Below are 277,106 nucleotides of genomic sequence, written 5' to 3'. Positions count from 1 at the left end.
TCAGCAGAGGCATTAGAGTCCCTGGGAGTGGAGTTACAGACAGCTGTGAGCTGCCATGTGGGCGCTGGGATTGAACCTGGGTCCTTCGGAAGGGCAGATAATTCCGTTAACCACTGAGCCATCTCTCCAGACCCAAGTAATTAAAACTTTTGAATAAAATGTATTAATAAGTGAATTATATAAGTACATTTAAAAAAGCAATGCTCTAAATGAATTGTTTCTTTAAAAAATCAAGATTCTAAATATATTGTTTTTCATGGGGAGATGGAATTATAGAGTCTTGTCAGACATGAAAAACAAGAAATACACAGATTAATTTTATAAGAAAAGACAAAAGTCTTTGGGGGTGTCTATGACTTGAGTTTCTTAGACATTTTCAGGGCCCATGTTGATGATTATGCGGGTCTCCCCTTGATTTCTCAGGCAGGATAGCGCAAACCCAGCGTTCTCGATGCCTAACTTCTAAAGACAGTGATAATCTAAACGGGAAAACGTCACGTTTCCGTCTCACTGGAAAAAGACTCCAGCTGAGTTAGCCAGATACTCTCCCCCATCATCCTTATCAACCTGAATGGTTCTGGGACCCATAATGACTGTAGAAACTTCTGGAGAGAAACGCCAGGCAACCGAATTGATTCTGCGGTATGAGCTTGCTGCCCAGATGCAGATCATATTTGCAGGAGACAGTTTACAATCTGCTCCTCTCCACAAATGTAGCGCCAGGGCATTTAAATGCCGGCGTCTGCAACTTCTGTCTCCCTCGCTCCAAACTGATGGGAAAAGCTGCAGACACAATGCGTTGGGGTTGAATGAATCTGAATCTCCGCTCTGCTCCACGGCTCAGTTCGCTCAAAGAGCAATAAATAGAAAGCACACAATGGACCAGAGTCCTAATGACTTCCCAGAACCGGAACGTGGGCTTGTAAGCTCCTTGGCAGGGTGCATTTGGTGCATATAGAGAGGTGTGGAATCACTTTGGCCGTCCTGGACCTTTTAAAGTACGTAAGTAACCATTGAAGGCTTGGACTTCCTGACAGAAACAAATTAAGGTAGGAAGGACTGATTTGGGCTCGCTGTTTCAGAGGTGCACACTGGGGCCGAACATCAAGGCTGCAGGACAGTGTGACAGAGTGGAAGCGTTCACTTTATGGCTGCCAGGAAGCTGAGGGAGGGAGAAAGCCATACTTGGCTGGCCTTCTCCGCCTTTTGTTCCACTACCGCAGAGCATTGTGCTGCTCACATTCAGGTGAGTCTTTTTCCTTCGGGTAGCTCCCCAGAAACACCAGCAGACATACCCAAAGGCATGCCTCACTGGCTTTATACGGATTTTAAACCCCCGTCAGGTGGACAGTTTAACCATCACAGCCAGCATCCTACACTTCTCTTTTAAAACCACACGGTCTCCGGCAAAGACTCTAGAGCAAAGGCTCGGAGTTCCCCATGAGAAGTCATACACTAAATAACGCATTCGCTTGCTGAATAGCACCCAGGCTGCCACTCCGCCCGGGCGTTTCCGCCTGAGTCCGCTGCAGAGGTGGCAGCTGGTCCACTCACTGCCAGTGTCAGTACCAAGTGGGAATACGCACCAAGTGGTCTGAAATTGGCAAACTTAAAGAATGAAAGGCTCATTGATTTTTAAAAGCAGGGATAAAGCCCTCCACGTGTCGCATCCAAATGTTGCCTTTTTTTACTTCTTTGAAGTAGGCAAGTTTTAAAGCTGAAACCGAAACAAATTGCAGAATAAAGTTTGGGAGAATGTTTACCGATTTTTATGAACCTATGCTTGTCATTTATTTAATTACAGATCTATCCAGTCAGTTCACAGATGCGGTTTGAAAATATTTTTATGGCTCAGCAGGTGAGAGCTCATAACTGCTCATACAGAGGAGCAAAGTTCAGTTCCCAGCTCCCACGCTGGGCAGCTCACAACCCCCTGCAACGCCAGGTCCCAGCGATGCAGCGCCCTCTATAGGCACCTGCAGTCATCTGCACATACAGACACAAAGACACATAATTAAAAATATTTTGATTTATTCTTTGATAATTTCAAATGTGTGTATAACAACTTTAACCATATCCATCCCCATTATTCTCATCCTATTATCCCCTTCTGAATTTCTTCCTTTTACTAACAAGTTCCTATACTACTTTCATGTCTTTTCATTTCATTTTTATAATGTATTGTGTCTCATTAAGGCTCTTAGCGTGAGCTTAGGCATAGGGTTATTTATTGGTCCACAGGCAACATACTAGTAACTGCACCATTGAGGAGAAGGTCTCCCTCCTCTAGCAGCCATTAGCAGTTAGTGGTTCTTCGGGTAGGGATTGAGCTCTTAAGCCTCTCACTCCCACCCAGAATGGAGTGTTACCGGCTCAATCTTGTGCGGGTCTTGAGTCTACATGCATGTGTGTGCATTTCCCCAAGTAAAGTGGGATTTCATCTGAAATGTCTTTTATGTTTCTCTTATCCAAGTTATTGGTTTGAGTAAAGAAATCTGCTGGACAATGCATGGCCTCCACAGCCGCCACCACCAATATGCTGATGACACCCAGCTTCCTACCTGAAGCTCGGACGTCACTCTTGGCTTCCAGCCTTTCTGCCAACTTCCTACCAGACAGCAGTATTTGTGTGTCCCACTGGGCTTAATCTAAAGATGGCCAAGTCGAATTCATCATCTTTTCTGTCTCGTATTCTGTGGACGCACAGCATTCCATTTTCCTAAACCCTTGCTTCTTGATGCATTTCCTGCCGAGTTCTAAGGGCTGGCACTTGCTTCTTTGTTGCATTGTCTTCCACCCTATTGCTTCAAGCTTGCTTCATGTTTTCTTCAGCCCCAAGGTAATAGACACCCGCTGGTCTCAGCACAGGTCTCAAACCCCTTCTAATCCATCCACAGCAGCGGTATCAGTACAAATCTGATTTTCCCTAATTAAAGTCTTCATGGGCTTGAGCCAAGATTCAGGAGCATTCCTGTACACCCTGATATTGGCAGCCTGGACCCTGCCAATCTAACAAGCATTTACATCAGTTCTTCCCACGAGACACAAATGAGAGAAAACCTGCAGAAATTCTCACCAGTTACCCATTGCTCGATGCAGCTTCTACCTTTTCTATGGTGCATTGCAACCTATGCAGCTGCTGCCATGCCATGCCTGAGCCCTGCACGAAATGCATTTGAACTGAAAGAGCCACGATATTGATGTCACCAACCAACGTGCTCCCCAAATCAGGATAGCATCTTCAACATGAATGGAATTGTGTAATATGGCTGTATTTTTCTAAATCTGGCTACATTATGACCCCAGTAGGATAGATGGAATTCCCCAAGCCTTCCAGTGTCTCAATACTCTTATGTCATTGATTTAAAAATTGTTATTTAGATACAACTAGGAAGAAAACAAATATAATTTCTCTAGGATATGTTTACTTCACCAGTAATAGACGTATCTGCCCATAGCTAACAGAGCCTTCCCATGCCCTTCAGGTTGTGTACTGGAACTCTCTGAGAGTTAGGGTTAAGAAACATCTTTTCTCTTGGTTAACAGGGAAACCTTGCCCAGGAACACCAACTAACAGCAGCAGACGGTGGGTTTTTTCTCAGTGTGCTCTCGCTTCCCCGTAGTCCAGTAACCTTTGGGATAATAAATCATTCTTTCAGCTGTGCAGTAGCATTTCAAGCCTGCCTGCTTAATCTTTAATTGCAATAGATCACAATATTGTCAGTTCTCCCCTGAAGAACCCTGACATTCTCAAGCATAACAAAAGGCCACATCTCCCCATATATTAATTACCGCGGTGTCCATGGAATAGGGACTCATTTACAAAGAGAATGCACTTCTGTCTTTTGAATGTTAGAAGGTCACATATGTGTTCGTGGTGTGTGTGTGTTGTGTGTGTATGTTGGAAGATACCTAGGCCTTGCTGAAGGGTCCTATTTGTTTTGTATACTACATGATTTTTTTTCTCAATTACTTCTTAATGCATCTATATGTGTGATGTCAGAGTGTGTCATGTCTGCATATGTGTGGGCACACGTGAGGAGTCTTTCTTGAAATTCACTAGACAACGCATGGCACCAGGAATCTTTTTAGATCGTTTTGCACCTTCGTTTTTGAGGCAGGGTCTTTCAGTTGAACCCAGAACCCACCATTCCAGCTAGTCTCCCTAGCCAGCTTACTTTGGGGATCTCCTGTCTCTGCCCTCTGAGCTCTGGAATTGCAGATGGGCTGCCACCACCCCTCCACCCTGGGGATTTATTTCCCTGTGCGCTGGAGAGCTGAACTCGGATCCTCAAGCTTGTACTGAGAGTGTCTCTCCCACTACGCCATCCTTCCAACTCCCTTCTCGCCCTGCTCACTCCCCACGTCCACCGTGTGCATGCGTGCTTTTCTTTCCCCTTGACCAGCCCATCCTCTGAGGATCCTTCACCTTACCCGTGTCCCCTCCTCCAGGCAACCCTTCCTTGCTTCTGTGACCTCAATTTGGTGTTCTTTGAGTTGTCTGTTCATTAGCAAACACTGGGTAATTTTTGTGTCAGGTACTTGGGCTGAGTGTTCAGACAGAGTCCGTTAAGAAAGAAGGGCTGGAGAGATGGTCCAGAGGCTAATCACAAGTATGGTACACATTCTTGTGGTTCTTGGGATCCCACACCTCTAATCCCAGCACTAGGGAGGTGGAGGCAGGAGTGATATGGCTGGGCAGAGAGAGACATATAAGGTGGGAGGAGACAGGAGCTCAGGGCATTCAGTCTGAGGACTTGTAGAGACAGGATACCCCATTCTCTCTGAATTTCATAGAGGTAAGAATTTGTGGCTGGCTGCTCTGCTTCTCTTTCACCCCTTAATATCTGACGCCGGGTTTGTATTATTAAGATCAATTAGAGTCTGCACTACACTCTGCCCCCAGGGATCTGACTCGCTCTTGGACATCAGGCACTCGAGCATGTGGTGCACATATAGTCAAAACACTCACATACATAAAATAAGATCAATAAACATAAAGTAAAATCTAATCTATTTAGTAACCAGGTCTGAATGCTTGGCTGAGAAAAGAAGCTCCGTGATCCTCAGTTACTCTGAGAAAAGACGGAATGTCACGCTGCCTTTACCTGGGTTCCGGTAAACCACACACACACACAGCTGGCTCCTCAGGAGGTCTTCTCTGCTCCTCTTCCTTCTGTTTCCCCATCCCGCCCATACCATCTGAACCTGCATAGTCTCTGGACCACAGCTGTGGGAGAGCTGTCTCCAATACAGTTTCTGGCCCTAGCGGCTGGGAAGGCAGCTCAGTTACTGAAAGGCTTTCCTCAAAAGCATGAGGACCTGGATTCCATGCCTGAGACTTCAGAAAAGTGCCAGGTGTAATAACCTGGGATGTTTGTAAGACCAATGCTGAGAAGGTGGACTTCAGGGGCCAGCACCCACAGGGAAGGAGTGGTCCACAGTCACTTGGGACTCCAGTGTCTGGGGATCCAATGGCCTCTTCTGGCTTCCATGGGTCACACACACACACACACACACACATACACACATGCGCGCGCACTTACACCTGCACTAAAACATATGTGCATCCACATGGACACACATAAACTTCTAGCACAAACACGCAGCATTGAAAGAGGTTTTCTCTGCCTTTCTCTGGTTTAATTATTGTGTTTAAAAGCACCAATTACTGAAGCCCAGAAAGCCTTCCTTCTAATCTTAGTAGTCTCTTAGAGCTGAAGTAAACAACGCTTTATTCCTGCTGAAATTTTCACTCTGAATAAAAAGTAACAGAGAAAAAGAAAAGTCACACTCTCTGCCACTCAGCACGGCGGTTGTCGTTTTGTTTTGATGTGCTGGGACTCTGTACTAATAAACTGCTAAGGGAGGAAGTCTAAAGATGGGGGTGGAGCTCGGCACAGTGCCTGGCCTAGCAGGCAAGGCCCTGGTTCAGCCCAACCCCACCCAGGCCACCCACACCAAAAGAGAGAAAGGAGCCAACACTGTCTGTTGGCCTAAATCGAGTAGAGATATTTCCTGTCTCTCTCTAACAAATTTCAAGTAGGAAATTGTGTTTTAAACTCTTAAAGAAAAAGGGGCCTTTTCAAAGACTCATGCTCCTTTCTTTTTTTGACCTTACTGGGGGATTTTGCATTGTAGTTAATCCTTTTCATCTCAGAGGACCTTGAGATGAGCTAAAAGATTTTCTTTGAAAAAGTCAATTAACACATTACTTATTGATCTTATTTTATGAGCGTCTAGTCCCCCCCCCTCAAGAAAATCCCCCTGTAGTTGTTATGATTCTTCATAACTACCACTTAAGTGAGGTCTTTGGAGTCTGGTTACACGGGTGGACAGAAGAGAAGGCTACGGTAGAGAATTGTTGCGGGGTAGTCCTTCCGAACAACCTTCAGATGGAGACAACTAGAAAGGCTTCGGGAAAGGCATTTATCCGGACTGAGGGTTTTGTTCCTAGGGAAAAAGACCTACTTAGCTCCCTAGGGAGAATGGCTGAAAGGACGACTAGAAGAGCTGAGAGTGTAGCTCGGTGGGTAGGGCATTTACCTAGCATGAGTGAGGCCCTGGTTTTGACTCCAGCACAGGAAAAGAAAACACATCTGGCTGTATTCAAATCGCAAGCCTTCAGTGTGCTGTGGGCTTGAACTGAGCAAGGGACTTGATTCTCTGCCTGCTCTTTTCTCATAAAAGGGGTTGTCTTAGTCAGGGTCCTCTTGCTGTGAGGAGACACCCGGACCACAGCAACTCTTGGAAAGGAAAGGATTTTATTGGGACTGGCTTACAGTTGCAGAGGTTTAGTCCATTATCATCATGGCAGGGAGCATGGTGGCAATAGGTAGACATGGTGTTGGAGAAGTTAAAGAGTTCTACATCTGGATCCACAGGAAGCAGGAAGGGAGAAAGAATCTGCGCCTGGGCAGAGCACTTGAACCTCCAAGCCCCACCCCATTGCACACTTGCTCCAATAAGGCCACACTCACTAATCCCTGTCAAGTAGTGCCACTCCCTAATGACCAAGCATTCGCTTATATGAGCCACTGGGGGTAGGGGAGCATTTTTATTCACACCACCACAGGAAGGAATGACAGAGAGACACCTCTCTTAGCCGCATAGGGAGAAATGGATGAACTCAAACACATATAATGTTTCACATCATTTCTGGCATGTCTGTAGTTATGATTCCCTTCTTAAATCTCACTCCGGCTCGGGGCAGCCGTGACAGAGCTCACCTGAGCTAAGACTGGCCTAGCACCCCTGAAAACACTGAGCAGTAATGGATTTTGCATTGTTGAAGTGAAGTTCCTCCCCAGGCTCCCAGCTGGAAGAGTCTGGCTGGAAGCTGTAAACAGGCACTTCAGGAAGCCCAGCCCAGAAACTTCCCCAGAGCCATCCACTTCCTTTCCAAACTCAAGAAAGAACATTTGCAAGGAGCCAGAGTGCGGCTCCATATAAGGACAGGCCAGGACGTCTGGCTTGGTGAGATGCCAAATCTAGTCGTACCTAGAAATCAGTCTTATACTACTCAAAGCAAACTGTCAATTGTGGGGGACATCAGAACTTTGAAGGTATTATCCTCTGTTAAATATTACAGTTTCAAAGACAAAGGGATAAAGAAAGAGGTCATGCTTGATACTCAAAAGGGCTTTAAAATAAAACCAGTCCTACAACAGGCCTGAGGGAAGGAGATCATGCCTTTTCCTTCGGTTCTGTTCCTGCATGGAGACTTCAACTTCTTGTCCTGGAAAAAAAAAAGTGTTAAATTGGGTTATTAGAGTTTCTCAACTCCACCAGGCTGTGACTTTTGTAAGGCAATATAGATCTTGGATGTAGATGACAGGCAAGAGAAAGCAATTCTAGAAACAGAAACAGGAAACGACCTCGAAGTAAGGCCATGACCCACATATAAACTGACAACATGACCTCTCCATGGTATGGGAAGGTTTTTTTTAATTGTAGATATGATAGAGAGAACAGCCAGAGGCATCTTGAGGAGTCCAGAGCAGAGAAAGAAATAGGCTGAACATAGCCAGCAGACTGAACACAGCCAGTAAATTGGAAATGGCCAGGGCAATCTGTGGGGGAGGCGAGAACAACTAGGGATAAAGAGAGAAAGCAAAGTGAGAACAGCTGGGTTATAAGAAGGGGTGTAGCTGGGGGGAGGGCGGGCCAGGACGCTGGTGTGGGGGCCCTGAGATGTATAGCCAGTATTTGTGGGTAGGAACCGAGGGAGCCTGGAGGCCAGCATGGGCCTTGATGTGTTGAACCGTGCCACGGGTGTATGTGAATTGTGTCCTTTTTGCCGGAGATGAAGGAAATGACTCCTTTTGGCGCACAGAGCTGGCTCCACCAGTTCCTGAGAAACACCGGCTTTTATCGAACTACAGAGATCCTCCTGGGGTCCAGGTCGAGCCCGGTTCTGAATATTTGGACTGTGTTTTGGAGTTTGGGGAATTGGAGTTTCCTTTGGACCTGACGTCCAGGAGCTCCCAGAGACAGAGAGGCAAGAGAACCAGGAAGGGGAACAGGCCTCTGGGTAGGTAGAAAGTGAACTATGGGAAGTGAACTGTGGATAGGGACCAGCGGGCAATTGGGCTCCTGAGATGAACAAGTGGGCTCTCTTTCCCCACCTTTTTGTGGTGCCCCTGTAATTTGAAGTCCCGGGACAGATGCTCCAGTGTGCAGAATCGAATATGTTCCCTTCCCTCCTGCAGCATCTAGTCTAAAGAGAAAGCCAGATACGAATAACTGCAAAAATAATTATAAGTAATAGCCACGAAACGGATGGTGTGGAGGAATATATATACCCAGTAGGGTTCATGATTCTGAGATACCAGAGGAAGCCACCTTTCTGAGAAGCAATTCCCCACAACTGGAAGCAATTCTGTCAGATCCTTGCAGGACACCGGCACAACCACCTGCTCTTTCAAGCCCAGCGGTGTGCCCCACAGGCAGACCAGCTCCATATACCTTTGCATGGTTTTCACTGTTTAGTAAAGTAATACTGAGTGTAAGTCAGCGAAATCGCTTTCTGAAAGCCGCCACACCCAGTAGAACCAGAAGCTTAATGTATGCCTGTTGGAAGCCAAGTTCCCATCGATTCCCAAGTCATCTGTCAGAGCATAATAGGGAATGTGAAGAGAAACAGTAATTTGGCTCTTCGGAAACTGTGGAATATCCATACTTCATCATGTGGGAAGCCTAAACCCCTGCAGAAAAAATCTGAGACCCGAGCTGACTCGTCTACTAATTAGGGACACCCAGACAGAGTAAGACAGGATGAGTTCCACTTGTCAAATCTCCAGTCCCTAAATTTTAAAATTACAGTTTTAGTTTGCGACCTAAAAAGGAAGAAGTTCTTACACAAACCGTCCTCTCAATTGTTTGTGGCAGGAGGGAAGGTATGGTGCCCATGAGACGGCTCAGTGGGTAAGGGCGCCTGCTCCCAAGCCTGATGGCCAGAGTTGTTCCCCTCCCCCCTTTCTCTCTCACACACACACCTACCATTCTGTGTCTGAGATCCATCTAACAAAAATTAACAGAAGAAAATATACTAATTTATTTAAATAAATCTTATTTGGCCCAACAGTCTTTATAGGAAAAAGACAACCCAAAGAATGTGTGTGTGTGTGTGTAAATGTGTGTGTGTGTGTGTGTGTGTGTGTGAGAGAGAGAGAGAGAGAGAGAATGCACGCATGTACTCATGTGTGTGGTACACAAGCTCATGCATACACACACAGATACCAGAGGTCGACGGCAGATGTTGTCCTCTATTATATCCACCCTATCATCATCATCATCATCATCATTAATAATATTTAGTGTGTGTGTGCATCTGTATACATGCATGCCCCTTTGCACATGTGGAAGTCAGAGGACAATATGAGGAGGTCAGTTTCCTCCTCCCATCGTGTGGGTTCCAGGGATCAAACTCGGTTCTTCAGACTTGGCAGAGAGCAGCCTGCCTGCTGAGCCACATCACCAGCCGTCCACCACGTTTTTGGAGACAGCGTCTCTCACCGAGTCTGGAGCTGGTCGTTTTGGTCAGACAACAACCTCCCGCGTATCCATTCGTCTCCACTGCCCAGTCCTGGGGTTACAGATCTGTAACCAGCGTTTTCATGAGCACTGATGATCAGTACTTGGGTCCTCATGTGTATACAGCACTTTACCCACTGAGCCAACTCAAGACATGGATGTGTTTTAGAGTGTGTTTTGTGGACAGTGGAGAGTGATAGAGAACGTGGCAGTGTGAAATTCGTGAGCTATAATGACAATTAGTGGGGATGGGACTTAGCAAGGCCTCTTTGCTCCAGTTCTACAACTGCCCTGAGTCTCTGGAGATGAGGATGCTGCTGGTAAGGCTTGGGAATGAGAGAACCACCTCTCCCAATGGGTCTTAGATGCTGTCTCTGAGGAGGGTCAGAAAAGGATTCATTTGGCCTGCCTCTCAGGAGATGGGTCGGGGGGCTCAGGGGGGCCTCCTCGCTTCCTCTGTTCAGAAACACAACTTTAGTCATATAAATCATATTGGAAGACTGCAATCCATCTAACTCTGGGAAATGCTGGCTTACTTTTCACTGTGAAGATCTGACCTCTTGTCTATGCATGCTTCGTATTGAAACTGATACCTACACTTAGTCATGATATCCATGGTGGCTGCGGCAGATATGAGAGCCGAAAGAATCAGAGGAAACATTTGCTATCAAATTTAAATACTCAAGGCATTTCATTTAAGTACCTTTTATTTCAGTATCCTTGAATTTTTTTTAAAAAAAAAATGGTCTTGTGGCACTCGCCTTTAATCCCATCACTCAGGAGGCAGAGGCAGGCGGATCTCTGTGAGTTCAAGGCCAGCCTGGTCTACAAGAGCTAGTTCCAGGACAGGAACCAAAAAGCTACGGAGAAACCCTGTCTCGAAAATCCAAAAAAAAAAAATGGTCTTATGCCAAAAGGAGGCAACATTTATAAATGCAAATAAATGTGTGAACAAATACACAGACCCTCTTAAGTAATTTACCAACTAGAAACTGCCCATCTGTGTAGGAGAAAACCATCCTGCACGCCTGCAACATGACCCAGCGAGAAGACTTTCATCCTTGGTCGTTCTTGGTTCCTCAAGATGAAGTCCTCAGGCCCATACTGAGTCGACCAGGTAATGATGGCTGGAAGAGGTCAGCGCCTGCTTGCTCTCCCATGAGCTCCTTCAGCTTGTTCCTCCCTGGCTCACAGCAGCTCTGACGCACTCTCGTCTCCTTGGTCTCATGGGTCAGATGGACGCTCTCCAGTTCTCGGCAGCCAGGGTCTCCTCTCTGCCATTCACCTATCAGTACTCCCTCAGTTGGACCCAAACTCCTCAAAGTCTTTGGTCCAGACTGTCCAAGGATAGCCTGAAAGTTTTTAAAATGCAAACAAATATTATTCACCTCAAGAGTTTCTTAAGTGCTGTCTAAAATTAGAATTGGTAGAGAACAATTTTAAATCATTCATTTCAAACATCGTATCCTATACTATGAAATACCTTCTTTCCATCACTGACTAGGGGCTCTATCTGCTACTGTGTTACACAATGATGCTCCTACTGTATCCCTACAAGGACAGCATTGGAGTGATGAGAACCTTGCAAGCATAGAGGAACCCTGGAGATGCTTCTTGCCTCTGCTACCACGGGACTTTGGCATCCTCTCAATGGAAACATGGGAGTTGGTGCAGGTCTCTCTGTTAAAATAGCCCACGGTAATGGTAGGACTGCAGTGGAGTGATTTTTCTATTCCATATGTTTATTTAGGGTCTAGCAAAAGCTAAGCATCCTGCCCTCTGACTGGCGGCTCTATCGTCAGCTCTTCCAGACCCTGTCTTATCTTACGTTCGTCACTGGGATTGCAGTTTCTCTACCCTGATTTCCCCACTAACTGCCACGTTACTTTTGCCTAGGAGTAGAGTTCTTGACACAAAGTTCCTCTTTGAGGCAAATAACCAAAGTGGAGAATATTTATCTGTGAGCTTGAACAGTTCCGGCATGAGGACCGGCGTGGGAGGAAACAGACGTGGGGCTCAGGAAGACTTTCTTGGCACTCTCATTAATCAAACCTAGGAATTTCTAGCCAACGGCAGACCCTGACCACACGAAGTCCTGCCAGACTTCCTTCTTGAACACACATGTATCCACACCGCTAGGTTTGCACTTTGCACATTGGCCGTTTGGACTGGATCTTTAGTTACCTCTCCAGATCAACTCTCCCCTTCCTTCTATCCACTTGGTGCCCTGCCAAAAGGCTGCACAAGCCACCTCAGCTTGGCTTAGTCTGTCTATCCTTGCTTAGCCTTAGCCAGTGGAAAAGGCTAGCACAGCTGAGCAAAGGAAGGGCAGGGTTCGGCTTGGTTTTTCCTCCCTCTCTCTTCAGGGCAACCAAAGCTATGATATCCTTTGTTTGAGGTCAAGCCCCTTATCAGACAACTCTTCCTAAACAAAACAGACTCTCTCTCTCTCTCTCTCTCTCTCTCTCTCTCTCTCTCTCTCTCTCTCCCCCCCCCCCAGAGTTTTCACATCTTGTCTTGATAGACTATTAAACTTTGACTTACTCAATTTGAATAAAACACTAGTTTTCTGCTAGAGCCTGGGCCAATAGCCTCTCAAGTACTATGAAGTCTTAGGGACAAGACCGGCCATGATGAAGCACAATGGGAGGATACCTAGAGACGCCGTTTTCCCTCCCCCTTTCTGTTACCATCTTTACATGCCGTAGGTGAGCTTTCCCTCCCCCTTTCTGTTACCATCTTTACATACTGTAGGTGAGCTTTCCCTCCCCCTTTCTGTTACCATCTTTACATGCCATAGGTGAGCTTTCCCTCCCCCTTTCTGTTACCATCTTTACATGCCGTAGGTGAGCTTTCCCTCCCCCTTTCTGTTACCATCTTTACATACTGTAGGTGAGCTTTCCCTCCCCCTTTCTGTTACCATCTTTACATGCCATAGGTGAGCTTTCCCTCCCCCTTTCTGTTACCATCTTTACATGCCATAGGTGAGCTTTCCCTCCCCCTTTCTGTTACCATCTTTACATGCCATAGGTGAGCTTTCCCTCCCCCTTTCTGTTACCATCTTTACATGCCATAGGTGAGCTTTCCCTCCCCCTTTCTGTTACCACCGTACGTGACCTTGTGTCACTGCAGTCACTTAATACACATTTGCTGAATGAATGAGAAGCATCTTGAAGACACCTCTGAGCATATTTTTAAATTAGAATATATTATATCAAGGCACATTCCTCTAGGGTATCAGATGCCAAAGGTAAAGTTTTCGTTCAATGACTGGATAGATGGGTTGGACTAAACAAATCTCACGACCCCTTTTCTCATGCTCTGACTGATTTACCGCTCGACTCCAGGACAAGCGATGCCAAGGGATGAGCTGACATTTCAGGGACAGTTGCACAGACCGAGAGATTAGTCTAATAGACCGAGAGATTAGTTTGCTGATCCTTCCTGAATCTTGGAGAAAATGGGCACTTTAGCTCATGTCACCGAATTCCAGTGGGCTGGCTTCACAAGTTTATCACTTCTATGTCCTCCGCCCAGACAGAAATGCTGATGAGGGGCAAGCAGAGTTCCCTGAGGCCGTTCATATTTATAATGCACCGGTCAAATCATCAATAAGGCTAGGCATCACTCACTGTGTATATTGATCTTGCTGGAGCACTGCAGAAGTGACTTCGAGTTCTGGTATTGGGGGGAGCACCTCCATGATCCGCACCGAGGGCAGCCTTCCAGTGGACTCTACAGTTCAAGACAAAGAGCAGTGTCAGTCAATAGCAAGACAAAAAGAACTTGTAATATGGATGGATTGGAAGGGAACCCTGCCCTCCTTTTAAAAAGGAGCTGGGCAGTTTCTGTCGCTCATTCAATTTCTTTCAGATGGTTCTAATACTTTAAGCCCACTTCCCTCAAGTTCAGGTATGTGCCCTCATTTCCTCCTTCAGCTCCTCGCCCCATTTCCTGAGAATGCAATCTGAAGCTGGCTAAAATCACTATTAAAATTAGCATTTATTCCACAGTTAGTCTTCTAAAGGATAAAATGACCAAACATCCCCAAACAAGAGAGTCAAATGAGATCGGAAACAGTCTCCACCTGGGCCCAGAACTCCCTGCTCCCTATTGTCTCCTCCTCGCTGAACCCTCGCACTTGAGGCCTGAGCATCCTTTGATTTTATTTCACGGACAGTGAGTACCAACTACTTCCAGGGTGCCACTCCCATCAGCCCAGCCCCGCCTTGGAGTTCCTAAAAACCATGATTAGTGTCTAGTATTGAGTGAAGAGGAAGGACACTGTTTTACAAATGGAATCAGCATCCCAAACTGCTTGGATTTGAGCTGACAGAAAGGGAGATTATCTCGACTGAGTCCGAGCCTGATTCATAACAAAGCTCTCCAAAGAGAGACCAGGTCTTCTCAGATCAAGATCCCAAGATCAGAAAGATTCTAGAAGCAAACAGTCGTGGATTAGAGAAGCAAACAGTCGTGGAGAACTGTAGGAGACATGAAGGAGCAGAGGCACACAGACAGTAAGAAGCCAGAGTCCTCAGAACCCTATAGCAAGGAAGTGCCTTCTGCCAGACATGAACCTGGAAGCAGAGGTCTGGGTGAGACTGCAGCATGGCTGACCTCTTGATTGCAGTTTTGGAAGTCTCTAAGCTGAGTCATGCTCAGATAAGGAGTGACCAGCTTCCAACCCGCAGAAGCAGAAATAACACGACGCATTATGTTGCGTTAAGCAACAAAGTTTGCGGTAATTGATTACACCGTTGAAACAAATATAGTGATCGACAGAGTCTCGGCCTAAATGTCACCAGAGGCGATGGTTAAAAATGCAGGTTCTTGGGCTCTGTCCCCAGATCTATTGGATTTGAATGTCCCTTCCTAGAAGCCTGGGAGTCTGAATGTTCTAGACTTCCAAAGTGACTTGGGTGTGCATGAAAGCTTTTGGAATAAATTTTCTGTGCAAACAATTGCTTAGATGTGCCCCGACAAGATGTCTTTGGCCTTCTGTAAGCTGAGATTTGGAGACTGCTCTTTTTAAAGGTCATATCAAAGGAGTCTATTCATAAAATGAAATAATTATCATGCAGAATTAATAAGGGTCATCTGCCTGGAGAGCCAGCTGCACATTGTCTGCTTGTGGATTCAGAGTGTGGATGTTTTATAGCACAATATGACCACACTGTCAGAAGGAAAGTTATTACCTGTCAAAATGATACCTAGTCGGGAATATCCTCCCTCTAGTGGTATGTTATCTTCGGCGTCCCCTAGTATCCAAAGTCATGCAACTCATATACTAATAGCAAAACTTCTAAAAACTGATTTTAAAAAACATCCAAAGTCAGAGAGATGTGTGTCATTTTAATTCCTTCTTCAAAATAGCTAAGACAAGTGAAACTTTTCCTCTCACATTGCCCTGGAAAATAGTTTCCTTCAAACCCTAATAATTCACCAACTCTAGTTAAGGCAGCACAAGCTGTCAGAAATATATTTAAACGTCATAAATGTCTTTTCAAGAATTTGTCAATTCTCTCACTCAAACACTTGATGCTTTTCAAGAACCTCCAAAGGTCTTTAATGTTTTTCAAAGAACCCTAGTGTGGTTTTCAGCCTGACTGAGTCTCAGAAACAATGGATTTCCACAGTAGAAGAAAGGCCTTATCACACTTCCTGTGACGACGTCCAGGTTGCCCTGCAAAGCAATGCTTACCCTCCCCCCTCAAAAAAAAAAACAGGTTTCTATCACTTTTCAGAGGTCTTTTACATCTGGGACATCTGGGGTCTAACCTCATTTCATCCTTCCCACGTAATACTGTATTCCCTCCGTGTAACCTGCAGGGTGTTCTCACAACGCTTTGTTCCGGGTGAATTTCTGGTCTGTCTCCCAGTGGAGAACATATCTAAGCCTTCTTCTCTTGGTTGGAAAGCCTGTCTTTCCCATCAAATTTTTCATGTGCTTGCCTCCAAACTACTTATTCAGTTACATTTTATTTTTTACGTATGTGAAAGGAGTGTGGGGGCGGGTGCTGATGTGTGTGCACAAGTAAACGTGTGTGTGCATTTTGAGGTCAGACACGTCATTCCTCCTCAGGTCCTGTGCGCCTCATGTTGATGTTTTATTTTGAAACGGGGTCTCTCACTGGCCTGAGCCTCACCCAAGTAGCCTGACCAGTGAGCCCGAGAGATCAGCCTGTCTCTGTCCCTACAATCAGCTTTTTTCTATAGGTCCTGGCTGTTCTTGAATTCAGGTCCTCCTTCTTGCAAATGTTTTGATAACTGGCTTACTTATTTTTTGTGATTATTTATTCGTCTTGGAACGTGTTGGTTAAGCCCAGATCATAAGGCAAAGTCAGGCTTGGAATGGGGATGTACATGGTGGGTATCAAGGGAGGACAGAGGGTCAAGGCAAGGACCATCTGGGCAAAGATGGAGGACTTGTTCAAAGCATGTGTTCTGCAGTCTGTTCTTCCAGAGCTGGTATAAATGACTGTCACATAAAGGCATTCAATGAACGCCTATAATAAATCATTCTATTCCAGCTGTGGACTCTTCCGGCAAAGAAAGCCATCCTTTGCATTTTGATCTAGTCTGTAACCAAGCAGATAGCTATAACCTTCTCTGCATTATGAACCCAACTGGCATTTTAAGAGTCATCGATATTATGGGTAAAGCAAGTAAAAATTAAACTTTCATGTTATCTTGCTTAGTTGCAAAACATCTGGCACCAGCCATTCATCTTCTCTTCTGCAAGCAAATGAAACCTGCACAGTCTTTATTATCCCGGCCATGAACATGCTGGGAATTATAACTTTCCATTGCCATTAGTTTTATTTGGGGGTGCTATGAATCAGGATATCCCCCTACAACCTCTCTCTCTAGCTCTTGGTGATCCAACACCCTTGTCTGGACTCTGTGGGCAAAGGTACATGCGTGTGTGTGTGTGTGTGTGTGTGTGTGTGTGTGTGTGTACAAACCCACACATAAAAATAAAATCCCTTTTAAAATGCCTTTCTTAAGATGGTCATTGTTTCTCATTGCTCCTTGATATCCTTAGCAATTCTACAAAATTCACTGTCCATGTTTCCAATGAAGGAGAATTATGTTCCTTCTGATTATTCCTGCTCGGTGTGTCCATGTTCATGTTTGTGTTCACCTTTCTCATCCTTAAGACTCGTTTCTTTTCTAACGTTTAAATTTATTTCTGATATTTTTTGATACAGGGTCTTAGTGTGCAGCTCTGGTTGTCCAGGAACTCATTGCATAGACCAGGCTGGACTCGAACTCACAGACATCATCCTGTCTCTGCCTCCCTCCCGTGTGCTGAGATTAAAGGTGTGTGCCATGACATCACCTCCCCTTTTCTATACCCACTTCTCCCTAGGGTTGTGCTGCTTCATAAACTCTTATCATGAATGAATGGGATCCCAAAGGCTATGCTACAGTGAAGGATACAGAACAGGTAATGTGAAGTCGTCACCCATGTGACGATATTCACTGAATGGATAAGATAGTCAGGAAATTAACACAAAGACAGACAACATAAACCATCACGTTTCTCGGGGAAGGAGAAGAGCATCAGAGGCACACTTGTTCCATGTGGCTCTAATAGTGGCAGAGGCCGGCTCTGAGCAGAATAGGGTCCTGCTGAGTCCTCCTTGCTTGTTTTTTAGAGGATGATGATTTGGGGATGGCTGAGCCTCTCTCCTTCCCAGGGTGTGTACTGTGTGGCAACACTACCCTGGTAGGTCATGGACCACAGGGCCATTCCGGAGCGAGTGGTTAGCACTGACACCAGGCTCAGCTGAATGCTACACACAGGCATCGCTTTTTTGAATTCCGCTTCTTTTCTTCATGGTACCGCATTTCCGGAGACTCACATGGGCACATTTTCCCTTACCTCTCGCTGCTGCCTGTAATCCATCATGACAAAGAGCAGCCTTAAAGACAGCTCAGGGGAGACATGATTTCCTCTCCACTTCTCACTGGAAAGAGCGACTTAGAATGAAGAAGGGGGTGCTTTCAGGGTAAAGGACGATAAATGAGAAGGGCCTCCCCCTTTTCCTTTAGAAGATGCTAAGCCTCAAAAGGATCCTTGGCCTTAAAAAAAAAAAAAAAAAGAACCTCACCCCCCTGGGTCTGCCCTGAACATTCCTACAATATGTCTGGTACTAAAACCAGAGGGTTTTTTAGTGAGAGCCGTTACAGAGAAGGCAGCCCCAAGACAGCTTCTTCGGGGCTAGGAAAACCTCAGGCTCATAAATAAAACTTGTGAGGTTCATCCCGTGGCTAGCCAGGCCTTAAAATTTGTGACTCCCGCAATTATCTGAGGTGACAGGGGAACAATTGACTTGTTCTCAGACAAGACTGCTGTGCTCAGAATTATGGCTAGGAAACAGCCAGGCTTCCTCGGGCAATCACAAAACCCAGCAGAGGTGGGCTGAACCATTCCTGGGCAGGTACACTAGACAAGAGAGACGAGCAGCAGAATCGCCATTTTCTTCCTTTAAAAGATGATTTCTCACCCTAAAACAACTCTGGGGGCTTTTATGTCACTAATTAAACAAAATCTTTGTGAACCACACAAAATGTCCATTCACTTGACTCCTAGACATCTGATGTTAAGAATTGTCTAGCTGTTGCTTACTACTAACCCTGGCTTAATAATTTTTCGTTGCCAGATTATGTAGATTGAGATCTTGAGCTGCATCCAGGCTAATTTGTTCCCAGGCTAAGGGTCTATCTGACTGCCTGTTTCAGTAGTTAACCGAAGCCTTGGGCACAGGGTCCCCAGTAAAGTGCTGGGCGGGCCTCTAGGTGGCTGCCATTGTCCTGCAGTGGAAGCAGGAAGTTATCCAGCTTCCTCTCGTGTTTGAAAAGAGTTTACACACCAGATATGAAGCTTCCTTTTGTGCAAGCTTCTCAACTAGTGCAAGTGGCTGCTCACCCGCTGAAAACAAAGAATATAAACAATATCAAAAAGACGTCAAAAACATCCTCTGTCGCCAGGCAAATGAGCATAATCCTACGGGGCGGGGTGGGGGACAGAGACAGAGCTATAAGCTTGAGGCCAGCCTGGGCTACATAGTAAGCCCTTGTCTGACAGAGAAAGAGAGAGAATAGCGAGGAACTGTCACACAGACTGCAAGAGATTAAAATGAAATCTAAACGCAAGCCAGGCCTCGTGACACAGGGTCACAAATCTAAGTCAATTCAAGGCCAGCCTGGGCAATTTAGTGGGTTCCTACCTCAAAATTAAAAAGGTGGGGAGGCTAGGGGAGCATAGCTCAGCGATGTAAATAGAGTGTTTGCCTAGCGTGCCCAAGGCCCTACCTAGGTGGAATTTCCAGTTTTTTAAAAATCCTTTCTCTTTGGTGAAGGAAAAGGAGGACCTTTACCCTGTCCACGTCATCGGCTTTCGTTTTAATGTGGTTTGACAGTAGGCCGCGCAATTAGAAAGATGAAGTTGGAACCGGCATCTGTGTTCACAGCCCTCTTAGCTGCTCTAATTAGGATCCCCTTCCTCCCTCCCCCTTCTCGGGCGAGGACAGAGCCTTTTTAATTGAGGCTATTAGAAGTTCTCTTTACACAACGACGCCCTGTGAAGTAAAGGCTCCAGCAGAAGCTCTGCCCACTGTACAATTACCTCTCGCAACTCTGAGAAATAATAGTATCTTGTCTCGTTTAAAAATAAATCCCCGGCTCGTTCCCCATGGCGTGCTCTCCCTTGCCTGCTCACGCGAGCTTCTTCTTGCCAATTAGGCAAACTTTCCGTTATTTAAGGAGATGGCTTTGATCATAATTGTCCTTTGATAATGAGATGCACGGAGCTGGATTACAGTCGCCCACAGTTCCTTTATTCTAAACTCGAGGCTACTTAAAATGAACTCGGGTCTGGAGTTTGCGGTGTGCGGAGAGGGCGCCGCCTTGGCATTTCCCGTCCTGCGCTGTTTGAAACTGCAGAACTCACCTGGAATAGCCGTCATATTCAAGACGCTCAGCTTCGCAGAGTCACTTCCTCTTAAGAGAACGGATGCAGATTTGGGTTTACGACCTATTCCAAGAAAAGAAATTAAAGATTTAGATACCAAACGAGCACATTCTGTCACATGTGGTGGTGGTTTAGGCCTCTAATTGCAGCACTTGCCGAATGAGGCAGGAGGATCCTGAGTCTGAAGGCAACCTGGACTACACAGTGGCCCCTGTGTCGCTCCCTTGCAAAGTCACATTCCCACTGTGCTCCCTGAGATAGCTTAGATTGTCAAGGAGACAGGACTGGCCACAAGGGAATCTGGAGCAACACGGCAGCAGGAGTTTTTATTGTTCTTTCACTAACCAACACAGGCGCATGTGGGCACAAGCCTTTAACTCCGGGCACCCCAAAGGCAGAGCAGATATATCTATGTGAGTTCAAGGCCAGCCTTGTCTACACAGTGAGTTCTAGGACAGCCAGAGCCACATAGTCAATTCCTATCTAGAAAAAAACAAAACAAACAAAACCCCACACACCAATAACAACAAAACCAGTCTCTTTCTAAAAGTAATGGTTTCTCCACTATCATAAATACTGTTATGTCTATCTATTCTTGAAAAGGCACCAGCCAGTATTTACAAAATGCTATTTTTATCTATATGGATATGATACGCAGAATATTTAAGAAGTATTGCAGATTAGTTATATCTAGTAAGTAGCTTGAGTATTGTGATATTTTTCATTGCTTTATATATTTAGACTTGCAAGGAAAACACTTAGAAAGCCATTGAATTTGTATTCTGGATAGACGTTTAAGAGAATTTAACGTACTTCCCACTGTGGCCCGTGTCTTTCTAGGCATTTTCCTACCTCGTATCTTTCTTTCTTAGTCTGCATTCATACATGAAAAATGGTTCAAGAAATGTAGAACTTTGAATTATTTTCAACTGCCACACATGTCAATGCCTAGAAGATGCCAAGTTTTACTCTGACATTTTATTAATTGTGTAGATTTTTACAAAACTGCTAACTTACCTGAGTTTGGGAGTCCCCCCCACTTTTTCTGCAAAAAGCAAAAATAATAGTACTGTTTCCATACTGCTGTGGTTTTACCCGGTGGCCACGACAAATACCAGGACAAAAAGAGGAAAGGTCTTATTTGTCTTCTACTTCTGGGTCACAGTCTAGCAGTGATGGGAGTCAAGGCAGTCCTGCTAACTCTTCTGCATGGTGCCACCTCCCACCAGGGAACTCAGCTCACAGCCAGGAAGTAGAGCAGGAACAGGGGAGGCTGCCGCCTGTTAGCTGGCTTGCAGTCTGGCATGTACTCAGCTAGCTTTCTTATCCAGTTCAGGACTGCCTGCTTAGGGATGGTGCCCGCATCGGTAAGGAATCATGACAACCCCACCACCACACAGACACGACCAAAGGCCAAGCTGATCTGGGCAATGCATCCCTTGAGACTCCCTGCTGAGGTTATTCTAGGCTGTGTCAAGTTGACAGTTAAGGCCATACAGGACACACGCTTTGATCACCCAGTGGAAACTGTTGTTCTACAAAGACTCAACATGGTCATGTCATTAACCATGACGCGGCAGACCTTTATTACTAAGGGATCAGAGATGAGACTCGTCCTGCAACGACTCTCAAAATAATCCCTGCAACAAAGAATTAATTCAAAGAATCAACGGCACTCTTGCTGCAGGTGAACATTATTTATTAAACAACCTTGCCTGTCAAAGAACATAAGAAGTGAACGCACCCAGCCATACTACAAGCCTTCATTGGGAAACCAGGTGGTGGCACACACCTTTAATCCCAACACTTGGGAGGCAGAGACAGGTGGATCTCTATGAGTTTGACAACAGCCTGGTCTGCAGAGCGAGTTCCAAGACAGTCAAGGCTATTACACAGAGAACTCCATTGCAAAACAAAACAGAGAAACCAGAATGAGAGAAAGAGAGAGAGAACTGGCTGTGGCCTGACAATATTCAACTCCTTGGGTGATCTCTTTATTTCAGCCTCTATCCCAGCTCCATGTGGCAGAGGCAAGTACCGTGTCGGACAGTTGAGGAAAACCATGTTTAGCAATGGTAACTCACTCAAAGCTATAGGAGGTAATACAAGGATCTGATGTCTTCAGAGTCTGCTATCATGGCGATGCTTTTATACAGTCTTTAAGAGATCTGTCAATCAAGTCTGATATGTAGCCAGGGTATACACGTGCAGTGTTACAATCCACCCTGCGAGGTGAGTGCCCAGGTCATGCTAATTACCAAAGCTGTTTAACACTGCTCCCACTGTTCCGACTTAAGAAGCCCTTCTAGTTCCGTCCCACCCAAACTCCATCGACTCCCCCTACACTTATTAAAGATTTTTACTCTCCTATTGTCACCTAGAGACCCCTCTGCTCTGGGTCTCTAGCTCTGCAAGTGTCACCACGTCTTCTGCCCTCACTTCCACTAAGCCCTCCCAGCCACCATCGGGGACAGCTCCTCCTTTTCACCCTGCCTTTCTTCCTGACCGTTTGCCTGTCCGTGTAGGAGAATGGCCCCTGAATGCTGGTGCTGCTGTCTTTCCTTTAGAGTCTCCAGAACCAGCATTTACACAGAGGAGGAACACAGTAAGTGGCCAACCGAGCTAAAACGAAAATCTGGGGCGGACAGGTGTGTGTGCGCGTGTTTCCCTGGGGAAAGCCATATGGCCGGGGGGTGGGGAGGGTTATTTCCCGGTACTTACTCTGCCACCTCCGCACTCTCCTGTGGTCCTCAAGGATTTTGTGGATAATGAGGATGATGCCGACCATAAAAACTAATAGCACTAAAATGTACCAAGTGATCTTCACGGAACAAGTGACAGCTGTAAAAATGAAAAAGAAAAGAATTTAGGCACTCTAAAAATCAGTAAAGGTGGCAGGCGTAGGCACTCGCCAACCCTCTGAGGTCTGCCCCAAAAACTCACACAGAGGGAGGACAGAACCAACTCCTGCGAGTTGTCCTTCGGCCTGGACTCCTGTGTCATGGCAGACATGCACACACAAATAAATATATATAAAATAAAAAGATTCGACACAGTGAGACAGAGCATGAGATAAGAGGCCAAGTGGAGGTGTATGCCTTTGGCAGAAAAGCCATTTGCTGCCTTAACTTAACAGGGACCCTTGCTCTCCTGAACACTTTTCCAATATATTAAATGAAGCTACTAAATGAGGAAATTGGCCAAGTGGCTCCCAGGGATCCATTTAATTCAAAATCCTGGCATTTAATTTCACTTCCAGGTGATGCCAATATCAATTTCCTCGTTGTACATCAAGAGTGCCACAAAGCAGCCTTATATCAGGATTGTGAGCGATTAATCATCTTGGTCGTGGGCCATGCAGCCCCAAATATGCCCTCAAATTAACAAAGGTACAGCAAGAGCAAGGGGCATGGGGCAGCGACGGAAGGCAGAGGCCGAGGACTGAGTGACTAGACCCTGTTTCTGCCTGTGTTACAGCGTGGATGGAAAATGTCCCCAGAGACTCCTGTGACTGAACACTTGGCGCCCAGTTAACTGTATCATTTGAGGAGGCTACACCGTATATGACAGGCATAATTTAAAACTATTAACCACCTTTAAAATGATTAAGCTTTAGTGAAGAATTCTAAAGTGATGGAGAAAGCTTCCATCTTTTTAGAGTACCCAAATGTCTAGCAAACAGTTCTGTCATAGCACCTGCAGCTCCGGGGGGCTGTGTGATTCTTTTCTCTGGTTTTATGTTCGTCTGACTCCTGGCCCCCATCCGGGCATGGTGCTGGGCATGGTGGTTGACATACAGAAGGTACTCACTAAATGGATATATTATAAAATGTTTTCTAAGAATACATTTTATGGCTGAGGTGGGGGTACACCGCTTAGCAGAAAATATTAACTGTGGGGTTCGGAACAGGGTGCAAGGAACTTAATCAGCCTCGAAAAGAATTTAAATGTCTAAGATTCTTTCTCCTCAGAATCAGCCAGTCACACACACACACACACGCACACACATGCACACGCACACACACACACGCGCACCAGAGCCTAATCTTTAAGAGAACTCCCCCCTCTGAGTATTGAGGACTGGTGACTTTCCATCAAGCGCAGATACCAGACAGGCTGCAGTTACCCTAGGGCAGAGGACCTTGGGTAGCCCTCAAATCACAAACCCAGACATACCACCTCTGTCTCAGGTTATGGCTGAGTCCCATAAAAACACATCTTAAAAATCAAGTAAACAGATAAAAAAGATTAATATTTTGGGGCAGTATTATTTCCATAATGAAATTTTCAGCTATTTGACTTCTGGTGAATTTCACAGCCCCTTCTTAATTTTATGTATGGATACCCAACTTCTCTATTTCTCTCTCATTTCCTTGCAAACTTACATTTCACATCTATTGCTAGGCGCAAGGAAACATGAGTACAATTACTCGTGTTTTCCATAATTCCACAAGTGTGGTTTAGAGAATCTCCCCTGGGTGGATCTTCTACACCTGTGGGTTTCCCAGGGTGGGCTTCAGGGGTACAGGTAGCGTTATATTCTTTCATAGGGTCAGCTAGAAGAGCGACGGTGACATTATAGTGTGGGCAGGGTGAGAAAAAGTCGTTTGCCTTCACTTCCATTGATCCTGTCGTGATGAGACCTAGAAAGAGATTAAGGAAGGGTATTTTCAGAGTGGTAGTATTTAGCAAGAAGACGCAATTCAGAGCTGAGTCTCACTGGGTGTACCGGTGCACACCTGTAACCCGCAGGATGCTGAAGCAAGACTTACAGGTTGGAGGAACATGAATGTCATGTAGTCAATACCAAGTCTCACAGAGGTACACAGCAAGACCCTGTCTCAAAAAGAGAAAATATAACCAAACAAACAAAGTCTTGAATCTCTTTTCTTTAAAACAAAATAGAAAACAAAGTTTTGTACACTACAATTAATTATCAAGGTGATTTTTTTTAAAAAAAAAAGTTATGAAAATGATAGAAGTAAGATTAAAATAGGATTGGAACCTCTCAGAGAACACACAGATATTTCCATGAATATCTGTTCCTGATCTGGGACAGGTCAAATTGTTCAAAAGGTTCACAGTGTTTTCCACTCCACATAGCCCATGCTTTCTACAGATGTAACAAAGTAACAAAGTACTATAAACTGGGTGGCCTAATGAACAGAATTTTTTCTCATACTTCTTTTTCTTTTTAAAATTTTAATGTGCATGAACGTTTTTACCTTTGTGTGTGCACATGTGTGTACCATGTGCAACCTGGTACCCATGGGAGCCAGATGAAGGCATTGGATCCCCTGGGTCTGGAGTTACAATTGGTTGTGAGCAGCCATGTGGGTGCTGGAAATTGAGCCTAGGTTTTCTGGAAGAGCAGTCGGTGCTCTCAACTGCTGAGCCAGCTTTCCAGCCCATCTCTAGCCCATAGACCTAAGGCTGGAAGGACTGTGGAGAAGACTGCACTTGTTCCTCTCTTCTGGAGGTTGGCAGTAATCGCTGGCTTTCATTGATTCGTGGAAGCGCAACCTTGGTCTCTTTCTTCATCCACACATGGCATTTTTTCCCAATGAGTCTGTTTCTCTGTGTCCACATATCTGCATGGTGTGTGCACAGGTAAACTGGCGTGTGTGTCCCTGAGTGCATGAGTGCATGTCCATGTGGAGGGAGAAGTGAACCATGTGATTCTGCAGAAACCGTGTGTTGTTGAGATGTGGTTTCTCATTGGAACCTGGGGCTTGCTGATTGGCTAAACCGAATGGTCATTAAACCCCAGGGATCCTTCTGTCTCTACCTCCCCATTGCAGGGATTACAGGGATGTGGTTCTGAGTATCTAACTTGGGTCTTCACGCTTGCCTGGCGAGTACTTAAAGAATCACACTTCTTTGTAGAAGGATGTCAGTCATCCTGGACTAGGTCCCAGGATGATGATCTCATCTTAAAACCATATCTAGGATGATCTTATTCCACGTAACGTCACAGTCTTATGTGTTGATGATTAAGACTTCACCACATTAAAATTTGAGAGGACACAATTCAGTTACCCCAAAACCTTACCAACCTCCCACAAATAGGGGGAGATAACTCCCTCCCCGTAGAGTCTTAGAGAGTTACATAGGTGGCTGGGCCAGGGGGATGTAAATGAAGCACATTGTCTTCTATATCAAAGGTTTAGCTGAGCCCTGTCTTTAAAGAACTTCATAAAGACACCACCCACCCAGCAGAAACCCCTCCCTAGTCAGCGGTCTTCTAAGATCAAAGTAAGTACTCAGAGTTCCATCCTGTTCTCAGTCTTTCAGAAGTAGTACTTACGTTAGCCAGAAGCATAAGAATGTGAGACTGAGCTCTGGCCACTCAGAGTGAGGCGCAGGATCCCTTGGAGCTAGAAATAAAAATCCAGTGGGACCTTGCAGGACTTGCTTGCTTGGTTAAGGCTGGCTGCGCCCCCTTCTGCTGAAGCAAGCCTCTCTGTCTTTCTGCAATACTTTGGATTGTGAGCTCATTTTCTCAAGACCCCCAGACCCAATCCTAACATAGTCAAATGCAGAAAAATGACATTACATGATCAGACAGGAAACGGTGGTGCAATTCCACTTTGTCCCTTGGGACACTAAATCTGGAGTCGCCAAGAAAAGGTCCAATGTATGGCTTGCTGCGAGGAAGTCCTCGATGAATATGAATGGAAAGGCAATATAAGAGAACCCATGAGCAGAGTGAGGAGGCACCCCCAGATGGGAGAAAATGTTCACAGACTATAACTGAGAAAAGTTAACGTCCAGGATACGCAAGGAATTCCTGTCAAAGGAGGAGGAACAGAGAGAAGAACAGACAACAGGTTTTAAAATGGGCAGATGCCAGGTTAGGGGTAGCGCCTGCTGTCTTAGCTACGTGGGAGGCTGAGGCAGGAGGACCACTGGAGCTCAGACCCATCTTGGGTAGCATAAGAAAACCGTGTCTCAAAACAAACCTGCACTAAGAACTGGAACAGATATTTACATCTGTTCAAAGACCTGCATCCATAAAAGAGCTAGAGAGGACCAGTGGTCCTATGGTAACACACTCAACACCACTCATCACCACAGAAATGCAAGTCAGCACCGCAGGCAGACATGATCTGACCCCTGTAAGTGTGTTGAAAAGTGTGGGGGATTTGGAGTCCTTGTACTGATCGTGGGTAAAACGATCCATTCAGTTTGGGGAATAATAAGTTCCTCCAAAAATGAACAATCTAAACACCATTTGACTCTAACAAGTGCACTTTCTGACACGTATCCAAAAAAGGGACCTCGAAGACATATTTGTGTTCCCTCAGTCACAATGACTGAAAGGGAAGCCACCTGAATGCCCACTGAGGCAAATGCATAAAGAAAAAGTGGGGGCTGGAGAGATGGCTCAGCAGTCAAGAGCACTGGCTGCTCTTCCAGAGGACCCAGGTTCAGTTCCCAGCACCCACATGGCAGCTCACAACTGTCTGTAACTCCAGTCCCAGGGGATACAGTGCCCTTTGGCAGCTTCTGTAAGTACTGATGCCTTGGGTGTACAGATAAAAGCAAAACATTTACACATACAATAAATAAATAAAAATAAAAATAAATTTTAAGCAAAAGATCTTCACTCTTTCTAGGTGACCATGGGAAGAGAGAGGACCTCAGCTGCCCTCAGCTGCCCCCAGCTGCCCTGGTTCTTCTGTTTGCTGCACCCACTCACTAACTGCAATAGTATGAAACACCCCAAGCCAGAAAAGTTCACCTGTACCCATTCCATCCAGAGCAGGTTGAGGAAGGGAGGGAGAGGGGGAGCAGGGGGTGGAGGTGGGGGGAGAACAACAAGAAAGAAGAGCAGAGAAGGGGGAGGGGAAAGAGAGGAGAAAGGATGGGGAGGTCGCTGCATTTCAAGCCACTGTCCACGGGGGTGATTTGTTACGCAGACAGATGACTATACCACCCACTGTGGGCTGGGCTTGCAACGTGCGTTAGTAACTAAGAAAATGTCTCACTGACATGGCCACAGGTCAATCCGATCTGGGCAATTATTCAGTTGAGGTTCCCTCTCCCCGTTTGACTAGGTTTATATCAAGTTGATAGCTGAAGCTATGATGACATGCAGTGCCCATTAGAATATATATATATGTGTATATATGTATTCTTTTGTATGTTCCTTCCTTCAATCAACAAATATTTATTAAGTATCTGTTATGATTTATATCGGACATGATGCTGAAGGAAGGGATATGATAATAAACAAAGACAAAGACATTGCCCACAAGAGGCCCACTGAAGAGCCAGATAAAATGCCAACTCATACTCAGTGGGTGAACGCTTAGGTATTTACTTAGAACTGCCTTTTAGACAATCATTATCTTTGAAAGACCACCCGGCTAACCTTTCAGCTAGCCAGCACATGTGAATTACACTGGCATTCTGATGGATTTCACGAACAAGTATTTTGTCTTCAATAAACTAAACTCAAATTAATCAACATTACAAAGTCCTCTGAAATCTTTCATCAAAAGCCACATCACTGAGAGTTTCAATGCTATTAGATGTTAAAACGGAATGCTTGTGTGTGTGCGTGAGGGGAGGGGATGGATGTGCACAGTATATTCGGGTATGCACAAGTAGATGAAGGTCGGAAGACAACTAGACCTTCACCAAGTAGAATTGGCTGTCTGGCCAGTGAGCTTCCAGAGATCTGCTTGTCTCTGCCTCACTCCTCAGTGTCTCTGGAGTGACAAGCAGGCTCACCAGCATGCCAGCATTTTCTTTAATATTTATTGTGCATCTCTGTGCGCATATATAGACATAAGTGCAGTGCCTGCAGAGGCCAGAAGAGTGTGTCAGATCCCCTGAGCTAGAGTTCCAGGTAGTTGTGAAATGGTCAACGTGGAAGCTGGTCCTCCGAAAGGCCTCAACTGCTAAGCCATCTCTCCAGGCTCTGTGTCTACTTTTTTGTTTGTTGGTTTTTTTGCTGTTGTTTTGTTTGACAGGGTTTCTCTGTCCTGGAACTCACTCGGTAGACCAGGGGGGCCTTGAACTCATGGGGGATCCACCTGTGTCTGCCTCTGCCTCCAGAGTGCTGGAATTAAAGGCATGCACCTCCATCACCTAGCCTCGTGCCCACTTTTTTTGTGGGTTCTGGTGTTCCAACTCAGTTCTTTACATTGTAGGGCAAGAAGTGCTTTAGCAACTGAGCTAGCTCTCCAGCCCTAGGGTGCTTTTTTTTCTTTCCAGAATGACTTAATTTAGACTTGGCAAATGTTACTCTATTCCTTTGTGTTTACCTTTTGATATTTGTTCCTGAGAAATGAAATCCGCGTCTCCTTTGGATTCGCAGACCAAACACAAGGAGCACATCGGAAATCCATTCGTGATGCCTTGGCAACTCTCAGTGAAGCTTTGGACACTGGAGTGATTTGGAAAGAGTCCCATGACAGTCTGTGTTTCCTCTGCCGGGTGCAGAAAAGTCACAGAAGAAAAATTGAAGGAGGGAAGCGAATAGGTGAGATTGGGTAATAAACACACCTCCCGGCAGGCGAGCTCTCGTGTTCTTTCTGCAAAGAAAGAAAAAAAGCTCTTGTTAGCTGTGGATTCCAAGGTTTTGACATTTAAATAAACACAAAGTAAGCTCGTCGTTGTTCAGGTAGATGATGGCCTGTCTCTGACAATGTTTTATTCTCACGTGAATTAATATCTACTCCGTTGAATCATTTTGTTTTAAAACTTGTTAATTTTCAGAGAGCAAACATTCATGTGCAGAAATGACTAGAAACACTAGGATTTTAGACATCCTCTGTTCTGGAAAATTTTTAAGGATGTGTGTGCATGTGCGTGTGCGTGCGTGCGTGCGTGCGTGCGTGCGTGTGTGTGTGTGTGTGTGTGTGTGTGTGTGGTATGCCCATGGAGGCCAGAAGAATGCATAGGAACCCCTGGAACAGTTAGAGGTACCTGACATGGGAACTGAATTTGGGTCTACTGCAAGAGCAGTAAGCACTCTCAGACATCCACCAATCTCTACAGCCCCTGGGGAAAAAAAACATAAATCTTAAGTCTTTCTGAATCTATCTTTTTTATAATAGTCAATTGCATGGTTCTGAAAGATAGCAAAATCTAGACAGTGGTTCTGTGTTTCCAAAGTCTGCTAGAAAGCAAAGTACCACAATCTTGGCCATTGAAAATTGTGGAGGCCCAAAAATGTGAGCCTATTTCCACCTTGACCAAAGGTCAGAGAGTTGGAACTTTCCTCTACTCCTTCAAGGTTACTGTGTTTCTACCTCAAATAAAGGTCCCACCTAGGTTCAGAGCAGAGAGTTTTGCTCTCTCAAGGTTACTATCAACAGGTGTGGCTAATATCCAGACTTTTTATTTCAGAAATAGAGAAGTAGATATGTTTCTACCTTAAACAAAAGTCTAAGGATTCAACTAAGGTTCCAGTTCCCTTAAGGAGATAACATTGGATTCTATCCAGGGAGTGGTTTGCCTACCGAAGGTTTTGGTCTAGGGTGTAAGCATGACTTGTTCTGTCCTAGCAACAGAATGTTTAACTATGGATGTAGCTTGCAACCTTCAACCGGTCTGTTCATTTCTTTGTATCATGTTAATGCAGTTTTTTATCTTACTCCTACCTCTTAGGGTCAGGGTATTTTAAGCAATTGGAAATTAAATGCGGGTGATTTTAGTATTCACTGGAACTCCCTCCAGGTACTATTCTATGTTTTCCTGTCTTATTATTTTTGCATCTTCATACTTTTTACTTATATTCCTAATCCCCACGTCCCTACCCTATCAAGTGGTATTTTTGTTGAGGCTGGTCCCCAACAAAAAACAAGAAAAACTCTCTCCTGGTTTGGGAGGCCAGAAGTTCAGTGTTAATGTCAATAGTCAGAAATCCTGAAGTCTACAGGCTTTGAAAAATCTAGAAGTTTTCTTCTTGATTCTCTTCTAACTTCCGGTAGTTGACTGCATGCCTTGGCTTATAGCCCATCACTGTCTCTGTGGTCACAGTGCTTTCTTCTCTGTATCCCTGCCTTCTTCTCTCCTAGCTCTGTCAAAGTTCCCTTTGACTCTTTGTGTCAGTCAGGATTTTTCAAAAAAAAAAAAAACAGAACTGATAGAATGTCATTGATAAAATGGCTATACATACCTATATATATATATATATACATACATACATACATATGAACTGATAGAGTGTCACTGATAAAATGGCTACACATACCTACATATATATACATACATACATACATACATATGAACTGATAGTGTGTCACTGATAAAATGGCTACACATACCTACATATATATACATACATATGAACTGATAGAATGTATATATGTACATATACATATATAGACAGAACTGACAGAATGGCTCTATAGATGTATGTACACCACATACACATACATATAGAATGTAGGAGGAGCTCACAAGCTGTGGTCCAGCTAGTCCAACAATGTTTACTATTGGGTCCAAGAATCCAGCAGTTGTTCAGTCCACAAGCTGAATGTCTCAGATACTCTTCAGCATATGTCAGAATCCCAGAAAAGTAGGCTCTAACGCCAGTGAAGGAATATACTTGTCAATAAAACTAGGAGCAACAGGCAAAGAAAGCAAGCTTCCCTCTTTCATGTCCTTTATATTGGCTGCCACCAAAGGATATGTCCGGATTTAAGATGGATCTTTCCACCCCAGAAGGTCCATATTTAGGATGGTTTTTCCCTTATTTTTTTCAATCAGGAAAAATCCCTCATAGGTGGCTTAAGTTTTTGGTTCATTTCAGATGTAGTCAACTTGACAACTAAGAATAGCCATCACAGCCTCTTTCTTATTTGGACATTTGTGATTAAATATTATGCCCACGTGTGTGATTCAAGATATCTCATATTAAAGTTGCTAATCACATTTGTAAGCACCCTGTATCCTTATAAGGTAGCATTTGCAGAATCTAACGATTAGCATTTGTTGTCTATTATGTGTCCTACTGGAAAGTCTTTAGAACAGCCGGTTCTCAACCTTCCTAATGCTGTGACCCTTTTATAGATTTCCTCATGTTGTAGTAACCCCAGCCATAAAATTATTTTCATTGCTACTTCGTAACAGTACTTTTGCTACTGTAAATGAATCATAATGCAAACATCTATGTTTTCTTTTTTTAATATTTTTTTATATTTATTTATTATGTATATAATATTCTGTCTGTGTGTATGCCTGCAGGCCAGAAGAGGGCACCAGACCCCATTACAGATGGTTGTGAGCCACCATGTGGTTGCTGGGAATTGAACTCAGGACCTTTGGAAGAGCAGGCAATGCTCTTAACCTCTGAGCCATCTCTCCAGCCCTATGTTTTCTGATGGTCTTAGGTAACCCTTGTGAAAGGGTCATTGGACCCACAAAAGGGTCGAGACCCACAGATTGAGAACTATTGTTTAGAATGTTTTGTTCCCAGCTATGGGTGAGCAGTTTATCTCTGCCACGTACTTTGACACACTTTCTCACCAGTGAACTGTTTAAATGCAGGTCTTTGGGGCTTGAGGAGTGGCTCAGCTGTTAAGAGCTCAATGAAAGAGCTAACTCAACTGGCTGCTCTTCCAGAAAACCTGGATTCAGTTCTTGGCACCCACGTGGTGACTGGCAACCATCTGGAACACCAGGCCTAGGGGACCTGACACCCTCTTGTGGCCTTGCTGGGTACCAGTCAAGCACACGGTACACATACATACATGAAGGCAAAACATCCATATACATAAAATAAAATACAAATTTCAAAATTTTTAATCCAATCCTGTGTTCCAGATTAAAAACTTTGAAATGTGGAGGGGCCAAGCTAATCAGCACCCTGATGTGAGCTCCCCGCTGTCTGAAGTTCCAGTTCCAGGGGCTCCAACATCCTGACATGGACACACATGCAGGCGAAACATCAATGTATACAAAATAAAAGTAAATAAATAAATAAGCTTAAATGCACCCTTTGCCTAGGGTTGGGCTTATCTGTGATTTAACCAATGTAAGCACATCCTAGTTCATGGCGTAATTGAGAATTATCATTTGACAGTGATGATCAGTTAAGGAACAGGTAGCCCAGCTTCCAGTGGTTCACACACCACCAGCTGATTTCAGACGTGAAGTAACTGACACGGCCAATCCCACCTTCCTGTGGCGGCTTCACCTTCTCTCTGAAACGTAGGTTAGGATTTCTAGGTGACACAGAGCACCAGGAGACAACTGCTGCCCTTTTTAAAGTGATTTCTTTCAGTTCAGCACCTTAGCCAGACTAACAAGGACGCCACACTAGTGACTGATATTAAAGACATTTTTAATTAATGAAGTAATTCCTTAAGCATTTGATTGCTAGTGATTTGTAACATGATTTAATAAATTAAATGCTCACGTCCTAGCCCTCTACAGCTAAAACTATTTCTCTAAAAATTTACATCTTATGTCCAACTGTGAAGAAATTTCAAAACAGAGTTGTTAATAACCTTTTACTTGGAGGAACTAAATTGTATTTGAATAAATTTTATTATGTGTAATACACTTATAATAAAAATTATAACGAGTTTGTAACTATAGTATAATATTGCCTTCAACAGCAATGTCAGCAGAGGAAGACAGAAGTGCACCCACTGATGGAACACTCGCATTTACAGCTTTCTCAATATCACTAAAACACACAAAAACCATATTTCCTGCCACCTTTCCATCTTGCTCCCTGGCACTTTGATCTTGTGAAATTTTCAGCTTCTTGAATTTATATTGCTATGACACGACCTGGAAAGGAGAGAGAGAAATCTTTCGCTGTCAATATTGCCGTCTTCTGATTCAATAAGCAACCAACCAGGCTTTCTAGAATCGAAGATTTGGATAGCAGGGTTTTTTTTTTTTTTAATGAGGTTTTTAAACTTCAATTTTAAATACTTCTATTGAAAAAGGAATGGAGGACATGGCCTTTTTTGGTATAATTTTAAGAAATAAATGTTTCTCCCTAACCACTATGTCATCTTGCGGGCTATATCCTCATCTCCATAAACAAGGGTTTGTGAACTTAAACTATAATATTAATATTCCTGGAGTCAGATGTCTGCCTGCCCACTCTGAGAGATGCCAGTGCATCCCAGAATTACTTCAGTACCAAGTCGGCACCTTCTCTGAGGACGTATGCAGAACACTAAACTGAGTTAGGAAAACACATGACACAAGAGGGTAAATCCACGACAATTATTTTCTCCTTTTCAAAGACAAGCGAACCGGAACACTAAAGGATTGCATTTTCCTCCCTTAACTTTTACTGTAAGAACAAACCACACATATTTGTATAAGATCCTTCACAAAAGATGCTCTCAATAAAGAAAGAAAATAACACCAAGCGGTGGTGGTACAATCAGTGGTGACACATTCCTTAAATCCCAGCACTCAGGAGGCAGAGGCAGACAGAGCTCTCTGAGTTCAAGGCCAGCCTGGTTTACAGAGAGAGTTCCAGGACAGTCAGGGATACACAGAGAAACCTTGTTCAAACAATGAAAGAAAATAAGTAAATATTAGTATCTCTGTCCCCCAATCAAGAAACAGGCTGCTACCAAGGCCTCCAGAACATTCTCCCTACCCCTGTACCGTAGCTTATTTTGGAAGCATACAAATGTATAGCATTACACTATGCACTCTTCCTTGACTTGATTCTTTCCTTACTATGTTTTAGCCATGTTAGTTTTACACAACTGTAGCTAATTTGTTGGTCTTATGAATGAATATATTACATAATTCATCCATCTTTTTGACAGGGAGCATTTGGGTTGTTTCCATTTTCGGCTGTTCAAAATAATGCTGCCATGAAGTATGACGTTCACACGTTACATTACTGATAGGAATGCTAAACAGCACAGCTACACTGGGGAACTGACTTTCATTTTCTCCCAAGTTAAATATATACTTACCATATGGACCCCAAATTCCACTCCTAGGAAGCTACACACACAAATAAAAACATATCCACACGGTCGGATGCCTCCATTTCACCTGCACGTGGGTTTTACAGTAGCCTTTAAATGTTCTAAGAGCCAAGAACTGAAAACAATCCACTTTCCAGCCAATGGTGAATCTAAAACCAACTCCTGACATATGATGGAGTGTCACTCAGTGGCAAAGAGAAGAAACCATAAGTAACGACATGGGTGAATCACAATGGTGTCTCGCCAAATCAAATGAGGCACACAAGTGCCTGCGCACCACGTGATTCTGTTCCTATGAGATTTAGAAAGATGCACCATAATGGTTGTTGGTGGAGGGGCTCTTATGGAATAGAGCAACATGGGGCTCTTTGGAGAGATGGGAGGTTATGTCTTAATTGTAGTTACAATGTGATAGTTATATTGACAACTACAATTGCCACTGTATCTAATCTAATGTGTTCTCTTGTCCTCCCCCCCCCCAGCTGTGTTGATTAACTGGTTAGATTTTTTTTTTTACTTTGATGTAACACCACTTGCCTATCTTAAAATCTTTGTTCTCTGTGCTTTTGAGGACATTCTAAAAGTCATAACAGGGACGGAACAAATCAAGAATCATTTCTTCTAACAGTTTGACAGTCTTGGATCTTACAATGTTTTGTTGTTGTTTTTACAATGTTTTTAATCTGGTTTGAGTTGCTTACTATGTAGTGTGATGATGTGGGATTCCCCTCTGTATGCTGTGAACCATTGGTTAATGCATAAAGCTGCTTTGGCCTAACAACAAGGCAGAATAGAATAAGGTGGGAATTCCAAGAAGATAGAGGAAAGAAGGCGAAGTCAACGAGATGCCATATAGCTGCTGAAGGAGACAGACACTGGAACTTTACCAGCATGCCACTACCTTGTGGCAATACACAGAATAATAAAGATAGGTTAATTTAAGATGTAAGAGCTAGCTAGAAATATGCATAAGCTAATAGGCCAAGCAGTGTTCTAATTAATACAGTTTCTGTGTGAATTTTTTCGGGTCTGGGTGACCAGGAAACAAAAGAGCAGCCTCTGCCTACAGTGTGGGATAAAGGTCCAAATGTATTCTTCTTCTTCCTCCTCTTTTTTTAAAGATTTTTTTTGTTTATTATGTATGCAGTGTTCTCCCTGCATATATGCCTGCATACCAGGAGAAGGTACTAGATCTCATTATAGATGGTTGTGAGCCCTCCCTGCCTGTCCACCAATGCCTAGGGTAGATGGGAGAGCTGGCCCTGTGGTAATAAGAGTGTGAGAGCTAGGGGCTAGAGAGATGGCTCAGAGGTTCAGAGCACTGACTGCTCTTCCTGAGGTTCTGAGTTCAATTCCCAGCAACCACATGGTGGCTCACAGCCATCTGTAATGAGATCTGGTGCCCTCTTCTGGCCTGCAGGCATACATGGAGGCTGAACACTGTGTACATAATAAATAAATTTAAAAAAAAAGAGTGTGAGAGCTAGCCCTGATTGCCACTTGCAATACTTGGAAGAGCAGACCCTGCATCCCGCCAGGGCAACACAACAGATCCAATCCTGTTAGTGGAGGTGTGGGTGAGCCACTCCAGAAATGGTGAGCATGGGACAGCTCCCATTTTCCACCTGATGGGCCATCTCTGTAGCCACCCAGGCCCAGACCCAAAGTTGTTACTTGGCCTTACCCAACATCCATCCCATCTACGATCTGCTGGACCATGTGAAGGAACCTGACCCACAGACCCAAAGCTGCTGGATGTCCACAACACAGGGCACCAGCAGGACATCCAGGAAGAGTCCTGGGGTGGCCAGCATTGAACATGTAGTGGAATCCTGGGGCCTCGGACCAGACCAATGGCTCTTCGCAATGAACACTTGGAAGGACAGTTGTATGTACCAAGGAGTATACGGGATGATTTCTTGAGTCTCACTACAGCTTCCACTGAACTACATTCCCAGTCATTGAGTTGAAATATTGAATCAGTTAGAAATGAATTACATGTAAAAATATTTAGCCCAGTACCTGATGTATGTAAATGCACACATCTATTAAAATGTTTACAAATTTTGAGCCAAAGGTCTAGGGAGATGACTTGGTCATCAAAGTGCTTTCCACATAAGCATGAGGACCTGACCTTGGGTACCCAGCACACTCATAAAAACCAGGCATGGTGGTACCTATCTGCAACCCTGGGGTTGGAGGCTGGAAACAGTATCCCTGGAGGTTACTAGAAAATCAGCCAAGTCAATTCATAAGCTCAGGTTCAGTGACAGGCCCTGGCTGAAATAGTTATGGTAGAGAGCAGAAGAGGAGATGTCTGGCATACACACACACACACACACACACACATGCACACACGCTGTAAATTGTGAGCCAGATGCAATAGTGAACACCTGTCGTCTCAACACTTGGGAGGCATAAGTGGGAGAATTAATTGCGCCTAAGAATTTGAGAGTATCCTGGGCAACACAGTGAGACCTCTGCCAGCTCAAAATTTAAATAGGTGTAGATCCTACACCTTACAGGGGATAACTGATTCAATTTTTATGAAGAAGTCAATAAGAAGAAAATAAAGTTCCCAGTTTGAGAGCAAGGGTGACATTTCATTCATCGCAGTTCCCTCCACACACTGCCTCTAATAATAGAGACATAAATATAGTAAAGACATGCTATGGATGGAGGGTTTGTCCTATAATTCACAAGTAAAGGTCCTTTATCCTCAGTTTTACTGTTCGCTATATTACCATTTCCACCAGAAAGTGTAACATGGAAGAGAAAATGAAAGCAGGTGAACATTTTATGCAGGTTTGACTCATCAAAGTAAGCGGCATCCAAACAACTGGATGAAGTTAGGCTGGCAGAGTCTTCATCTGTCCTGCTCCTGTCCTGTTTTCTGCAAATCTCCACTAGGCCCTGCTGCATCAGCTCTTAGAAAGCTTTGAGATGCTGATATGAGAGCATTTTATTTGAAAATCAATAAGAATCATGACTTCTCTTTGAAAGCGCTTCTGCAGGCATGAAGAATAGTGGAGGATTATTTGAACTCTGCCAAGTTATTATTTTTCTTGGCAACTGGAAACAGAAGAAACCTCTTCTCAGCGCAGGCCTGGAAACAATGTAAAAGTTCCCATAACACCCTTTTACAGCCCATTTTACTCTTTATGGGGTTGTACTTAATTGCTTGGCAACTGATTCTCTTCATGAATGAAGACTCTTTAGGAGTCTGCCTTTTCTGTAGGTAACCTCACCTTCCCAGCATAGGAGACACTGTGGCTAAGTGCAAGAATCAACTAAAGATCGTTGCGGTCAACTTAAGGCTTAATCAAATGTCCCTTTCAAATTTTATATGTATATGTTTGTGTACACCTGGTGGTTATGGAATCCAGAAGAAGATGGTGTTGGATCCGCTGGGACTGGAGTTACAGATGGTTGTGAGCTGCTATGTGGGTGCTGAGAATTGAACCCAGGTCCTCTGGAGGACTTACGCTTTTAAGCATTGAGCCATCTCTCCAGTCCTCTCCCCCAAGGCTCTCTCTTAAAAGTCACATCCAGCCGGGCGGTAGTGGCGCACGCCTTTAATCCCAGCACTCGGGAGGCAGAGGCAGGCGGATCTCTGTGAGTTCGAGGCCAGCCTGGTCTACAAGAGCTAGTTCCAGGACAGGAACCAAAAGTTACGGAGAAACTCTGTCTCGAAAATCCAAAAAAGAAAAAAAAAAGTCACATCCAACCAAAGCAGATTGGTGATGATGTAGTTGGGAGCAAACTTGTGTACTCAGTTGTAAGAAACAGAATCAAAATATTCTGCTCCCAAACTGCATTTCCATTCTCTACTCATGGTTTAAGAGGGTCAAGCTGGTCACCAACTGCTGTGTGCTAGCTGCCTTTTAAACTAACTGGGGGTTTCAGAACATTGCTGGAAAACAGGTTATCCTGCCAAGGCAACCTGTTAAGTGGCAAGCAATATTTAAGAAGCTCTCATTCTTAAAATTAAGCCAAATAACCAACACTACGTAATTGTAATAACTGAAGATTCATACTAACAATTATTCCAATACTTGGATGTATTTTTGACAACATATGATCAGATACGGTGCTGTATTTTCTTGAAGCATTAGACAATTATTATTTTGAAATCAAATATATTAAACCTCATATGCACTGTTCCACATTGAGATTCCTTTTGAGTTCATGGTAAAGACAGGGTACCAATGAGCAATTCATAAGTTACATCCTTTTGTTATATTTATTCTAGAAATTAAAGTGAATAGAGTAATACAATATGAAGAAAGTACACAAGTACCTAACAGGCTAAGATTAGCCTTGAGAATTCCAAAATTTATTTTTCTTCTTCAAGAATAATCTCACTTCATCATCTAAATAATTGTACCAAATTCTTTATGATATGCACTGATTGACCATTCAATTCATTTCATAAGATAACTCATATTGGTATTAAAAACTAATATCAATGGTCAGGAATAGTGGTGTACACCTTTAATCCCAGCACTTGGGAGTCAGACACAGCCACATCTCTGTGAATCTGAGGACAGTCTCATCTACATAGCAAGTTCCAGGACAGCCAAGACTATATAGAAAGACCCTGTCCCAAACAAAACAACACAAAACAAAATTAAGGAACAAAATAACTACATTCATATCTCCTCAATATAAGGATACATCTGTTGCGGTTATAGCAATAGTCCTGATGACCCACAGTCCAGTATAAAGCACGGTTATTACAGTTTCACGCATGTGAAACAGCTTCCCAAACAACCAGCATTTTGTTTGTGGTAGGTTTAAACAAGACTCCTTCCAGCACTGAAGGACATCAAGAAGACAATGGTTTGCAAACATTTCCGCAATAAGGATACAAATAAGGAAACAAAATATCTAAACAATTTCGTCATCCTAAGACCAGGAAGCAGAAGTAGCTCTTTCCAGTTTGGGAAGGCAGCAAAAGCAAGTGTCAGGGAGAAAACAGACATCGTAAGTGACACAGGTCAACATGGAGAACAGACACTGTCAGGCCCAGAAAGTTCAGCTGACTTGGATTCTGCAAAAACTCTTCCTTCTGTTTACAAATTCAAAGGCACCCTAGTGCTCCACCCCAAGGCTCCCTTCGCCCCCCGCCCCCCACATGTTGCTCTCTGACTTTCTTTGCTCCGTGCTGGATTTTGCTGCCACAAACACAAACTGAAAGTCAAAAGCACACCTCCCCTGTCCTCCGCACAGCCTATGGTAAGCTCCTAGAGTTACCGCCTCTCACAGAACACTCCAACAGAGCAGACAGTGTGTGCCAGTTTCCTGATTTTCACAAGATGCAAACTCATTTTTCAAAGCAATAGGTATATAAACACAGAGAAGGCCTGGCTTAGATAACTACTAAACGTGATTTTACTCTCCGCCCAAAATATCTTAAAAACAGGTTTTCTTTATTGTGTTTTCTTTAGGATACATTTTTCAGCCAATGAAAATAAGCATCAAAAATATACACCATGCTTGCTTAATCTGGGCAATATAAAAAAGTCAAACCAAAAGAAAAAATTCTAAATTCAATCATTCTTAAAATTGCAGTCACAGTGTTTATTTGGCAAAAAATATTTTTATCTGGCTACTTAGCATCATTTAATATGCAACATTAAATAATCATTGCAGTATGTCATCAAATATAATTAGCAAAAGTATTTTTATCTGAATACTTAGCTTTACATATATGCAATAATAAATATTCATTGCAGCAAGCTATCAAATATAAGTGTTTCTCTAGTTTTAATAAAGTTATAGATTTTTATTTAGTAATAGAACGTTTTCTTTTTTCTTTTTCTTCTTATTAAACCCTAACGAGCACAATTATCACTTGAGCATCCACAATAGCATGCTTTCCAATCTTTTAATGACACAGAAATAGTTTAAATCCCCTTGTCTTTGCTTCTGTATCCTGAAGTTTCAGCATGAAGTCATGCAAGAGTTCTTTAAAGGGTTCTCAGAGTTGCCCCGTGCCCACTGCTCACAAACACACACGGAACTGCTTGTATTTGTACCGATCCGCTTTAAATTGTATATTAAAAATAGTAAAATAACCACCATTTTTTCAAAATTACCAGTAAATTAATTGCATCAACTTGTGATCAAATGAATTCGATCCTCTTAAAATGAATAAGTGTTATTTTCCTTAGTAAATACTTCCAGACTGTAAAAACAGACATACAAAGAAGGAAACAGTTGCAAAGAATAAACTCATGTAACAGTATTATCTTAAATCCTATATCTGGAATCTAAATGCAGATTTTAAATTTCTCTTTTCATTTTCTATTGGAACCATCACTAAGTCCTAAGGTCACTGTGCTAGACAACAGGCAACTAAAACTGGATCTAACTTAACTTAAAGGTATTTCAGACATTGAACTTTAGCTCATGCAGCGTACACCCAAAAAGATCTTGTCTGTCACCATTGCTCTAACGTAGGAAAGGAGAGCTCGATTGTGACGATTGACTTACCTTTCGGTGTCTTGAAAAATTCTGGCAAGACTAAAATGAACGTGACCACGATTGCCACAAATAGTTTAAGAAAAGCTGTTTCTGTCATGTCTACTCACGTGACACAATCGTGTCTCCATCCAATAGCTTGATACTATTTTGCTTCCTGCTTCGAGTTTCATCTCTGTTCTACTTCAAGTTCCTGAGATTGAGATTCACCTCACACTCACTTCCGTTTGGGTCAGACTTAAAAAAGAAAAGAAAAAAAAAAGGTACCCGGAACTGAGTGATAGACTACTTCATTTTGAGTCACTTTGCCTAATAAAGCCACCCTCTCTCTAACAAGCACTTTTGAACTATCTGCTAAACAAGGAAAAGAAGCAAAGGGGGTCTGGCTTCATGCAAATTTGAAGCTGTTTTCCATGTTTACCAGTGTGTAAGGATAAATGGAAGCCCGCAACATAATAACCAAAAATAAAAGATCAAATGTCAGTGGCATCCAGGTTTCTGAACCCCATTCACTGGCTGACTTATTCAATGGTAGCTGATCTCTCAGAAATGCCGGGTGCCGTGCTGGAGGCTGGTGTTTGGAAGACAGTAAACAGCACAAGATATGAGCATAAACCGAAAGCTTATGAAAATGTGGGGTTCTGTTTTACTGTTGTCTCTGCAAGGGGTTAGAATGTAACTTGTTATGTCTATAAACACTGTGTTTACTACCACACAGTCCACATTTCTATTCTCTTCGCTGAATAAACTCTTTCATTGGAATAATCCCAGAGAAAGAAAATAGTTTGTTTTAGCATGCAAATGCAGGATAGGGAAAATCGTGATAAATAAATATGTGCAAGAGAAAGATTTTACTTAGACAATGCGTATAGCTAGCATTTCCATTGTTACCCGTCCGGCTCATTAAAATAAAAATGTATCAAATATTTTCAATTATTTTCTCCCTGCTTGGTTCCTATAGCCCCGTAACCATGATTGGCGTGTGCATGGGAGTCCTTGCTTAGGGGATTTTGAGACCTAAGCAGTAGAAATAGGAGCAGACTTCTCAAGTGCAAACTTTAAGAACAGCATCAAGGGTTGATACGTGAGCACTAGCTGGTAGGACTGGAGTTTCCAGTTAATTACCAGCTCGATTCCTCAGTACTTTGTAAGTATGTGTCTCTTCAGCAATAGGGTCTTACTGTCCAGTTGTGGAGGATAACCAATAGCATTAACAATAGCTTGTCATGTTTGTGGGGTCTATGGGATCCCTTTGGCCACTAATTTGAAAAGATGTAACTCATTCCTGGTGCTGGGGATTTTATGAGGTAGCAAATGATGCCCAGTTGAGGTATTGGTCCTCCTGCGGTGATACGCTAGCTCCACTTAGACTCTTTGTATATGTATATATATCTTAGGAAGTTTCTACAGCACGAGGTTTACATGTGACTTTTTCAAAGGTCTTTACAGTTAGCTGTCCTTGCCACATCCCTCCTTCCCCTGCACGCCCAGCCCTGTCCCTTTATCCTTCCTATTCTAGTTTCCCCTTCATCCCTTTAGAGCACATAATTCTATTTCCCCTTCCTTGGATATCTTAATGTCTATCCTTTCCCTTATAAATTTTGTAGTGATACCTTGGTTCACTCAGTAATTCTTATATCCATATAAAATTATTGATTTAATAATTTTCTTTGTTGTAATATTTTTGCCGGGTCTGTATTAGTCACGTTCTGTCACTGTGTCAAAATATCTGAGTGAAATGCCTTAAGGGAAGAAAGCTTATTTGGGCTTATGTATTGGGATGTTTTAGTGTGTGGTCATGTGACTCATTGCTGTTGGGCCTATGCATGGTGAGGCAAAATGTGGGAAACGTGGTAGAACAGGCTGGCTTCCCTCATGACAGACAGAATGCACAGGAACAAGAGACGGGACAAAAATACATCCATTAAGAGCATTCCGCTGGCAATCTATTTCCTGCTAGAGCCCACTTAATAATCCATTCAGTAAGAATTCCATGGATTAATCTATTGATTAAATCAGAGCTTGTATGGTTCATTGATTTGTCAAAAAAAACTTTCAGCTGGCAGCCAAGCCTTAAACATATGAACCTTCATGAAGCATTTTTAGAATCAGAATCAAACCATTCTGACACAGTGCATAATGACATTCCCATGCATGGGAGTAGACATGTGCATGTACACACATACATATACACACACACGCACACACACATACACACACACACATATGTGGGGAGATGGGGTAGAGACAGAACACCACCACCACCCTGCTCCCTACCACTCAATCTGGTCATCATAGGTTTAGACACTTTAAAGTCAATTTTCTTGAAAGGCCCTTTGTCCTGGTTGCGATCATGTGCTCTGCTCTGTACCTGGCTTCTCTGGTGGTGTCCAGATGGTGGATATCAGGAGAGCAACAGAAGGACCATAAACCCCAGACCACAGGCTGGCTGCTCCGAGTGGATCAGGGAATCAGAATCTTTCAGCCAGACTCTAAGACAGTTGTGCTATCTCTGACTTAGCCAATCTTAAGAAAACACAATGCTATTGTCTATGGTCAGTCTCTTAGATTGCTAATCCAATTGTAACTATTTTTTTACATTACTGATTTTGTGTGTGTGTGTGTGTGTGTGTGTGTGTGTGTGTGTGTGTGTGTGAACATGTATGCCGTGGCCTTCGCATGCCTATGGAGATCGACAGGACAACTTTTGGGAGTCCGTTCTCTCCTTACAGATTGTGGGTCTTAGGGGATCAAACTCAGGTCATCATGTTTGGAGGTGTAAGAAATACTAAATATGAGTCTTCCCTAACAACTACTGTAAAACCTGTGTTTAGGACAAGGAATTCAAATCTTCTTGTCTCTCCCACATTGTAAAGCTTCTAGGCCAATATTTTTATCTCCTCCAGCAGTAAAACCTTTGTTTGCACAAAGGCCTCTGCTGCATTCCGGGAATTTGATGTCCTGGAACACTGACCCTTTTCTCCTTGAAGCAACGGCCCCCTTTCCTCTTCCTCTTTCATTTCCTGTGGACCAACTTTTCAGACCAGCTGGTCTCATAGGATTGCAAGGTCAGACCCCTGCCAATGGGAAAAGACACAGTAGCCGCCTGAGTTAGACTAAAAACCCAGTGTACTTTCTGTCAATGCGTGACTAATCTTCCCTTCTGAACACACCCCGTTGACCAACAGTCAGGGCTGCCCTGTGCAGACACTTCAGCCAGAGTGGTGGTCTCTTCTTGGCAAGCAAAGGCAGTGCCTTTACCCACTCAGCTATCTCATCAAACTTAGTTGTTAAGTTTTAAATCACTCCATCTATAGTTGCTAACTGCTTGAATGTTTGCAGAACAATAGTCAAAAGCAAATTCCACATATCCAGTGGGTGTTTGGTATGTTAGACACAAAGAAAATCTCAGTGAGACACAAGGAACGCACAGCAAAGCAAAAGGAGCCACCTCGGTCACTGTTCTACTGTTGTGAAGAGACACCACGACCACGGCAATTCTTACAGAATAAAGCATTTAACTGAGGGTGTGCTTACAGTTTCAGAGGCTTTGTCTATTATCATCACGGTGGGGAGCATGGTGGCAGGAATGTATGGTGCTAGAGCAATAGAGGAGAGCAACATCCTGATCAATAAACAGAAAGAGAGAAAGACTGGGCCTAGCATGGGCTTTAGAAACCTCAAAGCCCACCCCCAGTGACTCACTTCCTCCAGTAAGGCCATGCCTACTTCAACAAGGCCACACACTCAATCCTTTCAAACAGTTCCACTCCCAGATGGTCAAACATCAAGTATATGAGCCTCTGGGGACCATTCTCACTCAAACACCACAGCAAGGCAATTTCTTTCTGTAAGACGTAGCTAGAACTAGCTATCACACAAAAACAAGTTCACTTGGTTTTTATTCTAATGCAGTTGTCCCACCCCCACCCCAGAACTGGCTGAGGTCCAACCTCTCAATCTTTCACAATTGGCTGACTTTAAAAGAATCAGTGGAGGGAGCTGGAGAGAGGGCTCAGCAGTTAAGATGGCTGACTTTTCTTGTAGAGGACCTGGGTTCAGTTACCAGCATCCACATGGCAACAGGCGAGCATCTGTAACTTAAGTTCCAGGTGATACAACGCCCTCTTCTGGCCTCCTCAGGCACCAGGCACACATGTGGCATGCAGACATACACGCAGGCAAAGCACCCCCATGCATAAAATAATAAAAGAATAATTTAAAAAAAGAAAAATTGGCACAATGGAATAAAGAAAAGAGGGGAAGAAGCTGGCCACCTCAGTCCTTCAAGTTCTGGGAATGTGTTCCATCCAGTCTTTGTGCAAACGATGTTTTACCAGGTGGTGAAGAGTAAAGATCTGCATTGAAGTTTTACAAGGTTGGAGAAATTTATGGAATATTGGCCCTTGGCAGACTAGCTACTTTTAACAGAAAAAAAAAATTTTTTTCCTCACAATTATCTTACAGAGGTTCAGTGGCAAGGGTTAAAAACAATGGGCCAAATGTCTTGCTTCTTCTGACTCCAATAATTCATCCACTAAAATTTTTCACAGCTGAAATTCCTAAATCCATGAAGTGCATCGTTTTACATTTGCTCCTGGAACCATAAGGTTCTGCCTGGTTCTGCTCAGGGGTACACCTGTGAGAAACACCCCTTGTCTATGCTTTCTTCTTAAGTGCCTAAAACTGAAAACGCCACAGAAGTGAATGTTGCTGCTCTTGTTGTTGTTGTTTGTTTATGAGATAGTGTTTATGAGATAATATTTCTAGATCCCTGGCTGTCTTAGAACTCAGTATGTAGACCAGGCTGGCCTTGAATTTACAGAGATCCACCTGCCTCCACCTCTTAAGTGCTGAGATTAAAGGTGTGTCTCTCTATTTCCAGCCCTTATTTTTAAAGCCAGAATTCATTTATAATGGCCCATTGATGGGTCATAATTCATTTCACTGTAGTCTAATTATATTATTACAATTTTTCTAAATAGCACCAAAATGTAAAAATTCACAAACATAAATCTTAGTATTCTAATTATAGAGTAGAATATCTAAGACAAAAAAATAAAGGTTTTTGAAGTTTTTAATTTATACAGCCAATGACTGTCCAGAATTTTCAGTAACATATACTCTACTGTGTATGAAAGTATTACACGGCACCAAGCTGCAACAATGGCCAATTTATTCTTCTAGATTTTGCCTATTTGAAAAAGAAATGTTTTAATTTGCATCTATTTGCTAATAATTCTGAATATTTCTTTTTTCTATTTTTTTTTTTGAGACAGGGTTTCTCTATGTAGCCTTGGCTGTTCTGAGAACTCACAGAAGCCCACCAGTCTCTGTTTCCTGAGCACTGGGATTAAAGATGTGTCCCACCACAACCTAGCTTGAATATTTCTTACACTTGCTAGCAATTTTAATTTCTTATTATTTGTCTGTTTAAGCATTTGTGTATTTGTTGATTTAAAGGTCTTTTTCTCTATTGGAGAGGGAAGAACCAGGGCACAGTCCTCCAAAGGGCTTGGGTAACCATCCCTAGCACACACGGCTTGTTGTCTAAACTGACTGACTCCATCCCAGCCCTGCCTCCTGCTTGCTGCTTTCTCAATGAAAACTGCAAAGCTTTTCCCGTTGAGTGCTGTTTTTACTCTCTGGGGCAACCCAGCAATTTGTTCTCCAATAAGTTTTCCCCCCACACACAGAGTGACCAATTTCAGTGGTTTCTCTGTGCCTTGCTTCCAAGAGTGAGTGCAGAGAATGGACCAGAACTCATAAAGGCTCTCATGAAAACACAGCCTGTGCCTTAGGTAAGTGACCATGGAAATGCTTGTAAACCTTTAACTAAACATTTAATTGGGGCGGCTTGCTTATAGTTCAGAGGTTCAGTCTATTATCATAGTAGGAGCATGGCGAAGTGCAGGCAGACATGGTGCTGAAGGAGCTGAGAGTCCCTTATCTTACAGGAAGTCGACTGAGACACTAGGCAGGATCCTGAGCATAGGAAAACTCAAAGCCTGCCTCCCAGTGACACACTTCCTCCAACAAGAGCACACCCACTCCAACAAAGTCCTACTTCCTAATAGTGCCACTCCCTATGAGATTCTGGGGTCGATTGCATTCAGCCTGCCTTGGCTTATTTAGCCATTTCTACAACTAAGAGTCATGAGAAGTCTCCATGGCTGGCTTGGGTAGAAAAAGATACTTAAGTTCAAGTTGTCCTGTCTGGCCAGCCTGTGACCAGGGACTGCAAAGGATCCCAGGGTTCCGATTCTGGGCAAGTTTGAAAAGAAAGCGCTTTAGTGGATGCTTGGTGGTACCCAGGTGTTACTGGGCAGACATCGCTCCATTGTCTGGAGAAATTATGACCCTTCTGAATCTGCCTTGCATGCAGTTCTACTGATGAAATAGTTGGACTTCTTTCAGGGAGAAAGCCAAGCTTGGTGTTGGTGTGGGCTGCTGTTTCAAACCTGACAGTTAGCTGTAATGACTGGGTAATCTTGCGGTGGGCCTTGCAGTGGTTGCTTGCGGCTGAGGGTAAAGGGATGTGTAAGCCACACTGCTGACTACCTCAAACTCCGGTTCTTGGAGCCCATGTTATTTTTCATTCCTACCATTTCATATTTTATAATATTTGTGGGTTTTCAAAACTAGAACTCAGAAAATTTTTATAGAGAAAGAGCATTCTAACCCAGAAACAAAAGGAAGAAAGGAACCCCAGACCAGAGTCACCGTGGGACTCTTAAGGGACAGGTGTGCTAAATAGCGTGACACCACTGTGCCGAGCCCAGGAGTCCAGGGGCACAATGGTCGCGGTGGCACTGGGGAACAATGACCCTGAGGTGTGCTGCCTTTAGCCCCAAGGGAGACAGATGCTTTGTCCTCTCCTCGCAGTAGCTTCAGGATGTGGATTCAGACTGATCCTCAAATTAATGTTTTTCCTTCATCCGCCAGACTTGAAGGTCCTGCTAGTTGAATATTCAAAAATCAAAATAGTTTTGATTTTTCTACACATGCAAAGAATGAACAGTCTTATGGTGCTTTATTTAAATTTGAATTCTATATAGTTATCTACTATTATGTGAAATTAATGCCAGTCTATACTTTACATGAGCAATATTTCTCATTTCTCTCCCCTGGTGGAAACCATTCCCAATTTCTTCGTGACATCCTGTGGGAAGATCTTCTTAGCATCAGAAACAACAGTGAATGACATTTGTTGAACATTCCCTATGGACTGTAGCAGTGTTGGGCGCTTTCTATGGACTACAGCGTCCAACCCCTTGAGGCAGTCATTGTAATTAATCTACTCTGATAGAGGGGTGTAAAGAAGTTAAATCGCACACTCAAGGACATCCTGCTAAGGGTCGTGCTGAGCTTCAGACAGAAAGAATAAGAGTTCAGATTCAATGCACAGCTTCATTCTCAGCCTGGGGGAGAGAGCATTTGCCAGGAAGGATCACATCTAAAATAATAGCTCAATAGCTCAGGGCTGGAAAGATGACTCAGCCTTGAAAGCACGCACCCCTCCTCCAGAGGATGAGAGTTCAGTTCCCACCACCTAGCTCGCAACTGTTAATGGGTTTTCTGTCCCCCATCATAGATTTCCCTGCCAATGCAGTAAACTAGATCAAGCCAAATTGAAAAAGTGTAACAGCAGGTTTACTTGAGCAAAGCAACTCCCAGATGGGTTCTCCAGTCCCAGATATCGAGGGCAGAGAAGCCACGCACTGGAACTAAAGAAGGGAGATTTATAGCTTGTAGGTGAGGGGTGATGACATGTTCACCACAAGCTAGGTTTGTGCCCGAATATGGTCAAAAGCTGGACATTTTAGGCAGGGACTTGGGCTGCTAGCAGCGTCAGGGAGGAAGCTGCTGTAGCACCAGTAATGCGGAACTGGACTTTTTGGTGCCTTCCCTTTGTTCAGAAACTCTCTGAGTGAGTGGGGTTTGAAGAGAGACAGGAATGGGGTTTTCCAGGTCAAACAGGAGTGAATTGGAGATTGTAATGGTCTGTCCTGTCCCTTTAAGAGACAAGCCCCACCCATTCCCTCTCCTTCCACTTCCTTCCACTTCCAGATCTTCCTTCCACTTCCAGCCTGATCTCTGGGAGAGATGGCTGCTGCTGTGGCTCCTGCCTCTTCTCCCCCCTCCCCTCCCCTCTCTCCCTTCCCTTTCACTGAATAAACTATATCCAAACTCACTCTCTGTCTCTCACCCTCTGTGACTCCTCATGGGACTGGCTGCCCCGCCAACCCGCCACCACCTTCCAACCTCCTGAGACCCACAAAGGCCTTGGGTGTTAGTGGCCTGCTGCCAGCTGCCGCCCCTCAAGGAACTGCAGTGTTTTATCTAAACCATTACAGAGATTCCAACAGAACACCTGTAACTCCAGCTTTGGGGGGCAGTCCAACACCTCTGTTGTAACTTCAGCAATTGCACACACACATACACGCACACACACAAACGCAGCCCTTACTTCAAGCCTGACTGCACATTCACCAAGGGTTTCTGGTCACTCGCCCTACTGTGCAGAACCATGCTGCACGTCTGTGATCTTCAGCAGATCCAGTAGCTGTCCTCTCTGTCCCAGTTTTGACAGTAAAAATCTCTCCAGACATTGCCGTAGCTGCTGGGGGAACAAAACAGTTCCTGGTTGAAAACCGCTGCAGTAAACACTTCATGTCCATTAAGTCATCCAATGCCCATAGCAACCCCAGGAAAGAGTTATTGCCGTTGTCCTCACTCCAGGCCGGTTCAGTCCTGGCTAATCTCGCCATCCAGGTGAATTTAAAGAAACAATTTGTCATCCTTATGTCTTCTAATTGTATTCCTCTCAGATAACCAACTATGTTGGCAACAGACAAATGCTTCAATTAACACGTTTTGTAAGGAAAAATAAACTCTTCCTAACGAGGTCTGTCTGAACATGGAGAGGGTCCCAGGAATCACCATTCTCCTCACTCACACTGCGCTTCATTCAACAAATATTTACTCCACACTTAGTTGGCTTTGCGAACCTTGGAGACCCAGTGGTAGGCAGGCGAAATCCTTGTTTTACTTCCTAGTGCCAACGAACACCCAAAAGAAAGACAGAAATCAAGTAGATAATGAAAATAAATTATTTTCAGGCAATGTTCCATACTCTGAAAATAAAAAATAAAAATAAAAATAAAAAAAACAAGAGTCGAGACCAGCCTGGTCTACAAGAGCTAGTTCCAGGACAGGCTCCAAAACCACAGAGAAACCCTGTCTCGAAAAACCAAAAAAAAAAAAAAAAAAAAAAAACAAGAGACAGGCAAAATATGAGGGAGAATGGACTAGTAGACAGACGGAGTAGGCACAGCTAGGCCACATGAGGAGGCTTAGGACACCTTGTAGGATGAAAAGGGCCAAGGAAAAAAGTCACCCTGACCAGGATCAGGTATTGAAATTGCACCAATCCCTGAGCTTTTCCCAGAATCAGCCCGCAAAAATTCACCAATCCCTAGCCACCCTGGAAAGTTCTGCCCCCTCCAAGAAAGCCTATATAAGCTCTGTACTCTGTTCAGTTTGCTGCCGCTTCTCACCCTAGAGGCAGCCTCCTGGGTTCTTCCTTCCCAATAAAACCCTTGAGTGAGGTTTCTTGTGCTGTGTGACTCTTTCAGCAGAGCAGTGGGGAGCCCAGCTGTAACAACTATTTCTGGAGCTAGAGTGTAGCAGAGCTGTAACTCTTTTGCTGGGGGAAACATTCTCCTAGCAGAACAGAGCTGTAACAACTTCGCTAGAACAGAGCTGTAACAAATTCGCTAGGGAAACCCTCCCCTGCCTGAGCAGAGTTGTTACATTGGGGAAATCTTTCCCTGGAGCAGGGCTCTAAGCCTAAATTTACAGTGACTTTGTGGTATCCCTTGGCCCCCGACTGCCAGGATACCTTTTCAAACGAGCTGCAATGCTTACGGGCCTTATATGATTCCATCCACAGGCCACTTGGGACAAGATTTAAACCACAGGGACAGAAAACAGATCAGTGGTTGCCATAGGAGATAAGCAACATGGAGACACAAGGGAATTGTCATATCATAAAAACGTTCCATGACTATGTTGGTGTTTGTGGCAACCATATATTAGTTAAAATATATACACTATTAGTTAAAAATAGTACACTAGAAAGAGTAAATTTTTAGTATATGTAAATTGTAACAACATTCTTCCTTTCCCTTCCCTAGTATCCTTTTTGCTGTTTTAGAAATGGAGATTATTGAGAAAGGACTTAGAATGTTGTTCCCAAGGCTGGCAGATATTCCCTGAGCAGGAGTTTAAACAGCACTGACTAGAAATTCAGAACCTCAAAATAAGAGATGACAAAAAAAAAAAAACCTTCCTCCTTCATCATGTCCTGTGACTGCAGTGAGGTCATGGTAAAGCACACCAGAGCACAGGGCACACTGGATATCACTCTTCAGTGGTGGAGAGTAGCAGACCTGCCTTGGAAGCACAGCTAGCTCCCCAGAGAACCAGGAAAGGTGCTGGAGCTGTCTCAGACCTCAGGCTGTGAATCACTGTTTCTTCCTCTGAGGGGGAAATCTGCCTTGACCTGCCAGCACTGTGCTGATAATGCTCAGAAGTAGGCAGCTACCCCAGGCCTTCTCATTTAAGCTGCCTCAGGGATCGACTTATTTATATCCAGACCCCACTCACCGGCTGCTATGTGGACACCATCCCCACACAAATCACCTGTGGCTGGAAAGACAGGCTTGTTTTTATTAACAAACCCTGCTGTCCTAGCAGCCACAGCAGGAAAGAACCTGTGGGAGCTGCCTTCTTGCCTGCTCAGCTAGTACCCTCCGAAGGGACTGTCTGACTGTAATGAGTTCCCTGTCCCTGAAGTATTCCAGCCTCTAGCCACAAAGCTTTGAATAACTAACTCCTTTGATACCGAAGTGCCTTATCTTAGGTGTGTGCATAACAGGAGTGGAAATACATAATCAAAACATCCTTCACAATGCTAGGACAATGTAACAACCGTCAATTGTTTGATAAAGTAAAAAAAAAAATCAATGGCTCAGTCTGAAAATATCAGGTTCAATAGTTGCAGACTCAGATTTAAAAGCAACAGAAACAAAAACTTGGCTGCAACAAGAGAGGCTTCCTGAAGCTAACTGACAGTGTTTCTTGACTTTCTTGGGGTTGGGCCCTAGTAGGAAAGGCATTGTTTTGCCTCTCCTTGGTATCGCGTAGACTTTTGCCTGATTACCTTCAAATGTGTGCAGTGTGCCACCTTCCAGGCACCCGATGTTTTTGTATCTCAGGTCAGCTGCTTATTACACAGCCAGAATCTTCCTCCAAGAGCTCTGCGCTAAGTATAGACACTGACTACAGGGCGTAAGTGTGAAGGCAGAGGGTGTGTGCTTGCGCTGAAGGGATGAGCAAGATGGAGGTGAAAGAGGAAGCGTGAAGACCAACGAGCGGCTCTTGGATTATGTGGCTCTGAGTCATCGCTGTTCATTTGCTTTTCCATAATGAGCGGCACTGTGTCTCCTGGGCCGTGGACCTCTTCATGTGCTTGGGAGGTGTCGGTGGACGGGGACGTTACAGGCGGAACACTGACACACACTGCGACACCCCTAAATCTGTAAATGTGTGTTCAAACTGGCTATAGACTTGCTCTCAGAGAACATGAAAACAGAAACCAAAGCTGGTTGTTCCCGTCGGTTAGATAATCATCAGGAAATGATATATCAAACACAGAGCAACATTCTGGAACAGTCTTTAAAGCATGAGACAGCAACATTAATCAGTAGCCTTTCAACCATTTTTTTTTACAATGTATAACAAGCAGGTTGAGAAGTTAGGATAATTTTGGGGGGGGGGATTTTTTGAGACAGGGTTTCTCTGTAGCTTTTGGTTCCTGTCCTGGAACTAGCTCTTGTAGACCAGGCTGGCCTCGAACTCCCAGAGATCTGCCTGCCTCTGCCTACCGAGTGCTGGGATTAAAGGCGTGCACCACCACCGCCCGGCTTAGGATAATTATTTTAATACGTGAAAACAAACACAAGCACTCCGTGCTCATTCCCTCATCCTTGTAAGATGATGGAATAATAAATTTAAAACCTCCTAAAATTTCATGGAACTTGTGGTATACTACTATAAATTAGAAGAGTCTGTCTGTCTGTCTGTCTGTCTGTGTTATAATGCCCAGGGGAAAAATGGTCCTATTCTATCAAGTTGCTGGTTTTCAATGGTTTATAGGCCAAGGGTATTTCTCATTCATCAATTTATAAAATATTTATGAGTTCTTATAGCAGACACTCTTTACTACTCAGAGAGATGGGCAAGTAAACCCACATTCACAGCCAGTAAATGCCACAACAGAGAGAGGCACCCTGGGTACTGTTGGAGCTCGTAGGAAGAACAGCAAGTTTGGAGTGATCCAGATAAAGATCACCAGGGAAGGAGCCGTCTTCAGGGCCATCAGATATTGGGAAAGGGTATGGGGGGCAGCAGACTGAAAGGCCTAAGTGTGGGAGAAAGAATGTGGTATAGACGAGGCAAACCATTCAGGATGGGCGCAGGACTGGAGTGACAAACGGGGCTTAGTTAGACCACGAGGAGCCTCAAGCCCTGCTATGGTGAGCAGCATGAAGGCCATGTTGTCAGAAAATAGTCACAGAAGCAAGTTAACCAGGGTCCTGTAGCCGCACCGCCAAGGTGCAAAGTGCGGTCTTATAGAGAGACCTATTTATGGATGGGTGAATGGATATTGGCTTGTAAGAGAATGTATATTCCTCCCCATGTCCCCAGCACTGTGTGGAGCAGTTGTGAGGTAAATGTTCCGCAGGCTATAAGGAGAGAAAATTACCCTCCTTCTACGTGTAAAGAATGAGGCTTCCCAGGAAACTGAGTTGATGCTCTGGGATTTGACAGGGACTGGACCCTATCTGTCTGACCTAGAGAACTAAGGGGCTATATTTAGCCTCTCCCAGGCCAAGGGAAAGATCCATGACTTTCACAGGAAAGGCAGGAAAATGATCTTACCAGGTTGTCTCACTTTTCTGTTACTATGGTAACTACCATGAGCAAGGCAAGTTATAGAAGGGAGTGTTTATTTTGTCTTACATGACAGAGGGGAGTCCATAATGGCCGGGGAAGCAACTGGAACAGGAATCTAAGAAAACATCATCAACCAAGGCAGAGAGCAAAGCTGAGGGGGAGGGAGCTCTCAAAGCCTACCACAAGCAACACACTTCCACCAGCAACCTGGAACTCCATAGGCAGACCATGGGGGCCTCAAACTCACAGAGATCCTCCTAGCTCTGCCTTGGGATCAAAGGTGTGTGCCATCATACCCAGCTTTATCATCATCATCATCATTACTACTATTATTAATTTTTATATTTTTATTTGTTTATGAGTCAAAATGTACCTGTGGAAGTCAGTGGACTGCCTGATGAAGGCAATCCTCTCCCTTCACTGTGGGCTCTGCAGATAAACTTCGCTATAAGGCCTGCGTGGAAAGAGCATTTCCCCCCAGCCATCTTGCTGGCCCAGTTCAAACATGTCTTCCTCCCAGTTTGGGACATCAGTAGAATGTGGGTCTTAACATCTCTGTGTCTCCCTGGACTGTTTGGACTAGACCTGTTCGTGTTAAAACACAGATAGCAACTTGGGAGGCAGAGGCAGGCAGATCTCTGTGAGTTCGAGACCAGCCTGGTCTACAAGAGCTAGTTCCAGGACAGGCTCCAAAACCACAGAGAAACCCTGTCTCCAAAAAGCAAAAAAAAAAAAAAAAAAAAAAAAAAAAAACACCACAGCAGAGAGAGCGCTAGAAAACAGATCTTCATCTCTGAGATTAATTTCGGGGCTCTCTCATTTTGGAGTATCTTTTGAGCCCTAACAATTAACCTCAATTTTATATTATTAACTAAAATTATTTGAGCTCTTACAAAGTATACTGTATTAACTCCATCTGTCAGTTATCAGCAATAAGATTCTATTCTCAATTATTCCACTTGTAATTGTTATATTGTTTCATTTCATGGACAAATATTGAGACTTTTATTGTTCACTACCTTTTGATTCTGTGGATGTCTTTGCTGGGCAGGTTATAAGATCTAGTCATAGAAGCTTAACTGTAACTGTTTCTTCAAACACAGTTGCTTAGTATTGCTACAGTAGGTCAAAACCAGCTTTTTACTTCTAGAATTAAACAGAATAAAATTGGGCTACGTTTCAGACTTTTTTTTAATATGTCTAAATCACACAGTTCAAAAAGATAAAATATATGAAAGTCTTTGGCAGTTACATAAGGGAATAAACTATCTCTCCGACATGGAGTCACTCCTCTGGGATGGACACAGTAAGTATCAGACACCGAGACCCGGCAGTGATTTCAGTAAGTAACATTCTATCTATCTCCCAGGGCTTACATTTAAATGAGAGTAGGGAATCTGAGTAGCTGGTGCTGGCTGCATAGTGCTGAAAGTGAGGAACTGGGAGAGGACTGGAGGTTTCCATAGGATAGCTAGGGAAGGTGACGAAGAAGAAGTCAGATGTGTGAAAAGAAAGGCTAGCAGCATGTCACATGCAGGACCCTTGGGTGTGGGACACAGAGAGAGTAGTCCAGTGTAGGGGAGAGCTGAAAGAGGGCAAGTGATACAGGCTAGCATTCGTGGGCCAGGCGGCAAAGGATATTTTGATTGCTTCTGCTGGAGTGATGGAACAAATCGTTTTAAATCAGAATTAATTAGCAAATTTAATGGAATAGACTCTGTCTTAGAACAAGCAATGTATTAGCAGAAGGGAGAAGAAATGGCATATGAGATTGTCTGCTTTAGATTAGAATCTGCTTTTCATCATTGTATCTGATTTGGTTGCCAAGCTTTTCTAGTTTTTCTCACTATAACTCCAAAGAAAAATAAGAAGTTAACACTGCAAAACTGAATGCAAAGTCATTATGAGCAGGAAGGAACAATGGAAGGACTGTCACTTGCTGCTAAAGTGTACCAGCGTTAACACAGAAAAAGCAAACTAAGCCTCAAAGTAGTTCCAGATTCCGCAAATGCAGACTGTGGGTTTATACACTGCATTCTGCAATTAAAGAAACGCTGCTGCTGGGGTGTTGTGTGTAGGTGTCACTGCGTAGGGAGTGCCTTTTTCGCTGCCTCTGATGAAAACTATCTTGTGCTTTGCGTTGGAGCAAGCTGCGCAGGTTTCTTGGTGTATCCATTTTCTGATTGTAACCACATTAAAAAGATTCTATCCTTTCCGCTTGGAATCAGTAGTCCTTAATTGTTTTACATTGTTGCTTTTTCTAACCTTTTTCCCAGTTCAGGAAACATCCTTCAACAGACTCCCAACCACCCCAAGCTCCTAGACAATTAAGTTCCGTTATTCCAGTAGTAGTCGTCAGGACCACTGCTTTGCAGTGAGTTTCTGTTAGGGAGATATATTGAAGACTCGCAGGTAAATATCGTTTTTGAGCAATAGCCACAGTTAACCACCATGGAAGAGGGGCAGCCAGGTCGGAATAGCAAGTACCAAGTCCACACACACACACACACAGAGAGAGAGAGAGAGACAGAGACAGAGACAGAGAGAGACAGAGAGACAGAGACAGACAGACAGAGACAGACAGACAGAGACAGACAGAGAGAGAGAGACAGAGAGAAATAGAGAAAGAGACAGAGACAGAGGAGAGACAGACAGAGAGATACAGAGAGAAATATGAATTATTTTAAGAGCCAAGTACAACTAGGTACTTCTCCCACATATGACTGACTCACAGAACTGTTGCTCCCTCCTTCCTTTCTTCTTTTCTTCTACCCAGGGATCATAACTGTTTCTTACATTTCTCGAAAGTGTAACTAAGTGTCTCAAATTAGTATTGACATACAGGTGTCGGATAGATTACAGTGTTTTCTCAGCATCGACTATAAAATTACATGTTCTATACTGAAGTAAATTGTATCCCACAGAAAAAACCAGGGTCAAGAACTGCACATCATAACTTAGATGGCACAAACCCACTACTTAGAGCACATGTATCAATCAGACTCCTGCAAGAAGAAAGGTTGCTGGCGCTAGCCAAGACAGACTTTTGCTGATTTCCCGTTCGCTGAGACGCACACAGGCCATCTCTCTCTGGTCGCCTTCCGGTCCTGCAGAGGGAACTCTCCCTCAATTTCCATTCCCAGGAATTCCCCTGCTCCCAGTTTCTGGGGGCTGGCGCATCCTGAGTTCCATAAAATACGCTCTGCCCGCCTCCTCGTCGCCTTAGCCCCGCCCCAGTATGATGTACCCGGCGCCCCAGTTCTCCGGACCCGGACCTGCATGCACCCTTCGTGCCCCAATTTGTCCTCCCTCTACGCCTCTAGTAGCTCCCGCGGTCGCGGAGGAGAATGAAACTGCCAATCTTAGGGCCCCGCCGGGAGGGGGCGGGGCTTAGCACCCTGAGCGGCGCGGGCGGGACTCGGTGGTGGGCGGGGCCTGCTGTCGTGGGGCGGGGCGGCCGCACGGGGACTGACCGGCGAGCGGGTGCTCGACCCCCTCTCGCTGCCGCGCGCGTGCCCGCCCGCCCCCTCGGGGGGCTGCGGGACAAGTTTGACTCCTGGCCTGGCGTCGCCTGACGGAGAGGAGTGGCTCGGCCCGGGAGGGCTGCTGCGCGGGGCGCCGCTGTGGGGAAGGGGCTGGGGGCGCGCGCGGGGCCGAGCATCCCTCCGCCGAGCTCGCCCGCCCGCGCCCCGCGCCGCCTCCCCGCCCGCCGCCCCGCGCCACGGTGACCCCGGGCCTCCCTCCCGCCCCCGCTCGGTAAGTGCGACTTCCTCCTCCGCGAAGGCCCGCTCTCCACACACATGCGACCCTCCCTGGTCCTCGGGGTCTGCGCGTGCCTAGGACTTGCTCGCCCGGGTGACCTGCCTTCCAGATGAGCGAGCCCATGCTAGGGACTCTCGAGCTGCTACCGGGACTCGAACCTGGTTCTCCCCTCAGCTCCCTAGCTCCGGAACGCGGTCCCGCCGCCCTGGAGTTGCTCAAAGTTCTGCACGCGGCGCGGATAGCCGGGCGGGTGAGAAGGGAGTGCTGCTCTCCAGAAATGTTCCCAAGAATAAAACAAGCTGGAAAGTATTTCTGATCCCCCACAACATACACACCTTGTTAAAGTTTTCAAGTAATGGCCTTATCCTCAAAGGTGAAGAATAAGATTGTAGTGTAGTTTCCTGTGTTTGGTGTTGACTGGTGTCGCAACTTCGGCGTTTAGACAGCTGCTTCACAAGTGCGTGTTCCGGAATCAGAAGCTGTTGGGAGGACTTGGTTGTTAGCGAGTATATATTGTTGCCACTATGATTATCTCATCTGATTTGAGACTTTTACTGAAAGGGGTGTACAGAGTGTGCCCCCACCCCCACTTCCACCGCCATGAAAGGTCAATTTCTTCTCCCTGGTTCAGGGATTATGATCTGGCAGATGCCCTCCGACTTTGTTTTGAAAATGGAACTGCTGTTAGTAATTGCCTAGCAGTTTTACTGATGCACAATAAATGTTAATTCTTCTTCCTGTTATGTTAGGAAAGAGTTTAATAAATCTTCCTGTTAAGAAACAGTTTAATAAGGCTTTTTATTATTAGATCGCTGTTAGGGGCACTCCAACTTTTTTCCTTATCTTCAGCGTTTACAGGTTTGACTACTGTAGTGAATGTTTATGTTCTGTACAGGGGTTTATGTAAAAAACTTTTAGATAAAGGCGAATACATAATATTTTTGCGACAGGAGATAAATGGATACAAAATTGTAAGAAAAACATTAGATATACACACATAACATATGTGTAACGAGATATGTGAAGTAATTTTGTGTCTATGTGTACAATATAGTAAAACAAACTAAATGAGAATGTTGAGGTTGGGCAGGAAGAGGGCAGGGAAGAAAGTATGTGACGTCTTAGCATGGGTTCTGAACTTCCTTGGAGCCCGGAAAGGAACAAAGTAAGCATGTTTCAAATTCCAGGGTTTAAAAAACAAAACCAGTTCTTCTGCCTAAGCAAGGCATTTTCTAGTAATGAGGCTTGAGAGAAACAGTTTTTCATGAGCCCTAAGAAAGGGAGAGAGAGAGAGAGAGAGAGAGAGAGAGAGAGAGAGAGAGAGAGAGAGAGAGAGAGAGAGAGAAGCAGTTGATATCTTTAAAATATCTCAGCAGAAAAGTGTAAATTTTGCATCAAAAAAAGTATTTCAATATAGGGCAATAATAAATTAGAAGGCTATGTTCTGTGAATTCTTGGTTTTGATGACTTGGGCTAGTCTTTCCCAAGCCATGCTTTCAAGAAAAGCAGGTTAGTAATCTAGGTTTTTTTTTAATATTTATTTATTTAATATGTATGCAATATTCTGTCTGTGTGTATGACTGCAGGCCAGAAGAGGGCACCAGACCTCATTACAGATGGTTGTGAGCCACCATGTGGTTGCTGGGAATTGAACTCAGGACCTTTGGAAGAACAGTCAGTGCTATTAACCTCTGAGCCATCTCTCCAGCCCCAAAAATCTAGGTTTTTAACTAAACTGGGGCACTCGGGCTGTGTGTGACTCAGTGGCAGGGAACTTAACTTGTCTCTCTGGGCAAGATCCTGTGTTGGAGCTCCAGAACAAGGGAAGAGGAAAAGAAGATTCTGAGCTCAGATGAGCTTGAGGCATCTGGGTTAGACAAATTGCAGTGTTTTTTTACCCAGAGTCTCTTGAGCGTCGTTACAGTGCTGCTATAGACCGGTTGACTGAAGGATGGACGCTGTGACCTATTTCACATTTAGTAAAGCAGTCCTTCGTGAGTGTTTCTTACAGCTTGAGATGGGATAACAAAATGTTTGATGTTAGTGAATTTGGGAGGGACCAAAATGAAGTTAATCCAGAAGTCAGGGTTTTAATCCAGTACACATCAAAGGAAAAGGCCACTATTCTCATACTCCAGACATCTTGTGCAAGTTGCCTGCTAGACCAGCTACCCTGTGGGGCTTCTCTTTTATGCTTCAGAATGTTTACTGTTTGAGCGTTAGAATAGGTTTAGGCAAGTGAGTATCCTTGAGGGATTACTTTCAATTATTATTATTGACTATAAAGGATTTGTATGACATTTTATCATAAACGTTATTTGTATTATTATTAGTTTACTGTGAAATCCTACATTTTGTAGCTATGAAAGATCTTAGAAAACTTGCCACAAGTAGAAAGAGCAAAAAGGCTGGATGTGGTGGCACATACCTTTAATCCCAGCACTCTGGAAACAGAAGTATCAAGATCTCCGTGGGTTAGAGGCCAGCCTGGCCTACATAGCAAGTTCCAGGTCAGCCAGGGTTACATAGTGAGACCCTGTCTCAAAATAACAACAAAAGGAAGAGAGATCTGGAACCAAAAAAAAAAAAAAACAAACAAACCTGTAATTGCACTTATTAATATGTGGGACTGTTTCTAGCGAGTTTACAAGCCCTTGGTACTGCATTTGTTTGTAAGACTAGTGTGGTTATAACACACAATTCGCTCATAGAATAAATACTGAGAACCTACTGTGTACTGGTAGTAGAACAGCCTTAAGGATGCAAATGAGAACAGGTGGCAAGAGTCTGGAGTGCAAGAATAGCATCTTATCCAGATGTATTTTGATCCTGGGTTTCAGAAATCAAGTTGGGAGGATGAGAAGTTGATTTGAAAATGTATCTGGAGCCCATGCATGGAAAGTGTAACACTTTTATACAAAAGTAAAAAAAAAAATGAACAGATATACAAAATGTTAACGTTCTGAAAAATTGAGAGGCAAAGCCATTTATTCTCCTCGCTTCCTCATGACTTAAGTCAGCAAATGTTTATTTCTGTCATACTCTATGTCTGATGAGGGTCAGCACAAGAGCTCCATTTCCGGTAGTCACTTGGACCCCCAGGCTGTTAGCAGGAGAGGGGAAAGAATGTGCTGGATAATAGCAATACATTGGCTCTTCAAGGCTTCCATTTGGAAGCAGCCGTACGACTCCTGTAGCGATACCTAACTTCAAAGAGTAGGGAAGTACAGCTTTACCATGTGGCCAGAAGGAAGAGCTCCAGCAGTTTGTGAACCATCTTAATGACCACTACACTGAGCAGGCTTCATAACCCTAAGAGTGAACACAAGATCCGGAAAAAAAAAAAAAGTACCATTATGGTTCCTAGACTCCTATTAACAAACAGCATTTCTTTGTGTATTTGTGTTTAGACAGAATTATGGTAATGAGAATTATAAAGAACATCTTAATTTGAAATGAAACGCTATTGAAAAACCTCACAATTAGATGTACTATTTTGATCAAGAGAGTTTCATTTTGAATTGTATGTCCATCAATAAACATTTGTTAGATGTGTATAAGGCACTGTTAAGTCTGAGAATAGAACAGTGAACGGGAGTTTATAATGCCAAGACAAAATAGCTCTAATTTGAGTTCTCTCTTTCTTTTTTAAGGCAACATTAACAAAACTTTGCAGTATAACACAACACACACACTATACTTTGTATTCCTCTCCCTTCATTTGTTTTGCTCTTAATGTTTATTTCCTAACAATTATACAAAATTACTTAAACTAGTTTAAGCAACCAGAGTGTTTTGTTAGCAGTACTGTAGCTTTGTGTGAGAGTCTGATACCAGGAATGCGGTTGGGCCTTGAGGCAGTTGGCATCGCTAACAGAAAGTGAGGAAGCGAGGCTCTTTTCTCTGTGTGTGATTTCTTGCCAGTCTCTCTCTGCACATATATTCCATTGTTCTGTGTCTCTGTTGGCTAACCTGCCTCTGGTTTGCTCTTAGAGGGGGACTTTGACCTAAGAGTTCACATGCTTGAAACTATACTGTTTTCAGTTTCTGCAAACACAGCCTTCTCTGAGTGCAGCATGGAGGGGCAGCCCCATCAGTGCCCCTCAACCTATAGGTCACAACACCTTTGGGGGTTGAACAACCTTTTCAGAGGGGTCACCTACAGCCATTGGAAAACACAGACGTTTGCATTCCAGTTCCTAATGATAGCAAAGTTACAGCTGTGAAGTAGCAACAAGATGACTTTCAAGTTGGGGTTTACCCCAACATGAGGAACTGTGTTCAAGGGTTAGGAAGTATTAGATTAAGCAGCAGTAGGAAGGTTGAGAACCACTTATGGCTTAAGTAGTTCCATGGTCAGTCTGGAAATAATGAAGTTGACCCTAAAAAATGTAGCAAAGTAACTGGAAACTTTGTAGAAAAGGAAGCTGTTCTAGCAGCTTGTTAAGAAGCCTGAGGTTAAAGAAACCTGACATGCCATTTAAAAAAAAAATCTGCACAATTAGCATCACTTGCAAGTTTTATTGAAACAGATTCATTATCATAATCAGCAGGATGGGAAGGGAAACTTAGAGCTACTTGTACTACTCTTCAAACATGCACAAAAGACATCTTTATTCTATTCATTTCATTCATCTCTTCTTCCTCTTCCAAGGCATAGATGACTGTGGTAGTTTGAATTGACCCCCATACGCTCATAGGGAGTGGCACTATTAGGAGATGTGGCTTTGTTGGAGTGGGTATGGCCTTGTTGGAGGAAATATGTCACTGTATGTCACTGTGGGGGCAGACTTTGAGGTTTCCTATGCTGAGGATACTTCCTGGTGTCTTAGTTGACTTCCTGCTGCCTGCAAGATATAGGACTCTCAGCTATTTCTCCAGCACCATGTCTGCCTACACGCCATCATACTCCCCTTCATGATGATAATGGACTGAACCTCTGAAACTGTAAGTTGCCACCTCTATTAAACATTTTCCTTTATAGGGGTTGCTCAGATCATGGTGTCTTTTCTTCACAGCAATAGAAAAACCCTAACTAAGACACAAGTTGGTACCAGGGCTGACTGTATTTTTGTTTGGAGGAATAGGAACTTTGGGAGTTTGGGTTAGGAAACAGTGAAACGCTTTAAATACTGCTTACTGAGCCATCCTAGTAGGAGCCTGGAAGACAGTGGTGCTGAATGAGAGTGGTGTTTTGATGAGCTATGGGGATCAGGAGGTTTCAGAGGAGAATGTTAGTATGTAACCTAGAGACTGGTCTTTTGGTATTTTGGTGAAGAAAGTGGCTACCTTTTGCTCTTATCCAAAGAGTCTACCCGAGGCTAAAGTGAAGGGGTTTAGATTAATTCTGTGAGCAGAAGAAATCTCAAAACAGCCTAGTATAGACTCTGTCATATGGATATTAATGGTGATTCTAATGAGGATTTATAATGAAAAAGAGCAAGATGAGCAGTGTAAATTACAAAATATAAATTTTGGAAAAAGAGGAGAAAAAGAGGATCAGGAATGGAGCTAAATCCTGTGTTCAAGGAGATAAACAGATTTAGAAGTAAAATAAAGGGAGTGGTGATCTCAGGGTAAAATCTCACCCAGCTAAATTTCCAATTTGTGGAAAGAAAGAAAGAAAAGCTTAGAGCCAGGTGTGGTGGGCACACCTTTAATCCCAGCACTGGAAAGGCAGAGGCTGGTAGATCTCTTGAGTTTGAGGCCAGCCTGGTCTAGAGACCCAGCCAAGCTTAGGCAGTGAAAAACAGAAGGCTGGTAAAGACGTAATTGAATGAGGGGGCCATGTTCCAGTCCCTACAAGCAGCAGAGCTTGGCAGCTTTGGCCATATGGTTCTATATTAAAGTTAAGGATAAAAAAAAGGATTTATGGAATAAAGTCACTGAGGCCAGGCATGTGTCAGGGGTGTCCTTTGGTGGAGGCCTAGGAGAGAGGCCATTGTGTGAAGCTGTGAAGCCTAGATTGTCTTGGAGAACCCAAAATGTTAGAGATGTGAGGGCCATGGGATACCTGCCAAGGAGAGCTGCTAACAGGGAATGGAACCAGGCCTAGAGAAAGAAGTGTGTTGCAGTCAACAAAACTGAAACGAGTTGGAGATCTGAATTGCATTTCAACATCACACATGAAGTTGCAGAGTTTGGAGTTTGCCCAGATGGTTTTTGGTCTTGCTTTGGTCCAGGATTTCCTCACTATGCTCCCTTCCCTATGTTTTGAAATGGTAATGTACATCCTGTGCCATTGTATGTCGGAAGTTTGTGATCTGTTTTTTGATTTTAGTTTTGATTATAGTTAAGAGATCGCATGAATCTTAGAAGAAACTTTGAACTTTGACATTTAAACTTTGTTGTGGTCGTGATAGACCATGGAGACTTTTGAAGTTGGGATAAATGCATTTTGCATTATGACATTGTTACAAGCTACTGGAAGCCAGGAAGTGAAATGTGGTAGTGTGGACATAACTGACCCCCATAATCTCATAGGGAATGGCACTATTAGGAGCTGTGACTTTGCTGGAGTACATATGGCCTTGTAGGGGCAGACTTTGGGGTTCCTATGCTGAAAATACTGCCCAGGGTCTCAGTTGACTTCCTGTTGCTTGTAAGATGTAGGACTCTCAGCTATTCCTCCACTGCCATGTCTGCCTGCGCACCGCTATGCTCCCCACCATGATAATAACGGACTGAACCTCTGAAACTGTCAGCCACCACTCAACTGTTGACTGAGGTTTCTGTCTCGCCCAGTCCCACAGTCTTTCAGTCCCAAAGAAATACACAGAGGTCTACATTAATCATAAATTGATTGGCCTATTAGCTCAGGCTTCTTATTAACTCTTATAACTTATATTAGCCCATAATTCTTGTCTGTGTTAGCCACGTGGCTTGGTACTTTTTTTTGGCGAGGCAATCACATATTGCTTCTTCTGTATCTGGGTGACGACTGCAGGCTGAAACTTTCCTCTTCCTATAATTCTCGTTGCCATGCCTCTACTACCTGTCTGGTCACCATCACCCCGCCTATACTTCCTGCCTGGCTACTGACCAATCGGCATTTTACTAAAAATAGTGCAAGTGGCAGGATAAAAGACCATTGTCCCACAGCGTGCCTCTGCCTCCAGAGTACAGGATTAAGGATGTGGGCCACGACACACGGCTGACAGGCTTATTTGTTTTTGAAATAGGCTCTCCGTCTGTAGCCCTGGCTGACCTGAAATTCACTGGGTAACATAACACAGACTGACCTGGCACTCATTTCAATCCTTCTGCCTCAGCCTCTCAACTGCTAGGATTACAGACATGAGTCACCATACTAGGCTTAAATGGATTTAAAATATTTTCAAAAGCAAACGTTTTGTTATAATCAACTGTTAGTCATTATAATACCAACTGTGATCTTTTCTAGATGTGCTTTAAGGGGGCAGTACATAATATTAGCCAGTTTTGTAAAATGATCCTTGTATTCTTACCAGACATCAGTAGAGATAGGTAATGGAAATTAGTTTCGTGTATGGGTCAACACTTTGTTTTATAGACCAGTGCTAAAAATGAGGAGGAAGCCAGTAGGCAGAAATTGAGGCACTTGTTTTTGGCCATTGGTGCCATTTTCCTGTTTATATCACAACTGTGATGAATCTCATAGGGTGCTTTTGTCTAAGAAGTGATCACGTTCTTAAACATGCATTTAGTGCCTTGTGTGCCAGTAGTTTGATCACACTGGCAAACGGTTTCCGTTTACCGTTCTCTGCAGCACACAAAGCTTGTACAAATCAGCTATACTCTGAATCTGCTTCCTCATGGGTATAGCAGGGTTCATAACTACCTGCCCATGACGTAGTCAGGAGCAGCAGATGACATTATTTGGAAAGCAAATATGACAGAAGAGTGCACTTGAAGCTCTATGGAACCCTGTCCTCCCCAGCTATGTTCATTACAGCACGGTCGACCCCATTCAGTGTCTTCATCTCTAAAGTGGGGACTGTTCTAAGGTGTGTTCGCTAGGTTTATGACAAGCAAAGCCACCACACACATCCACTCTTCACTATGAAGTATTCCATATATATTGTACACATTGAGGCACTTAGGAAAGAGCTGCAGTCCCAAATCCAGAGTCCTGTTTTGTCAAAGAGAACACCAAGGAGCAAGGGGGTAAGATGCCTAGATTGAATGCTTTAGCTATTGACCCAGGCTCAGTCTACCATATAGCTTAACCCACCACTACGTGATACGACAGGCAATAACAGCAGAACTCTCGACCCGCCCCGTCTGACCTGACTCTTCGCTTCAGCCCAATGCCCTCTGGGAAATGTACACATCGACCCCATGGCTCAGTGGTCACTCCCTAGCTGGTACATACCTATTTCTCTCCTTAACCGTTCAGTTGGGCACTGAAACTTGATTGTGCTCATTCACAAGCCTGCTTTTTAGCAGCTACAAAAGTTAGAGTAATGGTAAAATCAGTAAATATCTAAATTAATGACTGGAAAGAGAATTCCATAAAAATTAAGTTGAGTGTTTTTGAGATGTTTCAACATAAATGAGCTATTTAAAGTATGCTGTCAAGTTTAATGATGGCTAGATAATTATAAATGATGACAAGAAAAGCCATCAAAGCCCTATGCTGTCCCGCCAAAGACCATGGACCATTAAGGATCTCGGGCAAGAATACAGATGAACCACGTCACTAAGTGCCCTGTTCAGGTTAGCTGGCTTTTCCTGAGACTGTCTCCTTTAAGGAAGCAATGAATTTAATTTATAGTCTAACATGAGATTTTTTTTCATAGTGATTAGGTTATTCTGCATTCATGCTCTTTCAGAAATGCTTTTTGAGTTCTCTCTCCATTATAGAAACCATAAGTAAAAATCATACATAATGAATCACGTATGGCTTATGCAATAAGAAGACCAACACTCAGTAGGAGATGAATATTGAATACAGGGCTATTAGAGCTCTATACAAAAGAGTGGCAAATGAGAGCATTTACATATTCACATTAAAATGATGTCATTAATGGCACATAAGTGTAGTCTTAGGATTACTGACTTTTTCACTTATGCATTAGCTTCATCTGCTAAGAGGGCTTACACTCTACTAATAGCTCCAGGTTGACTAGAAATACACCACTGACCTCTGCAGCTGTCTTAGCTCGCCTGTCTTAGCTCGCCCTGTGGATGCTTGTATATCTTTATCATACTGTATTGCAATTTTTTGAGAAGTATTTATTTTTATTTTTATGGGTATGGACATTTTGTCTGCATGTAGTCTGTGCACTGTGTGCATGTGCATGCCTGCTGCCCACAGAGGCCAGAAAAGGGCATTGGATCCCTGGAAGTGGAGTTATAGACAGATGGGTTTGAGCCATGGTGAATCAAACCTGGGTTCTCTAGAGGAACACTGAGTGAGCTGAAACCCTGAGCCGTTTCTCTAGCCCTTGTATTGCAACTTTTAAATTAATATCAGTTCCTGAATTATAGATGGCTTGAAAGCTATCATCCTTTCTGTCATCATCATAGAAAAAGTATTAAATAAGTCATTTTGATAATTGGGCAATTATTATGGGATATGATAGCATACTGCAAGAGTGTATAATTTAGTTTCAAGGTTAAACTTTATTTCACTAAAGTGTATCTTTGAGCCAGGTATCTGGACATGTGACTAATCCCAGCACCTGGGAGGAAGATGCAGGACAGTTATAAGTTTAAGGTCTCCTTGGGCTACACAGAAAGTTGAAGGGCAGTCTGAAGTTTGTGGTGAGACCTTGTCTCAAAAAACTGGGAGGCAGACCATTAGCAGAAGAGTCACCTAATATGTTCCCAGGCTACACTCCCAACACCACAATGCAATAAAACTGCATATGCAGCATTCATTTCTTAAATCAGTCCATCTTTAAAGATAAGCCAGGGTCTGCTCTGAATCCCTGTGCTACCTGGCCATTTGGATGCTGCCCTCGTTCGTTTCTTCTCTTTGCTGCCATAGAGTACCAAGGCACAAACAACTTACATCTAAAAAAAAAAAAGGTTTTGGCTTATGGTTCCATAGGGATAGAAATTCATCACACATGGAGGCATGGAGCCAAACACAGGCATGGCGGCAGAAATGGACCACAGGGCAAGAAGCAGAGGACGTGAATTGAAATGAGGCAGGCTTTTTCACAGAGGAAGCCCGTCTGCTGATGCGCTTCCCCCAGCAGGACTGCACCCCACAAGCATCCCCACACAGTGCCACTATCCCATAACAAGTGTTCAAAGGCCCGAGGTTGTGGGGGACATTTCTCATTCAAACCACCACGTCCTGTTCCCTGCTATGCAGCTATTATTGATCAAACAAATGATTTTTTTTCTCGGTTCTTGTCTGTAAGGACCACCAGAAGCAATTTTGCTTTCAGCTGGCGAGGCCGGTAGGACACCTTTACCATTGTACCTCCAGGGTATGTTCACTCTCTAGCTCCGTGTCCTGACTTAGTTCAGAGAGATCTTGATTGTCTGTCTCTTCCACAGAAGTCTCACACTGGCCCACTATATTGATATATTGATGACGTTATGCTGATTGACCCAAATAAGCAGGACGTAGCAACCACTTTGACTTGTTAGTAAAGCATGTGTGCATTAGAGGATGGGAAAGAAATCCAACCAAAATAAGGGGACTCTACCTCTGTCAAATTTCTACAAGTCCAGTGGTGTGGGGCTTGCAGAGACATTCCTTCTAAGGTGAAGGATAAGTTATTGCACCTGGCCCCTCCCACCACCAAGAAGAAATAAGAACAACGTTTAGTGGCCTCTTTGGATTCTAGAGACAGCACTTCCCTCACTTGGCTGTGCTACTTCCACCCACAAACCAAGTGACTTGGAAAGCCTTTTTGTGGGGGGCCTGGAGCAGAAGAATGCTAAGCCACAAAGTAGGGTGTGCACCGAAGCACTCCGTTATCAAATGGAAGTGATATACGTGATCGGACCATGGCAAGTCCTGTGGGAACCAGCAAGCTACGTGAAGAAGTTGCCCAAGTGCCTGTTGTACTTCTGTTACAGCGCCTTCTGCTCCCAGTCATGCATCTATAGCCTTGTGAAGTACGCCCTGTGACTGATTAACTGAGGAAGAGGAGCCGGGTGTTGGTGGAGCACACCTTTAATCCCAGCCCTCGGGAGGCAGAGGCAGGCAGATCTGCACAGCAAGTTCCAGGACAGGCTCCAAAGCTACAGAGAAACCCTGTCTCAAAACAAACAAACAAAACAACAAAAGAAAACAGAAAAACCAGAAGAGGAGACTAGGGCCTGGATGGTTCTACATGATACGCAGGCACCACACAGAAGAGGCAGCTACAGCATTACACCCTCTTTCTGGGACAACCCTTAAAGACTGTGAAGGGAATCTTCTCGGTGGGCAAAACCTCAGGTAAATGCACATGGCCATACATTTTGCTAAAAAGGAGAAATGGATCCAGGCAGTTGTGGCCCATGCCCTTAATCTCAGCACTTGGGAGGCAGAAGCAAACAGATCTCTGTGAGTTTAAGGCCACCTTGGTCTAAAAAGCCAGTTCCATGATAGCCAGAGCTGTTACACAGAAAAACCATGTCTTGGGCAGAAAGAAGCAGCAGCAGCAGCAGACAAATGTGTGATTGTTTACTGATTCGTGGGGCTATAGCCATGGTTTGGTTGGATGGTCAATGACTTGAAAAGAGCATGATTGGGACATTGGATTGGTGAGATAGACTTTTGGAGGAATAAGTATGTAGATAGTCCTTTTCAAATGATGTGAAGATATTTGTATCTCGTGTAAATAAATGTTCATCAAAAAGTGACTTTAGCAGAGGAAAGTTCAGTAATGAAGCAGCAAGGATGACCCATTCTGTAGTCAGCCTTCTCCAGCATCCCTCTTATTGTCCAGTGCCATGAACAACGTGGCTATGATTGCAGACATGGAGGTTATACATAGGCTCGACAGAATGGACTTCTGCTCACCGAGGCTGACTTGGCTGTCACTGCCATTGAATGCTGCCAGCAGCAAAGACCAACACAGAGTCCCTAATATGTCACTATCCCCCAGGGTGACCAGCCAGCAGCCTAGTGGCAGGTTACTACATTGAACAACTTCTTTTGTTTATTCCTTACTGGAGTAGATACTTATTCTGGTTATGGATTTGCCTTTCCTGCATGTAATGCTTCCGCCAAAGCTAGCTTCTGTAGACTTACAGGATGCTTTATTCCCTGTCGGAGTACTCCACACAGCATCACTTCTGACCAAGGAAACCCACTTCACAGGGGGGAAGTGTGACAGTAGTTCCATGATCATGGAATCCACTGGTCTCGCCATGTTCCCCACCACCGTCGAACAGCTGCCTTGATAGAATGGCAGAATGGCCTTTTAAAGACACATTTACAGGGCCAATTAGGTGGCAGCAGCCTGGAGGGCTGGAGCAGGGTTCTCCAGAAGGTAGTGTGTTTTGGAATCGATTCAGTATATTGCAGTTTCTCCCATAGCCAGGATTCACAGGTCCGGGAACCAAGGTCTGCAAATGGGGATGGTTCCACTCGCTGTCATTCCTAGTGACCACTGGGGAAATTTTGTTTCCTGTTGCTCTGACCCTATGTTCTGCTGGTTTTGGTTCCAGACAGCGGAGCACTCCTGACTGGAGATAAAACACATATTCCATTGAACTGGAAGCTCAGACTCCCTCCTTGTCACTTTGGGCTTCTGATGGCCTTAAACCTAGAGGCTAAGAAAGGAATAACAGTGTTAGGAGGGTTGTTAGATCCAGATTACCGGGGGGAAATTAGATTGCTTCTCCACAATGGAGGTAAGGAAGATTATGTCTGGAGTGCAGGAGATTCTTTAGGGTGTCTCTTGGTGCTACCGTGCCCGGTGATTAAAGCCAATGGGAAGCTACAAAGCCTAATCCATGCAAAATAACAAAGGGCCGGACCCTTGAGGGATGAAGGTATGGGTCATTCCTCCAGAGGAAGAGTTAAGACCTGCTAAGGTGCTTGCTGAGGGTGGAGATACAGAATGAACAGGAGAGGAAAGTAGTTATAAATACTAGTAATGCCATGTGACCAGTTGCAGACATGAGGACTGTAATTGACATAAGCGTATATGTCTTATTTTTGTGAAAATCGGTATTTTTGTGTCTGCTTTCCTCTGTTTATCACATCGTGTAACATCAATCGAGATGTCAATAGTGAGTGTTTTTTGTTTGGTTTGGTTTGAGACAGGGTCTTTCTGTTTAGCCCTGGCTATCCTGGAACTATCTATGTAGACCAGGCTAGCCACAAACTCACAGAGAGCCACCTGTCTCTGCCTCCTGAGTGCGGGTGTGTACCACTATGCCTTGCCGCCATATTTAAGTTCTGAGACACTGGAAGACTAAACATTCCTCCGGGGACTTTGCTACCTGTCCTAAAGTGCATAGTGCACTTGCTTCAGTACACGGAGTAGTCATTCATAGTAGGCAGGATCACGACCTGGTTATTGTTTCCACCTGGAAATCAATCGTGGTGTGAGATACGATTGTGTGTCAGGTTGGCAAATGGTGGACTTGTGATGGCTAATCTTGGTTGTCTACTTGCCTGTATCTAAAACACAGGCTGCTGGAAAGTACCTGTGAAGGATTTTCTTGACCAGATTATCTGAAGCAGGAAGACCAGTCCTGAATCTGGGCAGCAGCTTTCGGGAGGCAGCCTAGCTAAAAGGACATAGAAAGGAAGTTTGCTTTGCGAGCGCTTGCCTCACTTTCTTTCCCTTGCACGTCCATCTGTCCCTTTGCTCTGGCATTCCTTCACTGATATTAGAACCTGCTTCTGGAGACCAAGAGCTCTCCAGGACTCTGTGGCTGGTAAGACTGCTGCAACAGCCAACTTTGTACTGAACAACTTCATTCCAGATCACATCCTGCAAGCCGCTCTGATAAATTCCCTCTTTTTAAAATATTAAAATGTTCATTTAATAACAAATATAATTCAGTACTAAAATCCATCCTCCCTATTTCTTCTTACTTTTTTATTGTTTTTATTGAGCTATATATTTTTCTCTGCTCCCCTCCCTGTCTACTCTCTCCCATGATCCCCATGCTCCCAGTTTACTCAGGAGATCTTGTCTTTTTCTACTTCTCATGTACATTAGATTTATGTATTCTCTCTTAGGGTCCACTTTGTTGTCTAGGTTTTCTGGGATTGTGAATTGTAGGCTTTTTTTTTTTTTTGCTTTATGTCTAATAGCCACTTATGAGTAAGTGCATATGACATTTGTCTTTCTGGGTCTGGGTTACCTCAATATGATATTTTCTAGATCCATCCATTTGCCCGCAAATTTCAAGATGTCATTATTTTTTCTGTTGTGTAGTACTCCATTGTCGAAATGTACCACATTTTCCTTATCCATTATTCACAAGGGGCATTTAGGATGTTTCCAGGTTCTGGCTATGACAAACAAAGCTGCTATGAACATGGTTGAAGACATGTCCTTGTGGCATGATTGAGCATCCTTTGGGTATATACCCAAAAGTGGTATTGTTGGGTCTTGAGGAAGGTTGTTTCCTAATTTTCTGAGAAATTGCCACACTGACATCCAAAGGGACTGTACCAGCTTGCACTCCCACCAGCAATGCAGGAGTGTTCCCTTTCCCCCACATCCTCTCCAGCATAAGTTGTCATCAGTGTTTTGATCATGGCCATTCTTACAGGTGTAGGATGGAATCTCAGAGTTGTTTTGATTTGCAATAAATTCCCCTTTAATATATATATATCCTACCAGTTCTCTGCCTTTAGAGAACCCTGACTAATGCAGTTGCTACATTTATTATTAAAACTAAACACGTTTGGAGCGACACTGCATCCTTTCAAACCTGTCTCCTGATTTCCTTGTCTTTGCTGTCTTTTTTTTTCCCAATCACACAGGCCTGAACATACTGTGACCTTTGAAGCCCTCTTGCTTAGCCTCAAGCTTCCTAAGTCAGACTCTATAGTGCTACATTTTTAAAATGCTTATCCCTTTCAAACCTTGTTGTTTGCAACCAAGTTTAAACCGTGCATCTCGCCCTGTCATTGTCGGTTTTCTTTGCTCACCCCATCTTCCCTTAGGAGACCATTTTTCACCAATCTCTAATTCATCTTGAAGTCTGTCTCTAAATCATCGTTTTAAGATCCTCCTCCTTAGCCAGGCATGGTGGCACATGTCTTTAATCCCAGCACTCGGGAGACAGAGGCAGGTGAAACTCTGAGTTCAAGGCCAGCCTGGTCTACAGAATGAATTCTACATAGAGAAACCTTGTGTCAAACAAAACAAAACAAAAACAAAATGCATACACAAAGCTAGTTGCTAGTTTTCAAAGATTTGTTTTTTACTATGTATATGTGTGTGTCTGTGCTATATGAATGACATGCATGCAGGTGCCTATGGTGGCCAGAAGAGGGCGTTGGAGCCCCTGGAGTTGGAGTTGCAGGTGGTTGTGAGCTGCCTGACTTGGGTGCTAGGATGGAATTTGGTTCTTCTGAAAGAGCAGAAAAGACTTTTAACCACTAAGCTACCTCTCCAGCTCCTAAAGGTTTTTAATCGTGTGTTACACATTGAAATCGCTAGGATAGACCCATTAAAACTGATCATTCATAGATACTATTCTATTAATGTCGCTTAAGCAAAGTGAGATCTTTATAATAATGATTTACTATGTAAGCCGATGATCAAGTATCAGTGATTTAAATGACTGGGTGAAGTCGGAGCTAAAACCAAGACAACAAAGAGTGAAGAAGAACATACAAAATACGTTATGCCTCTAAGGCCGGGGCATGTTCAACTCCAAAGGCAGCGCTTTAAGAGCCATGCCTCAGAAGTGTGTTCCCTGCACTCTATCTCAGTAACGTGTTCTTGCTTTTATTGTAAAAACCGAACAGTGGCGTCTTGCAAATTCACAGTCCAGCATTTGAGCAGCTTCGAAGCAGCTGTTTCGGGCAGGTTCTTAATCATTTCCTGAAAAATATATTCGTAATAGACATGTTATCTGTTTTAAACAATGCACCAAATTCTATATCTGAAGTTAACTTGAACTAAAGCAAGGCTGTTGGGGTAAGAGTAAAGAGGTATGAAGTGTAACCAGTTTGATGACAGTGTAATGCCTCAGGAATGCAATAGGAAAAGACATTTTTAGGATGCCTTGCTGTGATTTTCCTCTCAAGTTGAAACAGTATTTAAAAGATCTTGTCACCAGAGGCAAATGGTTCGTTCATATTTTTTTTTAAATAGTAGGTTCTTAATTTATTTTATAGTTGAAACATGCATGCTTTTGTTGTTGCTATGATTGTTGAGTTCATTCACTGTAGATCTATTTTTTGGCATGACTCTCTGCCACATACTAGGGCCTCAGTGATGAATCCAGACAAAAAGTTCTACTGGGAGTTGCCTTGTAGTAAGGTTATAGACAATAGGGAAATAGATACAGTGCCAGTTAGTGGTGAGAGTCATGGAAGAAATAGAAAGGCTGGGGGATAGAGGATTATAAGGGATAGAAATTACATACGTAGGTTAATTAGTGAAACCTATTCTGATCATTTAACAATACAGTGTATTGGGGGGAGTACTGTCGATTGATCCATTGCCTTCCACGTGCAAAGCAAGTGCCCTACTGCTGAGCACTTCCTCCAGCTTGCTGAGTACTTCTTGTCAGATCTGGATGCTTGGTGGAAACAGTTTTATGTTGGGAATGAAATGAAAGTTTATTCAAAGACATGCTAGCCAGTTGGGTATGGTCATACACACCTTTCATCCCAGCACTCAAAGGGAGGTGAATCTCTATGAATTAGAAACCAGCCTAGTCTACATACTGAGTTCCAGGCCAGTGAGGGCTGCATAGTGAGACCATGCATGAGAGAGAGAGAGAGAGAGAGAGAGAGAGAGAGAGAGAGAGAGAGAGAGAGAGGGAGGATTGAAGAGTGATAAGTTCCATAGCATAGCCACATTCGTGTTCCGCCTATCATAAAGGGAATCTGGGAGATATAACAGCTTCCACGAAGAGAAGAACTAAAACAAAATGGTAAGAATAAAGAGCGAGAGACCTGAAGCATCCGTTTTGATACCTGAAAAATGGATTAAAGTGAAAAACTACTCACCATCACTCACAATCGAATGTCATAAAAACCAATCTCTACATACCCAACAAGCTGACCAACAGTCAAAAGACGGGGGAGCTGGAGGGTGGCTCAGAAGTTAAGTGTGCACACTGCTCTTTCAGAGGACGTGAGTTCAATTCCCAGTACCCAACTCCTGCTCCAGGGATTCAACACCCTAGTCTGGCCTTTGCAGGCACTGTACACACATCCATACTCACACAATTAAAAATAAAATAATCTTCAAAGAGAAAAAGACTGATATTTCCAGTGCTGGCTGGATAGATGTGGCAGTTTGAATGTAATTGACCCCCATAATCTCACAGGAGTGTTACTATTAGAAAGTGTGGCTTTGTTGGAGTGCGTATGACCTTGTTGGAGGAAGAGTGTCACTATGCGGGCGGGCTTTGAGGTTTCCTATACCATCCAGTGTCTTAGTCAACTTTCTGTTGCCCGCAAGTCAAGATGTAGCCAGCACCACATCTGCCTGCACGCTGCCACGCTCCCCGCCATGATGATAATGGACTGAACCTCTGAAACTGTAAGGGAGCCACCCCACCTAAAAGTTTTCTTTATAAGAGTTGCCGTGGTCACAGTGACTCTTCACAGCCATAGAAACCCTCACTATGACAATGGAGTAGTGGGAGTTTTCTCGCACTGATTTTAAGAGTGTAAATTGGTGACAACAGTCACAGTAGAGCGCATGTTTACCCCGTAATGTAGTAGCTCTGCACACATACATGATTGTAATGCGTGTGTGTGTGTGTGTGTGTGTGTGTGTGTGTGTGTGTGTGTGTGTGTGTGAAACCACATATACAAGAGTGTTCATAGCAGCAGTATTGGCAAAAGTTTAAAACTAGAAACAACTCAAGAGTCTTGTCAGCCATGGAAGGGGTTCTAGTGGTCATATATATGTGTATGTATGTTTATAATATCGTATAGTCATAAAAACTATTCAGCAAGTGGTGCAAACAGCAAGTTGGTTTTGGTGGTGGTGAAAAAAATTAAACTTCATATGTGCTGTGCTTCCAGCCCCAGTCTATGAATTAAATTCCAGGACAATAATCAGAAGACTACATTTGAGGAGTCTCTACTAAGGGTTGGAGTTACCTTTGGGAAGGAGCGTGCAGATGGCTTGAGTGTTGATCATTGTCCCTGAAGCTTAGTGAAAATTATGTGGTTGGTTCATATCATGAAAATACATGGTGCTATCCACTTGTGATTGACACTATTTTCCCTTCTGATTGTTGTTCTGACATTCTTTTGAAGGTCCAAAAGCTAGTTTCTGTCCTTCTGAAAACAGACTAGAAAAAATTCTAAAACAAGAACAATATCATCTGAAAATGTATATGACAAGTCTCTACGTGGTGGTAAAATGAAGACAAATAACCTAGGGAAAAAATAGATTTAGCTAGTTCAGAAATGTCCAGTGGACCTATAAAAATGTGCTCAAGGCCAGGCGTCATCTCGAGTTAGAAGAATTGCCACACTCATTGCTGGTGTCAGGCCTGGGAGAGATGAGAGGAGCGCAGTTCTTTCCACCTGATGTGAGTCTGAGGGAAGTTAAGCTACTTAGTCCTTCAATACATCTGCTCTCCTAGGAATAGGTTGCGTAGATATAAGAGCCTCACAGGAATTTAGTCAGTTTGTTTGCCTTAACAGCAAACAAAAACTCGAAATCAACTTAAGGCCTATTATTTTCAAGATTTTTTATTTGGGTTTGTTTTGGTTTTATTTGAGATAGGGTCTGATGATATAGAGAAAGCTAGCTTGGAACTTGAGATGAGATGGAGCCCAAGTTGGCCTCAAACTCATGGCAGTGTTCCTCCTTCAGCCTCCTTAGATCTGAAATTTGCGGGATGAGCCACCGTGCCTACCTCAAAGAGATAGCAATGAACTGTGTTATAAGTATGAAATGTCATGAAACTGTTAAAATATTATTAGTTAGTATCCCCATATGGATCTGAAATTATATAAGAAAAGCAGCATGCAGGGCTGGAGAGATGATTAAGAGCCCCTGCTGCTCTCTTGTTCTCTTCCCAAGGACGGAGTTCAGTTCCCAGACCCAGGTAGGGTGGTACCTCCAGCTCCAGGGGATCCTGCGTCTCTGGCCTCCGAGGGCATCTGTGCTCAACGTGTACATACCCGCATCCAAGCATGTATACCTACACATAATTCTAAAAACTTTCAAAAAGAAAAGAAAAATATTCGTACATTCAATATGATCTCTCAGGCTGGAGAGACAGCTCAGAGGTTAGGTGCACTGGCTGCTCTTCCAGAGGTCCTGAGTTCAATTCCCAGCAACTACATGATAATATGGGAAAGACAGCAAAGGGAGGATTAATTCCTGGTCAGGATGGCAGCAGTTGAATCAGTTAAATGCTCTTTGTCCTTCTGCCATCCAAGTCCTGGTGTCCCTTTAGAACTGTGGACCCTGTCACTGGCTGACAGCTGATTCAGAACAGCTACCGCTTTAAGTAGATATATATTCAATGTATAGTCCAATTGTTTGATAAAGTGTCCATTGGACCCTTTTAGTAGTAGGAGTGTGGCCCCACCGCTTAGCATCCATGGCTCCTTAAGTCTGAGTTTCTTCTGATGGAGAATTATTGCTGAAAAATAGCTCCCATCTCAGTGGTCCTTGATGAAAGGCACTGACTGTTGGGTTCAGGTTTCAGTGACTCACCAAACAAGATAACAGTCGAACCTCTTCTAACCATTCGAATAGCATTTCCTGAAACTCAGAGTACCGGCAAATGTTCTCACCTTGATTCAATAAAATTTAAAATTTCATGTACATAAAGTCATATCTATTACATTTTATTTTGTGGGTCCGGAGAGATGGCTCAGTGGTAAGAACCCTCGCTCTGTAAGCATGAGGACTTAGTTGGACTCCCCAGCACCCACGGGAAAACTGAGCATGGCTGTTCATACCTGCAACCTTGGCACTGGGCAGGAGGAGGGGCACAGATCCCAAGAGCTCACTGCCAGCCTGCTTCTGGGTCACCGAGAGACCCTATGTCTAGGCAGTAAGCAGAGCATGACAGAGGTACACACATGGTGCCTAAGTCTGGCCTGCACACATGCACACACACACATCATACATCACACATGGTGCCTAAGTCTGGCCTGCACACATGCACACACACACATCATACATCACACATGGTACCTAAGTCTGGCCTGCACACATGCACACACACATCATACATCACACATAAATTATTCCTTTCTGATATTTCATGATCCTTCCCTTTGTCAGCATATAGGTGTAAAAACATTTTTAAAAGCTCTAACATATCATGGATTTTTTTTTTTTTTTTGGCATGCACCTAGAAGTAGTTGACAGGTTCTATTTGAATGAAGAGGATGACGGTAAGGTCATTATGTGCCATTGCGTCCTTATTTTCCATTGCGTTAGTGTATGCTGTGCTTTGTAAGATGTTATCACCTTTGGCACCTGCCCTCCCACGGCAATAGCACTCTCTGGTCCCAGTCACTGTGCAGAAACTTTTGTTGGGGAGGAGACTTGCTACCACCATGAGGAGCCCCAAGCCCAGATTGATGGAGGGATTGTTTGTAAGGGGCGTCAATGCCCAAGATGTATAACCTTGAGAAAGGAGTAGGATTCTAAAGCCAGGGAATAGGAACCCAGGCAGCATTGTACAGGAGGGAGTGGCATCCGATAGACTGGCCGACGGGACAGGGTGCCAGCTCTGGAGCTAGTAATGAATTAGGTAGGGTGGAGTCAGTGGAAGGCCAGCAGGAGGTGGTCAGGCGTAGGTGAGGGCAGACCCAAGAGTGTCACTTCACCGCCTGATCCTGCTGCCTACCGCCACCAGACGAGCTTCGAAAGAAAGCACTGCCCTCCTCAGCAGTCCACTTCATGTCACCTTGACTTGGTGCTCAGGGCACTTTGTGTCCCCGGTTCATCTCTCTTTCCAGTTCTGAGAATAAACCGGGTCTGGCTGGCTGACTGGACCCTCCCGTGTCAGCACGCTCACTCACTGACGCTTGCGTCGTTGTAAACACGGCGCGTTCAGCCTAAGCTTCCTTCTCCTTTGGAGGTTCCCCCACAGTGCCCAGTGCAGACTGTACTCTGTTTTTCTGAGCAGCTTTATTCTGAGGGGCTATGTGAGGTTAAGGGACAGGCCTCACAGTATTTTTTTTTTTTGCCTCCAAAGCAGACTTTTGTTTTTCGGTCAGCCAATGTCGATACAGCTTTGTGTTAAATTGTTTGACATGGAATCAGTACTGGACCTCCTGAAAACTTAAATCCTTTTCTGCATTTATGGATTGCAAAATCTAATATTGCAGCATTATAATTTTATAATTATATTTTATAATAGTTTTATTTCTTAACTAATAAAATAGTTTTTATTTGCTTTGGGAACTATACTCATTTTGGAGGTTAGATATCAGTATGTACATATTTTTGTCTACCACTATGCCTAGTGGAATACTCAAAGTAGCTATTTAGTGTTTTAAATTTTGATTTTTTTTCCTTATTTTCTGGTGATCGTGTCCACACTGCTACTTTGTATTGCTAGCCACAGAGAGCACTGTCCAGGGCACTCCCACAGCCAAGGGCGTCCAAGTCTTCTCCTTGGTAGCCTCCTTGAGCCTCACTTTGCCTTTTCTAAATAGGAAGGAAATCCCAGTGTTAATGGAAGCAGCCTCGTTTCAATTAGAGAGTGGGATTGGTGTCAGGGTATTTCTTTTTAAAAGAATAAGGGCTGACATATTTTGGTCCTTTGTAGTTTTCAAACTTTTCCCTCTAGTTTTCCTCATTATTCTCTGTTCAGATGAACTCCTACCCAGGATGTCACGGTACATTTTTTCTGAAGGGAAGAGACACCTTAGACTCTTTCCCCACTCAGCCCAGCTCAAGAATCCTTAAACTCAGGTCTCTGAAGAGGCTTTTTAAAGAACTGGTTTGATGACAGTTCACCTAGGATCGTGGCTTAGAAGCAGGAACTACTAGCGGTAACGTGGTTTTTAATTACAAAGGGAAACACTGGTTATGTTTCTTGTTTCAGCAATAAAAGAGTTAATGCAGGGAGCTGTAGAGGCTGCGATTCTGCAGCGGGATAGTGCTCGCTGTCTCTGTCATTTGTGGTTTAGAAAAGGGGGTGGTGTTCTGCATTTGAAAGGACTTTAATGAATGCTGTCAGTGTTTGTGAGAGCAAAGGGTCTGTACGGGAAGGGGGAGCTGGGAAAGTGCCTGCTGCTTCAGGATAGGTGGGTCAGAGTTTGCTCTGATTGAGCGGAATGTTCCACCGTGGCTCGGCTTTATTCATTACCCTTTGTTCTTTATAGTCTGATATATTGGGATGAAAGTAAATGTAGATATATATATGAACGATCTCTTTTCCTTTGGAGCTGCTTGTTGTGTACAGCAGGAAATATATTTCTCTTGTCTTGGTTGGATGCACAAATCTGTGTGCCGTGCTTTTTGCCCGTTGCCTAGACGATCACTTGGTTTCTCTGAGGATGTCTGGTTCTCGTAAAGAGTTTGATGTGAAACAGATTTTGAAAATCAGATGGAGGTGGTTTGGTCATCAGGCATCATCTAATTCTTCAGTTGACAGCCAGCAGGGAGAATTTTGGAGCCGAGGACAGACTGGAGCAAGCGGTGGGAGAAAGTTTTTAGATCCATGTAACCTACAGTTGCCTTTGGCTTCAATTGGTTACCGAAGGTCCAGCCAACTGGATTTCCAGAATTCACCTTCTTGGCCAATGGCATCGACCTCAGAAGTCCCCGCGTTTGAGTTTACCGCAGAAGACTGTGCCGGTGCACACTGGCTGGATAGACCAGAAGTGGACGATGGCACTAGTGAAGAGGAAAATGAATCCGATTCCAGCTCGAGCAGGTTGATTATTTTCTTCCCGTCAGAGGTGGGGTGTGGGGTGTAGTCTCTGTTCTTTGAGGATAATTGAATATTTACCGGCTAAGCTCTGTGATTGTACATGCACCTGCTTCCTGTGTTCTGTCTACATGAATAGCATCCCGGTATGGGCATGTGCGTTTGCTAGGATTTAGAAAATGTCTCAACATTCATTCTGTGAAATTTAAAGGCAACACATAGCTTTCATTTTGAAACACCTTGCGTTCCGTGTAGAGGTCTGGCTCTGCCTTGAAAATAATATATAGCCGCGGCTTGAGACATCGCTGCCTGGCTTTATTGGTCTGCCTTCTATATTACAGTAAAACTATATGACATTTCTACGGTAGAGATCTTTGTGATATTTTGGGTTAAAATAGGGTGTGGAGTCATTTTTAATTGGATGAACATGAAAGGTTTTCAGTGAGACACACATTGTAGTTCCCGGTTTTTGACACCATTTTAGTTGTCAATACTATTTCTGTGGTTATTTCTCTTTGTCCTGTCTGTGTTGCAGCTCTCGAGACTAAGACAGAGAATACTGAGAAGCATGTCTCTTTCAAGGCTAACACCTACTAATTCCCTCACTTTTCACGGAAATCCCTGCTGTTTAAAAGATAATCTTTTAGGAAAGTTTAAGGGAACATAGGGGGTGGGAGCTGGATGTGGTCAACTGGCAAAAACGGAGATAAGGAAAACGAGTTAGAAGAACTATAATAAAGGAAAAACATTGATAAATTCATGATGATCTTATTCCTCCTCTCCTGGAATCGTTCTTATCTTTGAGATGGATTTTCTCGATCAGTCTGGCATGCCAGGTAACAAGTTAAAGCCGTCTTTCTGGCTCATCCTCACTCTACCGCCTTTCTAGATAGTAAAGGCACAGATGGCTTCTCACTTGGCATTTGGTTACTTTTTCCCCTTTAAAGTTTCTTTGCGGGTTTTGATTATTATAATCTCTAAGTTGGTTATTGTCAGCGTAGGCATTCTGAAGAATTGAGATCAAATGCACTCATGTATCCAGGCGTCTCATGCTTGGTAATAGTCACCACCTTCTCCTCTTCTCTCACCCTCAGACGTGTGAGAGGATAAAAACATAGGCTAGTCATCTGTAACCATCTGCAGAATGGAGGAAAGAGTCTCTTTACTTAAGTAAATAGTGTACTTAATTAACATTTTTTTGATTACTTTATGACTTGTCTTTATCCTAAGGGAAGAGTAGCCATCAATAATTTTAATATTGACATTAACTGAACAAACATGATTCTATTATATTGGGGGGAAGTACTTGTTGCCATAAATAAAACACCAGATTTTTAATTTTATGATTTTTACCAATTTTTGTGTGAAAGTAAATAATTATTCCCCTTGGAAAAAAAATCAATGTATTGAGAATATTTAAACAATTTTTAAACACAAAACATTTATTTCTTTGCCAGCTTAGGTTATGAAACTATTGCCATCTATCTACTACCCAGGGAAATTATCAAATTTATGCACATGTGTAATATTGGGAAAATTTGCACACATTTCCTTACATCACAGGTGGTTTATGTAACCAATGAATACTAAAATTGAATCCCCTTTTTATATGTACATTGAATTATTTTGGTGAGATGTTAGTTATGAGAGAAGAGATTTTTATATTCTTTTATAAAAGAATATTGTATGTTCAATATACAGTAGTTAGCTATTATATATTCTCCAAGAATCTTGAATTGATATTTCTATTTATAGGAATATAAAACTAACATGTTGATCAAGACCATGGTGAAGGATGGCAGACTCACATCTTCAGAGACTTAACTTTAAAAACAAGTACTATTTATTCAGTAAAATGTATGAAATTAAAAAAAAAGTCTGATTTTAGATCTGAGGGGGACATGTAAGAGTTTAGAATGTGCTTTGTCTTTCATGGCTCCACGTTCTTCTAGATTTAATGTATCCAATTTTTATGCTTGTCAGTCCTCTGGTGGAGTTTTTAACCTTTGTCACGGGGATACATTTGTTACCCTCAGCTTTTTAAACGTGATTGTCCTTCTACTATAAGCAAATCAAAGCGTCATTGCAGTGATGGTCTTCAGACTCTTATACATAACCTTCTGAACATAATAAGTTGATATCTGAAAATATTAAAGATGCCATGAGGACACAAATAGAACATAGTAATTTCTTCTTTGAACAGTCATCAATAGAGAGATCGAACTTAAACAGAATTTTTGAATTTTTAGGATAGGGAAAGGACAGCTGAGTGGTTTTGCGTAATCCGAATCCCAGCATCCATCATGGATATGGAAACTGAAGGCAGTGGCTGCAAGTCTCCCGTGCAAGGAGTACATTCTGTTAGCTGTGTTCTGGCCGAAAGGTCTGCCCAAGCACTGGCCTCTGACCACTCTCTCTGCCATTGCTCTAAACCATTTAAACAGGGTTTCTCTGTGTGGCTATGGCTGTCCTGGAACTCACTATAGACCAGGTTGGCCTCAAACTCCGAGATCCACCCGCCTCTGCCTCCTGTGTGCTGGGATTAGAGGTGTGTGCCACCACCGCCTATTGTACTTTTTATTATAGCTTCAAGTCTATTCTCTAGTTCTACAACAATGACCTTCAGTCGGACACATGGCTGCACTCGGGTAGAGACTCCATTTAGAGTCTCTCATCTAACTAGTTGTGGCCACGTGACCGAGTCTTCACCGACAGAATAAGAGATACACAAATTGTGCCATTTGCTTCCCATCCAGGCTTTTCTTTACTTGGAGCTGAGTAAGCTCTGAGCATACAGAAAGGATATCCCTTACACTGTAGAGAAAGATAGGCAAAGGAACCTATGAGGCAGAGGTTTATCTGCCCTTGGCCACCGGGCCACCTGTCACCTCTGCGTCTGATATTCTTTGACAAATCATTTTAGTCTGTGTTATATTAGTATACTCATTCCTCAAGTTCCACGGTCATGGGTCAATGTGTGTGCTGTGTGTGTACAGGCACATGTGTGTCATCATTTTCATGGATGCTTCTAAAACCTTAAGACCTCCCTGCCCAGATTCAAATTAAATACAAGTAAAATAAAGTGTGATAAGTAAGTATCATGGTGACTGGTTCTTTTCCTTTAAAAGCCTAGAGCCTAAAAGGCCAGTTGTAGTTAGGAATAGAGGCATATGCCTGTAATCTCCACACTTGGGAAGTGAAGGCAGGAGGATTGAGTTCATGGCCTATCTGAACTAAATATTAAGATGCCATCTTAATGTGGGGCTGGAGAAATAGCTCAGCGATTCAGAGCACTTACTGCAGAAGACCCAGGTTCATTTACCAATACCCATGCTGGCTCACAACAGTCTGTAACACCAGCCAGTTCCAGGTGATCCGATGCCCTCTTCTGACTTCCTCAGGCTCTTGTACACATGTAGTGCACACATGTACATTCAGACACACACATACACACACATAAAATAATGAGCATGTTATATTTAAAAATATATATTTATACACACACACATATATATGCATATAATAACAATTAATAAAAAAGAGGCCATGAAATTGAGGGAGAGATAAGAGAGGTACATGGGAGGGTTTGGAGGGAGGAAATGGAAAGGAGAAATGTTGCAATTATATTATAAACTCGAAAAAGAAGTAAATAAATAAATATATATATTTTTTAAAGATATTATATTTACGAAGGGGATGGGGAAGCGTCTTTAGTGGGGTGCTAGCGCTAGAGATTCACACTCAGGTCTCGTGCTTGAGAGGCCAGCCCTCCTGACTCAGCCCTCTCCTTAACCCCATCTTCAGTCTTCTAAAAGTGGGTCAACATGCCAGGCACTGGTGGCGCACGCCTTTAATCCCAGCACTCGGCAGGTGGATCTCTGTGAGTTTGAGGCCAGCCTGGTCTACAGAGTGAGTTTCAGGACAACCAGGGCTGTTACACAGAGAAACCCCGTCTCATAAAACCCCCAAAGAAAGCAGTGGGGGGGGGCTTAACATTTCTGTGTATAGATACATCTTTTGTTTAGCAAATATTTAGCTTATCTGTAGTATTTTCCCCCTAAACAAGCTTGAATAAATCTTTCCTGTGGATCAATATCTGTATATACAGATTATTATTTCTTCAGGACAGAGACTTGGGGCTGCCTCGTGTTTTTAAGGTTCTTGATTTGCATCGTTAAAGTGATTTCACAAAGATTATTGCCATTTTAATTCTCTCTAGTGTTGTGCCTGTTGAGCCTTCCCCTCCGTACTGGTTCCTCACGATTCCTAGACTCATTTTAACCTTTCGCCACAGATATCCTTGCCTTAGTGTTCACAGAAGGTGGGGGAAAGTCCCCAAATAAAAATGTGCTTTTCTTGAGAAGGTAAGGGACAAAGGTGTTTTTTTGTTTTGAGGGGTCTTGTGTAGTGAACCCAGAGTCTCACCCTTGCTAAGCATGGGCTTTACCACTGAACTGCAACTCCAGACTTAAAGATAATTCTGGAGCTCTCGATAGAACTCTTCATACAACTGTCTTGTCCTTAGGAGGGAGAACTCCAGCTGATGGCCGTGCCACCCTGAATGCTCCTATCTCAGGTCCTAAGCAGGGCCAGGGCTGGTCAGTAGTTGGGTGGACGAAGGAAGCACTCTCTGAAGTGGACAGCGCTGCCTCCTTCTTCCTCGTTTCCTTGCAAGCTTCCCCTGTTTGTTGCCTTCACAAATACCCAGAGGATCCTTTCTCCCCCTGTGTTCCAGCATTAGTCCTGTGCTGCCTGGGGAAGTATGTGATGCTCCTCTGGAGTCGCAATTCTCTATCTAAATTTCTACTTATATTTTATACCTCTATTTTTTGTCCATTTCACTTTTTTTTTTAAGATATTTGAGGTAATGTTTCATGTAGCCCAGGCTGGCACTGAACTTCCAGTCCTCCTACCTCTGCTCTTAAATGATGAAATTATAAGCATGCACCACCACTCCTGGCTTTTGTCTGTAGCTTATAAATAAAAATTGCATGATGCTATCTGTACATTCCTCATAAGTTATTAAATAGATTTAGGGCATTCAGTTATGTGCTGAACAGTGCACATAAAAAATTAAAGACTGAGCCGGGCGGTGGTGGCGCACGCCTTTAATCCCAGCACTTGGGAGGCAGAGGCAGGCGGATCTCTGTGAGTTCGAGACCAGCCTGGTCTACAAGAGCTAGTTCCAGGACAGGCTCCAAAACCACAGAGAAACCCTGTCTCGAAAAAAAACAAAAAAAAAAAATTAAAGACTGATAGCTTACACTAATAAATTTGCATTTTATTTTATATTCGTGATTCGTGATTATGAGTATTTATGAAAGATGCTGGAAGATTCACTGTTCATTAATTGCGCTTTTACAGAGGTGTAGACTCTAGATGTCACGTGCTATAATGCAGGTGCCAGGCATCAATCACTTATGCAGAGAGAGAGAGAGCCAAGCAGACTAACCAGTTCCAAAGCAGCTTTTTACCTACTCAAAGTCAAGTATAATTCTTGTGAGTTAATTTTTAAAACTTCAATAAAACTATTACTTTATTTAAAAATTCTACCGTACTAGACATGGTGGCACATGCCTTTCATCCTGTTACTAGGGGGTGCAGAGGTCAACAGTCTCCATGTTTGAGGCCAGCCTGGTGTACATAGTGAGTTCCAGGCCAGCCATGGCTACATAGTGAGCTCCTATCCAGAGAGAGGGAGGCGTGGAGAGGGGTGTACTGCGCATATTGTATGTATATACACATGCAGGTACCTGTGACATCTGGAGAATTACAGGTGCTGGGCCATGTTGCCAGTTAAGGATTTCCTGCCTTATAATACTTGAGTTTGAATTCCAGACCCTTTCACCAAGGGTCCTCTCTAAGTATCCCCGCGACGTCTTGATGTCACAGTGCCACACCTTGAGAATTAAGAGGTGAACAGTTGGTGATCCGAATCTCTCGGTTCTTTTCTCTTCTTTTGTGTTCAGCCATTTCCTGACTTAAAGTCATTTCCTAGTTCAGTGACATAGCCTAAAAATGAAGCCAAGAAATACTCATCAATATGTAGTTGGTTACAGTGAAGGTCTCCCACAAATGATTCAATTGGTCCCATTCTTGGAAGTATGATTTGCCGTCTTAGTAATATCCTGTAAGCAAAACTAGGCAGAGGAAGTTCCTCTGTTGTCGCGATCAAGCAGAACAGAGAGAAATATATTTTACATGTTCCACAATGACCTATCTTCAGATGTTTCTGTTGGCAGTTAGGATGCCTGCTTGGTTTACTAAAGGCCATTTTAAAGAGGAAGTATGAAATTAAGTTATAAAAATCATCTTTTAAAAGACAACCAAAGAGACAGCACAATGTCAGGAAAAGGTTGGGACAGCAGGCCTTCCATTGTCCACAGCAAAGTGACCTTTCCCGCCAGTGACGTACCTTGATTGTGAATTTACCCTCGGTGGACTGTGCATAGATTGTTTCATCTCATAATCCTCTACAAGTAATTCTCTAAAATAAAATACTGTGTATCACTCCTATTTTGATGGTGAAGAAGGCAAGGCTTAGAAATAAAATAATGTCCCCAGTGAGATTATTTTTATATAGTGACTGAATAGGAGCTGATCCCAGGCCTCTGGGATTCTGGATCAGCACTGTACAATAGGACTTCTTGCATTGATGGACATGCTGCCATGTATCATCTGGTTTGTTTAGTTAAAGTATGACTACTCCAACTACTAAAAAAAAAGTGAATGTTTTATTTTATTAAATGAAAACTTTGTGGGTTTTTTTTTCTTAATTGAAATGGATTCACAATGGCCAGTTGCTATTATATTGGACAACAACTCTAGAACCTTCCTAAACTGTTCTCCAGTACTCTTCAAATCAACTCTCAAAACTGGAGCACAAGGAAAAGACAGAGCCGAGAAATGTTCACACTGTCGGCTCCGTAAAGCCGTGGACAGGATGCTCTCTGCATGAGTCTCTCAATATCAAAATGAGAAGACAATCACTTATGATGATGGTATTAACGATGACGGAGCTTTTAAAGTTGAATATTGCTTAGTGTTTGATTGGATGATGACTCAGCTCTTTCAGCCCACTCATTGGTTAGTCATTACTGTTAGTTTTTAAGATGAAACTTAAGAAATGGGCGCAAAGATCGGAGTCCTAGGAAAGAGATACTTCCTTTCCTTCAATTTTGGAAGAATTTGTGGTTTATAAATATTAGATACTGTGTTTTTTCTCCCACAAGATCCTAATACATGCATTGCCCCCTCCCTCAGAACACACCTCTGTGTAGGACAGGCTGGGAATACAGTCTAGCTGCCTCCCAGGAGGAAAAGGCATTTGCCAAACAGCAGTCTCTACAAGCATGAACAAACTCAATAGTTCTTGGCAAGGAACTTACTAATTCCATCTATTCCAGATGCTCTTACTTTAAGAAGTAAGAGATCTGATTTTTTTTTTTGATAGGGCTATTAGTTATATTAAGAAAATTACCTTCCAATATGCTGAAGCGTAATTCAATAAAGCATTCCACAGAGCCGCTGAGAAATAAGAGCTAAGCTAAATGCTGCCTGGGTGTTGACTGACTCAGATGGTCCTAGACAATTAGATACGGTGGTCCTTTCCGGCACACGCGCCCTGGATTCCAGCCCTTCAAGTTACTTTAAACTAGTTTAGCTTTTTAAATATATATATTACTGGTTATCTGAGTTTTTGAGAGAGTTATTTGCAATGCTGTTTTTATGATGGTGCATTTTTAATTAATTATTTTTTTAAAAAAAACAATCTTTTCTCATTTTACATGCCAATCCAAGTTCCCAGTCCCTCTCCTCCTCCTGCTCCCCCAGCCTTTCCTCCACCTCACCCCTCGTCCACTCCTCAGAGAGGATAAGGCTTCTCATGGGAGTCAACCAAGTCTTGTATATCTAGGACTAAGGCCTCCCCACTATATCTAGACTGAGCAAGGTACCCCTCCAAAGAGAATGAACTCCAAACAGTCAATTCAAGCACTAGGGATAAATCCTGGTCCCACTGCCAGTGGCCCCACAGACTGCCCCAACCATACAACTATATGATAGTGTATTTTATTGATAACCTATGAAAATAACCCTTTTTTTGTTGGTTTTTGTTTTGTTTTTCAAGACAGGGTTTCTCTGTAGTTTTTGGAGCCTGTTCGTAGACCAGGCTGGCCTCGAACTCATAGAGATCTGCCTGTCTCTGCCTCCCGAGTGCTGGGATTAAAGGCATGTGTTACCAATGCCCAGCTGAAAATAACCCATTTTTAAGGAAAGGATATTTTGCATCTTAAATAAAATAATAATGACACCATTAAATATATTAGGAGGTAACATCCATCAGTATGAATATAGCTTGGCTATTTTTCAGCAGAGTCCCAGGGTTTACTAGAGAGAACTCAAAAATGGCAATACAAAGAATATGCATAGCTCTAGCTGTGGGTGGCACCTTCATTCATGTGTTAACGAGACACACATACTCAAGTATCGTTGATTTTTAAAACGCAAAGTAGTATGCCATACATGCTTATAGTCCCAGACGTGATACACTGAGGCAGAGATGGCTAGAGTCTGAGGTGAGCCTGGGTTATGCTGTGAGGCCCTATACAGAAAAACATCTTTAAGACAGTGAATAGTTATCCTCTAATCTTGACTGGCGACATTGTTTCTTATGTCGCATGTGAAGGCTTTACAGGGACAGTGGGGGAAACTTTCATGCCATGGTGATGGTGTAAAATGTGTTTTCCTGTTTCAGGACGTCCAATAGCAGTCAGACACTGTCATCCTGCCATACTATGGAGCCATGTTCATCAGATGAATTCTTCCAAGCCCTTAACCACGCAGAGCAAACATTTAAAAAAATGGAGAACTACTTGAGACATAAGCAACTGTGCGATGTCATTTTAGTCGCTGGCGATCGCAGGATTCCAGCTCACAGGTAATGGCTTTGAGAACTTCTGTCCATGTGAAATAGTCCCTAGATAACTATTATTAGACGCAGTGAGATGACGTACCCCAGTTAACCCTTAGACTTCAGGGAGGGGAATCCAACTCAGAGTGTCCGAAAGAACAACACACATGAGATTACTCAACATAAATGGCCATGTCTTCTTTTGCGGAAACACAGGCATTAGCCTCACATCAGTCAATATTGTTTGTTGTAGATATCAGCTACAATAAACAGTTTTCCTGCATATTAAATACTTGTTAAATGCTTTAAATAAGCTTTATGGAAATTAGGGTTTGTATAGCCAGAAGCAAAACATCTCACAGAATAGAATTCATGGAATCTTAACAGTTTTTCTTTTCTTTTTTTAACGCTGTGGACCGAACCCAGGCCTGCATACTAAGCATGTACCCTGACCACTTAGGCACACTCCTGTCCATTAGCAGGTTTTAAAACCCCTGTGTATTCCCTAATTTTGTTTCTGCTGATCTCTATGAAGTATAAAAAATAAGAGTGGATGAGCATCCTTTAACACAAATGACATATTACTTAAGGTAAAAAGAAAGAAAAATGTCTAGGAAAGAAAGATTCATTTTCTTCTGATAATTATATATTCGTTAAGTTATTCATTGTTAATTACCACCACGATCATAAAGATTATTTTATGTCTTTTAATAGCAATTAGCATTGTCCAAAACTTTTTGTAAAACCGTTGAGTTTATAGCTGTCAATTAGCATGCATTTATTGACAAATTTGTGTGATAAAAAGCCTGGGTTATGAACATGGTCTCTTAGAGAAGAGATTTCAACATGGATTTCCCAGAGGCTCTGAGGCTGAGCTCATCATCTCAGCCAGGCATGTGCTGACACCACCACTCACAGATGACCCCACGGGCCCTCTGCTCCCTCCTCCCCTGCACTGTTTTAAAAGCTTTCAGCGACTCCCAGGTCACTGAGTTGAAAACCAAAGTCCATTTGGCGACCTGCACAACCCAGCTTACCATTGCCCCTCTGGTGCTCTGTCCTCCCGTTGTCCCTGCTCCCTGGCAGTAGCCTTCCAGAGCCTTCATCTTCCTGGACATTACCGTGAGCTCCTTCTCCCCAGTGCTAACCCGGCACCTCCAGAACTAAAGTCTTCACCTCCCTCAATAATAATAATTTTAAGCAACTGGTCTCTGCCCGAGTGACACCATCTATCCTTGGCCTATTTTTTGTTCTGTAGTATTTACCACCTTCTTATTAACTATACCAGGCTGTAACAAAAAAAGTATTAAAAGCTTGAAATATTATAAAATTTGCTAACACCATTTTCAAAGTATGTTCTACATGTTCACTTCTGCCCCGAATGGTTTAGGTTATTTTCAAAACTGGCAAAAAGAAAAATAACCTTTATATTTTTCTTTCCATATATACAGTCAACTTAATACCAAGTACTTATAACTTTTTTTAAAAGATGTCATAAAGTGGTGTTTGCATAGGAAAATCATTTACCTCAGCAGGAAATTTTCGGTAATAGTAATTTATTATTCAAAAGAAGGGAGTAGAGCACAAAGGGATTTGTCAGATGCACAGTACATTTGCTGGTACTGTGTACTCGTGTGAGTGCCAGATGAACAAAGAGGAGGATGCATTTATTAATGAACGCCCAGCTTTAATGTATTCATTGATTGTTTCTCTACTATGTCCTCAGACTGGTGCTCTCCTCCGTCTCGGATTATTTCGCTGCTATGTTTACTAATGATGTCAGGGAGGCAAGGCAAGAAGAAATAAAGATGGAAGGTGTGGAACCGAACTCATTGTGGTCCTTAATTCAGTACGCATACACAGGTAACAAGTCAGAAAACAAACGGAAACCCTTTAGACTTACGTATTTTGATTTCAGTTTTCCTTTCTCTTCTGTTTATGTTTCTCAAACAAGGTGTCATATATTCAAGCTGACATTGAACTCAATGTGCAGCCAAGGCTGGCCTCAAACAGTTCCTCAAACAGGCCTTCTTACTTCTCCCAGAGTTCAAGTTTCTCTCTCTGAATAAAGTAATCTGTAGTTCAGTTTAGTTCTATGGACATCACTGTCTGATGCTGTTCTGTGTTGGTTAAAAATCTCTATGTTAAAACCTTTTAAATGATTATCAGGATGAAGCTTGTGAATGTTTTTGAAGATTTTTTTAATGTGTGTGTGTGTGTGTGTGTGTGCATGTGTGTGTGTGCGCGTGTGTTTGCGTGTGTGTGTGTGCATGTGTGTGCGCCCATGTGTGTGCGTGTGTGTGCGTGCGTGTGCGTGCGTGCGTGTGTGTGTGCATGCGTGTGTGTGTGCATGCGTGTGTGTGTGTGTGTGTGTGTGTGTACCTGTACATGTGCGTGTAGCAGATGACTATGGAGTCCAGAGGCATAAACATACCACGAGTAATCACATTGAGTTGGGTTTGGGGAAATGACTTAGTAAATAAGAGCAGTTGTTTTGCAAAATGAGGACCTAAGTTCAAATCACCAGCACCTAAGTTCAAATTGGATGTGGATGTATGTATCTGTAACCCCAGTACTGGAGGGTAGAGGCAGGGTGTTGCTGTCTGTCCTGCCAAGGTAAAAAAAACTGAGTGCCATGTTCCGTGGGAGACCCTGTCTTGGACATCAAGCAAAGGAATGATAGAACAAGGTGCCCTCTCTGCTCTCCACGTACACACACACACACACACAACAGTCTCTCTCCCCCTCTCTCTGTGAGCTATGCAATATAAGCAAAATTTTACATTTAAAATTTAAGAGTTTTATATCCTAGATATTAGTTGCTAGTTAATGTAACATTTAAAAATTCTGAAAATAAGCCATTCTTCCTTTTTGTTTTTTGCTGCTTTGAGTTTTTTGTTTGTTATTGATTGATTGGTTGGTTGATTTTGTTTTGTTTTGTTTTTTAAGGATTTCTCTGTGTAACAGCCCAGGCTGTCCTAGAATTCACTTTGTAGACCAGGATGTTCTCAGACTCACAGAGATCCGTCTGCCTCTGCCTCCGGAGTGCTGGGATTAAAGGCGTGTGCCACCATCCCAGCTGCCATTTTTTTTTCAAGTAGAGGTCACAAAGGGATAAATTATTCACATTTAATATTAAGCCTTCAGGGTCTGTAATGTGTGTGATGAGCTTTTATTTAGAAATCCCGTTGTTAAGAACAGCTACTGTATGTAAACAAGGTTCATGAAGCTCCCTCATTAATGGAATTTCCTCCTGTTAGGCCGCCTTGAACTAAAAGAAGATAACATCGAGTGCCTGCTGTCTACGGCGTGCCTTCTGCAGCTCTCCCAGGTTGTGGAAGCATGCTGTAAGTTTCTCATGAAGCAGCTTCACCCGTCCAATTGCCTTGGAATCCGTTCTTTTGCCGATGCCCAGGGCTGCACAGATTTGCACAAAGTGGCCCACAATTACACTATGGTATGTATTTTCTGAAAACCAGAATCTTCGTCACCCCATTTCTTACCTTCGAAAGCTGGTCTCCAGGTTGCTGGCTTCATGTGGTTTTGAGGCTCAAGTTCATGGCGCAGCACTGAGTTGGGAAAGGAAACGAGCAGAAGGTCTCGTGAAAGAGAAGCGGGGTTTCCTAAACATTGCACTGCAGCGTGGGTGGATGTCAGACCCATGGCGTAGTCACTGGTGGAAACCGGTCAGAGTGGGCGTAGTATTCTGATACAGTATAAGATGAACGAAGAAAGGATAAATGGGAGACCTATTTCAGATGCCTCAATTACACGCAAGGCTTGCCACCATGTGGAACTATACTCTTCTCAGGTATTGTTAAGTACTTAAGTATTCTTAAGCGAGACTTATGTGTTCAAAAGAAGTCAGAGGAGCTTCTGATTCAGCAGCCTGAGAGATAATGGAACGTGGATTGATCTGGTAAAAACACTGCACAACAGCACGGCTCTATGCAGTGCAAGTCAGTGTTTTTAAATTAAGTTCTTTGAATGCACCCACTTCACCTTACTTCTTTGTAGAGTCCCATTTCTTTCTCTAATGTGTTGAGTGCATTGCCTACGTGGACGTCTGTGCACCACATGCATGCCTGATGCCTGTGAAGCTCAGCAGTGGGTGTTGGAGTCCCTGGAACTGGAGTTACAGGCAATTGTAAGCTGCCTTATGGGTGCTGGGAATCGAACCTGGTTCCTGTAGAAGAGCAGGCAGTGCTCTTTAACTGCTGAGCCACCTCTCCACCCCCTCATTTCTTAACTTTCTATCTGCAGTTTCAAACACCTTCTGGAATAAGATAAATGTAAGTAAATAAAGCACATCTTGGTTTGTTTTCTTCCTAGTAAGTGTACAACTTAATATCTTCCTTTTTGTTAATATTATATTTTTATTACATATATTTAAGTGTGAGCATGTGCACACGTGGACGTCAGAGGACAACTTGCAAGAGTCAGTTCTTGCCGGGGCGGTGGTGGCGCACACTTTTAATCCCAGCACTCAGGAGGCAGAGGCAGGCGGATCTCTGTGAGTTCGAGGCCAGCCTGGTCTACAAGAGCTAGTTCCAGGACAGGCTCCAAAGGCTACAAAAAAACAAAAAACAAAACAAGCAAAAAAGTCAGTTCTCTCCTTCCACCACGTGGGTCCAAGGAACTCATCAGGCTCAGTGGCAAGTGCCTTTCCCATGAGCCCTCCCTCCAGGCCCAAGCTCTCTTTCCTATGAAGGACTTTTATACACGTGAAAACATTTGTATGCATTTAGGTCACTCCTGTTGTTTACAGTACAGGCATGATTGCTGCTCTAAGGTTTAGATGCAAATTCAATTGGAATTAGCTGGATGTTTTTAGAGCTATTTTCATAGCCAATTAGTTGCAGTAGGTTTTTTTTTATGTCAAGGTCATTACTTGACATTACTTAGCTTCAATAGAGAAACTCCACGGAACTCTAATAACAATAAGTAATTTAGAGGCAGATTGTCTGATTTGAATGTTGCTATGGGAACCGAATAAGAATGTAAAGCAAAATTCAATCTCCAGTTTAAATAAATCCCTCAGTAATTTCATTTGCTTAGGAAACGATTCTGAAGGGGGAAAGGGCGCCTCTATCAAGCGCCTGGTAGCTTGGTGGCTGCTTCTTCCATAAAACAGGTTGGAAGGAGGAGACAAGCATGCTGCTGGACGGTGAGTTCAGTCAGTGCATGGCGGCACACAGGGCATGCGCATATATCCTGTTCCCCTTCTCCATTGCCTCTGAACATGACCTGGAGCCTTTCATTGAACCCCAACATTCTAGATTAGTTTATCATTACAACTACTTTTATGTCACTAGAGTTTTTTATGAAGCAAACAGCGTTGACTTTTATAATTCTAAATGTGATTTTTTTTTCAGTCTAGAAAATGTTTTTTTAAAAAAATCATTGAATTCTTCTAAAATAGCCATTTTAAAGCAAAGGCATGCTTTCGACAGGAATTTTGTGTTTAAACTTGCTCCAGTGGTATTGTGTAACCGTTGAAAGGCTCAGTTCCCATGCAGTATAAATTGGGCCGGAGTGAAAAGGGCATTCCTCTGAAACAGATACAGGAACAGTTTGTCGGGTAGCCTCCTCCCCCTGAGGAAATGCAGCTAATACCATAGGACAGTAGAACAGCGATCACATTAGTGTCGTGCAAAGGTGTCGCCTAGCCATACCATACGTGGACCCAGGCTGGCCTCAGAGTCACAATCCTCCTGCCTCCTGCCCCTCAGAGCTGGACTCGCAGATCTGTGCCACCATGCCTAGCCACACCTATCGTTAAATGACCAGAAATACTATTTACATCTCAAGACTCTCACCTAACATTATATATTAAATATCTTTACTATGTGAACTTCTTCCAAATTCATATTGCCTGCTTAACCAATCATTGAGCTATAACTTTCTAGAGCTGGACATTTGGTCTATTTTACTATAAAATGATGCTAAAAGAAGCATTTGTATTGTAAGTATTTGGCTTTGTTTCAAATGACAGGTGGAGTGACCAGGCTGAGGGTTTTGCAGTGCTAGGGGCTGCACCCCAGGCTCACTCAAGCCAGGCAAGCCCTTCTCTACCGAGCTACAGCCCCAGCCTCGTTTTGATCATTTTTGGCTCTTGCTGTGTGTTCCCAAATCATCTTATAATGTCAGTCTGCAATTGAGTAGAACAGTTTGCTTGAAGCCATTCCAGCGTTGAGATTTTATTAAAATACGTTCCTGAAAATGATAATCAATCATATAAAGTAGATTCACTTTGGTATCTTTTAACAAATCATGATGAATTGGAGCAATTGAGTTTAGTTAATTATTCATGAATGGTTTTCCTCCTAAGACTCTGCTGAAAGGAACGTCAGCCCAAGATAGATTTCAGATCAGTATCTCGCTTGGGTTACCACAGGCTAAATGGAAACTATGATTCTCATTTTAATATGGAAGATAGTTATTGATAGGCCTTATCTCTAGCTCTCATTTGAGCAGCATTAGATATTTCACTAAAACCCTGTATGCCGAGGCAGACAGTACATTAGGAAGTGTAAGAGAAACATTACAAGATCACGTCTGGGGTTTGTATTTATATCCATTATTCGTTAAGACTTAGAGACTTCGAAGCAGAGAGGGTGAGATTTCTTTCCTTCAGGCTGGAGGGATGGAGCAGCAGCTGTGTACCGCTCTTGTGGCGGACCCGTATTTAGATGGCTCACAGCTACCGTGACTCTAGCTTCTGGCCTCTGCAGACGCTGCACCCACACACAGACACAAACACGTACACACAAGGAAGGGATTTTAAGGCACGTACACACGCTTTAAAGGAAGGGATTTTAAGAGAAGATTTCTTTCTCTCCAGATTAATTAACATGATAATGATAAACAAGTTATTTCACTCCTCGGACGTGTGCTAGTGTCCCATTCCCAATCGCAGAGGTTTTGATTCTAACATGCAGTCAGGACTCTGTCATGCGCAGTCCCAGGTCCTGCTCCTAGGACATGCTAGGTTAACAGTTTGCTTTGGTTCTTTTTGTTAATAGCAAACTAACTCTGCGTAAATCAGATTAGAAGAGATTTAAGTTTACTAAATAGACATGAAATCCTGGTGATCTTCTAAAAAGCATAGGGATGTTTTTGAGCTATGTGTGGTAGCACGTCTCTATGATCCCAGAAGAACCTCAAGTTCAAGGCCAGCCTGGGCTATGTAGGTAGACCCTGTCTTTAAAACAAAGCAGATCAGAGCAAAACATTAATAGCTGCTTTGGTTGTAGAATAAGCTTGAAGATAAGTGTTCTACCATGGCAGGATCCAGGCCTTTGATCTAGAATCTTAGGAAGCCTGACCAGCTTAGAGGCAATTCCTGGGTCAGAAGCACCTTCGCTGCTGCCTAAATTCCTTAAGAACCTGATATTATTCATTCTCCTTGGTGTTTACTTCATTTTTCAAGCTTCCTTCAGAAACTCCATCAAAACTCTTCCCTAACTTGAGCAACACAGTAAATAAATAAATGTCATAGGTCCACTTCACAGTGTAGCGAGCTGACATTGTTTCTCCAAACACATTTAATGAGAGGTACGGGTTAGTGTTTCTCCTGGCCTTCTTTCCTAATGGGTGGCTATAACATTGTGTCTAAAGTACAAATTATTCCGGGCACCTAATATAAAAAAAAATTAGCTTCTTTCATGTAAATAGTGAAGGCTAAATGGAATAATAATTTATTTGCCTTTTTCCCCTCTAGGAACATTTCATGGAAGTAATCAGAAACCAGGAGTTCGTCTTACTCCCAGCCAATGAGATCGCAAAGCTCTTGGCCAGTGATGACATGAACATCCCTAATGAGGAGACAATACTGAACGCACTTCTGACTTGGGTCCGGCACGATTTGGAGCAGAGGCGGAAAGATCTCAGTAAACTCTTGGCTTATATTAGGCTACCTCTCCTTGCACCACAGGTAATAAATGGCACTCGTCCACGGGTGTTTTTCTTTGGCTAGTCTGTCAAAGTAATTTATACATGTTTTCCTGTGGAATGTATCCGTTAAAACGTATTAAACCAACAAAAAGCTGCTTCTGTTCGCAGTTCAGAGGGTCAAGTTATCTAACTCACATTGATTAAGGAGCACTGTTGATTTCGAGTTAGCAACTTTATTGGACTCTACTATCAACCTGTCCTAATAACCGGAGGTAACTTAGTAATAAGAGCCAGAAATTTTAGATCAGCTCAGTGCCGCATGCTGGTTAGGTGCCAACTGGCTGCAGGGCTCTGTGGTAAATGTTCTGACACCGGAAGCTTTGACTTGACTTGGTGTGTTCTCATACCACAGCCTCCCCTCTGGGAAACAGGGATGTCAGGGATTCTTATCAAGCCGAGGTGCCTCCTATCTGTCTCAGGATTATATAAGAGAAATGCAATCTGTGAAACATAATGTACTATAAATGATGCCATGGTTTCAAAATGAGGCCTCTCGCCAGTGTGTTCAGAGTTGTCAGTCATTACAGACTTGCACAATTTCCCCTTTGTGCAGTTTTCGCTGGAATATATAGGAATTTCCCCAGCTTTTTCTCCTGCCTATCTCGGGCATTGACTAGAGAAAGAGGCCTTGAGCGCAGAGGAGGTGAGAGCTCTCGCTGATTCAGGCTTGGCCTTCTTTTCTTTTTCTTATTATTTAAACTGCCACAGATGCTGCCTTCTTTATATTAATTTTGCAGCTAATGCATTATTTCTGGCTACCGTGAGCGGAAGTTTGTATTCTACCTAGCAAAAACAAAAGTCACTGCCAAGGCCCCGTGCTCAGCCCTCCCTGTTCACAAGCGGAACTTCCTAAACAGATGGCAATTCAGGAAAAGCAGCATAATAAAGGATTTCTCTTGAAATCGGGTCTAAAGAGGGCCCTTAAAGTTTCCTTGCTTCCTAGCAGACATTCTTTCTTATTCTTTTCTGAATGGAAGAAAGTAAAATATAGAAGATCTTAGTGGGAAGATCCTGTATAACCATATATCCTGGAAATGTGGTTCAGTTCTGCAGTTTAAAGGGCACTTCCAACATGGCAGGCCTCTCACCAACCTTTAAAACTCCTGTTCCCAGGAACTTAGGGACAGAGCATTCCCCTGAGTCCTTAGAAAGACAGGAGATCATTCAGTCCAACACCTGGGGCACAGGCAAAGCATTCGGCAAGTAAAACCAGATGTCCAGAACCACAGCTCCATACTACGGCAGAGTAACTCTGCATTCTCGTCCTTCTCGACTGTGACTCTGCTCGCCTTTACTACATGGAGCTCCTGAGAGCCAGAGCTGGGATCTGAACCCACGTATGGCTCTGTGCCCATTCTGTCTGTTAAACACACCGTGTATAGAATTGCAGGAAACCAGAGCTGGGCAGTGGTGGTGCACACCTTTAATTCCAGCACTCGGGAGGTAGAGGCAGGTGGATCTCTGTGAGTTCAAGGCCAATCTGGTCTACAAGAGCTAGTTCCAGGAAGGCTCCAAAGTTACAGAGAAACCCTGTCTTGAAAAAAAAACAAAAACAAAAACAAAGAAGGAAACAGAATGAAAGCTAGGTATGGTTATAAAGTAGTAAGAAGAGGCTCTGAAGAGATAGGTGAATAAACACGACATGGAAAAAATGAGTACCCTTCCCCCCCCCAAAAAAAAAGATGGCAGAGAACTAGAGTGAACTTCCTTAAATTTCATGTGGTCTGCATCTTGTGTTAGCCACCAAAAGCATGGGGGGGGGGGGCGCATGTTCAGGAAAGAGACCAGACTGTGCACTGGTGTGAAGCATACATTATGGGATTTGAAGAATGCTTACATGACTGGAGGGGTGATAGATATCAAGAGGTGAAACTAGAGAGGGAATTAAACCAGATCATGAAGAACCTCTAGTCATGCAAAGGAGTTTGGGCTTTATCTTAAAAGCAATGAAGGATGGAAAGGTTTTATAATAAGAAAGGCATAGCATAATTCTGTTTGGGGGTGATGACTGTAAATGCACTAGAGAATGAATCAGGTCTACACTAGAGACCCATTAGAAAGGCTGTCAGAGTTCAGCTAGGTGAAGAAGACACTCAGGCAGTGCCAGAGAGGAATTACCAGAAACTGACAAAACTTAATGACTGGGTATGAAGGACCCAATGTGATCCTATTTGTAGAATGAGGTTGGTGAAGGTGATGTCATCGAGACAAGGGATAGAGTGAGGGATAGCAGGTAGCTTGGGGGAGGGGAGGGAGAACCATTTCCCAAAATTGCTTGGCACCTTACATCTTGAATCCTCAGAATATTAAGACGAAAAAAATGGGAAAACTTACCAGCATGTTGGAGCCCAAAGCAAAAGAATGATACTGGCCAGGGAGAAGGCAAAAGTGCTAGGACTGGACCCTAGGAAACACTAAGGTTTAGTGGCCATCACCAACCTAACCAAGTGACTGGAGTTACTAGAACTTGATTCCATGACTGAGGAGGAGGAAGTACTATGTCCTCTGATGCTACAGAGAAGACAGGTAAGGAGGGGGAACTCAGTGAGTTAGCCAGTTGGTTCTTGAAGTATAGGACCCATAGTGCCCGTGAACTTTTGAGATGGACCCTAGAAAGGTGATTTGATAAGCCCTGCTCTGATTCGGGTGCACCCTCAGGTTTGAGAGCCCCTGTCCATGGTGGGCGGTAGTAATGGAAGAGCACATATGATTGAGTTGGCCACAGTGCCCTGCACCTGCTCGGTGTCAACAGTTAGTTCACCTCTGAGCTATGGTTTTCTTTCCTACAAGGAGAATACTATATTGCAACACTTAGTTACTCTGTTGACCCCCCCCCCCAAACACACACACCATTGGTAGCTTCCTGTATAAGTAGAATACATTGTAGTTAGATTATATCTACTACTATTAGCCTCCTCCAACTCCTCAAGGACCACACACACTATAACCCACTGAGGACAATTGGTTCTGCCAGCTGTGCACGGGTACAGGACCATCCACTGGCCCATGGGCAATCTAATAGGCACCACATGGCTATAGGGAACTGACAGTGCCTTCCTCAGTGACTATCATTTGCCAAAAGCCCCTCAGCTAAAGTAAGATCCTTGTGAGCCCCTCCTCCATCCGCTCTGGAGCCTTGATGGGCTTATTCTTGCAGAGATCTTGTGCAGGCAAGCACAGACACGTTAGCACTGCCTTGTCCAGAACTATTTTGTGGCAGTCCTCCCTGTCCTCTGGCTTTTATAATCTTTCCGGCCCCCTTCCACAGTGTTCCTTGAATTGTGGGGGGAGGAGAAGTAATAAATTTCACAGTGTGTGTGTGTCTGTGTGTGTGTGTGTGTGTGTGTCTGTGTGTCTGTGTGTCTGTGTGTGTATGTGTTAGGCTGAGTACTTGTGAGTTTCTTGGGTTTGGATTTGAGTTTCGGTGATGAAAGTGAAAACCAAAATTATAGAATTAGTTAGCAAGCAGAATTTTGAAGTTATATTCTGTATGTTTTACTTATATACATAAAAGGTAGGGAAATATAACAATTGTTAAAATTGCCAAGTACTATTGAGTAATTAGTGACTTTTTAAAACTGTAATTAGATATAGTAACCTAGAGAATTTAGATTTGTGAAGTGGTATTTTCTCAATATCAAGTAAATGAGATTTTATCATCAGTTTCCAAATATTAATTTTATTGTAGTGTTATCAACAGTAGATATTGTAAATGATGAGAGAAATGATATATATAATTATGGTATGCTACCCAAGTAATCCTTTAATTTTTTTGTTTATTATTTGTATATGGACTTCTGTGTATGTATACGCATGTGTGATGAGGGATGGGCACACATTCCATAGTGTGCATGTGGAGGTCAGAGGAAAACTTCATGGGGCATGTTCTCACCTGCCTTAGGTAGGTTCCATGGTTGGAACTCAGCTCATCAGACTTGCATAGCAAGGGTTTTACTCACTGGGCCATCTCATCAGATCCCCAAGTGATCTTTTGAAAATAAATTCTGCTTATGTGTGTGCGCACACCCTTATATATGTGCTATGTACACTTGCTTGTATGTACCCACATATCTCTGTAGATGCACATGCATGAATGTGAGTGCTTGTAGAAGTCAGGGGCCAACAGCACATGTCTTCCTTGGTCACTCCTCACCATATTTTTTAAGACAGGATCTCTCACTGAATCCGGAGCTCATCACTGTGGCTAGACTGATTGACCAGTGAGTTCGAGGGATCCACCTGTCTCCAGCCCGCCCAGTGCTGAACTTATAGATCCATGACCTGGTACCCAGCTTTTGTGTGGGAACTGGAGATCTCAATTCAAGAGCATGGTTGTGTGGCAGACATTTTACCAACTGAGCCATCTCCCAGTCTCCCAAGTGACCATTTCGGAAGAAACTGAATAATCAAAACAAGAAAGTGTTTTTGCAGTCATTATTGCCTGGAATTCTACTAAAAATGAACTCAAATTCAAGAAGGAAAAAGGACTACAATTACTGGTGCTATGACAAGACAAACTTTAGAGTTGATCAAGTTTTATGCAATGTGGATCAGTCATTCTCATTCTATATGTGTTTTGAGGGGGCAAATTTATAAAAATAGTCTTGACAAACAAATACAAGAGTGAAGATAAGCTGAGTGGTCGCGGTGCATGTCTTTATTCCCAGCATTTGGAAGGCAGAGGCAGGTGAATCTGCATTCGAGGCCAGCCTGGCTACAGAGAAACCCTGTCTCCAAAACAAAATAAAGAACACAAGAGTGAAGAATCTACACAATCAAAATGTCTCATTTCCCAGAGACTTTTAATGATTTGCCACTGATTATGGCAAACAGGCATTTGGAATTCATAAAAAAAAAGCAAAAGTGTATTAGAATCAATATTTTATAGTTTAGCCAGTCATAATAATTTCCCAAACAATAGCTTACCTGCTGCACTAATACTTGATTATTGTTGCTCATGAATTAATTGCTTTGTAATTTTTATATTCTCATTTCTTTACTTAAATTCACTAATCTAGTTTTAATAAACTACAGAACTTATAAGCATGTTAAAAATATCTTTTACTTCAAATTGCAGTAACTATAAAATCTCCTGAGACTTTACTGCCTGCCTGTGTTTTATTTCACATTTATTTTTATTTAGAAAGCACGAAGGTAATTATATCAGAAGTAATCCTAGCACTAACATTAATCTAAATGAGCCAACTCCAAGCATACCCACTAATGGCTTCTGTGCTAAGTTTATGTTTTGTGTTCATGGGAAAAACTGTCCCAGGTCATGAGGCTTTTGGTTGTTGTTGTTTATTTTTTTTTTTGTTGTTTTTTGAGACAGCATTTCTCTGTGTAGCCTTGGCTGTCTTGGAACTCAATCCGTAGACCAGCCTGGCCTCTATGGGTTCATAGAGATCCGCCAGATCTCTCTTCAGTTATCAAAGCCTAAACATATTCTCAGCATTGTTAGCCATTAAGGAAATGCAAAGGAAACCCACTTTTCTGCTTCTCCAGCTGGCTGAGATGGGCACAGTTGGGAGAGTGTGTGGAAACGGAAGCCTCACAGGGGCTAGCGGGAATAGGAGTGTGGTGCAGACACTCTGAAAAGCAGTTTTGAGGTTCCTTTAAAGTGAAGGATGATTTTAGCTAGTTATCCACCCAAGAGAAATCAGCATATCCCCACACAGCGATGTGCACGTCATTGTCTTGGCAGCTGTTGATAGTCACTCCACACAGGAAGCAACCTAAGTGTCCATCAGTTGCTGGATGGGCGGAGTGGAACAGAGCCAGTCGGTAGACTAGTATCCAACAGCAAAGCAGCAGCACTGATGCATGCTACTCCATGGACAAGCCGAAAGAATATGCTGGATAATATAAGCAAGACATAGAGGGCATGTATGATTGTGTTTGTATGAAATACGCAGACAAGGCAAATCTGTATGGATAGATTAATGTTTGGGACGGGTGGTGGCAGATGGACATGGCAATTAAGAGAAACTGAGCTCTGGGGTCTCCCTGAGTGAAAGAAACACATCAGCCCTGTCCACTTGGTACATTTACTAAACGTCAGCTCACTGGATTAAGTATGATATGTGCCCTTTGCCCAACAGGCTAATTAATAGACTATGGTTACTCTATGTTTTAAAGGATAATACACCGCGGCCAGGGAAAGTTTCCCAAGAACAACAACAAAAGAACAATTATCAGGGAATCTATCAGGAAATCATTACATGACGAGCTTAAAAGAAAAAAAAAATATGATCTTATAAATAGATGTGTGAAAGATTTTTGAGGAAAAATTGGTGCAAAATTGGTGCCAATTCGTAACTGGAACTCTAAAGCAGGGGGAAATGGAGGCAGCCTAAATAAAAATGGACCACGCAATGCTGTAACGACTACAGTGTGAGACAGTAAAACACTAATGCCTGCTGAACGCCCACCGGAAGCAGAGAGGTTCCAATGACCCAATGATTCATTATTACATTGAAAGTTTGGGCAGTATGATAAACCCATGAACGGAAATAATTTGTGTCCACCCAGAAAAAGATGCCAGACTATTCCTAGTCGGTGATGAGTGACGGACCACAGCTGGAGCACAGTGAGTGTGGTAAAGTGCCAGGCTAAAGTACAAGTCACAATGATCAGTCGAAATTGGCAATAAAAGTAATTACATGTGTAAGAATAAATTTAATAACACGAAGGCAAAGCCAGTAAAGAAAATCATACAAGTGAAAAGGCCCCTTGAACAGAAAGACCTAATATCATAAAGTGTATATTCTCCCTAACTAGTAAAAGCTTTTCGGTACAGTTCACACCAAAAAGTCAAGATAATAAAAAAGAGCTAGATGGCTCTTAAATTGACATGGAAAACTAAACCTCAGATGTCCAAGAAAGCCATGAAACTTGATGAAGGGAAACTAAAAATATCAGATTTCAGAACATGCTAGGAAGGCATTAATGATCTTGTTCTGGCAGTTCCTGCCTATAGTCTCAGGACCTAGAAAGCTGAGGCAGGGGGACCAGAAGTTCAGAGCCAGCCTGGGCCTTAGATTGAGTTCAAGGCCAGTCTCTGTGAGTTCCTGCCCCAGAAACAACACACACAGGGCAGGGGAGGGAGATGTACACCTTTAGTCCCTGTACTCGGGAGGTAGAGGCAGTGACAAGCTGATACATCGACCCCTATAATTTCAATCCTGAGAGGCTGAGACAGGAGAATCTGGAGTTCAGGACTAGCCTGGTCTGCATCATGAATCCCAGGCCAGCCAGGGCCACATAGTCCCTGTCACAAAACTAAAATAAAATCCTAGAAATAAGCTGATCAGTAGAGCAAGGCAATGGATTAAAAAGCATATCTTAAAAAAATCTTTATTGTACATATATTCTGTTCTTTTCTAGTTCCTGGCAGACATGGAAAACAATGCACTTTTTCGGGATGACATAGAATGTCAGAAACTCATTATGGAAGCAATGAAGTATCACTTATTACCTGAGAGACGACCCATGTTGCAGAGTCCTCGGACAAAACCTCGCAAGTCGACTGTTGGAACACTGTTTGCAGTTGGCGGGATGGATTCAACAAAAGGTAATGGGTAATCTTTGATCTAGAGGAACGGAGGGTGATACACCCTGCTACCAAGAGGCCCTGTGGAGAAATGGCTGGTTCAGGGACAAGGACGGGAAAAATGAGCCTGGAAAACAATTCTAGTGCCAGAGGTGTTCAAGGTATGGTGGGGGGCAAGTCAAAAGACAGAGAAAACATCTTGTCGGGAGACTCCATTGAGTTCAAAGTCATTTGAGCATCTACGTAAGCAATTACAGTAAATGAGAGACCATAAACTCCAAGTCTCCACAAGTGCTACACATAAAGAAAGGAAGCTGTCTTCTCAGTAGAGTGCCATCTGATAGAGAAAGGAAGATGAGGTTAGGAAAACGTATTTAGTTTGGGCTGGGAATCAACTCAGTGAGAACACTCTCTTCACATGCGTGATGCATTGGGTTCAGTCCCCAGTACTCACGCACAGGCAAGCAGAGAAGGAAAGAAAGATTATCCATTTTGGCAGCCACCAAAATAAAACATCTCTAATCTGAAATTCAGAAATTCTTGGAGAAGACATGATACTTAAAAAGCTTCATATTTTGGAGCATTTATCTCCCGGCTTGGTTGTTATAAAAGATAAAATGGTGTCTTTCCAAGGACGGAGAACTGACACATGGCACTTAACCAAGTGACTAAAACTAATGGTGGCAGTGATGTATCCAAGCAGCGAGTGCCCCGACAGGACTCACTCTCTGGAAATCAGCAGCCCAAAGCATCACCTAAAGCGTGGGGGAAACACGGATTCAGACAGAATGACTTGTCTGTCTTTAGAATTAAAATATGCTGATGCCATCATATATACTTCAAAATTCAGACCTTAGGGGCTGGAGAGATGACTCGGCAGTTAAGAAGCAGCCCTTGGTGCCCCTGCAAAGGATCCTGGCTTGCTCCCAGCACCCACATCAGATGGCTCACAACAACCTGTGACTCGGCTTCAGGGCACCTGACGCCTTCCAGCCTCAGAAGACACCCACACAGTGTGCGTGTGCATACACACAGAGAGACACATGCACATAATTTTTAAGAAATCTGGGAAAAGATCTGACTTGGTTGCAGATTATGTGCCCACAATATCACTATTCTAATATATTGTGGTTTTTTGTGGTTGTTTTGTTTTGCCGCAGAGTTCATGATTGAGACTGATAACAAAATGTTAAATAATAGCTCTGTAAATGTTAATTTCCAGATGTTGATAGTTGTAGTATAGTTTTTATAGAGAATTTCTTGTTCCAAAGAAGATATGCTGAAATATTTAGAGCTATAGGGTCATCGCTTCTGTGATTTACTCTTAAACAATTGAGAAAACTCCATGCATGCATGCATACATACATACATAGAAAAGAAAGCTAAACACAAACATTTGGGAACCTTGGTTAAGGCGACTGGCAATCCTTTGGACCATTCTGTCAACAGTTGTCACTAGTGACTGAAGACCACACCTAGTGCCATTGGCTGTCGGTTGTTATGGGAGCTTGCTGTATATTTGAAAGCTCATGCATATCTGCCCATGTTCCTAGAGCTAGCTAGTGTCTGCAGGCCCTCGTAAAAGTCCTCTGACTTCCATAGACTCATCATGGTCCTCCTCTCTCCCCTGTTCCAATCCCATTGGCCAACTTGCTCATCTAACATGCCAAAACATATTTCTACATACCAAGGATGCTATGTTAAATGTTCCCATCACTTCCCTCTCACAGTAACATTACCCCTCACTCAGACTTCCTCTCAAATGTCAGTTTGCCACAGAGGCTTCCCATGGCTGTTGGGTAGCAGCCTCTTACCTACCGCTTTCAAACCTTTTCTTACCCTTTTTTTTAATCTCATTACTCTAAGTTAAATTTTTTCGCAGTATCTGATACATTTATTTATGGTCTCTTTACCTCTTCCTACCCCCAGTAAGTAAAAAAGCACAGGGATTTTGCTCATTGAAGCATTCATATTAATATTGATATTAATACATAGGGCTTGGGATAATAATTTGCTGGTACCCCCTAAGTATTTGTCAAATGCCTTTATTGTCTCTTCAGTTACATAACTAAAGCTCTCTGTGCACTTGTCACATTTTAGTATTTCTCCCGAGTGTGGTAACTTTAAGGAATATGAAATCATGCACTGTATGCCCAATTGCTTCTTAACTTTAGGTTCACGGATGGAGACTGTAAGGTCTATACTGAGCCAGGAAGATAGGTCAGTGGTAGGGTGTTTGACCAAAACATGCAAGGTCCTAGGTTCAGTATGTAGAAATACACACACACACACACACACAATTTTTTTAAAAACATATTTTCTCTATGTGGGTGTTTTGCCTGCATGTATGGCTGTGCACCATATGCATGCAGTAGCTGTGGAAGCCAGAAGAGGGCAGTAGATCCTCCCCCATCCCCATCCCCATCCCCAGCCACCGTGAACTAAAGTTATTGACAGCTGTGAGCTATCATGTGGATGCTGGGAATTAAACCCAGGTCCTCTGAAAGATCAGATAATGCTCCTAACCACTGTAAAATCCCTACAGCCACCCCAACACACATCCAAGCTTAAATAATAAAACTTGTGTTTTATTATTCTAGATGTTTAAATTTTGAGTTTCCGGTTTATAATATCTCACTACTTCATAAACTAGGTCTAAAAGAACATGCAAGATTTAAGAGAAAAAATAGTTTGAAAATTCATCAATGAAGAAGGATTTTTATTTGATGGAAGGCAATTTTTATTTGATTTGATTTACCTGATAGAAGATTTTAAGGTCATGGCTGGAGTAAAGAATCAAGTGCTATAATATAATTTACACATAAGCATAATCAAGTATATGAATAAAATATCATTATTGCCAACAGTTACAAAGAAAGATTATGCAAATAAAAAATATTTTTAACCAGCTAGTATTTAGAAGCAATTCTGTATGTATAAGAATACAAAGTGGGGGGGGCTAGAGAGATGGCTCAGTGGTTGAGCACTGGTTGTTCTTCCAGAGGACCTGAGTTCAATTCCCAGTACCCACATGGCAGCTCACAACTGTCTTTAATTCCAATTTCAGGGGATCTAACACCCATGGCAAAATACCAATGTGTATAAAACAAAATAAATTAATTTTTAAAAAAAAGAATACAAAGGTGGTCTGGGCAGTGGTGGCACATGCCTTTAATTCCAGCAGTTGGGAGGCAGAGGCAGGTGGATCTCTATGAGTTTGAGATCATCCTGATCTACAGAGCAAGTTCCAGGATAGCCAGGGCTACACAAAGAAACCCTGTCATGGGGGAAAAAAAAAGAAGGAGGAGGAGGAGGAGGAGGAGGAGGAGGAGGAGGAGGAGGAGGAGGAGGAGGAGGAGGAAGAAAGAGACTTGGTATCAATGTCAAATGACTCAGAACTGTAGAGGATAAAACTAAACAGTAACTCTAAGAAGATATCATGCCCATGTGTAGAACAAAATTGTAACAGTAACAGTGGCTCCAATGGTCCTGCGGAGTAAGTGTTCCCTGTGCTGGCATCCTCTGTAAGGCTAAAGCTGGCTGTCAATTAGCAATTTAAAAAGAAAAAAGGACTCAAACTCTACATAATTGGGAATTAGTTTTTGGTGGATTTTTTTTTCTTTGTTTGTTTCGCTTTCTTTCATTTGTTTTCCTAAATCTCCACTGGTTCCACATCTGAAGAGAACAAAGAGTTCTAGAAGTTTCCAGAGGTTCCTTTGGGCAGTAACCTCCATCACTACCCACAGTCCGGTTCCCAAATGACCTTTGTCCTTCCTCCTTTCTGGGTGCCCCTCCCTTCTATGGGAGCCAGCCCCGTGCACTGGGTTTTGTTATTACTGCTCTTTTCCCCTTTCCCTGGAATGTCATGTTATTATTGTCTCCTTTATCTCTTGTGCCATCAGCTTCCTTCCTCTCAACTAGAGCCTTTCCATTTTATATCTGTAAACCAACCCCACAGTCCCAGATTAACTGGAGACACAGCCTCCTTCCCTCTGCCTAGGAATCCCTGCGTGCACACGGCCAGGCTTCTCAGAGTCATCCTCTGTGGCGCTCCCTGCCTGCATTTCCTCACCACGTCAGCCACCCAAATAGGGAACCCTCCCGAAAGTCCTTGGTGACCTCCTTGAAGCTCAACCCTGTGCTTCTTACTTTTTATTTGTTCCTCTCGGTGCGTTTGACATTGTCAGCAGAACTGGCTGCTGTAAACTCTTGTTTCTCTGGCTTCCACGGTGCTAAACTCCCCTGCATGTCCTCCCACTTCTGTGTGTCTTCACAGCCTCTGTGAACAGAGAACCTTCCTGTTGGACCTTTTACTACAGGAGGATGCCTGGAAGAATGACAGGAGAGAAGGTCAGGGGGGGTAGACAGCGGCCTTACTACTGGGACAGAATCAAAGTATTGCTATCGATGCTAATAAAAACCTATATGCTTTGGGGCTCGGAAGATGGCTCTGTTGGTAGTGATTCTCCTTACAAGCATGAGGACCTGAGTGTAGATCCCCCCAGAAACCACATACATAGCTGGCACACATGTGTAACCCCAGCGCTGGGGAGGCAGAGACAGGTAGGTCAACCTAATCTAACCAGAACAGTGAGCTCCAGGTTCAGTGAGACACCTCTGGAGATACAAGGTGGAGAGTGATAGAGGAAGACGCCACACATCACCCTCTGACTTCATATGCACACTCACACATGTGCACAAGCATGTGTGTGCACACACAGGAATATACATTGATACCATACAAAATTCCACTTCTCTACATGAAACATAGTCACAGTGGAGCTCGTAGTCCCATAACTCTCTTTGTTACTGTTAAGGAGCAACAAGCATTGAGAAGTACGACCTCCGTACAAATATGTGGACGCCCGTGGCAAACATGAACGGGAGGAGACTGCAGTTCGGTGTCGCGGTGTTAGATGACAAGCTGTACGTGGTGGGAGGGCGCGACGGACTGAAGACTTTGAACACGGTAGAGTGCTACAACCCCAAAACAAAGTCCTGGAGTGTGATGCCGCCTATGTCCACACATAGGCATGGGCTTGGTAAGTGTATCTGCAGACCCACTTAGAAAGGCAGGTTGCCGCTACATATTTCCCATCTGTACCAGGCAGAAGACCAGTGTGTGGGCTCAGTCAGCAACTGTTGCCAGGCAGCCCTCATACCTAAGAAGCAGAAGCCCCAACACAGCACTTACGTAAATGAGGCAACAATGGGTATAACAGAAAGTATGGGGTCCAAGGGGTTGAGGAAGCACGATGGGCTGACAACCATGCCTCACATTCGTGTTAGGAGGATGATATGTGGCCTGGTTAAAATACTCATCAAAACTAGCATTTCTATTTCCATATGTATATGGAAAACAACAATGACAGATGTGTATGTATTAATGGTTTTTAAGCAGAAGGGAATTCACATACACACAGACACACACACACACCAAAATTGAACATCATACAGACATTTCTTTTTCATTCTGTCTTTTCTGTCTGGTTGTTTCCCTGTATATATATATATATATGCACCACTTGTATGCAAAGCAAGCTGCAGATCCCCAGTAACCGGAGTTACAAATGGTTGTGAACTGCCATATGGGTCCTGGGAATCAAACCCCAGTGCCCCAGAGAGTTGCCAGTGCTCCAAACTGCTGACCCATCTCCCCAGCCCCTCTTTCTCTCCTGTCAGATAACTCACTGAGCAGACAATGTTGCCTGTAATGTGTATCCTCTGTTCTATAGATTCCCAGGGTCTGCAGGGTCACACTGTGAAAAAGAAAGGGGTTCTGGCCATGTTGTCAACTCCTTACAGCCTGGAAAAGGGTCGAAACAGCTGCAGTAAGGAATTGGATAGGCCGTGCAGAAGACAGGACAAGGGCAGTGAAAGCAAGTTGAGTTTAGCTCATGGAGGTTATACTGTACTCCGTGTAGAATACTGAGCAGCAGCCTAGGGGCTGCCACCAAACCAGCACCCAGAAATGAAAAGAAAGAAAGGCACGTTCTTCGTCCTCAAGGAATTGATGGTGCATGGGCAGGGACAAGTGAATTTAGGCAACTCTATTTTCTCAGGTGAAACAAGAGAAGGAATTGTTAGAGAAGACTGGAGGAATGGAGAAATAAAATTGGGGTTTGAAGTGCATGTTTCACCAGCTTCTGCTGCATAACAAACCGCTCCAAAACTTAGACGCTTTTGCTGCAGGTTTGTTCTGTTTTGAAACAGGGTCTTGCAGAGGCTGGCCTCAAATTCACTATGTAGCTGAGGCTAGTCTTGCATTACTAATCTTGTGCCTCCACTTCCCCAGTGCTGAACCTGTGGGCCTGTGCCGTCACATCTGTCTAAAACAGAGAAGCACAATGCAGAGACTTGCTACCAGAGCTCGTGGGTTTGTGATTGGTCAGTTTGGCTTTGGCTGCCGTGGATGGGTGCAGGCACTGCTGGTGGTCATCAGTCTGTGCAGGCTGGATGTTGTAGGACGGTCTCATCTACCTGTCTAGCATGGCAGCATCACAAAGTTATCAAAAACAGAGCGAGAAGCAGCGCCCAGGGCAGATTCTCACGCCTGTGCTTTCATCATGTGTCCTAACATCTCACTGGTCCAAAGAAGCCACAGTCAAAGCCAGACTCCCAAGTGAAGCAATGCATCCCCACTCTCTCAGTGGAGCTGCAGGGCAATGCTGCAAAATGCATGAAGTCAAAGAGTCTGTGGCCATATTTTCACCTTATCACAGCTTGGAAAAGGTTTGAAATGGCTTCCATAAGGAATCTGCTAGGTTGTAATAAAAGACAGATATAAAGACTGCCTCCAAAGCTAGCACCCAGAAATGAAAACTGTCTGGGAATAGAGACTGACGTGCTGGGAGGTTCAGGAAACTACCAGAGGGCCAGGGCTTCTGCAAGACAAGCTCTTATTCCGCCACAAGGCCTTTTTATTAAACCAGTATTCCAACCTGTCAGTGGTTGCTGTGGGATAACCCTTCTGTATGCTGTGAATATGTGTTGCTCTCATTGGTTGATAACAAAAGCTGCTTTGGCCTAGAGCAAGGCAGAATAGGGCTAGGCTGCAAAACTAAACTGAATACAGAAAGAAAAGAGGACAGAGTCAGGGGAGATGCCAGCCAGCCACCAGAGGAGCACAGGTAAAGCCACGAGACATGTGACAAAACATGGGTTAATAGAAATGGGTGAATTCAAAGGTAAGAGCTAGTTAGTAATAAGCCTAAGCTATTCAAGCAAGCAGTTTGTAATTAATATTAAACCTCTGAGTGATTACTTAGAAGCGGCTACCAGACACGGCTGGCCAGAGGAACTTCCACATGCTCACGTTTAATTCCAGCACTCAGGAGACAGTGGCAGGCAGATCTCTGTGAAGGCAGCCTGGTCTACAGAGCAAGTTCCAGAATAGTCAAGGCTACACAGAGACATCATTTCAAAAAATAAACAAACTACCATTCTGGGGATCAAACACAGGGATGTGTACTTGCTAGGGCAAGCATCCTGAAACTGGGGTATACCTCCATCCTGGAAAATATATTTTAATAATGAACGAAACCTGTAAAATTAGGTTTACCATAAAATCCAGGGTCATTGTAATTCATTCGTATATCCCACTACCACCATGCGGAAAGAAACAATTCTAATTTAGGGCAAATCCTTATAGCACATAGAAGTTAATTGTTTTACCAATGTTTTCCTCAAAATAAATTTGCATAATAGATAAATTTTATCTATCTAAATTTACAAGATAAACCTAATTAAGAAAAATTTCAATCTCTTCGTATATGAAAATTACATGAAGATTTAGTTTGGAAAAGGGGCTTTCACTGCTAAACTGATTTTTCAGAGCCAACATTCAAGAAGTTAGACAACATGAGTCCTTCTAGGCTCTTGATGGATATTTTGTATATGTAAAACTGGATATATTCTGTAAAATTGACAATATATACAAGCTGAAATATGTGTATATGAATATATATTTTGTATACATGTGTCTGTGTGAGTCTTCAATAACCAGTACTATATAACAAGATTATATATAACACAATATAGAACAAGTAAAATAAGAGTTGTTTTCGGTCACACGTACACAACAGCTATTTTACCTGACTTGGCCATGGTTGCTCGGTTGAATTAGAGGTGTTTTGGCCATGATCATGTCACACCTCTTCTCAAGATCTACTTGACCAGATGTGGGGGTTGCACACCCCTAATTCCAACACTTGGGAAGCAGAGGAAGGAGGAGCATCACTTTGAGAGCATTCGTTTACATAATAGCATCCTATGTCAAAAAACAAGGGCAAAGGAGAATCCTTGACTGACTTTCCACACATTCAAAATAAAATCTAAAGGCCTGATAAGGGATAAGGCCAGAAGCACTTTTTCTGACTTCCTCATTTTCTATCCTCTTCCCTTCAGTTCCCTGCTCAGCCAAGTAGACAGCTTGTGTACCCCAGCCACATTAAGCCCCCCTCAGACCTTCCGCATGCTATTGCGTACTTCACCTCCTCCCCTGTACAGGGTCTTCTGATTGCACCCGTGCTTTTGTTCATGTGTCATCTCATCATGCAGGTCTTCCTTGGCTTTCATTGCTCCATTGTTTAAACTGGCACATAGCCGATGTGTATTTCCTGTCTGTCTCCTGATTAAAACACAGTACTGATCACAAGGACACGGCTTTTACCTCTATGTTCTATGGAGTACCTATAACTTAGTAGAAACTTAAGAGGCATTTTCTGGCCAAATTAACAAATGGCTCTTCCGACCCTGTTCCCTGATGGTGACACCGATAGGCTGTGGCATGAAACCACTCCAGTAAAACCTACGAATCTGAAGTGCTAGAGGGGAAAGAATGAACTCTGGGTATTGAAGGATGTTATAGTAATGGCAGTGTGTGCTGTTTCAGCCCCATCTGCCTTAGAAGAGCCCTGAGGAAGACCAGAGCTATAGCCTAAGTTTGTGATTGGTTACGTTTGCATGTTTCAGATTCATTGTAGTTACATTTTAATTAAAGCATGAGTTTGAAAACGTCTCAAGGCCTTCCCTCTCTGCTGTTCGCTTGTAGGCGTGGCCGTGTTGGAAGGCCCCATGTACGCTGTAGGAGGGCATGATGGCTGGAGCTATCTGAACACCGTGGAGCGATGGGACCCTCAGGCTCGCCAGTGGAATTTTGTTGCCACTATGTCCACCCCCAGGAGCACAGTAGGTGTGGCTGTACTGAGTGGAAAGTAAGGAGATATTTAAAGTTCTATTTCGGCCACAATAAATGCATTTCTTATTGCATGGAGGACTACTTCGAGCAAGCTAACGAAACCTTTCCTATGACTTCTGTCCATAAGAGCCCTAATTGCCTATTGATGAGCTTTTCTTTCTCACGTCCAGGGACCACACATTTCTAATTTGGAGTAATTTGGAGTACGTTTTATAAAAATAGCCAATATTAAATTGTACAGCAATAGTCTGGTGGTTTAAAGTCCTTTAAAATGATATGCTCTTTTTAAAGTAACACGGTGCATGGGGGGGGGGGGATGTTTACAGTTAAAGTGCTTGTGGAATAAGCATGAGGACCAGAGATGAAATCCATACAAGTACCGGTGGGTATTGCAGCCCACCTGTCACTCCAGCCTGGAAAGACAGAGATGGGGCATCAGCAGAGCAAGCTGCCTAGCGAGGCTGGCCATATCCAGGAGCTCTGGGTTTGATTGAGAGGCCTGCCTTGGTGCATAAGATTAAACAGCAGTGACGGAGGAGGATACCTGACTCGGCTTCAGGCTCCACGTGCACACACATGCACCTGTATGTGCACCCACAAACCTGTGTGCCCACATAACACACACAAGAATATGCATACCCACATAGATGAAAATGTTAAAAATTAAAATACTGTGGTCTCTCAGTGCTTCCCTAAAGACTTTTCTCCATCATCTTCCGTGCATCATCCTCACTTTTGTGCCCCGTCTTTCCATTCGTGGTAGACTGGTGACCTCGGGATGGATTTAGGAAAACCTACCCTTTTCCTGCTGTAAACAAACAGATTTATACAGATCTCATGGTTCTCAATTATATAAGGACTAAATACAAACCTTTTTAGCCCCTTCTTCCACCATAAAATAAATGCCTTGGTGGTTTCTAATTAATGTCTTTGTTTCGTTGCTTTTGCACTAACACTCGCGGAAAGAGGGAGGAGGGAATTAAAGCAGACTGTAAAGGTCCTTGTAGATCTGCCACCTAAGGAAGGTAAGGTGAGTAGAGAGGCACACATCCTTAGTTCCAGCACGCAGGAGGCGGACGCAGAACTCTTGAGTTACTGAAGCAAGTTTGCTCTACATAACGGGCTCTAGGACAGCCAAGACTACAAACCGAGACTCTGGCTCAAAAGACCAAAGCAAAAGAAGTCTAGAAAATATTGATAAATATTGTCCTATTTATGCCTAAGCTCTTATTTCCTCAGGACCCATTTGTTAAGTCCTTTGTGGTATTGTTGTAAGTGCCTCATGGGCAGAGAAACGGAAATCACTTTTTCAGATGGAACCATCTAATGGTAGCATATCTTCTTCCTTAAGTCACATAACTTCAGCATGCTGCGTCATCAGTGGCACCTCAAATTCAGTGAGCTGTCGTAGGGAACGCCTTTCTGCGGTAAGCCTGACCGCAGCTCTGTTTCCCATCGGTTATCACGTTTGCTCTTTTTTTACAGACTTTATGCAGTTGGTGGCCGCGATGGGAGTTCTTGTCTCAAGTCAGTAGAGTGCTTTGATCCTCACACTAATAAGTGGACACCGTGTGCCCAGATGTCAAAAAGGAGAGGCGGCGTGGGCGTGACAACCTGGAACGGACTGCTGTATGCGATCGGAGGACACGATGCTCCCACATCCAACTTGACTTCCAGACTTTCCGACTGTGTGGAGAGGTAACTCCTATGAAGGAAAATTAACAACTCACAAAAGAACTCACACTTCTAGACAAAGTCTGTACTGAGCACCCAGCCCATGCAGTGTGAACACTGGGATGCTCTGCTCTGCTGTCTTTCCGCCTGCCTCCAAGTCTCCTACTTGGGTTGGGATTGAGCACATAATACACACTGAGAAGACAATTGTTTATCCTGTAGCTGTTTTCTACTAGACTCTGAACCTTACATTAAAGTAAAGGAGTTTAACGAAATCTCAGCAAGGATGAGTTAGGGGCTGGAAGCCACATAAGAGGTGGAAAGGAAAAGGACATATCTGGCCCATTATGATGTACAATGAAATAATAGAAAATGATAAAATAAAATGAAAAGTTCTTGTAAGTCTTTAAGGCTTCACCAAGTCATCCATACTGGTTGTGAGAAACTCAACTTTTAGGTCAAGTAGAGGCCTATTAGCAGTGAAGATTTGGGTGTCATGCTGGGTCTTCATATAATACTTTTTATTTAGTTTAAGGACAAGAGAGAATTGGATGCATTTTACAGGAAGAATCATGTGTGAACACTCCAAAACAGAAAAAAATATGGTTCACATGAGAAATGAAGGGCTACTGTGTGAGTGGTGGGAGAGTGCCAGGGGAGGGGACAGGCTGTGTGTGGGTCACGCAGAGTGCTGGAGCATTAGTAGCAATTTTAGAGTTTAAACAGGAATATGAGAGGCTGGAGAGATGGCTCAGTGGTTAAGAGCACCGGCTTCTCTTCCAGAGGTCCTGAGTTCAGGTCCCAGCACCCACATGGCAGCTCATAACTGTCTATAACTGTAGTCCCCTGCAATCCAATGTCCCCTTCTGGTGTGTAGATATACATGCAGACAAATACTCATGTACATAAATATGTAAATAAATCTTTAATGGAGAATATGAAATCAGTGAGTACCAGAAAGGGTGAACGGAGTTACTTTTTTGAGGTTAGAGTGATTTACTTAGTCAACTGTAGGCGACAAGAGGGCTGTCGGATAAAGTCCAGACTTGCTGGTGATAGCGCACAGTCTCGGATAACAAGCAGAGCTGGTGTTGTAAAAGGCAGTTAAGTTATGGCCACATCTCATCTGTTGTGGAGAGAAGGTAATTCCGACTCTGCTCGTTATGTACAATGATCCAGGAAGGAGATACAGGAGTCTTTTATGTGATTTGTCCCACCGATGAAAAGACAGGTGTTGATGCCATAAACATCAGAAGCAACATGGCTGTTAGCATGAAGTGTCAACCCTTTAAATGACGTCATTGAGCAGGTCTAGCTTAAAAAGAACGAAAAGGCCAAAACAATGGACAGCTACTGTAACTGAGAGTGAAGTCGTCTTGCACAGAGTTTAACGTATTGCGTTGCCCACATTTTCAGCAGGGACACTGAAGCCTTGAAGCAGTTTTACTCTTATATTCATAGGGTGCTGTATCTACTAAATGAATCTATAGCACCGTAAGTTTGAAGTTTTTAGGAAAATACTGATCTTTTTCTCTAAACTGTGTTCAGCGTATTCATATCACAGATAAGGCAGAGGATAGGTTTGAAGGACAGACGTTTTTACACAAAATATTTCCAGAGCAGTGTCAGCTCCCATTGTAAAATTTTCTTTCAGATATGATCCCAAAACAGACATGTGGACTGCAGTGGCGTCCATGAGCATCAGCAGAGACGCAGTGGGGGTCTGTTTGCTTGGGGACAAGCTGTATGCTGTCGGGGGTTATGATGGTCAGACCTACCTGAACATAGTGGAGGCTTACGATCCCCAGACGAACGAATGGACCCAGGTATGCCATTTAATTGTCTCACTTCTCTCGTACTGTGAAAACAACTCTTCTGATAAGACCCTCTCCACTTTATCCAACATTGACATGTCTCACACATGTGTGGGCTTTGGAGAGAGGACTCAGCTGGTAAGAGCATTTGCTGCTATTGCAGAGGACCCAAGTTTGGCTCCCAACCTGGAGGCTCACCACATCCTCTAACTCCAGGTCCAGGGGACCTGATGCCCTCTTCTGGATTCTATGGGAACTGCACACATGGTACATATACATACATGCAGGCAAACACTCATACACATAAAACAACAATAAAGGAATTTTTTTAATGAAATAAAGTTGCCTCTTGACTAAATATGAAAAAAACAGCAGGCAGGGTCTGGCTTTATAACAAAATCCAAATTCATTTGAAGTGGAAATGAATATTCAGATAAGTTATTAACCAGCACTCGTTGGAAGAAATATTCTAGCAGTGGCAGAGCTGACAGGACTACGGGGCTACGGGGGGGGGGGGGGGGGGGGGCTGCACCAAAGGGACAAGAATGCTGCAGAAAATAGGTGAGGATAGGAGTCAGAAATATCAGTTTACCCGTACACGAGTAATAAGTTTTAAATACTCAATATCTTGGAGCATGTTGAATTTCCAGTTATAATCTAATAAATGGCAAACCTAAATTACATTAACAAGTTAGAAACCCAATGTGCTGAGCTTATTAACAAAAGGCTTATAGCTACCCACATCTCATTCAGGAAAAGCCATATCCTTTGGGACATGCATGGTGTCAGGCGCATTTAAGCAGCTGGTCACATTGTGTCTTCAATCAGGAAGAATGGCACAATAAATATCAATGCCTGTTTCAGTCAGTGTTCTATTGCTGTGAAAAGACACCATGTCCAAGGCAGTACTTAGAAAATAAAGCATTTAATTGGGGGAATTATTTACAGTTTCAGAGGGCTATTCCATTATTACCATGGTGGGCAGCGTGGCAGCAAGCAGACAGACATGGCCTCGGAACCGGGCACTTTACATCCTGATCCATAGGCAGCAGAGAGAGAGAGAGACTGGACCTGGTGTGGGCTTTTGGAACCTCGAAGCCCACTCCCAGTGACACACCTCCTCCAAGACGACAGCTATTTCAATAAAGCCACACCTCCTAATCTTTCCAAATAGTTTCTCCACTGGGAATCAGGCATGCACATATATGAGGGGCCATTCTTATTCAGAGTGCCACAATGCTCCACCCTTCCTCCCTTGTAATTCAGTCCAGGACCCAAACCTGTGGAATGGACCCACCCACTTCTAATAAAGTCTCTGGAAATGCCCTCACAGATACATGCAGAGGTGTTTCCTACATGATTCTAAAATACAGTAAAATTAATGATGAAGATTAACCACGAAGCAGCTTGGGGAAAGGGAGCTCAAGTTTTAAAAAGATAACAGAATAAAAGGACTTCTGTGATATGAACTTTAGGAAATGAAATGACTCGGTGGAAGGTATAAAAGGTGTTAATCCCACAGAATCCAGGAGAAAGACCCATGACCCAAACCATGGTCAGATTAATGAAAGCAAGCTTTTTTATTTGGGCGTCTCTCCCTAAGGGAGGTTCGAGAGATTAGCTTTGGACATAGGTAAGATAAGGGTTTTTATACTTCAAGAGTAGGGGGTTTTCAAGTGGAGCTTTGACAGGCAAATAGGCAGAGCTGCAGACCCAGAACAAAAGCATGACAAGTTAGTCATAACAGCCTCCTGAAAGGTGTCATAACAAGGTGATCCTAACAGCCTCCTGAAAACAAAGGCACAGTCGCCATTTCCCAGAGCTATTTATAGTTAAGGTTACAGTAGGGCATAGTCTAATCCTTGAGAAACAGAGATTTAACCATAAGCAGGAATGTACCTAGTTTGTCTTTATTATAAGTCAGTAATCTGTAGCCACATAGCTGTCTTGTTTAGATACTACTAGTTCTGCTGCTCCTTTAAGCACTTAAACATGTGAGCTTAGACATGTAGTACCTGAAAAGTATATTTAAGTGCATGTAAGTACAGTAACAAATGGGTAAAGAGACATTTAAAGAGGAGCGGGAATGAGATCACTGTTCACCCCACTGCCAGCCTTGTCCCGAAGCAGGAAGTGGCTGTGTTACAGTTAACAAGTTGTCTAAGCTGGACTGTCTGTCTGGTTGTCATGCACTCACCTTCCACACTGGATACTCGGACGGTCCATCTTCCTCCACTCCCGACACCTGTGTCTCTCGTTTCTTTACCAGGTTGCCCCACTGTGCCTAGGAAGAGCTGGAGCATGCGTTGTGACTGTAAAGATATGACTTTGTGCTTTGCCCTCTAAGTGACCATGCCCTCTCCTACCAGTGGATTCATTTGCGGTGACCGTGCAACGCCACATTCCTAGGCACAAAGTGTCTCATTTCTAAATGGAGATGTTGAAACAATGGATGGACCAGGATGAGATGCTTCATCGCTTAGTAAATTAAAGCTACAGCTGGTGGACTGGAGTCCCACCTCCGGATAAACAGTATGAAGACAAGTGCACTGCCCCAGAACAATCCAGCACTAACTGGGAACTTCATCTCTCTTTAGTCGGGCACATTTTATTCACGCTGTCCAGAGTTATGACAATACAGACATATGAACTTCTAAAATATTACTTTATAAGTTTGTCATACACGAGCTTCCATACTTTTTATTGTTTAATCAAACCACTATTTTAATGACATATACTAAAGACTATGCTGTCTAGTTTTTTTCAGGTACAATAATATTAAATCTGCTCTAGTTGTGAATTTTATTACTAAAGTTGGTTTAACCCAATAATAAAGAAAAACATTTACAACATTAAAAATAAGACTGACCAAACAAACACTTGATAGGATCTCTAGGTCCTACTTAAATAGCCATCCCATTCCCTCTAGATCCAGCAAGGACCGTGTGTGGTAGGCTGCTACTGACATTAAAGCGGATGCTTTACACTAAGATATGCAAGTCTATGTAGAGAAAATAAATGCTATCTACTCTATGATGTTCTTCCCCTAACTAGTATTTAACTATGTGGGTTTATGTTCTTTTATACTACAGAAGAGGAATTGGGTCTGTCCCTTTGATACTGATGCAGTTCTTTGGCCGGTCTTACATTGTCTGCTGCCGCCTGGTTTCTCACAAATTGGCCAATTGTGTTAGGAACCCTTTGTGCTTCTTTGTAATCAAAATATGGGGGGGGTGCTAATTGAATATTTGAAAAATAAGTTTAAAGTGTTTGTTACTCAAAATTTTGTACATTTGTAAGCTCTAATTACATATGTGAATGTTAATCATCTCGGTGAATTGTTTATTGTTTGTAAAATGCCCCGGGCAGTAACATTGTATGAAATGTTCTTTAAGGTAGAAGTCCTTTCCTTAATATAAAATGGATGTAAACGGAAGTCCAGTCTTTTATAGTACAATGTTATGGTTAATATATTCTTATTTCATATTAGGATAGCCTTTATTTTAGTTACTTTCTTTAAAAAGTGAAACACAGTTCTTTTTTATTGAACTGACTTTGTTTCTGTTTTTTTTGTTTGTTTGTTTTTGCTTTTGTTCTTTGAGACAGGGTCTCACTGTGTAGCACTGGCTAGCCTTAAACTTACTATATGAACCAGGTTGGACTTGAACTCATAGAGATCCCTGATTCTGCCTCCTGAGTGCTGGGATTAAAGCTGTGCACCTCCATGTCCAGCTGGTTCCTTAATATTTAAGGAAAAGTTTGTTTAAGTCACTCACTCTTAGAATTGTATATACATATTGCTTTAGGAAAGTAAATGCTTAAAGCCTAACTCTTCAGATGTCTTAATACTGAATTGCATCATACCTTAAGTGGACAAATATGTTACATATATTAAATATATATTAAAATAACAAATATATTAAAAAATAAACATTAATTCCAAAAAATTATATAACCTAGACAAGATAGATCAATCCCTAGTTACATACAAGTTATAAAAACTCAAAAAGCGAAGAATCTGTGCAGATCTGTAACGAGTGAAGAGCTCAAGTCAATAATCAAAACAACTCTTAAGAAAAGCAATGTCATCTGCAGTAGTGGAAGGAGGGGGATGATCATTTTAACTGATTTTTAAAGTATTTAATGAAATACAATAGCCTTTTCTGGTTTAAAAAAATAGGAAGCTGAGACTTCCCTTCACCTACTAAAAGGCTTTTCTGAAAACCCACAGCTGTCAACACAATGAGAGAATGAGACCTTCACCCCTGTGGTCAAGGAAAAGTCTCTTCTGGGATGAGCCCCAACTCTGAACTAGTGTTCTAGCCAGAGAAATTAGAAAAAGAGAAAGAAATAGGGATCCAGGTTTTTTTTTAAAAGTAAAACTACCATTAATAGACAATATAATCCTATATTTTAAAAAGACTAAAGAATCCACCAAAAAAAAAAACCTAGCTAACTAAAATTTCAGAGATGTTGTGTGTGGGATCACAGAAAGTGTTTTTATACACTAGCAAACAATGGTGAGATAAGATTAAGGGAGCAATGCCATTTATACCATGGGGGAAATGAAACCCTTAAAATCCACTCAGGGAGGAGGTGGCACATGTAGATGATCCGTCCATTGCTGAAATAGAGAAGATGTAAATACTCGAAAGGCACCTTACGTTCACAGGTTGGAAAATGTGTTGGGCCGACACCAGCACCACCACCATCCAGACCCCGGATGAAATCTTCACTGGATTGAGAAAGTTAATCCTAAAATGCATATGGAATTGTAAGAGACCCAGAGGACCAATGAAACAAGCATCTCTAATAACGGGGAAGTGGGGAAGGACTTGGATTTTCTGATTTCATTTTATGGTACTGATACATAAGTAAACACGCAGACCAATAGGATGAAATCGAACGTCAGGAAGTAACTTTGGAAAGTGCACTAGACTAACTGGTTTTCAGCAAGGATGCCAAACCAATTAGGAAAAATATCCACATGGAAAAGTATAGAGTCTGGCCCTTCACACTGGGTGCAAAGTTTATACAAAGTAGATCAAAAATCAAAATATAGGAATTAAAACCACAATACTGAGAAGGGAACAGATATGCCCTTGGTGACCTTGAATTTAGATATGGTTTTCTGGATATGACTCTTAAACCACAAGCAATAAAAATGAATTGGACGTCACAGCCCTGCTCACCTATCAAGAAAGTGAAGGTAGGCCAGGCGTCGAGCTGCACACCCAACCCAGAGGCAGGCGGATCTCTGAGTTTGAGGCCAACCTATCCTACATAGTGAGACTCTGTCCTGTCTTAAGAAAAGAGGAAGAAAGAAAAGCGAAGGGGCTTGGGAGAGGACCGTGAGGGAGACTAAGCTAAGAACGCTTTCTGCTTGTGCTTCAGGACCAGAGTTAGAGTCCCCAGGATCCACGGTTACATGAGCAGGCATGGCTGTAACCCCAGCAACCAGGGAGCAGATGCAGGCAGATCCCAAGAGTTCTCTGGCCCATGAGCCAAGCACAAAGCAAGCTTCCAGGCAAGTGAGAGGCCCTGTCTCAAGGCAATAGGGCGGGCAGAGAGGAAAACATCCAATACTAGCTCAGACATGCCCAGAATTACACACACACACACACACACACACACACACACACACACACACACACAAAACGTGAAAAGACAACTCAGGATGGGAGAAAGTAGTTGCAAATTATATATCTGGTAAGAGACTAGAATTCAGACTCAAAAAGGGATTCAGACATTCAAAAGATGATCCAATCAGAAATACACAAAGGACATAAGCAGAAGCCCGAGAAAGCGATACAGACAGCAAGCACCTGAGAAGACGCTCACTTCCGGGTCATTAGGCAAATCCACAGCGCAGTGAGATACGGCTTCACCCACACTGGAATGGCTGTAATTTTAGAAGCAGAAAATGAGTGTCGGAGAGGACATGGAGAAATCGTTCACTGCGGGCATGTAAGAGGGTGCAGCTGCGGAGACAGCTTGCAGCGCGACTCGCTGCTGCGTGACCCAGCAATCCACTCCTGGCTGTATACCAAAAGCTGAAAACCTGTTCAAACAGAAGCTTGCATACAGAAATATTCACGGCAGTAAAGCGTAACAACTGAAAAGTGGAAACGGCCCAAGAGTCCACCAGGTGGTGACTGGATGAACACTATACACACACAAGGGGATGCCCTCAGCCGGGGAGAAATGGGTGAGTTCTGACGCCCACTACAACTCGGACGAACCCTGGCACACCGCGCTGAGTGGAAGACGCCAGGCGCCAGAGGCGGGGCAGTGAATGAAATGCCTGAACTAGAGAAGAACGTACAAAAATCAAATGTGTGATCAAAGACTGTGAATTACAGGGGGACATGGACGCTTGATGAGTAAGGCATTTCCTTTGGGATGAATGTTCTGGAATGTAGTGGCATTTCATTTGTATTTTAATAAATAAAGCTTGCCTGAAGATCAGAAAAGTAAAACAGCCACACTGGCCAGCCTTGCAGACCGTACAGCAATGACATTGGGCTTTAACCCCAGTAGCCACAATGACACACACCTTTAACCCCAGTAGCCACAATGACACACATCTTAAATCCCAGTAGCCACACTCGCTGGTCATAGAAACCAGGCGGTAGTGGTCCTTAATCCCAAAACTAATGAGGATTATAAAACAGGTGGAGACAGCTCTCAGTCTCAATCTCATTCTGAGGTTTCCTGGAGGCAGGAGTGCCATCTTCGGACTGAGGTGGAGGTAAGAGCCAGTGACTGGCTGCTTTGCTTTTCTGGTTTTCAGGTTGAACCCCAACGTCTGTCTCTGAGTTTTTATTAATCATGCTTCATTCGAACTACTTTCTGGTGATAGTTTCACAATGGTGATGGTCCATAGTATCCCTGGTAGTAAACCTTATGCACATCTTACCACAATTCTTAAAAGGCTTTGTTAGGGAGCGGGGCGTTGATATGCCATTAATCCCAGCACTCAGGAGGCCCAGGAACTGTGAATTCAAGATCAGCCTGGTCTGCATAATGAGTTTTAGGACAGCCAGAGCTACACCATGAGACCCTGTCTGAATGATTGGGAGCATCATGATGACTTGACCCCCACCTTTTGTCCCCTGCCGCAGGCTGGTAACTTCCACTGAACTAATGAGGCACAGACAGACCTCCAAGTTTGAGACCAGCCTGGACTGGGAAGTGTGGGAAACATTGCATACTTTGATTTGATTGCTTTGCTTTGTGTACACCAAACTATACTTGTGCTATTTTAAATGGTTTTTAGATGGTAGTATTGCTTGTTATAATAAGTTTGTGCCCCAAACGTAACATGTAGGCTATTCAGTTCTGACATGGAGCTGTTGCTCTCTCTCAGTACACTGCTCTAACGCAGGTCAAGTGGCTTAGTATTTCTAGCTTTGGATAAACTTTACCACTCTGTGGGAGAGCAGTAGTGTGTACGTGTGTGTGCGTATATGCATGAATGTGTGCGTGTGTGTGTGCATGTGAGTGTGCACATGCGTGTGTACGTGTGCATGTGTACGTGTGCATGTGTGTGTACATGTGTGTGTGTGTGCGTGCACGCATGCACACGCACCCATGCACACACAGAGGCCAGTGGTTGAAGGCTGGTGTCTTCCTCAGTCACTCTCCATCTTCATCTCTCACTGAACCTTGAGCTCAACAATTTGTCTAGACTGTCTGGCCAGCAAGCTCTGGGGACCCTCCTGCTACCACCTCCTCAGCTGGCTACTATGTGCTATGGGACAATGGTCTTATACCCTGCAAAGTTTTGTAAGTTGTACTGGTTTAATGAAATGCTAATTGACCAATAGCCAGGCAAGAAGTATAGGCAGAACGACAAGAACAGTAGAATTCTGGGAAGAGGAAAGGCTGAGTCTGCCGTCATCACCCAGACACAGAGGAAGCAAGATGAGAATGCCTTGCTGATAAAAGGTACCAAGCCACGTGGCTAACACAGTCAAAAATTGTGGACGAATTTAAGTTATAAGACTTAATAAGAAGCCTGAGCTAATAGGCCAACCAGTTTATGATTAATGTAGAGCTCTGTGTGTTTCTAGGCTGAATGGCTGCAGGACCAGGTGGAACAGGAACCTCTGTCAACAACTATGCCTGGCTTTTCTTGTGGGTACTGGAGATCTGAACTCAGGTCCTCATGCTTACGTAGCAAGCACTTTACTGGCTGTACCACCTCCAGCTGCTATTGCCACTTTTTAAGATAGTAAAAAGCTGACATTAAGAATTCATCTAGGAGCCAGAGGCAGAGACAGGTAGATCTCCCAGTTAGAGGCCAGCCTGGTCTACAGAGGGAGTTCCAGGACAGCCAGGGCTACACAGAGAAACCCTGTCTGAGGAATGAGGGGGAGGGAGGAAGAGAATTCAACTAAGGAACTGTTTGAAATTAAGACGTCAACTAAAATTTGTAAATGGCTGTCTCTGAAGTTACACACTTTTATAAATACACGATAAGCTGAGCTCTGCAGAAGTGTGGATGGAGTGGGGTCTGTGTCCTTGCTCCGAGGCAGCTGCTGTGATATGATTAGGGAGAAGCTGCTGTGCAGAGAGCTGTCTCTGGGCAGCAACAAGAATAGCTGTGCCATGTGAGAATGTCAGAGAGAAAAGCACCAGATAATAGTGTTGGCAAAGCTGACCTACTTACTTGATTCTGTATCAGAAACTCAGTGGCGAAGCTGCAGAGGACACGAAGGAAGGAATTAATCCAACAGAGAAATCCTTTACCTCAGAAACTCCCCGATCAATGGGACTCTGAGTGAAAAGCTAGGAGGCTGACATCTTACACACAAATAGATCCTAAAGCAAAGCAGGGGACCACGTTAGCTCCCTCAGAGCTTACGGGAGCATGCTTTATTTTTATTTGGCATGCATTCATATACCTGTGTTTAGATATATTTATATTTAGCATGTGCCTGTTACACCTTCCCATAATAAGCCCTCACTCACTTTGTATGAACGTAAACACGAAGGAGATTTGAGGTTTGGCCTGAATCACACCCAAGGCAGTGTAGAGATAACAAAGAGAATCCCTGAGAATTCCTTGTGCTGGGGTGGAGGCTGGCTGGAGAGGACGGGAAAGTATGCGCAAGGGGATGGGAAAGCCAGACACCACCTGAACAGGGACACCACGAGATGGCGTGCCAGAGTGGATGAAGGAAATCACTATGTGCAGTTAATGACTCCTGAGACGGGAGAATTATTATTCTTCCTCATCAAATGAGAACATTGAATGGTTATCCAATCCCAAGTGACCAGCCCCCCCCACACACAAAAAAAAGCAGTACAGATTCAACAGGATGCATCTATGTGATATATATATTATTTCATTGTATATATATGTATGTGTGTGTATATATATGAGCCAGAAAGAGGTACATGAGAGAGACGAGAAAAATGTAATTACATTTGTTCTGTTTTGGTTTTGTCTTTCGAGACAGGATTTTTCTGTGTAGCTTTGGAACCTGTTCTGGAAATCATTCTGTAGACCAGGCTGGCCTCGAACTCACATAGATCCACCTGCCTCTGCCTCCTGAGTGCTGGGATTAAAGGCTCATGCCACCACCATCTGGTTGTAACTACATTTTAATTAAATATTTCAAAACTAATTAAATTTTTAAAAATCTTAATTCGGAGAAAATATAGTTTTGAGTATAACAAACAGCAGCTCTCTGGCCAAATCTGTCTGGTGTTTGCTTTTTGTAAATAAAGTGTTGTTGAAGGAGACTCTTAGCTGGAGAAATTAAATTTTAAAATGTATGTTTTATTTAACCATCTTAGGTGCATGTGGTGTTAGTCTGAGTTAAGTTGCTGAAGCGCTAAGCACTTCATATACGTGCCCTCTCATTTAATCTTTACAAGGGTTCTATGAAATACATAGGATTATTCCCAATTAATGGTATAGAAACACTCTAGCAAATGACAGAGCCAGATTTTAACACAAACCAAATCTGTGAAGGTTTTTACCGGCCGTTTTAGCGTGCTGTGTGGCGATGATTTCCTGCTGTCTTGGTTAATCACAAGGACGTGTTTCGTGCCAAGGTCAGATGTTATGTGTAGACTTGCCACATCCGAGACTGTTTCTGTAATGGCAACAGGCTACAATTCAGCCTGTTATGTACATAAACACCCCCCCCCCATGCATGTGTGTGCGGTCGTGTGCGCGCAAGCACGCACATGCTTTCCCTAGCGAAAGGACAAAAGAAGGACTTTTCAGAAGGGCTGGCACGCTCCATGGGTGCAGAGAAGCCCTGTTGCTATTAATAGAGCGGGGAGCAGGGGCGCTGAGCAGAGCGGTAATGAATGAAAATGAGGGGATGAGCTGAAGGAAGAAGTCATGAATCTATTATTAGAAATTTAATATAACTGAAAGGGGGCAGCGGCTGTACTAGTCTAGGGCAAGTGGATAGTTATTTGAGAAGTAATTGGGCCTCTGTGATACAGCAGTGGGAAGCCAATCAGGCCTCGAAAGCCCACAGCTGATCAGGGCCTGTTTGCTACAGAGACTGTTTGGCGCGCCGACCGATGGACTCCAACACGCTGGCTGGTTACCAGAGTCTGAGATCTGCCTTGCCCTACTTGACTTGATTAGCCTGTTATAGTGTTTAATGGTTGCTATCACAGGACACCGTGAGTGAAAGACGACTTTTATTAGGACACCGAAAGTGCTGTGGGCACCATGTGTGGGTCAGTTCTCCGGCTCCAAGTCCCACAGGCACGCTGCCGAGAATCCCAGGAGGAAATACACTGAGCTGGGGAAACCCTGTCCTTTCAAATGGCGGTAGCAGCCCTGGGCTTTGTCCTCAAGGTTCCTCGCTGCATACTCGTGCCTACTAAGTAGCCGGCGTGTTGGCAGGGACACGCTGGACCTGTGACTGACCTGCTCTCCACTTCCTCATGCGTTGTCGCCAGTGGCCTCTGTTGATCGTGCCTAACTGCTCCACCCGGCAAAAGATAAAGGGGCCCATATCCGTTCTCAACCGGCAGATAATGAAGAGTTGATAGAAGACAAGAAGCAACAAACTGAAAACCGGCAGACTGATGATCAGTAGTGCCCGGGTACAACTGAGTGGAGAAACTGTTGAAACTTGAGAAGAAAGAGCAGTGATCCAGGTTTGGTTTTTTTTTTTTTTTAAACACATCAGTATCTAGTATCTAACTGTCTATCATCATCTGTTTTCTGTGTTGTGTGAGAGAGAGCAAGCAAGAGAGACAAGTCCATTTTTGCACTAAAATACCTAAAATAGCCAGGGTCTTTGGCTATGATGGTTAATCTTCACTGTCAGCTCATCTGGCTTTAGAATCACCATGGAAACGGCACTGGACACATCTGTCAGGGTATTTCCATAGAACATGGAGTATTACCGCCTACTGGCTTGCACCTCTGACTCCTGCTCAGCTTGTTTTTAATATAACCCAAGATCGCCCTCCCAGGGATGGCACTGCTCACAGTGGGCTAGGACCTCCTGTATCAATCACCAGCCAAGACAATTTCTCACAGACATGACCACAGGCCAATCTAGTCTGGGTAATCCCTCAGTAAAGACCCTCTTTTCCTAGTAACTCTGGATGTGGCAAATTGGCAATAAAAATGAGCCAGGTCACCATAGAATAATAATCCAGCTATTACATTTGTGATTTATTTTTAATACAAAAAGGGAAGAAATAGTTTAGAAAAAAAGAAATGTGTGTGTATATATATATATATATATACATTCTTACATTATAGATAGATAGATAGATAGATAGATAGATAGATAGATAGATAGATGGGTGGGTGGGTGGGTGGGTGGGTGGATGGATGGATAGATAGATAGATAGATAGATAGATAGATAGATAGATAGATAGATAGATAGATAGATAGGGTGGGTGGGTAGATAGATAGATAGATAGATAGATAGATAGATAGATAGATAGATAGATAGATAGATAGATAGATAGATAGATAGATAGATAGGGTGGGTGGGTAGGTAGGTAGATAGATAGATGATAGATAGATAGATAGATAGATAGATAGATAGATAGATAGATAGATAGATAGATAGATAGATAGATAGATAGATAGATAGCGTGGGTGGGTAGGTAGATAGATAGATAGATAGATAGATAGATAGATAGATAGATAGATAGATAGATAGATAGATAGATAGATAGATAGATAGATAGGGTGGGTGGGTGGATGGATGGATGGATGGATGGATGGATGGATAGATAGATAGATAGATAGATAGATAGATAGATAGATAGATAGATAGATAGATAGATAGGGTGGGTGGATGGATGGATGGGTGGGTGGGTGGGTGGGTGGGTGGGTGGATGGATGGATAGATGGATAGATAGATAGATAGATAGATAGATAGATAGATAGATAGATAGATAGATAGGAAGAATAGACAGCTCTAATATGAGACGATAATAAATGAGATTCATTATAAGGCATAGAAGAATTCAGAGAAAGAAGTGAGAAGTATAAAACCAAATGTGACAAGGACAGGACTTCTTCTGGGTAGAGAGGAGACAGATGTGGCACATGAGCAATTGGTGGTTTACAATAGTACAAGAGAAAACCTAGTGTCAGGATAAGGCATTTAATTTTAATTGGGCATGTTAGGTGAGCCAAAGGGGGCTTCTGATTGCTGGACTTCAATACTTTGAGAGCTGGACCTTGGTGGTCAGCCTCAGGAGGAGGAAGTAGCCAAATAAGAGACTAGACCCTGGTGGCCAGCTTGAGGAATGTAATCTAATGGTTCCTAGCAGGGCAGAAGGAATGGGGAGAAGGGCAAGGCCCTCCAGAGCCATGCTTGCCATGTTCTTCACCGATTTGAAAATGGCATTTGAGGATATTGGGTTGATGGGAAATTTCTCATGAATCATTTGTGCCTTCTCCCAGTAGTACTGTTTGTAAGTTTCCCCAGGAGAGTCCTGAGCATACTACACTTCCTGCTTTTGGGCAGATATCCTTATCTACTTGAAGGTCATCCTTGTGCCTTAGAGGTTGTAACACACATAAAGAAGCCAGAGGTCTCTTTCTGAGGCTATGAGATATCCTTGAAGCATCTGCCTCTGTACTTACTCAGGAACAAGATAATCAAAACAAAGCAAACTTTAAAAGGTCAACAAGACTCAGTGGACTGGAGGAGTTGGCCACAGATCAGATTACAAGCCTCTTCCCACTATACACTCAGACTATCATGTGGCATATACAACAACAAAGTAGATTAGCTGGAGTTACCTCTGCCCCTCACAGGGACTTATATTGATGGGCAAAAAATGGTGAAGAAAGACGATAAAAGAATGAGATGTCAGGAACTCCCTTTCTTAGAAAAGTTAGCTCGTGCAAAGCCACTGTGCTGTCACGTAACCAAGAAGCAAAAGAATGCCAGGATTCGACATATAAATAAATTCTATAAAGATATAAAATGTAGACATTGTATTGAAGGGACAAAACCAACTTCATTTTGGGCTAGGCCCCAAGGTTTACTATCAGCAAAGCGGGAAATCCCCTAGGCTGGAGCCAATCAGAGAGTCGCCGGTACCCCTTAAGCCCATAACTGTAGATCTGTGGTTTTTTGCCATTATAAACCCTGCCTAAGAACAGGGGGGCACCTCCTCTGGTCCCCACTGCATCGGTGAGTGAAACGAGGTCCCTACCACGGTTTGCATGGCATGACTAAACCTTGCTTTTGCATTTTGGTGAGTCTGTGTCTCTGGTGGTCTTCTTGGGGTCTCCGCAACCTGGACACAACAGTATTGTTCCAGAAATTGATTAATAACTGCAGTAGCTTTGGCCTGAGGATTTTTCTCGGGCCTATTTGACAACTGGTACTCTGGTCATTGAGAGTTAATAATACACTGCTCCGGACATGGCAATCTGCCCAGGGTGGCTTGGAGATTTTCTGTCTAGGGTCCTTAAAGCCACCAGCCTGAGAACAGACTGTCACAAGCCTCTAGATTCTTAAAAATTGGGTTATCGGGTTGATGAGCAAAAATGATTATAATAGATAACTCTATTTATCGATAATAACTAAACCTAAGGGGGAATTATTGTACAAGATAACTGTGTTCTGTCACGATTTATCAATAATAACTAAACTTACAACCCCAGTGTGCAAAAGAAAAAGTTAAACACATGTTCAGAAACAGAAACAAAATGATTATGTTTTGGATCATGAATCTATCTCTGTTTACTGAATTCTATATCAATAAAAAACCATTCTAGCTGCTAGTCAGTCAGGCTGCAAGTCTTGCCACCATGGCCTGGCCCATCCTTCCTTGCCTACTGCTTACCTCTGCTCTGGGATCTGTCAACCACCAGAACGATGGCGAGTGTGTGTGTGTGTGTGTGTGTGTGTGTGTGTGTGTGTGTTGCATCTCCCTAGAAATCTACATGGGAAGGGGAGGGGGAGCTTAGCAGCAGGCTGGATGAGTGGTTAAGAGCATTTACTGTCCTTGGAGAGGACCCTACCTAGTTCAAGTGTTTCCCAGTACCCCTGTCTCTCCTGACTGTAATTTCAGCTCCAAAGGGCCCAGCGCCCTCTTCTGGCCTTGTTGAGCACCTGCACGCATGTGTACAAATGTACATTTAGACATACACAGAACACAAAGTTAAAACGAAAAAGCAATGTTTAAAGGGGAAAAAAGAAGCTACTCTTTGGCTGTTGCTCTGAGAAGCGGGCAGACCAAGCAGTGCAGATGTGTGTGCATTGCCACATGCATTTCTCTCGGGATGCAGCCCCTCGTCCTGCACCTTCACATTTGGTGCTCCAGTCAGCACAGCTACAGTAAGATGATGCATGAGAACAGTAGACTGGACATTGGTGTTGTCAGATTTACAGAATCCATGACGTAGAAACAGCTGTCTTGTAAACATTTAATGACTGGCTCTCCTTTGGTAGCATTTCCTAGTTCTAACAGTATAAGTATCCCATCAGGTATAATTTCAGGCTACCAGCATGACATCACTAAATGCAGAGTTGGAGAGATGGACTCAGCCAGCCTTTGTGACCCAGGGCTAATTACAGCTGCTCACCAGAGGATGGGAAGAAAATGGCTGGATCCATCTGGTCCAGCTGATGAGAAGATTCCAGAGCTTTCTCATGGGGGTGGGGTAGGTGAGAAGCTTGAGAGATATCATGAGGCAGGCCTCCCACAAATAGTTGTATCCTAATCAATCTTTAAGCTGAAAAGCATCTTAATATTCCCTTTTAAATCCTGAGCGATCGATATTATCAACAAGGGAAAAAAGATTTGCTGAAATTGTCTCTAAATGGTAAAACCCTTCAAAATACAAAACAGCCTTCTGGAAGTCACAGAACCTATGACAGAACATACTGGGCTTTGTCATTTTCTTCCAATTTCCAGAAAGAGCTAGAAACGTTTGTCGCTCAGTGCATCAACATATACACAGACTGCAACTACTGCCCCCAATGCATCAGCACACACTGCAGCTACTGTCCCAATGCACCAGTGCATACACACACGTTGCAGCTACTGTCCCAATGCACCAGTGCATACACACACGTTGCAGCTACTGCCCCCAATGCATCAGTATATACACACACGTTGCAGCTACTGCCCCAATGCACCAGCGCATAACACGCTGCAGCTACTGCCCCCAATGCATCAGCGCATACACATGCTGCAGCTACCGCTCCCAACACTTTAGCACATACACATGGTGCAGCTACCTCCCCAATGTATCAGCGCATACACACACTGCAGCTACTGCCCCACTCCACAGAGCGCCAGAAAATCAGTTTTCCCATTTTAAAGATGAGTGGTGACTGAGCTTTAAAATGCACAAAGACTTGAGACAATTTTTGAAGGAATAGCAAAATAGTCAATAAAAAATTCAAAGCAGGGCTTGAGAGATTACTCAATGGTCAAGAGCACTTGTTCTTCCAGAGGACCCAGGTTCCATTCCCAGCATCCACATGGCAGCTTACAATGGCCCATAACTCCAGTTCTAGAAGATCTGATTCTGACCCCCAAGGGCAGGCATACACACTTGTGATAAACATATACACATTCAGGCAAAACACTCACACACATAAAATAGATCTAAATCTTTTAAAACAGTCAAATGTGCTTGACATAATTAGTCATCAGATACATGCAAGCTGTGTCTAGACACAGCCCAGCCACCACTCTAAATGGGTAAGTTTTCAAAAGACTGCCAACATCAAATGTTGACAATAATTAAAACGCCTATGCTTTGCTGGCCTTAATGCAGGAGGATCAGAGCTCAGAGTCACCCTTGACAGCATAGTGAGTTCAAGACCTGTCTGGGCTACATGAGACCATGTATCAGAAAAACAAACAAACAGAAACCAACCCAAAACGTATACAGAAGTGTTCATAGCAGTTCAGTGTAGAATCATTTCAAACTAGAAGACATACAGTTATCCTTCAACATAAAATTCATAAGCTATGCCATACTGACAGTGACAACCAGACCCACTAAGAAGAAACAACTACTAATTTGCACAGCAACATAGAGTAATCTAATAGACACAGTGAGCAAAAGAAATAAGGGACAAGAGAGCCATGGCTGTGTGTGTCTGAGTTGCCTCGGTGAAGGTTTTTTGGTTTTAGTATTTGTGTGAGCGCCTGGTTTTAGTTCCTTGCAGGTGTGTAACTCTGAATAGAAATGGGTCATAGAATTCTAAGCTTAACACTTTTTCCCTTTTGGAGGGTCTGAAGTTGTTTCCACAGAAAGAGAAATGATTGACATTCCTGTTAATAGAAGAATGTGTACACGTGCATGCACATGTGTGAGCATGTGGGGGCATGCATTGCATGTTTGTGTATGCATGCATGCATATGTGTGTTAGAAAGGAGAAGGTACAAATCTTCAGGAATAAATTAGGCATAGTCTAGGCCAAACCAGATGTTCCCTCTACAGTACAGGAAGAAGAAAGGAAAAGGTGGAGGAGGCAGGAAAGGAAGAGAAAGAAATATCTGCACCTAAAATCATGCTTAGCTTAGAACTGGACAAGAATATTGACTTAATGATGAATGTACAATTTTATTTAAAGCTTAAAATTAATCTTACATAATTATAGTTAATAATTTTAAGTGACATTAATTACTAGTTATCAATATTAGGTGGAAAATCTGGAAATTCCTGACCAGCAATTGTTTTAAACACACTAGGGCTTCTTTCTGTGTAACACTGGCAGGCAGTTATTTATGTCCTCAAATAACCATCATACAATGCCATGAAGAGCCCAGCTGATGACTCAGAAACAAGCAAGGGACATCAGTCAAGGCCACCCTCAGGGAAAATGCTCCCACCTGAATCTTCCTTTCTCCTGATCCTAAGGAGCATTGTTCTGAAGGCTCGGGTTCAGCAACGAACCCCCAACTCCAATCTCTCCTGCTGAGCTGTTGTTAATATATCAGATTGACTTTGGGAAGTAAGTTCAATCTTCAAGTTGTAGATATTTGGGTCAAAAAAAAAATCAACACTCAAAATCGTTCATTTTCAGTTCCGAATCAAAAGTACAACTGGCTTTCTGAAAGCTAGCTCTAATCAGAGAGAACTTCAACCACTGGGGAGTTTAAAGGGGGGAAAAGGGGTGGACGGGGAAGCCTCGGCTTGCTGGTTTAGCCTTTGAAATGAAAGTTGAACACAGCAGATCAAAGAGACAGCCTGTGATGCTTGGGTCCCTTCTCTGATATGCTGCTGAATTGGTTGTGTTTTCGCCTAGGGGCAAAGTGGAGCCTGCTGGGGTGGGAATGAATTAATTCTGACCTGTCAACACAGACACTCAGACCCAACCGAAACTGTAAATGTAAAATACTCCTAGGTATTTATTCCTTCTCCCTTTTTATCCATCAAGTTATTCGGTCACAAAAGCCGGTAGACCTTAAATATTAATTGTGACATTAAATATGAATTGTAGAGGAAGAAACTGGGGGTTGTCAGCTGTGGCTGGTACTGTGATTTCACTAACTGATCTTTCTAGAATGCTCCTTGAAAACTCGGTAGCAGCAAGCATCAGCCTCAGATGATGCTCAAGACAGGCCTGCAATGCATGCACATGTCCAGCTATGGAGACTTCTGAACTCTGCTATGAACTGTGATCTGGTAAGTGGATATTAGTTAGATTAGAGTTGTTTCACTGATGACAAACTCAAGCGTAATTTATACACCACCCTGTTAGAAGGTCTTTCTTTTCTCATTGCTTTCATAATTGAAAGGGAACAGACCACTAACCAGGACAGAGGGGTGATTATGTCTGTTGGTGACATCGCTGCCAATGACAGTTGTTGTATCCGGGGTCAAGGCCAGGTGACAGCTCTGGCACCCCCAACTCCTCACCAATCCTCTATGCTACACCTATAAAACAGAATACTCCAGCTGGACACGGTGGCTCAAGCCACTGAGGACCCAGTTCTGTAGAATATTATTTTAAGGTGAGCTACATTTGTTTATGCTGTAGGACATCTGATTTAATGATGCAAAGATGTGTTGCATTCTTTTATGTTACATTTGTTTAACTCTGTGAAGCTGTGTTACATGTCTAAAACACCTGATGGTCTAATAAAGAGCTGAATGTTTAATAGCAAGGCAGGAGCAAGGATAGGCAGAGCTGGCAGGCAGAGAGGATAAAGAGAAGGAGAAACGAGGAAGAAGAGAAGCAAGAGAACGAGGAGAGGAGGATGTCAGGGCCAGCCGCCCAACTATACAACATGCCATTGAGAAAGAAGTAAAATATACAGAAATAGAGAAAGATAAAAGCCCAGAAGCAGAAGGTAGATGGAATAATTTAAATTAAGAAAAGCTAGCTAGAAATAAGCCAAGCTAAGGCAGGGCATTTATAAGAAAGAATACAACTCTGTGTATTTATTTGGGAGCTGGGTAGTGGGCCCCTCAAAGAGTCAAAAAGACAAGAGCCAGCGAGTAAAAACAACTAACAACAGCCCATGTTCAGTTCCCAGCACTGACATATTGGTTCACAACTGAATGTGTGCATACATTCAGGCAAAACCCACCCATTACACATAAAATAAAATGAAATAAACAAAAATGCATTTATTTTTATTTTATGTGTATGGGGTTTTTGGCTTGTGCATGCCTGGTATTTGAGGTGGCTGGAGGAGGGCACAGATTCCCTGTAAATGGAGTTACAGACAGTTGCTGGGACTGAACCTGGGTCCTCTGAAAAAGCAAGTGCTCTTAACCACTGAGTCATCTCCACAGTCCTGATTCCTGGCCTTTTTCCTTAGGTAGTTCTAAACACTTTAAAATTATAACTTAAGGGTAAAGGTTGGAAAAGCACATTCATAATGAAGCACGTTTTCTCTAGGCTCCCCCTTCCCTATCACTTGCTTACACCTCAGAATTTAACTTTTTTTCTTGGTGCAAAACAATTACTGAATATGCATAAAATACTGGTTTGTTACTATAATAATTTTCATGGCTCAGCCATGGAGTTTGCACAAAACTCCAAAGGTTAAAATTTGGGGAGTATTTATTTTATGTATATGAGTCCTCTATCAACTTTATGCTAGAAGAGGGCATCAGATCCCGCTATAGATGGTTGTGAGCCACCATGTGGTTACTGGGAATTGAACTCACAACCTCTAGAAGAGCAGCTAGTGCTCTTAACCACTGAGCCATCTCTCCAGCCCCCTTGGAGAGTGTTTATATTATTTGTGTTTTAATAACTAAAGCTTGCCTGAAGATCAGAGTGCAAAGCAGCCACACTATTCAGCCATACAGGCCAGGAAGTAGTGGCACACACTTTTAATCCCAGCAACCATAGTAGCTACCCATAGAGGCTGGGCGGTGATGATACATGCCTTTAATCCCAGACTAGAGAGGAATATAAACCAGGAGGAGACAGCTCTCAGGCTTGGTTCTAGTCTGACGATTCGTGGATGTAAGATCTCCCATTTTGGTCTGGGGTAGAAGAGTTAATGGCTGCTTTGCTTTCTCATCTTCAGGTAAGCTTTATTAAAACATAAATAATAGACCACTTTATTCATATGAGCTGAAGAACTGCTGCAAGTCCACATTTCAAAACTTGTTTTCCCAGGAGTGGTGAAACACTTATTATCGCAGCACTGTGGAGTTGGAGGGGGGGGATTTGCTGAGTACAAAGATCAGAAGTTCAAGGTCATTCTTGGCTACATAGTGAGTTTAAGGCAGGCTAGAATACATTATAACCTATCTCAAAAAGAAAAGATTACTCTTCAGATTATTTATAGAGGGCTGGAGAGATGATTCAGAAGCTAAGAGCACTTGCTGTTCTTGCAAAGGACCTGGGTTCAGTTCCCAGCACGTGAATGCCAGTTCACATCTACAACTCCAGTTCCAGGGGATCTGCTGCCCTCTTCTGGCCTCCAAGGGAGTTACACACATGGTGCACATACTTACATGTAAGCAAACTACTCAGGCACATAAAATACAAATAAAGATTTTCTTTGGAAATTTATTTATAGGATATTCTGGTCATTTTTATTTCTTGGTATGATGTCATGATTATCCATCTACCTCGGTAGGCCAAGAATAATCAAATGCCAATTTGTGGGCTTGGAGGTGAAACTTTAAAGGTACTGTATTTCTTAATGTCAGAATGAAGTCATTGCAAGTGATTCTATGTTTATAGTCTACTGAAGAACTCTGTCTTGTTTTGGTTCCCCATAAAACCTACCAGGCTACAAGGGCCCTATGAGGTTAAATGATTGCACGACCTTGTCCAAAAGAGCCAATTACTTCAGCATTTGCCACCAGAGCCCTAAATCTGAAGACAGACCAAAATCAAGCCTCTATTTGTATAACTATATAAATGTCATCTAAATGTGTCCACCACCAGCTTTCCCCAAAGCAGCGTGCTATAAATAACCACACTGCATCTGCTCATTGCTATGTATGCACTGCTGGGTGTCTTCTTGGGCTTAATTACAGACCACACACAGTAGTAGATTTTTAGTGGCAAGTTTAGCGTGTTAGCCATGGCAGCTTCAGTGCGTATGTGCTGTACTTCTGGCTGATGATGGAGAAAGCTTTGCAGCCTTAAACTGCCTTCCACACCGTCTCCATCCTCTTTGTCGTGAGACGCCATGATTTTAACTCTGATGCACACACCACATCAGAGTTTCCATCTTCCCCCACCAGATTCTTCCTTTCCCCTTCAGCCACCTACAAATGGTTCTACCATGGCATATGTTGCTTTGGCAAGTTCTTTTGAGACCTATCTCTGAGCCACACACATCCTTCAGGATATGTGAGTCTTGGAGCTGAGCCGAGCGTGATGTCTTGCTCCTACATGCTTCAGCCCACAAAGAAGACTCCACTGAGGTTTCCTGTTTTTATTGTAACAAAAATAAATGGTTGTTGTGTCTGTGGGTTTTTTTTTTACCGTTTTTTATTTTAAAAGGTGTGTGTGTGTGTGTGTGTGTGTGTGTGTGTGTGTGTGTGTGTTGCCTGCATGCATGCCTGGTGCCAATGGAGGCCAAACAAGAGCATAGGATTCCCCCTGGAAATGGAGTTACAGGCATGAGCTGCTATGTGGGTGCTGGAAACTGAACCTGGGTCCCCTGGAAGAGCAGGCAGTGCTGTTAAATGCTGAGTCATCTCTGACCTCTTGCCAGTATTTCTTAAATTATTCCCCATCTTCTCATTAGGAAGCACTTCAGTGGGTTCCTTAGCAGAAACAGGATCAGCTGGGCTGCTAGGGAAGCCAAAGAGGTGCAAGAGCGATGGAGAAGCTGTCTTCCATGCACTCAGCTGACAAGAATGAATGTGCCACGGGGGTATGGCAGCTGGGGTGTGTTACTTAGGGGACTGCTGAAGGAGCAGTGGTTTCTGTCTGCTCCTGGGGTCATGGCAGAGCCACTCCTAAAAGTCCCGAGTCTGATATGGTCACACACCTCTGTTCACTTGAGGGGAAGAGGGTGTGTGGAAAATAGTATGAGAAACCAACAGTCTGTGGGATACTTGAATCTACCTGTCTTACAGGCTTAAGTTGCTCTCTTGTGTTCTCTAAAAGCCAGTATTCTCCTGAGGAGATGCTGTAACTATCTCCTGAGTACAGGTTCAATCAAAGTGACCAAAAGGCTGTATGGTCAGGAGGGTCTTATGTTTTATAAAAAATTTAGGGGGGAGATGTTGGGAGCAGTGAGACCCCAGATCCTGATTTTCTTGTAATCCCCTGATCTGAGTGCCTACAGCTGCTCTGAGCACGAGACCTTCAGGAGTTCCTGAAGGCAGGAGAGTGGTTTCTGGTGGGTTTGGCTGGGGCCTGGCTATCTCTATATAATCTGCCCCTGAACACAATAAAGGGGGCATTCTTGGGGAATTCAAGGATGACCCGTGTCGCTGTCTCTCTGTCTGTGTGTATCTGTGTATTTAAACCTCCAGCTCCTTTGCCCGAAGCTCACGAACTGGTGCCAGCGCACCGAGCACTGACACGGGGGCGCGATGAGTGGCAAATCAGAAACCTGAAATCAAGAATTAACCCAACTGCAAACCCCAGGTAGTTGTCTTAAGTTTTTTTTTCTCTGTAAATCAGACAGGTATAGGGAAAAAGGAAACAAAAAGATGGGTTGACTTGTCATTTTCAACTAGCAAAAGAGGCAGTTTCGGAAATACTAAAGACGCCCAAATGCCTTCAGGTCTAATCTTTTTAAAAGGCTGCAAAATTGTAGAGCCGAGTTCATTTTATTACCCCTGTTCCTCCCCGACCACACTAGCTAGGTCCTTGAAAGAAAAGACCTGTCACGCCACGTCTCCTCCACGGCACAAAAAGGGAATGAAAACAGTGGAGGACGACACTCTAGTTTCGCCAAGCCTTCTACGTTCAGCCCTCGTAGAAGCCATCTGGCCCCTGAGCCGATCCCCGCCTCCTGTTTGCCAACGTCTTACTCCCGCCTTTTTCCTGGCTTCGCTCCGCGTCCTCTCCCGCTATCCCCTGCATCTTCTCGTCAGATTTGCTCAGGACCCTATCCGTCCACAGAGCCCGCCTCCCGGAGTCGGTTTTACCCAATCAGAGCTCAGGCAGGAAGTTGACCAGCCCTCGTGACCTCAACTTCCGGGAACTTAGCTCCGCCTCCACACGTGACTCTCTCCACCCTGCCCATCTCTCTCAAAGGAAGTCGCAGAAAAGCCCCGCCCTGCGCTCGCTGATTGGCTGCTATTTGCATGGTCTCCTGGGTGACAGGAACGCGGTAGTCTGGCGGGGGAGTTCTGGTGCGCCTGCGCACTAGCAAGATCGGGGGTGCCACTGGAGCCTGGAAATGAAGGTAAATAACTTACAAAAGCCAGCGGGGTGAGAAGACGCGGCCGCCGCTGGTTTCCTCAGATCTCGCAGCGCGACTCTGAGTAGTTTGTGTCCCCGTCCCTCCGCAGGAGTGCTGAGGGGTGGAGGAATGCTCCCCGGGAGCGGGAGGGAGGGAGGGGGTTGTAGGGCTGAGGGGAAAGGACGTTCTGAAAGCAGGCGGAGAGGGAGGCCTGTGCCCTCCGGAACCCACTAGAAGCCTGGAGCTGAGGATGCCCGAACTTCTCAGCGCTGGGGACGGGTCGCTGTGGAGGTGACCCTGTGCCTCAGACTGCCTCATTTTTGTGGCTCAGCACCAGGCAAGCCAAGCCACTGGCCCAGAGCCCTAGAGAGAATGAAAAGTCTCCAAAACTGTAATCAAAAATTGCTTCGCCTGTGACCCATCCAGTGTACAAATTGCTGGTCGCTAACACATGGCGGAGAAATCTAAATCTGCACACTTGTGTGCGGCGTCCTCTGCACGAAGGTTACTACTATCGGATTTGTTGCGAATCCCACAGCTGCAGCTTCTTTGCTCCTCTGATTTTCCTCAGCGATACCTACCTGCCCTGCTCTGGCAAAGAAATGGAAAAGCCGATTTAAAAATGGTTTTCGCTTTCCTAAAGCTTCACGGTGGTTCTTGTGTCAGTTGGATTGACAGATAATTCTGCATGATTCGCCTCAGATGTGATTCACTTTCCGATATGATGTATCAGATAGGTGGAAATACTTTCTTTATAGCTGAGAACCCTTCGCCAGAGAGTTACAGCGAGTTGCTGTAATGCCTATACCCAATACGTAAGAAGCAAACCTTTGGGTTTCTGGTTGGAAAGCTGTAACTTTCTTTTCTGGGTTGTACTAGAGCGGCTATAGAGCTCTAGGGATGAAAACTAACCTGTAAGACCACAGCCCAAGGCAGATCTGCCATGAAGGGAATAAAATAAGGTTTGCCGACAATGTCGTCACACAGTTGCAGGAGTAAGATGTTGTTAAATGCGTGTGGGTGTCCATGCTGGACAACCTGTATTTGCTTGGAATCGTAGCACACCTCTACTTTTGAGTTGCGTTCCCAGGACACTGGTCTTCAGGAGGTGGATGCAGAATGTGTTCAGAAAGCACTGGAGGAGTTGTGTTACCACTCAGCCCCAAGTCCTCTGCGATGGTATAGAAACTGCGTCTACCTAGATCAGGGTGGCCTTTAAAATCTGATGTTTTTCATGTAGGATCATGTTCCCAATTAGTCTAGATTTGGAATCTGATATAAGAATAATATAAATCAATGAAATTTCAAATTTCTAACTTTTAGCAACTATAAGGTTTTTGAAGAAACAGATAATATGTTTTGTTTGAGTATCTCCAAAATTTATTTCAACATGTAATCAACAGAAACATTATCCATGAAGCCAGCATTGTTGCCCACACCTTGGGGAGGCAGAGGCAGGTTGACTTCTGTGAGCTGTTACACAGAGAAACCCTGTCTCAAAAAGACCAAGAAAAAAAGAAAAAGAAATGAAGAAATAGGTATAATAGTGGGTAAAAGAAGATAATTTAAAGGGATTGTAAGCATTTTACATAGGTCTATTGTAATCATCCAAGACTTTTAAATAATAATTTTGTTAAATTTAATCCCCCAAATATGGGTCACAATTAAGAAACTCATGTTTAAATTCCTTTGGTGTGCATAAAGCACTGTGATGTGTTTTTCTAAAGTTAATGATTGGAAACATTTAAAAATGCAGAGAGAGGCAGGTGAGTCTTTGTGAATGTGAGGGCAGCCTGCTCTGCATAGCATTTTACTGTCCAGCCAGAGCTACATATGGAGACCCTGTCTCAAAACAAACAAAAGAAGTTGTGTGATAATCTCTTGTCTTTTGGAGGTTTTTGTTTGTTTGGTTTTGGTTTTTTGAGACAGGGTTTCTCTGTGTAACAGTCTTAACTGTCCTGGAACTAGCTCTTGTAGACCAGGCTGGCCTCGAACTCACAGAGATCCACCTGCCTCTGCCTCCGGAGTGCTGGGATTAAAGGCGTGCACCACCACCGCCCGGTTGCTGTTTTATGTTGAGGTCTGTACTAGTTGCATTTCTGTTGCTGTGATAGACTTACCTGAGAGGAAGAATTGAGTGGATCAAGGCTTACTTCATTTTACAGTTCCAGCTTACAGCCCAATAGGCACGGGAGGCACGGTGGCAGGAAATTGAGCAGCCAGGCATATCCATCTTCAGTCAAAAGTAGAGGGCAGTAGATCCAAGCATGCCCACTTGGCTTGTTCTCAGTCATTTCTCTTCTACAGTTCAGGACCCGCTATCTAGGGAAGGGTGCCTCCCACTGTTGGGCGGGTCTTCCCACGTCAGTTAACTTCAGACAGTCCAACCCCGTGGAGACAGGCCCTCATTGAGACCCCTTTTCCAGATGACTCTAGGTTATGCCAACAATTAAAGCTAACTATCAAAGTCCGTTCTGCTGCACAAACTACTTGTGTTTGATTGATTGGTTGATTATGTTTTATTTTATTGTGGATTTTTTGTTTGTTTTGAGACAGGGTCTTAACACTGTATCCCTGGCTGGCTTGTAACTCACTGTGTAGACCAGGCTGGCTTCACACTGCTAGAGATCCCTCTGTCTGCCAAGTTCTGGGATTAAAGGTGTATGCCACCATACCTGGCTCTCGTCGTTATTTTTTTTTTAATAAACACAGTCATTCATTCTGTAGTTTGCATATCTGCATGATTAAGTTTTGGCATATTTTCTGACCAATTCATAATTGTTTTGGAAATGTAAAAATTGTTTCTTTTTTAGCGTGTTTTCTCCCTGCTGGAAAAGTCATGGCTTGGTGCACCAATACAGTTTGCCTGGCAAAAATCATCTGGAAACTTCCTTGCAGTAACAGGGTAAGAAAAAAGTGACTATTGTAAATAATGGTTGTGTGCGCAACTCACCCGTGCCTGTGCTGTCTCTTCAGTGTAAATTCTGGTTGAAATAAATCTTCAGTCCCATTAACATTACACTTACAGAATCTTTTCCTCGACCAAATTTACAAATACAAATTTAAAAACTACCATGAAAGAGCATTGAAGTCAACTGATATAGATCCTAATTTTTTAGATAAATAAGAGAAATAGTTAAATAACTTTTATATTCTACTTGCTTTCAGAGCTGACTGTATTGTTAAAATCTTTGATCGCCATGGCCAAAAAAGAAGTGAAATTAGCTTACCTGGGTAAGTACGGGGGTGGATCAAAAGCTGTTTGTTGTCTATAAGATTAAAAAAAAAAGGAAAAAAAAGAAAGACTGCTGTCTTAAATGAGTTGCCCATCTCCTCTTTTTTGTTTTCTCTAAGTATAAAAGGGATTTTTCTTTATGCTAAAGTTAGCAAAGCATGTGTATGGCACTTGACTTAGAGTATATATATATATATATATATATATATATATATATATATATATTCATTCACGGAGAGCTTTATGTGAGCAGGATAAGTGAGTCCAAAATAAGGTTTCTCTGGGGCTGGGGACGATGGCTTGGTGGCTAAAGCACTTGCCACACAAGCGTGGGGACCAGAGTTCAGATCCTGAGAACACAGAGAATGCCAGGACAAGGGAAGACTCACCTGTAATGCCAGCCTTGGGAAACGAAGACTGGATGGACCCCTAGTGCAGGCTGGCTAGAGACTAGCCATGTCGGTGAACTCTGGGTTTGACTAAGAGGCCCTGCCTCCATAAATGAAGAAGAGCGATTGAGGATGATTTCCAGCATGAACCTGAAGCCTCCACATGCACACACATGTGTTCCCTTACACATGAAAATTACAAAATAAGGATTTTCCCATTAGGAAGGCACAACCTGTATTTCCTTTGGTAATTCCTCTTCAGTAAGTCACTGGAGAACAGTTACTTCGTGCATTCTTCTTGGAAAATGAAGATGCCTTCCACTTTCAGGATCCCATTCTAAGGGCATCGGTAGACCAGGCGCAGTGAATAGTGCAGTGTTCTCTCCTCTGGCTCCCATTGCAGACGCTCTGGCCTCGGTAGACGTGTGCTGCTGTGCTTTTCCATGCATGTCTGCTGTCCAGTTTGTTGGCCACTATTCCAGGCCCCATTGTTTGCGTCTCTTGGCCCGGCCTCTCTCACCTGGTCTGCCCCATGCTTCTAAGGCTAGCGTTTTCGCCGTCTCCCGCACTCTTCATTGTTGCTTCTGATTGCTGTATTTTAGGGATGAGATGAAAATAGTCGCCCAGTGATTGTGCCTAAAGAAGGCACTCAATAGAAAGCTGCTTTGAGTAAATTGTGGGAGTTTAATTGCCCAATCTCGGTGACACCTGTTTTGGTTGCATAAAGATCTCATCTGAATTCTGCTGCTGGATTCATAATAATGGGATTTGACCAAAAAGAATCTCCAGACAAATAAAATGCTGTCTAATTGTCAGTCTTTAATTGGCAAGTGATTTTATCAACAGTTTGAAAATTTTCCTCTTCTATGCTCCCAAAGTTTCTGAGACCATTAAAGGATATTAGGGTCCCCAAACACATCTTAACTATTTGATGAATAAAATAAAATAATTGCCAAATAAATGCTAAATGTAAATCAAAGCATGTTTTAGCTGCTACCCAGGAGCAAGGAATATCCAAAATGAAAAATAGCATTATATCAATGAAGAAGTCTATTTTTTTATATTTTTTAAAGACGTATTTATTATGTATACAGTGGTCTTCCTGCATGTATGCCTTCATGCCAGAAAAGGGCACCAGATCTCATTACTGATGGTTGTGAGCCACCATGTGGTTGCTGGGAATTGAACTCAGGATCTCTGGAAGAGCAGCCAGTGCTCTTAACTGCTGAGCCCTCTTCCTGGAAATGATGTTTTTATAGGACTTAGGAAATCCTGATAATTGGTTACATACAATTTTATTTAGTATAGTGCATGGAAGTGGTACCAAAAGTAGAACTTAAACATTTCTCCATCCCAGCCAGGCTGTCGTGGCGCACGCCTTTAATCCTAGCACTCAGGAGGCAGAGGCAGGCGGATCTCTGTGAGTTCGAGGCCAGCCTGGGCTACAAGAGCTAGTTCCAGGACAAGGCTCCAAAGCCACAGAGAAACTCAGTCTCGAAAAACCAAAAAAAAAAAAAACAGAAATATTGAGATAAGTCTTGTATGGCCAGTGGATATCAGGTTGAATTTCTAGTAAAAGTATTGAGTGGTCTTGTTGTAGGCAGAAGTCATTAGGTCGGTATTGTTTCTCTCTCTGACTTTTGAGAAGTGGACAGTAAAGATTTTTTTTCTTTTCTAAAAGCAACTGTGTTGCCATGGATTGGGATAAAGACGGGGATATCCTGGCGGTGATTGCTGAGAAGTCTAGTTGCATTTATCTGTGGGATGCCAACACAAACAAAACCAGCCAGCTAGACAATGGCATGAGGTAAGGATAACTGTTGTTGTTTAAGTGATATATAAAGTACTAAATGACAAAATACTTTTATTATTTGTATTATTTTATTAATGTCAGTAATTATACTTATTATTGGGATATAATATGACATTTTAACAGATGCACACAATGTGTATTGGCCAGATCAGTGTAATTATCATTTCCTAACTTTGTAGTTATTTTTAAAATTTTAACTGAGTGATGTTGCTGTTTGTTGGCTTTTAATTATTTTTAAAGTTTTCACTGAGAAATGTGACTTTGTTGTCTTGATGCTGATAGTGTTTACTACTTTGACTTTGGAGATGCAATGATGAGGGCTTTTTGGTGTTGTGATAATAGTCACTTTGTTTGGTTTGGGGTTTGGGTTTTTGAAAGAAGATGTCATATAGCGCATGCTGACCTCAAGTTCACTGTGTAGCTAAGGATGACTTTGAACTGCTGATCCTCTGCCCCTACCTCCTAAATGCTGGGATTAGAAGCCTGTACCACCATGTCTTTCTTGAGTAATTTTCTCTTTTTTTTTCTTTTTTTCCCTTTTTTTTTTTTTTTTGGTTTTTCGAGACAGGGTTTCTCTGTGGCTTTGGAGCCTGTCCTGGAACTAGCTCTGTAGACCAGGCTGGTCTCGAACTCACAGAGATCCGCCTACCTCTGCCTCCCGAGTGCTGGAATTAAAGGCGTGCGCCACCATCGCCTGGCTTGAGTAATTTTCTTAGGAAGGAAAATATCATTCCTTTTATGGTTAATATATGTAATCCTTCTGTTAATTAGAATAAAGATGTGTATGGCCAGGTGTGGTGGCACACCCCTTTCATCCCAGCACTCAGAAAGCAGAAGCAGGTGAATCTCTGTGAGTTTGTGGCCATCCTGGTCTATGTAGCAAGTTCTAGGACAGACAGGACTATAGAGAGACCCTGTCTCAAAACAAAACCAAAAAAGAATAAAGATGCTATGGTTGTGAAATAGATTCTTTTGAAAGTCTTTTGGTAAACATATCAAAAATGAACACGATGAGAAAAAGTTGATATGGGAAAATCTGCAGGTGAGATGACTGCAGTGTCACACAATAAATGACCGCACCTCAAACAAAGGGGACGGCAAGGACACCATGGGTTCCTCTCACCTCCTCGTGTCTCCCAAAAGAAGAAGGCAGTCTCTTCAGTTGGCATTCGTTTGCTTGTTTTGTGTAGGAGTATGAATGTGTGCGTGACTGTGCATGTGTGCGTGACTGCGTGCATGTGTGCGTGACTGCGTGCATGTGCGTGACTGCGTGCATGTGTGCGTGACTGCGTGCATGTGTGCGTGACTGCGTGCATGTGTGCGTGACTGTGCGTGCATGTGTGCGTGACTGCGTGCATGTGTGCGTGACTGTGCGTGACTGTGTGCATGTGTGCGTGACTGTGTGCATGTGTGCGTGGCTGTGTGCATGACTGTGTGCGTGGCTGTGTGTATGTGTGCGTGACTTGTACATGTGTGCGTGACTGCATGTGTGCATGACTGTGTGCATGTGTGCGTGCCTGTGTGCGTGACTGCGTGCCTGTGTGCGTGACTGCGTGACTGTGTGCGTGACTGTGTGCGTGACTGTGTGCGTGACTGTGTGACTGTGTGCGTGACTGCGTGACTGTGTGCGTGACTGCGTGCGTGACTGCGTGCGTGTGTGCGTGACTGTATATAGGTGTGCGTGACTGTATATAGGTGTGCGTGACTGTGTAAGCATTTGTGTGTAGATCCCAGGGATTGAACTTGGGCCATCAGACTTGGTAGCAAGTGTATTCACCTGCTGAGCCATCTAGCCAGCCTGTGATATTAATTCTTAACTTAATTTTACTTTATTATCATATGTATTTATTATAACTATATTATTATTACTGTTAACTTTATTCATCAGTTATTGCAGCTAACTTTTCATATACTTCATTAATATTTCACCTCCAAATATATCACCTCATCATAATGTATGACCTTTCACAGATTCAACTTACATCAACTGTACTGGGAATTTTTGGTGCTCTGATTCCAGATTTAGCTAGAGAGAGTCTCCTCCAGATTAACCTTTGTCCTTACTCAATGTTCTGAAGACAGAAGCACACTCTATCTGTGGTGCTCAAGATGTAGCTACATTGGAATCACCTAGGAGAGTCAGTAACATAGCTAGATCCACCCCCTGAGTTTCTACTGTGTAGGTCTGAGATGGGAGCTGGTAAGTGGCATTTCCAGCACCTCCTTGGGATGCTGATGCTGCCTCTGGGATGACTTTTGAGAACTGTTACTTTGGACCCACTGTGATTTCTTCTCTCAGTCTCCAAAGAGTTCTCATGCCCTTTTGTAGGGAGTCATAGAATAGGCAGCCTGTGAGTCCTAGAATATATGCAGGAACTGGGAGCTGGCCAGAAGGCCCTGAGGTGATGAGCCGAGTTTGATCCCTGGGACCAACATGGTGGAAGGAGAGAAAGAACCAAGTCCTACAAGCAGTCCTCTAGCTGTGGTGTTGCTCCCATACACTCAAATAAATAAATGTGATTTAGGAAAAAACCTTTAGACAAAAGTGCTTTCTGATTCTGAACAACTTTGTAATAGTGATGGAGCAACAAACATAATCCTTTTTTCTTCTCTTTTTTGCTGTAGCTAGGAATTGACCCAGGGTTTTGTTTCCAGTGCTCTACCACTGAAATATATGCTCGGTCAAGATACATCCTTAAGATTATGAATTCTCAATGCTTCCTCTGGTTTCATTTGTCATGTTAAGGAGAACTCCTTGTCCCCCTCGTGTATATGTGTGCGTGTGGAGACCAGGGCTGACATGGGGAGCCTTCTTGGATCACCCTCCACCTTATTCACTGAACCCAGACTTTACCAACATGGGTCATCTAGACAGCTTGCTCCGCAGACCCCCTCTGTCTTAACAAGCACTAAAACTACAGGCTGGCCCACCAGGCATTTACATGGATTTTGAGTCTTACTGCTGCCAAGATGATTTTGTAGTGTCTCCAAATTTTCTTTTAAAATTTTAATTTTATTTTATGTGTATGGGCTTTCCGGCATGCATGTCTGTACTACATGTATTCCGGGTACCTTCAGAGGCCAGAAAGAGGGTGTTGGATCTCCTGGAACTGATGTTACAGACAGTTGTAAGCTACCATGTGGGTACTGGGAATCAAACCTGGGTCCAGCTAGTGCTCTTAGCCTCTGAACCATCTCTCTGTTGCCTCCAAAATTCTTGTTGCACTTAGTCTTCATCTAAAAACTATAAGCTGTATGGGTTTTTTGATTGTTTGTTTTCTTGAGACAATCTTACTATGTAGCTATAGGTAGCCTCGAACTCACAGAGATCTGTCTGTCTCTGCCTCCTGAGTGCTGGGATTACAGCTAAAAGCCCATGAGCTATACTGTTGTACTTCAGCTTCTAAGCAGAGGTTAAAGTTATACATGAAGTATGAGAGGATTATGATTGTGAACTGTTCTGTAATATGTGTCTTAATATTACAGGGATCAAATGTCCTTCCTTCTTTGGTCAAAAATTGGAAGTTTCCTGGCGGTTGGGACCATTAAAGGAAATTTGCTCATTTATAACCATCAGACATCTCGAAAGATTCCTGTTCTCGGTAGGTTCTGGCAGAAGCACTCTGCGTGTTTGAGGTGCTGCAAGGGAAAATCTGTAGAGAAAGGCTTCCTGGTCCATCCTAGACTGCTGACCCTGAAGGCCCCTCCCTGCTTGCTAAGAACTGAAACATTCGGTGATTGCGTGTAGGACCCACGCTGCCAATTCTTACCCCACTTTTTCTCCAAACACCAGTTGGTCTATGAGGAGTTTGCCTCAGCGTGTGTGGCCCATTTGACCTTGCATGAAGTACTCTGGTCTCCCCCAACCTCTGTTCGCTTGACCTGGGCCCCTTGAATACCCTTGAAGATTACCCTTTCCACTGTAGCCTCACACTGGTTAGTGGGTCATAGAATGAGCAGGGCTTACAGCAGGCCTGTGGCCAGAGAAAGCATCCCTGCCGCTCTAGGGAGGCCGCGAGCGCTGGAGATAGCGACACCTACAGGACATGTGAGAAAGAACAGTGAGTCCTTTCAAATGATTTTCACAGATATCTCCTTAGTAAGTATTGATTTTAATTTTTAATAATGAGAGATAAATAGAAGCGTCATTACTCTGTTTGAAAGACCAAACTAAAATTTCCTCCCAGGTACAAAGATCAACTTTTTCCATATAAATTTGTTTGTTAATTGTTTTTTCAAGACAGGGTTTCTTTGTGTAGCCCTGGCTGTCCTGGAACTTGCTCTGTAGACCAGGCTGACCTTGAACTCAGAGATCTACCTACCTCTGCCTCCCAAGTGCTAAGATTAAGGTGTCTGCCACCACTGCTCAGCGCCATATAAATTCCTGTATGACTCCAGTAGGCATTTTGTTCCCCGCTTTATCTCTGAGTATGTCCTTATAAGCCCCAGAGGTTTTGATACTGGATGCATATGGAAATAGTATGTTATAGCATGATCTCTCATATCAGGCTACCATATGAACATGATGTTGCTGTTATCTTAGTATTTAATATGAATATGATTCTGCCCACATTCTTAATAACCATATAAAATGTACTGAAAAGATTCTAATTAATTGCCCATCTTAGTACCTTTAGATAAATATACCATTGCTTCTCTCAAACTTGGTTGGGATTGTGGCTCAGCTCTGTTTACTCTTAGCTTTTTTTAGAGCTTTATTTTCTATAGGAATTGATTTCTGTGCACATGAATGAAGATGCCTATGGAGTCTAGAAGTATTGGATCCCTGGAGCTGAAGTTACAGGTGTTTGTGAGCTACCTGATGTGGGTGCTGGGAATGAACCTGGGTCCTCTGGAAGAGCGCAAGTTTTCTTAACCACTGGGCCATCTCTCCAGCCGTTCTTCTTAACTTTCTTAAAATCAGGCCACCTCGCTCACAGCTGCTTGATCCACCAGCACTACTAGAAATCAATCTGCATTTCCTGGTGTACATTTCCTGTGACTCGACTAGATGCTGGCATTTCTTGCTTCGCAGGTTTCTGATATGCAGAAATGTCAGTTATGATAGTTTAACTAAATAATGCCCATCTCCCATTTCAGTCACCAGAGTGCTATAAGTAGGTCAGGTAGTTCTGTTAACTGTTCCTACTGATGCCATGCTTAGCCTGGGTTTTGAGCAGTGTGACAGTGTATGAGAAAAAAGGTTTCTTCCCCTCTCCTTGGTAAAGAAAGGAGTTTATGGGCAGTGGGATGGCACCGCAGGTAAAGGCACCTGCGGCCAAGCCTAACAACCTGAGTTCAGTTCCTGTAAACCATGCAGTGAAGGAGAGAGTCACCTCCATATGTGTGCTGTGGAAAACACATGCACACATGCACACAACATGTGTTCACACACACACACACAACGGAAGGGTGGGTGGATGGATAGATAGATAGATAGATAAACAGACACAGACAGACAGACAGATAGATGTGATTTTTAAAGATAAAGAAGAAAGGTTTTGTCTTTAGCATCTTTCTGCCTCTCTTCATACAACCCTTTCCCGCCCTGATGTAGCTGGACCACCTGAGTCCTTTAGTCTGCTGTCAACGTGATCTCTCCATCTACAGGCAGGCTCTTCTCTAAATGTGCCCTTCACTTTTGTGCCCTGCTCTCCTGACTCGGAATGCTCTCTGTGACCTGAGAACTCCTGAATCTGTATCTCTTCGACCCATGGGCTAGACTCACACATGAAGTTCTCACTCTGCATCCTCAGTGCGAGACCCATGTGCACTGCAGATCTAACACCCCCAAGCCCTCTTGATTGACCAGAAAGTGTCTTATGTATTCTGTCCAGTCATGCCCAGGTTGCAAACCTGGCTACTATCATGAGACAGCCTCCTGTTTTCTGTCTAATTTCCTGTATTCTCAACATAATTTGTCTCCTTGTGTCCTGCTATGTGCTCACGGGCACTGTGTCCTTAGGACCAACAATCCACAGTGGGAAAATATTCAGGAAACTAAACACACACAGACATCTGTCTCCTACTTTTTTGTAGTGGTGTGATACAGTAGTGAGGGGATCCCCTTCTTAACACAGTCTCACTAGGGAGCACTCACATTTGTACCCCATTGTTAACATAGATTATACTGTAGTTATCATGGTAACCCCGGTGTTACTGTAGATTATACTGTAGTTATCATGGTAACCTCAGTGTTACCATAGATTATACTGTAGTTATCATGGTAACCCCAGTGTTACTGTAGATTATACTGTAGTTATCATGGAAACCTCAGTGTTACCGTAGATTATACTGTAGTTATCATGGTAACCTCAGTGTTACTGTAGATTATACTGTAGTTATCATGGTAACCCAGTGTTACTGTAGATTATACTGTAGTTATCATGGTAACCCCAGTGTTACTGTAGATTATACTGTAGTTATCATGGAAACCTCAGTGTTACCGTAGATTATACTGTAGTTATCATGGTAACCTCAGTGTTACTGTAGATTATACTGTAGTTATCATGGTAACCCAGTGTTACTGTAGATTATACTGTAGTTATCATGGTAACCCCAGTGTTACTGTAGATTATACTGTAGTTATCATGGAAACCTCAGTGTTACCGTAGATTATACTGTAGTTATCATGGTAACCCCGGTGTTACTGTAGATTATACTGTAGTTATCATGGTAACCTCAGTGTTACTGTAGATTATACTGTAGTTATCATGGTAACCCCAGTGTTACTGTAGATTATACTGTAGTTATCATGGTAACCCCAGTGTTACTGTAGATTATACTGTAGTTATCATGGTAACCCCAGTGTTACTGTAGATTATACTGTAGTTATCATGGTAACCCAGTGTTACTGTAGATTATACTGTAGTTATCATGGTAACCCCAGTGTTACTGTAGATTATACTGTAGTTATCATGGTAACCCCTGTGTTACTGTAGATTATACTGTAGTTATCATGGTAACCTCAGTGTTACTGTAGATTATACTGTAGTTATCATGGTAACCCCTGTGTTACTGTAGATTATACTGTAGTTATCATGGTAACCTCAGTGTTACTGTAGATTATACTGTAGTTATCATGGTAACCCTGGTGTTACTGTAGATTATACTGTAGTTATCATGATAACCCCAGTGTTACTGTAGATTATACTATAGTTATGGTAACCCCGGTGTTACTATAGATTATACTGTAGTTATCATGGTAACCTCAGTGTTACTGTAGATTATACTGTAGTTATCATGGTAACCCCGGTGTTACTGTAGATTATACTGTAGTTATCATGATAACACCGGTGTTACTGTAGATTATACTGTAGTTATCATGGTAACCCCTGTGTTACTGTAGATTATACTGTAGTTATCATGGTAACCCTAGTGTTACTGTAGATTATACTGTAGTTATCATGGTAACCTCAGTGTTACTGTAGATTATACTGTAGTTATCATGGTAACCTCAGTGTTACTGTAGATTATACTGTAGTTATCATGGTAACCTCAGTGTTACTGTAGATTATACTGTACTTATCATGGTAACCCTAGTGTTACTGTAGATTATACTGTAGTTATCATGGTAACCTCAGTGTTACTGTAGATTATACTGTAGTTATCATGGTAACCCCGGTGTTACTGTAGATTATACTGTAGTTATCATGATAACACCGGTGTTACTGTAGATTATACTGTAGTTATCATGGTAACCCCTGTGTTACTGTAGATTATACTGTAGTTATCATGGTAACCCTAGTGTTACTGTAGATTATACTGTAGTTATCATGGTAACCTCAGTGTTACTGTAGATTATACTGTAGTTATCATGGTAACCTCAGTGTTACTGTAGATTATACTGTAGTTATCATGGTAACCTCAGTGTTACTGTAGATTATACTGTACTTATCATGGTAACCCTAGTGTTACTGTAGATTATACTGTAGTTATCATGGTAACCTCAGTGTTACTGTAGATTATACTGTAGTTATCATGGTAACCTCAGTGTTACTGTAGATTATACTGTAGTTATCATGGTAACCCCAGTGTTACTGTAGATTATACTGTAGTTATCATGGTAACCTCAGTGTTACCATAGATTATACTGTAGTTATCATGGTAACCTCAGTGTTACTGTAGATTATACTGTAGTTATCATGGTAACCTCAGTGTTACTGTAGATTATACTGTAGTTATCATGATAACCCCAGTGTTACTGTAGATTTTACTGTAGTTATCATGGTAACCCAGTGTTACTGTAGATTATACTGTAGTTATCATGGTAACCCAGTGTTACTGTAGATTATACTGTAGTATCATAGTAACCCCAGTGTTACTATAGATTATACTGTAGTTATCATAACCCTAGTGTTACTGTAGGTTATACTGTAGTTATCATGGTAACCCCAGTGTTACTGTAGATTATACTGTAGTATCATAGTAACCCCAGTGTTACTATAGATTATACTGTAGTTATCATAACCCTAGTGTTACTGTAGATTATACTGTAGTTATCATGGTAACCCCAGTGTTACTGTAGATTATACTGTAGTTATCATGGTAACCCTAGTGTTACTGTAGATTATACTGTAGTTATCATAACCCTAGTGTTACTGTAGATTATACTGTAGTTATCATGGTAACCCAGTGTTACTGTAGATTATACTGTAGTTATCATGATAACCCTAGTGTTACTGTAGATTATACTGTAGTTATCATGGTAACCCCGGTGTTACTGTAGATTATACTGTAGTTATCATGGTAACCCCTGTGTTACTGTAGATTATACTGTAGTTATCATGGTAACCCCTGTGTTACTGTAGATTATACTGTAGTTATCATGGTAACCCCAGTGTTACTGTAGATTATACTGTAGTTATCATGGTAACCCCTGTGTTACTGTAGATTATACTGTAGTTATGTGGTCACCCCAGTGTTACCGTAGATTATACTGTAGTTATCATGAGCAGTTAAAATTGTGAATGATGTCAGCTTATATCAAGGATTTATGAGATCACAGGCTGAATGGTAACTTTGGGATTAACTTTCTTAAAATTTTACCTTTGCAAGTTTCGTTCTATGATAAATCAACATAATTTGTAGAGGAAAACATTGTTCTCTGCTGGGGCCTGTGTATATAATCCAGACAAAAAGTTATGTACCATTATCTTAATTTCTAGCTTTGTGATAAAGTGTTTGAAATAAGGTTGCATAGTCACCAAGGACTTGGGTGAGAGTAGAATCCCTTGATTGTTCATTCCCATTGCACAGAAAGATTAGCATCACAAATTTTTTATTTATTCTTTTGAAAAGTCCATGTGTCTGCAAAAATTGTCTCTTTTTTCAGGAAAACATACTAAGAAAATCACATGCGGATGTTGGAATACAGAGAATCTTCTTGCTTTGGGTGGTGAGGATAAAATGATTACCGTTAGTAACCAGGAAGGCGACACAATAAGACAGGTAATACATTGTAGTCCCTGCATGAGAGGTTCGTTTTCCCTTGTAATAAACAGCTTCATATCAAGCTAGTGTATCAAATTTTAAGTCACACTGGGTGGTAGTGGCACATGCCTTTAATCCCAGCACTCAGGAAGCAGAGGCAGGTGGATCTCTGCGAGTTTGAGGCCAACCTGGTCTACAGAGCAAGTTCCAGGATAGCCAGAGCTGTCACACAGAGAAACCCTGTCTTGAAAAAAAGCAAAAAACAAGTCACTTTGTAGAATATGCATATAATTTCATATTTTAAAATGTATTGATATTATTTTATTCTATGTGTATGAGTATCTGCCCACAGTAATGTGTACATACCACATACATGTCTGATACCCAGAGAAGTCAAAAGAGGGTGTCAAATTTCCTGGATGATGCAAACAACCATGTGGTTTGCAACTGAACCTGGGTCCTCTGCAAGAGCAACAAGTGCTCTTAGCTGCTAAGCCATCTGTCTCTCTAGCCCCCTCCAGCCCCCAATCTTATGTTTTAAATGTGAGACACTTTTGTCTGTTCCCATGCACCCATACACATGCGCAGCACCCAGATCCAAACGAACACTCATACTGTCACACTTGCATGCACACACACCCAAATCCTTTGTTGTGTATTATTAGGAAATTTTCTTGAAGATGAATATGTTATCTGTTAAAGGAAATATGTTTTCCCCTTTGGTATTAAATGAATTATTAGCTCTGTGGTTTCAGTGAGTATGTTTGTGATGAAGTTTTATTTTATGCATGTATGCTGATAAATGTTAAAAACCAGAGGATTCTGGACTCAAAATCAAGCTTCTTATTCTATAGCCAATACCTTTTATTGATATGTCAAATCATTTCCAAAGTAATCCTGACAAGATTTCAATTAAGATGGAATTCTACTACTGTTGAAATTTCCCAGGATTGATTTAATCCTATGGGAACATTATTTTTTGAACTACTGTCTTTACTTTAGTATTGACTGAAACGTTCTTGGAATATCTGCGTAGGCACATGAATAAACCTTGCTCTGTGCCACAGCCACACACTTGGGAATGCCGTGTATTCATCAGTTGCTGCTGTATAACAAAACATCTCAAAATGCAGGCGCTTAAAACATCTGTGTTTCATGGTTGTCGACAAGGAATCCAGATGCAGCTTCTTCGGGTACCTCCGCCTCAGGGTCTCCCACAAGGCTGTTACTAAGTTCACTCCTGTAGTTGTTAGCCAAGTTCAGCTCCTTGCAGGTTGCTGCTCCTACACAGAATCACTAGTCACTGCAGGTCCTGATTCCTTGTCACGTAGATCTCTCTGTCCCGTGGAGTATACAGTGGTTGAATATGGTTTGTTACCAAGGGTTTGTGTGTCAGAAGTTTACATTGTCTCATGTGTATAATGTCAGGAAGAGTTGGAGCCTAGTAGGAGGAGATGGAGTCCTTACAGTCAGGAAGGAGTTAATGTAGTTCTCTTAGGATTCTGGTAAATAGGTGAAGGTTGTTTTAAAGATCAAGATTGCTGGGGCTGGAGAGATGGCTCTGCAGTTAAGAGCGCTGGCTGCTCTCCCAGAGGACCTGGGTTCATTTCCCCTCACCCACATGGCAGCTGACAACTGTCTATAATCCCAAGATCTGACACTCTCACACAGACATACATGCAGGCAAAACACCAATGTACATAAAATAAGAATAAATTATTTTTTTTAAAAAAGATGAACTTGCCTTGCACCTGCTTCCGGCCCGGTCTCACCATGGCCCTTGTATTCACACACACTCCTGCCATGATGCTAGGTAGTCTTCTAAAAGACACGTGGCCTTACATGATCAGCTACCAAATCTTGTGGTACAGCTTACAAGCTCTATAGCTCTGGGAGATGGTAAAGATCATTAAAAATTTAGATTATGATCTTTAAATGACAGAAAACAGCCTGAATAAGACAGAGTGCAGGCAGATGTTATAACGCAGGGTAGGAGTGTGGCTCAGTGGTAGAGCACTTACCCAGCATGCGCAAGGCTCTGTGTCAGGCCTGACCAGCACCAAATAAGGAAGGAAACCAGTTGTGACTGAATTGTAAGTTCCAAAGTAGAAGGACTACAAGAATATGGCAGTCGGATATTGTTTTTGCCTCTGTCTTTCTCACATAACAATAGAGAAGAAGGCTGCTTACATGGCTGCCAGCTCCCTTCCATCTTAGCGCTGCTGTTTCCTAGGATGCATCTCCATCTGCCAGCTGAGAGCTGGTGCCCGGGGTCATGTGTGCATTCAGCCCCAGGGAAGGAAAGAAGGGAGGAAGGACAGAAGAAATTAGTGAAGGAGCTGATCCCAGGGGGCCTGTCCTGAGTTAGTCTACCTAGACGACCAGATGCCCCAGGAAAACTTACCTTAGTTGTTAATGCAGTGTCTGTCATTCTGTGCAAGCAAAGAAGCCTGAGCAGAGGTAAGGGGGGCGGCCTAGTCCAGGCTGCCCACGCTAGTTGAAGGTATGCATGGAGATTCAGATTTGTAGTGAACAAGGTGGAAGAAGCGAATTGGTTCTGTGTCTGGGATACTTAGAACAAGTCAAGCAGAAATGCGTGCCTCTGCTGTGTTGAGGAGAACCATAGCATCGCTAGTGTAGATCTTTTTTTTAATATTTATTTCTTTATTTATTATGTATACAACACTTGGCCTCCATGTATCCCAGATCTCATTACAGATGGATGTAAGCCACCATGTGGTTGCTGGGAATTGAACTCAGTACCTTTGGAAGAGCAGGCAATGCTCTCAACCTCTGAGCCATCTCTCCAGCCCCCAGTGTAGATCTTTTTAAAAGAGCTTTTATTCATTATTACCGTGTGTGCGTGCGCACACAAGAATGGCGGTCAGAACACCTTTGTGGAGTCTGTTCTCCCCTTCCGCCTTTATGTGGGTTCTGGGGATCAGACTCGGGTCATCAGGCATAGATGCCCAGCACCTTTTATACACCGAGTCATGCCACTCCTCAAGCTAGCATAGTTTTTAAGATCCTGGCATTCTAAAAGTAGTTTGCTTTGGCATGATTTCTAGAACCCTTCCAATTAGGAGCATCCTATTCTGGTGCCCCTTAGAAACGGAAAGGTAGGTATACTGTATGTGCTGCGGCACCCCCACCGGGTGCCCATATGGGACATTCCCAGTCAGGGGTTGTACATGTTTGTTCCTTGAGTCATGAATGACCTTAGGATACTTTTTCTACAGAGCATCACAAGAGTTCATTACATCTTGCCAGTATTTGCGTACAAGATCATTGTTTCCACTTTCTAACCTTACGAAGTCTCCGTCCAAAGCTAGACGCACCACTTGAGGTGTCACGTGGTAGGCAAAGCACACATTGCAGGTTTTTATTGTCTCATTCGTGACTCTGTCCTGGTTCAGAGTCACTCCACTGTCACCCGTGCGTGGCTTGCCCCTGTCCTGCTCAGCTTATCATACGTCAGCTGTGGAGTCTAGAGATCGGTTTGGCTGTTTTGTCTTGGTTTTGCAGTTTTAGGGTTTGAACCTAGGGCCCCATGTGTGCACGGCAAACGCCCTACCACTGAACCATCTCTAGCCTACTGTTTTTTGCATTTGAGACAGGGCTAGCCTGGAACTCATTATGTAATCCAGGCTTGCTTTAAACACATGACCATACTTCTGCCTCAGCCTCCTGGGAGTTTTAAATTTAATAATTCTACATTTTGTTTTTAGAAAGTACTTGGTAGTTCTTTTTAAATCCTACTTGAAATGTGTTCAAAGGTAATGTATACATGGAAAAATAATTCACAGATGATAATGATGAAACTCGTAATTATGGAATGACAAAGCATTGCTGAGACATTGTTGCTCACCTGTCACACTGACAAAATGATATACGTTGTGATCATGTGTTATAAAACTGTTATAAAACTGTAGATAAAAATGATATACCCCTTCGGGGTGGACATTTGAAAAATCTGGCAAAGCTACACAGGCTGCAGCAGCCAACCCTGCCATTGTTAGAGCCTCGCCGGCAAATGCAATGCATCTCCTACAGCACAGAAATATAGTCTGCTGGGCTACAGACACTGGCTCAGCAGTGAAGAGCACTTGTTCTTCCAGAGGACCCAAGTTCGATCCCAGCACCCATGTGGCAGCTCCCAACCTTTCATAACTCCTGTTTTATCAGCCTCATGTGGCCTCTGAGGGCACCAGGCACACGCATGGTGCACAGACATACCTGCAAGCCAAAATCATATACATAAAAAAATCTAAAATTAAAACTGAAAAATAAAAAGTGCGGTCTACCGAAACATTTAAAAACCTTTATTATTTTTTAGTTTATTTATTTATTTTACATCCCAGTCCTTTCTCATTTTTATGAGTAGCCTTTTGTCTCTTTAAAGTCTCCCTCGCTCTCTCTCGTGATTGTGTTTTAGGGACTTTCAGTGTCTTGTTCCTCCATAAGTACCATTCTTTTGACTTTAAGCTCATTCTCTGCAGGGTTTATCAGACTTGGAGCATTTGGCCCAACCCTTCAGGGTATGGTGGGCCCGGCTCCTTCCACCTTTCATTTAATTTCCCCCCAGAGGAGCTCCCAGACTGCTCGGTGTGTAAGCCGGAACCGCAGACTCTAGTGAGGATAGGAGATCAGGGCGTGGGTTACGTTCGTGAGATGAATGTTGGATTTTCTGACCTGGACCACAGCTAAGAAACAGATCCCCTGCCGCCCTTCTGTCTCCAGCCACACTGGAAGCTGCAGCTTGAACTCATATGCACGCTGCCTTCAGTGTGGTATTTTCTGCTGATCTCTGTAAATCCTCCCTTGAGCTTAACTTTCCATTTAAGAAAAACACACATTCTGTTTCACCCAGAATTTCTAGGTATTTGGCAGTAGAATTTTAAGGTTCATAATCCAAATTTAGTCATAAATAAAAGCAAGCTTTGTGGAGCTTTTGTTTGTTAGTTTGGTTGGTTGAGTTTGGTTTGTGGGTGTTTGTTTTTTCAAGACAGGGTTTCTCTGTGTAGCTTTGAAGACTGTTTTGGATCTTGCTCTATCCAGGCTGGCCTTGAACTCACAGAGATCTGCCTGCCTCTGCCTCCCAAGTGCTGGGATTAAATGCTTGCACCACCACCGCCTAGCAAGCTTCATGTTTTATTAATATTCAGAATGACTCTCTAAGGTTTGTTTAAGAGAGGGAAGGTATTCTGACTTGAACCCAAGGCTCAGTCATGTAATGCTTGGTATGTGACCTGTCCCCGAGCTCCACCCTGATGGGAGTGACTTGAGTCTGTGCACAGTGACGATTGATATCTTACACCCCGCCCCCCCCAGACACCGGTGAAATCAGAGCCAAGTGACATCAAGTTCTCCACCAGCAAGACCGATGACCGAATTTCTTCTGCTGAGAACACAGTAAGCATTCCAATTCAAGCCCACACCCAATCATTCTGGGAGTTTCACCGCGTATCCAGTTCCCTTTTCCTGGCTGGGTCAGACTTTGATAAGTTATGTCCGTTGTTTCTTAACCAAGGTAAGCCTCATCTCTCAGACCTCAAAGTTGTGTTTGCCATTGCGAACTTCCTCCATGCCAGCAGATGAGGACGTTTCCTGTTATGGCTACTGTTGCTGTGCCCATTTCTGTGCTAGAGAAAACACAGAGATTCCTTTAAGAATGGAAACAATAAGGCCAGAGGTGATGGCGCACACCTTTAATCCCAGCACTTGGAAGGCAGAGGCAGGGGATCTCGGAGTTTGAAGCCAGCCTGGTCTATAGAGTGAGTTCCAGGACAGCCAGGGCCACACAGAGAAATGGCTGTCTCAAAAACAAAACAAAACAAATAAAAAAAAAGGGGAAATGATTTCTATGTGACTTAAGTTTTTTTTTCCACATTCCTGATGGTAAACAGATCATAGCTTGTGTTTCTTTAACATGTACAATTATATTCTAGAATCTAGATAATTTTCATAATAAACATAAAAACATGTAAGGAGGTAATTTCATTATTTCCTGAAAGGCTATGTTTTGATTTGATGCTGTTGTAGTTGTTAACATTTTGGAATCCAGGAAATATAGCCAAGTATCGTTTTGTTTTGTTTTGTTTTGTTTTTGTTTTTTGTTTTTCAAGACAGGGTTTCTCTGTAGCTTTGGAGCCTGTCCTGGAACTAGCTCTTGTAGACCAGGCTGGCCACGAACTCACAGAGATCCGCCTGCCTCTGCCTCCCAAGTGCTGGGATTAAAGGCATGCGCCACCACCGCCCAGTTGCCAACTATCATCTTTAACGTAAGATAATATACACTTTTCTCTCTTGGGCATAAAGATCACCTCCGGGGGCTGGAGAGATGGCTCAGTGGTTAAGAGCATTGCCTGCTCTTCCAAAGGTCCTGAGTTCAATTCCCAGCAACCACATGGTGGCTCACAACCATCTGTAAAGAGGTCTGGCGCCCTCTTCTGGCCTTCAGGCATACAGACAGAATATTGTATAGATAATAAATAAATAACTAAATATTAAAAAAAAAAAAAAAAAAAAAAAAAAAAAAAAAAAAAAGATCACCTCCGGTGAGAATTGTAGTTAGTTCTGATTTTGTGTGAGTAACATAGGGATCCTTTTTCAGCCGTCTCACCTGCGGGTGATGGAAAGTGATGGTAGTTATCTAGCTTACCCGTAGAAGAGCACACCTATAACCCTCCTGGCTGGCTCACAATCAAGTAGCCTCTTAGAATGGAAAATTCTGTACTGCAAAAGTGAATTCAGCTGCGGCAGAACTATGCCAGGTTACTTTCCTAAAGAGCACAGTAACTGACGAGAGGTATAGAGAGTTCAAAAGACATCTACAAAGGCATTGTAGTGTAGCTCAGAGGGATATTGAAAATGCATAAAGCCAGAGACCTTTGCCAGACTCTCCATCATAAACGCTTTTGGCTACTTTTGTTGGATTTTATACTAATGATAGCATTTAGCACATCCAGCTTTGGCTCACTGTGCTCGTAATGGGGTTGGCTGTTTGGACTTGCTCGTTGGTCTTCTCGTGAAATTCTGAGTAACTCATTCCACGATCTCCTGATCTCTCCTGGCAGATAAGTGCAGTAGTTGGCAAGAAAATGTTGTTTCTTTTTTATCTGAATGAACCAGATAACCCAGTTGATCTGGAGTTTCAGCAAGCCTATGGCAACATCGTCTGCTATAGTTGGTATGTACAAAAAACTAATTATAGAAAAAGACCCGTGTTTTCTTACTGATGATGTTTGCTTGTCTGTAACATTACATTCTATGCATGGCATTCTCCTCATTCCAACACTGAGTCTGATTTCACGTGTAACACCACCCAGCATGTTACCTGATACACAGTAGGGCCTCTGAATCTTATTCTATCATATGAAGGGTTTTGCCATTTTGCCCTTGATAGTTCATCTCCTTTTTAATCCTGTGATCACTTTGCTGCTATAGGTATGGTGATGGCTACATCATGATTGGCTTTTCCCGTGGGACATTTCTGGCCATTTCTACTCACTATCCAGAAGTTGGGCAAGAGATATTTAAGGCTCGCGACCATAAGGATAATCTAACCAGCGTGGCCCTGTCCCAAACCCTGAACAAAGCTGCTACATCTGGAGATAACTGGTTAGAGTCGCATATTTCTGGGAATGTGGGGACGTCTTAGTTAGGGTTTCTGTTGTCATGAAGAGACATTATGACCATGCCAACTCTTATAAAGGAAAACATTTAATTGGGGCTGACTTACAGTTTTAGAAGTTTAGCCCATTATCCTCATGGCAGGAAGCATGACAGCGTGCAGGCAGACATGGTGCTGGAGAAGGAGCTGAGAGTTCTACATCTTGGCCTGCAGGCAGCCGAAGGAGAGTGGGTCCCACACTGAGTGTAGCTTGAGCATCTGAGACCTCAAAGCCCACCCCCATGGTGACACACCTCCTCCATCAAGACCACACCTCCTAATAGTGCCAATTCCCCATGGGCCAAGCACTCATACACATGAGTCTATGGGGGCCATTCCTATTCAAACCACCACAGGGGGATACTCAAGAGAATCAACAGAATTTTGTGGTTGGTGTGCATCTGACATCCACACTTCCTTGGCTTCTTTTTCATGATACAATAAAAACATTTAAGTCCCCTGTTTCCCTGCTCATATTCAGATGGTCAGCACTCATAGTCTCTTGAAAATGTATAGTGAAATAGAAGACTGTTTAACATAGAAAACACCTAAAGGTTTCATGGCTCAGAACAGAAGAATAAAATCAGTCTAAAACTAAAATGTGAGTTTGGGATTCCATGGACTGAGCATGCTCCATCTGCTGCTCCTGCTGACCCAGCTGTAAACCAGGGCAGGTGTACAGATTGAAGGGCTTTGAAAATTAAGTATAGCAGGCCAATCACAGGACGAGACCAGAATTCATGTGCCACAGCTCAGCAGGGAGAACCCCATTTGTCTGCCAGTCTTTCCTAGCCAGTGTTAACAGCAGCCTGAAATCTGAAGTGGGCCCCAGGGCACATCGAGGGCCCATGAAGGAGCCATTCACTGCAAACTGAAGCTGTAGAGACGAGACCGCCTAGCAGGAGGAGGGAGGGTCCAACAGCAGGGCCAGGGGCGATGGAGGGAGGAGAGGGTCTAGCTTGCAGGGTCAGGGGTGGGGAAGAGGGAGGGTCCAGCAGCAGGAACAGGGGCAGGGGTGGGGAGAGGAGAGGGTCCAGCAGCAGGGCTAGGGGTGTGGGAGAGAGAGGGTCCAGCAGCAGGAACAGGGGCAGGGGTGGGGAGAGGAGAGGGTCCAGCGGGGGGGAGGGGGAGAGGGTCCAGCAGCAGGGGCGGGTGGGGAGGAGAGGGAGGGTCTAGCAGCAGGGTTCGGGCAGGGTTAGCGAGGAGGGTTGATTAAAAACAATGTGCAAAAAATGCCAGAATGAAACCAAATAAAAATAGATGCTCCTTTTTCTTTACTTTCAGTGTAAAAATCCACGATTTAACAGAATTAAGAGACATGTATGCTATAATTAATCTGGATGACGAAAATAAAGGTATTGGTCTTGGCAAAGCTGACTTGTATTTTGTCATTGTAGTTATGGAGAATAACGATTGTTGTGTGATTTGCATTCTTATAGGCAGAATTAAATTAACATCTTTCCGCGAAGCTCCCTAAAATAGGTTCTTTACTTTAGGAACTGTGATAAACCGTACTACTTGACTAAGAGGTTGTGAATATGCCTGGGTACCAGAGGCTTATAGCAAACTTTAATCCCAGTTGTACAATGGATGTTTTGTTTAAGCCATAGCAAATGACTCAGTGCCCATATTCTCCTATTAATGTGAATATGGGAAGTAAATTGTGAAATAGCAAGATGATTTAGGAAAGAACACATCTAAAGTTTTTCTGCCTATTGCATGAAACTATTTATTTGATTGCATGCCACCGTGTATTGCGGATTTGGACAACGGTTTGTTTTGTGCATTGTTTCAGGGTTGGGTACCCTATCCTGGACTGATGATGGCCAGCTGCTAGCACTGTCTACCCAAAGAGGCTCACTCCACGTCTTCCTGACCAAGCTGCCCATCCTTGGGGACGCTTGTCACACAAGGATTGCCTATCTCACCTCCCTCCTTGAGGTCACTGTGGCCAACCTCATTGAAGGAGTATGTAAATCATACGGTCTGCCCTTCGTTTATGAACTGAAACAGTTTTGGCAGTTGGTTCACTACTGCTACAATCCTGTGTTGTAGGAGCCGCCAATCGCAGTTTCCGTTGATGTGGAGCCCAACTTTGTCGCCGTGGGTCTCTATCATCTGGCTGTGGGGATGAACAATCGAGCTTGGTTCTATGTCCTTGGTGAAAATGGCAAGTCTAAATCCAAGTGTTGTATTCTCGTATACCATTCTACTTCTGTACTATGTAGAAAGCACTAGAAGTGATTTTTGAGACTGAGTCTTCCTTTTATTTTCATCCTGACATCTCTTTCTTAACTTAGATGGCTCTGTTTCCACTCTAAATCCTTTGCATAGTGTCTAGACAGATCGCATTCTTTGCTAGACCCTAGGTTGAATGTCCCTTTCTGCTAAAGGATTGTAGCTACCCTGTGAGCTTGACTTAATCTAGAAGATAAAGCTGCTTTAAAGGGGTCGTGAAGCTAAGGAAACAAAATCAAGCATCTGTGATCTCATTCTGCACAGTGGCTCTGTTGAAGCACACCTTAGCCTGGAAGGTGCTTAACCAGGGTGTCCATTCCTTCCCATTTTGTTCTTTGAATACTGCTATTTCCATATAAAGGGAACTTGGTTGTTCATTGTCCCTTCTAGCTATTCTTTCCCCAGTTCAAAGTCAGATAAAAAGCCCTGAGAAGTGACCCATTAAGTAGAAAACTCCATTCTTGTTACTTAAGGCCTGGTTTCTTCTGCTTGTGATTTTATCTGCTGTTGTTTTGTTTCTTATGGACCACAAGGGACTCCCAGAGGGTAACTTACGTGGCAACTAAGAGTTTCTTTAGAGTGGATGAAACAGGTTTTTGTTCAGAAGACCCTTGCCAAGTATACATTGAACAATCATTTGCAAGTAAGTAGATGCAGTACTTGTACCTATAACTTAATGTGCTTAAATGTTTTTGAAATTGATACAGCTGTAAAAAAGTTAAAAGATGTGGAATATCTGGGAACAGTAGCCAGCATTTGCCTTCATTCTGACTATGCAGCCGCGCTCTTTGAAGGAAAAATCCAGTTACATTTGGTAAGTATAATCCTCCTTTCCCAGAAGCCTGATGAGCGCCAACAGTGCTGCTCACATTAACTGTCGTGAGATGATCCCGTTGGTAATCTGCATCTAGATGAGCTGTGAGCACCTGAAGAGCATGCGCTCACTTCTGTGCTTGTTGCATGCGGGGATCCACCTAACTGTGCCTGTTGTTGTTCATTCCAGAGAGACTGGCCCCTGTGGGGGCAGGAGTCTAGACCAGGGCATAGCACACATCTGTTTCCTGATTTCTGTATTCGGGAAGCCAATGAAACTAGCTGCTGAACCTGCTACACATAAGCTTCCCACTAAAAAAGGATGCTCGGGCTGCCCTTTGGGCCAGCTGTCATGTTTTGTGCCTAAGCTGGAGTAAGGTAGTTTGAGCATCTAATTTGTAGTTAAACTTGGGAAAAGACACTTTTCCCTAGCTAAACACCTTATTTACTCAGATAAATCAAGGAACCACTAAATCAGCAGTTCTCAACCTGTGGGTCAAGACCCCTTTGGGGGTCACATATCAGATATTTATATTACGATTCATAACAGTAGTAAAATTACAAATTTGAAGTAGCAATAAAGTAATTTTATGGTTGGAGGTCACCACAATAGGAGGAACTGTATTAAAGGGTTGCAGTGTTAGGAATGTTAGGAACCTTGTTTAGGAACCATGGCCCTAAATAAAACTTCTTCATATTTTAGATAGAAAATGAAATCTTGGATGCTCAAGAAGAACGTGAGACTCGGCTCTTCCCAGCAGTAGATGATAAGTGCCGGATCTTATGCCACGCCCTAACTAGTGATTTCCTCATCTATGGAACAGATGTACGTATGAGCTTCTGGAGGAAAGATTCAATACAAATAAAGACGTCTGTGATCAGTTATACACTTATGTAGAACCTAGGTGGCTTAATTGGCTAGTATCAGTGCTTGGTGATTTTAAGTAGTTTTGATTACTGTACTGGCTAGTTTTGTGTATCAACTTAACCCAAGCTAGAGTCATCAGAGGGGGAGAAGCCTCAATTGAGGAAATACCTCTATGAGATCCAGCTGTAAGGCGTTTTCTCAGTTAGTGATCAATGGGGCAGAGCCCAGCCCATGGTGGATGGTGCTATCTCTGGACTTGTCCTGGAGTCTATAAGAAAGCAGGCTGAACAAGCCATGGGAAGCAACTCAGTAAGCATCACCCCTCCATGGCCTCTGCATCAGCTCCTGCCTCCAGATTCCTGCCTGCTTGCGTTCCTGTTCTGACTTCCTCCAATAATGAAGTATCATCTGGAAGTGTAAGCCAAATAAACCTTTTCCTCCCCAACTTGCTTTTTATTCATGGTGTTTTGTTGCAGCAACAGAAACCCTAACTAAGAGAACTGCATAATGCAGAGGGTAGACTCTGCAGTCTGACATTTGGGGCTCAGATGTCACTTCTATGACCTGCTAGCTGTGGACAGCTCTTCCAGCCCCACCTCCCCTCATGGGTGCTAATATAATCTCCTTTTTTACATATTGTTACATTCATTTGCTAAACCTTGGTCTAAATTTGATCTCTTGGGTGTGCGTTTGTGTAATTAACCCTGTGTTTTATCTGCATGTTATATCTGTGTGCCACATATATGCTTGGTGCCCTCTGCCACCAGAAAAAGCTGTCAGATCCCCTGGACCTAGAGTTACATGTAATTGTGAGCCACAGCTGGCTCTGGGGATTTGACTCAGGTCCGCTGAGAGCAGCCAGTGGTTTAAGTGCTGACCGTCTCTCCAGCTCCGCTGTGCTACAGTTTTAGTTTTGGGGGGGTTGGTTTTGTTTTGTGAGATGGGATCTCACTGTGTAGCCCTTGCTGGCCTGGGACATTCTACATAAAGTAAAATGGTCTTGAACCACAGAAATCCACCTGCCTTTGCCAGTGCTGGCATCAAAGGCGTGACCTACTGGCTTGTTTATATGGTGCCTTTACCTAGTCTTGGTATCAGGGCAATACTGACCTCAGAAAACGAATTAGTCATCTTCAACTTTCTGGAGGCATTTATTAGAATTGAGTAAATACTTTTCCCTTCCATGTTTTGTAGATTTCACAAGGGAAGGCTGCTCAGTACTTCCTGGGCAGTTTTTGGCTTGACTGTACTTCTTCCATAGACGAGTAGGGAGACAGCAAGCGCCAGGGCTGTGCACAGCAAAGCCAGACAGGGATGCAGGCATCTGCAGTCTACAGGGCTACACTAGACGGAAGGAACTGCACCACAGCCAGGCAGTTCAGACTCAGAGCTAAACCCAGAGGAAACTGGATGACTCCATGCATCCCTGGAAGCAGGCAAGGATCTGCTTTCTGGAAGTTTCTCCAAGGTAGTTGTGTGAGGGGTGACCTGGACAGCCTTTCACAAGACTGCCAGCCTGCCTGTAGTTTGTGTCTCTGACTGCCCAGCCTGCCTGTAAGTTGGCAGTGTTGCCCAGTGCCCAGTCTGCCTATAGTTGGTGGTATCACTGGAGTTTACTGGTTTGTTTTTGAAAGTTTCTCTAGCAAGTAGGAAATCTATAAATCGATGTGACCACATATCACTAAACATATTACAGTCGCTAGATTATTGAATTACTTCTGAATTCCCATTTCATTTCTCCAGAGTCTGTGATTTCCGTATATATTAAGTGCATTAGCTCTTCCTTTATCAAAAGTAATCATGTTTTTCTTTTAAAATTATCTAAATTTAATGTGAAAAGTCAGTATTTCCTTAACCACATCTTAAATTCCCTGACCGAACTTCTTTTTTCTTTCTCTTCTCCAGACTGGCATTATTCAGTATTTCTTCATTGAGGACTGGCAGTTTGTCAATGACTATCGACATCCTGTTGGTGTGAAAAAGCTTTTTCCTGATCCAAATGGAACCAGACTAGTTTTCATTGATGAGAAAAGTGATGGATTTGTTTACTGTCCTGTAAGTCTAGAAAATTTGAAACTGTGAGCTGAGGCTTAACTCAGTGACGGCAAAATGCTTGTCTAGCAAGCTTTCCTATGACCTGGGCTCAATTGCCAGTGCTGGGGAAACAAGACAAAACTTAAAACGCTCAAGTTTTAATGCAATAAAGTAGAAAAGGGTTTTGTTGTTTTGTTTTGTTTGTTTGTTTCTGAAACAGGATCTCTTCATTATATAGCTCTGACTGTCTTGGAACTTGCTATATAGACCAATCTGGACTAAACTCACAGTGATCACCTGCCTGTCTCGGGGCTGGGATTAAAGGTGTGTGCCACCACACCTGCTAAAAAAGTTTCTTTTAATAAAGTATTTATCAAATAAAGTTTTCCCTTCCACAGAGTCAGGTCTTATAGTCCTTTGCTGTCATCTGTGTCATATTGTGTCAGTGAGCAATGTCAGGAAAACTTCCCTGTTGTTCTGTAATTTTTATATCAGTCTCACAGAGATTGTCATTGTCGTTGAGAATGGATGTTATTGTACTATGTAGCCCAGGCTAGCCTCAGCCACTCAAGTCTTGACTCAGAAACAATGCACCAGAAAAGTTGCTCCATACATCTTGAGCGGCATCAACTTTTAGTAACTTAGAGCCAATTGTGTCTAAACTTACAGTTTTTTCCATAACCTAGTCCAATTATCAAGCCCTGGATTTTCCCAGGAACTGTTGTTTTGTTTGTTTGTTTGGTTGGTTGGTTGGTTAGGTTTTCAGGGTTTTTTTTTTTCCAAGCCTGATATAGTACAGTAATCGGAAGAGACGCTCTCCTACTGTGGAAAGCTGGGGTCAGAGTGGTGTTGGGTTGGAGGTGGGCTGGTAAGCCATGCCTGCTGGGGCTGCAGACAAACTCTTAACAGGGCAGGTTGTAATGACAGACACGTGAGGCAAATTTGTAAATCCTGTCTTGTAGGTTAATGATGCTACCTATGAGATTCCAGACTTCTCACCAACCATTAAAGGTGTTCTTTGGGAAAATTGGCCAATGGATAAAGGTGTATTTATTGCTTATGATGATGATAAGGTGTACACTTACGTGTTTCACAAGGACACCATCCAAGGTACCGAATCATTTACTGTATTTTTTCTGATAAATGAATTTCCATTGTAGTGAAATTGAAAACTATCTAATATCTGTGCCAGCCATTGGCTTGAGGTATTAAGGGGTCTCCTTTCTAATACAGGATCCAAGGTTATTTTGGCTGGTGGCACTAAACTTCCCTTCTCCCACAAACCTTTGCTGTTATACAATGGAGAACTGACCTGCCAGACACAGAGTGGGAAAATCAACTCCATCTACCTCAGCACCCACAGCTTCCTTGACAACATAAAAGATGCAGAGCCTAGTGACCTGAGACAGATGCTGATGCAGACCCTGATGCTCAAGCGGTAAGGAGGAGTGGAAATGATTGACAGCGGCTTGTTTGCCTTGGTGTCCTGCTCAAAACATGGGAATAGTGGTTGTCTCATGGGCTGTGTTGAGGCTTAGATAACAGATAAGAGGGGCTGGAGAGATATCTTGGTTATTAAAGTGCTTGCCTTGTAAACATGTGGATCCAGTTCAGTCCCTAGAAGCCACACTCTAAAGCAGCTGGGCATCAGAGCATGAGAGCGACTGAAGTTCTGGGGCTCTCTCCCAGTCAGCCTAGTCTGCTTAGCAAATTTATAGACCTTGCCTCAAAACAACAACAACAACAACAAAATGGTGAATGGCACTTGAGGACCAACACCTAAGACTGTCCTCTGGCCTCTACACACTGTGCCACACACATGTGTACACCTGAGGTACACAAACATATGCGTACACACACACACACAAGATGACAGTGCATATGAAAACATAAATTCTAATGGAAGTGCTATTGTTGGTTGTGATTTCTATAAGTGCTTTATTATGAGAGAAGCATTCAGAGTCACAAATAGTACCATTATTGGAATGTAGTAGGAGGCTCCTTGTCCGTTCTCAGCCACCCAGACCTGAAATAATCACATAGAAACTATATTAATTAAAACACTGCTTGGCCTATTAGCTTAGGCTTCTTATTAGCTAACTCTTACACCTTAAATTAACCCATTTCTATTATTTTTTTTTATTTTAACATGAGGCTCATGGTTTACTGGCAAGGTCCCAGCATGTCTGTCTCCTTTGGCATCTACATGGCATTTCCCTGACTCCGCCTTCTTTTCTCCCAGCATTCAGTTCAGTTTTTCTGCCTAGCTCTATTCTGCCCAGGCCAAAGCATCTTCTTTATTAACCAATGATAACAGAACATATTCACAGCATACATAGGGAAATCCCACATCATTGGAAAGTTCTAATTATTAAACAAATGATGAGGTTTGATTTTTGCCTTGCTTGAGATTTATTTTTCTTTCTTTTTTCCCTCTTACCTGGAGCCACTGTGAGTTCCTTGGGGCTCCTGAATAAGTTCCACAGGGTTCCATAAACTCTTGGAATCTTCTGTATTTATTCTTCCAGGTTGAATCGCTCACATGAGTTTTACCACCACCCATACTGACTCCAGAAATTGTCTGTAGGGTTAGGTCTTTAGCTTGGTGGCAGAGTACTTCCCTGTTGTGCCCAGGGCCCTGGGATCCATCCCTGGCATGGTTCAAAAGAAAACAAATAAACTGTCCTTGGTAGCTGAGTGTAGTTACCTGCTCCTGTAATCCCAACACTTGAGATGATCTCAAGTTTGAAGCCAGCCTGGCCTGTATAGCAAGACCCTGTCTCAACCAAACAAAACAAATAAAAATCTGTCTTTGATGTAAACTTGTATTTATAAATTTCCACACGACCTCATCATCTTCTCTTACAGTGGTTCTCAACCTTCCTGATGCTGCCACCTGAAATACAGTTCCTCATGGTGTGGTGACCCCCCAACCATAAATTGTTTTGTTGCTGCTTCATAACTGTAATTTTGCTACCATTATGAATTATAATATAAATATCTGTATTTTCCAATGGTTTTAGGTGACCCCTGTGAAAGGGTCTTTGGACCCCCAAAGTGGTAGAAACCCATAGGTTGAGAACCACTGTTCCATAGACTCATATTTTTCCTCTTTCCCCATCCATCCACCGTGTATTTTCCTAAACACAAATACACACACACAAAAGAAAAACAGGCTGCAGAGAACATCAGTGCTATCCACAGTTTGCGGAACTATAAAATATATACATTTGTGACACTGGAATGCTGATGTTTTTGAGGTAGAGTTGATTGGTTTTTGTTTTGTTTTTATTTTTGAGACACGATCTTTCTAGGTGTCCTAGAACTCAGTTTGTAGACCAGGCTAACCATGACCTCACAGAGATCCTCCTGCCTCTGCCTCCCAAGTACCGGGATTAAAGGTGTGCGCCACCATGCCCAGCCTCTAGTACAGGTTTTAGTAGACTTAAGTGAGAACAGAAATCATTTTCAAGCCAGGCGATGGTGGCGCACACCTTTAATCCCAGCACTCAGGAGGCAGAGGCAGGCGGATCTCTGTGAGTTCGAGACCAGCCTGGTCTACAGAGCTAGTTCCAGGACAGGCTCCAAAGCCACAGAGAAACCCTGTCTCGAAAAACCAAAAAAAAAAAAATCATTTTCAACTATATGTAGATGTAATGAATGTTTTTCTGTCTCACCATCCAGCTCCCAAATAGTGAAATGGAGACTTGTTATTAATTATGAAAGCTCAACCTATAACTTAGACTTGTTCCTAACTAGCTCTTATAACTTAAATTAATCCATTTCTATTAGGTTACATTCTACCGCGTGGCATTATCTCTTTTTCATCTTGCACGTCCTGTTTCCTCTCCCCATCTTCTGTGAGCCTCAATTCCTCTTCTTTCTTTCTCTCCCCAGAAATCGCACCTACACCCCTTGCCTAGCTTTTGACCACTCAGCTTTTTATTACATCGCAGCAAGCACATCTCCACACAGTCTACAAATACTCCACAACATGTGGAGTATTAAAACTAGGATTCGTTGTTAATTGGTGGTGGGAAGAGGCTGATAACAACAGTAAATTCTGACTAGTAGGAGGAGGTACGAGAGGGACTGGGAGGTGCTTAGTGGCTAAGAGCACTTGGTGCCCATGTACAAAGCCGAGAGTGTCTGGGTTGCCTACCCAGCCTCACTGCAAAACCATGAAACCTACATTCTGTCAAGGAACTAAGGCAAAAAATGATAGAGCAGGATACTCAGTGTCTTCCTCAGGTCTCGATGGCCGCACACAAGTGGACATACTTATACCCACACACATACGTAAGAAGGTAAGGAAAAGTCTATGCAAGTGAAGGAAGAAAGTTTGGTGTGTTATTTTTTTCCCCTGTAACTCACAAGTGCTGGTTATAGGTTAAGAAATGTTAGGTTTGTCTAGCATGTCACATTTAGTGATACACAGCCCAAAGATTGCCTAGTAGGTGACAAGCAAAGGTAGAGCCTTGGTTCAGTCTGTGTACTCAATCCTAGGTTTTCCGATGCTTGGGAAATATGCAAGATGCTAAATGACCACTCAGCGTGGAATGAGCTGGCCAGAGCCTGTCTGCATCACATGGAGGTGGAGTTTGCTATCCGCGTTTCCCGGACGATAGGGGATGTTGGCACAGTGATGTCCTTGGAACAGATAAAGGTGTGCAGTGTGTCGTGAGTCACGGACTAAAGTGTAGATGCTGCTCATCCACCATTCTACATATCAGTCAGTCTTTATTGAAATAGCTGAATGGCTGGACTGGTACCACTTCCTACTGAGCAAAGCCTTTTGAAAACTAAAATCCTTATATTTCTTCTCACTGAAACTTCTATTTGTAGGGAATCGAGGACTACAATCTTCTGGCAGGACATCTCGCCATGTTTACTAATGATTTCAACCTGGCTCAGGACCTGTACCTGGCATCCAACTGTCCTTTGGCTGCCCTGGAGGTATGACAGCAAAGGGAAGCAGGCAGCTTCCCCGCTGTGTAGGCTGCCTTCTCAGCACCAGACACCGCCTGTCTTCCTCTCCTCAAGTGTAGCCGTCCCGCTCCCAGGCCCCTGAGTACTCATTAATGTCAAAACCGCTTTCACTCTGCACTCAGTGGAGGGATGAAAAAGACGTGGTATTGTAGCATTGCCCAAGGAGAGCAGACTGTGGAACTTACAGAAACCGTAAAGGAAAAGTGCTGCCCGTGTTGCCAGGTGCCATGCTCTTAACCTGTATTAGGTCACTTAACCTCCACAACGGCCAGTCTTACGGGGTAGCGCTGTGTTAGGTCAGTTAACCTCCGCAATGGTCCATCTTACAGGGTAGCGCTGTGTTAGGTCAGCTAACCTCTGCAATGGTCCATCTCCTGGGGTAGCGCTGTGTTAGGTCAGCTAACCTCCGCAATGGTCCATCTCCTGGGGTAGCGCTGTGTTAGGTCAGCTAACCTCCGCAATGGTCCATCTCCTGGGGTAGCGCTGTGTTAGGTCAGTTAACCTCCGCAATGGTCCCTCTCCTGGGGTAGCGCTGTGTTAGGTCAGCTAACCTCCGCAATGGTCCATCTCCTGGGGTAGCGCTGTTGTTTTCTCTAGTTTCCACATGAGGACACTGAAGCACTTGATCTTCAAGTTGCTGCTTGAAATTCCCCTCTGTTCGAGTGAAGGTTGCAGGAGAAGGACTGAACCAAATGCTGGTCTGAGTTCAGAGGCAGAAGAGGACGGAAGCCCGGCAGTACAGGCAGTGGAAGGGTATAGACCAGCTGGCCTGTGGTGCCTCCCTGTAAACCCAGGAACTCAGAGGCAGAAGCAGGAGGACTCCTGTAGTTTAATGTCTGCCTGGTCCAAAGAACAAGTTCCAGGCTAGCCAGGGCTACATAGCAAGACTCTGTCGGGGGCGGGGGGCTAGCCAGGGCTACATAGCAAGATTCTGTCTGGGAAAGGGGGGATGGCAAGGCTACATAGCAAGATTCTGTCTGGGAAAGGGGGGATGGCAAGGCTACATAGCAAGACTCTGTTGGGGGGGGGGACACAGACTTGTGAAGTGGACACACCTGGATCTGATTCCAACTGTGTGTGACCTTGGGAATGTCCTTTGACCTCAACCAAGGTCTGGCTTCTTTAAAGTGTGGTTAGTTGGTAAGAAAATGGGTTTATAGTACAACTAATTAGAAGTAATTTATATAGCTAGTAGTGGCCAGAAATAAACAAGAAAACACATCTTTTCTCACAGATATTGAAACTAAACTGTATTCCTCTTTTATATTATAGCTATATTGTGATATACAATATAAACATAATCTTGTGTAATAGCTCTACAAGTGCCATTAGCTTTGTAAAGGCCCTGAGGTGATAGTTCAGAATAGAGAGGGTTAATAACACTCTGCTCTGTAGTCGTTCTGTAACAGCTGCTTCAGCCTCACTGTGCAGAACAAATAAGTCAGATGGAGAGCCCTGCATCCCACTGCTCTGTCTCATCCTAGCCATGTAGCATTGCGTAAGACCTAGCCTGTCTTCACATCAGTGTCCAGGTCTCTGAAATGGGTACAAGAACATTACGAAAGGTAGCTGTGAAAAGTAAAATAAGGACCTGGCAAGGGAGTAGCACTTGGAAAAGTTAGCTATGGTAAATTCTTTACAGTCTAAATCGGTAAGGAATGAGCTGGACGGATTCTTCAGTGCTGACCTAGTATGTTTAGGATTGTATGCCAAAGATTTTTAAGAGTGAGAATCAGGAAGAAAGATGCTTTATGTGTTGTGTTTTCTGTTATTCGTGTTGCTATACAGCTTCAGATTAGCTGAGAAACTGTATCAGGGCAGAAGATGGTAAAGGCACTTGCCACCAAGTCTGATGACTTGACCTTGATTCCCAGGACCCACAGATGCAAAGAGAAAACTGACCCTTGAGAGTTGTCCTCTGACCTCCACACACACACACTTGTGCACCCATGCACACGGATATAAATAAGTATAACTTGAAAGAGAAAGAACGTGCATCAGTCCCAGGCCAGGGGTAGTGGCTCCTGCCTGTAACCCCAACAGCAAAGAGACTGGGAAAGTTGCCGCAAGTTCAAGGCCAGCCTGGACTGCATGGTGAGTTCCAGGACAGCCAGGAATACATACCAAAATCCCGCTTCACCAAGGAAGGAGCGAGGGAGGGAGGGAGGGAGGGAGGGAGGGAGGGAGGGAGGGAGGGAGGGAGGGAAGGAGGAAATCAATTCCTAAAAGTATTTCCTAAGTTTTATTGGTGCCTTTCTAAGATGAAATTTTTTTTTATTTTTTATTTATTTATTTATTTTTTTTTGGTTTTTCGAGACAGGGTTTCTCTGTGGTTTTGGAGCCTGTCCTGGAACTAGCTCTTGTAGACCAGGCTGGTCTCGAACTCACAGAGATCCACCTGCCTCTGCCTCCCAAGTGCTGGGATTAAAGGCGTGCGCCACCACCGCCCGGCCCTAAGGTGAAATTTTAAATTAATTGATTACATTAGCTTTAATTTCTTACTATTGGGAAAACTACTAAAGAATACAATGTTTATTTTTAGATAGACTTGACTTTTTAGAGGAACACAAACTACCATTAGAACTAAGATATTTGTCCAGTCTAGAAGGCTCTATCACTGCCTTTCAAAATGTATATTACAGCACTATCTTGATAAATAGAAAGTTTCATGATTTAAACAAAAGAATGTAATCCCTTTTACTGAGCCTGGCTCTATGCAGCAACTTGCAAAGCGCTTTGCCTTCCTGGACCTCAGGACTTTGTCTCTCGGGCAGATGAGGCGGGACCTGCAGCACTGGGACAGTGCCCTGCAGCTGGCGAAGCGCCTGGCTCCGGACCAGATCCCCTTCATATCCAAAGAGTACGCCATCCAGCTGGAGTTCACGTAAGCCCTGGCCCATGTCTTCTGATAGTAACTAATGGCTGCACGTCCACAGTTCCAGACGATCACTGATCAGGCCTTTCTTTTTATGGGGTAGTGGGGAGATCAAGACAGATTTGACTAAACTCACTCTGTAGGCGAGGCTGGCCTCGAACTCAGAGATCCACCTTCCTCTGTCTCCTGGATTCTGGGATTAAAGGCATGCGCCACCAGTGCCAGGCAAGGCCATTCCTTAATAATGGTGGAGGCAGGATTACAGAAAATGTTTTATCTGTCCAATGATGTCTCGTTTTTTTTACTTGTCCATTTTCATTTTCAGTCCAAGTCTTGTGTCTGTTTTCCTCATTTAGAGTTTAAATATTACGAATGACGTTTAGCCGGCAACAGTATGCAGAGCAGCAGGGTGACACTTTAGCTTTTATGATCTATGCTCAGGATTCTGGCCTCTTTTTAACATTTGGAAGATTGTCTATGCCACATAAAGGCAGAGCACAAAACTTTGAAGTGTGGTCTGTATGTCGGTCTGTTTGTTCTGCTGTCAGACTGTCTGAGACCAGGTGATTTATCAAGACCAGAAGTTTCAGGCTGGAGAGACAGCTCAGTAGTTAAGAGCACTCCTCGAGGGACCCCAGTTCAGTTCCCAGCATGCATGTTGTTTGGCTCACAACCACCTGTAACTCCAGCCACCGGGTGTAGTGATGAGGCGAGCAGGCCTGCTTTTTGTCCCGCCCAGCTTCCGCACAGCTAGCTTTACACCCGAAATAACAACACACAAATTGTATTCATTTAAACACTGCCTGGCCCATTAGTTCCAGCCTCTTAATGGCTAATTCTCACATCTTGATTAACCCATTTCTGATAATCTATGTAGCACCACGAGGCGGTGGCTTACCGGGAAAGATTCTAGCCTACATCCGTCTCAGGTCGAAGAATCATGGCGTCGGCCTCACTTCCCTTCTTCCCAGCATTCTGTTCTGTCTACTCCGCCCACCTAATTTTCTGCCCTATCAAAAGGCCAAGGCAGTTTCTTTATTAACCAGTGGTATTCACAGCATACAGAGAGGACTCGCACTTCAGTCAGTTTTAAATTAATGTCCAGCTGTGGTCACTGCCCCAAAGCACATAACTATAGCCCCAAAGCACATTACTATAGCTGAGTCTTTTATTTTCAGACACTCACACAGGCACTGGTGACACCAAAACTGGACAATTTTTCTCAACATTTATTAAGAAATATTCTTTTTTAAAATATTTATTTATTTATTATGTATACAATGTTCTGTCTGTGTGTATGCCTGCAGGCCAGAAGAGGGCACCAGACCCCATTACAGATGGTTGTGAGCCACCATGTGGTTGCTGGGAACTGAACTCAGGACCTTTGGAAGAGCAGGCAATGCTCCCAACCTCTGAGCCATCTCTCCAGCCCAATTAAGAAACATTCTAAATCCAAAAATATTAGAATATTGAAAAATGCTAGTCTGTGGTTATATTTGCTTTTTAAAAACTTTTATTGATTCTTTGTGGATTTCACACCATATATCCCAATCTCATTCATCTCCCAGTCCCTTCATATCCTCCCTCTGCCCTTGCAACCTCCCTCCACAAAATAAAATAGAGGAAAACAAAGATAAAAAAACTAAAAAATCTCAGTGTGAAAGCTGTAGTGTGGCCCAGTGAGTCACACAGTTACCCTTTAGTCCATTCATCTTTACCTGTAAGTGTTCATTGCAATGAGTCACTGGTCTGGTTTGAGACCTCTAGTTTCCACTGGGCCCTCACTGGGACTCCTCTTGGATATCCTATTGTTGCCCTGTGTCATGGATCCTGTAGCTTTGGATCTGCAGGTCGGGCCCCTTCCCACGCTCCAGCAGTGTGTAAATGAGAGGTGGATGGGCCTAGGTGCTGGGTTGGTCAGCCTGCCAGCTCTCTTTCGTCATCACCACCAGGCCGAGTGTCCAGCACTGCCCCAGCTAGCTCACCCACTGCAGCAGGCAGCAAGGCCACACCCACACCTCTGAAGGTGTAGGGTGCAGGGCCAGTTCTCCAAGTCTCATGTCCCCAGTTATATTTATTTTTCAAAAAACACTCTTACATAATTCTACATGATGTTTATATAATGGATTCATTAAGGACATTATTAGACAAATTTTAGTTGTACAAATTATTATACCAGAAAGTACTCTTTCATTTCTAATCAGGATACCTCATTTAAAACTTTTCTGTCTGGGGACTGGAGAGATGCTCAGCGGTTAAGACCACTTGCTGCTTTTCCAAAGGACCTGGGTTTGGTTCTGAGCACCCAAATCCGATGACTCTTAACTGGTTCAGGGTTTCAGATGCCCTCTTCCAGCCTCCCCCCAAAAAACTCTACACACATGTGTGACTGACACACACACATATACACATAAAAAATAAATCATTTTCTATTCCTAGGTAAAAGCTTTTTGGATATATTTCTTCTTGGTTATTTTTAATTTAAGCTTTTGCCACATATTTACCTTTTAAAAGTAAATCCGTGAAGCTAGAGAGATGGCTCAGCAGTTAGAGTGTTTGCTGCTCTTGATGAGAACCCAGGTTCAATTCCCAGCACCCACATCAGGCAGCTCATAACCACCTGTAACTCCAGCTCTAGGGTGTTCTGATGCCTCTGGTCCCTGTGGGCCCCTGCACGTACCCATATACCCATATACAAAATTTTAAATTGTTTTAAAAATTAAAAATATATATGCAATGAATCCAAGGGGCTAGGGTGTAATTAAGTGGCAATGTTGCTTGTTTAGCTTGTGACTTGAAAACAACAATGTCCATTCATCAAAATGAACATATTGAAAACTTAGTGCATAGTACAAGAGACCAGGCCCCAGTGCCATGACCTTCCATCTCCATCTAAGAGAAAAGAATGACCCAGTGTGTACCTTGTCAGCACACACATCTCCGAGAGCCCTTGGGCCGTTCAGGAGAGTGATTTTTACTTCTTTCTGTGATGTTTTTGTTGCAAACTCTCCCATTTTACCTGACTGGAGTTAGCTCTGATAGGTCAATGGGAAGCTTTGGTAGTGGCATGTGTCCGTGAAGCTTTCAATGCTATTTGTGCGTGCTCACACCCCTGACCTAATATGCCGAGCACCTAACAGTTCAGAATTGTCCCCAGTGATAACCAGGGTGTATCTTCTTACCCAGCACCCCAGTAACCTGCACAGCTGATCTCAGCACCCAAGCCTCTGCCTGTGTCAGTCCCATGAGTTTCATTTGGTATCCACAACCCTGACTGTGTCAAGAAAGGACAGCTCTGTCAAGTCTGGAGAGAGTTAGCTCTCCAGTGGGGGTTATTCCAGTAAGCTCAATTCCTGTGAGAGGTCCAAAATGAAATGATAGTAAAGTAGCTGAGCTAAAAATAAAAAGAGTTCCAAAATCTTAATTTAGGGTCTCCTAATTGAGCAGGATCCTGAGCAAGGAACTGTAATTCTTCTTGTCAGGAGGTGTCCCCAGGTGGGCTGATATAATTGGACCCAAATTAGACATTCCTCCTCAGGAAATTGCTGGTTGTGAAGCCCTGGGCTGATGAAAGAGATCTTCAATCAGCAGCACAGCTTCCCTCCCGGTCTTTTCATCTGTCAGTCTTTTTAGCCAGAGGTAGATTCCGAAACTGAAGAAGCCTCGCAGAAGCTGAGTCTTTGTCTTTAGCTGACGGGGCGCTTGGCTGGATCTCAATGCCATTTCAGAGCTCACTGCCTGCAGTGGAGGGTGCTCAGAGGAAGACAGCTCAAATAAAAGGTCTTTGCAAGTCACTGTTCTAGAAAATGCAAGTAATTAAGTCTGTCAGACCAGAGCCTCTCAAACTTTATCCATTTGCAACCCCTTTGCCTGAGAAATGTTTGTGCAACAGAAACCAAACATCTGCTGTTAATTCATAAGAAAGTCTGTTTTTATGCATTTGTGGGGACTAGCAATACGGCTTAGTGGGTAAAGAGCTTGCTGTGCAAACACAGGACCTGAGTTTGCATCCCCAGCACCATGTATGTCATTAAGAAAAGAAAAGGCCAGGCAGGTGTCAGGGTCCAGCCCAGACATAAACCATTTCTCGTACCAAAGTAGAGGTGTGGGAATAATTGAGGCACAGTTCACAGGGCAATATCAGGAGGGAGTCTCAGGGTCCATTGAAATCCTGAAGATCACCTGCGTTTATTATCCAAACAGCTTTTATACCAAAAGATAAACTGAGGGGGAAGTTCGTTAGCATTCTGTTCTCTAGGTAGCAGGAAGAATGACTTAGGTCACGTCCACAACTCTGCCTGCTCTGTCACCTAGACTGAAAAACACCTCTTCCCCGGGCGACCTCCTCAATTTCAGTAGAAGGAGCATAACAACATCAGCATATCCTGACCACTGCTCTGGGTGGCGTCAGGTTGTCTCGCTGTCATCATCAAAGGCTAAGTGACCATGCTCTGTGTGGAGGGTGAAAATTGTGCCTTGCCGGGTCGCTCAGAATTATGACCACCATACCGTATTGGCCTGTATAATCTGACCCCTACAGACAGGGTAGCGCTTGCCCATTATCCCAGATGGGAGGTGGGGTATCCCAGCCAGTTGGTGAGCTCCAGGTTCAGTGAAAGATCTTGTTGGAAAAACAAGGAGGAAGGCTAGAGAGATGGCTACAGTCCTGAGTACTTGCTGTTCTTGGAGAGGACCGAGGACCTGGGTAAAGTTATCAACACTCACGTGATGGTATAACTGCAGTTCCGGTGGATACAGTGTCCTCTTCCGGCCTCTGGGTAGCTGGCACACATGCATGTGCGTATGAAGGCAAACACCCAGGTGCATAAAATATTAATATTTTTAAAATATAAGGTGGAACCTGGCAGCACTCAGGAGGCAGAGACAGGCAGATCTCTGAGTTCGAGGCCAGCCTGGTCTACAAGAGCTAGTTCCAGGACAGCCAGGGCTGTTACACAGGAAAACCCTGTCTCAAAAAACCAGAAAATAGAAAAGAAAGAAAAATAAAAGTAAGTTGGAAAGCAATAGAGGCAAATGCCTGATGTCACCCTCTGACCTCCACACAGACATGCAAGGTCACATACACATTCACACTCAGGGCACACAGGCACGCGCACACACAATTCTTTGGGATATATATATAAAATCTTAACATTTATTAAAGAAGAAAACAGATTTGAATACTAATAAAATGTATGTGCTTGTTTATTCTTATACAAAAAATTAAATTTGCCTGGACATTCTTTTGTTTTGTTTTGTTTTTTTGGTTTTTTTCGAGACAGGGTTTCTCTGTAGCTTTGGAGCCTCCTGGAACTCCCTTTGTAGACCAGGCTGGCCTCGAACTCATGGAGATCCGCCTGCCTCTGCCTCCCGAGTGCTGGGATTAAAGGCGTGCGCTACCACTGCCCGGCAACATTCTTTACTGTAAAGCAAAGAACATTGTTATTCTTTTCAGAGTTTATTGGTATTGTGATCTATCAATACTTAACATAAATACACAGTACGGATGCCAAAAAATATGTTTAGGGCCATTTCAGAAATTGTTAGAAATTCTGTCCTCATCCCAAACCAAAATTCAATGAATGATTTTTTTAAAATGAAGCTCAAGCCAACAACTCAGACAGAAATTTTGAAAATCAAATGTTCTAACACAATACAATGCATGTATTGTATATACTAATTTGATACTTACATGCTGATGAATGTGGTAGGAGAAATGTTAAGTGTTGTTTTGCACAGTTAAGCCCTGATTAAGCTATAGTTAAGCCATCATGGTTCTGTAAGAGCAGAAGACTGTATGTATAGTAAAAACATGGCAGATTATAACGTTCAGTAGCTTTGGATCTGAGCCAGGAAGCTTCCGGCAGTTTCACTGGCGTGTAGCGTGCACAGCACAGTGTATGCAGATCCAAGACGGCAGCAAAGTCACATGATGTGACACGAATTAGCCCTGCCAGAAACACCTTGGATCTTTGTGTTTTATTCTGAGTTGATTTTTTTTTTAATTGCTTTTACTGTATCAAGTGTTTCGTGATGCCCACACTCAGCTCTGGGACCATGACCTACAGCTGAAGAGTTGGTTGTAGATTTGCAGGTATATGTGTTTGCAGTCAGATCCGGGAACTGTTATTGTTCTGGATCCACAGTGTAGCCAAAGACCATGGATTGAAGAGGTGGTTTCCAGCCTGTGACGTCAGAAAGGAGGCTGAGGCTAGTATAAGGAGGTTAAGTCATTCGTGCCCTGAACACCATATTGGGTCTCTGGACCCTCCTCTTCCTCTGTTTCTTGGCCACCATGAAGTAGCCATGTGTCCCTGCCATGGATGGAAACCTCTGAAAACTGTGATCCAAAACACGTTTATTTTCCTCGGTTCTTTTGTCAGGCAGCTCAGCACACTAGCACAATTATAGCGTAGGTGATCCTTTACACAAATCATTTACATGTGTGTGTGAATATGGGCTATGTACACGCTTGGGCATCTACACAAGCGTGTGCACACACACCTAAGTGTGTACATATCCCACAGTGCACGTGTGGAGGTCAGAAAACAGTGTTTGCGGTCAGTTCGCTCCTTCCATCATGGTTCTGGGGGTGGAAGGCAGACCAACAGGCATGCGTGGCAAGCAAGTTTGCCTGCTAACCATCTTAGCAAGCCCACACGTCGTCCTCTTGACCAGAATAAGGACCAGAGCTGTCCACACTGTAGTGACACGTGTACCCTTCCACACCTACCGTTCATAGAAGCAACTCAGACTCTTTATGTTTAGGTCACTCCCCTGTCATCGTCATACTCCGCTGATAGAATTTTGAAAAGTAATTTGAAAAAATTTTAACTTTTTTATTACAATGTGTGTGGAGTATGTGTGTGCGCGTGTGTGCATGCACACATCATGGCACATGTGTGCGGCTCAGAGGACAACTTGCAGGAATCACTTTTCTCCCTTCATCACTTGGGTCCCAGGAATCAGCTGAGGCCAGGCCTGGCAGCTAGTGCCGTAACTGCTGAGCCATCTCACAGGCTCCAACCCAGATTCCTGCCGTGTACATTCTTACAAGTATTGGGCACTTGGAAAAATGGGTTTCTATGACTATGTGATTGTCATTTGTTCCCTAAAGGAGATAATTAACTAAAAGTAACCCATAAAATATGCCATAGCCTTCCTGAAAAGCCTAACATATCACATTGTAAGCACCTTATGGCACAACCTGGAATGTTGTTAGAGTGCCGAGATAAGAGCATGCTGCACTCTGATGGATGCCAGCGTCCGTGGTGTAGAGCGTCTTTCCTGAGCGTAAGCCACTCGGTGACAAAGAGTCGCGTTAAAGCTCTGTGTATGTAGCTAAAGTCTTAAATATAAATTAATTCACTGCGATCTTTTTCTTCCAGGGGTGATTATGTAAATGCTTTGGCTCATTACGAGAAAGGAATCACAGGTGAAAACAAGGTAACCTTACAGAAATACAAAATACGCCTAGTGCTCCAGGAGTGTGTTTTCTGTTCATTTTCAAACCCGAGTCTCGTTTGCATTGTCGTTCTTCGGTGTCTAGCAGTGAGCTAACTGTCCGGCTTACTAACAGCTTTACGAGAAGATGCTTAAGTTACATTAACCTCACAAAACTAAGGGGGGCGAAAGATTTTTATTTATTGCATTTGTTTGCCATTATATCCTAGATATGAGCTCCTAATGAAGATTGGAAGTAAGATTTTTATTTCATCTCATTTATACGCCAATGTACTGAGTGAGAAAAATTGGTGAAAAAGCATGGCACATCCAAAGACAGTTCCGTTAGATGCTCTTAGCTTAAAGGGGTGGTGTGCACTGACTGGGGGAGGCTGTGCAAGGCGCCACAACTTTGCACACAACAGACCCAGGTTGAGCTTTACCTGTTGATTTCTTTTTTTAAGTCCGTATTAGGGACATACGTGTCACAGGCCAACTATGATTCCATAAGACTTTTGCTCTTATGACATTTCAGTAATTACTGGGCTGGAGAGATGGCTCAGTGGTTAAGGCATCGGCTGCTCTTCCAGAGGACCCAGCATCAAGCCCCAGTACCCACATGGTGGCTCACAATTGTCCTTAACTCTAGGCACATGTGGTCCACAGACATACATGCTGGCAAAACACCCATACACATAAAATAATAAAATAAATTTTTGATTAAAAATTATATCTATTTACTTACTGATTGTGGCCTGGGAGGAGGGGGCATATGCCACACCCTATAGATGTCTGTCAGATGACAGCTTATAGATATCTCTACCATAGCAGCTCCAGGGGAATCGAACTCAGGTCCTCAGGTTGGATGGCTACCTTTATCCTTTGAGCCATCTCACCAGCCCGCTATCAACATCTTTGTTTGGTTCCATCTGTTTTGGTTCATTCTTTACACTATCAAACACAGTAGCAAGTAGCTATATGGCAGTTTGGATTGTAAAAATGAAGTGAAATCCTGCTCCCCCTTTTCATGAGCCGCATTTCAGACGTCCAGTAGCCCCTGGTAACCATCAGCTCGTGTGCTAATGGGGAAGAAAGAAGACAGTGCTGCCGTTACAGGAAGCTCAATGAACACACCGCTGTGGACAGAACCCAGTCTGACACAGCATTTCTCTAGAAAAGATGAGTTATTAAAAAAGATCTTGCCAGGTATGGTAGCATATGCCTGTAATCCTAGAAGTTGGGAGGCTGAGACAGAAGGATTGCTTTGAGTTTGAGGCCAGCTTGAATTACTTAGCAAGCTGGGGTTTGTTTTGTTTTCCTGAGACAGGGTTTCTATGTGTGCTTGGTGCCTGTTCTAGAACTAGCTCTTGTAGACCAGGCTGGTCTCAAACTCACAAAGATCTGCCTGCCTCTACCCCCTAGTGCTGGGATTAAAGGTGTGCGCCACCACCGCCTGGCTGACTTAGCGAGTTTTAAGGTTAGCCAGAACAATTAGAGAGACCCTGTTGCAAATATGGCAAGTTTAGTAGTTGTTAATGACTTGAACAGTTGTAGATAAAGTTCTGTGTAATCCTACCCAGTACAGAGATCTTCAGTTTGATCAATGACTCCCTCAATTTTATTTATTTGTATTAATTATGCTGTAATAACCAGTATGTTACTTCCAGATAGGATTTTATATCAAGAAGCGTAAAACAAGGCATCCTCACAAGGAATAGCAAAATTTCCTGCTAAGTATAAAAGGTCAAGACCTCTGAGAAGAAAAAAATAACTTTGTATTAATTGATTTTTTAAGTGTTAATTTCAAAATTGTGAGTTTCTTAAAACAGCAGATGAAAGTAAATCTGAAAACGACAGAGGAGAGGAGCCTGACCTCTGTGCTGGGGTTCACTGTGTTAGAGGCATTGCCTTGCTGTTGCAGGAACACGACGAAGTGTGCCTGGCTGGAGTGGCTCAGATGTCCATAAGGATGGGAGACATCCGTCGAGGGGCTAACCAAGCCCTCAAACACCCCAGCAGGGTCCTTAAAAGAGACTGCGGAGCCATCCTGGAGAACATGAAGGTACTCCTTTGTCTTCATAAATATTAATGTGGCCAGGTCATAGCAGAGTTAGTGTCTTACGTTCCCTTTATTATTGTAGCAATTTTCAGAAGCCGCCCAGCTGTATGAAAAAGGCCAGTATTACGACAAAGCTGCCTCTGTCTACATCCGCTGTAAGAACTGGTAAGGGCTGGCCAGTTTGCTTCCAAGTAGCTTAGGAAAGGGGTGTGTCTGGGCTCTCCCTCTTGTCTCTGCCACTCTTCCTTCTGTCTAGGCTGTTCTCTCACTTGGCTCTGCCTCCCATCTCTGTTGTTATTACACAGATGAGTTCATACCCATAGCTGCTTTCCAAAGAGCATCCTAAATCAGATAAAGTACTGAGAAAAGAAAATCCTTATTTCCCAAAAGAGTTAAGGCAATGCCTTCATCTTCCCTCTCTGTTGGTGGGGCAGGGGGTATCAGGAGAAAAGGAGTTTAAATCTGGTTTGTGTCTAGGAGTCAAGACATTTGTAAGCTCATAACTGCCCCTGGAAAGGAGAGCAAGTTGTGGGCAGCTAGCTCTGCATGGTCGGGAATGGTGCTGATCTTGTTCTCAACTCTACCTTCCTAGGGCAAAAGTTGGTGAACTCCTGCCTCATATTTCCTCTCCAAAGATCCACCTGCAATATGCCAAAGCCAAAGAGGCGGATGGAAGGTAGGTACAGTTCCCCACGTCTGTAAAACCTAAGCGAGCACAGGCTTGATAGGTTAGCCATGTGTGCAGACACATTAACACATTTAACACGGTCCTAGTCGGCTGAAGTACCGGACTGTAAACACTTCTGCCGTTGCAGACCTGTATGTGTGAGATACAGTCTGCTGTCCCTTCTAACCAAGGCTCGGTACTGAAATTCTGGCACAATATGGCATGAACGTGGTAAGAAAGATGCTCAGGATGCAGAAGGAGCAAAGAATAGACACGTGGATCCCATACTGTTTAAGCCACAGTGCAATCCTAAATATAGCTATGTACGAAAATGTCTACAACTTAATAGGCACAAGAAACTAAAAACCACTACTAGGAAAGGGGGCTAAAGAGAAAAAGGCAGGACTCCAAGGAGGAAATACAAAATGAGCTGCCTTCCTGTGAACACTGCAACACTCCCCGATGGTAGTGCAGGCATGCCACCGTATTTGATGCTTATTTTTATTTTGAACTAACAGCAAGTATCAAAATGTCCTTGCTGTGTGTGGCTGATGGAAGTGTAAATTTCTTCAGTCTTTGGAAATTAACGTCAGAAGTATCTGTTAAAAGGCCTTAACAGATAACCTCTGTTAAGGGGTCAGTAACACCTTCCACTTTTAGAAAAATAACCTTGGGAAGTAGATACTAACACACACTTAAATGTCGTGCTGAAATTGGAAGAGCAGAGAGGTAGTCTGAACTGGGAAGTCCTGAGTGCCATCTAGAGGTGAACACGCAAAGATTTTGTATCTTGCTGTCAAAGCTTTCTGTCTACCGTTGTGAAGCAGTCTGTAATTTCAGTTTTCTAAAAGGATTCCACACTGCTATAACAATCTTCCCACTGAAAATAAAAAACACAGTGGAATGTACACAAGTTGCATTCTGTTAATTCAGAGAAAAAAATAAAATTTATTATTGGTTCCTTACACCATTTATACAACCCCTAAAAAGGCTGTGTTTTAGTAGGAGAGTACCAGGTATTCAATTCTGAAGGAGAAAGAAGTTCAAGAGAACAGAGCAACTGCTGTTCCCACAATAGGAAATAGAAACGTGGCCCCGCATTTGCTGGGTCCCAGCACTGAGAGCCTGCACCTGACCCGCGTCACATCTCTCCCAGGTACAAAGAAGCCGTGCTGGCTTATGAGAATGCGAAGCAGTGGAACAGCGTCATCCGCATCTACCTGGACCACCTCAACAACCCCGAAAAGGCCGTCAGCATCGTCAGAGAGACCCAGTCTCTGGATGGAGCCAAGATGGTAGCCAGGTGACGGCACACTTGTGTGTTTGGACCGCCAACAACCAAGTATAAAAGAAAGACCCCCCCCAATCAAGTGTATAAAGTCCTTTTCTGTTCTTATTAGCTCTAGACACTGCAGTGCAGTGACCGTTGCGGTCAGCGTGTGTGAGTGTGTCGAGCATAGAGTATGATGCAGAATACAGCTATGGGATGAGTTTTTATTTTTACCTAGTGGAAAATATTTTGTTTTATAGGTCCTGGTACTTGTTAGTTCTCTCATTACTGGGATAAACTACCTACAAAAGCAACTTGGGGGCTTTATTTTGCCTTACATTGATGAGAGAACTGTCGGTCACACAGGGAAAGAACGGTGGGTAGCAGGTCCCAGGAAACTGGCACCACATCGGGACCAGATGGCATCGGGTCAGGAGCACAGGGAGGTGGATGCTGTGCGCAGCTCCCCTTCTCCTTTTACTCAGTCTGGGGTCCTAGCCCACAGAATGATGCTGCCCACATTTTTGTGGGTCCTCGCACTTCAACCCAGCTTAGAGACTGCCTCAGACATGCCCAAAAGTGACCTCCTGGATGATTCTAGATCCTGTCGAGTTGATGAATTTGACCACCACAGTCAAACTTGCCACGAGAGGCCAGCTAACTAATGCCCTTTGTCACAGGTTCTTTCTCCAGCTTGGCGACTATGGGTCTGCCATCCAGTTCCTGGTCCTGTCCAAATGTAACAATGAGGCCTTCACCCTGGCTCAGCAGCACAACAAAATGGAAATCTACGCAGACATCATTGGTAAACGCCATTGTTTCCCTGCGTTCTCATAAATACTTCATTATCATAGATAGCAACATTGACTCTTACAATCGAAAGCCTAGATGGGTGTACATACAAGCACTCCTGTAGAGACCTAAGCCATGTATGCACATACATTACTTGCTGGGTTTCAGGCTCCCTGCAGCCTAAAGGTGAGGTAGAATTATAAGAGCAACCATCAGAAATGTGGGGTCAATTACAAGAGAGACCACAATTCCCAAACCCTGCTATTTATCAACAACAAGTGGTGAGCAAGACTTCACCATGAAGGTGATGGGAAATGCAGGATGATCTTAGACAATAAAACCGTTTTCAGGGGCTGGGGAGATGACAGCGATCATCAGGTTTCGTTCAGGTATTTTACTCAGTGACTGTGTCTTCTAGGTTCTGAGGACACAACTAATGAAGATTACCAAAGCATCGCCTTATATTTTGAAGGGGAAAAGAGACACTTTCAGGCTGGAAAATTCTTCTTGCTGTGTGGCCAGTATTCACGGGTTAGTATTTGCCAAGGAGACATCCCCGGACCCCACAGGAGGATATAGGTCCACTTCCCAGCTCCCGAATAACACATGGAGACTTATTTATGATTGCCCTGCCTTAGCTTGACTTGTTTCTAGTCAGCTTTTCATAAATTATCCCGTCTACCTTGTGCCTCTGGGCTTTTACCTTTCTCTGTTTCTGTATATCTTTTCTTTCCTTCTTATTCTCTGTATGGCTGACTGGCTGGCCCCTGGCATCCTCCTCTCCTCCTTTTCTCCCTCCCTTATTTTTTCTCTTTCCTTCTATATATTCTCTCTGTCTGTGTAGCCCTCTTCTGCCTTGCTATTGGCTCTTCAGCTTTTTATTAGATCAATCAGATGTTTTAGGCAAGAAAAAGAACACAGCTTCATGGAGTTGAACAAATACAACATAAAAGAATACAACACATCTTTGTATCATTAAACAAATATTCCACAGCATAAATGAATGTAACACATCTTCAACTAATACTCCACAACAAACATGCTAAGCACAAACCTCCCAGTGAGCCCCCACCTCACCCTTCAGAGCCATCTTTGAAATCCCCTCCTCCACACATACATACACAGGCTCCCTAAACCCTCTCCCTGCCCCATTTATTCAAAGCACCATTAACCTGACCTGGAGCCAGGTTTCCCTGCTTCCAGTTACATAGTCCGCAGCCTAGTCTGCATAATGAGTTCCAGGCCAGCCAGTGCCACACAGTGAGACCCTGTCACCAAAGAATGAAGGCAGAGACCCGGAACTCTGCAGGCCCCTGGTTGAGATCAAGACATGCCTCCATTTAGTCTGTGTCAGAGCTGATTGCCCAGCGCACGGGCCTCATGAATTCTAACTGCTCCCATCTCTCGTTTTAGGCACTAAAGCACTTCCTGAAATGCCCAAGCTCTGAAGATAATGTAGCAATAGAAATGGCGATTGAAACGGTAAGTAAACGCTGAACTGAAACTTTGAAGGATGCTAATAGTTTTTTTGGCGTTGGTTTTAATTTCTGATGACCTTCCCCGGAGCCAGGAATGTAGCTCCGTTGGTAGAGTGTACTCAGGAAGCCTGGGGTCAGTCCCCAGCATCGCGTGGTGGTTCATGCCTATAATCCCAGAAGATGCAGATAGAAGACTCAGGATTATCCTCTGCTACATAGTGAGTTAGAGGCCAGCCTGGGCTACATGAGACCCCTGTTTTAAAACCAAACAGAACCTGGTGGTGGTGGTGCATGCCTTTAATCTCAGCACTTGGGAGGCAGAGGTAGGTGGATCTCTGAGTTTGAGGCCAGCCTGATCTACAAAGTGAATTCCAGAATGGCCAAGGCTACACAGAGAAACCCTGTCTCAAACAGAAACTTTCAAATATATGCAAAACTTCACCAAGCCGTACAGCAAACTCCTATAGCCATCATCTGACGTGGACAGCTGTCAGCACACGTCTTTATTCACACCCTAACCTCTTTCCTGAGTTATTTTCAAGCAAACAAGATCTCTCCTTCACATCAGAATACACTGTCTGAATTAGCAAAAGAAGATCTTGTGGGTCGCCCTTTGGGTAAAACTTGCTCATAGCAAATGTTGCTGCAGCGCTCCCTGTCCTGGAGGGTGCACAGGTAGCCTAGGCATCTCCCATAAACCCACGTCTGTGGAGCTCTCACACCGAGTGGTAGAGCTTGTCAGGAAGTCCCCGCATTCTGAAGCTGATGTGTTCCCCAATTGGAAACTCGCTGGGCATTATGCTGACGCTTGAAAAGTTTCTTTTCTCGGGGTCCAGGGAGGAGGTGGCTCCGTGGGGAAGAGCCCTGGCTGTGAAGGCCAAGGACCTGAGTTCAAATCCTCAGCACCCTCATAAAGGCCAAGCATAGTCACATGCACCCGTAGTGCCTGCACTGGAGGTGAGGGTAAGACAGGTAGATCCAGGAGCTTGTTGGGCAGCCAGCGTGGCTGAAACGGCAGCTTTTGGGCTCAGTGAGAGCCCCTGTCTCAAAAACGTGAGACCAATAGAAGAAGAAACCCGACGTCTTCCATTGTCCTCTGCCCACAGGATGCATATACACTACACACACACACAAAGTTTGAGTTCAGATTCTCAGATTAGGATGCTCAGCCTACGTAAGACCCAGCACGTATGCTCAAAATATAGAGCTGTTTGAAAAGTGTGTTAGTCGCCAAACTTAAGAGAGGTTTTGGTGGCAGTATTGGTGATCCTGGGTTGGTTAAGATTTATTTTTATTTTACGTGTATGCATGTTTTGCCTGCATGTGTGTCTGTGCCCCACATCTGTGCAGTGCCTGTAGAGCCAGGAGAGAGCATTTGATCCTCTGAGACTGGAGTTCCAGGTGCCAGGAGAGAGCATTTGATCCTCTGAGACTGGAGTTCCAGGTGCCAGGAGAGAGCATTTGATCCTCTGAGACTGGAGTTCCAGGTGCCAGGAGAGAGCATTTGATCCTCTGAGACTGGAGTTCCAGGTGCCAGGAGAGAGCATTTGATCCTCTGAGACTGGAGTTCCAGGTGCCAGGAGAGAGCATTTGATCCTCTGAGACTGGAGTTCCAGGTGCCTGTGAGCTGTCATGTGGGTGCTGGGAACAGAACCTGGCAGCCAGTTTCTTAACCCTGAGCCATCCCTCCAGCCCCTGTGTGTGTGTGTGTGTGTGTGTGTGTATGTGTATGATTTATTATGTGTATATGGGGGAAGGAACCAATAGTCAGAAGATGTTGAATCCCCTGAAGCTAGAATTATAAGACAGTTATGAGCTATTTGATGTGGGTGCTGGGAATTCAGCTATGGTCCTCTGGAAGGACAGCAAATGCCCTTAACTGCTGAGCCATCTCTCCAGCCCCTTGATGTTTTTATAAACCCCCAAGAAGTACATTCTCTGTATATAGCGGAAAAGCTCATACTTTAATACAAGCAGCTAAGACAACCTACAGCTTCTAAGGATGGGATTTTACTGCAGAAGACTACAACCCACTGCTAAAGACTCCAGGCTAAATTGTATTTCAGGTCATTTACATGGATGATCTTAGGTGGTTTTATTCCATTTCCTTAGCAGAAAGTGGTTTCCTTTTCTACCCAGCCCTTATATCCTATCCCTGCTAGAATTTATGAGGTTTCTCTCTTGTGAACCAGGTGGGCCAGGCCAAAGACGAACTTCTGACCAATCAACTGATAGACCACCTGATGGGGGAGAGCGACGGCATGCCGAAGGTACAGGAGGCTCTTCACTGCCGGTGTTCACGCCCCAGCCGGGCTCCTGTCATGACTTTGCAGACCTACAGGAGTGTCACTGTGTCACCCTGGAAGCAGCCATCCCCCACACTCTAGAGGATGCCATGAACGTGCCCTTTAGAACTGACCAGGAACCTGTGCGATAGCCATCACCCCGCCCACAGTTTTTTCTAAATCTTCACAGTTTCGTTTATTCTAGGCACTGAGAAAGCAATCATTGAAACAAACTGTTGACTTAACAATGGGCCCTAAAAATTGGAGTGTTTATTCATATTTTTTAAATATTTATTTATTTATTATGTATACAATATTCTGTCTGTATGCCTGAAGGCCAGAAGAGGGCGCCAGACCTCTTTACAGATAGTTGTGAGCCACCATGTGGTTGCTGGGAATTGAACTCAGGACCTTTGGAAGAGCAGGCAATGCTCTTAACCACTGAGCCATCTCTCCAGCCCCTTTATTCATATTTTTAATTTTAGAAATAATCTAAACATAAGTATAAATCACTATAAGGTCAGCGGCTAAGAGCATATGTCAGAATCCATGGCTATAGACATCTGTCTGCGCTGTCCTGGTGAGGACAGATGTGATACCTTAGGAAGTGCCCGGAGCCCTTTGTGTCCCTTTGTCTCCATGTTCAGAGCCATCTGCTGTGGCAGACTCTGGCCACTAGTGTGGGGAGACATTAGCCCTTATCCTATAGATAAAGCCACTGAGACCCAGAGGGACTTCGGTGACGTCTCACACCCCTCCCATTATGTCCGCTAATTTTAATAACCTGGAAACCAGCCCCAGGTACAGAATGAGCCAGCCCCTGTTTGGACTTGGGTGGGAATGGCTAAGGGGACTTGCATCGGTGTTAAGATGCCCTTCCCACCCAGGAGAGGCTGTGTGGGGCAGGGATAGAATGTATCGGGTGATGCTGCTCCATGCCCCTCCCCAAGCCCAGGAGAGGCTGTGTGGGGCAGGGATAGAATGTATCGGGTGATGCTGCTCCATGCCCCTCCCCAAGCCCAGGAGAGGCTGTGTGGAGCAGGGTAGACTGCATCTGGTGACACTGTCCCAGGCCTCACTCTGTCCCTCTCCTTTCACCTCACTGTCCACAACATGAGGACACTGAAGGTTTAGCTGTTTCCTAACCACTTAGTTCAGCACGCTAAGCTGAGCAAACTGGCTTTTAAAAACGTCGCTCCTGTTACCGGGAGCTGAATGTGGACTGAAAGGCACAGTTATAAGTCTTTCTCCCCCAGGACGCCAAGTACCTGTTCCGCTTGTACATGGCGCTGAAGCAATACCGTGAAGCCGCCCGGACCGCCATCATCATCGCCAGAGAAGAGCAGTCTGCAGGTGCGTACCGACTGGCTTCTGTGGTCTTGGGACCAAGCCAGGGCCCTGCCCATGCAGGGACAGTGCTTTACCGCCAAGCTGCTTCTCCTGTACCAGGTCCTTTTTTTTTCTACCCAAACAGGTAATGAGATAAAGCCCAGGAAAGAGGAGCTAACTTCTAGCCTAGGCTTGCTCTAACCCCAAAGGACCAAACAGATTTTTCTCTTGGATTCAGAGAAGGAAAAATCATTCCCTGTCTGAAGGGATGTGGGTAGCTGTGCTGAGGCCTTCTCTTGCTGGGCAGTTTCTTCTCTTTGTAACCACATCCCGGGAGCTCAGGGGCCACTGAGAACTGGGCCACAGTTCTGCCCTTGAGGATCAGGGATTAGATCAGAAGGAAGAGAAAGAAATTGAATTCAGAGTTGCTATTCAAGATGACAAGTGCTAGACTAGAAAGAGAAATATGATCAGAAAGGACCCAGGTCCCTAAGGATACAGGAAGGTTCTGCACTGGGGAGATGGAGGATGGGGTGAGGATGATGGAAGGACCAGGACCCCTAAGGATACAGGAAGGGTCTGCACTGGGGAGATGGAGGATGGGGTGAGGATGATGGAAGGACCAGGACCCCTAAGGATACAGGAAGGGTCTGTACTAAGGAGATGGAGGATGATGGAAGGACCAGGACCCCTAAGGATACAGGAAGGGTCTGCACTAAGGAGATGGAGGATGGGGTGAGGATGATGGAAGGACCAGGACCCCTAAGGATACAGGAAGGGTCTGCACTGGGGAGATGGAGGATGGGGTGAGGATGATGGAAGGACCAGGACCCCTAAGGATATAGGAAGGGTCTGCACTAAGGAGATGGAGGATGATGGAAGGACCAGGACCCCTAAGGATACAGGAAGGGTCTGCACTAAGGAGATGGAGGATGGGGTGAGGATGATGGAAGGACCAGGACCCCTAAGGATACAGGAAGGGTCTGCACTAAGGAGATGGAGGATGGGGTGAGGATGATGGAAGGACCAGGACCCCTAAGGATACAGGAAGGGTCTGCACTGGGGAGATGGAGGATGGGGTGAGGATGATGGAAGGACCAGGACCCCTAAGGATACAGGAAGGGTCTGCACTGGGGAGATGGAGGATGGGGTGAGGATGATGGAAGGACCAGGACCCCTAAGGATATAGGAAGGGTCTGCACTAAGGAGATGGAGGATGATGGAAGGACCAGGACCCCTAAGGATACAGGAAGGGTCTGCACTAAGGAGATGGAGGATGGGGTGAGGATGATGGAAGGACCAGGACCCCTAAGGATACAGGAAGGGTCTGCACTGGGGAGATGGAGGATGGGGTGAGGATGATGGAAGGACCAGGACCCCTAAGGATACAGGAAGGGTCTGCACTGGGGAGATGGAGGATGGGGTGAGGATGATGGAAGGACCAGGACCCCTAAGGATACAGGAAGGGTCTGCACTAAGGAGATGGAGGATGGGGTGAGGATGATGGAAGGACCAGGACCCCTAAGGATACAGGAAGGGTGTGCACTTGGGAGATGGAGGATGGGGTGAGGATGATGGAAGGACCAGGACCCCTAAGGATATAGGAAGGGTCTGCACTAAGGAGATGGAGGATGATGGAAGGACCAGGACCCCTAAGGATACAGGAAGGGTCTGCACTGGGGAGATGGAGGATGGGGTGAGGATGATGGAAGGACCAGGACCCCTAAGGATATAGGAAGGGTCTGCACTAAGGAGATGGAGGATGGGGTGAGGATGATGGAAGGACCAGGACCCCTAAGGATACAGGAAGGGTGTGCACTTGGGAGATGGAGGATGGGGTGAGGATGATGGAAGGACCAGGACCCCTAAGGATACAGGAAGGGTCTGCACTAAGGAGATGGAGGATGGGGTGAGGATGATGGAAGGAGATTGGGGTGAAGGAGCAGAGAGAGCAAGAGATGAGACCAGTGCTCTGGACAAGACCAAGAAGGGCTGGGAAGGTGGCAGGCTAGCTCCAACGGGGCTTTGAGCCTCTGCTAAGGAATTTCATTTGATCTCACTGCATTTGGGGGGTCTTGTTTGGTGGTACTGGGGACAGCACCTCACACACACTAGATATCATGCCAGTGAGCTGTGGGTTTTGCAGCCTCAGGGTGTTGGGCTTGGGGGTGAAACTTGAAGTTTTAGAAACCCTGAAAGGAAGACTGATTGGTTCAGGGCCACAGAATAGTGTGGGGACTCTAACCATGGGCCTGAGGAGGAGGCTGAACTTGAAGGATTTGAACTCAGTGCACTGTGGGGGTGATCTCTAAGGCACCACCGTTTTCCCTAGAATGACTCACAAAAGCAGAAAAGGCTGTTAGTAGCATGACTAACAGCCTGACCTGTGAGGTGAGGTCTCAGGTCTTCTGCAGTAACACCTGCTCCTTTTCCAAGGGAACTACCGGAACGCACATGATGTTCTCTTCAGTATGTACGCAGAACTGAAGTCACAGAAGATCAAAATCCCCTCCGAAATGGCCACCAACCTCATGATCCTGCACAGTTACATACTCGTGAAGGTGAGGCTGGGCCGAGTGGTGTGGGATCTACCGGCCAGGAGGCCTGCTCACCCAGCGGGGCTTCCTTCCGGTCCTCCGAGCTTTAGAACCATTCCCTGCATCTCTATATTCTCAAGTAGCAAAGCAGCACAGGCCAGCTCCAGTATGGTGCCATTTTATACCAAAGAGCAAGAAGTAAGCAGGTACAATAGATCATAAAAGGAGAAGCCTGGAGACAGCGGTAGTTTCCTCCTGGGGAATCGTGAGGCAGGGTTGAAAACACTAAAGCCCATTCAGGGGAGGAAAGATGGGTGCAGACTTTGCCGTGTGTGTTTCTCCAGGTTTGGTTTTGTTTTTAACACAGGATCTCCCTACATCGGCTGGCCTATTTATTTCTAGTTGTGATGTGGAGCCTTTCTGTTTTTCTATTTTTTATGTATATATAGATTGGGATTGAGCCCAGGGCCTCACACATAATAGACAAACACTGTACCTCTGAGCTGCATCCCATCCCAGTATACTGGGGTTTGTTTGCTTGTTCTGTTATTGTTTGTTTTAAAACAGAGTCATGCTATTATTCCTGGCTGGCTGGAACTTACCGTGTAAAACAGACTGGTTCTGAATTGTGGCAATCTTCCTGCCTCTGCCTCTGCCTCGGGTCACCAGTGCCAGGATTATAGCATGCACCACCATGCCTGGCTTCTGTTTTAAGATTTATTTTTATTATTTTTAATATGTGTGTGAGTATGTGCACAGTGTAGTGCCCACAGAAACCACTGGCATCGGATCCCACTAGAGCAGGAGTTATGATCCACCTCACTGGTACTGGGAACTAAATCAAGTCACTGAGCCCTCTCTCCATGCCCTCTATTATTATACACTTAGGTATATTATATTATACACTTAGGTCTTTGTAAAGATGCAAACAGGCTTCAATTAACAAATTTTCCCAAAATGTCAGTGCTACCCGAGTCTCTAAGTCAGTTGTCTGTCCAGTACAGCGAGCTCATTCAACCTTGATGGCCCCTCACAAAGTTAAAAGGATCTGAATCCTAACTACCAACTAGTTAAACGTAGCTCCACAGAACTTTCTAGTGGCGGGACTGTTAGTGTTTGTGCTGACCGGTATGGTGGCCTCGTCTGGCTGCGGAGCACCTGGCAGGGAACAGGCACAGCAGGCAGAGTGAACTTTTAACTTTACATAGTTTAATTGTTAGACTTGAGTAACCACGGTAGACTCACAGGCCTGAAACACTTATTATAAAGAGTAGGCATTTAGACCCCAACATTCAGCCCTGGGAGTGTACCTCCCTTCAGAGCATCCAGGGGACCAAAGGCTAGAGAAGCAGAGGGTTCATCCCCAGCTTCAGACATGAGAAATGAGTTCAGTGGCTCAGGAGTAAGTTCATAGCCAGCAAAATGGAGAAAAGTTCAAAAAAGGTGATGGAAGATGGAGCTGAGCAAGAGCGGGGTTCTAGGAGGAGCTGAGCAAGCAGAGCTGGCCCCCAGCTCCCGTGGCCACCTCTCCACGCTGAACCAGCCTTGCACCCCCTCCATGATGGAGCACCCTCGTGCCTTCCCCTTTGTGCCAGTTTCTCACAAAGCAGCAAGCACTTCCTAAAATTTGTGACTGTAGCTATCAAAACTGCTTAACCCTTGGGAGGGCCACAGTGGCTCGCACTTTGAATCCTAGCACTTGGGAGGCCCAGGCAGGTGGAACTCTTTGAATCCCAGGAAAGCCTGGTCTACATAGTGAGTTCCAGGACAGCCAAAGTTACATAGACACCCTGTCTCAAAACAAAACAAAACAAGGCGGGCAGTGGCGACGTACACCTTTAGTCCCAGCACTCAGGAGGCAGAGATGAACAGATCTCTGAGTTTGAGGCTAGCCTGGTCTACAGAGTCATTTCCAGGACAGTCAGGACTACACAGAGAAACCTTATGTTGAAAATCAAAACAAACAAAGACCAAAAAACATTGAATTATGTCAAGGCTGAAGAAACTGATGCTTAATTTTGTCACAGTATCCTTATGGCTTTGGGGCTGGGCCTCTGCCTACTGCAGCTTCGTCCTGCCTTCAGCCCCCCTTGCTTCCCAGACCCCATCCAGATTTGCCTGACTTCAGTTCCTTCCCACCGCAGGCTGAACTCACTTCGTTCACAGCCCCTCTCTTCCTCCTAGACCTTGGCTCACTCAGTGCTCAGCTCTCACTACAACTTAAACAACTTGTTAGCCCACAGAGGCTGGTAAAAGACGGACCAGGGACTTACGTTGGGTCCCAAGGCAAAATACAATACTGAGCATTGCTATGGTGCCAGATGCCAGCTGTTGAAGAACATAGGACGTAGCCATGGTGTCAGGAACCAGCTGTTGAAGAACATAGGACGTAGCCATGGTGTCAGGTGCCAGCTGTTGAAGAACATAGGACGTAGCCATGGTGTCAGGAACCAGCTGTTGAAGAACATAGGACGTAGCCATGGTGTCAGGAGCCAGCTGTTGAAGAACATAGGACGTAGCCATGGTGTCAGGTGCCAGCTGTTGAAGAACATAGGACGTAGCCATGGTGCTAGGTGCCAGCTGTTGAAGAACATAGGACGTAGCCATGGTGTCAGGAACCAGCTGTTGAAGAACATAGGACGTAGCCATGGTGTCAGGTGCCAGCTGTTGAAGAACATAGGACGTAGCCATGGTGTCAGGTGCCAGCTGTTGAAGAACATAGGACGTAGCCATGGTGTCAGGTGCCAGCTGTTGAAGAACATAGGACGTGGCCATGGTGTCAGGAGCCAGCTGTTGAAGAACATAGGACGTAGCCATGGTGTCAGGTGCCAGCTGTTGAAGAACATAGGATGTAGCCATGGTGTCAGGTGCCAGCTGTTGAAGAACATAGGACGTAGCCATGGTGTCAGGTGCCAGCTGTTGAAGAACATAGGACGTAGCCATGGTGTCAGGAGCCAGCTGTTGAAGAACATAGGACGTAGCCATGGTGTCAGGTGCCAGCTGTTGAAGAACATAGGATGTAGCCATGGTGTCAGGTGCCAGCTGTTGAAGAACATAGGACGTAGCCATGGTGTCAGGTGCCAGCTGTTGAAGAACATAGGATGTAGCCATGGTGTCAGGTGCCAGCTGTTGAAGAACATAGGACGTAGCCATGGTGTCAGGTGCCAGCTGTTGAAGAACATAGGACGTAGCCATGGTGTCAGGTGCCAGCTGTTGAAGAACATAGGACGTAGCCATGGTGTCAGGAGCCAGCTGCTGAAGGAGAACATAGGACGTAGCCATGGTGTCAGGAACCAGCTGTTGAAGGAGAACATAGGATGTAGCCATGGTGCTAGGTGCCAGCTGTTGAAGAGAAAGTAGGACAGCACAGTCCAGTGGCAAGATTGGGACTCTCAGCTCAGTTGTCTGGGCCACAGGCAACGAATTGTTTGGGGAAAGAAAGCACGGATTGGAGCTAATATAAGGCATCATTTATTTCAGATTCATGTTAAGAGCGGAGATCATATGAAGGGGGCACGCATGCTCATTCGAGTGGCCAACAACATCAGCAAGTTCCCGTCCCGTAAGTCCTGTCCTAAGGGAGCTCTGCGCGCACTTGGGGCTCAGCGCTGAGGTGTGCACTCCCCAGCCAGGCGTGCTCAGAGCTCCCTGTGTTGTCAAGTCGTTTATCTCCACAGCAACCCAGAAAGTGGCAGGCTGGGGTACCAGAAACTCTGCAAGGCTCAGCCCACAGTAGTGCAAACACGAAGGTCTATTATACCAAAGAGAAAAGGGCAGCGGAGAGCAAGATGACCGGGGAAAAAAGCCCAGTGGAACCAAGTGTGGACAGACGCTTTTGAAACTCCTCTGTGCATGACACGGAACCCGAGTCATAGCATTGCCAGGTCTGCAGCGTGTGTGCCAGGAGCACATCAGATTCCACCCAGGGTTTTCACTGGCAGTTTGTCACACAGGACCGTCCTGCCTGGCAGGTCAAAGGGAAGTAACATGTGCCCAAGTTCACATTGTCTAACACTGTCATCTGCTACTTTCAAGCCTGGCTTCCGGGAAAGGTCCCTTTCTCCCAGACCTGTTTTTAGAACACCCTTAAATGAACAGCCTTGGTCACACAGTGTGACAGGTGTCAGCAAACTTGCTGTAGAGAGCCAGATGTTAGACATCTTAATCCACTTGGTCTGTCACTCGTCAGTCACCCCGTGGTGTGACTGGGGCTGAGCTCTGATGGAGCTTTAACTTCTGGACACAGAAATCTGAAGCTCGTGTGGCTTTAACACGTCACACAAAATATTACTGTTATTTCTTTCAACCAGTTCCTGGGCCGTACAAAAGTCAGAGGGCCAGACTCACCACCCTGTCCTCTTTGGGTTTGTTTGTGAGATGTGGCTCGTGTGGTCCAGACTAACAGTGCACTCAGCTGTCTCCTTTCTGCTCCCTGCGTGTCCTGCAGATATCGTGCCTATCCTGACATCGACTGTGATTGAGTGTCACAGGGCGGGCCTGAAGAACTCTGCTTTTAGCTTTGCGGCTATGCTGATGAGGCCCGAATACCGCAACAAAATTGATGCCAAGTACAAAAAGAAAATTGAAGCGATGGTCAGGTGGGCAGAGCACCCATTTCTACTGTCCAAACACATCTTTGGGGTACTTTTCAAATGGGACTTCTAATATATATATATAGGCTCTGTAGATAAAGTGGGTAAGGGTAGGGGCAGAGGTCATAGCTGACATTTACTGTCAACCTGACTGAATTTAGTGTCACCTAGGAGACATACCTTTGGGTATATGTACAGGGTGCATTCCCTGCCCCGAATGCAGGCTGAACCCCAAACCAGATAAAAGGAAGAGTGGGTGAGCTGAGCTTCCCTCTCTCTGCGCTCCAGCCGCCGCCCACTCCTCCATGATAGGCCCGGTGAACTAGGAGCCGAAGTAACTGCTGTCTCCCCTCAGCTGACTCCTGCTAGGCATTTTTACCACCAGAGGGGTAACTAATAATAGGGAATAAAAGCGACAGGAACCCGACTGATGTCTGGTCAGAACTTATGGGAACCATACACAAGGCATCGTCGACCAGGGATGGTGCCCCTGTGTACTGATGCCATTTTCCCAGGGCCGTCCAGAGCATAGGGGGCTCCTCTTCCCGCAAGGTTGCGAGACAGCTGCCACATCTACACACCACATCTCCATTCAAGGCAGGAAGAAGAGAGAGAATTAAGGAATCCATGGGTCTTTGCCTTTGTGTCCAGGGCTACTTCACTCTTGATTTCCAACATAGCCACAGAGAGCCGCCCTGTGAAGCATTCTGTCAAGTGTGAACAATGCTGTTTTGGCAAGAGGAAAATGGCTCTTAGACAGACAGCATTGTCTGCCGTAGAGAGATTGAACAAAAGCATGGATGTTCTCCGCATGGAAACTCCACATTGGCACAGAGCACTGCCAGCAGAGCCTCCAGAAGCAAGCACTGTGATGAAGGCAGGCCTGGCTTCCTAGAAGACTCTGCTGTGCCTGTTTCACAGACCCTGCACGGCTGTGGGGAAGTGGGGAACACATGGCAGAATGTTTCTCCTCGTGGCAATCAGTAAGCAGAGAGAGGGACAGACAAGGGGCCAGGGCATGACATTCTTCAAAGATATGCTCCCTACCCTTGCCCCACAACTGACTTCCTCTTTCCGCAGTTCCAAATCCCCAGTCATTCAGAGCCTGCATGATCAACACTTCCCAAAGGGCCTCTCTGAACACTGCTGGCAGTGGGGCACACCTTCAGTACACAGCCCATTGTGGGGACATTATCTCCTAGACAGAAGTAGACCACTGGGAATCTACAAAAGGAAAAATCAGTTGTATCTCTGTACTACTTAATCAGAGTAGTGCAGTATAACTAGGGGACCCTTGACGCAGCCAGGCAAGTGATGGTAATGGCAAGAGGAAGCAAGCAGACTTGACTGCTGTCCTAGTGAGGGTTACTATTGCTATGATCAAACACCATGACCAAAAAGCAAGGGAGAGAGGGCTTGTTGGGCTTACACTTCCGTAAATGATCAATATAGTCAGGAACTCAAACAGGGCAGGAACCTGGAGGCAGCAGCCAGAGGCCAAGGAGTCCTTACAGGACTCAGGAACACCAGTCCAGAGGTGGCCCCACCCATCAGTCACTAATTAAGAAAATACCATACATGTTTGTCTACAGCCCGATCTTATGAAAGTATTTTCTCAATTGGGGCTCGCTCCTCTCCAGTGACTCTAGTTTGTGTCAAGTTGACTGACACAAACCTGCCAGCACAAATGCTAATCCTGACAGGAAATGCCCCATGGCAGAGCTTTGAGGCTGGTCAACCTAAGTGGCTTCAACCAAGTCAGTCTGACCCAGGGAACCTTCCAGTGTACAGGATAACATGACCGCAAGATGGACGGATGGCTCAGTGCCATGCTGACCAGTGCCGACCCTGGAGAGACTTGTTCTCTTCCCCACACAACAGGAGCGGCCAGTAGCTATGTGCTCCAAAACGGCAGCTGCTAGTCACCAGTGGCTACAAAGTTAGGACAGCCCACCGGCCCGGAAATGTCTGTTAAAACAGCTGGGTGGTCTTTACTTGAGTTACACAGAAGGGAGACACGGGAAATCCCACAGTGGCCACTGCTGGACCACACTGAGGAGACAGTGCACCAGTGCGGTGCTCATGAATGCCAGCTGGACCTGGCCAGGCAAATGTGCTCCATCCTCCCAGGAGCTGGGAAATCTGAGCCCGCAAATAAGTTCTTTCCAGATAACGCCTTTCTCTGCTCACCACGGTGCTGGGAATCAAGTGGTGTTTGTAAATGACACGTGATGCTTTCTCAGGAGACCGGACACATCCGAGACAGAAGAGGTCACCACCCCATGTCCCTTCTGTCAGTTTCTTCTCCCAGAATGTGAGCTGCTTTGTCCCGGCTGCAAAAACAACATCCCCTACTGCATTGCAACAGTAAGTGTCTTTGTAATCATAATGTCCCTTTCCAGTTGAATATTTGATACGCCAGTGTTTCTTCACCTTTGACTCATCTTCCAGAAAACGTTTAGCATGAAATTCCAGGCAGCCAAGGTGAGGTTCGGAGGGCACAGGAATCCAGGAGTTAGGCAGCCGCACACTCAGCCGGCTGAGGTGTGCTCACATGCTTTTTCTGCCACCTAGTGGCTTCGTGACACAGTGCAGTCTGCTCCTTGTAGGCTTGCCTGTGCTTTGTTCTCAGGTCAGCTGCATTGGTGAGAGCACACCCCCCAAAAAAGAACTACTTATCAGAAAACTAAAATGTCAAATTTGCTCATCCTATGACTACCATAAGCTATAATCTGAAAAGATAAATTCACATACTGGAATAGAAGGCGGTCTAGTCCCTCTGTAAGAACGAGTGTAAAAGTGGAGCCCGGCTGCATCCTTCTAGACAGATGAAGTAGCAATAGTGTCCCAAGTCAAAGAAACTCAATGTTTCCAGGGCCGGCACATGCTGAAAGACGACTGGACGATGTGCCCACACTGCGGCTTCCCTGCGCTGTACTCTGAATTCAAGATGTAAGTGTGCATCCTTTCCCATCACATAAATGAGTAGAAACAGGCCTTTTCTGGATTCGTCCACTCCTTCCCTTTGAGGGCTCCTCTGTGTTCTTGGAGGAACCTTGTGACCTCTGAGAGCATTCTCCCCCAGGGGATCTTCCCTGACAAAAGTCCTTATCCTGCCTCAGTGGGCGGAGGCATTAAGAGGTGTAGGCAGAAGTGGCTGATTTTTCCATGAGCTTAACCCGAAGATAGACAAATAACTCTGCATTTATCTCCCCCCAAACAGCTTACTAAACAGTGAAAGCACATGTCCCATGTGTTCAGAAAGATTAAACTCTAGTCAACTGAAAAAGATTTCAGACTGCACGCAGCACCTACGGACAGAGACGGAACAGTGAGCCGCAGGCCCAGGTAAGGCCCCACTGCGCACTCTCCTCCTGGGCCGCAAAGCCCAGGGTCCACAGCTTAATCCTTCATGCTGGCAATGGCTCCTTCTGTGCAATGTGTAATTCTCAACTGTCTTAACAGACTTATTTATTTAAATGTTAAAGTGATAGTAATATGGCTTCCCAAGTGGCTAAAGTTAATTTAGCCAAGCATCATGAATTCTAACTAGACTGATTTACCAAACTGAGCTTCTTTTTAATAGCCCCTTAAAGCTAGAGCCAGCTTTCTTTAAATGGGAGCTTTTTAGTTGACTACTTGCAGTACAAAGTTTGACTTCCAGAGATGTTGAAATCCCAGGGCCTTTTTCCCTAAGTCTCGCTTTGGCCACACAAACTTGCAGATAGTCCTTCTACCTCCTTCTGGTGACAGGATTTTTGTTCACATGGGATTAAAGGCTTACAACACCATCCCTCACTTTATTAGGATTTTTTTTTTAAGAACTATCTCTAATTAGTTTCTTAGTTTTCTGAATGTTGAATTTTGTCAATGAATCATGTGATGACAAAGGTTTCTCCCTTTATTCCATTTAGTGGGTTATATTGATAAAATAAAATCAACTTTTACTCAGGGGATAAACTCACCTCATCATAACATGGTTTCTAGCCATCCCTTGGCTCAAGGACTTTACCCTCAAGTGCAGACACAGGGCCTGAATCTAACCCAGCAGATTCTTTGAAAAGATGACATCCTCCAGCTGTGCTGTTGCTGGTTGCTTATTCCTTTGGGCAGTTAGTTATTACATTTTGTCTCAAATCCACACCTGCATCTGTATGTCTCTACCACTTGTACAAGTGGAGCCTTGTTAATAAAGCTCCAGGCTCTCTCCCATACTGTCTTTGCATCAAGGTATGTGGTAGATTACAGAAGCCTGAACTGAGCTGTGTGTCAGAGCTCCTTGAAGCTATGTCTTCAGTGAGTCAGGATGACCCACTGCTGTGGCGTCTCCTCATACAGTAAGGACTAAAGCTATTGCTCCCCGGCTTCCTTCAGAAAAGGAACCTTTGTCCAATTTCAGAAGAAAACATGCGCTCTACAGCCTGCCATGTTCACATCCCTGGCAGTAAGGCGGCTTTATTACTGCTCCTCCTGCTTGATAGCAGTGTCTCCAGTGTGCCGTGCAGCTCAGTACTGTAGGTCCATAGGACTGGGCGTCTGCAGGACTCATGCTCCAGAAATGAGCAGGAAGTCCAGCTTTCTTATGAGCAGGACAGCATTGAGACCTCCCTAAGGCGTCTATTTGTCCCTTTCTTAGACAGCTCCTGAGTAGACGGCAGCTCCCTCAGGAGGCAGTGTCCACCCCAGCAGACTTGAAGAGTGGTCCTTCCTGGATACAGTGACACGACCTGCTGCTTGCTGAACTCTGTGTGTGCTCTGTACCGTTAGTAGTATATTGTAAATATCCAGTTTTCTAATGACTTTTTTATTTAAGTATCTTCTTTAAAATTAAACTGTTAACTAGATATTTGTAGTATTTCCCTGGATTTGGATATAGAGAAAGTGATGGAAGAGGTGGCTTGGAGCCCTTATAGAGTCTGTCCCTTAAACCAAAACACCAAAGACAATTCATCTGTTCAAAATGCATAAACCTAGTATCTGTCTGTCCATTCCGGTGCATGCTATGGATTCCTACTGCAAAATTAAATCATCTGGTTTCCCCTGGAAACATTATTTGTTATGTTCCCAGAGCACACGGCATACTCACTTGTAGGAAGTCTGTGCTTACCCACACCTTCAGCATGACCTGTGCGTAGCCAGTGTCACCAGTCTCAACAGCCAGCAGACATGTGAGTCACCCGAACCAGGTGGTTCACGCACAACAGCCAGCAACTGAGCATCATCAATAGCTTCTCTGGCATCCGAGCATCCCACCTTCACACCTCTGGCTTTATCTGTCTTCTTGGGGCTCACCAGAGGCTGTGACCTCACTAAGCAGCACAACATAATGAGACAGTCACTAGTACCAAGCTTCTCGCTACTTCCCCACACCACTGAGGTCACCTGGCATCTGTGCATTCTGGGATTTACAGGCCTCAGCTTTCCCTTGTGAGGACACTCATCCTAGAACTTCAGGGGATGCCCATCCTAGTGTGGACAAGTCATTCTAACTCTAAGAAGTCAACAGATAATGCTACTGCAATTCTGCCGAAATCTATCAAAAGGAACTAGAGGGACTTGTCTGAGACACAGCATCAATGGCCATGACTTGGTACTCTACACAGAATGTGCAGAGAACCTAGGCAGCGTGGGGCACCACAGGCCACTTCAGGAGCTGCAAGGAGATTCGATCCCAACACAGACATTTAGGTCCGCACAAATGCCAAGGCATTAACACCTACCTTCTTCTTTTTTTTTTTTTTTTTTTTTTTTTTTTTTTGGTTTTTCGAGACAGGGTTTCTCTGTGGTTTTGGAGCCTGTCCTGGAACTAGCTCTTGTAGACCAGGCTGGTCTCGAACTCACAGAGATCTGCCTGCCTCTGCCTCCCAAGTGCTGGGACTAAAGGCGTGCGCCACCACCGCCCGGCTTAACACTTTACCTTCTTTAATCTGCATCCTTTATGGCATGCTTAGGAGGGCTTCAAAGAGGAATCCAATAGACCACCATTGCTTATCCTATTGCTATCGTCCTGTATTAAACATCATATAGTCTCTAACTCTAAAAAAATTTTTATAGCTTGTTCACAACATTCATAATTTAAATCATAACTATATTAAATAAGCAAAGACCATTTTTTGTTCTGAAAGCAAGCAGAATGCTGGGCCTTTCCTGGAATGTATATTCAACTGAGGGAGGCATGGTTTGCATGTCCAAATGAACAGAAATGGAAGAATGCGCACGAGTATCCATCCCCTCTGGGTGAGGAAACCATTACCATAGCAGCCAAGTTTCAACAGAGGAGAGAGGGCAGGATGCAGAGACTCAGGCTTAAGCACAGTGTTTATTTATTTCCATACTGAACCAATCTCTGGGAAGCATACCTTTACCCTGGTTAATATACCTGCAATGTCTCCAGGACTTGTCTCCTCTCCCAACAAGGCCATGAGTCCTCAAAGGCAGAGCATGGTCCTCATATTCTTTCTGGCATACACCTCACAGAGGCAGCATAAACCTCTGAGCACTTACTGATTTAAAAAGCTAAACACCCAAAGGCTAGGTTACGTCCATGGCCCTAGGGTCCTTCAACAAGCACAATTCTAGATCTAGCCTGAAATTCCAGTAGGGATACGAGCTCCTCACAGGACAGCATCTCCCAGTCAGAATGAACCTGTGAAGCTGACCCATCCTCGACTACTGGTCTCACCCTGAAGGTTGACTGTGGGAGGACAGGAATGTGTGGCAGTCCAGTGTCTGCATACCCGAGAGGCCTCTCAGCGACTTCCTACAGCAGCAACATGATTAGTGCAGAGGGATGCTGTGCTTTGATTCACAGGGTTATGCCAAATATTTTAATCTAATCAAATTAATACGGAAAGTAATATACTAACATAATACTTTTCTGTACAAGATGACAATCTTAAGAATATCCATGCAGTCCATGGACACTCGATTCCTGACGCCTACTTTGCCAGCTTGACAATGAACCAAGAATACTCAGCTCCAGGTGGTGGCTGATTTGTATTAAGGTTTATTTACAGAATTTCACCATAAAATAAGAACTATCGAGTTTTTAAAGAAATCAGCCCTGGTCCTTTAACAGCCATGAGGACAAACTGTTAGGCTACAAAAGATGCCTCAGTTCCTCTGCGCCCAGACTTAACTAAAATCTGACTCCAAAGCCTGTGTGCTCCTAGTTTTGATTCCACACAGTCACTCTGAATCCCAGCACTCTACCTGGGTTGCCAGGGACGGTGCAGGCTGAAGCGTCCTGTCCCCCTCTATAAGAGGAGCACGAGAGCTAGCTAGCCCGCCTAGCTGTACCGTCCTCGATGATGGGACCACCAGGCCACCCCACTGTGCTGGACATGGCTACTCTGGTAAAGGGCACGGCTTTCCAGTGGGAGTTGAGAGGGTTAAGTGAAACACAGCTATTGGTACTGAACAATGGTTTCATTTCTTCCAACTTCTTCCTTTTCCTTTTTTGGACTCCTTATCTTTGTCTGGTTTTGAAGACTTTGAAGATCCTGTCTTTTTCTGTTGGAGGAGAGACACACAAAACAGTTAATATGTTGATGAGTATATAAAATGACAGCAAAGCCTTGATCTACAACTTAATTAGAAAAGCAAGGTCACAGATATCTACTGCTACCTGAGAAGCAACAAGCCAGCTCCTTACAGAGAAAACATCTAGAGCTACTCAGATCTAGAACTAAGGTGTGCCCCGTGTAAGGCAGTTTCCTGGATTCAGAACACAGTGTTCGTAGGAAGCCAGAATACTCAAGAGGTGGCTTACAGATATGGCAATGTCTACATGACAAGCTTCCCTTTTAATCTCACAGAAGATCTAAGCACACTCATTTTGTGAAGCGGGGAGAGAAGAGAAGCGGGGAACCAATCCAAACAAAGGACCTCTATTCCTAGACGTGTGACGCGGGAGAAGAAAGAGCCGCACACAGGTGAAAGGAGAGAAGGCTGCAGCCCGGTGGCTTGGCAGCTGCGAACAGTAGGCTGACTCCATGCCTCATTCAGATCTTTGTCTTTTGCTAGTAAAGTGTCAACTTCTGCTCTGAGAGACTTTACAGGCAATTCAATGGCTGTAGGCAACATGAATAGCCAAAGTGAACAATAGTTTGTTTAAAACATTTTTCTGTTCATGCTATGAAAATGCACTGTGGTATGAAAGCGCATACCAAAGTCCAAGTAAGTATTAACAGCACCCTTCTGGGGCAGGTGAGACGACTACTCGGTGGGAAATACTTGCTGCACAAGCTTGAAGATCAACACACACAAAAGCAAGGTATGGCAGATAACACACTTCTCTAAGCTCAGTGCTAGGGAGAGGGAAACACACACACACGCAGATCCTAGGACTCACTGGCTAGGCATCTAGCCAGAGCAGCAAGCTCCAGGTTCAGTCAAAGACCCTGTCTCAAAAACGAAGGAAGACACTTAGAAAACCATACACATGCGTACATGTATTCTTGCAGTACACATACATGACCATCACTACGATTGCCTACTTTCTTGCTATTTGGCTCCTACACTACTATAAGAAGTTCACGTTATAAAAATGAAACTGCCAGGCATGGTAGCACACACACTTGGGAAGCTGTGGGTGGCAGAAGCAAGGCAAGTGGATCTGAATTCAGGGCCAGCCTGGTCTACAGAGCGAGTTCTAGGAGAGTCAGGGCTACACAGAGAAACCCTGTCTCGGAAAAAGAGAGAGAGAGAGAGAGAGAGAGAGAGAGAGAGAGAGAGAGAGAGAGAGAGAGAGATTGATTTAGAAAATCATGATAAATTGTATGTGTGTGTGGAAATGAAACCCACCCCATCATCTTCAGTTATGATGACCAAGAATACCTGCACTTCCAGCTCACCTGCTCCATGCGGAACCGGCCTTATTATTCCCATCACACAGGAGCACAGGTCATCTTACCCTGGCTCCATGCGGAACCGGCCTTATTATTCCCATCACACAGGAGCACAGGTCATCTTTGAGGTGCTCCTGCCATAGCTGAACACACTACCTTGATCATGGCATCGGTCTCTATGGCATCCTGCTCCTTCTCATCAGACTGACTGTCATCTTCCTGTGACTCTTCATGGTACTCAGAATCCAGTGCCGGGCCTGTGCTGAGTCTCGATGTCTTTACTGCCTGAAGCGAGTACGGGGTCAGGTGGACCTCCTTATTATAAGCTCTTGTGAAGGCTGCTTTCACCTAAAGAACAGAGGAAAGTGGTTATCCTGACCTGAGTGCTGGACAATGCGTTAATATCAGTTAAGCTGAAGCTTTGAGAAGCCCAGGAAATCCCTTTAAACTATTTGCAAAATAGTCACATGCATAATAGAACCGGAAGTGCATTCATTCTCCTCTAGAGCTGTGTGCTACTAGAGATCAGGGTAAGCCTTGTGCACATTCGGCGACTCCACCATCACTCAGCTATGTCCCCAGCGCATAGCATTTTTTATATTATTTATTTATCTGAGAATTTTGAACCCACAGCTCAAAAAAAAAATTAAGAATAAGTAGTTAAGACGGGTATAGCAGCACACATCTTTAATTCCAGCACTCTGGAAACAGAGGCAGGAAGATCTCTGAGTTTGAGGTCAGCCTGGTCTTCAGAGCAAGTTCCTAGACAAGGGCTATACAAAGAAACCATGCCTCAAAAAAAAAAAAAAAAAACAAAAACAAAAACACACACACAAAAGAATCAGTGGTTAATCTGTGATCGACAAATAAGTCAAAAAGAGCTGACTAAGATTCAAGTTGGTCTTGACTACAAACCATGGAAACCGGCACACATGGCAGTAGCACATGCTTGTGATCCCAGCAACTTGAGGAGACAAAGGAAAGGGCTGCCTAGACTATGTAAAACACAGTGAAGGTCAGTCTGGGCAACTTAATGAGACCACGTCTCAAAAAGTTCAAAAGGAGCTGGAGAGACCTCAGCAGTAAGAGCACATGTATGGTACACAGAACATTCTAGGTTCAATCTCTAGTTCTGGGAAAAGAAAACCAGTCTGGGGAAGGGAAGAGAAGGGAAGGAGGGGAGGAAAAGAAACAAAAGAAAGAGAAGGGAAGAGAAAAGTTAGAGAAAAACTTGATAAAAAATCCTCAGGCTGTAAAACACTCTACATCACCACCTCAAGTTTGCCCCCAAGCTCACCTCATCAAGAACATATTGTTTTTGCACCTTACCCCCGTTCTCTTATTATTCCCCTTGAGGTCAAGATAAAAACACAAACTGTAGCATCGAATCCTGTAATTCATCAAATCCTCTGACCACTATCCTAAAACACTGTCTCTGCAAAGCACAGGCCAGAAAGGCAGCAAGCGTTCAGGGAGGAACAATTGTCTAAAGCACTGCTAGCACGGCAAGGTCATTTAACCATGGACGGTGGGTGGTATATCTTACCTTAGGATCCAGCTTGGAAAAGGGACTGGGCTTGCCACCCCAGCTGCTAACTTCCATGATATTCTCAAAGTCTTCTCTCATTAAATAATATGTGTCCATAAGTGTGACAACGTGCTGAACTCCTTCTACCCCTTGTGAGGTCAAGGGTCGCACAAGTGCATCTCTGATGTGGGACAGGTAATCCATGTTCACCGTCCTTTTGCTGGAGTAAGTTCTGAAACACACAGGACAGAAGACACACGTCTTTGTTTTTTCCCATTACCAACCCCCCACATTAGATCATCACTACCAGTCAACCAGAGTAATTATTTTACAGCATGTAAATTTCATAGGTCCTTTTAATGAACAGTATTTTGTCCTTAGGAAAACAGCTCTTAGGGCGGTCAGATGCCATATGGGTGGAGAGAAAGCCAACTCTATCCTTTGATCGCCACAGGCACTCTCGCATGCAGGTGTGCACATATAACCAACCAACCAGGAACCACTCTTTAACCACTACAGAATACTGCATTCAAAATGAGTCAATAAAATAAGACATTCATATGAGTCAATGGGCTGAAATACAAAAAGGTTTTAGCCAGATATGGTGGTGCATGCCTTTGATCTCAGTGCTCTGGAAGAAGAGGCAGGGAGATCTCTCTGGTAGTTCAAGGCTATGCTGGTCTACATAGAAAGCTCCAGACCAGACAAGGTTACATAGTGAAAATATCCCTCTCTCTTTCTCTCTCTACACACACACAATTTTTAATTTCAATAAGCACTGTAACTTAACCAATAAACCAGATCATTTAGCTGATGAGCAATGAAATCCAGCCACCTTCAAGTGCATACCACCCCTACAGGGTAGCTGAGTGACAGGGATGGCGCTAACCCGCTTACCTAAGACTCATGTGCAAGGCCAGGTCCTGAACAATCCGGTCATGTTTGCCCGTAGATGAATGCTTCCCCAGCCAGCTTGGGAAGCTGGGAAACTGAGTCATGTAGCCTCTCATCAACTCTCCAGGAAGAACACTGGCATAAATGGCCTGGGGCAGAGGGGAGATCAAACATACAGTCCAGAATTTAAATTGGTATAAAGTTATTTCTTTAGTGTTGGGGTCCAATGCCCCAACATAAACCATTTTCTCCTCTCTGGACTGGCGTGGAGGCGAGGGAATAATTGAGACAGGTCACACAGCAATATTGGAAGGGAGTCTTAGGCTTTATTTATTTTTGAAGATCACCTGCATTTATTTTTTAAACATCTTTTATCCCCCAAGGTAAACTAAGGTGGAAGTTTATTAACATTTTGTTTTTGGGGTATTCTTTAGCAGCTCTCATCCCATTGTGAGGTATAAAGAGGGTGAGACTTAACCCAAATGCAGCATTTGAAGATGGGGGTCACTGCATAGTGACTTAGAGCAGAGAATCTTAAGTGAATGCTAGACAATCCGTAAGAGAAAGAGACCAAGCATACCTAAACATACATACATACATACATACATACATACATACATACATACATACATCCGTCTCCTGCCAGGTCAGACCTTGTACCACTCAGCACTCTGTGTCACCAGACACAGGCTCCTCATCTCCCACAACTGTGAGTGCAATAAACTGTTCTTTAAGTCTTACCTAGTTTGTGGGCAGGACATTATAGCAACCGAAAACAGACTAGCAGTCCACGGATGAAGTAATGGCCCGATGCCTAATTACAGCGCCCTCTCCCTGTCCTAATTACAGGTATGGAAGTTTCTCCTATAGAAAAGAGTAAAGACTGGGGAAGACAGTTTAGGTCAAGTGCTTGCCACCTGCACAAGAGGACCTGAGTTAGAGCCCCAGTAGTCATGAGAAAATGGTAATCCCAACACTGTAAGAGACAAGAGGATCCTTGGGACTCAATGGCCAGTCACCGTAAACTAATCAAGTTCCAGGCCATCATCTATTTATTATCTTGGAGCCATTAAGAATGTACTGTTCTTCCAGAGGACCCTAGTTTAGGTCTTAGCATCCTCACAAGGCTGTCTCCAATACCAGCTCCAAGAAGATCCAATGCACCTGCCTCCACGGGTACCTACACTAGTGTGCACATCCCTACACACACACACTCACACTCGTACACCTTAAATAAATAGGTGAGGCTGGAAAGATGACTCAGCAGTTAAGAGAACATGGTGGCGCACACTTTAATCCCAGTACTAAGGAGGCAGAAGTTCAAGGCCAGCCTGGTCTACAGAGTGAGTTCCAAGACAGCCAGGGCAACACAAAGGAAAAAAAAAAGTGCTATTTTTCTTCTGAAGAACATAGTTCAGTTCCCATCACAACTGGTTGGTTGTGTGGCTCATCTAGCTCCAGGGGATTCAGTGCCCTCTTCTGGCTTCCTCATGCACTCACCCACACACGACACACATTTACACAGACAGACAGCCACACGCATGTACACACTCACAGAAAACTAGGCACAGAGGTACACACCTTTAATTTCAGCACTTAGAAGGCAGAGGCAGGCGATCTCTCTCAGTTCAGGGACAGCCTTATATATAAAGAGAGGTCCAGGCCAACCAAGGCTACATAGTAAGACCCTGATCAAAAAACCAACCAAACAAAACAAAAAACAAGAAGCAAGGCAGAGGGGCACCTGATGGATAATCCCCAAGGATTATCCATCCTCTGGTCTCCACATACATGGGAGTGCACACACATACAGGGATGGAGAAGAGGAAGAGAGCCACAAGCAACCCTGGTCTACAACTGTCTCAGAAGTCATCCTTGCAGCCTTGACCAGCCAGCCTCAATATCACAGCCCAGAAGGAATCACGCAGAGGAATGTGGCAGCTGATGGCAGGGAGACCAGGTGAGAGCAGACTGAGCTGCCACCCGAGGGAGATGCAAAGGGGGGAGGTGTGACTTCAGACATCTTCTCTGAGCAGCATTTTCAGTCTGTTGAAGACTTTAATTAAACTTTCCACAAATGTTACATCTTGCCTTATTCTACTAATACTTTCTCCCAAGTTCTCATTAGATAATCTCTACAAACTGGGTTAAAGGTAGAAGGGCTTCACCAGGACGACTTACCATCCTCCTGTAGCTAACATGGGAGTATTCTGCAGTGTTTCCTATTAAAACTAATGCTTTGGGGAATATTTTTATATAGTGTTTTTCTGTGCTTAAAATTATTTAAGATAGGGCTGGAGAGATGGCTCAGTGGTTGGGAGCATTGCCTGCTCTTCCAAAGGTCCTGAGTTCAATTCCCAGCAACCACATGGTGGCTCACAACCATCTGTAATGAGGTCTGATACCTTCTTCTGGCCTGCAGGCATACACACAGATAGACTATTGTATATATAACAAATAAATAAATATTTTTAAAAAATTATTTAAGATAAAATCTCAAATGTATAACTACTAAGGAAAGAAAACATTTTTGTACAAATTTTGTGAAAATAAGATTTTTAAAAAAAGATCTAGTGGGGGAAAAGATGGTTAAGTAGCTGAGAGCACTGGCTGCTCTTCCAGAGGTCCTGAGTTCGATTCCCAGCAACTGCATGGTGGCTCACACCCATCTGTAATGAGATCTGGTGCCCTCTTCTGGTGTTCAGGTGTACATGCAGACAGAACACTGTATACACGATCTATACTTCAAGAATGAGGCATTGTTTTTTTTCTTTTCAAGCAAATGTATGGGTTGAATTAAAAGAGGGCAGGGAGGGCTGGGTGTGCGGATATGCACCTGGAAGAGACTGACACAGGACTGCCTCAAGTCTGAGACCAACCTGCATTACAGAATGAATACCAGACTAACTAGGGCTCCACAACAAGACTCAAACAAAACAAAAACAGAAGAGGGCAGACTTTCTTTCTGGAAAGCTTTGTTCCTCGGACCAGTAATGAATGGACACAAAATGCAGAGCTCTGGGCACAGGTCCGCGGTAGAGTGCTATCTTGCATGTACAAGGCTCTGGATTCCATGTCTAGTGTGTATTCTCACATGTAAGAATACTTTTAAAGATTAAGTGTATATTAAATCTGTTTTCATAATAAAATGGACTTCTGCAGCAATGAAGAACCTTGCCATTTCTGCCCTGGGTGCACTTTTCTCAGAGAGCCACAAATGCACAAAGATTCTTAAGGTAAAACAGTAAGTAAGACTTCTGATGCACACCTGTGGCTAGAATTGACACCTAGAACACTTACTCCCATTCCTCCATTTACATAAAAACACTTTTTAGAAAATAAAGACAATAGTAACTAGAGTATTTTCTCTAAACAGACTATAATTTTGCCACAAAAGACTAGAGATAGCTCAGCAGTTACAAGCACTTGCTGCTCTTCCAGAGAACCTGGGTTCAGTTCCCACCGCCCACATGGTAGCTCACATCCATCAGTAACTCCATTTCTAGAGTATTTGATGCTCTCTTCTGACCTCCACAGGCACATGCATACATACAGGTAAAACACTGATAAACATAAAATAAAATTATTTAAAGAAAAAAACGAATTACAAGAACCACAAGAATCTTTTTCAGCTGCAGTAGGCCCCACGCTTACCTGTGTGGGCAGAAGACTCCAGTTCTGCTTACTCCGGATCTGGCTGTCCACTAAGTCACCGTCACATATGCTGTCTGCCGCCCGGCTTAAAAGCATCAAGTGCTTTTTCATGTCACCCCTGCAGAGAAGAGCCAGTCTGGGTTACAGCACCTCCACCCCAGCCGTTCTGCACAAGCACTAGAAGATCCTGATCCTACCCCCGTGTCCTCAGTGCTTACCCTGCAGCCACAGGCTTTACATGGACATAGTTCTCCTGAACAAAGAGGGGGGCTATGGAATAGTCATGGAAAAAGAGATCCGATTTGTCCACCAGTGACATGTGTGCAGTCTCCTCTCCAGCTGCAAACACCTTCCGGGCAACATCAAATGGGCCCTGCCAAGAAGGGGCACAAAATGACTGAATGACCAAAACCTAATACTGGTAAAGAGATGAGCAACAGGAACCTTCACTGCCTGCTGAGGAGATAGCACAGCACTTTGGGGGTCCCAAATGAACAGCTTAAGGCACCTTTATCAATATCTGGAAGTACTAAGATGTCCTTCAGTAATAAAATGGGTAAATAAACTAATACACGTCTAGGCCTTGGACTATTACTACTCAACGATTTTAATAAAAAAATACCAGCTAGGAATGTTGGGATCTATCTGTAATCCCAGCACTTGGGAGTTGAAGGTCAGCCTCAGCTGCACACTGTCTAGAAGCCAGCCCAACTGAGCACAGGCCACACAATCTCAAAAGACCAAATACAAGGACAGGGAAAGGAAAGAACAGTTGGTCAGTCCATTAGAAGACAGGACAGAGCCTTAAATGTATACAAATGTACTCTATGTGTGAAAGGAGCCAATCTCCAAAGGCTACATGCTATATGATTCTCACTATATAATACTCTGGAAAAGGCAAAACTATGGAGATGGAAGAGACTGGTGGTTATGAGCCAGGCGGTGGTGGTGCACACCCTTAATCCCAGCACTCAAGAGGCAGAGGAAGGCAGATCCCTGTGATTTTGATGCCAGCCTGGTCTACAAAGTTAAATTCCAGGACAGCCAAGGCTACATAGAGAAAACCTGTCCTGAAAGGGAGGAGGGAAAAAACCCTTATGGCTCTAATTATAATTTCTGACTAATAAAACAGAGCACAGAGGCAACCGATAGAGACCCCTAGCTGTGGAGTTAAACTAAACCGTCTGAAATACACAATTCCCAGCAGTAAAAACCTTACAGGCCATGAATGCATGCAGAAGGTATGCTGATGAAGCATGGGTCTCACTTAAAACATCCCTTTCTCAGAATCTGCAACGGACAAGGACTATGCCTGAGGAAAAGCTCACTGTCCCACTGTCTACAGGTCTGACAAGTCCTTGGGCTCCACAGGTCCAACACAGGAGTGCATTATGTCTACAGAGCTAGTACACGCAGAACAAGAAACATTTCAACCTCATAACTAAGAAATGGGAACACATTTTACCAGTTTGATGTCCTTCTTGGCCCTCTGAGAATCAGTCTTGGCTTGGTCATACGTTAGTGCCTTACTCTGTGCACACCACATACTCATGTTATGTAAAACCTACAAGAAACAAATAAGGCAATGTCAGGAGGAGAAAGGGTGACTGTTTGAAGAATGAGGGGGCAAAGGAATTAACCACTGTCAAGAGCTGGAGAGATAGCTCAGCAGTTAAGAGCATATGGTAGCTCACAGCCATCTGTAATTCCAGGGCCAAGCATTCTAATGCCCGCTTCTGGCCTCTGCCAATACTAGGCACACAAGTAGCGCACTTACATGCAGACAAAACGCCCATACACACAAAACAATAAAATTACAAGAGTAACATCTCACACATAATATATACCTAACTCACCTGTCTGACATCTTGATTCGCTCCCAAAATTATTTCATTCATGGCTGGAGGGGGGATCTTCAAACCCTCTTTAAATGCAATAGACAGCATCGCGCTCTGAAATTGACAAGGACATCGTCACTGGCCTTTTTAACTCACAGCATCTAAGATTCTATTAAAATACTTGTGAGATACCTTTGAAAACTGACCCAAGTTTTCATTTAGCAATCATTGCATCTTGGATAAACTTCACTGGCTACAATATTGATGCTGCCTAAAGTTGAAATCAACCTTTATGTAAAGATGATAATGACATTTAAAAAGAAACTCTGAACCAGTGTGCTGGCTAGTGTTATGTAAACCCAACACAAGCTATAATCATCTGAGACGAGCAAAGGGGATTGAGAAAACACCTCCATAAGATCCAGCTGTAAGGCATTTTCTTAATTAGTGATCGATGGGGGAGGGCCCAGTCCACTGTGAGTGGTGCCATCCCTGGTCTCTACACCAGCTCCTGCATCGAGGAAGGTTCCTGCTTTGTGTGAGTTCCTGTCTTGACTTCCTTCTATGGTACAGTGATGTGAAAATGTAAGCAAAAAAAAAAAAAAAAAAAACCTTTCCTCCCCAAGTTGTTTTTGGTCACCGTGTTCATCACAGCAATAGGAACCCTAAGGCAGTTAGCAAGATCGCTCAGTGGGTAAAGGCACTTCCCATCACACCTGAAGCCTGAGACTGATCCCTAGACCCTACATGGTACAAGGAGAGAACGGCCACCCAAAGGATGCCCTCTGACCTCCACATGTATACCCTACTGTACATGCATGAGCTCACATGTGTGTGCACATAGACACACAGAGACATACACCAAATAAATGTGGGGTTTTTTTTCATTTTTTTTTTAATTACAATCATCATACCTTAATCTGTTCAACCCGAGGTCTTTGGAAACGAAGATCAAAACAATAATGAACCAAAGAGCGAATTTTGGGATGATTTCTATCATTGCACATACAAATGATAGGAATTTTAGTATGCTTTATCAGGCCTATGAGTTCCTAAAAGGCAAATTGGGAACATAAAAATCATTAATTTAATACTATTTAATATATTTTAGTATTTTTTAAAAAGCCCTCAAATGCTATAACCCATATTTCTTAATCTAAAAACCAACAGTAAAAGAAAGATACAATGCTGTCACCTGAATGCCACCCCTGTCCTCAGTGCCTGCCATGCCATCCACCTCATCCATGATGAGAGCATGCTTCGAGCTCACTGAAGGGGCTGCTCCGCCTGGCCAAGGGTGAGACAGGACAAGACACAGGAACACTGTTCAAACTGCTATTCTGCAGAAAGTTCTAAACATATTTTAAATTTCAAAAGCTGCAAGTGTTAAACCATGAGAAGAAATTCTCCCAACCCTTCCACAGTCCCAGTTTCTCTTCCCAGCAGCTCCCTTACAATGTGTACCTTGTAGTTCTTCACTTAATAATTTGTGGTCATTGATCCATTCCCCCTCCCATCCATCCATCCATCCATCCCACTTCCTTTTTCTTAAGATGTACTTATTTCCAGGCAGTCGTGGCACACACCTTTCATTCCAGCATTTGGGAGGCAGAGGCAGGTGGATCTCTGTGAGTAGGCCAATCTCATCTACAGAGCAAGTTCCAGGACAGCCAAGGCTACACAAAGAAACCCTGTCTCAAAAACAAAAATCTAATAATAAAAAGATTTATTTATTTTATGTATATGGGTATTTTGTATGCATACATGTCTGCATACCAGAAAAGGGAATGTTCAACCTCAAGAACATTTCCTTTTTAATGTAATTTAATATTCTACTTTATAAATGTATAATAATTTAGTTTATTAATGAAATCTAGATACTTCCAAACTTTTGCTATGTCATACTTATATTTAAATATCCCCATATGTACATATGTGTCTTATGTGTGTCTGTGTCTATAGTGTGTGTGTTTATGCCACTGTGCACATATTAAAGTATAACGACAGCTAAATTCCAGGAACTGGAATTTAGAAATTGAGTATGATTTAAACTTAAAGAAAATGCCAAAATCCCAGCACTCGGGAGGCAGAGGCAGGCGGATCTCTGTGAGTTCGAGACCAGCCTGGTCTACAGAGCTAGTTCCAGGACAGGCTCCAAAGCCCCGGAGAAACTCTGTCTCGAAAAAAACAAAAAAAACAAAAAACAAAAAAAAAAGAAAAGAAAAGAAAATGCCAGATTGCTTATGAGTTGTGTTAATACTTCCACTAGTCATATACAAAAAGTAACATGGAGAGATAGCTGTCAGTACAGAGCACTGCAAACACAAGACCTGAGTTCAAACCCTATAATATACAAAAAAACTCTTGGGTATGGTGATGCACACGTCACACACACACAAACAGAAAAAGACTGTGAGAGAAAGGACTTTTTCTGAGCAACTTTCAACAAGTAATTTCCAGCATTAAAAATACCAAGGTTCCAAATAAAATGCAAAAAAAACAAAGTTCTGAGTAATTCTCCACAGGCATGTGGAGCCTTACTAATACATCTTCACTAGTCACAACCTGAATACCATCTAGCTCAAAATGGGCCCCTCATTCTTCAAGGCTTTTTGAACAAATACATCCTTTTACTGGTAGATTACAGAATGCCCCAATCAACCACAGGCCTTACAAAGGCCTTTTGACCTCACATATATCACACTGTATTTTTCATTTATTTTCCATACTCCTTTATGGGATTCACCTGCCAATGTGTGAAATCACATACAAAGTGCAAACTGTGTTACTATGCACACATTTTCTCACATTCAGAGCCCCTGAGACTTAACGAGGGTGTGGCCACCGCTCAGGACAGCCCAGGATGCCCACACACTACAGAACACTGAGACACAGCCACAGACGCAGTTCAAAAGGACACTTACTTGTATAAAAGCCTTTGATGCTGGTGTTGTTCAATGACTCAGCAACAACTGCTTTCAAACTGTTCTTACTCCGAGTATCACTTGCATTTAATTCCACGTAACTGTAGCCCAATTCCTAGTAAAAATATAGGAAATTGTTACTATCACAGTGCAAATGACCCTCGGGGGGGGGGGGTCATAATTAAGGAACACAGAGTTTCTAAATCACATAAAAAACACAAGTAAAAATATTAAATATGATACAAATAAACAAATTTAATATTCTTCATAGTTTATAGAGATTCTTAAAACACCATACAGACATACAACACACACAGAAGTTTGCTCTTAAAACCACAGCTGGTAAGCTAGGTACAGTGGCTCACCCCTGGTTATCAGACCATCTGCCACAGCAGCACAGTGTCAAATAACCCTTTACTTAATAATGGCCCTAAAGAACAAGAGTGGGAATGCAAGGAGGGCACCAGGGCACAGACACAGAAGGTCAGACGAATGCTAGAAAAGGGGCACAGAGGAAAGCATGGTACACACAGGGTTCTATACTGCCTGCAGCTACGGCATCTACTGGGGGCTTAGGAACACATCCTCCACCTTTAAGGGGAAATAGATGTATAACAATAGCCAATAGAATTATAGGTTTGGGGGCAGTTGTTAGTTTTCTTTGGTTTTTCTAAAACATTCTATGTGTCCTGGAACTCACTACGTAGACCAGGCTGGCCTTGAATTTGGACTGTCCCCTGCCTCCCCAGTGCTGGAATATAGATAGGCACGCACCTCCACGCCCAGCCAGAATAGTAGTGTTTCTTAGAGGATGGAGTGACAAACATCGCTAGAGCCAAAGAACTCGCTAGGAAAATATACACACAAGGTTTACACACAGCACACATGCACACAAGAGCTATGTAATCACTGCAAGGTTTTACGTTTCCAGCCGCACCCACCTGACACACAAGAGAAGCTGTAGTAGTTTTGCCAACACCCGGAGGGCCAGACAGTAATGCTGCCTTGAAACTGGAACCATCATCTTTGCTGGAAAGTTTGCCAAATTTTGCTGCTAGAGGAAAATAAGTTCCAGAGCATGAACGTGCACCATCTAGCGGACTCTAGGACACAGGCAGTTCATGAACTGCCCAAGAGCATCCCAAAGCACAGAGGGACAGGGCAGACCTCCCCACTACTGAAGCACATCACACACGTAACTGAGCTTTAGGCCGCTGTGCCAATGCATACCTCAGCTTCATGCCTTTCCCTCATGGGCCCTGAGCACTCTCCACGGTCTCTCACAGGCCTTCAGATCTTGGGACTGGTCATTCTTTTTGCCCAGTATCATACACCTAGCTATCTACTTGAGCTCCAAGTCTCCTCCAGAGAGCTCACATCCTCTTTCCTGACCACACCAGCATCCCCAGAGCTCCCTGTACTTACCCTACAGTAGTACTTGGCACATGCATTTAATAACTGGCTCTCCGGGAGCTCCACCAGAGCCTAGTACTGCACTTGGGCTCTGAACAGGTTCTCAATAAATACTTGCTGACAGATAAATGGACCAACCGTGAGCCTTTTGCCCATGTGTGCAACTGAGCCTTACATGCGACAGACACACATAAAATGACAAGTTGTAAAATCACCGTGTTTCTTCTCTTCGGGAGAACTCTTATGCCAGTTTCTGAGCCAGCGCAGCAGTTTGTGGGCACAGCTCTGGTCACCTTGCTGTCCAATTATGTGCTTGAGCGAGGTGGGCTTGTACTTGTCCACCCACAGCAGGCTCTCCACTTTGTCCCCGCCGCTGTCCTCAGCCAGACCCTGAGCCCTGCTGTTGCCAGACGTCTCCTTGACCTTGTGCTCCGTGAAGTCCAGGCCCCTCTGAAACACATCTGCTTCCTTCTTCACAGCCTTCGCCGGGCTGCACTTTTGGGGAGTCAGTTTGCTCTTTTTAGACTCTGACTCCTTCTTGGTTGGACTAATTTTTCTTTTTCCTTGGTCATTTTTTTGGGGTGTTTGCCCCAATTTGGACTTTTCTTTCTTCATCTGAAGAGGGAAGATAAAAAAAACCCTGAAATGCAGAAGCCTTCTATCCTGCTGCACATACCCCAGAGGCAAGGTGACACAGCCAAGTGAGTTACTGCACCTAGGCTGCTCCTGTCACAATGGACTATGCAGTGCGCAGTCACCACTTCCCACACTTCATAAACATCACAGCAAGCCAAGAATGTAGTGGTCATTTTTAAAATGGAAAGATGGGGCCATGGGGTAAACAACAACTGCTTGTTTTAAAGTTTCTTGACTACATAAAGCTAATGTTTCCTCAAAAACTTGTATATACAAAGTCAGAGCAGCACTGTACTGGATGGTACACACACATTACATCCATAAGATAAAAGAACCCAAATATCCACTGCAGAACGTAGCATAAACAAAAAATTACTGCGATCCACACAATGGGACATTATTCAATCATAAAAGGGACTGAATAGTAATACATACTACAACTTGGTATGCTGTGAAGCCATTACAAAAAGTGAAAAGGCTAGCCGGGCGATGGTGGCGCACGCCTTTAATCCCAGCACTCGGGAGGCAGAGGCAGGCGGATCTCTGTGAGTTCGAGACCAGCCTGGTCTACAGAGCTAGTTCCAGGACAGGCTCCAAAGCCACAGAGAAACCCTGTCTCGAAAAACCAAAAAAAAAAAAAAAAAAAAAAAAAGTGAAAAGGCTAAAAACAAAAGGCCACATATGATATGATTTTACTTATATTAAATGTCCAAATTAGGGAAATCCATAAAACAAAGAACAGTATAGTGACCGCCAGACAGAGGGTATAAAAAGCAACCATGAGTAAGTAGAGAATTTATTTTTGGAGGCAATGACACAGTGTTTGGAATCAGATGCAGTAACTGGGCTAACAAGATGGCTCAGTGGGTTAAAAGGTGCTTGCCACCAAGCTTAAAGTCCCAAGTTCAATCCTCAGAAGCTACATTGTGAGAGAACCAACTCAAGCAAGTTATCCTCTGACCTTCACATGCATGCCATGTGCCCAAACACATAAAATACATACAATCAAAAATAAATAAATGTATTTTTTAGTTAGATAGTGATGATCACTGCACTGGTATGAATTATGCTTTTAAAAGGTGACTTTTAAGGAATGTAAGTAATATTTTAATTTCTAAAACAGTTAAATGTCTTCCAGTAATGCTAGACCTTATGAATGACCATTTAATGTAGTGACATTTAATTTGTATTTCAATAAATAAAGCTCGCCCGAGGATCAGAAAAGTAAAACAGCCACACTGGCCACCCTTATAGACCAGGCAGCACTGGCACACACCTCTAATCCCAGTAGCCACACTAGATTGCCACGGCGGTAGTGGTGCACGCCCTTAATCACAGAACTAGAGAGGACTATAAAACAGAAGGAGACAGCTCTCAGTCTCATTCTGAGGATTCCTGGAGGCAGGGTCACCATTTTCGGACTGAGGTTGAGGTAAGAGCCAGTGGCTGGCTGCTTTGCTTTTCTGATCTTCAGGTTGAACCCCAATATCTGTCTATGAGTTTTTATCAATTTAAGGGAAAACATTTCTGGAGATTCAAGGTGACTGTCCACTTATAGAAAAGAAAGTCATCAGTTACAAAATAGGAAATCATTCCACTCATGGAGAAGACCGGCAGACACTATCTCAACCAAGTAACCAAGACATATCAATATCATGAACATGAGACACACCAAAAAAGAACACAGTATCACCCTGCATTATTCTTGCCAAACTGGGCAGCACAATCTACCCTTGGGTGGAGGAGGCTGAGACAGCACAAGCCAATGGAGTCTAGGATCCTGGAGCAGAGAGAGGGCAACAGGAACAGTGTGCAGTTGGCCATGAAACAGCAACATTTACTCCCTACTGTTGGCAACTGGGACTTTTCTCCTGGAATAAACTGGTCACACTGGTGACGGTCCTGGGTCCCGCAGTGACTGGCAGGTGGAGAGCAGAACGAGTGTGAGAGCACGAGGAGATGCGAACACACAACGGCAGGGTTCAGACGCAGTGGCAGCTTGTGTGTCCCCCTCCCCCGCCTACTCTACTGTTAAAAACCAATAGAGACTAGTTTCTGTCATAATGGAAAACTCCTAATAGAGTTTTCACTAAAGACGCTGATAAACTCCTCTTTAAAAAACAAAGAACAGAAAACAAAACCTTCAGGCAGTAACATTTATAATAAAGTCAATACAAGAATACAAAATATGAACTGAGGACATAGCTCAGCAGTTAAAAGCACTTACTTTTCGTGCAGGACCTGAGTTCAGTTCCCAGAACCCATGTCAGGTAGCTCACAACTGCCCATAACTCTATTTCCAGGGAAAGATGTCCTCTTCTGGCCTCTGTAAGCACTGCATCCATGTGCGTGTGTACACACACACAAAAAATTTTAACGGTATGGTCAGGTGTGGTGGCATGTGCCTTTAATCCCAGCATTCCGAAGGCAGAGGCATGTGGATCTCTATGAGTCTGAGGTCAGCCTGGTCTACATATCTTGCTCCTTACCAACCAAGACTAAGTAAATTGCTTCAATCTTTTAAAAAATATATGGAAAATAAGTATGAGTAGATATGTTACACAGAACACACTGTTTGCTACCTTCCCTCTCTCTTCCCCTGAGAGACATCCTGAGACACAATCTTCCAGAGCAAGAGGAAGTAAGGTGAATTCACTTGTGGTACAGAGGCGTTTGATCTAGCTAACAATACTGTCTATTATGCATCTCCATCAAACAGGAGATTTATATGCCAACCTCATTAAAACAGGTTTGTCTTATACACACCTCAGCTTCAGCAGCTATTTCATACTTGGATTTCTTGCCTGGCATAGTTCGAATCAGATCCAACAGACCATCTTCATCAAGGATTTTTGTTCCCAGAGCTGCTGCCTGTTGATTAAAATACAAGTCATCAGAACTCCATCCAAATCACTTTTCTGTAGAGGAAAACTTATTTTAAGGCCTACTGGTAGATGAAGAGCCATATTGCAAATATGAATAACACTAGAATTTAATTATTTTTAAGATTTTATTTTATGTCTATGAGTGTTTTGCTCATCTGTGTGTCTCTGTACATGAATGTGCCTAGTAACCAAGAAGATCTAAAGTTGGCTTTGGATTCCCTGGAACAAAAAAAAAAAATCACCAGTTATCACTATGGATGAAATCCAGTACTCTAGTATGGATACATGAGTCATGAGAGAGGTTACAAAGCTCTGTTTTTCTAGTTTTAATTCTGTGTGGAGGCCCAAAACTATGAGCCTATTGCCGCCGAGTCTGATAGAGAGTTTGGAGGTTGCTCACAATGGTTGACAAGTGCAGCTGCACGTCCTGACTCAGGATGTGGTTACTGGGATCTTTTGACATAAGAAGGCTCACACAAGGCCGGGCGGTGGTGGCGCACGCCTTTAATCCCAGCACTCGGGAGGCAGAGGCAGGCGGATCTCTGTGAGTTCGAGACCAGCCTGGTCTACAAGAGCTAGTTCCAGGACAGGCTCCAAAACCACAGAGAAACCCTGTCTCGAAAAACCAAAAAAAAAACAAAAACAAAAACAAAGAAGGCTCACACAAGTAGATCCACTCCACCCTGACAGATAGTCAGGACATGCAAGAGTACTTCTGCTCCTTCTTTTATAATACAAGGTTACCTGGGGAATGGCTGCCTTCAGGATGTTTGGTCTAGGGTAGCTTCACTGTCTAAGCAACACAATGCTAATGATTTGATGCCTCAAAGTGTTAAACCAATTAACTGTTCGAGTTGTCCTTTGTATCGTGTTAAAGAAGTCTTTTGTTGCTTTCTTGACCTTTTGTACTGGAGTATAAAATGTATATGATGTGGGAGTGTCATATATCGATCTGTTGATTTCACTGGTTAAGCAATAAAGAAACTGCTTGGCCCTCATAGGTTAAAACATAGGTGGGTGGAGTTAACAGAACAGAATGCTGGGAGGAAGAGGAAGTGAGCTCAGACTCGACAGCTCTGCTCTCTGGAGCAGAGACACCAGGCTCCCCGCTCCCAGGCGGACACACACGATGAAGCTCCAACCCAGGATGGACGTAGGCTAGAATCTCCCTGGTAAGCCACCTCGTGGGCTACACAGATTACTAGAAATGGGCTAAATTAATATGTGAGAATTAGCCTAGAAGAGGCTAGATAGAAATGGGCCAAGCAGTGTTTAAAAGAATACAGTTTCCGTGTAATTATTTCGGGTAAAGCTAGCCGTGCGGGTGGCCGGGTGCCGGGGACGCAGCCCCGCAGCTCCGTATTACTACAGAATGTATAGAGAATTAAACACTGATGATTTCGGTATTCACTGGGAACGCCCTCACGGTACTACTCTATGGTTTCGGTTTTATACTATTTTTCATATGTCTTCATATTCTTTACTATATTTCTAATCCCCATGCCCCTACCCTGGCAAGAGTGTTTTTGTCCAGGCTGCCCTCCGACAATTCTGTTACTTCTTCGATTTTTCTGTTTGTTTGGGGAGTACGTGTGATAAAGAACATTAAAAATATAACTGACAGTGAAAGTACAAAATCCAATGTGAAGCTGCACGGTTCCAGACTGGTTATTATAACTATATGCAAGTTCCTCTGAGATATACAGATGGAGAGTCTTTGAGTCTGGCTAATGTTACTACCTAATGTTTATTTGCAAATTCTTTACATACAGTTTTAATTTTTAAAAAATACCATTAAAACTGTGTGACAGTAGTGTATGCCTTTAATCCCCGCACTCAGGAGACAGAGGCAGGTGGAGCTCTGTGAATTCTAGGCCAGCCTGGTCTAAAGAACTAGTTCCAGAACAGCTAGGGCTGTTGCACAAAGAAATCCAGTCTTGAAAAAAAACAAAACAAAAACAAAAAAACAAAGCTACACAGAGAAACCCTGTCCCAGGAAAAAAACGAAAAACAACAAAACAAACAAATAAAAACCTAACATTAAAAAGGAAAAAATAGGGTGTGGGGTGTAATTCACTAGCTATGTGTACTAGGTGCACCAGCAAAAGGACCTGAGTTCAAACACCCAGTACCTACATAAAAAGCTGGGTGTGGCTGCATATGTACCTATAACTGCGACTGTGCAAGACAAAGACAAAGGTGGGTTCATGGGCACCAATGTAGCCCCAGGTTCAATAAGACTATCTCAAAAGAATAAGGTGGAGAATAACAAAAAAATATCTTAACATCTCTGGCCACCACACACGTGCGCACATTCATGGGTGTGTGTGTGTGTGCATGTGCACAAACACACACATGATTGAAAGGCAAGAGGATACAGACTTTAAGGCCAGCTTGAACTATGAGGCAAGAACCTGTCAAAAAATATAGACAGGGGGCTGGAGAGATGGCTCAGAGGGTAAGAGCACTGGCTGCTCTTCCAGAGGTCCTGAGTTCAATTCCCAGCAACCACATGGTGGCTCACAACCATCTGTGATGAGGTCTGGTGCCCTCTTCTGGCCTGCAGACATATACACAGACAGAATATTGTATACATAATAAATATTTTGAGAGAGAGAGAGAGAAAGGGAGAGGGAGGAAAGGAAAGGAAGAGGAGAAGGTTTGCCACAGCACCACATTCCTATAATACCAGTACTCAGGGTTCAGAGGCAGGAGGGCCAAGAGTTTAAAACCAGCTTCAGCAATACAGCAAGATCCTTTTTATTCCAAGAAACCAAGGGGTAGAGTACCTTTCCAGCATGTACAACGGCCTTGATTCAATGTCTAGTATCATCAAATCAATAAATAAACACATTCCCTAAGCCTGGTCTCTTAGTTACAAGTCCAGTTGTGAGAAAACACTTAACCAAAGCAACTTAGGGAACTCTCTTACAGTTTCACAGCACAGTCACTGAGGAAAGGGGGTGAGGAACTCAAAACAGGGCAGGAACCTCAAGGCAGGAACTATGGAAAGGACCGTGAAAGTGCTACTTACTGGCTTGTCTCTCAGCTTGCTCAATCTGTTTTCTTATAGCACCCAGGACCAACACCCCAGGGGTGACACCATTCCCAGTGAACTAGGCCCTCCCACATCAATCATCAATCAAGAAAATGCACCACAGGCATATCTAGAAGGGGCATTTCTCAGCTGAAGTTCCCTCTTCCAAAATTAACTTTGAATGACATAACGAGGCAGCACAAGTGGTGAGTGTGTAGTAGTTGGGGTGGCATTTCTACTTTGTGTTCTTCTTTACCTTTGCTCCCTAGAAAGGAACAGAGCCAGGAGACTGAAATCCAGCCTGTTGTAGCTGGCCACTTGTTCGTTTCCCAGCTACCCAGACTCCCAAAATAATCACACAGAAACCATATTATTTGCAATACTGTTTGGCCAATAGCTTAAGTGTATTTCTGGCTAACTCATATCTTAAATTAACCAATCTCCATTAATCTGAGTATCATCACGAGGCTTACCAGGTAAAGTTCCAGTGTCTGTCTCCAGCGGGGCTACATGGCTTCTCTCCGACTCCGCCTCTTTCTCCCAGCATTCAGTTTAGTTTTCCCTGCCTAGCTCTATTCTGCTAAGCCACTGGCCAAAACAGCTTCTTTATTCATTAACCAATAAAAGCAACACATATACAGAAGGACCTCCCACACCACCAGTCATTCTATTCCCTATGTTTTACTCAGATAGCAGTCATTTCCCACCTTCCTGCTAAGGACTCTAGTATGTCCTTCTCTGAGGGAGACTGTTAATTGCAGCAGGCCCACCTAATGAGAAGGCCTGTTCTCTACCAATGAGCTGGCATTCTAGAGTGTTGCTGGGACAGCCCTGTTAAGACCAGTCCCAGCTACACAGCTTTTTCCTACCCAGAAGAGTAATTCCCTCTCAAGCACAAGGCAAGATGCTTGATGCCCAAAAGGCTGAAAGAAGGTGGCTGGGACTAAATGAGTTAGTTCCTGAACTGCTAAGACGTCCCAGTGACTATCGATCGCCTCAGGAATTCTTTTTATGCAGAGAAAAACATAGTCAGGTATCCTATTACTTCCTATAGACCTCTGCTTCTCTCACACAGCTTCCAATAATGAAAACTTAAGATAGGACCTATAATGGCATGTATAAAAAAACCTGGAACCAAAAACAAAAAAAAAAAAAAGAAACTATATGCTTCTATGTTAAAAAAATATTTTGAAAAGATTTAAACTAGAATACACAAAGAAAGTCAAGTAAACAGCAACTAAAAAAACAAAATCCCACCATGCGGTAGTGGGGCACACCTTTAATCCCAGCACTCAGAAGACAGAGATCTCTATGAGTTCGAGGCCATTATGGTCTAGAGAGCGAGTTCCAGCACAGCTAGGGCTGTTACACAGAGAAACCCTGTCGTCTCGACAGACAGCATGTATATGGTATGAGGAGAAGACAACACTACAGGGTGAAGCCTTTCTCCTTTTCTTAGGAGTCACAAACAGCCACACTGTCACGCCACAGCAAGCAGGCACTACTGTGAGGAAAGCTGGCAGGACCCACCTTGTCACTCTTGGACTGTCCGCTGTCCCGGCCCATGATGAGATAGTTGGTTTTCTTGCTCACATTGCCTGTTACTTTCCCCCCATAACGTTCAATCAGAGACTTGGCTTCTTCCCGCTCAATGGACTCCAGCACGCCCGTGATCACAAATGTCAGGCCTTCCAAGCAATTTTCAGCTCCCTACAAAACCAAAATGTTCGAGCAGAGAGGAAATTACATGGTAACTTTCCAAAGAAGTATCTGGCAGCCAAGCTTCAACAAGCTGACTCATCTCACTCAACATCATAAATAACCCCAGCAAGAAACCTAGCTGAGATTACAGCAGGACCTAAGGTAAATCCTGATGGATTCCTGCATAGCTAACATCTAACAGACACCAAATGAACGAGCAAAAACAGTTAGCAAAATTAATATTACCCGTTCATGCCATTCTCCACTTTTCATATTTAAATCAGTAATAAGCGTTCATAACTTGGTGTAAACAACAAATATAATCTGCACACTGCCACTCCCACTGTTGTTAAAGGCCAGCTTTGGTTCTGGAAGCTTCTCTCAAGTTGGAGCTCTTACCGTTCTCTCTGCTGATTACTCCTACTGAGAGTAAACCTAAGAAACTGCTTGATACATAAAGGTCAGATCACAACATCCATCCCCACTGGAAAGAGAACTGGTCATCTAAGAGCTGACCAGGCTTCTCCTCACAAATCTCAACTGCAACTCTGTATGATTAGTTTTTTAAATTTTTATAACAGATTGGCTACATTATACAAACACAATGGTCATTATACATGATGTGCCCTGCTCCATCTTACTCCTTAAATAGAATTGAGATTGGTAAAGACTAACAAAGTCTTGAGAAGAAGCTAAACAAAACTCGAAGCATGCCCCAGCATAAGCTTGACTGTTCCCCCTCCACATAAAGAGCCTTTCTTGGAAGGAGAGAATAGTTACTATTTACTCAGAAAGAATGTGGGAAATGGCTAACAGCATCTCTTCAATTCCTCCATTTTTAGGAGTGAAATGAACAATTAAACCTTCTTGACAAACCCCAAATCATCCTGAGGAACTCCACATCAAGATGCTCCTCCAGCCTGGCGGTGGTGGCGCACGCCTTTAATCCCAGCACTAGGGAGGCAGAGGCAGGTGGATCTCTGTGAGTTCGAGACCAGCCTGGTCTACAGAGCTAGTTCCAGGACAGGCTCCAAAGGCACAGAGAAACCCTGTCTCAAAAAACCAAAAAAAAAAAAAAAAAAAAAAAGATGCTCCTCCATTTCAAACCCTAACCTACTGTCCAGAGTGCTCTCCCACTGAAGCACACAAAGTAATTTTATTGACTGGCCTCCTTACCAAGTTCATCCATTAGAGGACTCCTTCCTTTACAGCTCTGACTCCGGGAAACTAGGTGCAGCCTTGCTGTCACAGAAACACAGCAGTCCCCTAGGACACCATTTGGCTGAAAGTCCTCAGACAGGCACTTGTGTAATCTTTCAGTGTTACACTGAGAATAGGAGGCAAGACTCTCCTCTTCTTCCAGCTCCTCTCCCTTCCCTCTGGCTACCTACCCTTTCTTCATTAGGGGGACTACTAATCTCCTATGTAGCCATGGACACCAAGCAAAATGAAAATTAAATTTTTGTGTATACCAAACACATCTCTCCCTTCTCAGAAGTCTCATGGTACAGCTAATTATTCTTCCCTTTCTGAGAGGGTCTATCTCATCAGCAAGAACACCTTAAGTTCCTCCTACCATTTCTACTTCACAACCAAACGTATAAAAGTATCTGTCTGCATGTCACCGCAGTCTTCAAACCACTGCATAAGCTGTTCCCACTGCTCTCCTCAAACTGTCCTTGCCAAGTTGTCACTGAGGACCATTACTCATGACAACTCCAGTCTTCTCTGCTGGACTTTCACAGCACGGCAGACCACACCGCTCAATCACCTTTCTTGCCTGTGCTTCTCTGACTTCTCTCACATCTGTGCCCACTACTCGTCAGCCCCATTGTGGTTTTCACCCCATTTTCATAAAGAGTCTGTGATAAGGCCTTCTTCTCAGGTTGCCAAGGTTTGTCGGATGATAGTGCTCCCTCTCAAACTTAGCTGTACACTAACACTACCTAGGTTCACAAGCAGTCACGCTTTTGTCGAGCTCCATTCCCATTCACTTGTCTACTGAGCATCTCCACACAGACGCCTCACGCACATCTAAACCACAATATGGCCAACAACAACCTCATCATCGTCCCAAAATGGTTCTGCCTTGGTTTACTCAGATGCTTATGCCATTGCCAGATCATTTCTGGTACCCATTCAGCCACACTCTCACTTCCAAGCATCTGTGACTTCAGTTCCAGGGGACCAGTGCTCCCTTCTGGCTTCTGCAGGTACTACAAACACATGATGCACATACATGTAGGCAAAACTCCCTTACACATAAAAGAAAAATACATAAATCTTCACACACACAAAAGAAAATGTCACTCCTTAGCCCTTCCCACCATTCCTAAGTGCTCACCTGTATCTTTTTCTACTCTAGCCATTATAATCTACTCTCAGCAGCCAAAATGATACTTTAAAAACTCATTCTCTTTGGGGCTTGGAGGATGGCTCAGTGGTTAAGTGCTCTTCCAGCAATTTTTTGGTTGGGGTCACCATATGAGTAACTGTCTTAGGGGGTTGCAGCATTAGGAAGGTTGAGAGCCACTATCTAAGTGATCCACCCAGGATCTTTCGTGTTTCTCTTCTATATTCTCTAAGAGCACTGAGGACTTTTCTCTCAAGGCACATAACACAATTACTGTCAAATAATAATGTGCTTACCAAGCTTTCCCTTGAGCTCTGAGTACCAGGAAGGCAAAAGACACTGGCAATATCAGCAGGGCATGGAAAAGCCCATCCTTCTCAAGTTACTTATTATTTAATGGAAAATGTCTGTGTTCATCAGTGAGTCAGAATATGAATAAAAACTTCTAATTCATAAGGAGGTAGCTGAGACTTTTCTGTTAATGGCTCACTAACTCTGCTGGAACACGAGGCAGAGTCCTGACAGAGTTGCACAATCATGACTCTTACCTTGGGTATTTCTTTGGAGCCTAGAGCTTTGGGACCTTCCCGATTTAAGAAGCTTCGATAAGCTTGATAATTAGTGCGCTTCTTTTCAGAATCTTCTGGACTTACAGACTTTGCACAGAGGGAAAGAAAAAAGAAATCATACAAAATTAAAATGTACCCAGAAGGAATTATATATAATTCATTTGTGTGTGTGTGTGCATAAATGCATTTATTTCTGATTCAGAGATTCAGAGATACTGGGTGTGTCTAGCACATGTATATTGGAGAGGGCTCCCTAGATAACTTTTAGAACCTACTACAACACTGTATATTCCTATTTTATATTGTTTTAATTTAAAAGTAACTTCAAATCTCTTGAAGTAGACAAAATATTCATTTGTATAAATAAGTGATATGACTAATAAGATAGTTAAGCTGGTTTTGAGTTAAATCAACTACTGCAGCTGATCCTAGAATCAAAGCCTGTTGTTGTAGTTGTTGTTGTTGTTGTTGTTGTTGAGGAGGAGACAGGAACTCACTGTGTAGCCCTGGTTGGCCAGGAACTTACTATGTAAACCAGGCCGACCTTGAACTCAGAGGTATAGCTACCTCTGCCTCCTGAGTGCTGATATTAGTGGTATATACCATCACATCTGGCCCCAACCCTACTAAACAATGCCTCTCACCCATTAAAAGGTCCTTATCAAATTATAGTTGCTTAGACCATGTGCCTTGGGAAGCCATATTTTTAACAACCTTCAAAAGACAGTCCCGTATACCAATTAAGAATATATTCATCTGTAACAGTAATCCTACTTTGTAAAAATCTGAAATAACTTTGGACTATCTGCCTGCCTGCCTTGTTGTTTGTTCTCTGACTGGGTCTCACTGTGTAGCCGAAGCTGGCTTTAAACTATCAATCTTTCTTCCGCAGCTTCCCAAGTGCTAGGATTACAGGTATGCACCACACAGGGCTATAAAATAACTGATGCTTTTTCATTTACTAAGTCAGAATTACTTGACCAAGATCAACTGAATTTACTAAACTCTGATGTTCCTAAGCACAGGTTCTGAGATATTTCAAGTCCAACTTTGGAAAACACCATAACAATAACAGTATCACTTTTTAAACTTTGATTTCCGCCTCCCCCAAAATAGTCACCCTCTACAAACTTCCCCCACGCATTTAGTGTGCCTGGAGAAAAAGGTACGCATTTAGTGAAGAAAAAACTGAGGGCAAAAAGCTAACTGGTCCTCTAACCATATTTATGACTATTTCCTGCAGACAAAGCATTATCACCATCCACAGTTCTCCACACACACAATGGTGATGAGCAGTTCAAACAGACACGATTCTGCCTTTGATGCTAAGTGCCTATGCAGAAGGAAAGAATGGTAGTTTTTCTTATAAATCTAAAGTGCTTCCAAAATGGAGGTCCAAAAAGACCCTCTATTTGTGCTTTTGTTTTTCAAGACAGAACCTCTCTGTGTAATGGCCCTTGCTGTCCTGGAACTCACAGAGATCCACCAGCCACTGCCTCCCAAGTGCATGCACCACCACACCTGGCCAAAAAAAAAAAAGTACCTTCTTAAATATATCTGAATCAAATTCTTTTTGTGTCTCTGGGGAACTTACTTCGTGACTCAGGCAGACCTTAACTTTGAGGTTCTCCTGACTCAGTCTCTCAAGTAACTGGGACTATAAGGCCTGTACCACTAGTTGGGGGGGGGGGGGGGGACACCTTTAAAAAGCATCATTTTTGCTGGACGGTGGTGGCGCACGCCTTTAATCCCAGCACTCAGGAGGCAGTGGCAGGAGGATCTCTGTGAGTTCTCTCCTTCCACCATGTAGGTCTCAAGAACAGAACTCAGGTACAGCAGCACCCTTACCCACTGAGTCATCTCATGATGCCAAATACACAATCTTATCTCTATTCTACATACATACCAAGAAGTAACTGTGTGTCACAAGCTGTTGAGTACCGTGAGCCAATTATAGCAGGTGACAGTTGATATTTATAAGGCAAACCCACCAGGTGATCAACTAATCTGATGAAGGAAATTCATAGGCAAGGCTTATGAAAATATGGCCTATAAATATTGACTGCTCCTGCCTGTAAATCCACGATTGCAAAGAAAGCTATGGTATCTCCATAATACTTACTCTGTAATGTGTAATTTCATGTGATATGTATATGTAATCTCATGATTACAGCTCTATCTTATAGGCACATATATCTGTGGAAGGTGAGGGAGATAACTTCTCATTAACCTGTATAATTTTGATATATAGAAAATATACTAAAAGGGCTGGACAGATGGCTCAGTGGTTAAGAGCATTGCCTGCTTTTCCAAAGGTCCTGAGTTCAATTCCCGGCAACCACATGGTGGCTCACAACCATCTGTAATGAGGTCTGGTGCCCTCTTCTGGCTTGCAGACATACACAGACAGACAGAATATTGTATACATAATAAATAAATAAATATTTTAAAAAAAGAAAAAGAAAAGAAAATATACTAGGATATGCTTCTTAACCAGATCTATTATTCCCTGAGGACTGTAAGTCACTTAGGCCCTGTTTTTTATCACTAGCTCAGACTAATATAAAGAAAACAATTTCTTCTTAGTTCTAAAACAAGCCGCATACAATTTACTGATTCATAACCTCAAGAGCAAATACATACTTTTCATAAATTTCCTACCTCTTTTTTAGCTGGGGAACTTTTGGTTTTCTTAGGAGTTTGTTTCTCTCCTTTGAGTTCAATGGCATTTTCTTTTCTTCTTGAGGCCATCGGCTCTGTGTCTTTGTAAGAACTTTCTTCTTTTGCTTTCATAAGTGCCAGCTTGGAGCTGGCCTTGGGAGAGGAACCGGCTTCCCTCTGATGAGCTGATGAGCTGCGGGGCTGCTCAGATCCTTTGGAGCTCCCACCCTTACTGGGCTTAGCAGGACTGCGGGTCTTTCTTTCATTTAAGAAATGCCCTGCTTTTACAAAGAAAATATTATGATTGTTATTTGGGCAACATGCCCAGCATCAACATTTTTATTCTTCATCTTTGAACAGTATGACTTCAGTAGCACATAGTATCACATGACTTCAAAACATTTACTATAGCTCAGATGGCATTCTTGTTTTTTAAACTTAAATATTCACATGATACGTCTTTGCAATCAATTCATATTAAGAGATCTGTCATTTTTCCAGTTAGTGGAGGCGCACACCTTTAATCCCAGCACTTGGGAGGCAGAGGTAAGTAGATCTTTGTGAATCTGAGGCCAGACTGTTCTACAAAATGAGCTCCAGGACAGCCAAAGCTATGCAGAGAAATCTTGTCTCAAAAAACAAATAAAAAAAGAGATCTGTCATTTTAAATTTAAGCCATCCACGTAATATATTACTGTTAATAACACAGAAAGATATGGGTGTAGCTCAAGAGTACAGTACTTGTCCACTAACGCACGAAGTCTGAGTTCAATCTCAAACTGTGTGAAAATACAAAGATTTCATTCCATGGATATGCTATAAAATTTACAGAGACACTGCAAAATAGTGGGAAAGCCTCAAATCCTAAACTGCCAAGACTAAAATGTACTATATAAGCAGATTTACTTCTATAATTAGATCTTCTATTAGCCCCTCACATCTACAGGTTCCATACTCATGGAGACAATAAGCTATGAATAGAAAATACTTTGTATAGATACAACCCGTGTACACTTTATCCTGATCACTACTCTCTAAACAATACAGCATAGAAACTATTTACATAGCACTACATTGAATCAAAGTATCTAGTGATGGCTTAAAGTATATAGGAAGTCAAGCTGTCCACAAATTATATGCAAATTCCACACCTTTTGCATAAAGAGGTTGAGTCCCCACAAACATGGGTACCCATAGGGATCATGACACCAATCCTTCACAGATAATGGGGGAGGGGAGTAATCTGTATCCCAGCTACTTAGAAGGCAGAGGCAGAACACTGCAGCTCTAAGGTTGAGGTATAGAATGATTCAAGGATAGCCTGGTTATATAGTAGGGCCCTATCTCAAAATAAAAAGTAGAAGGCTGAAAATATAACTCAGGAACTTTAGCAGCACGTGCAAGGCCCTAAGTTTAATCCCTGGTATTGCAAAATAAAAAAGGGTAAGGAAAGGTGAGGAATGACAGTATCAGTCGATGGTTCAGTATCAAGACCAGCACAGAACAGGCCACCCAAGACAACCAGAAGAACTTCAGATGGTCTGAACAATCAGAAGCCAATTCCGTGACAGTACCTCTAACATGAAAGCTCAAAGCATTGCCTCTTTGTTGTCACATACCAAACTCAGGAAGCCAAGAGTACCTAATGCACTCTTCATAACCAGCTAGTGTCCAGGTTTCAAAGTGCAGGTGATCTCTGACTTAGGACTGTTCAACTCAAAAGTTTTCAACTTTATAATGGTACAAAAGAAACATGCATTCAGCAAGGAAACATGGCTAATTTTGAGGTTTGATTTTACAGGATTGTGACTGTATATCAGCCCACCATCTCTGTGGGTCCCAAACTCATGGATTCAGTACTCTCTTGAGATACTGGGCATCAGCAGTGAGATCCTCACAATGTGCTATGCTGCTGACACTCAGAAGATAGCATACATACCTGCACTTTTCACTATGACATGTTTCAACTTCTGACCAAGTCTTGAGCATAAGGACATCATGAGAATAGGAGCAGCTTATCTAAATAGAGCATACACTAATGGCTCTCTAAAACACCCACCAAACAATTAGTGAAAAGAGTGCTTAAGCAAAGTTACCAAGAATTCTCTTCTATTAAGACAAGTAAGCGTTCTCTTATATTCTTTGCTAGAATTACCTTTATTAGGGCTCTTATGGCTTTCTGCTTTGCTTAGATCAGCTTGGAGAGGTGAAAATGATTCTCCCTCTTCAGGGTCCTTTCGGGCCTAAACAGTGTAAAAAGTGTCAGAAGTATTAAGTAATAGGAAAACTGTTACCACAAAACCTGCTGTTAAAATGGATTAAATTTTTAAGTTTAAGGGTCATCTTTCAAGCCAAACCAGCAAGACACTATAATAAACTGCCATTCATTTATCCACAAAAAATATCATAGCAAAGGCAGTATTTTATTACTTCATTTACTGATAAGGAATCAGATAAAAGATTACAACAGTATGCCAATAAAACATCTAAATTCCATCCAGTCTCCTAAACCAGAAACAGAGTCTTAATAGTGTTTTATCTCGGCTTCCAAACTACTAATAGTATTATGCAGCTAAAATAGAAACAAATACAAAAAACTGAAAACAAATTAAAACCCAGTAGGAAAATAAAAGAGAAGCCAAGAATAGCAGCTGATGCCCTGATTGATCTCAGCACTGGTTGGCGGAGGGTTGAGCCAGGAGAAGTGCCAGTTTAAAGCCATTCTGGGCTACACAGTACCAGGCACCCAGAACTACATGGCAAAGACTGCCTCAAAAACCAACGCATAAAAGAACACTCAAGAAAAAGAAGAACAACAGTGAGATTCTGCTTCCTGAAAAGAGTGCTACAGTTATTAAACCCACATTCTAGAGAACTGAAATATTCTCAAATATACATAAAAAATTCTTCTGATAAGGAATAAAAGCAAAACCTACGGTTTTGTAGGACAAATTATGATTTGCTTTATTTCTTGCAATCTTTTGAAAAGACTAACTTTGTAAATGAATTTCCATACACACACACAAAAATTACAAACTCAAACAATTCAGCTAGTCGGATGACTCAATGGATAGTAACCCCACTTATTGTACCTACATGGTGACTTGAGTTCTGATCCCCAGCACCCATGGAAAAGCAGGCATGGCGGGACATCCCTGTAACTGCGCTGCTAGGGAGGACAGAGACAAAAGGGTCCTGAAGGTTTGCACTCACTGGTCAGCCAAACCAAAAGAAATGCCAATAAGCTCCAAGTTCAACAAGACCTGACAATCCACCTCTGGCCTAAATGCACGCGCACGCGCACACGCACGCATACACTCTGGTCTAAATGCGCGCACGCACACACGCACAATAAGCAATCCAACATTATAACATACACACACAATAAGCCATCCAACATTATAATACCATAATGTTACCTACCATTTTGGTCTTGGGTTCTTCATCCAACATGGCTAATGTTCGAGCAAACTCTTCATCTTCGTGCAACTGCCTCTCCAGCTGTAAAATGCACAACACAGTAGGATGCTTTTGTTATTTTTGTATTTAAACACTTTTAAATGTGTGTTTCATGTTTAGAAAAAAAAATTTTAAATAACAAATGATATCTTCCTACTAAACATTAACAGTATCACAGGCTTGTTTCAAAAAAGCCAAGTTTACAAATTATACACCTTTAGATCTACAAGCATACTAAAGTTAGTGCTCATTTTAAATGTTCTTTGTTACATTTATTGTATATGTGGGTGTGTATGTCATGGCACTCGTGAGGAGGTCAGAAGACAACTTGTAAGAATTGTTTCTCTCCTAATCCGGGCCCTCAGACGCAGCAGCAGGCACCTTTTTACCCGCTGAGTCATCTTACTGGCCAATGGGGTTGCCGTATTCTAAAGTGATATTTCTTTATAGCATCTGAAGTTACATTTTCTCTTAATGGTCTCAGTATAACTTCTCTTTATTGTATGTCTTGAGGTTTGTTAGTTCTAAGGAAAAGCTCGTGTATATGTGCATCTATGTGGGTATATAAACTTGAGTGTTTACAGATGAGGGCATCAGATCCTCTGGAACTGGAATTACAGACGGCTTTAAGCCACCTGACATAGGCACCAGGAACCAAACTATGGTCCTTCACAAAGGCAGTATTAGAGCTTAACACACAGACAGTAACACCCTATTCAAAAGGAGAAAAAAAACTACAACATCTTGGTTATTTATAAATATGCACCAAGTCATGTCAAGTTATTAATGCTAACCAAGTGGAACGGCAATACCTCTGCGTCTTCATCGAGCTGCAGCTGCTTGGCGATCGCCTCATCACTTAATCTGGAGTCGTCCATGTTCTGAGAGGACTGAATTCCAAAGAAAGTCAAGCAAGATAAACATAAATTAGGCTAAAAGTAAAGTGCTTTTTTTGCAATACCTAATTAAATACATCAGTCAGAGATAGGTCTATCAGTAATGGTCACAATCCACAGCAACAAAGTCAAGATCAAAGCTGTTCTGATGACGTCTAGTTTCATAAAGAATAAACATCCTACAGACAGACGGTTCTCACTTTAAGAGAAGTGTGCACACACACTACTGGTTAGTGCTCTGGCTTGAAAAGTAGTCTAAAACATCGGTCATCCATATAAGGATGGCAGTTCAGCCCTGTGAAGGTACCAACGAGTCAGTACACGCAACAGCACAGCCTACACTGAGGCACAGCCTTCCCTGTGCTTCACCCATGCGTCCATTTCCTCAACAACCACTCAAACTAGAGAATCAGAATAGCTATACTGTGTTAATACGATGTTTATCTCATTTCAAAATCAAATTGTGTACTCTGTTTGCTAAAGTCAACAGTATAAGTTTCCCTTTTGAAAATTCCATTTAAATTCTAAGAACTGTGACTTTTTCTTATAGTTTAAATGCTTTCTTGTTTTCAAACAAAAAAATACATATCTACATTGTGTGTGTGTGTGTGTGTGTGTGTGTGTGTGTGTGTATGTGTGTGTCTATGTCTGTATAAATCCTAATTCCCATAGTTTCCAAATGGGCAGTATTTGTCTATAATCATGGAAAAAAATATTTCGTTATGGGCTGGAGAGATGGCTCAGTGGTTAAGAGCATTGCCTGCTCTTCCAAAGGTCCTGAATTCGATTCCCGGCAACCACATGGTGGCTCACAGCCATCTGTAATGAGGTCTGGTGCCCTCTTCTGGCCTGCAGACATACACACACACAGAATATTGTATACATAATAAATAAATATAAAATAAAAAAAATAAAAGTGCTTCAGTGAAAGAAGGGAAAAGGTCAAGTGCGATCTGTTACAGCTTATAAAAAAAATATTTCGTTATGATTAAAGCATGCTTACTAATTTTATAACATCCCAAGTTTTCTTTAATAGTATCCATGACTGAGTATCAAGTCCAAACATTCTTTTTCTGTTGTTTCAGAGTATCCCATTATCTAGCCTAGGCTGACCTCAACTAATGCCCTTCTAGCTTCCCTCCCCCAGGTGCATGCTGCACGCCCGCCCGCCAATCCTCACACTCTCGCTTGCATGCAGAATACCCACCTCTTTTCTTTTGCTCGCCACCATCTTCTTACCAGATCTCTGGACACTTTCAGTTCCAAAATAATCGAGCACTGATGTTGGTGTAAGTTTTATTGGTGATAAAGGTTTATTCTTAGTCTTGGTGTTTTCTTCATTCTTTTTCATGTTTGATGTTCCAAGGTAACTGTTTGTAGATACTCCATTCTCTTTTGCTTTGGAGGTTGCCTTTTTACATACAAAGTCATCGTCTTCATCTTAAACGGAAAATATTTTTGATAAAGTATAGGTCTTTATATAAAATAATCTCGTTTCTAGTAACTTTTTCTAAAAAGCAATACCTTGAGTTGTTTTTTTCTTCCTACCTTTTGAATTTAAGAATCACTCTTCCATTCACAAGGCCAGGCCTATGATTACACAAATATTTTCAACACACCCATTCTATACCAGGCACTGAAGATACAGAAGAGACAACTTCCGTAGTGAAAAGATACACACCTGACCCCATGGAACCTGTGGTCTACAGGAAGAAACAGACACACTACACACACACACACACACACACACACACACACGTATACACATATACCTACATACAGATACCTTTATTTTCGAGCTACATTAAGAAGCAGTAAAGAAAACAGTCTAAGGAGTGATTAAGAATACCAGAAGTAGCCAGTCCAACCCCAGTCATGACTCCCCACACCAAGAAAAAAGGGAATGATTATAGAAAGGGGTCTAATTCAGCGACTGCCTAGAACACATAATGAGGTCCCAGGTTCACTAACACCACAAAGGAAAAAAAAACGTCCAACAAAGTGAGGGATGTTCTTTCTGATAAAGCAGTCATCAAGGAAAGCCTATTCTTGGGAGATCAAACTCAAGGCCTTGTGTGTACCAGTCAAGTACTCTTCCCCTTGGCTACAATCCGTTATTTTTTGAGACAGAGTCTATGTAGCTCGGGCTATTTTTGACATACTTACACAGCTAGGCCAACCTTCTGCCTCAACAAACCCTACTACTGAGATCGTTATTGACCCAGCACACCTGACTAGGGAAAGTCTCTCTGATGAACAAAATCTGTTTATCAGGTGTTGTTGATCGTTGTCATCAGAGCCCTGAAACGAAGACGGCTCCAGCAAGAACAGTCAGCTAAGGTACACCACAAGCACCAAGCCTTACAGTGAGTGTGCTGCAGGTTGAAGGCGTGCAGCTACACCCGTTCAGGCAAAGAGGCAGAAGTCAAATCCTATAGGGCTTCCTAGATAATAGAAAGAAACTCGGGTTGTAACATAGATGCCCGAGTAGCGCAAGGTAACACCCAGTTAAGTCTTGTCTTCGGAGAAGACACTGTAGAGGGAAAGGCAAAGGTAAGGAGTTCACTCAGGAAGCCATTACAGCTCCAGACAAGGCGCTGACTCAGTAGCTTCAGAGACTCTGCTACACGCATACTGAAGGCTGATGTCAACAATTACCTAACCATTCATTTGGAACTTCAAACTGTTTTGTTACATTTTCTATCCTAAAATATGTAGTCTCAGTAGGTACAAGTGCTCTGTTGCTAATCTTGATGACCTGAGTTCTCTCCTTGAGACCCACCTGGTAGGAGAGAACTGACTCCCACACGGGGCATTCTAACCCCCAATCATTCACTGAGGCGCATGCACGTGGGATACATTTTGTCTACCCTGGAGAGGACCGTTGTCCTACCACACGCTCTACACCATGGTGTTCTGCCTCGTCAAATGTCTGTAGATGGGACCAGAGAGGTCAGTGGTTAAGAGCATTTGTTTTCATACCCAGCATCTATCTGGTACTTCACAGCCAGCTGTAACTCCAGCTCCAGGGGATCCTATGCCCTCTTCTGACCTTTACAGGCATTACATAATGTGGTACACATAAACAGGCAAACACTCATACACAAAAAATAAAAGTAAGCTTTTTAAGATTTATTTATTTATTATATATAAAGTGTTCTATCTGCATGTATGCCTACACACCAGAAGAAGGCGACAGATAGTATTACAGATGGTTGTGAGCTGCCATGCAGTTGCTGGGAATTAACTCAGGACCTCTGGAAGAACAGTCACTTAATCACTGAGCCATCTCTCCAGCCCCTAAAAATAAGTTTTTAAAAGAAAAAAATCATAAAGAATTATTCTTTTAAAAAGCCTATAAACAGGGGTTGGGGATTTAGCTCAGTGGTAGAGCGCTTGCCTAGCAAGCACAAGGCCCTAGGTTCGGTCCTCAGCTTCAGAAAAAAAAAAGCCTATAAACAAAGCTGTCACATAACAGAAACCTCTGAAATAATGAACCAAGTGCTTTGTCACACTGGTGGAAATCTACCATAACACTGTCACAGGCACATCTGAACACATCCTGTCATCTTGCCCTGCTAAAACAAAACAAAACAAAACAAAACAAAACAAACAAACAAACAAAAAGAACCCTCAAGAAAAAACAGCTCTGTCTCCACATCAATTGGCTGTCTTTTTTTAAAGCCCCTTTAGGCTTTAGTACCTTAAAGGCTACATGGATGTATTATGTAGACAGACGGCAATATGAGCTATGCGGCCAAGTGTGATGGTATAGCCCTGTAACTCCAGCACTTAGGAAACTGAGGCAGGAGTTAATTCCAGCGAGTTCTAGGCCAGCTTGGCAACACAGTGAGAAAGCATCTCAGAAAAACAACAAAAAGAATACAACAAAGTAACTTGCTTCCTATAAAGCCACAGTCATTGAGCAGAGGTTTTGCTGAGCCATCCTCAGGTAAAATAACTACTCTGCAAGCCTACACATGTACAGAGGTAAAGCATCCTCCTTTTTTCTAATGAACCTGATCTGTTTGTCTTTGTCAGAAGCCAAAGGCAAGCTGTTCTCTCCTCCCCAAAATCTGTAATAAAACCCTGATAAACAGATCTAAGTCAGATTTCTGACAACTACTTGAAAATCATAGGCAACTAACACTTAAAATTTCCCTCCAGGATATTTGTCTCCTTGTAAAAACACCATTTATTTTTATTTATAGACAACATAATCTCGAATGTGCTACCAATGACCAAGTAAACTAGCATTTTTCAACACGGAGCAGAGGAATTGCCTAAGAGAGGAGATTGTTCTGCCACTCTGAGTTAGCCATGTTCGTTTATTTAGAAGGATAACGGGCGAAAGAGAAAGGAATAATGTGAAGGTCTATAATCAAATCTATTTACAAGCCCAGTAGGAAAAGCAAATCTAATTCTGGAGCTCCTGCGCTCAGAGTTTGGCTCTGCAAATGGATCTGACTGTCCTAATGCTATGAATGTCTTGCCTTTGGTCTGGAACATACCAAAATCCAATTAACAGGTAGATTTCATTACAAAGATTAAAAATAATTGACTTAGCAACAAGTGAAACTCTAAGTAGGGAGCGGGCGCTCAAAGTCTCGGTGCATGTATGGAGAGACTTCAATACTGCTCCCTGCTGTCGGTTTGGAAGGAACAGTGCACTTGTTAGGCCTTCAAAATACTCGTTAATTAAAAGAATGGAAAAGGCAGGCAGCAAATATCCCATCTCCATTCATTCATGTGGTAAATCAGTCTCGCATATAAGCAGAAAAACCAAACTAATCAAGAAGCCACGAGTCTCATGATTTGTTACCAATAAATCCTTTCAGAATCAAAATGAGTCAGGTAAATAGTTTTTTCTTTTGTGTGTGCTAAGAAATCACACCCAAGACTGAGCATCCTACGGGGAGAGGTGGCACAGGCAAGTTAAGACATTAAACAAGCCGGGCGGTGGTGGCGCACACCTTTAATCCCAGCACTCGGGAGGCAGAGACAGGCGGATCTCTGTGAGTTCGAGACCAGCCTGGTCTACAAGAGCTAGTTCCAGGACAGACTCCAAAACCACAGAGAAACCCTGTCTCGAAAAAACCAAAAAAAAAAAAAAAAAAAAAAAGACATTAAACAATAGAAAAGTGGGTTGCATAAATTTATACCCAGGTAAGTGCATGTGTGCTTAAATACACAAGCTTGTTCAATGCAGCTGCATAAGGCAAAGGACCAGATGAGGGATGGACATGCACTAAGTGACTTAACACACTGTTAATCCAAACACTTCACCCATGCTCAAAATCTCAAACTTAGATTCTTTTATACAAAATCCTAGCATGCTTGCCTCCTGGGGGAGAAACAGACCTGTTAAATGTTCAGTAGGGACAGTCATCGTGAAACACCATGCTTTATAAACTCAAAACTTCCACTCTTCAAAAAAAAAAATCCTAACATGTAAATTAATATTGATTCTCAACAAATGTAATCCAGGGGCTGGAGAGATGGCTCAGTGGTTAAGAGCATTGCTTGCTCTTCCAAAGGTCCTGAGTTCAATTCCCAGCAACCACATGGTGGCTCACAACCATCTGTAATGAGGTCTGGTGCCCTCTTCTGACCTGCAGACATACACACAGACAGAATATTGTATACATAATAAATAAATAAATAAATAAATAAATAAACAAATGTAATCCAATACAATAGACAGTTCTCTCAAGTCGGAGACACAGTCTCCCGCAACCATTCTGCACTTCCCTGACAGAATCTATAAGAAAGCTTTCAGACAGAAAACTATACTTGTGGGGCTGGAGAGATGGCTCAGAGGTTAAGAGCACTGGTTGCTCTTCCAGAGGTCCTGAGTTCAATTCCCAGCAACCATAGTGACTTACAACCATCCATAATGAGATCTGGTGCCCTCTTCTGGCCTGCAGGCAGAACACTGTATACATAATAAATAAACAAACTTTTAAAATCATTTAAAAAAAAAACTATACTTGTTGCATCAAACACAAAATAATGTAACTCTAAAATTAAGCACAGAAGGATATTATATTAACCCTTAATATTTCCTGCTGTTTTCCCAAGTTTTGGTCACTGACCTTACATAGCAACCAAAAAGTACATCACCACTTTTTTCCCCAATTAATACCTATCAGATAAATATAACTTCCAAAGCACTGCCTCCAGAATCATTCTAAAGTTATCAACAAACAATCCTACAGAAAAGACAAGACAAGGAAAAACCCTAATTTCTTCAATCAAACAACAGTTCCTGGTGAACCTGCATATAAGGTTCCTTTGGCAGTGCTGGGATTAAAGGCAGCAGTGGTTTCAACCCCACAGTCAAGAAACAGGGGATGGTGGTGCATACCTGAAATCTCAGTGCTGGCAAGGTAAAAGCAGGGGGATCAAAATCAAGATCCAGAAATCCACAGACTGGGCTACAGGACACCATGTCTTCAAAATAGAATAAAACTAGTTCCTACATTTCCTTTCTATAGGGTTGAAGAAATGGCTCAACAGTCAAGAGCACATACTGCTCCCCCAGGGAAACCTTTCAGTCCCAGCCTCCACATGGGAGCTCACAAGGGATCTGACAACCTCTTCCAGCCCTCCGCAGGCACCAGGCACAAACATAGTGTACAGACATACAAGCATAAAATTACATAAAAAATAAATGTTTTAAATTATGTGGGAAAGCAGATACTATGTAACACTAAACATCACAGTAGACAGGTGTGATGCTAACCTAAACATCACAGTAGACAGGTGTGATGCTAAACATCACAGTAGACAGGTGTGATGCTAATCTAACACTAAACATCACAGTAATCTCAACTGTCAACTTGATGAGACCTAGAGTCACCTGAAGTTAGGGCCTCTCAGCGTACCAGCGGGAAATGTCTTCTATAGATTAAGTGAGGTGGGAAGACCCGCCCACCGTGAGTGAGCAAGACTAATTTGGGGGCAATGACTGGACTAGAAAAGGAGGAGGAAGCAAGCTGAGCCAGCATTCATTCCTGCATCTCATGCGGATGCCACGTGACCTGTTGCCCTGCCGTCCTCACTGTGTCACCTCACACTGGGAAAGATAAGCCTTTCTCCCTTAAACTGTGGAGTATTCTATCACAGCAACAGAAATATAACTAAGATAACGGGCACACTGTACCCCAAATTCTTAGCTAAGATAAGGACAGTCCTCACTTGTACATACATATGCCATGGGCTGAATGGAGCAAGCATTGAGTCAGATGTGATAGCTCACACCAGTAATCCCAAACTGAGTTAGGAAAACTGATGTGAGTTCAAGGCCAACCAGGGCTATACAGCAAGACCACGTCTCAAAAAGAAAGTAACAAAAGACGGGGAGGGGAAATCAAATTGTCTAGTGATTGTAAAAATCTCATGTAAGATACTGAACATCTCTTCAGAAGGTTGTAATTAAAAATTATTCTAATAAAAAGGGAATCTGTGATCAGAGCCCTTAGTGTACTTAAATTAGAAAATAAGGATAAGCCCTGGTCCACAGTTAAAGTCACAGCTCTGGCACTGACATTTTTACTGGAAAGCTTGACCACACATCCTCACTTACACAACAGACCTACTACCATACTGTTTTAACCCTCCACACATTTAAAATGCCACAAAGGCAAAAGGGACCTCTTAAATGTTGTACAATATGCCTAAGCAGATATTTAGCAACAAAGTAAAAGGGTTAAAAATGCCACTCTGTCCCTGTTGTAAGAAACACATCAGTCCTACCCAGCTTGAGACCCATACCATGAGAGGAGCTCACCCCTGAGGGCCAGGACCCAGAGGAGGAAGAGCTCAGAGACCTAAGATAGAACCAAACACAACTGGCAAAAAAAAAAAAAAAAAGGCAATGAAATGATTCCTACTAACATGCTGCTATATTCACAGTTGCCTAGCCCAACAGTCATCAGAGAGGCTTGACCAAACAACTGACAGAGACAGTTGCAGAGACCTGTGCACAGTCAAACATTAGGCGGAGTTCAGGGAATCCTTCGGAAGAGGGGAAGGGAGGAATGTAGGAGTGAGTGGGGTCAAAGACACCACAACAAAGCCCTCAGAACTAACTAAGCTGGACTCATCATGGCTCAGAAACTAAACCAAAAACCAGGGAGCCTACAAGGCACTGACCTAAGGCCCCTGCATATATGTTACAGCTGTGTAACTTGGTCTTCTCATGGGACTACTAACGGTGGGAGCTGGGGTTGTCTCTGACTCTGCTGCCTGCTTTCAGGAACCATTCCTCCTACTGGATTGCCTTGTTTAGCCTTAATAGAAGAGGCAGTGCCTAGTGTCACTGCAACTTGATATGCCGTGACTGGCTGGTATCCATGGGAAACCTGCCTTTCTTCTGAAGAGCAGCAGAGGAGGAAGAGTGGACTGGGGGCAGGGTTGGAGATGGGGGGGTAAAGGCAGGAGGGATGGGGAGGAAAAGAGGGAGGGAAAACTTTGGTTGGGATATAAAAACAAAACTAAATAAACAAAAAAGAAACACAACAGTATTAAAAATGTTTCAAAAAATAGTTCAGGTGTGGGAGAGATGGCTCAGCAGATACGAGGACTAGCTACTGCCAGGTGGTGGTGGTACACACCTTTAGTCCTAGCACTCAGGAGGCAGAAGCAAGTGCAAAGGCTCTATCTAGGTCATGATGCCCTTCCTCTGACAGATACAATTCAAAAAGCCAAAATACATTTGATGCCTTACCTGTCTCAGAAACGTAAGTAACAGGATCCTTCCGAGAAATTTTACCAGGTTTAGAAGGTAGTGGCAATTTTTCTGATTTCTTTTTAGCATTTTTTACCTGCACTGTCTCCTCTGAGTCTGAATCTACAAGAGAAGGATTAAAACCATGAAAGGAAATACCAGTGTATTTTTAAGTGGTCATTATGAACCAATCCCCTAAGAAGCATCTCTTGATGAATTCTTTACATTACTTTTATCAGTAATAAACTCCCGCATTAGATACTATTACTGTTTTAACGACCAACCCAAACCTTAAAAACTACCCATGTGGGCTGGGAGCATGGCTCAGTCGGTACAGGTGCTTGTTGTCAAGCCTGATGACCTAAGCTCAGTAACCAGTACCCACACAGTAGGAGAAGCCAACTCCCCAAATCACCTGTCCTCCACATGTGGTACACACACACACACACACACACACACACACACACACACACACAAAAACAAAGCACAACAGGGGGCTGGAGAGATGGCTCAGTGGCTAAGAGCACTGACTGTTCTTCCAGAGGATCTGGGTTCAATTCCCAGCAGCCACATGTGAGTTCAGAACTGTCTATAATTCCAGTCCCAGGGGACCCGACACTCATAGCAAAACACAAATGCACATAAAATAGTTTTAAAAAAAACCAAAACAAAGACAAAAAAAAAAACCCCACAAATATACTATCTTTAACAATTCGGGAGGCAGAGGCAGGTAGATCTCTGTGAGTTCGAGGCCAGCCTGGTCTACAAAAGGTTCCAGGACATGCTCCAAAGCTACAGAGAAACCCTGTCTCGAAAAACCAAAAAACAAAACAAACAAAAGAGTCAATTCTCTCCTTCCACCATGTGTGTCCAAGGAACTCATCAGGCTTGACTAAAATAGGTGGGGGAAAAATACCAGAAAATATGAAAATTAAGTCAGGTATGATATGTGTGTGTGTGTGTGTGTGTATGGTGCAAGGGACTGAACACAGGCCTGCAGTGCTAGCACTTAGGAGCCTAGGCAATATTACAACACCCTGTTTCAATATATAAACAGGGCTGGGGGCTATGGTTCAGTGATAGAGTGTTTGCCTACTAGGCAGAGGGTCTCAGTTCAATCTCTGGTTTTACAAAATAAATAAATGAATAAATAAGACATATGCACAAAAAGTCCTGTTCCCCATCTCAAAACTATATCCAAAGAAAATCCTTTAAATTCTGTTTATTACTTTTTCAACAGAAATGAAATTACCATATCTTCCTATCATACACAAAAAATAAACTTTGAATATCTTCTTTGGGGCAAGCAAGATGGTTCAGCAAATAAAGACACCTACCACCAAGCCTGATTACCTAAATTCAATCCTGAGGACCTACTAAGTGCAAGAGAGCACCAGCTCCTACAAGCTATCTCTGACCTCCACTCACACGCCATGGTACACATGACCACATACACACAAATTTATTAATTAATGTACCCAATATTTGCTTTAACAGCAGCACTGTAAGGTACTTTCTTTTCTTTTTCAAACAAACTCAACTTCTAAGAACCTCGATTTGAAAAAAATTAATGGGAATATTCCTTTTTTTTTTTTTTTTTTTTTTGGTTTTTAGAGACAGGGTTTCTCTGTAGCTTCGGAGCCTGTCCTGGCACTAGCTCTGTAGACCAGGCTGGCCTCGAACTCACAGAGATCCACCTGCCTCTGCCTCCCGAGGGCTGGGATGAAAGGTGTGCACCACCACTGCCCGGCCACACAGCAGTTACTAATGTCAGAAACACGTGTGTCTCAGATGTCAGTTTGGAAAATAGTTACATGCGAAATAAAAGACTTTTTTTTTTTTGTTTTGTTTTTTTTTTTTTTTTTTTTGTTTTTGTTTTTCGAGACAGGGTTTCTCTGTGGCTTTGGAGCCTGTCCTGGAACTAGCTCTGTAGACCAGGCTGGTCTCGAACTCACAGAGATCCGCCTGCCTCTGCCTCCCGAGTGCTGGGATTAAAGGCGTGCGCCACCATCGCCCGGCTGAAATAAAAGACTTTTAAACCTCAAAAAAAATAGTTACATGCGAAATAAAAGACTTTTAAACCTCAAAAAAAAAAAATTACCTGAATCATAGATGATCCTCTTTTTCTTGTTGTTCGGCTTCGGTTTGGAGGCATCCTCTTTACAGGAATTATTAACCTGTAGACAGCAGGGTGTAATTAGAACAAAGGAAGCCTATACAACTTAGCCTGTCATTCTCATTACACTCAGGCTTAGTGGCTGCCAACAGAAGCGACTCCAAGTACTTAAAAGGTCAAAGTTTTAAAAGGCTAACTTAAAAGAACTAAACCAAGTCAAGCAGTGGTAGCACATGCCTTTAATCCCAGCATTCAGGAGGCAGAGGCAGGGAGGTCTCTGAGTTAGAGGCCAGCCTGGCCTACAGAATGAATTCCAGGACAGCCAGGACCACACAGAGAAACCCAAGATTTCACCTGCTGCCCTGCAAACAGGAAATCAAGAATTTAGAGCCTGAGTTTGGTCAAGTAAATTACATGGTAAGCCAAAAGAACCAACAATCTTTTGAGGAATGTAACTGGATCCAATACAATAAACCCAAAATAAAGAAAAAAATTTCGACCTGTGTGGTTAAGTGCATCAAGACAACGAATCATAAGGATCCAGATATCTGTCAATCATCACTGCAATGTTTGTGTGAGCTGCTTTTGGATAAATTTAATATTTAAATCAATAAAATAAAGATATCCCTCCTGGAAATAGTTGAGCCGTATCAAATTAGCAGCAGTCCTGAGAAGCTAACCTTCCCTGGAATGAGAAAGAATTCTTCCTGCCTGACTTCCTCCAGAACGTCAGCTTTTTCCTGCCTTTGGACTGGAATTGGACCACCACTTCTTTGTTTTGGCTTTTGTTTTGTTGTTGTTGTTTGGGTAGAATTGTCTTTCGTTTTTAAAACAGGGTTTCTTTGTGTAAACTTGGCTGTCCTGGAACTTGTTCTGTACACCAGGCTGGTCTCAAACTCACAAAGATCCACCTGTCTCTGGCTCCCTAGAGCTGGGATTAAAAGCGTGTGCCACCACTGCCTAGCTAGACTCATGTTTTTACTCACAGTTCCTTTATGGCATTCTGGGCTTTTTCTAGCATGTATCTCAAAATCCCTCCAGTCATAATTTTTAGAAAAATAACTTGGTTATGTTCTAGTGCTCTATGGAAAAGTAAGAAATTTAAGTACTGAGCTGAAGAGTTTGAAACAGAATGCTGATTGTACAGGTTGAGCTCTAAAAACTTATGGTAAAGATGACTTACACAAGAAAATTCACAGAATCACGAACCTGGGCCCTTAGAAGCTCAGAGACTGAACAACAATCAGGGAGCCTGCATGAGTCTGACCTATGCTCTCTGCATACATGGTATGGTTGTGTAACTTGGTCTTCTTGTGGGACTCCTAACAGTGGGAGGAAGGGCTGTCTCTGACTCTTTTGCCTACTTTTGGAACCCTTTTCCTCCTACTGGGTTGCCTCATCCAGTCTTAATATGAAGGGATGTGCCTAGTCTTATTACAACATGATATGTTATGTTTGGTTGATAACCCTGGGAGACCTGCCCTTTTCTGAAGGAAAACAGAGAAATGAATCAGGGGGAGAAGGGAGGTGCGGGAGGAACTAGGAGAGAAAAGAGGGGAAACTGCGGTCAGGATGTAATTTATGAGAGAAGAATTAAAAAAATCCATATGCTAGACCTTGGTAAAATGAGAAAGAGGAAGGAAGGAAGGAAGGAAGGAAGGAAGGAAGGAAGGAAGGAAGGAAGGAAGGAAGGACGGACATGACTTGGAAAATTATTTTAACTACTCACCCTGCAAAAATGAGACAGAATATTTTGAAAAAAAAAGTAACAAGGGTGTAGTCGAACTATCACTAAAGAAGTATTAATACATGCAGAAACACTGCCAATTTCAACTAAAGGAGATTAAAAACAGGACAAAACAAATACTAATAGACTAAGAGATCATCAGGACTGACTTCATTTTCAAAGGGAAAAACATCATCTTATTCAAAAGACCAGTCTTCACCTGAAGCCTCAAAGGTAAAAGAGTCATAAAGAGTCCCAAGGACAAGACTGCTGCCTGGACCTCAGGAATGGAACCCCGGTGGGTCTGCAAAAGAGATTATAAAACCAAAGCTTATCTGTACCTTTGCTGGGTTCTGGCCTTGCCTGAGAGCCATTATCCTTCCCTCTTAATACCTTAAGAATGGAAATGTCTACTCTGTCTCTCTACCGCTATTATATGCAGCTTTCCGAGGTTCACAACTAGAAAAGAACTTGCCTAAAAATGAATCACACCTTCAAGCCTTATTTATATTTGACAAGTCTTTATACTTGATGGTAGAATGGATCAATACTGGGAAGAGGGTGTGACTGAAATAGAATGGATAAAATGTTATAGACTGGATGTTTACATCCCAACTTCCTGTGCTGGAGCTCTAATCCTTAATCCCGACACTCAGAAGTCAGAGGAAAGTGGATCAATGTGAGTTCAAGGCCAGCCTGCTCTCCATAGCCAGTTCCAGACCAGCCAGGGCTTCTTAGTGAGACTCACTCTCAAAGCAAACAAACTTCCAAAGTAAAGTTAATGATTTAACGAGGTGGTATGGAGGAGGTCCTGATCTCACAAGTTTAGCATCCTTGTAATAAGCATCAGCAGGCTCAATCTCTCCTTCCTGAGCACAGGCACCCAAGAAAAAGCTGTGTGAGAACACAAGGAAGACAGCTGTGAATCAAGAGTCCTCACTAGAAACTACATCAGCCACAGAATCCTCATCGTGGAAAAACAGGCCCCAGAAGTCAAAGAAGTATGGTTGTCCGGTTTAAGCCACTGAGACAATGGTATTATGTTGTTGTGTCCAGAACAAATTAAAATATGGCCAGCAGACTCAAGAGTAAAGGCATTTAATAGAGATGATCCTCATATATTCCAGATACTGGAATTAACAGAAAAGCACTTGAAAGCAGAGTCTAACACCATTTACCTGAAGACAGGCCCTGTGTCTCTATGAACAAAACTGCTTTGTTTGTGGCCTGGACTGACTTGAAACTTCTGCCTCACCCTCTTTATCTTGATTATTTCCAGCATATGCCATGCCACCACAGATGGCAAATTTTGATCTTAAAATGCAAATGTTTTGCCAGGCACTGGTGGTGCACACCTTTAATCCCAGCACTGGGGGGGAGGGGGGGCAGAGACAGGCCGATCTCTGAGTTCAAGGCCCTCCTGGTCTGCAGAGTGAATTCCAGGACAGTCAGGGCTACACAGAGAAATCCTGTCATGAAAAAAAACAAAACAAAACAAAAAGCAAAGGTTTTATTTGGTTTTGTTGCTACTGTTGTTTTTTAATGAGTGTAGGAGTTTTGCCAGCAGATTAGTCTGTATACCCTATCCAGGCCTGGTGCCCACAGAGGCCTAAAGAAGGCTTCAGATCCCCTGTAAGTGAAATTACAAATGGTTGTGAGCCACCATCTGGATGCTAGAAATCGAACCTGGGCCCTCTGGAAGAATAAATAATACTCTTGACCGCCAAGCCAACTCTCCAGCACAAAATGCAAAGTTTTAACAACTCAAAGGAGAAAGGGGGAGAAGACAACAGGATTGAACGCAGCAAGCTAGATTAGACATATTAGCTTTATTTCTTTCTTCCTCCTCTGTCAACTGCACTGAAATCTCTAATTCTTCAGCACTCCCAACAAATCAAGGTTAGGAACTGAGCTTCCTGGACGCCTCTTGGACATACAGGACAAACTTGAACGTGGAAACTGACCTTGACTTCCTTTACTCCTTTCTTTCCTTTGACAGTTCCCACAGAAGGTTTTATTTTCTCATTCTTCTTTACCGTCTCATTTACAGGCTTTTTCCCACTTGATATAACCCCAAAGAATTTCCGAATGTCCTAAAAACAGAAGAGGAGACATGTAAATATTACACACATAACATTCTAATTTCAGTTACTAACAGGACAACTTTACTCAACTGGTCTAACCCAAGTCATCTCTCCAAATCAAGGCCATCTGTATTCAGCAGCATCCTTTTTATAAATAAAAGCCACCTGATAAAATTACCTGAATTAAAAATAAGTTTCCTGCCTGGTGGTGGTGGTGCATGACTTTAACTCCAGCATTCAGGAGATTGAGAAAAGAGAATCTCTGTGAGTTCGAGGCCAGCCTGGTCTACAGATTGAGTTTCAGGACAGGCTCCAAAGCTACAGAGAAACCCTGTCTCAAAAAACAAACAACAACAACAAAAAGGTTTCTAATATAAACTAACATTAATCCCAGGCAGTGGTGGCGCAGGCCTTTAATCTCAGTGCTCAGGAGGCCAAAGGCAGGCAGATCTCTGAGAGTTCGAGGCCAGTTTGGTTTACAGGCTCCAAGCTACAAAGAAACTGTCTCGAAAAAAAAATTAATATTAATCCTCAGAATGTAAGCAAAAACAAGTAAAACTTTTGACAGCATTTACTGCTCTTGCAAGGACCTGGGTTCAGTTCCCATCACCCATATTAAGTGGCTCATAACCACCTATAACAACCACCTATTTGGGTTCTCATGCCCTCTGCAGGCACCTACATGCATGTGGTGCACTTAACCTCATACAGACACATACACATAAATAAAAATAACAAAGCAGTTTTGTTTCCTTGTTTGCTTCTGTTTTTGGGAGACAGAGTTTCTCTGTTTAACAGCCCTAGCTGTCCTGGAACTAGCTCTGTAGACCAGGCTGGCCTCAAACTCACAAAGATCGGCCTACCTCTGCCTCCTGAGTGCTGGGATTAAAAGAGTGCTACACCACCATCCGGCAACAAACCAGTTTTAAATAATTGTTTTTGAGGAGCTGGGCGTGGTGGCACACGCCTTTAATCCTAGCACTTGAGAAGCAGAGGCAGGTGGATCTCTGTGAGTTTGAGGCCAGCCTGGTCTACAAGTTCCAGTATAGCCAGGGCTGCTGAACAGAGAAACCCTATCTTGGGGAGGGGAGAATCTGTTTTGACAATAGCAGCACAGTTATGAAGAGGCAGGTAGTGACTGAAAATGCATGCACATACAAATCTCATAGTCCCAGATGACTGAGAAGACACAGCTTGATACCACCAACAGCGACAAGACTTACACTTCAGTTTGAGAACCTGGATTGTTCTTAGAAACTAAGAACGTTGAAAAAAATTTTCTCTACATGATTCTTTTCAAACTCTAAAGAAAGAATAAAGAAAAACTGGTGCCTACTATAACATACCTTCATTATTTGACCCTGGGCTAAACTACAGCTTTCAAATTAATCATACAAGGACTTTACAATACAATTTAGCATTAAAAGCATTCAGTTTTCTTATTCTTTACATATATATTTTTCTTACCTTCCTTTTTTGCTTTATTTTTATTTTGTTTGGATACACAATGTATCCCTGACTGTCCAGAGGCTCACTATGAAGGCTAGCTAGGCTGGCCTCTAACTCATAGAGGTCTGCCCGCTTCTGCCCTCACCCCCAGTGCCGGGGTTACAAGAGCACACAACCACACCCAGCTCCCTACCTTTCTAAAACTACTGTAGAGAGGAAAGTGAACAGAACAGACCTTAGAATCAAGAAGCCTTTGTTTGAGTCTGCGCTCTAGTGCATTCTACTTGTGCGACCCTGGACAATTCGTTGGTATCTCAAGCTATTTTCAGTTAGGTGACATAGGATTCATTATACCTACCCTTTACAAAGCTCCAACATACATCTGTTATCATTTTAGCTCAGCAAAAAGCTTCTCCTCTATTATTCACTCAAATCCCTGAAACAACACCTTTTATAAACTATTTAAAGCAAAGAGGTAGGATTTCATATCTTCCTTTGCAGATCTGTTATATAAAAAGTTCTAACTCTTCGAGGTCAGCCTGGTCTACAAGAGATAGTTCCAGGACAGGAACCAAAAAGCTACGGAGAAACCCTACCTCGAAAAATCAAAAAAAAAAAAAAGTTCTAACTCATTAATTAAATCTAAGTTTAAAAAATCTTGCTAACATGGTGGCAGCATGTACCTATGACCACGTGGTACAGGTTGGAACATCAGGAGTTCAAGACCAGCCTTGGCTACACAGCAAGTTTTAAACTAGTCTGGGATACAAAAGACTCCCTCTCAAAAATAAACAAAGATATAAACAGTGAGCCAATGTGATGACCCAGAAAGTAAAAACGAGTGTCTGGAACCTATGTGAAAGAGGTAGGAGAGAACTGCCTCCTGAAAGTTGTTCTCTGACCTCCACATGTGTGTGGCATGTGTACATCCACACAGATATCACACACATACACACATACACACAAATATAATTATAATAATATTTAAAAGTAAGTAAATAAAACACAGCCTACTGAATAGATGCCTTGGCTATAAAACAAGACACTGGTGTCAAGTCGTGAAGAACAGGACAATAAGGAAAGCCACAGTCATGTATAATTTGCCAAGAACCAAGCTTGAGGCTGACTACTTTATTGCTTCTGGAGGAGATGACAGTTTCTAATCAGTCTCGCTTTTTAGGATTATACGGTGATTCTTCCCTCAAACAGTGGGGCTTAAACACATACAAAGGAAAGAAAAAGAAAAGAAGCCGGGCGGTGGTGGCGCACGCCTTTAATCCCAGCACTCGGGAGGCAGAGGCAGGCGGATCTCTCTGAGTTCGAGACCAGCCTGGTCTACAAGAGCTAGTTCCAGGACAGGCTCCAAAGCCACAGAGAAACCCTGTCTCGAAAAACCAAGAAAAAAAAAAGAAAAGAAAAGAACAGAGATGATGCAGGTGCTCCACAGAAACAGCAAAACTCTAAATTAAAAATCAGGGAGCAAGCCAGATGGCTGGAGGGTAAAGGCTCCTGCTGTCAGCCTAGGGACCTGAGTTCAAGCCCTGGAGCCCAGGGTGAAAGACAAGAACTAACTCCACATTGTCCTCTGACTTCCACACCTAAACCACGGCACACACATACACATACAGAAAGAAACAAAATGTAAAAAACATGATAATTAAATTTCTGGGTTTTTTTTTTTTTTGGTTTTTCAAGACAGGGTTTCTCTGTAGCTTTGGTGCCCGTCCTGGAACTAGCACTTGTAGACCAGGCTGGCCTCGAACTCACAGAGATCCGCCTGTCTCTGCCTCCCGAGTGCTGGGATTAAAGGTGTGTGCCACCACCGCCTGGCTCTTAAATTTCTGTTTTATACACCACAGACTAAAAGTAAAATATTCAGCGAATGAAGCAACTGGTAGCACTGAGCACTGACAGTGGGAGGCAGAGACAGGCGGATCTCTGTGAGCTAGTTCTAGGACAGGCTCCAAAAACACAGAGACCACCACTGGCAGGAACCGATCATTGCAGGTAAAAAATTTTTCTTTTATAAATAAAATGTCTGAACACATTACTGTTCAAGAATTTAACAGTTTTTTTTTAATTGTACCATGTGGGAGATTTTACAAGAGGTGTCTATCACCCCACATCTATGGATCCTTCTGGGATTCGTAGTTTTCATTGGCACCAAATGGTTTGATAATAGAAATATGATAAAGTCTTTACGAGACGAATCCAGGATTCTTAAGGCAGAGATTGAACGCTTAAAAACAATTGAGAAAAACAACAATCTTCTCAAGAATCAGTTTGAAGTTCTCCAGGCTGATAACAATCTTCTCAAGAATCAGTTTGAAGTTCTCCAGGCTGATGTTAAGGAGAAATTCATTACTATGGAAGAGGGAACAGCTGATCTGGATTGTAAGCTTCAGTCCCTTTCTGTAGGAACTGAAACATTAGTGGCTGATATTAAGGAGAAATTCATTACTATGGAAGAGGGAACAGCTGATTTGGACCATAAGATTCAGTCCCTTTCTGTAGGAAATGAAACATTAACTGAGAGAATCAAAACTGCTGAATGTGACAATCGGATTTTGTCTAAAGCTTATGACAGATTGACGGAAAGATTGTCATACAAGAAGGCACGGTTTATGCCATATGCATATAATTTTTAAAAGAAAGATCATAAAGGGGGCTGAAGAGATGGCGCAGAGGTTAAGAGCACTGCTTTACCTCTCCCAGAGGTCCTGTTAACTCCTGGCAACCACATGGTGGCTCACAACCATCTCTAATGAGATCTGGTGCCCTCTACTGACGCGCAGGTGTACATGCAGGCAGAACATTGTATACATAATAAATAAATCTCTAAAAAAGAAAGAAATTAGCCGGGCGGTGATGGTGCACGCCTTTAATCTCAGCACTTGGGAGGCAGAGGCAGGCAGATTGCTGTGAGTTTCGAGGCCAGCCTGGTCTACAAGAGCTAGTTCCAGGACAGGCTCCAAAACCACAGAGAAAACCCTGTCTCGAAAAACCAAAAAAAAAAAAAAGAAGAAGAAGAAAGAAAGAGAGGGAGGGAGGGAGGGAGGGAGGGAGGGAGGGAGGGAGGGATGAAGGGAAGGAAGAAGGAAGGAAGAAAGGAAGGAAGGAAGGAAGGAAGGAAGGAAGGAAGGAAGGAAGGAAGGAGAAAAGTTATAAAGAAGCTGAGCATAGCGGCACATGTCTAATTCTAGCAGTTGGGAGGTAGAGGCAGGCAGATCTCTATGAATTCGAGGCCAGCCTGGTCTACATAGTAAATTCCAGACAGAAAAAGATTGGCGGGGGAGAGGAGCCAGGCAGCTCTTGGGGAGGCAGAAGCAGGGAGGGAAGGCAGATTGAGATCAAGACCAATCTGACTTACAGAGCTAGTTCCAAATGGCCAGGGCTACACAGAGAAACCCTGTCTTATTTAAAAAGCCGAAAAAGAAAAGGGGGGAGGGAGATGGGAGTAGGGGAAGAACGAAGGAGCGGGGAGCAGCTAAAAGTAACTCCCCTTTTTCTCTTGCTGATTATTAGTTTAAAAAAACAGGGAAATTCAAGCAATACAAACAATTCAGGCAACGCTCACACAAAAGTTTTAGCAGCAATAACTGTTCTGCATGGAATCTCAGGAATAATGCCAGCTCAGTTTCCTGGAGGAATGCCCAGAGGTTCCTGAAGCTATGCAGGATTCAGAAGTGACTGTGGTCTTTCTGGATATGGCAGAGAAATAGGTAAATATGGCAAGTATCTGAGCAACCCAAAGATTATGAATCTCACCAGTAAATGTTCAGTCAAACTGAGAAGAAAAGCATATGGTCTTTCTGACAAAGCTTTTACTAAAAGTAACTACCTAAGGGATATCCAATTATACAAACCAGAGTCTTAGCCATACCATCAACAAAACTGTGTCTTAATGCTAGTCTCTACCTCTTAGCACCAAATGTAGCTCAAGATTTTTACAATAGTTTTCTAGGAAGGAATTCATTAAAATCATGTTTTTCTAGTAGAAATTATAAGTTTTCAACTTTTTACAGTCCTAGGGCTTGAACCTTGTCCACAGTATACACGTATTTTACCACTAAGCTACACTCCCAGCCCATCTCTTACTATTTATTGAGACAGGGTTCACTAAGTTGCCCAGGCTGGCCTTGAACTTATTCTGTAGTCTACTTAGGTCTTAATCCTCCTACCTTAGCCTCCCCGTGGCTACAATTACAGCACTGGCTGCTCTGGACCTGGGTTCAATCTCAGCAGCCAGAGGATCTAACACCCTCTCTTGGCTTCTTATGAGCACTGTATTCACATGGCACACAGACACACATACTATAGAGATTTGCATTGATATGGATCTTGGCTTATTGATATAAATTTAAGGTCAATTTTGTTATATATATTTCTGGTCTTGATTAAGGTATTGTGTTTGTACAACTCATTTAAAAATGTAATGTATAATTTTAAAATACAGGTTAATAGCATCTATAATAGTCAAGCTTGTAGTCATGTTAGTTAGGTTTTTTAGATATATAGAGATATATTTCAGTTAGGTAGAGATTCTTCAGCTCTTTCAGAGGTCTTCAGAATATGGCATTTAATGTTTTAAGAAGCCGGGCGGTGGGCTGGAGAGATGGCTCAGAGGTTAAGAGCATTGCCTGCTCTTCCAAAGGTCCTGAGTTCAATTCCCAGCAACCACATGGTGGCTCACAACCATCTGTAATGAGATCTGGTGCCCTCTTCTGGCCTGCAGGCATACACACGGACAGAATATTGTATACATAATAAATAAATATTAAAAAAAAAAGAAGAAGCCGGGCGGTGGTGGCGCACGCCTTTAATCCCAGCACTCGGGAGGCAGAGGCAGGCGGATCTCTGTGAGTTCGAGACCAGCCTGGTCTACAAGAGCTAGTTCCAGGACAGGCTCCAAAACCACAGAGAAACCCTGTCTCAAAAAACCAAAAAAAAAAAAAAATGTTTTAAGAACTTACGACTTTTCATGACAATGAGACACAACTGCTCCTGGCAGTACCAGTCTACCTCAAGAGGATGATGGGCATCGAAGAGGCTCCTTATGGAGTTTGGTAGTCATTTGCCTGGACTGCTTGATGTTATGCTGTATGAACTGGACAAGCAGGACCCACAGAGAAATGACTGCTGAACTTGCCTAAAGGTGAGACAGTGCTTTAGGGTTCCTGCTTCATGAGAGAGTCTGCATGACATTCTGCAGGACACAGAAGAAAGTGACTGACAAGACGGGCGGTGGTGGCGCACGCCTTTAATCCCAGCACTCGGGAGGCAGAGACAGGCGGATCTCTGTGAGTTCGAGGAGAGGCCAGCCTGGTCTACAAGAACTAGTTCCAGGACAGGCTCCAAAGCCACAGAGAAACCCTGTCTCGAAAAACCAAAAAAATAAAAAAAAATAAAAAGAAAGTGACTGACAAGCTGCCAATATAGGTGGAACTGTCTTGAAATTTCCTGCTTCATGGAAAAGTCTGCTGGATACCATGGGTCTGTGGGCTAAAGATGGATGCCCCAACGGCACAGAAGAACTTTAGATGACTGTCCAGGCAGCAAGATGTCTCTGTCATTTCTAGAGTTTTGGAAGTTGCTTACAATGCACTTCCTGTTGACTTAGGAAATATTACATCCTTCTAAAGTCTTTTTTTTTTAAACTTTATTTAACTTTATTTCATGCACGTTGGTATAAAAATGTCAGATTCTCTTGAACTGGAGCTACAGACAGCTGCGAGCTGCCATGTGGGTGCTGGGAATTGAACCTGGGTCCTCTGGAGGAGCAGTCAGTGCTCTTAACCACTGAGCCATCTCTCCAGCCCCCTTCTAAAGTCTTTGATGGTTTTGAAGAATAGATATAACTATAGTTTTCCTTAGTTATGATAAAAGATAAAGTAGATATAAATGTTGTAACTATAATTCTTACTTGATATCAGTTTTGTTTTATGTAATTTTACTATGTTATTTTGTTTTATGTAATTTTACTATGTTAAAGTTAAAACTTTCCTTTTTATTTAAACAGAAAAGGGGAGGTGATGTAGAATTCCCCTCTGTATGCTGTGATTACCATTGATGAATAAAGGGACTACTTTGGGCCTATAGCAGAGTTATAGGGGGACAGAGCTGGGTGGGGAACTAAACTGAATGCTGGGAGAAAGAAGGTGGAGTCAAGGAGAAGCCATGTAGCCCCGCCGGAGACAGACACAGGAACTTAACCCGGTAAACCACAGCCTCATGGTGATACACAGATTAGTGGAGATGGATTAATTTAAGATGAGTTAGCCAGAAATATGCTTAACTTTTTGGCCAAACAGTATTGCAAATAATATAGTTTCTGTGCGATTATTTCGAGGCTGAGCAGCCACGAACAAACAAGCGACCTCCTACAATAACACATGCAAAACATCCAGGCACATAAAATAAAAATGTTAAAAAAAAAACAAAACTTTTCATTAGTGGTGTACACCCTTAATTCCAGCACTCTAGTGGCAGGGAGAGCTCTATGAGTTCAAGGCCAATCTGGTATATACACTGAGTTCCAGACGAGCCAAGACTACATAGTCTCAAAAATAAGTGAATAAATAAACAATGTAAGAGGACATGTTAATTGCAAAACAAAATAAATATGTGTGCTAAAACAATCTTTAGCTGGGTATGGTGCACACACATGTAATCCCAGCACTGAGGAAGCTAAAGCAAAGGACTACCAAATTCAAAGCCAGCCAGGGCTACATAACAAGTACCAGGCCAGCAATCTAGATAGCAAGGCCCTCCACCAGGAAATCCTTAACTGGGGTTTTTGCTATGATTTGTTTGAAGAAAATGTAAGAAGAGGCTAGGGAGACAGCTCAGCTGTACAAGTGCATGCTATGTTCAAATCCCCTAACCCAGATAAAAAGTGGGGCATGGCTGCTCATACCTGTAAATCTAACACTGGGATGGGGCACAGACACAAAGATTGCCAGCATGGGGTTCAGTTAAAGACCCTATCTCAGAAGAAGAGGATGGAGAGTAACAGAGCAGGGAGCCAGTGTTTTCCTGGGGCTCCTCATGAACTGGGCCCACACACACACACACACATACACACACACACACACATACACACATACACACATACATACACACCACACACACACACATACACACACACATACACACACACACATACACACACACATACACACACACATACACATACATACACACCACACACACACACATACACACATACACACACATACACATACATACACACCACACACACACACATACACACACACACATACACACACACGCATACACATACATACACACCACACACACACACATACACATACACACATACACACACACACATACACATACACACACACACACATACACACATACACACACATACACATACATACACACCACACACACACACATACACACATACACACACATACACATACACACACACATACACACACACACATACACATACATACACACCACACACACACACATACACACACACATACACACACACGCATACACATACATACACACCACACACACACACATACACATACACACATACACACACACACATACACATACACACACACACACATACACACACACACACATACACACATACACATACATACACACCACACACACACACATACACACACACGCATACACATACATACACACCTACACACACACATACACATACACACATACACATACATACACACACACACACATACACATACATACACACACACACACACACTCCTTAAGATATTAAATTAGCACTGTGACTAAAATTCACCTCCTATCTTAGGTCTGTATGCCTTACTCTCATGTCATGTCATATTACAATATTGTGGCTATACAAGGCAAAAACTACTTTCACTTTTAGTAGGCCATTTCCTCTTCCTTCAAAATTGGTTTTTAGCCAAACGAATTACCTTTTTTAGAAATCAAAACCATCACTACACATACGATCAACATTACTGGTGCAGCAAAGTCCAGCACTTGCCTCAAGCACTTCCCTGAGGAAAACACCATGAGCTATTTAAGTATGATCTAGAAAATCTTAAATTTTTCAAAACTTCCGGGGGCAGGGAGGGGGGCTATTAACTGTACAAAGAAGAATCTGTAACAAGTTCCAGGGAAGAAAAGTCTAAGGTCCCTCACGGACTCCTTCATTCACCTAGGTTAACACTCAGTACTTCTAAAAGCCTTCAACAGACCAGGATCAATGCTTAGTGGTCAGAAGAAACAAAACAGGAAGCAGCAGGGCCAGGGTGGCACAGCCCTATAATCCAAGACTAGGGAGGAAGAGGTAAGTGATCTCTGTGAGTTCAAGGCCAACCTGGTCAACAGAGTTCCGGGGAAGCCAAGCCAAGGCAACCTACAGAGAGAAACCCTGCCCCGCCAAAAGAAAAGGAAAGAAAAAAAAAAAGAAAAAGGGAGGGAGGGAGGAGAAAACGGTAAAGAAGGAAAACAACCCAGCCCTCAGCTCTCAGAGTCTCAATGCTCTTCAGAGTCTTCAGCAAACAAAAGCTGAGCCTAGAGAATGAGAGCAGTGGGACCTGCCCCTGCTCCTGTGTCTACTGAAGGTCTCCTGAAGTCTCTGCTGACAATGAAAATCCTCATCGTGTCCAGAGGATACCATAGTGTCTCTCAATTAAACATTCATCTTAGAAATTTTTTGGGTTCCTGACCAAAATTACAAATGGACAAAACTGAGCACAACACAGAAATAATTGTCTAATTTAGGTTTAAAATAATTGGTTTCTTTCTACACCTGCTTAACTTGGATAACTAAAGTTTGAGGCGGATCATGCCTGATGATGTGGTTTATTCCAGGATTCTGACATTTTCACCACAGCTAACGTACTGAAATTCTCGTTCATACAGAGGTTAATTCACAACTTACTTCTAATCAAAAAAGTCAAATTTCAACTACCTACATGACCACATAACTTCAAACTAAAATCAGACCTAAAATATAATACAGGAAAACACCATACTTCTCTAGACTACCTTACTGTCATGAAGAAAAAAAAAACAAAAAACAAAAAAAAACACTAAAGCCAAGGTCTCAGCAGGTAGCCCTGACTGGTCTGACTCAGGAGCCCACCTGTCTGCCTTCTGAGGACTGACAGTAAAGGTGACTACTGCCAGCCCACTCATGAAATGCTTTAATAACTCAGTCATCAACAAAAAGGTGGAAAAAATTTAATAGATTTGACATTAGTGTTTTGCCTGCATGTACGTGTGTGTACCATGTAAGTGTCTGGTGCCTATGGAGCTCAGAGAAGCCTGGGGTCTCCTGGAAACAGAGTGATGGATGGTTGTCAGTCACTATGTGGGTGCTGGGAACCAAATTTGTGTCCTCTGCAAAAGCAGCAAGTGCTCTTAACCACTGAACGAGCACTCTTGTCCCTAGAACAGTTGGTCTCAACCTTCCTAATTCTGTGACCTTTAATACAGTTCCTCATGTTAGAGTAACACCCAACCATAAAATTTTCATTGCTACCTCATAAGTGTAATTCTGCTTCTGTTATGAACTGCAATGTGACTATCTGTGCTTTCCAATGGTCTTAGATGACCCCCGAGAAATCATCCAATACCTCACAGCATATGACCCACATGTCTAGAAAATGCCAGCAACTTTTACCTTCTTGATGCTTTTTTACTGGAACTACAAAGTTTATTTACACATCAAATATTTATGGAAAATGTACCATATTCCAAATACTACAAAGCAGTTCTCTGTCCCCGTGGCTTCTACCCCTGCAGACCGTCAGTAACAAGCAGTGCATTTAGTAAAGTATGTGAGTGCCAAAGAAACCAAACACGTAGTCTTTGACTTCCACAACAGTAATTTTTAAAAATAATTTATTATCATCATCTATGTGCACTGGTGCTTTGCCTGCTGGTTTATCCATGTGAGGGAGTCAGATACCCTAGACTGGAGTTACAGACAGGTGTGAGCTGCCATATGGGTGCTGGGAATTGAACTTGAGTCCTCTGAAAGAGCAACCAGTGCTCTTAACCTCTAAGCTCACTCTCCAGCCCCACAACAGTAATATTTAATACTGTTTAAAAGCTAAGATTTTATAAACCTCAAGATTTATATTTTCCCCAGAAATATTCAGAAACATACATACATACAAAACTCTGAATACAGGTCTGAGGTATAACTCAGGATAAAGCACTTCCCTATCAACAGTAAAGAACTGCAGGATGAGGAAGAGAGGAGGGGCAGGAAGGCCTGGAGAAGTGTAATGGCTCAGTGGGTAAGGATAACCAAAGTTCAGTTCCAAAGACCCACACTGCAAGTTGCCTCTGACCTCCACACTGTGCTGTGGCAGGCATGTACTTACACACAATAAATTAAACAGATGTGAGTGATTAGGTAAGTAAACTGTGGCTGGTAACACTAGTACTCGGAAGATGCAGGCAATAGAAGAAACTGGGAGTTCAAGGTCATTCTCAGTTCAAGGACATCCTTGGAAAGGTGAGAATCTGATTGATAGACACACACACACACAAATAAATACATACATACAAAAATTAATGTGCTTAATCCACATAATTGTTAGCCTAGAAATTGTTAGCCCCAATTCACAAACTGAGAATGTAACTGAGAATGTCAAGAAGCATTCACTAGCAAAAGTTTTAAAATTGAAAATTGGGCCAGGCCAGGCAGTGGTAGTGCACACCCCACCCCCCAAGCAGAAAAAGGCAAATCTCTGAGTTTAAGGTCAGCGTGGTCTACAGAGAGAATTCCAGGATAGCCAGGGCTACATAGAGAAACCCTGCCCCCCCCAAAAAAATAAATAAATTCATAGATTAAATAAAATTGAAGACTGGGGCTGAAGGGATGGCTCACAGTTAAGATCCTTTCTATTCTTCCAAAGGACCTGAGTTAGGTTCCCAGCATCCCTATGAAGAAACTTAAACTCACTCACCTGTTACTCTAGCCTCCAAGGACAACTACACACATGGCATTCACTCAGACACATAAATACACATAAATAAAAATAAATATTTTAATTGATCTTAAATAGAAAGTGGGAAATTGCTAATCACCACTACAATCCCAGAACTAAGAAGTCTGAGGCAAGGAGGAACAGGAATTTAAGACCACCCTGGTCTACTTTGTGTAAATGCCTTGGAGAAAAAGACAGGGTTAGACAAGAGAGAGGCAGCTCCCATCACTAAGCTATAATTAACAGTCTACAAGATGATTGATTAGAGAGAAATGTTGTATATCAGGCAACCCAAATCCAATTTTGATAAACACAGACCAAACCGTGTTTTGGTCAGATACTAAAAGGAAAGGGGTACATTTTCTAGGCTTTAATTTGTACCAAGGCATTTTATTTCCAGCTTGGTTTCAAAACTATGAGTACACGTAGAGATGACAAACATAACTTGTTGCTATTTCCCCAACACCAAAGAAACGCAGCACAAGGCGCCTTCAGCCCAGAAACCCCAGGTGTAGAGCTCTGCACAGTCGCTCTGCAGCACTCAGAAACCCCAGGTGTAGAGCTCTGCACAGTCGCTCTGCAGCACTGAGAAACCCCAGGTGTAGAGCTCTGCAGTCGCTCTGCAGCACTCAGAAGCCCCAGGTGTAGAGCTCTGCACAGTCGCTCTGCAGCACTGAGAAACCCCAGGTGTAGAGCTCTGCAGTCGCTCTGCAGCACTCAGAAGCCCCAGGTGTAGAGCTCTGCACAGTCGCTCTGCAGCACTCAGAAGCCCCAGGTGTAGAGCTCTGCACAGTCGCTCTGCAGCACTCAGAAGCTCTCCTTACTCTTCCACCTGTCAGCAGCTCAGCCACCAGCTGAGGAGGAGGAGGGCGCAAATTATGTCACTATGTTAATTTATCTGTGACGAGCACAGGATTCCATGCAAAGTACAAACCACAGTGCTCTGCAGAGCAGCTGCCAAAATAATACACATTGGTTTTTACTTCTCTAATTTAAAATTAGCAAACAAATGAAAATATTTAACATTTTAACGGTCCACCAAATTTACAAGAAAATTTATAATCAACATACTTCACAAAATCTACTCAAATTATCTAACAAGCTTTTACTTTATAAAGCACCAAAATGCACTGTCTTGTTTCGTTTGTTTTGGGTTTTCAAGACAGGGTTTCTCTCTGTGGCCCTGGCTGTCCTGTAAAGACCAGACTAGCCTTGAACTCAGAGATCTACCTGCCTCTGCCTCCCAAATGCTGGGACTAAAGGTGTATGTCATGAAGCTGGGCTTGACGTTTTATTCTCTTGAATTTTGGATGATCTGAAAATGTTAGCTATTAAATAAATAGAAATGCAATATTAAAAAAGTAATAAGGGGGGCTAGAGAGACGTTAAGAACACTGACTGCTCTTCCAGAAGACTCAGGTTCAATTCCCAGCACCCACAGGCAGCTCACACCTGTCTGTAACTCCAGTTCCAGGGTTTCTAACACCCTCATACAAACGTACACCAAGGCAAAACATCAATGAACATTAAATAAAAATAATTATTTTTTAAAAAATAATAAGAAGCCCTATTTGTACTGCTGTGAGATTTAACTGCTTAAAATATAAGTGAAACCCTATAGATACTATTTTCTTTTTTAATCAACAAGCTTTCTTTTTTCATCAATAATTGGTTGGTATAATTATTAAAATTGCCGGGCGGTGGTGGCGCACGCCTTTAATCCCAGCACTCAGGAGGCAGAAGCAGGCAGATCTCTGTGAGTTCAAGGCCAGCCTGGTCTAGAAGAGCTAGTTCCAGGACAGGCTCCAAAGCTACAGAGAAACCCTGTCTCGAAAAAAAACAAAAAAAGAAAAAAAATTATTAAAATTATGCATATGGTTGAAAAAATACATATCAGTTCTTTTTTCCTTTTTTTTAATGTGCCTGGCTGTTTTGCCTGCATATATGTCTGTGTACCATGTGCATGCAGTAATACCTTTTTTAAATTTATTTTTTTAAAAAACTATCTTTTCTCATTTTATATGCCAAATCCATTTCCCACTCCCTCCCCTCCTCCTGCTCCCTCCACCTCCCAAACTTCCCCCTCTACACCTCAGAAAGGGTAAGGCTTCCCATGGGGAGTAAACAAAATCCAGCACTGCTCTGAGGCAGGACCAAGGCCTCCCCCCCACACACACACATCCATAGAGAATGAGTTTCAATGTCACGCGGGAGACCGGGGTTCAATTCCCCGACGGGGTACCAAAGAAAAAAAAGGAGAATGAGTTTCAAAAGGCCAGAACAAGCAGTAGGGATAAATCCTGGTCTCACTGCCAGTGGCCCCACACTCTGCCCCAGCCATACAACTATCACCCACATTCAGAGGGCCTAGTTTTGTCCTATGCTGGTTCCCTCTCTGTCAGGCCAGTGTTGGAAGGCTTCCATTAGCTCAGGTAAGCTGTTTCAGTGGGTGTCCCCATCATAGTCTGACCTCTTTGCTTGTATTCTCGCTCCTCCCTCTCTTCAACTGGACTTTGAGAGCCCAGCCCTATATGTCAATCTTGAAGGAAGTCTTTGGAGGTGGGGTCAGGTGTCTCAACTCTGTAGTCTGAGCATCGTGTCCGCTCTAAGGCATCTTTACATCACTGTACACATCGTTACTGGCTGTGTCAAGTGCTCTCCCTGGAGCAAGGCTGTCTGTACTGCAATACAACCTTTTCCAGTTGTATTACAACTTGGCCTGTGAGGCCTCTGCTTACTTTCCTGGCTTATCCGTCTGTTTCCTATGAGGTATGAATATAGAAGTCCAAGTTTATTCTTTATTCTTTGCATGAGAGTATCTGCTCTTGGTACTTTTTTTCTTTCTTTTCCTCCTGCCTCTTGAGTGCCGAGATTATAGGTGTGCATATACCTTTATGCCTGGCCTTGGCATCACTTTTTTAACTGACTACTGAATTATCTCAACACCTTTGTCAAAAGCCAAAAAAAAGCTGGAGACCTCAAGTTCAATGACTCCCAGAGCAAGAGCTAACCTTCTGTCTGTGGATGAGCTTCAGCAAAGGGGAAGGCCTTCAGGCGGTGTGGCATGTACCTACAGGCATCTCTGCTGGCCAGAACATTTGCATACCTCTCACCACATTTATCTAACAACTACTGCACTATACTATAACTTATGTACAGATGCTCAATAAACACTCATTAAATAGAACTTTATTCTGGAGTTCTGTTAGGCTTCTTTTCATGCTAACTGCTGGAGGGTTAGATTAAATACCAATACATAATTTTTTTATTTATTTTATTTTTTATGTGTATACTGTTTTGCATTATATATATATATATATATATATATATATATATGTACCACATACATGTCTGATGACATTAAAGTTCAGAAGAGGGTTCTGAATTGCCATCGAACTGAAGTTACAGATGGTTATAAGCTGCTATGTAGATGCTAGGAATCAAACCCAGGTCCTCTACAAGAGCAACAAGTGCTTCTAAGTAGTGAGCCATCTCTCCAGCCCAGCGTGTGCGTGCGTGTGTGTGTGTGTGTGGTGTACTTATTTTCCGTGTTTATATGTGGATATGTGCACATGAGTGCAGTGCACAAAGTCCAGGTGCTCTGACTCCCTTGGAGCTGCATTTGCAGTCAAATGTCAGTCATCTGACACAGGTGCTGAGAACAGAACCAGATTCCCTCCGCAGGAGCAGCTGGCACTCTTAACCACCAAGCCGTCTCTCCAGCCCAATACAAAATTCTAATCTACTTACTAGAAACGTTTCCTTTCAGCAAACAGTAAAAACTGATCAACTTAGCCGTTTCTTTTCAGCAAGAATTACTTTTAGTACTAGAAAAGTGAAGCAGGAGCTGGGGCAAGGGCTCAGTTGGTGAAGTGCTTGCCACCCAGGCATTAGGAGTTGAGTCTGAATCTCTAGCACCCACATACAAAGGTGGGTGTGTGGTGGTGTACCCCTGCAATCCTAGCACTGGTGACACAGAGACAGACAAGATTCCTGTGGCTTGCTGGCCGGCCAGCCAACTTAGGCACTGGTGAGCTCCAGGTTCTGTGAAACCCTCACAAAAAACAAGGTGAGTCTAGGAGGCTGACTCAGTACAAGCATGAGGACCTGCATGCAGACCCACAGTGCCCCATAAAACCAGGCAAAGCTATATATGGGGGAAGCAGAGACATGAGGACCACTGGTGTTTGCTGGCCTACAGTAATAGAACAAACCAGCCTGTTCTGTATATATTGTAAGGTCAAGGCCTGATACATGATACCACTACCCAAAATTTTCCTTAAAAACAGTGAACTCAGAGCCAAACATGACGACAAAGCCAGGAGCATCTCTGAGTTTGAGACCAGCCTGGTCTATAATGTAAGTTCTAGGGAAGCCAGGACTATTATAAGGAGACCCTGTCTCAAAAAACAAAAACTTGAGAGGTTTGAGAGGCTTGATTGAGAACACATGTTACTCTTGCAGAGGACCTGATCAGTTTCCAACACACACAAAATGGCTCACAGCTGCCTTCGACACCAGTTCCAAGAGATTCAAAGCCCTCTTCTGATCTTGGGGCCAGGGTTGCATATGATGCATGTACATGCACATAGGCAAAGCATTCATACACATAAAATAAGAAACTTTCTTTTTAATTTTTAAATGCCCGGAGGGGCGTGACTGGAGAGATGGTTCAGTAGTCAGAGTACTTGCAGCTCTTCTGAACCTGAGTTTAATTCCTAACACCCACAACCATTTTTTTGTTGTTGTTTGTTTTGTTTTGCGAAAAAGAGTTTCTCGGTGTAGCTTTGGTGCCTGTCCTGGAGTCCTGGAACTCCCTTTGTAGACCAGGCCGACTGCGAACTCACAGAGATCCGCCTGCCTCTGCCTCCCAAGTGTTGGGATTTAAAGGCGTGCGCCACCACTGCCTGGCCCACAACCACCTTTAACTCCGGCTCCAGGCATGCATGTTCACAGAAATACATCTAGGCAAAACATACATATTACAAACTAAATAAAAAAACTAATGAACATGGAGCTTGGAGAGATGGCTCGGTGGTTAAGAGTGTGTACTGTTCTTGTAGAGGGCCTGAATTTCCACAGCAGGCATCTTCAAACCATCTTGAACTCCAGCTCCAGAGGATGACACCCTCTTCTGGATGCCATGGGCACACATGTGTGCATACACAAACACAGATATAAACACATAACTAAGCTTTTTTTTTTTCAAGAAAGCACTTTAAGTGAATGTTTAGAAAGTGTTTAAAGCCAACAACTCACATATAAACCTGGGGGAAAAAGGCTGACCCTGCGTGGCTACTATTATCTTTTCCCCAAGAAGAAAGAGGAGAGCGCTGAAATTTTTCCAATCCAACATAACTTTTCCCCCTTGAATGCTGGCATTCGGAAGAATGATGGATAACAACTAAGTGAAGAATAATAGAAAATATATGTACAGATGATTGTTAAATACCCTCTAGATTAACTGGGGATCTTCGGTTATCCTTTAAATTAAAAATTGCTTCCAATATGCAACTATCTCCTATGCCTGCTGCTATTTCACTTTCGAGCTGTTAGTTCATTGTACAGAATTATGAACTGAACTTGTGACTGAGGGTTTTTTTTAACACTTTAACAGGTGACAAGAAATGACAGCTGTCAAATACATAACATCCCTCTATACTCGCTGTGTTTTTTACTCCTGGTAAACCAGGTAATCTGTTCAACTCCTATAAACTACTCAACAAAGTAAAACAACTTCCTTGTGTCATCAGCTCTCAAAACACCTGAGACGCGCTTCAGGAAGAAACTGATTATTAAAGCGAAGGCCCGAGCAACTTTTCCCTAAGAAAGCAAAGTATTACATTCTTCCTCACAAAGCTTGAAGTCACGGTTTTTAGGAAGCATTCCAACTGAGATTTGGGACAGTGCCGTACACGAAATAAACTTTTAACTCCGGGTCCAAATCAACGTTCCTCTTCTTCCTCCCTTCCCCCAGGAGTCGGGGGGTGGAGTGTGAAAGTGCCGCGTTGCAGCCACATCCCTGCACGCTGCGTCCGCGGGGCGCCCCGCACCCTAAGCGGGCCCCTCGGAGCACCCTGCGCCGTCCTCCCCAGCCCGCACCGCGGCCGCGCCCCGTCCACACCCGGCCTGCAAAGCCTCTGGAGCTGCACGGCCTCCCGGACGGCTCACCATTGCAGCCCCAAGACCGAAGAGGAACAGGTGGGCAGGCCCGCGGCTGGGGGAATCCGTTATCGGGGCTCGGGATCCATTGGCGCCAACAACTTCTCCCGCGAAGTGGCAGAAGCGTAAGCGGCGGCGCGCGGCGATGACGTCAGGAGGCGCGCTCTCGCCGCGCAGCCCCGCCCCCAAGGCGGGAGTTTCAGGCTTGGGGGCGGTACGGTCCCGGCGGCGGCTGGAGGATTGCTGCTGCCTCTGTAGGGTTCGGTGTGCGCGTGCGGTCGCGACCCAGACGCCCAATCTTTGGTCTGCAGCTGACTTCCTCTAAGGAGGATATCCAGGTGCCTTCCTTCCGTGTACACGTGCACAGCAAGAGCAGTGCCCTGCAGCAACTTCCAGAAGGGCTTACTCCCACCCTCAATAGAATGAAAAGTATTCGATACACACTGCCCACATCAACTGTTCCCCTCAAACTTTACTCTGATTTGTTTTGTTTTCTTTTTAATGTTTGACCTATCGATTTTGGCTCAAACTAAGAAACCCGTAGTTAGAAAAGTCCCAGGATAAAGGACAAATATTTATTACTTTTTACACGTTTATTTATTGGTGGTGGAGTTTGCCAGTGACGATCAAAGAAAATCTTATGGGAGCCCTTCCGCCACGTGGGTACATGTTTGTTTTAAAGGGGCTATTTACATTAAAGGAATATTTACATTAAGTTTTTTCTATTAAATATTTTTATTTCACGTGCATTGGTGCTTTGCCTCCATGTGGGTCTATATGAGAGCGTCAGCTCTCCTGGAACTGGAGTTACAGACATTTGTGAGCTGTCATGTGGGTGCTGGGAATTGAACCTGGGTCCTCTGGAAGAGCAGCCAGTGCTCTTACCTACTGAGCCATCTCCCCAGACCCTACATTAAGTTTTGTTGTTTTGAGGCAGGATCTCATGTGTACCATCCTGGTCTCAAACTCCCTACATAGTTCAAGTCACTGAGCATGACCTTGAACTAGTAATTTTTCTACAGTATCCTAAGTGCTGAGATTTCATGTATATATACTAACATGCCTGGTATATATCAAACTCTGAGCTACTATGAACAAATGCAACCAACTGAGCAACCCCAGCCCCAATAGCTCTTTGTTCTAAAACTATCAAACTACAACTAGCCCCTTAATTCCTAAAGCTTCAGTTAAACGTTTAAAGAATAGTGAAGTACCCAGGTAGTGATGGCGCACTCCTTTAATTCCAGCACTTGGGAAGCAGAGGCAGGCAGATCTTGGTGAGTTTGAAGCCAGCCTAGTCTACAATGTGAGTATTTACTAGATATCTATTGTGACATGATTTTGGTTTTGTTTTGTTTTTTTGACAGAACTTCTTGATGTAACACTGGCTGACCTGGAACTCCAGAGGTTCACTTGCCTCTGCTTCTCCGATGCTGGGATTAGAAGCGAGTACCACAACCTGCATCTATTTTATATGTGCCCCATGTGCAGCTCTGCACTGTTCCAGGAAAATCCAGGACTGCCTAGAAAGACCTAGTCTCAAAAATGAAAGAAAAAGAAAACACATGGCCGGGCGGTGGTGGCGCACGCCTTTAATCCCAGCACTCGGGAGGCAGAGGCAGGCGGATCTCTGAGTTCGAGACCAGCCTGGTCTACAGAGCTAGTTCCAGGACAGGCTCCAAAACCACAGAGAAACCCTGCTCGAAAAACAAACAAAAAAAAAGAAAAGAAAACACGTATACTTTTTGTATTGTATTATTTTTCAGCATTTTTTTTCTTTTCCTTTTTGAGACAGGGTATCACGTATCTTAGGTTGGCCTCAAACTTGCAACGTAGCTGAGGCTGATCTTGAACTTCTGGTCCTCCTGCTTCCACTTCCCAAGTGCTGAGTCAGATGATAGTCCTGCACCACCACACCCAGTGTAAAACATGCCGGAGATCAGACCCAGGGCAGTTCTGCAAGAGCAGCAGATGCTCTTAACTGCTGAGCCATCGCTCCAACCCGTTTGCTGTTATTTGTTTATTTGACTGATTTATTTTCTTTTAATGATTCAAGACCCAGGGTAAAAAAGACACATTTGAAGGGAAGTATTACATATTAGATCTGATTACATGGTGCTTGCGGGCTTTGTCTTAATCCTTAAAAGAAAGGCTGTGGGGGAAAAATTAACTTTATCAA

General features: G+C 43.5%; 4 protein-coding genes across 9 annotated transcripts; 2 read left to right on the top strand and 2 right to left on the bottom strand.

The window, feature by feature from the left end:
* Positions 1–10,925: 10,925 nt before the first annotated feature.
* On the bottom strand, positions 10,926–41,647 carry Tmem156 (transmembrane protein 156). Its single transcript, XM_075943428.1, has 7 exons — positions 41,449–41,647; positions 29,293–29,562; positions 24,403–24,660; positions 22,739–22,858; positions 19,997–20,080; positions 13,668–13,770; positions 10,926–11,387 (listed from the first exon to the last, which is right to left on the bottom strand). The coding sequence occupies exons 1-7, from the start codon at positions 41,534–41,536 to the stop codon at positions 11,354–11,356; spliced, it is 957 nt and encodes a 318-aa protein (XP_075799543.1). The 5' UTR covers positions 41,537–41,647; the 3' UTR covers positions 10,926–11,353.
* A 16,260-nt stretch (positions 41,648–57,907) lies between these two features.
* Positions 57,908–121,829, top strand: Klhl5 (kelch like family member 5). Of its 2 annotated transcripts, none has more exons than XM_075943421.1 (11): positions 57,908–58,215; positions 89,930–90,112; positions 91,812–91,948; positions 93,346–93,542; positions 97,809–98,021; positions 105,428–105,614; positions 110,411–110,635; positions 114,646–114,808; positions 116,278–116,490; positions 118,121–118,292; positions 120,550–121,829. In XM_075943421.1, the coding sequence occupies exons 2-11, from the start codon at positions 89,970–89,972 to the stop codon at positions 120,604–120,606; spliced, it is 1,707 nt and encodes a 568-aa protein (XP_075799536.1). In that variant the 5' UTR covers positions 57,908–58,215; positions 89,930–89,969; the 3' UTR covers positions 120,607–121,829. The 2 variants fall into 2 exon arrangements, with proteins under 2 accessions (XP_075799536.1, XP_075799535.1); XM_075943420.1 differs by lacking the exon at positions 57,908–58,215 and adding an exon at positions 80,365–81,180.
* A 19,668-nt stretch (positions 121,830–141,497) lies between these two features.
* On the top strand, positions 141,498–207,214 carry Wdr19 (WD repeat domain 19). 2 transcript variants are annotated; one of them, XM_075943414.1, is made up of 37 exons: positions 141,498–141,561; positions 144,372–144,463; positions 144,727–144,792; positions 146,864–146,989; positions 150,482–150,597; positions 156,330–156,445; positions 161,759–161,839; positions 163,504–163,616; positions 163,874–164,047; positions 165,384–165,454; positions 165,895–166,067; positions 166,155–166,269; positions 167,045–167,151; positions 167,854–167,976; positions 169,924–170,073; positions 171,015–171,162; positions 171,286–171,490; positions 174,559–174,718; positions 174,898–175,008; positions 177,816–177,925; positions 185,305–185,362; positions 187,281–187,421; positions 187,501–187,583; positions 188,011–188,094; positions 189,242–189,388; positions 190,036–190,160; positions 190,566–190,678; positions 191,561–191,629; positions 193,818–193,895; positions 195,167–195,263; positions 197,676–197,800; positions 201,257–201,338; positions 202,224–202,374; positions 204,612–204,735; positions 205,244–205,320; positions 205,592–205,716; positions 207,005–207,214. In XM_075943414.1, the coding sequence occupies exons 1-36, from the start codon at positions 141,556–141,558 to the stop codon at positions 205,701–205,703; spliced, it is 4,029 nt and encodes a 1,342-aa protein (XP_075799529.1). In that variant the 5' UTR covers positions 141,498–141,555; the 3' UTR covers positions 205,704–205,716; positions 207,005–207,214. The 2 variants fall into 2 exon arrangements, with proteins under 2 accessions (XP_075799529.1, XP_075799528.1); XM_075943413.1 differs by lacking the exon at positions 141,498–141,561 and adding an exon at positions 142,718–142,737.
* Positions 207,215–208,668: 1,454 nt separating this feature from the next.
* On the bottom strand, positions 208,669–275,081 carry Rfc1 (replication factor C subunit 1). Of its 4 annotated transcripts, none has more exons than XM_075943415.1 (25): positions 274,937–275,081; positions 256,203–256,331; positions 252,498–252,573; positions 250,397–250,519; positions 242,873–243,105; positions 241,582–241,659; positions 240,734–240,811; positions 239,466–239,553; positions 237,311–237,591; positions 234,629–234,736; positions 231,557–231,736; positions 226,871–226,975; positions 223,684–224,083; positions 222,997–223,109; positions 222,056–222,170; positions 220,327–220,418; positions 220,046–220,183; positions 219,150–219,245; positions 218,759–218,857; positions 217,512–217,666; positions 217,294–217,411; positions 213,643–213,788; positions 212,764–212,977; positions 211,374–211,565; positions 208,669–209,880 (listed from the first exon to the last, which is right to left on the bottom strand). In XM_075943415.1, the coding sequence occupies exons 1-25, from the start codon at positions 274,937–274,939 to the stop codon at positions 209,797–209,799; spliced, it is 3,444 nt and encodes a 1,147-aa protein (XP_075799530.1). In that variant the 5' UTR covers positions 274,940–275,081; the 3' UTR covers positions 208,669–209,796. The 4 variants fall into 4 exon arrangements, with proteins under 4 accessions (XP_075799530.1, XP_075799532.1, XP_075799531.1 ...); XM_075943417.1 differs by having other exon boundaries at positions 222,997–223,106; XM_075943416.1 differs by having other exon boundaries at positions 237,311–237,588; positions 274,937–275,074.
* Between the last annotated feature and the right edge of the window lie 2,025 nt (positions 275,082–277,106).

Source organism: Microtus pennsylvanicus, chromosome 12, assembly GCF_037038515.1.
Source record: "Microtus pennsylvanicus isolate mMicPen1 chromosome 12, mMicPen1.hap1, whole genome shotgun sequence".
Lineage (NCBI taxonomy): Eukaryota > Metazoa > Chordata > Mammalia > Rodentia > Cricetidae > Microtus > Microtus pennsylvanicus.
This window is presented reverse-complemented; position numbering and strand designations above follow the sequence as displayed.

Bases quoted from the DNA above. Each gene is read 5' to 3' on its own strand.
- Tmem156 (XM_075943428.1), bottom strand. From the start codon at position 41,536: ATGACAGAAACAGCTTTTCTTAAACTATTTGTGGCAATCGTGGTCACG. The intron at 24,661-29,292 runs GTAAACACAAAG...ATCTCTTTCTAG, and splicing joins TCAGGAACAAATATCAAAAG to GTCTCATCACGACAGGATCA. The intron at 22,859-24,402 runs GTAAGTTTGCAA...TCATTTTTACAG, and splicing joins CCTAGCAATAGATGTGAAAT to CTGTCACTTGTTCCGTGAAG.
- Klhl5 (XM_075943420.1), top strand. From the start codon at position 80,801: ATGTCTGGTTCTCGTAAAGAGTTTGATGTGAAACAGATTTTGAAAATC. The intron at 81,181-89,929 runs GTTGATTATTTT...TTCCTGTTTCAG, and splicing joins TCCGATTCCAGCTCGAGCAG to GACGTCCAATAGCAGTCAGA. The intron at 110,636-114,645 runs GTAAGTGTATCT...GTTCGCTTGTAG, and splicing joins CACACATAGGCATGGGCTTG to GCGTGGCCGTGTTGGAAGGC.
- Wdr19 (XM_075943414.1), top strand. The intron at 189,389-190,035 runs GTGACGGCACAC...CCTTTGTCACAG, and splicing joins GGAGCCAAGATGGTAGCCAG to GTTCTTTCTCCAGCTTGGCG. The intron at 205,321-205,591 runs GTAAGTGTGCAT...CCCCCCAAACAG, and splicing joins CTGTACTCTGAATTCAAGAT to CTTACTAAACAGTGAAAGCA.
- Rfc1 (XM_075943415.1), bottom strand. The intron at 239,554-240,733 runs GTAGGTAACATT...TACACTGTTTAG, and splicing joins AAGAACCCAAGACCAAAATG to GCCCGAAAGGACCCTGAAGA. The intron at 234,737-237,310 runs GTAGGAAATTTA...CTCTGTGCAAAG, and splicing joins GTTCCCCAGCTAAAAAAGAG to TCTGTAAGTCCAGAAGATTC.